The sequence below is a fragment of the Clarias gariepinus genome, chromosome 19, assembly GCF_024256425.1.
Source record: "Clarias gariepinus isolate MV-2021 ecotype Netherlands chromosome 19, CGAR_prim_01v2, whole genome shotgun sequence".
Lineage (NCBI taxonomy): Eukaryota > Metazoa > Chordata > Actinopteri > Siluriformes > Clariidae > Clarias > Clarias gariepinus.
Genome location: NC_071118.1, coordinates 18,943,391 through 19,219,636, shown reverse-complemented (window position 1 = coordinate 19,219,636; position 276,246 = coordinate 18,943,391). Strand labels below are relative to the sequence as shown.

The window sequence follows — 276,246 nt, the reverse complement described above, 5'->3', positions numbered from 1 at the left end:
TTTCATTATGAATTTAAACGACAGATGAACTAAAAGCAGTTTTTGGATTTGTAGAAGAACATTACAGTGAAATATGAACCTACAAGATGGCTATTATGTACAGTAGCATACTTGCCACTCTTGCTTTTTTGTGTAATGCAACAATAAACTAACTTCCTGCTTTCCTTCCTGAACACTGGACTGCTCATGGGTTTTATCTTTCAATCTATGTAATACAAGTTTCAGTTCCACAAGATGGCCTCAGAGACATGACTTTAGTGTATTCTTCAAATTTTTTTAATGTTTTCTTTACTAGCATCCATCTTACTAGCATACAACGCATTTGTAATATTTTATCAACTTAAAAACAACCGAAGAAAAATATTTTATGGCATGAATACTTCACGATTTCATAACTTCAATTTAGTATCTTCTGGCTTTATGTTGTGTCTGTCAGTATGTAAACTTCCAGAAAACCGTGAAGGTTATGTCCACCTCTTTATGTCCACTAAAGTCATAATCTGTGATATAAGGTCTGACATGTATAATAGGATCTGCCTATGAATTTGACATGGTTAAATTTTATGGTGACTAGATTGCTAGAAGGTGACAAGATGTGATAACATTTTTAAACTTTTTATATGTTTTTTATTTTAATTGCTATGTAATCCCAGTTCCCCGGAGTGGCATTTGTTATGCAAACCTGCCACGAGACCAGTGAAACCAGCAGCTTCCCAAGTCAGAGAGATACAGTCTTTTTTTTTCCAAATCCCAGACCTTTCCCTAAAATACATTAAACAAATTTACCTTGGACATTCAGCGTGTTTTAAAGTGAAAAGATTAGCCAAAACCAGCTTTATTAAATTTTTTGTTCATTAACAAAACATCAGTGGTAAAATTCCTTTTTTTATAGAAGCACAACAATACTTAATAATGGGCAGGGGGTAACATAACATAAAACCTTCTTACACCTTTTTTTTTTTTTATAATTCAAAAACTGAAGAAAAAAAAAAACTAACTCCTGTAACATGGTGTAGTAGTACATTGCACATTTATTTTTTAAATCAAATCTGCAACTTGTTCATCACTACACTGCTGAACACAAACTGTAGCTTTCTCTTTTCACATTTCAGCACTCTGTGTCTCTGTAACATACAAACACATACACACTTATTATATTGTATAATAAGGGGACATATTCAATATCAAAAGGGTGAACATTAGCTGATAAGAGTATATATATTATTAAGAAATATTATTTAAGTCCTGAGTTACTAATAAGGAAGTCATACAGTACATTTATTACAATGCTGCATCAATTAGGCACCTGAGCCCTTCGCACTTAACTACTCCAGGAGTGCTATATCATGGCTGAACCTGTGCTCTGGCCTTTAGCACAGCTTATCAACCAGCATTTCTTCCCCCAAAGCTCATGCACAAAATGTAAAGTCCAGCCTTTCTGCTCCTTGAGAACATACACACCACAGTTATCTCTAGTTGTATTACTGTTTGGCTTATAGCACCTGTACACCTGTTTATTTATGCAGCTATTTAATGAGCCAATCATGTGCCAGCAGTTAAAATGCATATAATCATGCAAAATACAGATGTGCAAAAAATCATGCAAATACTTCAGTTATAGGTTACATCATACATCAGAGCAGAGAAAAATGCATCCTCTCTGAATTTAACCATGAAATGGTTGTTGGGGTTAGACATACTGATAATCACCGCTCTTGTACATCATGTGGATGATCGGATGTGTGTGCAGCACTTCTCTGCAGTTGGCAGTAGGTTGGCAAGTTAGGACAGTATGAAAATTGGAAATAAAAACAAAAAGAAGCCATTTGTAAAGTCTCTACACCATAAACTATATTGAAAACTCCAAAACAACACATAATTTGCTGATTTACCATCATAATGTAATTCCTTATTGAAAATATGCACTCATTTCCAATCTGGTGGCTGCGACAAATTCCAAGTTGTAAATTGAAATTACAAGATGTTTAGAAACAAGTATTGTTAAACATGTGAAACAATTATGTTATCGTATACAAGGAGCAACGATGGGACGAGGCTCACAGATTTGCCAACAGATGCACCAGCAAATCTACAGTACCTTAATAAAAGAAAGTTCCTGTCTGTACATTGAACAGAACTCTTTCAATAATATCTTGACATTTCATACATTGGAGGACCAGAAACCAGTCTCTGAAAATGTTTTGTCTGTTTAATTAATATTATGAATCTGATTTCATTAATTTTTTGGAATTACTTAGACATCTGCCTGAAGTTTAACCTGCACCATTAGTGTGTTGGGTGTAACGCATTACAAAGTAACATTAGAGTTTTGTTGATGTAACGAGTGATTTAACGCGTTAGGGCCACCATTTAAGTACTTAGTTATTTAGTTATATTTTCAAAAATGTAATCCGTGAGCCAGACAACAGTGATTCTGTTAGTGTGTGTGTGTATGTGTGTGTGTGAGAAAGTCGTCCTTCAAGCCCCACCCTGATAGCCCACCTGCTTGTTATTCCTGCTGTTAGTAGTTAACAGATTATGGGCCAAACTTCGCTGAGTGATGGTGGTGAAATAATTCTAAAGGTCTTGACTAAAACAACATGCATGAGGAATTACAAAGGTGTTTTTATTTTCTGCAATGGAAAAGTACTCTAACTAGTTACTTTTCTCAGAAGGTAACGTTGTAATGTAACCAATTACTTTTTAAAGACAGTAAGTTGTAATGTAATCAGTTATTTTAAAAAGTAACGTCCCCCAACACTGATTAGTGTGTTGGGGATGAAATTAAATTGTTTACAATAAACTATTAATAAGCTACTTACTCAATGTAAACAAACACCCGCACCAACAGATATTAGTTAGACAATCTAAATTTAATATTTTTACTGGAATTACTTAATATTTTCACCTCTAAAAATACAGCACTGAAGTGGTATTAGTGATTTTCAACATAGAATAGTTTTAAATATAAAATATTAAATATAAAAATCTTTATCCAAAATACTTTTTTAATTATTTTTCGATCCTTATCTGTGATTCACTCCAATTACAGAACAGTGTTGGCTGATGATGAAAGAAATACACCTTAACGCAAACAATGCCAATCATGGTATAGGGGTTGCATATCTTTATCATAGAGGGATAAAAAATATGTTTTTTAGAGCAAAATATGCTGCCATCCAAACACTATCTTTTTCAAAGACCTATATTATTCACCAAACCGCATTCCTCTCAAATTACACATGCATGGCTGCTTAACACATTGCCTGCTCCAGGTGAGAATGTGGTGCACTATAAAGTCTTAAATATGGTAACAAAGGCCCCATAAAAACAGATTAACAGAAATGGTGATGTTACACATTGGTAATTTTTACATTTGAAATAAGTGCATATTTTCAATAAACAATTAGAGTTACATGGTAAATCATTAAATAATGCGTTGTTGTAGAGTTTTCAATACAGTCCAGGCAGAAGAGTCATTTGTTAAATTTAATTTTTGTTTTTCATTTTTCCAATTTCCATACGCTTCCAAATTTTTTGGAAATGGAATTTTACTATGATAACATGCTGTTGTCAACTACTGACGTGTAACTGACATTGGTACAGGGGCAGGCTGTAAATTTACCTTTTTGTATTATTTTTCATGTTTCTGATGAAATTCAACAATATAAAACAAGTTTGTGAAAAGGTTTTGTGTGCATATGTTCCAATATGATACTTTTTTATTAAAACACAACCAACATATCATTGATACTAAATATTAAATATATTGTTTTAAAAAACTTATCTGAGTTAGTGTGTTTTTTGTATAAACTCTATACATGAACTTGTTTATATTGCATGTATATTCTTGTCTCAAAAGGGATCTTAGCCTCATTTACTCTCAAGACAGACTATAAGCATTTGTACCTGCTTAATGTGTCTAAATTTCTTGCTCCTTTCCTCTGTATTTAGGGCAATGTAGGGACTGAGATGCACACCTGGATCAATACAGGTGGACAGAGATCTAGTGGAGCAACACACATACAAATACATACACACCATCAGCATAAGTGCACAACAAAACAAATTAAAGGAATACTCTAAACACAAATAAATGTTTAAAACATGACTATATAATGCAAACTTAAATGAAGCAAGATCCTACACTCTGTAAATCATGGATTAAGGAATAGACATATGTGAAAGTTTAGATGACAAACCAGTTCCTATGACATGTTAACATTTTTATTAGCAAGTTGTAATAAACACAATAAAAACCCAAATAAAATAGTTATTTGCAGTTTACAGAATGTTGTAGTCATGCACCAACAGATGTATACTGTGCTGGTAACACATTTAAACTGAAAAAATTATGAAGGCAGGTATACAGTTACAAATGTGTTTTATAGTTTGCATAAGACAGAGCTCGATGACTGGTTTTAGAATTTCTTTATAAATCATGAGGTCACTGTTCACTTTTTATTTTAATTTGCAAAAAGCACATCAAGAAATTTGTTAATTGAAATTCTATCCAAAAGATAATACAAATTTTATGTCCAAGTAAAGCAACAAAAAAGTCATGGGAATAATTCTGCAGACCAATCATATGTTCCTACAATGCTCATGATAAAGCTTAAGAAAGTTATAAAAAGATTGGTAAAGCTTCCTAGGAGCACAGTGAAATCATTATAACAGAATGGGGAGACGATGACTGCATTTTCTAATTTAGCGACAAGAACACTGTGGCAGCTGTTACACATGTTTAAATAGCTTCCTGCTTTGAGGCTGTTTGGCTGCCAGTGTAACTGGTGCATTGCACAAAATGTAAGAAGGAAGACTATGTCTGAATCAGTTTAAATCATAAGCTAAAGGGTTAAAACATGAACATAATTAAGCACTGTTCTAACAGTAAGAGGGCGGAAAGCTAACCATTTGAACCATGGCCCACTCTCACATGAGGATGGCTTAACTAAAAAAAAGAAAAAAAGCATCTACCAAGAACAGTGGTCAAATATCCAACCAGTGTTTTCATAAAGGTCTGTGCCATTTGTATAGCTCTTTAAACAATAGAAATTGTCAAAGCAACTTGATAGAAATCGGGATGTAGAGCAAGACATTAGGGCTCTAAAATGACAAGAATAAACCCTTAGAGAAAGAAGACTTAAAAGGGAACCTATTGCATGTGGGACAATATAGTATAAATGCATATATAATGCATATATATTACGCACTGCCTGGCCAAAAAAAATCTTACATTCTAATATTTTGTTGGATTGCTTTTAGCTTTGATTACAGTGTGCATTCACCCTGGCTCTGTTTCAACAGCCATATGCAAAATTGTAAAACTTTGTTCCATTAGTGCCAGTTGTATTCAATTTTGGCAGATATCTTTTTTTAATGACAGAAGAGTCAAACCACTTCAAGTCTTCTTCTTCAGCAAATCCTGAAGACTTTTACTGGTGGGTAAATCATGTGTGAAAATAATTTCTTCTGCTCCCAGTACCACTCCTTTAAAATTTTATCTCAATTAATCGTGGTATTGTCATCCTGGAACAACAAAGAATCAAAGAGTTACCAACTTGTTTTGCTGTGGGTAAGAGGTGTCATTCTTTGTATCCCTTCCTCCTTTTTTTCCAAATACGACCGTGGCCAAAAAGTAAAATTCATATCTTATCTAAGCACAACAAACAGTTCCAGTTGTAACTCCAATGTTGCTTGGCAAAGTTCATACGATGGCACTTGTGTCTTGGTCAAAAAGGGATCTTTTATGGAACTCATGCAAAATGCTTCTGTTCATTAAATTGACATGTCCTTTTGATTTTAAAATAGTGAAACCCCAATATTCTTTGCTGTTCTGAAACTATGATCTTAGGGCTCAATAGGAGGATGCCTTCCCTCCCTGGTCCAACCTTTGTAATCCTTTTTACACTGTTGCTCTGATGGTGCTTACCCTTAATTTCAAATCCTTTGGTTTCATTAACGGTATATTTCAAGAGGGTAATAATTTTGACAAAAAACTTGAAAGAATTAACTATTTCAAAGAGAAAAAACAACAGCAATGTTTCCAAACTTTTGAGGAAAATGAGAATAACTACTTGTATTGTCTATGTAATATAAATACTCAACACTCTCAAATAATACTTAACAACTCGTTATTGGTCCCCTAGTACCACAAACAATAGATTTGAAATAGAACAATAATAAAAAAAAAAAGTTTAAACATTTCCTTCAGTTTTAGGTGTTTAACAATAATCTGTTGTTTGATGGGCAGTTTTGGTTTTAGGTTTTCATTATTTCATGAGAAATTAAGGAGATAAAAAATGTCGGACAAGTGTTGAATTAGCATTTGGTACTTGTTAAAGGGAACTCTCAATATGTGAGGTACTGGTGGAAGTCAAGAAGACCTTTATTAATACGTAAATAATCCGATTTTACCTCAAGATGCAAACCACTGAAACGCTCAATAACAGAAAGGCCAGATTACATTTTAAAAAAGCCAATTCCAGTTGAAGTCAAACTTAAAAAATACAAAAATTGTGTTTTTGTCCAAATATGTATGAAGCTGACCGTGTGCTTGTAAAGTACACTGCCTGCCAGTGCTAGCTGTGACAATTCTGTTAATGAAGCAGTGAGTGGCTTCCCATTTCCTAAACGAACATGTAAGAAGACATGTCCCATGATCATGGAAAAGCTGTTACTGTGCTTCAGCAGGGTCAAAAAATCTGGTCAATATCAAGCAAAATAAATAAAAAACAACTAACAAGACTGCTGAAATGATTGAAATCGACAGTAAAATATAGGGAAAAAAAGTATAAATTATTTCTCCTCTTGATTTTTTTTAATGCTTCACCAGGTATTAAAGCAGTGGTGGATAATGTACACAGATTGAAATTAGAATTACCCTAGGTAAAATAAATTCTTTTTTAAAGTGTGTGTTTTTCACTCACACATCTTTTGCCGTGTTATTCTGTATACAGGGTCACAAGCGGCCTGGAGCCTTTCCTAGAAGACTTATGGTACAAGGCGGGGTACACCCTGGATGGGGTGCCAATCCGTCACAAGGCACACATACACACACACTCATTCACAGAATATGGAAAATTTGTGAATGCCAATAAGCCTAAACTGCATGATTTTGGCCTGTGTGGAAAAAAAAGGAGTAGACGGGGAAAACCTACCAAGCATGGGAAGAACATGCAAACTTCACACACACACAGACCATAAGCAGAAACCAAACCCTCAACCCTGGAGGTGCAAGGCAACAGTGATAACCACTAACCCACCATGCCACCTATTTAAGCTTCCACTTCCACTCTAATGTTATATTATTATTTTTGTAATCAGATGCATTATGTTTAATCTCATTTTGGATGAGATATCTTAAATATCATTCTATACCCACAGATATATTAATATAAATTAAATGAGTGTGACACTCATGAGCAGTCAACCTGCAGCAGAATCATTTCCACTATCACAAAAATGGGCTTACCACTACATGTTTGCTCAGTTTTGATGTAGAATTATTTAAATAGAAAATTATATGGGAATGAGGCAGGCATAAAAATGCATTTAAAAAAAATAAACGACTCATTTAGATAAGGTGATGGGTGAAGTGGTGAGTTAGAGCCAGGTGTTTCCTTGGTCATTTTCCAGATGCTTATATTGTAGGTTGTTGACCTGATCTTGAAATTCATGATTTTTATAATGCTTTGGATGGTTAATTCCAGTCATTTTATTTGATTGATGCATGACAATAATATGAAATACGATAGTTTAAGAAATTAGAATCAACCAATTGCAAATGAAAGCCCCCAGTAATAGTATATGACTGAGTTATAAACTGGATCATTCCAGGAATCAACTAATGCCCCCTCCAACCCCCCAGAAATGTAGTGGAAAGATAGTCATGCTTAACTTGAAAAACAAAACACTATTGTGTTGTTCATCATCTGGTGAACAACCACCTATAGTTTCAGTAGCACCTTGCCTACACAGCTAACAAGGGAAGTCTTGGCCAAATTTTGAATGCACCACCTAAGTTCATGATGTCAGTAAGTTTGAGAAAGCCAAAACTCATTTTTATTAACTTAAACACCTTGGCCATTATATCAAACTTTCAGATATACAGTACCTGGAACTGCTTTATGGTCATACTATCTGCTATTACCCAAATGAGGATAGGTTCCCTGTTGAGTCTGGTTTTTCTCAAGGCTTCTTCCTATTGTCATCTCAGAGAGTATTACCTTGCCACCATGAAGAGCAAACAAATAATTTTAATTTAGACACATTGCCATAGATTGTTCTAATTTATTATCTCATAATATAAATAATAAAAAGAATGATTACTATTAAAAAGCACTATACAAATAAAATTTATGTGAACTCATCTTCCATATCTTGTATTCAGGGTCGCAGGGACTTGGAGCCTATCCCAAGGGGCTTAGGGCACGAGGCAGGATACACCCTAGACAGGGTGCCAATCCATCGCAGGGCACATACACATACTCACACACTATGGGCAATTTGGGAATGCCAATCAACCTAGCATACATGGCTTTGGACTGTGGGAGTAAACCGGAGTACCCGGAGAAAACCATTTATTTGAACTGTGCCTAAAATACTAGTAATGCAGCTCTACAAATAGATCTACAGGCAGATGTTTGCGCATCACTTTTTATTATGTTTTTAGGACACTTTGTGTATCTGGCCTTTAAAGAATCTGGACAAAAAAAAGCTCATTTTATGCAAAAATAGTGAAAGATGGCACAGCCCAGCACAGTCTCCTTCACATCTACAAAACTCAAATAAATAACATTTTTCTTACATTGCAAAATGCACACACAAAATCAGATGACACAAAAAAGTAACGACTTCCCATGTTACACCTTGCATTAACATATTATCCATGTCTCTATATTCATGTAAAGGCAACAGATGCTCTGATAACAGCTTTGCGTTCACAACTCGTGTTTATGTGAAATCTTGTGACTCATTCTGTACACACTGTGATGATATTTCTTCCACATATTAGGCCAAGAGGCTGGGACATACAGTCAAAGAAGGCAGGAATCTGATTCCCGGGGACAATTTTAAAGAATAGCCTGTTCTAACTTTACCTTAACTGAGGATAACGTCATCATTAGCAATGGCTGTTAAGAGATAAGCCATGATTGCAGAAATTGAGATATTAACTGTGCCTTTCTCTCTGATAGTGTTGCTATATTTAAAACATATTCATGATGTGTCCTGTTAGTACATATTTAAACTTAAGATTGTTCTTTTCTTATAGGCTCACACTATACAGACTGTATTTATACCTACCTGAAATGTGATCAGTGTGTGACTGTTGGCTGATCACATCCCAATTCCTGTGCTTGCGTTGTGTATTTTACATCTTTTGTGTTATAGTGTCTAATGGTAGCTAAATTATGATCCCAGAAAATGTGCATTTATGCAATGTACATGTGATTAAATAATTAAAAAAGCACACAAACAAGTAACAGTATACAAGGGCAAACATGGGTGAATCTGAAGAAGCATGTAAGCTTAAAAAAGTCCCTCTAGGGATTTTTGCATGCCAGTAAACATGTTCATGACTTCCACCATGTTAGCATAAATATATACAATGTAAAGTACAAGAACACCTAAAAAAAAAAAAAAAAAAAAAACTATAAGAGAAAAAAGACTAAACATCACGCACGTTCATTTCTCTTCAGTAAGGTCTTTTGACTTCATTGATAAAATGTGACAAAATATCATTGATGTTATGAAAATAGTTCTACATACGTAAAAGTGTGAAAGGAACACTCATTCATTAGACCTTTCAGTCATGTTTTGTCAGGAACATGCTAGATTAAGAATATAATTTCACACATTGATGCACACCTAGTGGCAATTTATTAAAGCCAATTCTTCTTCTTTTTTAGTTTTGAGTGAACGTAACAATCTGGACAAAGCCTACAAGAACATAGGGAGATCAGATATTCAACTGAGCTAAGGATTTAACTGGGGACCCTTGAGCCGTACGGCAGCATAATGTCTATGAAGTTTTAAATCATTTATGTGTTGGATAACATCACTACTACTACTTTATCTGCTGAACCTATACAAAAACAGTTCCCACCTGTGTATAAATTTTGCTTACAAATGTTTTTTTTTATGTTTTCTCTGCAAAGGAGACCAAGCAAATATTGTATAAAGGGTATTAGTGTACATACAGCTGTGGTTCAATGCATCTGAGCTAAATTTATATCCTTTAAGTCACTGAAATGTTTATACTTTTTAAAAATCAGACTATTAATACCCTGCGCAGTATTATAAATAACTAAGCACTTCTCCATGTGCATGATGTCATGTAGTCATATGTGGTAAAGTATCCTTTTTTTAATCAAGATGACTAGCAATATGAAACAATACGCTAGGTTATAATTGGTTCTGCATGATCTATAGCCTATAAATGTTTTTTAAGAGATAATGTTAATGATAAAACGTTGGCACAGATTGTACACGGACGCTTCAGTGTAATTTTGTTTTCTTCAGTTGTGTAACATGACATCTAACAGCTTAGGGTACTTCACTGTCTCACTGTTATAGTATCCTAGTTTCAATTAGTGCTGAACTTGTGGTATCCTCATGTGGTATAGACATAGTGTCTGATTTAAAATTATATTGAAAGAAGGGAATAAAACAAGTGAACCTTAAATAAGTACTTTAAGTACTTTAAATGGATGGTATATTAATATAAACATGACCCAAGTCAAATCATTTGCTTGAGAATTTGCTCTGGAGGATGACGAGCAAATATTCAACTACATTTGTTGCATTTTAAAAGAAGGAATAAAGTCAGGTAGCTGTTTCAGTAGCTATTGCTAACCCTGATATGAAATCTCAACACTGTCACTGCCGCGTCAGCAAATATTTTACATATGTGGAGAGGCTAAGAGTCAGAAAAATTCCAGTCTGCTCACTTTCATTCAAGTCACATGACCAATTAACCAATTAATTATTATCTGATCTAGGACCACATACGAATCCCATCAGATCCAATCATGTGTGTTCAGATAGCCCTAAAAAAATTTGATCTCTGTCACATTAGGGTAAATAAATCAGAATTGAGGCACTTGGTGCTGAGTAATGTGAGATGGTAATGTGAACGTAGTTGAACAGGTCATCCTTGCTTGTACTGAACCAGGTGCATGTCTGACCCAGTGTCTTTAGGGTTTTTTTGGTGAAACCAGAGAAAGTAAATGTACAGGGATTGAGAAGGTGAAAAATAATGTATCTAAATGGGAAACCTGCACACACATTCTTACCAAAACTAATTGACTTTCAGTTCTTTATAAAACAGAACAAGCATAACAGAAAACACATTGACATTTTTTTTCTTTTTTTTGCCACTGTAACCATTCTTTAAGAAGGACTGCTCTTTATTCTGTGATTAAAAAATCATTTTATGGTAAGACAGACAAACAAACAAAAGATCACTTCTGGTTGTGATATTTCATGAAATGACAGTTTGATGTAATTCTGACCATTGTTTTGTTTACAACACAATATCTGAAATAACATGGATATAAAAATTGAAATAAAGCGCACAAAATATTTTCTCGATTAATTTTGAATGATGGCTGAGCAAATGGAATTTCAAGGGTACGAGTGCGAGAACAATTGAGAGTGCATCCCAACTGCATTGTCAGCTTATAATTTGACTCACCCTAATGCACACTACAGAGAGAGAGAGAGAGAGAGAGAGAGAGAGAGAGAGAGAGAGAGAGAGAGAGAGTGAGAGTGCAACTTTGGAGTGCTGATAAAAATTATCCCCTGAACAGAGCCAACATGGACCCAAAGCTTTTACTGCAATTTCAAAATCCTCAATCAACAGAGGTGAACAGACCTGGGTGAAAACTTTTTTTTCCTTTAACCAAAAATCAATATTTATTTCAAAGACTTATCGTTTATATTTTGCTCTCAACATGCTGACAGTATAGCCTTATAGGAACTACATCCTTTAAAAGCCTCTCTCTCATTATGGGAAAAAAATAAAAAATAAAAATAAATTGTAGAAGGCATCATGCTCAGGTCACCTATTAAAGTCATCACTCAATCACTCACCACATGTTTGGCACTCTGGTCAGGTGATATTTGTTTGTGAGCTTTTTTTATCTGGTTGCCTGAGGGTGGATCCCCAATTACGTTCTGCTGTCTTTCTGCTTCTAAGCACAACTAGATTACTGTCTGTTAATGATATAGCTAGCCAAATTAGCTTATTTATACAACTTCCAGCAATCTATGAAGAAACATTTTAGCTACATTACAAGATTTACTTACAACTGTAAACATTTCCTCAGGCAGAGTTTAATCTACCTTGATCGCTTAAAAATTCATTTAACTCTGGTCCAGTGAACAAAACAAATGGATTACATACAACATGAATGCACATGATGCTCTTGAATTGTGCCACAATAAATGAGCTCAGAGGGCAACTTTTATCTGAAAAGCACGCAATGTAAACAAATGAATCCTATTCATCAGAAAATCACTGTAAGCGTGCTAAAACACAACAATGATTTTTTACATATCCAAACTCTATGGCATATTAGAGGCCATAAGGAATACTGCAGGTCGAAAGACATGCATAGGGTCTATGCTGGCTCTTTGCAGGTTCTGTCAGACAGAGATTAAAGAAGGAGATAAATAGAGCCTGTACTCACTGGCTGCAATGCTGCTGTCTCTTATCTGTCCTCTCTTCACCTGATTCTACATCTGTCTCATCTATGCATCTCTGCTCCTCCTCCTCCTCCCTCCCTTCACTCATTTTTCTGGCATCTATCTGTGCATTTCTAAGCTGCAGGTGATTGGACTTGTGAGCCGACAGAGCTACAACTGAGGCCTGATCTCTGCGCAGGGGCACCAAGCTAGCACCAGCACGTGGCTGGGACAAGGCGAGGGGCAAGGGGACACATGAAAGATGAGAGGGGTAAGGAGGGAGGTGGCGGGATAGGTGTGCAGGGTTTGAGGGTGTGTGTCTGATGATAGAGGTTAGATTAGGCGGTTGGTCCCGTTGTCCTTTCTTTTCCCAACTGCACAGGTCGAATGAATCTGACCTGCTCTCAGCAGGGCTTTCCTGACTGTCTTCCCTGGCAACCATGAGAGTCTCTGAAGTGGAGCTAAAGAAGTGTTTCTCTGTTTGGGGTGGAGAGGGACACACAGTGCTGATAACCTCTATAAGAGGAATTTTACTTTTGTTCTGCAATTTGTTCAACAGGTCCACTGAAGATTTGTCCCGAGCTGTATTTATGCTGCAGTTATCATGCTTCATCAGAAACAGGTTCTGATGCTGCACTGCACTCCTGGGCTCCTGTGGGCCAACTGGTTCTGAATCTGTTCTGTCTGTGCATTTTCCTGTTACCGTTTGAGGCCAATCCTTCCCGGCATCTAAACTTATTTTCTTGCACTCATGTAAAGTCCTCTCACCTGTCTTGTCCTCCTCTACACTGCAATAGCTGACAAATGAAGAAGCTGGTCCATTAACGTTCATTGCAGTGTCCCATGTTTGGTCTTCCTGATTTGGGACAATGCTCAGTGAAGCCCTTTTAAGATCAGACGTATTTAACTGAAGCTCCTCTGTTTTAACATTGTTCTCTCCAAATGTACTGAATGCAACTTCTGCACCTCCAGCGTTATCCTGCTTTACTGTGCTCATTGGTGCAGATGACCCTTTTGCTTTCTCAGCCAAGAACCGACGGATCTCTTGCTCAATGCTGTCATCGCTGTCGACGGAGCTACTGTCCTCATCAACATGTGTAGTCTGGGTGCTGTAGACTGCTATCTTGTATCCAGAGCCCTGGTCTTCCTTTGTAGACAATTTAGGTTTCTTGCTGTTCTTTTGAGTCTTTGAACCTTTAGGTTTTGCACCTTTGTCTTGTCCAGGTATGCTCATGAGCCCTTGGTTGCTTTTTATAGCATTGGGTTTTATGGGTTTAGCTGCAAGAACCAATTTTTGATCCTTGACAGATTTTTTTTTTTTTAAGATGTCAGTACCTGGCTGTCGCATAGGTTTAAGACTCTTTCGTGCTTTGAGTTTCATGTCCCTGACTTTCTTTTTCACTTTTTTCTTTGTCTTTAGCAAATCTTTTATTGCAGCATCAAGATCCTCATCACTGTCCAATGAGCTACTCTTATCACTCTTGTAATACCTCTCAGGGCCTATAAAAGACTCTTTGGGGCTGTTTCCACAGGTGGAAGCCTTGATCATGGATGTGGATCCATCTATAATGCTATAGTGGGGACAGTTCTGTGAAGGGATGCTGTTCTTTACCGGATCTGGGCTACAGGTGTGCCATATAACAGGAGATAAGTCAGTCGGGGTTAAGGGCTTGGGGTAAGGCTCCTCTTTCAAAGTATTAGCAGCGATTCCTTGTTTACTCTTGCTGTCTTCTTTCCGTTTTCTTTTTCGTGAGAAGGACAGTCTCAGTGGTTTGTTCTGATCCTCCTCAACTTTAATGTGCTGAGGAACTTTAGTTCCTGTTGGTACTCCAGGGTAGTCAATTGTTGTTGCCTGTTCATGCAGCTTTGCTTTCAGCTCCAGAAACTTACGAATCTCTTGCTCAATTCCATCCTCACTGTCCACAGAGCTCTCATCACTCTTTTTATACTGCTGCAATGAAACGGCAGTTGAAAGGAAAGATGGAGTCTCTGTTGTAGGTGCACTGGTCACATCCAAGGTGGGCTCAAATGCTGCAGGCATGACAGTCTTAGAGATGTCCAAGATGGCCTCGGCACACATCAGCTCAGCAGTGGTGTTGACGGTGAGTGTGGAGTGAATCTGCCGTGAATCCTGTTGATCATTAGCTGTTGTGGAGCACAATGAATCTCCACTGGCTCTCAAGCAACATGTAGGCAACATGCTCAGAGAAAGGCCTACAGGTTTAGGAGAATCACACTTCATCTCTATAGGCTGCACTGCATTTTTCTTTTTGTTCTTTTTCTTCGCTAATTTTTTAAGAGGCTTGCCAACAACTTGATCAGCCACCAAAAAACTCTGCTTTAGGGGAAGTTTGTGATCATTTTCCTTTTGCCTTTCCTGTTGATAGTTTCGGATTGCCTCCTCAATTCCATCATCACTACTAGAGTCCAGCTCCTCCTTCAGCTGAAAGTACTTCAAGCCCTCGTGACGTTCTTTTTCTTCTTGCTGAAACTTTTGTATGGCTTCCTCAATACCATCATCACTGCTTGAATCCATTAAATCATCCTCATCCACTTTTATTCTGAGTAAAGGTGGTTTACAATCCATTTGTGGCAAACAGGAAGGTGTTCCAGAGGAAGGTGGAGCTTTTACAGACAGGCCTCTGGCAGCACCTGATTTACCAAGTGGGTTCTCCTTGACCGTTTTTTTCTTTTTCTTCAAGGCTACCAATGGTTGGATTCCTTTTGAACCTTTCAAGGTATGGTTGCTAGCGGTTAGCACCTTGGGGGAATGCATGATCTGTTTAGATGTGTCTAACATACAATTGCCTCCATGCTGAATTTTAGGTGTCTGTAATGGGCTCTCTATTTGCTCCATTTTAGGCTTGTGGTCCACTTTCTCCTTCAGATACTCCTGAATGGCCTCCTCAATCCCTCGATCTACTGAATCATCACTGTCTGACCCTTCAGTGGCATCAGAGCCAGATGCATGAAGCTTGCTGCTTTCTGTTGCTACTCGTCGAGACCTTACTTGTGTGTCCATGTGACAAGATTTTTGTCCACCACATGATGGTTTTGGCAGGTTGAGGCCAGATTGGGCACTAGCGTTGACCTCATTGCTCATATCTGAGGACTGTGTGCTGCAGAGGCTGTCAATGATCATCTGGACTTTGTGTGGGATTGGGGTTCCACTTGAAGATACAAAGTCACTGTCTGAAGCACTATCATTGAAGCACAGTGGCAGGCTCAAACTCTTACCGGACCTCCATTCTGAGTGAACTGCCACCACAGGAGGAACTGTTTTTAGAAACATTATAGAATGACAGGTTAGGGGAAAGGTGGGTCTTGAGACCTCTACCTGTGACGTTGTAACATTCTGAAAGAAGTGAGAGAAAAAAAAAGTCATATTAGACACACATTCATTTTCATGTATTATAGCATTCAAATTATAGTACACATATTTACATTGTAAAACATTACTTATTGAACAATGGCTGATGAGAGCATATTTACACCACACACCATTCGATTATTTAGTCACTGACAAAATGCCAAGTCATACAATATGTAACATCAAGAGCTACAACATTCATAATTGTTACTTTAGCTGAATAGCACTCTGTTTTTAAGTGGTAATCGATTACAATAAATGGATAATGTATAAACTAATATCAATCAAATTCCTAAATGAAATTCTTGACAGATTCTTCCATAAAAAATTACTAAGCAGCATCATGCTGTGGCTACTAAGATTTCATTGCAACCCGTGACATGCATTCGTTCAGTCCTTCATTCATTCTACACTAGTTATCCTGATATAGGGACAGAGGAGACCTTGAGCCTGGAATTTTGGACTAAGGCAGGGTACACCCTGGTGAAAGTGGCAATCCATCACGGGGACAACCTAACCTGAATGTCTTTGGACTGTGGGAGGAAACCGGTGTACCAGAAGGAAACCCTGCTAGCATTGGGACAACATGCAAACTCCATGCAAACAGACCCAAGGTGGGAATTGAACCATCAACCATGGAGGTGCGAGGCCACAGTGCTAATCACTAAGCCACTTCCACCTTTAAGCAGTGTAGCCTATAGTAAATGGGTAATAAGAACTGGGTTTTAAAAGTGATAAGAGTTGTCCACGATATTTGAGCTACATGCTAACGCTTTGTTTATGTTTTAGATAAATAGATATTTACATGATAGTTTTTTTTTTCTAAACTATTCCTTCATTTTAACATTTTCACATAAAATACACGTAAAAGTGTTAATGTGCTGGAAAAAAAACCCACCATGTTGTTGATGTTCATGCCAAGAGCTGCGGCACAAATACGCTACCGGTGCTACGTTACACTAACGCCGTCGCGTCTTTTTCCGCTGCAAATGTTTACGTTCTGCGCGCGGCAAGGCGAGCAGGTGAATCATGCACGTGCAGCGCTTTGATCAAATTATAGAAACGGTTTTAAAATCCAGCAAGAGTTACTATGTTAAATGTTTGTTATTAAATCACACGTTACTGCATACTTCAGCGACGGCGATTTGCGAGGCAAAGCACTATAAGCATTAAATCACATCTCTCATTACTTCACAGATGCCACGAGTGAAAGTTGTTTCATCTAAACGGTGAATAACTTATTTCATAAAAGAGTTCCAGGGTTGCCGTCATAGCGGCTACAACAGTGTCCGTGTTCACCTCCAGCAGCCTTTAGCATGCGCGGCTTCAGTTTCAAGCGCCCGGGGGGAAAAAGCATGAAATATGCTTATTTGTGTAAATGAACTACTTTCATATCTCCAGACTGCTTTTAAGAACGTCTACTATTTCGTATAAGTGTTTATCAAACCAGTTATTCTATAACTACTCAGCTTTCTTTGTTTAATTTCCCTAGTTCGGTAGCCTCTAGAGCCCGAAGCTCGCACCGCGCTGTCGCCGTATCGCTAGCGGCTCAGGCTGCACCGCTCGCCGCTCAGCACAGCTAAGAGACACCGCAGAGGAACCGGCTTCCGCTCCGCTGCCAATTCGTGCACCGAAAACTTCGCGTTTATTCTCGACTCACCTTCCTTTCGTTAAATAAGAGCTTAAACATAAACTAGAAAATGTGCTATATGAGTAATACACGATTAAAATCGAAACGAAGACCCCAACTTGTTTAGGTCGTGGCGAGGGGCGGAAGACTCAAGCACGGAAGGCTCAGCGCGGCCTCTCCGCCCGCGAGCCGGCTCGTTTTCTGGACCCTCTTTGTATCGTAAACATAATCAAACTGAAACCGGATGCACACAAAATACAGAACAAATTCGACGTGCTTACCCGAAGCCTGACTGAACCCTCATGTGTTCATGTGCTGGTATTGTTGTTTCAAAGAGACTTAAATTATTATATTAATTATTATTTTTCTGTCTCCACACGGTGCTGGTGTGCGCAGAAAATGCACGCTCTCGAGCTGCCGCGCTTCCTACTTACCATGGAGAGCTCTCTTAAAGCGACAGTACACCTTAAATGCGGCCATTCAAACATTATATCCGAAAAGCAATTTGAAATATAATTGTACTTAAATATAAGAAATATTTAATTTCAAATTATTTTAATATTGAGGAAGTTTGGAATTCGTGGGTTTGGGGCAACATTGTACCGCAGTGAGATGTATTGAAATGATGAATATTTATAAAGCCAAAAAACAACAACAACTACAACAACAGTTACTAAACAGTTTCTCTCACTCCATCATTGTCTATACCAATTTATTCTGTATACAGAGTCGTAGGGGGTGTGGAGCATATGCCAGGGAGCTCCAATCCAGTGCACACAAGCACACACTTACTCACACTATGGGCAATTTTGGAAATGCCAATTAGCCTAATCTGCATGTCTTTGGACTCTGGGAGGAAACCGGAGTACCCGGATGAAACCCAACAAGCACAGTTCAATGCAAACTCCATGCACACAGAGCTGAGGCGTGAATCACGCCCAGACCCTGGAGGTTCAAGGCAACAGTGCTAAGCACTACGCCACCTTGTCATCTGTTACTAAACACTGCACACAAAAATTGGTTACTAAAAAAAATTGGTAGCAACTTGAACAAGCATGTGGAACATAACGTCATATTACAAGTGCATTTTTTAAAATAATCCTGTTCTCATTATGAAGTCATTGTGAGGGTACAATTGTGTATAACTACTATAACATAATCAATTTGCCTTGTGGTATGGCGTAGTTAGCACTGTGGCCTCTCACCACCAGGGTGGAGGGTTCGAGTCCTGCATTGAGTTGATCTGTGTGCATGGAGTTTGCGTGTTCTCCCCATGCTTGGTGGGTTTCCTTAAGATACTCAGATTTCCTCCTACAGTCCAAAAACATGCAGAGTAGGCTAACTGGCATTTCCAAAATTTCCCTTTGTGTTTGAGTGAGTGTATGTTTGTGTGCAATGGATTGGAATTCCTTGGGATAGATTCCAGGCCTCTCACAACCCTGTAGAGTTTTAGCGGTATAGAAAACAAGTGAATAAATGAGTATGTCATTGTGCATATTATCACAAAAAATATTTACTGACATTTGCATGTTGCCTTACAATGCATCTGTCTCTGAATCTGACCATTTTGATTTATACTTATTTTAATTCATGAATTCTTTTGATTCCGTAAAGCTGCTTTGTGACAATGACCCTTGTTAAAAGTGATATACAAATAAAATAAAATGGAATTGAATACATTATATGCTTCTTACAATGTCAGGTTACCCATTGCAAAACGCCTTATAGCATTCCTGCTTTATAAAGTCCTAATTAATAACTCTAAAACTCAAATTTTCTATTTATTTGCTTATATTAATGTTTTGGCCTTATGTGCAATCGATCCATGAAATGGAAAAATATAGATGCCTCTGTGTTTGTGCTTTGTTTACAAAAAGCTTACCAACCTTACTGTCTGATTTTACTGTCCGTATTGTAATTTCGCACGCCCTACCTGTGTCCTGGTGGGTTTCCTCCTGGTTCCCCAGTGTCGTCCGACTGTCTTAAACACAGTTTTAGTAGAAGGATTTGATATGCTAAATTGCCCCCAATCAAATTTGTGTGTGTGTGTGTGTGTGTGTGTGTGTAATTGTGTGTGTCAATACAGCCCTAGAATAGCCTTACTTAATTACTAAATTCATTATCATGCAATTGTACATTAAATTGATTACATTTATTATGTCTTTTTAGTTTCATTATTTTTTGCTGGCTATGGTAGCCGAGCGAGTAAAAATCACAATCTATATTTCTAGCATGTGGCAGATGCCGTTATCCACAGCAACTTAAAGAAGTGTTTTAAAGTCCCTATCGATAACTACAACCTCGTAAGTGTTCACTAGGAGACACTAAAGACTAAGAGTAATATCAGTCTAAAAACCCTGTTGGGATTTAAAAATTACAAATTGCTAACTTAAGCATATGGTGAAGAGATAGGACTTCAGTCATTTTTAGATAACCAGTGTTTTAAATCTGATGCAGGTACAGTAGATACAGGAGGCTCTGGGAGAAGCATGGAAATGGTAGCATGGAAGAGCTTTGGAAGGTTGGTAAATGCTGCTACATTCTGCATTAGTTGAAGAGCATTAGCTAAGATGGCTAAGATGGCTGTAAATCAGTGTCTAAATTTAATCCTAGACTATACATTGGACATAGGAATAAAAAAAAAAATTAACACAATGTAAAATTTACAGACCTTTAATGTACTTTGTAATTAGTAATATGTAAAGCAATTATAGGTCAAAATGTTGTCACATAGATATTTCATCATTACAATCAGAAACATGATGTGACACAGACAAGAAATAGTATATCCATTACATGTGTGTGTCAGCTAAAAGTGTTGCAAAGTAATAAGAAATCAAGTACTGTACCACTCACTCAGTCACTCATCTTCTATACCACTTTATCTTGTATTCAGGATCTCTGGGGTTCTGGAGTCTTTCCCAGGAGACTTGGGGCATGAGACGGGGTACACCCTGGACAGGGTGCCAATCCATCACAGGGCACACACACATACACACACACACTACAGGCAATTTAGGAACGCTAATTAGCCTAATCTGCAGGTCTTTGGACTGTGAGAGGAACTGGAGTACCCGGAGGAAATCCACCAAGCACAAGGATAACATGCAAACTCCATGCACTCAGAGACAAGGTGCAAAATGACACTGTTAACCACTAAGTACTGTACAATTTAAAGTAAGTTTAACTCCTATATTAAAGTTACAACAACATAATAGTTTGCTGAAAAAATATACATTTGCTTGCATTCAACACAATGTAAAATGTGTTTTAAAACCATTTGACGCAACACATTTCCTCACAGATTTCGAGTGAACTGAACTTATCCAGGTTTCCAATGACTTCCCCAGCTCAGAGAAGTCCTTTTCCGCCTCACACCAGAACAGTATCAGCATGTTTCGTTTCAGCCCACAATCAAAGGTCACATCCATCAGATGTTTCTGACAGTCACAGGACGACTTGTGTTGGGCTCTGTTTTACTGAAACCCACCTATTTTAGCAGACTTGATTAAAAAGTTTCAAGGACTGTGGCCAGCTAACTGTTGGAAATGTACATCCATCCATACAATGTACAATCATCTTCAAAATAAGATATGTGTATTAATGGGGATAAGATGTGAATTCGAGCTGTGAGAAACAGAATCATGTCTTCAACCTCATAGTCACTTTCCAATAGTATGACCTTTTTTATTATCCCTCAGGTGCAACGTGTTGGCTTTGATTATCTTGACATATGTCAGACTTGACTTGAGTCCACCTGAGTCCATTCAGTGGTTCAGAAAGGCACACAACTTTATTGTACAAATTTATAGGTTGTGTCAGGTGTCCTTATCCATAGCAGTTTATAGAATGTTTTGACGTCGCTATCAATAACTACAACTTCCAAGGTGTTTACTAGGAGACACTAAACATTAAGCGCAATATCAGTCTAAAAACTTGGTTGGGATTTAAAACATCTAACTAACTTTGATCTCTGCACATGGTGAAGAGATAGAAATTCAGTCATTTTTTAGAAAACCAGGGATTTAGCAATTTTTATAGCTAGAGGAAGTTTATGTAACCACCTATGTGCCAGGAGTGAGAAGAGCCTTAATGCAATTATTCGTTGCACCCTAAGAGATGGTGGGGCCAATCGAGCAGTGCCAGGGGATTGAAAGGAGTGTGCCACAGAGTTGTGTGTGATAAGTGATGTACTGTAAGTTGGGTTCATTTTTGGCTTTATAACCAAGAATCATTGTTTGGAATCTGATGCAATTGGATACAGGAAGCAATGGGAGAAGCGTAACAAAATGGTATAGCTAAAATGGGAGATCTTGGGAAGGTCGATAAATGCAGCTATTTACACAACTGTATTATACAAATTTACAGTATGTGTCAGTTGACAATCGAAGCCATGAAGTCCAAGACATGAACTCTCCTTAACCTCTAGAATCAAACTATATGTCTGGCCTAACTCAGTAAACAGTCTATGGCCTTGGCCTGGGGAAGTGACTAAGAACCCAATGAACACCCAACAGATCATTGGAAGTTCACACCAGAAATAACAAAATGTTTTCTGGTTAGAATTTCTTCAAAAGAAATTAAACATTTTGGGCTAAAACTTTTCTTCAGTAAGCATTACCATCCCTATGGTGAAATATGGGTGTGTCTTCATGCTATGGGATGCTTCTTCATGGCAGGAACCGGGAGACTGGTCACAATTTAGAAAAAGAATTAATAAAGAGTGTATGTTTTTTTTTTAACTAAGTGATTTAATTTTATATAAGATCTATACCACAAACGGTATAAACCCAGAACCCACTATACTTCAGGCCAAGTTTACGTAAATGAGGGTTGCCATCAAACATTAGTGAGAAAAATGGGTTGCATATACTCAATTCCATTTCCCTGATAAAAACTATGAATTGTTCTGTGATTTAAGGTCCAAAACAGAATGCATTTTACAGTGTAAACAGTGTCTGTTTGCATCCTGGTGAGAATAGCCACACAGCAGCCATCTGCTTTTTACACCAGCCCCAGCTCTCTTAAAAAAAAAACAAAAAAAGGTTACACTAGTTTCTGGGTGTTTTAGGGACATGCATATGCAAAAGCTGAAGTAATAAATCATAAATCAAAACATATAGATGAATTCAGTCTTTTCCTCACCAAATCGAAACATGTTTACTATGTAACAGTCAAAGTAAATGCAAATGGATGCAAATAGCATTTGGGGTCTGATTATACAACACCTGGGTGTAATGGTATGTATGGTTGGCTATAAACACATGGGTACAAATAACAACATTGGCTATTCCAGCACAATGCAACTACTGCAGCAATTAGCGTTGCCGTCTATAGACACCTGGGTGTAAATAGCATGTCATTTTATAATGCTATCTGCATCATGTCAGGATTATCACTAATTTAGCACTGACACTGACATAAAAATAGATAAGATTGAAAGAAAAATTTAAGCTGGAAATTTGCAAACTTGGGGCTCAAATCAACCATTTAAATGCTAATTAATAATACACAGTATGGAACTGCAGATTTTATTAATAAACAGAACATTATAACCTCAAAACAGAAAAAGGTGGGACCATAAGTAAAAATCTAAATTAAAATTGATGTATAGTAATTTGAACTTGTTTCGTTTTGTCTTGTCAACATAAATAATTTATAAATATACATCCATTTATGACATTCAGTCCTGCAATATGTTCTGAAAAAAGTTGGGACAGTTGCATTTTAGGGCTAGTAATGAGGAAAACCATTAAGTAATGGACTTATTCGGAATAAGTGATGTCAACAGGTGATTGCAATCATAGTTTGGAACAATGGCAGAAATGATATCCAGGAAAGCCTCTTTAAGAAAAAGGACTGCTAGTGCAGTGCAAGTTTAAAAACAACATCGGGCGAAGAAGAATAAAGGTAGCAGGTATACAGGGCAAAACTAAATTAAGAGATTAAAGGAATCTGTACTTTAGTAAGGTCAGGATGGATTTCAGTGCTCTGGGCTCAGAGACAGTTGGGATGGACCATCACACAGTGAAAACATGTATTGTGGGTAGAGAAATCAGTATTTCAGTTATTTTTGGAAAGAATGCATAGAACCAAAAATGAAAAAGGCCATCCAGCCTGTTACCAGAAACAATTCAAATAGCCAGTATCAATAATGTTAATGTGTGCAGTATGATGTTGTGTCAGTGCCCTTGGCAAAGGTAACTTTGGAGCAACATATGCTGCTGAAAAATAACATCTTTCCAGGAATGCCCATACATATTTTAACAAATACTGCATATAATTTATAGGGACGGCTGGGAAGGCAAAGGGTGCGAGTACTGGACTGGCTTGTCTGCAGTCGCAATGGTAGTCTCAAAAAGAGATTACATACAGTAAGACATCTTGAAATGCAAGACCCAGGCCTTTTGCACATCTTTAGACTTTGCTGCAGGAAGAAAGGGGCAAAATTACACCTGGAACACTCAGTCCCTAAAGACTTTTAAATGTTGCCAAAAGAAATGGAAAATGCTTTACCATCCTTACGTCCTAATGTGTTGTAGGTATAATAAATAAAAAGTTGCTATTTTGTTGGGATGAAAATTTGGGATGGTAAATCAGATTTCATTTTTATTTTATGCACCATCCCAACCTTTTCTGATTTTGGCTTAAATTTAAATAGTATTTAATTCAATTCAATTCAATTTTATTTATATAGCGCTTCCTAAAAAAGAAAAAGAAAAGAAAAAAAAAAGAAAATATTTGGAAGTGTGTACTGTATGTGTGAGAAAAATGTGTCTAGATAATAATGAGATGAATGAATGATGAATGAATTGTCTCTGATGAGCAAGCCAAGGGTGACAGCGACAGTGGCAAGGAAAAACTCCCTGAGATGGCAATAGGAAGAAACCTTGAGAGGAACCAGACTCAACAGGGAACCCATCCTCATTTGGGTGATAACAGATAGAAATGATATAACATCATGTGTGTTATGCAGGTGAAAGTTCAATATAACAGAAGTTGTGTAAATTAACATGAAGTCGAGTTCAGCACAGGGAGTCAGTAGGTGCAGAGGACAGATGGGGTCTGGATCACTGGAAGCACAGGAGCAGGATGTGTAGCTCCAGCTATCATAAAGCAGAATCCAGCTGGAGCTGGTCCTTCTCTGAAACCTTGCAGGGTTGGCCTTTGTCTACTACAGCTGGCACAATCTCCAGATGCCTCGGGATAGGAAAAATACAGAAAAGAAGGAGGGAATTAGCGTAGTTGCTATTCAGGATAGGTGTACTGGAGTAAGAAGTTATGGGATGAGTTACGTGTATGCCAGATTAAAGAGATGTGTCTTGCGTCTACTTTTAAACTGGGAAACTGTGTCTAAGCCCCAAACACTGTCTGAAAGGCTATTCCAAAGCTTTGCCGCTAAATATGAAAATGCCCTACCCCCTTTTGTAGATTTTGAAAATCTGGCAATTACCAGAAGTCTGGAGTTTTGTGATCTTAAGGAACGTGGTGGATTGTCGCATATCAGAAGACTGGGTATGTGGGAGCTAAACCATTTATAGACTTGTATGTAAGTAGTACTATTTTGTAATTGGAAAGGTTGGGATGGTGTGTTATTAAACATTACAAGAATGCCAAAAAATAGTGCAGATAGATAGATAGATAGATAGATAGATAGATAGATAGATAGATAGAATATTTATCTATATAAGTGACATACATGAAATGCATGCTAATATGATCACTTCAGTCTCCCTTACATATTAAAGAAGCAATCATTTGCAAACTGTAAAATGCTGTCTATTTGCAGCATACTGTTTAATATATGAAAACCATAAATGCAGGGTTCCGACAGTGTACCACGCCTACTCCATTAACAGGAAGTTCCCCAAACTTGGCAGAACAACCAAAGCCCGAGGCTCAGCAGCAGCATTAAAGCTTCATTAATAATATGAGTAACTCCTGAATTGTTTGTATTTATGTTTGCACAAAGTCTGTTATAATAGAAGTGATTTCATTTTATCCAGTTAAGTAGCAGTCTCAACAGAGAACATTAGCTAGGTGATAAGGCTAAACTCATTGTCTTACTGTATTTAGATTTCTTTTCACTACAAATGAGGATCCCTGTTGTGCTTTACCTGAGCCCTGTACTGTTCTGTCTGAATCATACAACTCACTATCTGAATTATGCCCTCCTCGAACCAGCACTGCACCAGCTTTGACTCGCTCAGTAGCATGCACTTGTGCTGAGGATGTTCTGATGGCTATACCAGCTGGTTTTAATTATAGTGTGCCTCTTCGCTTCGCCCCAAACCAAGTTTTGAGACATTATGCCTGCAATACACCCAAACTATGCTGACATCATGTTTGCTCGGCACCCTAGCTTTGCTGAATGCATGCATACCCTAGCTTCAAGAGCATCATTCAGTCTGTCTCCTGAACACCAGCCCAGACCCTAGTTCTGGTCCAGGTGGGTCTGATTCCACCTGATATTCACAAAGGCAGGCTCCATGTGTGCCATGTTCTGGCTCAATGTCCATGCCCAGTCCCAATACCATGATAATGGCTAGTTCTGTCACATCACAACCTTTATGCTATTCCCAAACATTCCTTATGCCCCATATCTCAGCCTCAGCTTTAGAAGACCAGCTCAGACCACCTCAGAGCTCCACTTCCAAGAAATGGTGGGGAGGAAGACCTGCTCGGTTTGGTGGTCCATGGGGGAGCAGCTTAGATGGGATGTTCTGTCAGGTATATCCCATAAAAGAGGTTTTGTGCCTAGTAGGCTGTTGATGTTTATTTTTTCTTTTGGATTTTTTTTCCTGACTTTCTCTCTAACTCTCTCATTCTATTAGGGTACTCTAGGTTGGTTGCAAATTTGCTGCAATGGCGTGACTAAGCGCTATCTGCCTCTTTACTTGAATGAGGTCGTAAACACCCATGATACCCATGTTACTACAATTGATGTGAAAGTGCATGTGTACTCCTGGCTGTGGATGGTCCGAAATTAAACTTGTGATCTCAAACTGAGTGTTTTGGTTCTTAGTTCTTGTTTTGTGTTCTGTTCACTCGGCCCAGGTGTGTTGTGTTTATATTAGAGTAGTTCCTTGCTGTTTGACCCATTTTTTTGTTTTCTCTGTTGGATTTGTGGTAGCTACTACAGGACACGTGGTCCACATTTAGTTTTTCTTAGTTGGGCTTAATGATAGCACTTCATTCCTAACTACATTTATTGTTTTTCATTACAAGTTTCAATAAAACTGGTATTTTTTCCCCTACCTAAACCTTACTGAAAGCTATTACTGTAAGTGCAGGTACAACATTGTTTCCCTGCTGCTGTTTGTTTCTCCGTGTTAGTGGCATTTCCACTTTTAATTGTATGGCTGTAAAATACTAAGTCTTCTGTGAAAATCCCACAACAAAATCAGCTCATTATCCTTGTATCATTATTATGATGCTTGGATCGTATTCTAACTTACAGGCTTTCTGATTAAGAACCTTTGCCAAAATAAGACATGTACAGTAAATGTAAGGATAGTTTACTCAATAAACACAGTGTGGAAATCATTTTATATACTTTCTACATTTTAATGACATAGACCATTATGCAAAATCTGGTGATGTGGCATAGTGGTATAGTGGGTAGCACTGGGGTACCACAAACTGGTCCCCAGTTTAATCCAGAGCTCCATTTACTCCCTGTGGGAAGTTTTGCATGTCCATGTGGGCATCCTGTAGTTTCTTCCCACTGCAAAGACATGTGGGTGGGTTAATGACTTTTAGTTATTAAATGTGTTAATTACAAATGTGTGCTGTGTGTGTTTGTTGCCCTCTGAGGGACATCCAGGGTGTAACTGTTCCTTGCACTTGGTCTGGTGGATAGACTTCCACACACAAGCAAAGATAAAAGGACAAAGATGTTGTTAACAAACAAAAGACAGAACATCTTATTACTGTTTTAAAATAAATAATTTTTACTTTTTGGGGCTATTTATACACGTTAAGTTAAATAATACAAAATGATATAATTTTGTTAATGTAACTTAAGTAGGCAATAATCACACAAGAATGTACCTCTGTGTATTTGACTTGAAGTGCAGAATATCACTACTACTAAATTTCATAAATACTTGAAAATACCTTTTTTTAACCACTTTTTTTTTTTTTTTTTTTACAATAATTGTTTACTGTATCTGTTTACTCTAAAAAAAAACAACCCAGAACTGTCTGAAAGGCTATTCCAAAGCTTTGCCGCTAAATATGAAAATGCCCTACCCCCTTTTGTAGATTTTGAAAATCTGGCAATTACCAGAAGTCTGGAGTTTTGTGATCTTAAGGAACGTGGTGGATTCCCAGCGGCTGGTTTGGGTTAAATCACAAGATGGTGCTGTTTACTAGCATTACAATGAATGCTGGCGTTATACTGAGTGTGAGGAGAGGGTTGCAAATCCAAGTCTGTTTTTGTATTGGACAGTTGAATTACTACTGTATCTGCTGAATGAGTGAGTGAGGGTGCACATTTCACATGTTGTTAGATAACATGTTGTTGGTGATAACAAAGCTGGAAGTTCTATTACATGTAAAACTACTGTATTTCAATAAAGAATATTTGCATTTACTACTTACTTCAGATTTTATTAGCTTGTGTGAACTGTATATTATTATCAGAAATACACACCATAAAAGACTGGGCAAAAAAGTCCCACTATGATCGTTTAATATTTTGTTGGACCATTCAGGACCATTTCATTTATATACATCAGAACTCATAATGGAAGAAATGGCTGACAAGCAGTTGCATGGCCAGGTATGAAGTGTTCTCTCATTACTGCATTGTAAATCAACCAGATAAGGTCTGGTTGTGGTTGTGTGTGTTACATTTACATTTGGAAGCTGTTGACTATAACTCCAACATGTGATCAAAAGAGGTGCAAAATGCAAAAGGCCCTTATAAGGCTGGAAAAAAACACAAGAAAGATAGCAAATACATTGAGAGTGGATTAACTGGCAAGCTCAAGACAGAAAAGCTCATGAAGGCATACAGTAGGCAGACATGGTGGAGGAGGGTTATGTACAGTAGGGCTTCCATTGTGTTACATCCTGTAAGTGAAAACCAGGAACCAAGTGAATGGTGTTGCTCTCGGTATACTCTCGGCTCGGTTTCAGCAGAATGCTGCAAAACTTATAGGCTGCTGCTTCACTTTGCAGATGGATAATGGTCCAAAACATACAGCAAAGCTACCTGAGAGTTTCTCAAAGCAATGAAATGTGATATACTTTACTGGTCAAGTCAGACCCCTGATCTTAAACCAAGAGAGCACCTTTTCACTTACTGATTATTGACTGCAAAGGATTTTCATCCAAATATTAAAGGCAATTTTGATAAGACAAGATAGGATAAGATGAGATTCCCCTTGACTTCATTAAACCCAAGGGGAATTGCAGTTCTACAGCAGCATAGAATATATAGAAGTATCTCTATATGTGTGTGTGTGTGTGTATGGTATGTATACATGTACAATAAAGAAAGTAACAGGTATACAGTGTGCATAATTGTATAAAAAGATAGTATGTCGTCAGAAGACATTTTGTGCAAATATTGTGCATACTGTGTGTAGGATGGTTCAGCAACCGGCAGAACAAACATATATACAGTAGTAGTTCATTGCACATCAGCAACAAGAAGGTCAATATTACCCCATCACTGCAGGGACTCATTAAAGAGCCTAATGGCTTCAGGTATAAGTGCCCTCCCATAACGCCCCTTAGAGCATCAAACCTGTCCCAGTCTATTACTGCATGTGCTCTTATCTTCTGTTAAGAAAACAAAGAGCAGACGAGAGTCATTGTCCAGCATGGTCTATATTTTTTAAGTGTCCTTTGTTTGACTACATTCTCTATTGAGTGCAGTCTGATTCTCACAACCGCGCCTGCATTCTTGAGTAGCTTATCTCCCACATTCACTCCACTGCCCCAGTCTACCACGACATAAAAAACTGGTAGAACACATTCAGAAGTTACTAACTGTTTGTTTACTCACGCACCCATCATCAATACCATTTTATCCTGTATACAGCGTTGCAGAAGGCCTGGAGCCTATCACAGGGGACTTAGGGCACGAGGTAGGGTGCAAATCCATCGCAGGGAACACACATATACACACACTATGGGCAATTTGGGAACAATAATTAGCCTCATCTGCAGGTCTTGAACTAGAAACTGGAGCACCTGAAAGAACCCAACAAGCACAGAGAGAACATAATGTAGACCTCTAGGTGAGAATCAAACCCAGACCCTGGAGGCACAAAGCCACAGTGTTAACCACTAAACCACCATCATGCCCAAATTTGTTTATTGTTTGTTATTTATGAACAGCAAAAATGTGTGTGTGTGTGTGTGTGTGTGTGTGTGTGTGTGTGTGTTCCAATATTTACAAACCTGACTGTAGCTACAGTACCAGTCAAAAGTTTGGACACACCTTCTAATTCAATGATCTTTATATTCAAATCAGGGTCTGATTTTACTTCTTTCTACATAGTAAAGAAATGCATCATTTTGCTTTATGGGTTTTCCAAATGTACTTAACAATACTGCTTTTGCAAGAACTATTCCTGAACAGCTGACGTTCGGGTCTTAAAATAACAACCTACTGTTGTTGTTTTTGTTACTTAAATTACCTAAAGCATCTATTACTGTATTTCATTGTTTTGAACATTTCATTAATGTACTAGAATGTAGAAAATAAATCATTAACACTGGAACTGTATATAATTCAATTCAACTTTATTTGTATAGAGCTTTCAACAAAGGTCATTGTCGCAAAGCAGCTTTACATAATAAAAAGAAAATGTGTATGAAATGTGAGAGAATGTATATGAATCAAAATTATGAGATAGTCCCTGATGAGCAAGCCGAGTCTGATGGCAAGAAAAAAAAACTCCCTGAGATGGTAATAGGAAGAAACTTTGAGAGGAACCAGACTCAACAGGGAACCCATCCTCATGAGGGTGCATTATTACCCCTCATGGGTGATAATGTATAGCAAGAATTGTTGTGCAGTCATACTGTGTAGCATGTGTACTGTAGCTCAACAGAGATGTTGGGTATGGTCACAGTCACATAATGTATAAAGTGAATGTATATTTAATGCATAGTGCAAGCAGGGACTCCAGCAGGACTAACCATAACAGCATAACTAAAAGGGAGGGCCAAAAGGAAATACAGATATGAGGGCTTTCTGAGAAGTAAACCAACCCGTCACTCCATCTTAAACAAATCTGAGTGATCAATGAGGGTGGAAAAGATAGCATCTAAACATACTAGTTCACAACAATACTCCACATCCATGAGTCCCCAGATCTGCTCCTTTACCTAAGGCAAATCAGTCACTCATTCATCGTCTACTACACCACATTATCCTGTATACAGGGTCGCGGGGGCCTGGAGTTTATCCAAGGAGACTTAGGAAACCCAGAGGAAACCCACCAATGCAGCAGAATAGCAAACTCCATATACACCGAGACGGGAATCAAACTGGGCCAGGAATCGAACCTGGACCCTGAAGGAGCAAGGTGACAGCGCTAACCACTAAGCCACCATGCCACCCCTAAGGCAAAGCTATGCACAAAAATGCTTGGCTAAATAAAGTTTTTAGCCTTAAAATTCCCATTAATTTGAAGGCTAGTTCATAATTTTGGGGCTTTGCAAGGAAATGCTCTGCCCCCAGCTATAGTTTTAATAATCCTTTACATCCCTGCATCCTTTAGTCAAAGTAGGCGTGGCGGATCGTAATAACACAATCAATAGTCCAGCCTAAAGGTGATAATAGCATGAACTAATTTTTCTCCATCATTTAGTGACAATATATTCCTTACCTTTTCAATATTTCTGAGAATATTTTTTTCTTATTTCTAAAAAGACCATGGTGTGATTATAGATTCCAATCTTTTATTTGAATCTCATGTGGATAATGTCCTGGTAATATTATCTACATGAGGTCCAAATGAAAGATTGAAATCTATAATAACACCAGGGTCTTTTACTGTTGTACATGATGAAAGAGAAAGGCCATCCAGAGTTACTGTGTGATTAAAAAACTTCATGCTAGCTGCATGTGGTCCTAGTATCAGAACTAATTAGGATTAAGCAAAAGGAAGTGAATTAACATCCAGTCTCTTATGTCCATCACGCATTGCTCTTTTTGCACTTTTTTTTACACATTACTTTATTAAGCTGGGTTTCTCATCTGGCTTTCCTGAGACATTTTACTGTGTGTCATCAGCATAAGAATATAAGCACATAAATATACAGCATCCATAAAGCATGGTATCTACAATACTCAGGTACCCAATACTAATGTTTCATGGGAACCCTGCTATGAAGACTAATTGTAAATGTCACACTTCAGTACACAATTGTCTTACATTCAATGGGATTAGCAACAGGTTATCGTTACACAGCAAAGTTACACTTGCACCTGCATGAATAAAGCTTTTAATCTCTTAGTGACATACCGTACTATTGGAAAAGGGGATTTTCAGATTTATTATTTCATAACTGTTGCAAGCATAGATCATGACATGGCTCAAAAGCTATTATGGGTAACACTGTAATGCAAATGAAATATTGATGTTTCGTTTTATGGTGGCATCTGCAGTATGGGGTCATGAAATATTAAGATGTGGCAGGAGGAGGCACAGTCTATATTTCAGACGTGTGTGTGTGTGTTTGAGAGAAATGAAATAAAGCACAGCGATGTAGGGAGACGGAATATCCGAAATCTTTCTATAAAACCTGTTTAATAGAATAAAAAATAGAAAAGATACAATCCTCTAATGGTAGTTGAAGACATTTTATCCTTTTGGAATTTTTTTATGCTTTATGGTAATGCTAGCTGTTTGATTCAAGCTGTGTGTGATTCAGTGTTTTTAAATATTTGGAACAAGCATAATGAGAAATCAGTTAAAGTAAAAAGTACAGACCCACCATTATTATTCCCCTGTATTTTGTATTTGATGAAATTAGTAGGTTTTGAATATCCTGATTACATTAAGAATGTTATTAACCTTTGGATCACCCTTATCAGGTCATAAAACCATTGTGATTGTCCAGTGTATGTTCCTGTTATACTACAAAAGAGATACAGTATAGCTGTTTTTTTTTCTTTCATAGCTAAATATGTCAAGGGAGAGCTAGACATCCCCCCTTTCTTTAAAGCTGAAATCTAGTCTTGCTTTTGTAGAACCGCTATCCCTACAGTATGGGCTATACCTCTCGGAGATGAATTCTCTCTAGGTTGAAATTTCGATTCCTGTTAACACCCTTACAGGAACATCAGCACTGCAATGTGTTGTAAAGATCTTATCAACCATGACCTCACACATACTCACTATCTGAACTTGAACCTCTTACCTACCTCACATAATTTACTGTTTGTGCATATAGTGTATAGATGGTGGCCAAAAGTCTGGATCCATAGGCAAACTTTTGTTGAAATATATTGATGGACTTTGACTTTGCAGCACTTGTGTATACTCTGAATAATAGAATGTTAAATTGATGTTGTTCTGTGCAGAGGTGATTTCCTCTTACAGTGCAAAGATTGTTGTGGGTCGATTCTGAAGAACTACAGATTTCAGTCCGTAAAGAAAAAGTCTAAATGGTGTTGGATCTATTTCTATTTAAACTTCGAAGCCATATTGGGTCTGGAAAAAAAATCATACAGTATATCACATGAGATAAGAAAAAATATGCCTAATGTGAAGCACTTTTTAATTAAAAACATTTATTATTATTTGCATATTATATGCTTGCAATAACTGCATCAAGATGGTGATCCACTGCCGTCACCAACTGTTGCATTGCTCTGTGGTTATGTATTAACTTATGTAGTTGTTTTGTTCCATTTAGTCTGCTTTTGGATGTGAAATGCACAATTGAATTAAGGTTTGCTTATACACTTAACCTTTTTTTTGTTTAGGTGGTGTGTTTTGAGTCATTATCTAGCTGCATGATGAAGTTTCTTGAAATTGTTTATTCAGTAGATACATTTCTCTCTATATGGTGTAGTGGTTTACATTGTCGCCTTGCACCTCCATGGTCTGGGTTTAATTCTAGGCCAGGCTTGATTCTCGCCTCTCTGTGCAAGTTCTCTCTGTGCTTGTCCAAAGAAGTTCTCCCTGTGCTTGTCCAAAGACATGCATATGAGGTTAGTTGGCGTTCCCAATTTGCCTGTAGTATGTGTGAGGATAAAGCAATATAGTATGAGTGATGTGAAGTTTTGACTATTACTGGTGTTTTGTGGTTTCCCTGATTACAGTTTTTTTACAATCGCTATGACAGTTTTTTCAAAACATTTAACAAGTTTCTTAAACTCTTAACACGGTTAGCACAACATCCGTCTTTATAGGCTATACAATTAACACATTTCTTGTTGCTTTGATACAAAATGCATACAGTTAACACCAATTTTAAATGCTTGAACTTCTTTTACATGCAAGCTCAACCGAGACCAAAACAATGTAATTTTACAGTCAAATGTACAAATGCTTCCACACTGTATGTCAGAACAGATAACATTATGTTCTAAACATAACTTATATAAGCTAAAGTCAAAGTTAACATCTGTATTTTATTCCATTGCCAATGAGAAACAGCTTATTGCAGTTATGCAAATATATAAATCACAGCTCCCATCTACAGTAGGAACCACACTCAGGTGTTGAGGTTTTTTCAATCACATGATCATATGTTCTAAAAGAGGACTCTTTGGGCTGATCTTGTGTGAAAAAGGAACAATATAGAGCAACACAAAGAAAGAAAGAATGCCTGCACGAGGGAGAGGAGTGGGGCAAGGTAGAGGGAGAGGAGTTAGAATGCGTGATGGCGCTCAAAGAAGGACCAGAGCTTGGGTAACTGATCAAATAAGAGCTACTATCATTGATCATGTCATAAACCACGGGCTATCATACAGAGAGGCTGGTGAACGAGTACAGCCAAATCTCAGCCGGGACACAGTGGCATCCATTGTCCATATTTTCAGAGAAACCAACAGGTAGGGTGTAAATAATTTTACCATTTACTTTATTAGAGGGACTGTATTGCTGACAATGAAATAAAACTGAAGGACATTCACTCCAGAGTTGTAGAGCACAACCTTGTCTTCGGGGAGGTCGCAGCAATCAGCATAACATCCAATTCTCGGACTCTAGCTAAACACAGAGTCTGAATGAAAAAAACTATACAAAGTTTCTTTTGAAAGGAACAGTGAGCGCATCAAAGAACTCCGTCACCAATACGTCCAGGTAAGGTTATGCAATACAGTCATTACTGTACTATACACAGTGTGTTTTGCATTAAACTACTCTATAAACCTGGAGTGCATTAGTACATACAGTAGATATACAGTACAGCACAGCATTTACATACACTGTGTGTAATTACTTTCAGAGAGTCATGGAGTTGGAGGGTAATCAAGTCCCACATGAAATCATTTATGTTGACGAGGCTGGCGAAAAGGCGTCGCTGTGGGAGAAACATAATAGGCCAAAGGGCCAGAGTTACCGTACTGAGCCAGAGAGGAGCCAACATCACCATGTGCGCCACAATCTCCAACAACAGTGCACTCCTGCATGAATGTCAGGTTGGCCCCTACAACACCGACCGCCTTCTCCTGTTTTTAGAAGACCTGCATGAAAGACACCAGAGGTAGAAAGGGCACAGGTGGGAAACCACTTGCCAATATATGTTATCACATGGGACAATGTGGCATTCCACCATTCCCCTGCAGTCACAGCCTGGTTTGACGCCAAGGATGATGTCCCATTTCCTGTCCCCTTACCCCCCTTTCCTCAACCCCATTGAGGAGTTTTTCTCAGCCTGGAGATGGAAGGTTTTTGACCATCGTCCACATGACCAAATGTCCCTCCTGGATAAAATGGACGCTGCATGCCAAGACATCACAGCTGCCAATCTTTTGGCATGCCTTATCCACCCCCGGCAGTGTTGCCAGGGGTGGATAAGGCATGCCAAAAGATTCTTCCCATGATGTCTTGCCAGAGAAGATATCAGGTGTGATGTGGATGAGAACATGTGGCCAAATCCTTTTTTTATTATTATTATTATTATTATTATTATTATTATTATTATAATTCTGGTGCTTTTTCTGTTTATATATCTTGCAGTAATGTCGTTTTGCAAATTTCAGTTCTGTGTCTGTGTTATTTTTTTACATAGACTGTACATTTTATAAAGCTACTCTACGATGGTCATTCACTTTTTTGTATTGAATTTCTACAGCAAAAGAAACACAATGCATGCATTTATTAACCTAACGAAACAAAAATGTAGGAAGGCTTCAAATATGAGGGCAGACCTGACACATAAAATAATGCAGTTTCTGTAATTTCAGCTGATGATATGATGTTTTTTGTCAATGTGTTATGTTTGACTAAATGTTCCTGTTGGAAGAGAACATGTGTTACTGTTTTAAATAAATATTGAATTTTACAACATGTTTGCAGTGTTTTGCTAGACATAGTGTACTGTGGTAGTTTATTATTGTATTTTTAAAATTAATTTTGGAGTTTAGTTTACAATGTGTGATTTTGAGCATGTAATTAACCGTTTTGACAATTGTGTGTTTTAGGTGTGATGGTGCGTTAAGAGTTTGAGAAACTTGTTAAATGTTTTGAAAAACCTGTCATAGCGATGGTAAAAAAAAAAACTGTAATCACAGTATATAATTTAAGCTCTAGGGTTTCAGTCTCTTCATCTTGTGTCTGTTTGTCACAATTTTTGTCATATTCCTGTTTTTATTTTGTATATGTAAATATATAGTTTATATGTTCTGTTGACATTTCTGTCTTGTTTCTGGCTTTGTTTTTTTGCAAAATCTTTATTAAATCTTTATCATTTGCATTTATCCTGTCTATGCCTGCAATCTCAATCCATTACAGAGACAAGTTGTTTAATACATCTAAATGTACAGATTTGTGTAAAAGTCTAGAGCCCCTCTTTATTTCTTTAAAATAAATGAAATGATGTAAATTAAATTAAAGAAATATTTTACTGTGACAGGCTGTAAAGTGCCCAAAAACTTGCCAAAATTAAGACCCCCCAAAAAAGTCCTTAAGGAAGTCTGGAGAATTATTTCTAAGTACTACTACAGAAAAAGTATAAGACAGCCTGGCCCTTTAAAAACAAATTATGAAGAGATGAGAGGAGGCTCAGGACTTTTGCACAGTACTGTCTCAAATTCCGCTTTTTATTCAAATGAAAATGTCTCGAGAAATCAAAGAAAATGTCCTTGCCATCCCATTTATTTCAGATGAGACTGTACATTGCATAAAGCAAAAAAATACAGTTCCTTCTGAATGCAGGTAAAAAAAAATGCATTGTATTGTATAACATTATCATCAAGAGTCAGCACTTTTCCCTGCCTTGTAATGTACATTGGCATCTCCCAATGGTGTATGTGAAAAAATTATGACCTCTTCAACTAGGTGTGTCCCACTGGTCATATAACCACCTGACAGTCATAATCTACAGTATGTAGATGTAAATATCAGGAACAAAACCAATTGAACTGACACATACCTGTATGTGGTTGTGTGGTTGTGCTAGCAGTGGATGACTGCATTACCTCCCCTGCCTACGGTTTTCAACTAGCAACAGTGTGTGGATGAAGAGTACTGCAATGTTAACTGCCTGCTGATAGCTTTATCTAAGCATGAAAATTGGTGGCATAGGCATACAATTGAGTGTCCATTATAACATCAGAGATGAATAATGATAAGAAAAAAGTACCTGAAGCAACTTTGATGCATTGCTATGCACATAAATTAAATTTGCTCCTCGTGCAATCAGTAAAATCCTTTCCTGAGGGCAAAACATATATTTTTTTTAAGCTGAGGGACCAAATGTACACGTCTCCGGGAAAAGACTTGCATTCCCAATGAAGCGTTTACCATATAAAGTTCCAACTCAAGACTGGTGCATACAGTATCTTTTCGTTTCACCATACTTTTCCCCTACAACGCTGAGTCACTATCTGTAACTGTTGGGGTTGCTTAGGGATGTCTGCTTGTTTTTTCTCCATTGCTTTTTGTTGAGATTTTTAATGGCTGTTTTAGTTTTCTGTGTTTTTTTGCTGTCATCATATCACTGAAACAATGAAAGTTTTGGATAACAAGTGACAAACAGCTTTTATATTTGCTGGAGAATTGTTTTTTAAACCGAACTTTATGGGAGTGAGACTCAGAATGAATTTCATTTTTATCTGCAAGTAGGTCTACAAATTGATAAGTCAGAGTACACTTTATAGAACAAAATATGCACATAATCTAATTTGTGTTTGATTTGCTACAGCCAGTGTGAGTGTGAGTGTGTGTGTGTGTGTGCAAGCAGGTGTGTAAATCTGCATTCACCAGGCCTATACCTGTAGCTAATAAAGACCCTGCCATCAAACTTGAGTTTCTCACTTGATCCTTCATCATAAAGACCTTTTACAGTATGTCCAGAAAAGCAAAAAGAGTAGACTCTGCAAGAGTTTTCCCCTGGGGTCAGTACTAGAACTGTAATCAGGCTTTAAAAGTTAGGCCCGACAGGGCCCGAGCCCAACAGATTTCGGTCCGAGTCCGACAAGTACATTTTGATTGACAGTCTTTTAAAAGCCCGAACCCGTTTACAGCCCGACATTATTTAATACCTGTTTTGTCATACTTTAACAGAATGTCGCACTTTTTGCATTTCACATAACCCACTGGCGCACATTATGTACATGGTCAAAACTTTTCCACACCGCATACTTTGCTTTACTTGCTGGTGCAACCAAAACATAATTGCCAGTGGCAAGCCTCTGTTTAACCTCCTCAACATCCAGCTAATCAAAACGCATCACATAACCGCTCATTTACCGCGCAAGCCCGAGTCTGGCCCGAGCCCGTGTAAAATTATATGAATTAAGCCCGAACCCGACCGAACCTGTCGGGTCCCATCGGGTTCGGGCAAAGATTTTCAGCTCTAGTCAGTACTGGTTTCTGTTTCTTTTCTTTTTTTTCTTTTTTTAACATTCAAACATCTCATATGCTTTTTGTAAATGCTCCCAGTACACCTACACACATTCTTGGGTCTGCAAACAAGTCATGCAAGTCTATAGGATGAGATATAATAAGATAAATCTTTATTTATCCCAAAGGAAATTCCACCGGTGACACCTAAAGCTAAGTTTACCCAGGACAAATTGCTTAGTGTTCCACATGTCGAATAGAAGTTTTACTTTCTTCAATCATTTAGATGATCATCTGTTGACAAAGACAGAAGTCCACACATACTGTACATTCTGAAGAGGTTAGCAGGCACAGGATGGGATGCCTCCTTCACCACCAGTAGCAGTTCCATCATTGCTCTGGCATACTCTACTGCAGATTATGCTGCATCTGCTCTGAGTTACAGTACACTACCCACATTACCTATACAAGTTTACTCAACATGTCAAGTCATCCTACCAAGCTTTGCTGCAGCCTACATCATATGACTGCAGCAGCTATATCATATGACGGCTGCTGCCACATCTGACATCTGTGACTGTGGACCCCCAAACATAACCCATGTCAATCATAACAGCATTATGTACAAACTCCCAAATACTGTTGCCAGACTGACAATACTGGACAACGACACAATTGACTGGCTATTATCAGACCTGCCAGTATAATGGTGACCATACACCACTCAGCCACATCACTAAAATTACCACGTGAATTGGATAACATTGATTATCAATTATATACTCATAAACTCAACCCCCCCTTGATGGGAGCAGCTAAAAAAAAGTTAAACTGGTGACAGGATCATGGACACCCAAGGACTATCAATGCCTGTGGGAACAAATGCCACAAAGTCTGATTCCACAGAAAAGTCAGTGTAGCAAAAACTGCTGAAAAAGTCCTACCCAAACTTGAAAGGTAGTATTAGGAAAGTACTTCAAATAGGGCTGATGGAATTTAGAAGTGTTTTCTGATTATACAGCAGCTCTAGTATTGCCTTAACATTATGTGCAGCTGTGGATAACAAAGGCAGTCAGTGACTCCAGTCTTATGGGAAGCTCAAATTGATGATATTACTGAGATGTATTTTTATATTTATTTATCCAAAAATACTGCTAAGATATAAAGCAGTACATTGTAGTTATCTTTGTGGGTGAAATTTGTGGGTACTTCATACTTTTGTTCCAGTAGGTTCAAGGACCTTTAGGTGATCCATCCAATCCAGGTTTTGTTGACTGTAACTTCAACATAATAATAATTGTGGCAATAATAATAATAATAATAATAATAATAATAATAATAATAAAGCATTTGAATTATATTGGAACCATTCTGGCCACCCAAGGTCACATTCCAGATCAAAAAATAAATAAATTAAACAATAAAACAAGATTTATAACAAAGAAAACGTTGAGTAGTAAGAGACGATTAAAACAAATTTAAATAAAAAGAGTGTCATAATTTAAAACATTTAAAAACAAATGATGATTCAGAATGCGGTTTAAACGGAGATTTAAATGGAGATTTGAGTGCAGCCTCACATCATGTAGAATAAGTGTTTCTGAATAAATATGTCTTAAGTTGAGTTATGATTTTGGTTGGAGAATTTATGTTAAGGATGTTTTGGGGGAGAATTTCAGAGGTAAGGAGCAGTCAGGTGGGCAGGGGGTATAAGAAGGAGCCATAATGAAAAAGAGTGAAGAGTGCGAGGGTGGGTGTAGAACTGAATCTCTTAATGTGCTTAAATGACAGGAGGAGAATTTTAAACTCTATACGGTATTTGATGGGAAGCCAGTGGAGTTGTTGAAGGGTGGGGGTAATGTGGTTAAATTAAAGGTGATTGGGTTATGATATGGGCAGGAGAGTTCTGGAATATAATCTTAAAGCAAATATGTGATGGAAGTGTTCATCAACTCAAATATAATTGCTGGATAATGTTGGATATCTTTTGTCAGATGCCGATCTGATAATGGAGCTTCCCTGATTTCGCTCATTGTGGGAGCTAGGCCTGTGGCACAGGGACTGTGGCCTTACCTAAGTCCAACTGGAAATTGGACAAGCAGGCTGGCGTCTGTGCTAGGCTAAAGGTAGATCCAGTCAGACTGCACGTACCATCTATTCTTTTGTTAAATGTTTCGCGCTCAGGCTCTCTAGATCACGGAATGCAGTGCATTTCTCTACAGCAGACAACACAGCAAGAGAAAAGGGACTGCTTTATTCTGAAACGTGGCTCAATAGAAGCAGCTTAATGGGCTAACCACATTCTGAGTGGAAATAAACAATCATTGGCTTGCTAACTTTCAAACTCTCCCCACGAAAGCAGGAGAGTGAACACACTGAATATAAGCTTCAAAAAAAGGGCTCCTACAAAGAGATACCCTGCTCCCACCTTGGTCTGTCAGACCATGTTGCAACACCAACATGCTCTATGTGAGCTAAATTGGACACTAAATAAAACAGAGTGACTGGAGAATGTTCAAATAAGTAGCTAGTAAAGGCAATCTTACCAATGTAAATAAATTTGCAGTGACAGTTACTATCTATATTAATCATTTAGAGCAGGAGATGATGCAACACTAAGGAGGGGAGGAATGCACATGTCCTGTGGCATTAGGCTAGTCATGTGCAATCATGCAAAGAAACTCTCCAGTAATTTTAACAACACTAAAGTTGGATTCCATGTATCCAGACTATTAGTGGCTCAAAGAAGCCACCATGTGTTGCTGCCACTGACATTTATTACTATAGACAGATGTACTAAACTCCATCTATGCAGATTTTGAACAGCAAAACCTTGTGCTGAGAAGATCCACTCTTCAATGTCAGTCCTTGCTGGACAATAACGTACCTGGACAAGGTTTATAACAGATCAGCAGGGCAAGCAGTCAAATTCTATTTTTTATGGTTAATACCCCATATTAGAGCCAAAGAAGCCAAGAGTGGCAATCCATAATGACCATCACCCCATAGCATGCACACCAATTATCATGAAGTGATAAACACAGACTCTCTAGCACACTGGACCTTCTTCAGTTTGCATACAGCCCCAAATACTTTACAGACAATGTAATCTCTCATACTCTTTATCTGGCATTAACCCACCTCCACAAAAAGAACATGCCAGAATGCAGTTCACAGGCTTCAGTTCAGCGTTCAATCAATACCAATCTCCAGCAGCTGATTGATAAACTGGACATGCTTGGTTTCATCATCTGGTTTTGAGCCTGGATCATTTCTTTACCTGGAGAGCTTAGTTAGTTTGCATCAGCAACAGGACCACCAACAAACATTAACCTAAGCACTGCATTCGCAACCTACTGTTGGCCATGCTGCTAGACACATTGATGATCACAGTCTTGCACCTACCCCTGGCCATTCATAAACATCTCTACAGTGAAGAAAGTCATGAGAACCAATTTCCTTGGTGTTCACATCATGGAAGGCTTCATCTGGACAACCAACTCCAAATACCTGGGTAAGACTGGGTAAAAGGCAAACGTTTACCTAGTTATTCTTACCACATTCTACAAGGGAAACTTAGCAAGTGTCCTAACCAGCTGCATCATTGGAGTTTGGGAATTAATACATCTCCAAATATAAGACCCTACTGAAGATATCAAGGGGCTGAATGAACCATCAGCATGCCTCTACCCCTGTTTAGATATTCTATTACTCTACTACCAACTTTAAAGTTTATTTAAATTTTTTTTTTATACAAGTTTATTTGCATTATAATAGTGTGTGTAAGGATGGAAGGCAGTTGCAGTTATGATTGTCTTTAACTTACGTGTTAAGTAACAATGTCCATGATTGTTTTATGTGCATAAAACATATGTGCAACAGGATAAGAGCAGTGCAAAAGAAGTGCAAGGCAGTGCAAGGCGAGCAGTAACAAGCTGATATAGTTGTGTTGAAATAACAGCATGGGAGGTGAAACAATAAATGAATAAATAAATGAATTAATCAATTAATTAATATGAGAGGGGTTAATGTGAAAAAATAGGAGGTTAGTCCAAGGTGTTGTCTGTGTCTGAATGTCCCGTGGGAGGAAGCTCCTCTCTGTGTCGCCAGTCAAACATTGGGGAGGCTAAGGTCCTTCACTATATTCCTGGCCTTGGTCCAACAAACTTTGCTGTAGAAAGAGTGCAGGTCAGGGAGCCCAATGCAGATGATTCAGTCAACTTATCTCACAACCCTCTGTAGAGTTTGTCAGTCCTGCATGATGCTGCTCCCTGTCTGGTGTTTTGTTTTAAACCATCCCATTGTTGCCCTGGCTTTATGTTTAGGGTCGTTGTCCTGCTGGAAGGTGAACCTCCAACATTAACCTAAGCACTGCATTCTTTTGCAGGCTCCAAGAGGTTTTCTTCCAAGATTGCCTTGTATTTGGCTCCATCCATCTTCCTATCAACTCTGACCAGCTTCCCTGTTTCTGCTAAAGAGAAGCACCCCCAGGGCATGATGCTGCCACCACCATATTTGACAGTGGGGATGGTGTGTTCAGAGTGATGTGCTGTTAGTTTTCCGCCACACATAGCGTTTTGCATTTTGGCCAAAAAGTTCTATTTTGGTCTTATTTGACCAGAGCACCTTCTTCCACATGTTTGCTGTGTCCCCCACATGGCTTGTGGCAAACTGCAAACGGGACTTCTTATGTTTTTTTGTTAACAATGGCTTTCTTCTTGCCACTCTTCCATAAAGGCCAACTTTGTGCAGTGCACGACTAATAGTTTTCATTTGGACAGATTCCCCCACCTGAGCTGTAGATCTTTGCAACTCGTCCAGAATCACCATGGGCCTCTTGGCTGCATTTCTGATCAGCGCTCCCCTGGTTCGGCCTGTGTGTTTAGGTGGATGGCCTTGTCTTGGTAGGTTTACAGTTGTGCCATACTCCTTCCATTTCTAAATGATCGCTTGAACAGTGCTCCGTGGGATGTTCAAGGCTTTGGAAATCTTTTTGTAACCTAAGCCACCTTTAAATTTCTCAATAACCTTATCCCTGACCTGTATGGTGTGTTCTTTGGACTTCATGGTGTTGTTGCTCCCAATATTTTCTTAGACAACCTCTGAGGCCGTCACAGAGCAGCTGTATTTGTACTGACATTAGATTACACACAGGTGCACTCTATTTAGTCATTAGCACTCATCAGGCAATGTCCATGGGCAACTGACTGCACTCAGACCAAAGGGGGCTGAATAATTATGCACACCCCACTTTGCAGTTATTTATTTGTAAAAAATGTTTGGAATCATGTATGATTTTCATTTCACTTCTCAAGCGTACACCACTTTATATTGGTCTTTCACGTGGAATTCCAATGAAATTGGAATTCATGTTTATGGCAGTAATGTGACAAAATGTGGAAAAGTTCAAGGGGGCCGAATACTTTTGCAAGCCACTGTAGATGTGGTCTGGCCTGCCACAGACAGGATATTACTTTCCCCACATGCTACCACATGGATATTTTAAAGATTTGTGTGGATGGGTTCACTTGGGTAGTTAGAGATTCAGGGGTGGGTAGTAACAGGTTACATTTACTCTGTTACATTTACTTAAATGAGTTTTTGAAAAACAAAAATGTACTTCTATGAGTAGTTTTACAGCACCATATTTTTACCTTTACTTGTGTAGCTTTGTAAAGAAGAAACATTACTCTTACTCCGCTACATTCGGCTACACTCGACTCGTTACTTTTCTAACCATTTATTCAACGATTATTATAAGATATTCTTTGTTTTTTGCCAAAGAAATGCAGCCGGTGGATCTACCATGTTACTGTTTCACCAATCAAATGTACTGTACAGTAGCAGCAATAATCACATGACCAATCAGCCGCAAAACCAATAACCGCACGGAATAAAAAGGGGGAGGGGGGGGGGTGTCTTCAGCAGTGGTAGACAGTGAAGCAAACATGTTGCGGTTAGTTTAGCTGTTTTATTTAATGTTGCAATCTTAACATATATAACATTTGTTCTACAGTTTATGGTAAAGTGAGACCTCTTGTACTGTATACAGTGTATGTTCTAATGTTATTTTCTGCTGAGCTATTTGCAGGGCAACTTCATATACTGTATATCTTACACTGGAAATAGTTTACACTGTTCAAACATACATATGTTACCTACAGTAGGCATTTGTTTCAAAAGCACTATATTGTGAAAAAAGGGAGATTAGGAAATTTGTGTTTCTTATTCCTTAATTTGCTATTTTGTAAAAATATTTAGTTTTATTCATTTATTTTATTACATTTATTTCATTTATTTTATTATTTGGAAATATCACAATTTGTATATTATTTTATCATTTTGTCTGACTGCTTACATAATTAAAAAAAAAAAAATCTTTTGTAAATGTTTGGAGTAATATTTTGTATAACTACTTTTTACTTCTACTTGAGTAATATTATTTTGAAGTACAGCTACTCTAGTCAAATTGTTTTGGCTACTCTACCCACCTCTGTAGAGATTAAATTTCTTCAGTGCTCAATTCATTCTTTGTCACTGAACACTAGGAAGAACTGTACATATACTTATTTATGCAATTATCTAATCAGCCAAAAGTGTGTTTAGAATGATGCAAATACAGGTCTACAGCTTTGGGTAAGTAATGTTCACCTTAACAATCAGAATGTGATTTTGATTAATATATCTATAACTGCTGGTCCCTTGAGATTTTAACGAACGACAATAGGATTTACTCAGAATTGTGAAATAAAGAAAATATATTAATTGACCAGCACAGAAAGAAACATGGTTGCAAATGATGATTAGCAAAAAGTGAGAATGGAAAGATTAGTTCAAGCTGACAGAAGGGCTACAGTAAATTAAATAACCATTCCGTACAATTGTGTTAAGCAGAAAAGCATATCAGAAGCACAACATGTCAAACACTGAGGCAAAAGAGCTACAACATAGATAACATCAGGTTCCACCTCTGTAGATCAAGATCAGAAAACTGAAGCGCACCAAAACAGTTGGAGCCAATTTGAAAAATTGGCTTCCTGTTTTGAGAGCAAAGGCAAACCATTTACAGTAAATTTATAAGTTTTTTTTTAAACAAAAAAAGTGTTAATGTCTTTTCTTGTTTCAACCTTTCATAACAACAAAATTTAAATTCCAAATAATATTTTACAATGCTCTCTCAGTATGATTTAAAGGTTCCATATTACGGGATTTTTATACTGTATATCTGTATATCCACCATTCGGAATCTGGGTGCTGTTGTACATAAAAAGTACATATGCCATACAGCACTGTGCAGAAGTCTTGAACCACCCCTTACTCCTTCATATTTTGCCTCTAAAAGTACCAGACCTTTTTGTATTTATTGATGCAGTCTCAAAAACTATTTCTCCAGGCTTCCTTAAGGACTTTTTTGGCTCTCAGAGGAATGTTTTTTCGTACATTTTGTTTGCCACACAATGACCTATGAATCATTTAAGCATGAAAACTCTCTAACTTAAGGCATGAACCAGTGAAAAATAAGTGTGGATGATGGCAGATACTGAATGCTGAGTGGTTGGAACTGACAAGAGGGGAAATGAGGTTGATGCTGAAGTTTTTACATAAACAATCAATTTTTTAATTGTTTCTTTAGCCTGCTTGAGTAAAATAAAAAAGTTTGTTTCCATTTTTTTTAAAATTTAATTTAATATAAAATAAACAGGGAAATGTTTTTGCACTACTACTTCCTCCTCTTCTTTGTCTTTCGGCTGTTCCCTTTCCGGGGTCGCCACAGCGAATCATCTGCCTCCATCCAACCCTATCCTCTGCATCCTATTCTCCTACACCAACTAACTTCATGTCCTCTCTCACTGCATCCATAAATCTCCTCTTTGGTCTTCCTCTAGACCTCCTGCCTGGCAGTTCCAACCTTAGCAGCCTTCTACCGATATATTCACCATCTCTTCTCTGAACATGTCCAAACCACCTCAATCTGGCCTCTCTGACTTTATCTCCAAAACATCTAACATGGGTTGTCCCTCTGATGAACTCATTCTTGATCCTATCCATCCTTGTCACTCCCAAAGAGAACCTCAACATCTTCAGCTCTGCTACCTCCAACTCTGCCTCCTGTCTTTTCTTCAGTGCCACTGTCTCTAAGTCGTAAAGCATTGCTGGTCTCACCACTGTCCTGTACACCTTTCCTTTCATTCTTGCTGATACTCTTTTATCCCACAACACACCTGACACTTTTCTCCACCCAATCCAACCTGCCTGTACCCGCCTCTTCACCTGCTTTCCACACTCTTGCTCTGGACCGTTGACCATAAGTACTTAAAGTCCTGCACCTTCTTTACCTCTGCTCCCTGTATCCTCACCATTCCTCTTGGGTTCCTCTCATTCACACACGTATTCCGTCTTACTGCGGCTAACCTTCATTCCTCTGCTTTCCAGAGCATACCTCCACCTCTCCAAATTTTCTTCCACCTGTTCCCTGCTCTCGCTACAAAGCACAATGTCATCTGCAAACATCATAGTCCATGGAGACTCCTGTCTAACCTCATCTGTCATCCTGTTCATCACCAGAGCAAACAAAAAGGGGCTTAGAGCCGATCCTTGATGCAGACCCACCTACACTTTGAACTCTTCTGTCACACCTACAGCACATCTCACCACTGTCTTACAGCTCTCAGACGTCCTCATACAACACCACAGCTCCTCTCCCGGCACCCTGTCGTACGCCTTCTCTAAATCTACAAAGACACAATGCAACTCTTTATTACCTTCTCTGTACTTCTCAACCAGCATCCTCAAAGCAAATACTGCATCTGATGAACTCTTTCTAGGCATGAAACCATATTGCTGCTCACAAATGCTCACCCCTGCCCTTAACCTAGCTTCCACTACTCTTTCCCACAGCTTCATTGTATGGCTCATTAGCTTTATGCCTCTGTAATTGCAACAGCTCTGCACATCCCCCTTGTTCTTAAAAATCGGCACCAATACACTTCTCCTCCATTCTTCTGGAATCCTCTCACTCTCCAAGATCTTGTTTAACAAACTAGTTAGAAACTCTACTGCCACCTCTCCTAAGCACTTCCATACCTCCACAGGTATGTCATCATCAGGACCAACAGCCTTTTCACTCTTCATCCTCTTCAACGACCTTCTCACCTCACTTTTACTAATATTTGCTACTTCCTGCTCCACAACCGGTCACCTCTTTTACTCTTTGTTCTCTTTCATTTTCCTCATTCATTAACTCTTTAAAGTACTTCTTCTATCTTCCCATTACCCTCCTGGCAGCTGTCATACATTTCCATCTCTATCTTTAATCACTCTAAGCTGCTGCACATCCTTCCCATCTCTATCTTTCTGCCTTGCCAACCTGTACAGATCCACCTCTTTCTTCCTTACTGTCTAGCCTAGCATACAAGTCCTCATATGCTCTTTGTTTGGCCTTTGCCACCTCTACATTCACCTTTCTCTGCTTCTCCTTGTGCTCCTGTCTACTCTCTTCAGTCCTCTCAGTGTCCCACTTCTTCTTAGCTAGCCTCTTTCCCTGGACTTCCTCATTCCACCACCAGGTCTCCTTGTCCACTTTCTCCTTACCTGATGATACACCAAGTACCCTCCTGCCTGTCTCCCTGATCACATCGCCTGCCTCAACTCCTCCCTAAAGACTACACAACATTCTTCCTTTCTCAGCTTCCACCACTTTGTCCTCTGCTCTGCCTTTGTCCTCTTCACCCTCCTAACCACCAGACCTAACCTAACCATCACATTTTCATCACCTCTGTTCCCTTCCCCAACATGTCTATTGAAGTCTGCACCAATCACCACTCTCTCACCTCTGGGGATGCTCTGCATTACTTCATCTAACTCACTCCAGAATTTCTCCTTCTCTTTTAACTCACATCCTACCTGCGGGGCATAACCACTAACAACATTTAACATCACCCCTTCAATATTCAGCTTCAGACTCATCACCCTATCTGATACTCTTTTCACCTCTAGAACATTCCTAACAAACTCTTCTTTCAGGATAACTCCTACTCCCTTTTTTTTCCTATCCAGAACATGGTAAAACAATTTGAACCTAAGCTTCTAGCCTTGCTACCTTTCCACCTGGTCTCCTGGACGCACAATATATCCACCTTCCTTCTCTGCATCATATCAACTAACTCTCTTGCCTTCCCTGTCATAGTCCCACCATTCAAAGTCCCTACTGTCACTCCTAAACTCTTGCCTTTCCTTTCTTATTTCTGCTTTCGAACACGCCTTCCTCCTCTCCTTTTTCGACCAACAGTAGCCCCATTTCCACCGGCATCCTGTAGGTCAACATCACCGGTGGCAGTCGTTGTTAACCCGGGCCACGACCGATCCGGTATGGGAATTATATTCGTGATTCGCATCATTGATTTGGCAAATGTTTTTTACGTCGGATGCCCTTCCTGACGCAACCCTCTGCATTTATCCAGACTTGGGACTCAATGCACCACCACCCCCTCACCCCCCCACCCCCGTGATTGAATTGATTTTGCACTACTACTGTATATGTATAAAATAAATGATATGATTAGTTTTTCTTTAATAACATAGTCTAATTATCTACTAAGTAGGTATTGCACTTATTCCCTTCCGACAGCTTTGTTATTTATTTATTTACTGGGTACATATATACAAATTTAACCTGCACTTACAATTCATACTTGTTTAAGTGCAGGTCATTGCTGAGTACTGTGCAGTAACAATAGAGTAGTACAGTACCTACAGTATAAACACTACCTGGTCAAAAAAGTCACCACCTGAAATTAACTAAGCAAATATGTAAAAGCCTTAGATAGGATAATAACTGCAGTAATTAATATGGTTCAGCTAGCAAGAAGTTCTTTAACCATTGTTTAAAACAACCATGTCAATATATATATTTTGTAGTCATGGAACATGATTTTACTTTGTTCCAGAAGGTTTAAAATGAGCTGAAACTGCTAAAACTAAGCTGAATCTGCTAAAATTGGGTTACTAACTGTCCAACACATTAACAAAACCTGAAAGAATAGCAGTGAACCATCATCTTCGAGTGTAAATGTTTGATGAAATCAAATTGTAAAAACAGCAGCAGTAGAACTCATGACTATGTTTAATAAATTCAAATTCAAATTCAAATTTTATATAAAAGAAATACGTTAAGAACAAAATTAACTAGTAAAATATGCTGTACAAAAGATATACTATAATAAAAGAAATATGTCAGAAAATAAGATTAACTCGTGAAATGAGAACAAAATATCAATATAACAGATATAGAAATATAGAAATAGAAATTTGTCAAACAGAAATTTAGAAGTATAGAAGTTTGAAATGGCTCTGGTGTGCAAATATGCATAAAAAGTGACTTCATAAGTGTCTTATTTAAAGTGATTTGTGCAGTGGTCCATAGATGAAAATATAAATATGATAAATATGATAAATTTGTGCAGTGGTCCATAGATGAAAATTTGAAAATATAAAAATATAAATATGAAAATATGAATGAAAATATAAATGAGAATATAAATATGTAGTGCAAAGTGTGCATGAATGTGTTTAGAGTGGCCATGGATGCCCAGTCAGTGTTGGATGTTGCAAAAGGATGTTATTAGTTCTGTGTTGTGTTGTGGTTGAGAGACCTTATCGCCTGCGGGAAGAAGCTCCTCCTCAGTCTCTCTGTGTTGGCCTTCAGGGAGCGGAAGCGCTTTCCAGACCACAACAGAGAGAACAGTCCATTGTTGTAATAGTGAAATTAAAAGCATTTCTACATAGTACAATGTGAAGAGACCTCAAGGCATTGGGACTAATCAATCAAAACAAACTAAGAAAACCACTTATCAGTGAGGCAAATAAAAAAAAGGCTTGATAAGGTTACATAGGTAACATAAAAAATGGCCTGTGGAGCATTGGGTCATGTGGTCTAATGACTACCTGGATGTACAAAATCACCAGGTTTTTCCATTGATCATTTTTTTTCTTCCCTGAGGGCACAAGCATATTCCAAGATGATGATGCCAGGAATTCCTTGGGCTCAAACCGTGGAAGGGAGCAAGTCACATCAATTTTACACGTGGATTGGCCACTACGTGGAGAGTCCAGACATTAACCCTATTAAGAATATTTGGGATGTGCTGGAGAAGACTTTATACAGTGGTCCAATTCTCCCATCAGCAATACAAGATATTAAACAGAATTTTATGCAATTTTGGATGGAAATAAACGTTGTGATATTGCATAAGGTTATTGTAATAATGCCACGGTAACTGCATGCTGTAATCAAATGTAAAAGGCAGTGAAATGAACAATTAGAATATGTGACTTTTAGCTGGGCAAAGCATTTTCAAAGCAGTAAAAAGAAGCATTTCATGAATATTTTAGACCTCCAAGTTCAATTGATTAAAACATTAAATATTAAATAATAATAAAAGCCTGCTATAAGTGTTGAAACTTAAGAACAGTTTTTGCTCAATCTATTCAGACCTTCAGCTTTTTCATTCTCTCTAGTCACTAACTACAGTAGAAGTGTTTTTGAGTCACCATTCTCTAACAATTATGAACCTTCAAGCTATAGTGATGTCTTAGATTAGAATAAACAAGTAATGATAGCCTGCCTGAATGCAGCAGAGATTTTTTCATTGTGTGTGTTTGTGCATTGTATAATACAATAGTATGTTAATATTGGCTCATAAAAAAATGTTAGAAGAATCACATGTTTTTTGTGGGGTTTTTTTTTATACCAAAGATAAATATATAATAACTTTTTCAGAAGTGTTAGTGTAGACTTGATTAAGTTTTAATGTTTATTATACCTCATGTAATATACTGTAGACACTATGTAATGATGAATATGTTACTTCTAAATGCATTCCATTAGATGTGTTGTCACAGGCATATCCAGTAAAAACCAAACAACAAAATACACATCATCATTATGATCCTATCGTTATCACTTTTAGGCATTTTGCACAACATTCATTTGTAATCTGTTAATAGATTACAAAAGTAAATTTTACGTTTTTTACAATTCCTCGAAATAATAGCCAATCACATTACAAACTAGATATAAAACTTCACACTGGGTTATGGACCTGGTAAGAGATTCCATTTATTCTGACAGTTTTGTTTAACAGGCAAATACAGACAGTCTCCACCTCACATGGTAACACAAGCAGTTATATCATATTGACCATCATTATTGGTATAAATTATAGCTAAAATAGCAGCATCCAGCCAATCAAAAGGAAGGAATTAAAGCAGACAAATACATCATTCCACAAGAGTCAAACAAATTACATTTTGAATAACAACAACAATGTAATTAAAAGAAAACTATGTTTTATAATATTGAACATTAAATAAATCAAATGATGGTTATGTACTTATTTTTAAGCAGTGTTTTTTTTTTTTTTGCTTTAAGTAATGTATCTTTGTATATAAAAGTACAGAAATCTATACACATAATAAAAGTGTAAAGTGGATGTGCCTGTACATTGAAGATATTTGCAAAAAAATAATTTGGGACATGTAAGATGAGTAATAAAACACATCACTGTGAATTTTTGTCTGTCTGTCTGTCTGTTTGTGCAAGCATTACGTAAAAACTACTAAACTAATTTTAATGGGGGTTTTAAATGTGTATTTGGCCAAGCCTGAGGTAACATACGGTACTGTATAAGCTTTGTTTCATTGCGATCGGGCCACAGGAGGAAAAGATATGCTAATTTGACATTTAAATGGAAATCACTTTTATATAATAAAATAATTGACCTTGAAAAAATCACTAATTCATCTCAAAATTCAACAGATGGAGCTGATGTATGTTTTAATACATACTTATGAATCTGCAATTGAAGTCTACTTAACGTGGTGAAGTGCACCTTCACTCTACGCACTTCACGGTAACATAAAAATTTTAGTTAATTCCAAAATTCAACAGATGGCGTTGTACATTTTTAAAATGCGCCTTAGAGTGTGCAATTAAATTCCACCCGGAGTCGTGGGCGCACCTAGTGTCAAAATAAGACAGCTCTCTGATGTGATTTGGTTGTTTGGTCTCATTTACCACTTCATAATAACAATAATATTAAGAAGAAGAACTTGACAATTTATATTATTTGTCACTTCTACCTGTATTATAACTGTATCATTTCCCATGCAAGCAGTTTTAAAGTTGCTGACATTACCTAACGCAAAATCATAGTGCTGTACCAGTAGTTAAGCAAAGTGGGTATAACTATTTTAATAACTGACACAGATGGTCACATGTTGATAGAGTAACTCTTCCTCTATACAAAAGTGCTACTCAACATAGTCTCCATTACACGCCATGCATTTGCACCATCATTGAGCCCAACTCTTGAATCTTCTTTGAAAATCTTCGTTGAAAATCTTTTTTGTCACAGTTTATGGTCTTCCACTGCGTTGATGTCTTCAGTCCTGGTTTCTTAAACATCTTTATCCATTGGTGCACATTACTCTCTTCAATGGTGCCACCCCATAAACAGTTTGTAGAACAGTGGAAAACCATCACAGGAGATTTTCAAAGAGGATTCTGTGGTGGCATCATTTGTAATAGAGAATATGCTGAGTATTACCTTTGTGTAGAGGAAGAGGTACTTTACCAAGAAATACAATTTGAACCATCTGTGTTAGTTAAAAAAAAAGTTATGCCCACTTTTGCTTTTTACATTCACTACAGCCCTCATATATGATGTTCTTTGAACACTGAGAACTTTAAATTCTGCCAGTTACCAGATAACCAGAAACTTAAATAAAAAAGTTTATTTTCTAGAACTACACTGCATTTTGTTTAAAGAAATATATATTTTTTTAATACCGCCTACCTTATACAAAAACTTTAGGTTTCTCATTTGGAGTGATTTTTGTCAGCCTTATTATTTTACATAATTGACATGGACTGTTATATAATCATCAAAGTTGTACAGAAACCAAAATGGTGCATAAATTACACTGAATAAAGATATGTTAGCAGTTTGTGTTCCATGGATGACAGCTCCTGCCCACTGCTCCCTTATTTACGAATGCATATGGTGGACCCAAATTTGCCCTTGTATAACACTAACTCATCAACAATTCATCTAATATGGACATAAAATGTAAGCATTTACTGGGCTACTAAGATCAGAGGAATAAAAAAGCTATCTTAAACGGGGAGGTACAATGAATAAATAAATAAAAATAATAAATAAATAAATAAATAAATAAATACATAAAATTAGTTTAAGTAAATCTGTGAAAGAAATGTTTGTGAAATTGGTGGATGCTATAAAAAATATACAGCAGTTATGTACAACACAATCAGAAATCAAAATCAAAATCTTCTGACCTATAGTTAAGTCAACCTTAAGGAAACATTAAACACTAACCAACCAAAAAATAAAATGATTTGTGTTGTAATGTTGATCTAAAATTATATAACATTACAAACACATTAGCGCTATTCCACTTAGCATTATTGAGTAGACTGTCACTCAATAACAGCTTGAGCTAATAAACACCCACTTCAGCATATTATAATTCACATTGAAAAAATGACAAGTGGACACTAATCCCCATTATCTGTATTTCAGTTCGAGGGTTTAGTGTAGAGCTGTGATTAACATATCTATCTTTCTTCAATTTGCTTTTATTACACTATTTTTTTTATATTTGTTAGAATTATTAAATACACTCGTTTTAGCTATTTAACTGCAAATCAAGCATTTTTAACAAGTTGTTAAAACAGCATTCCTAAAATTATACACACTGGGCTCAATTTATAAAGATAAATTAACTAATAAAATGTCCATAGTAGCTTTACACAAGAAATCTGATATTCATGGAAATTCTGCAAATTCTGAAAAAATAATAAGAATTACATGAGACTGAGTGTAAAGTTGTGCATAATACTGTAACCACCTCATGTAAACCTCAACTTGATCAACTTCCAGAGGAATTCCACAAATGCATTTAATTTGCATGCATTATTGCCCTTTTACCTTAATTATATTGTCATATACAGTATAAATGTCATTATTTAAAAGGTTTATTTTTATATTTTTTTTAAGTTGATAGTATTTACAGTAGTAAACACCCTTATCAAGAGTGACTTATAGAAGTGCTTTAGAGCTATTATCAAAAACAAATCTATATGCTATACCTTACCATAAAGAAAAAAAACAATTGTGTTCCTTAAATTATTAGCATTAATTAAAACATAAAAATAAAAATTGTCAGCCAATACAAACCCATAAATAAAGCAAAATAAAACTAAATAAATAATCATTAAAATGACAAAATGCCAACATGTGAAACCAGAATTTGTAAAACTTGGTAAAACCAAAAAGATTGGATTTATAGTTTAAGTTTGTATGAACTTATCATAAATAAACGGTTGTGTTAGTGCCAATCATATGGCAACATTTCCTTCTTTGTTATTATATGTTAGAATTCCCCTATTTTAAACACATTTAAGAAAAACCTTTTATGTTTTCTTCTCTGCATATACTGTAGAATTGCTGCTAAATAACACCACTTTGCGCTATATATAGCTAGTAGATTATGCAACTGACTTGCTAGCCTTTAGCTGATAGAAATTATTAGCAATGCTCCAGTTATTTTTGTTAACTAGCTGTTTAGGTATAGTATATTATTTAGCAAAAATGTAGTGTAGTTAAAAAAACCCCAGAAAAAACAGCTGCTACGTTTTTGGAACACATCCTTAGTTAAGCCAAAAAAGTAGTAAGAATATTAATAAAACTAATTTCACATATACAGCATGCTAAAAGTTAGGAATAACTAAATAAAAGGCAAAAATTAATCAACTATAACAATAATAACACAGAAATAAAGAAAGGTATCTCATCAAGGTTGTATTCCCAGGACAGACTCGACATCCAGAGCAACCCTAACCAGGACGAAGAGATTACTGCAGGTGACTGAATTAATAATAAATAAGCCTACAGGCATTAGTACAAGACACAGAGTACATATGAACTGCAGCTGAACTGGAGTTTTCAAAAAGAGCTTGATGATCACAAAAAGTGACACAAAAACGATTTGTTTCTAAAAAGTCCCCTCCCCCATCAACACATACAGTACATAAAGATCATAAAGTTATTAACATTTTACCATAATGCTTATTTTGCTAAAAACTGTTCATGCATACAAATCACTTCTAGTCACCAATATATTAGGTATCAGTTACATTGCATGTAAAAACATTAATGCTGAGTGGACGTCAGCTTTGATATGTTAGTCAGCATGTTAGCATATATTTAAATGGTTCTATCATTTAATGCCTTACAACAGTCTTTGGTCCAAAAGGCTTCATTGCTTTACATACACTGATGGGGCATCAGAAATGGCAGGTTCAAGTAAAATCTCAACAGATATTGACAGCAGAACTTCACCAACAGTCAATGCCCGTATTAACTAATGCCTCTAACTAATTAGCTTATTTTTGTTGATTACTTTATTAGCCTTCAGCAGACTTTATTTTTTTTGCTGTTGCACAGATGATGGTAAGCTATTAGCAATCACATATAACTAACTACATAAGATTATATTGATAAATATATTGATAGAGATAAGGGGGCATGGTGGTAAAGCAGATGGCACCTCAAATGTCCATCAATTTCTGAGAGTTATTTTCTGTATGAGGTTTTTCAGGTTTGCTTTAGTCCACTCTGAGTTCTTCTCCCAAATCCAAAAAACATGCTGGGTGAGGGGTTGGCTGTGTTAAATTGCCCATTGTTGTGAATGTGTGTGTGTGTGTGTGTGCGAACGTGAATGCATGATGCCCTATCCAGGAACCCATCTAGTGTCTATTTGTAGTTTGGGACTGATCAGGACAAAATGCTTACTGACTGCTTAAAATGTGTACTAATGAATGAGGTGGAAGAGGGTAACATTATAGAGGCACTGGTGCCCATTGTTCCATGCGTAGAGAGCACGATCCCGTGGGTTGTAATCCAACATAGAGATGTGAGAGTATTTATTCTGCAATGGCACATCAATGTACTCGTAGGTGGAGGAGTTGGTGTGGTACGCATAGTAAATTTTTGTCGGTCCGGAGTACCCGTTGGTTACGTAGAGTGTGCCACAAATCATAAAGGATTCACCGGCGCTGCGCTTGGGATGATTGGTTGTCCATGACTTGATGATCTGTAGCGTGATTGGGTTGAGTTTGCTAATGACAATGTTGCCTGCATTTTGATTTGTGGCATAGACTGCCCAAAGCCCACGTTCATCCACCATAAGGTCAATGTCAGAGTGGCCACCCCATGCGTAGTGGTATGCATTGTTAAACCCAGCGCTGTCTAGCCTTTGGGTCTTGCTGATGGTGGACGTCTTCAAGTCAAACTTGATGATAACGTTGCTCTGGAACTTGCTGAAATAAACGGAGCCATTGTAAACAACTTGTCCTGTTCCAGACCACGGGTGTGGAAGGCGGTAGTAAGTGAAGTTGTCTGATATCATGAAGTCTGACATGGAACGGTACTCTCGCACAAAGCGGTTGTTGTGGTAACCATCCATATACCACACCTGCAGATAAAAACATAAAACATGGCACAAAAAACATGACATACAGTATAATTCTCAAACAACATAAAAAATGGTAAAACAAGTCACAAATAGTGACTTTATGTTTAAATTATGCTTTGTGCCATTAAAACCTAGCACTGCTCAAAACCCTGGATCTCAGAGAAGGCAAGGATAGCAAGTGCAAGAGAGAAAATTCAGAAACAAAGGCATGGAAAAAATTGAGAAATAAGAGATCTAATTTTGTGCAATTGATAATATATTGCACACAGTAGAGGGTGAGAGAAGGACAGAGAATAGGAATAAACCGACTGGAATACTATTTTAATTATAAAATATGCTGCTTGAGTGAAAGTTCTTACTATATATTTGTCTATCCACTTGTATAATAATTTGCCGAAGTTAATTAGCAAATATGCTTTATGCTTGTTTCCGTTTTATGAAACGCCAACACAGCATTTTTCTTTTTTTTTTTTTTACAAGTTGACTGTTTCTCTCTGTTTAAGAACTGGGATTTATGTTTTGTCAAGTAACAAACTTCTCTTATACAGTACTTACATGTACATGTATGCAATACACAATAAGGAATCAATACACATCATTTCAAAGAATACATTAAAAAACCCAAATAAACAGAGTAAATAATCTAAAAATAGTAACTTGGTCAGGGTGTAAAGTTTTCTTTAAGACATAAACTGACTTGACCACGATCAATTTCAGAATTACTGAAATGCTTTCTCAAAAAAACAAAAACAAAATGTAAATCAGTAAAAATTATTTAAAATCAATGTCATCAGTACATTATGACAAGCATCAGTACATCGGTACATTGGGTTTTAACAGACAGCTTCACACGTAACTTATTCAACACTACTGTACATACAGGACGTGTTGAGTGACTGTAACACTGCTGTGGCTGTATAGTTTTAACAAAATATTGTATGCAAATCAACACTTACATGATCATTAGGTGCATTTACAAGGGCCTTAATATTCCACTAACTTTGTTGTTGGTCTTTCAGCTTCTCCTATCAAAGTCTCCAATCAAAGGGTCCCATTTTATCTGGGCTTGAGAGCCTGCATCCCATGGCTGGGAAACAAACTTAAAGCTTATAAACTGCAGGTAAGCAAGATCACTTCAGAATCAGATACATATCCACCTCCCTCTACTTTTTTTCCAAGCTACAGTAGCATACGAATCCTCATTTGCTCTGTGTTTGGCTTTTGCCACCCCTACCTTTACCTTACGCTGCATCTCCCTGTACTCCTGTCCACTCTCTTCAGTCCTCTCAGTGTCCCACTTCTTCTTAGCTAACCTCTTTCTCTGTATACACTCCTGGACTTCCTCGTTTCACTACAAAATCTCCTTGCCCACTTTTCCCTTTCCTGATAAAACACCAAGTACCCTCCTACCTGTCTCCCTGATCACCTCAGCTGTAGTTGTCCAATCAACTGGAAGCACTTCCTGACCACTGAGAGCCTGTCCACCCTCCACCCTGAAAACTACACAACATTCTCCCTTTTTCAACCTTCACCACTTTGTCTTCTGCTCTGCCTTTGTCCTCTTCACCTTCCTCACCATCAGGGTTATTTTACACACCACCATCCTGTGTTGTTTGGCTACAGTTTCCCCTACCAACACTTTGCAGTCACTGATCTCTTTCCAATTACAACGTCACCAGAAGATGTAGTCTACCTGAGTGCTTCTGCCTCCACTCTTATATGTCACCCTATGTTTCTGCCTCTTTTGAAATAAAGTATTCACTACTGCTATTTCCATCCTCTTTGCAAAGTCCACCACCATCTGTCCTTCTGCATTCCTGTCCTGAAAACCAATTCGCCCATCATATTCTCATCACCTATGTTCCCTTTCTCAAGATATCCATTGAAATCTGCACTAATTACCACTCTCTCACCTCTGGGGATGCTCTGTATCTCTTCATCTAACTCACTCCATTGTACATCACCCCTTCAACTTCAGACTCATCAACCTATCTGACACTCTTTTTTACCTCCAGAACATTCCTTACAAACTCCAAAAAACATTTAACTCTGCTCTACAATGTCGTTGTAAGATTAGATTGTCCTCATCACAGTTCAAAGACTACAGAAAGGAATTTACATATGTGAGAAATAGTACGGGAAAGTGCAACTTAATGTGAGAGCAGTACATCTGAAATTAGTGTGCATTGTAACTCATCTCACAAACTGTGCCTGGTTCACCTATCACAGTCCTTGAACTGTGTTCAACTCTGTAGTTTTTTTTTGTTCGTTTTTTATTTAACGTTTTTTTTTTTTTATGTTTTTAGAATTTGTATTTTTTTTTTTTTGGTAAAATCCACAATAAAGCAGTCACAAAACAAAATGCATGTTCAGTAAAAAGAGGCACATTTTTGTGCATGCTGTTCAAATGCTATTCAAATCCAAATAATTTTACCTAATTTAAAAAAATGTTCTAGGGATTTTATTTTGTGCTAGAGCAAGCATAATTGGCTGGATAATGCCAGCGTTTGCTTATTCCATTTGTGTTGTGCTCTACATCACGAAACTAGACTTTAGGATGTTTAAGAGAGAATAAAGAGACTAGCTTCTTGGTTCAACATGGAGTGAAAAAGGTTTGTTTGAATGTGGCTTCTGATTTTCACAAGTCTACCTATTTATCTTTGCGTATGCTCAAGTTAAATCATTATATACTGTAACATTAAGTACGACTTAAACATTGCTGGACACAAAAATGGCAAATACATTTTTAGAAGCTGGGGTTAGAGCACTTGGTGGTCCTGGGTATTCAGAACCTGCCAACCTTCTGACTCATTTCCTTGAGCCTTAACTTGCTAAGCTACCACTACCCCAAACAAGCTTAAACATTATGATTTTGAGAGGCTTTATTTAATACTCCTGGACAAATTATGCAAGCAATGCATTATTGCCCTAATGAGGACCACACTGCAGCAAGTTAAATGAATGAATTACAGTGACATAATGAACAAGCATGTTTGAAAGGGAAGTTACATGACCTTGAGAGTTACTCGCCTAAAATTTGAAAAAAATCAGACCTGTCATATTAATGACCAAGTTTTGTTAAGAGGTGTTACAGTAGGGAGACAGCCTTTTCCCCCAGGACCTCTTCTGCTTTCACATTCCCACAGAGTTGAATATAAACCATCTAACCTTTAGGAAACCAACCAAATAAGGCCAAGTGTGTTCATGTTCCAGCGACACGGTGGTGCAGTGGTTAGCACTGTCGTCTTGGTCTGGGTTCGATTCCTGTCTCTGTGTGCATGGAGTTTGCATGTTCTCCCTGTGCTTCCTCCCACAATCCAAAGATATGCAGGTTAGGCTAATTGGCGTTCGCAAATTGCCTGTAGTGTGTATGTACCCTGTCCAGGGTGTATCCTGCCTCAGGCCCTAAGCCTCCTGGGATAGGCTCCAGGTCCCCGCAACCCTTAATACAGGATAAAGCGGTATAGAAGATGAGTGAGTAAGCTCGTGTTCCTCTGATTTCACTATATTTCATGCCATACGTCTGCAAGTATCAAGTGTTTTTCCTTGAGGGTTTATTGCCGAGCTGAGGAGAAGCGAGCAGTGTTTAGGGAGGTAAAATCCCTGCCCTCGGAGAAAGGGGTCAGATTCTGGCTTTTGTATCCTGCCTGACCCAAGATTACCCACAAAGGCAAAAAAGCAGTATTTCAATACACAAGAGGCAGCCAAGAGTTTTATCACTCATGCTACAGAGAAGAAGTTCAAGAAGAGTAATAATTTTTTAGGTTTATAGGGTATTCATGCAGCATTGAGGCAGCCTCCTGTGGATGTAAACTGCTACCTTTCATAACCCACATCTTTGTGCATTTTCCAATCTAATTTGTAGAACTCGAGCAAATTGAACTGTCATGTTGCTGAATCTGATTAACAACTACCTCCAGCTAGCAAAATGTAAATGACTAGAATCTGCATCCCAGAGGAAGATATTTCTTCTGTTGCTTTATGTGAGTTATCTTTAGCTTATATCCCTAGTGCTTTTCGAACTCCGAAGGAGTTCTTTGATTGTGCAGAATGCATTTCATTAAGTGGAATGGGTATACTCATTCAGTGCTGTGCAGAGATTTTGATTAGGAAGAACATCATTACAATCATTACTTTAAGTACCTATGGATCCACGATTTGGCCAAGGAAATCTCCCCTACCTACCATAATGTCGGAAAACTCACTCTTAATTTAGAATAAAAAGGCTGAACTTTGTATTATATTGTCAGATGATAACATCATAATCTGTATAAAAATTAACTGGTCAAACCCTTCATGATGTCACTCACGTCTTTTATAAAGAGCGGTTTTGAAGCTTTGTGGGAGCTCTGGTTGTCACATGGTGGCAACTGACTCCCTGATTTATCCATAAATGCGCAAATAAGTGGAACAAACTGTTGGTTGAAACACATTATCTTCCTTAGTTACCACAAGCTACCTAACGGAGCTTTGGCTTAAAAATTTAACTAATGCATTTGATTGAACACCGTCATCCAAACCCTACACACAGTTGTTTAAATAAAAAAACATGGAGCGTTCAGAGGAAAATCTGAACAATTAGAAACAGTTACTAAGGAGTGTTGTTTGATATCACATAACATTATCAGATCCGTTTTTTTTCCTAAATTGCTTCTGTGACTGGGTTTGAATGTGGGTTTTGGCTGGCAGCTACTCTCTCCTCTGTCCAGTACTGTGGATTGTACAAACCTACTTTCATCCAACCGACAATAAGTGTCATAAACAACTGTTATGACACCTGAGACACATATAGTAATGCATATACAGTGGTGTGAAAAACTATTTGCCCCCTTCCTGATTTCTTATTCTTTTGCATGTTTGTCACACTTAAATGTTTCTGCTCATCAAAAACCGTTAACTATTAGTCAAAGATAACATAATTGAACACAAAATGCAGTTTTTAAATGAAGATTATGTTATTAAGGGAGAAAAAAAACTCCAAATCTACATGGCCCTGTGTGAAAAAGTAATTGCCCCCCTTGTTAAAAAATAACTTAACTGTGGTTTATCACAGTTAAAAGTTCAATTTCTGTAGTCACCCCCAGGCCTGATTACTGCCACACCTGTTTCAATCAAAAAATCACTTAAATAGGAGCTACCTGACACAGAGAAGTAGACCAAAAGCACCTCAAAAGCTAGACATTATGCCAAGATCCAAAAAAATTCAGAAAAAAATGAGAACAAAAGTAATTGAGATCTATCAGGCTGGTAAAGGTTATAAAGCCATTTCCAAAGCCTTGGGACTCCAGCGAACCACAGTGAGAGCCATCATCCACAAATGGCAAAAACATGGAACAGTGGTGAACCTTCCCAGGAATGGCCAGCCGACCAAAATTACCCAAGAGCGCAGAGACAACTCATCCGAGAGGCCACAAAAGACCCCAGGACAACAACTAAAGAACTGCAGGCCTCACTTGCCTCAATTAAGGTCAGTGTTCACGACTCCACCAAAAGAAAGAGACTGGGCAAAAACGGCCTGCATGGCAGATTTCCAAGGCGCAAACCACTTAAGCAAAAAGAACATCAAGGCTCGTCTCAATTTTGCTAAAAAACATCTCAATGATTGCCAAGAATTTTGGGAAAATACCTTGTGGACCGACGAGACAAAAGTTTAACTTTTTGGAAGGTGCGTGTCCCGTTACATCTGGCGTAAAAGTAACACAGCATTTCAGAAAAAGAACACCATACCAACAGTAAAATATGGGGGTGGTAGTGTGATGGTATGGGGTTGTTTTGCTGCTTCAGGACCTGGATGGCTTGCTGTGATAGATGGAACCATGAATTCTACTGTCTACCAAAAAATCCTGAAGGAGAATGTCCGGCCATCTGTTCGTCAACTCAAGCTGAAGCGATCTTGGGTGCTGCAGCAGGACAATGACCCAAAACACACCAGCAAATCCACCTCTGAATGGCTGAAGAAAAACAAAATGAAGACTTTGGAGTGGCCCAGTCAAAGTCCTGACCTGAATCCTATTGAGATGTTGTGGCATGACCTTAAAAAGGCGGTTCATGCTAGAAAACTCTCAAATAAAGCTGAATTACAACAATTCTGCAAAGATGAGTGGGCCAAAATTCCTCCAGAGCGCTGTAAAAGACTCGTTGCAAGTTATCGCAAACACTTGATTGCAGTTATTGCTGCTAAGGGTGGCCCAACCAGTTATTAGGTTCAGGGGGCAATTACTTTTTCACACAGGGCCATGTAAGTTTGGATTTTTTTTCTCCCTAAATAATAAAAACCATCATTTAAAAACTGCATTTTGTGTTTACTTGTGTTATCTGTGACTAATAGTTAAATGTGTTTGATGATCAGAAACATTTAAGTGTGACAAACATGCAAAAGAATAAGAAATCAGGAAGGGGGCAAATAGTTTTTCACACCACTGTACAGTGAAACCTTAAATTGAGAGTAACGCGGTTTGCAAGCATTCCGCAAGATGAGCGAAGATTTTTAATAAATTTTAACTTGGAAAACGAACAAGTCTTGGTTTACAAGTACCGAGTATCATTTATCACACACGCGCTTCTTGTTTTGATGCCGAGTGTCACGTGATCACAACTGAGCCAACGGTTTTTCTCTCTTTTGCGCTGCGGAATTGTGGGTAATCGTCTCCCCTGCTGTGTCTTAGTGCATGTTTCTTACTGGTATAATCAACATCTGCGCGCATGTGAAGCAAAAGCAAGTCTCATTAGAGAGGTTAAAGAGCCATTTTCTCTCTCTGTATCAGCCTGCTCTTTGTGTCTTTGTGCGCACGCGTCATTGGACACCGTGCCACACACACACTCACACACACACACAGACCCCTCCTACTTTCGCCTTTACAGACATACACAGACACACACACATCCTTTCTCTCTGCTCTACACAGAAACACTGGTCTGTAGGTTAATTTGTTTTATTTAGTGATTCCGTTAGTGTGTTGTTGCATGTTCTCCATGTGCATAATGTGTTTCCTCCAGTGCTCCGGTTTCCTCCCACAGTCCAAAGACATGAATAGGATGTTTTGCAAAGACATGCATTTTAAAAAATTGCCCAGTGTGTCAGTGTATATGTGCTTGTGCCCTGTGATGGCACCCATTTACAGGATAACTGGTATAGAGAATGAGTGGGAGTGAGTGAGATGCATCTTAAACAGATCATGGGCAAGACTAAACGGAGCCCCCAGGCACAAAGCAAAAAGACTAAAATACCTAATTCTAGTTTTTCTGTCAATTAAGCTGTATTGTTAAATTAAGCTGCTTTAAAATGACCTCTCATAATATTTCAGAAATTACAATGTTTTGTCTTTATATCATATTTTGCAATTAGAATCTATCAATGACCAATGCATTTGCAGTGATAAATCAGTAACTAATTTGTTGACCATATTTAAAAAGATTAACAATATAATCTTATTAAAAAAAATATGTTACACATTTACAACATAAACTGTGACCAACATGTCTAACAGCTGTGAGCAGCACTTTGTCAAAGGGAAAAGTGAAGCTATAATTGGAGAGAAACTTTAAGCTACATTTTAATGAAGGGCATTATAAGTCTTGGCCAAAAAGTGTGTTAGACTTTGCTAATTATAGCATGAAGCATTAAAAAGTAAAGAGGAAACAGGAAACAAAACATTCAGAGTTAGCTGACAAACAGCTAACAAACAGACCCACAGATTTACATTTTAAACAAAAGCAGCATTAAAACAGATATCTAACAGCTGTCGGGAATAAAACCAACATAGGTGGAAGAATAGGTGGAATATTATACTAATTATTAAAAGTTTGTCTTTAATAAAAATGACTTTCACCCACATCATCATACAGCACTTTATAGCTTTGTACAGTTCCGTAAATGTGCTTGTAATCCAATGCATTCATATATCAAAGTTCCCCATAAGAAATACCGGAAACTCAGATGATTTATTTCACAACCCAAAAATATAAAAATGATAAATACAAAATATAAAGTAAAAATATAACAAATTAACCTGCACTTTTCCTTTGAAAAGGATCACAGCTGGTGTAAGTGAGACGAGAGAGGAGAGGAGGAGGATGGGGAGCGGGAGGTTATTGTGTAGGATGGCTTTTACACAACACACAGATGCACACACACTCTAACAGACAGTCTCTGTCAGCTTACTGGAATATTGCTCTTTTTGTGTGATTTTAATAAGGAACCTCTCAAATGACAATTGCTTTTGCCTCCTTTTGAGGATTGCGCATCAATATGACATCACGTTGTCATTAAACAGAATCATCTCCCGCACTGCTACAGCCCTTATAACTTTTTTCTTTACACAGGCCGCTGTTACAGTGTTAGAGAACAGTCACTACACTTGGAAAGAAAATTTAAAAAAAATGCTTTATGTGCACGCAAACATGTGGTCACAATGCATTAGTAAACAGTATAAGCGGAAGGATGTTGACTATTGACGCACTTAGACTGAGCATGGGAGACAATTACCCACAATCCTGCAGCGCAAGAGAGAAAAGAACCATTGAACCAAAACCTTGCTCGTTTATCAAGTTAAAATTGATTTTTGCTCGCTATTACTGTACTTGATTCAGCAATTGGTTTGCACAGTGAACTTACAGTAAAAGAACAAAAACTTAAAATAGTTACAGCTTATATACAGTACAGTAGTTCATTATTCAATCCACAAACTATTCATAATTTGTAAATATGACCAAGAATTTGGTAAGGCCGATGTGCTTTTACACTCACTCTATTATCTCCCTCTGGAGCCAGTGGGTCGGTCATCCAGGATCCAAAGCGAGATCCAGATGTTTTAATGGTTACAGGATCACTAATGGCCGTCAGCTTTCCACATGCTGCAAAAAAAAAAACACACTCACAGAATAACAAATGCATATGACAAATTCTTATACTATGTGAGTATATACTGTATAGTCATGTGTAAAAGTAAGTACACCTCTTTTAATTCTATGTGTTTTTGTGTAAAAACATTAAAAAAATCACCTGATTATCGTAGTAGATCTTGGTATTGGGCAAATACAACCTCAGACGAACAACATATAACTTTTTTCCACTGTGCCATTGTTTATTTAACAAAAATGAAACAGAAAAAAAGATAAATAAAAAAAAAACATGTTGCCAATACTAAGTATCACATGATTCAATAGCTTGTAGGACCAACTTTAGCAGCAATGACTTGAAATAATTGTTTCCTGTGTTACTTTAATTCAATTGAATTCAATAAAATTTTATTTGTACAGCGCTTTTGACAACTGACATTGTCGCAAAGCAGCTTAACACAATCAAAAAAAATTATTATGTTTGTATAAAATGTGAATGTGTATAAATCAAACTGATAAGACTGTCCCTGATGAGCAAGCCGAGGACAATGGCGACAGTGGCAAGGAAAAACTCCCTGAGATGGCAGAAGAAAGAAACCTTAAGAGGAACCAGACTCAACAGGGAACCCATTCTCATTTGGGTGATAACAGATAGCAGGGATTGATCTGCATCATACTGTGCGAGACTGAAAGTTTACCAGTATAACAGTAGATGTGTTTAAGTTAATATGGATTCCAGTTCGTTATTGAAGGCTCAGACTTTATCAGTCTGTCATATCACTGTGGAGGAATTTGGGCCCATTTGTCTTGATAATATTGCTTCAATTCATTGAATTCAGATATGCACAACTCTCCTAAGGTTCTGCCACAGGATTTCAGTTGGGTTGAGGTCTGAGCTTCGACTAGTCTGTTTCAAAACCTTGATTCTTTTATTTTTCAGCCATTCTGATCTATATTTACGAGGGTACTTTAGATAATTATTCTATAGCATGACCTAATGTAATTGGACAGCCTAGAATACTCTAGTATACAAAAGAGTTTATGGGCAATTTATTAACTAGAGGTTGCCCAGGTCCTGTGGCTACAAAACAAGCCCAATTCATCACCCCTCCAAAGCAGTGCTTTACAGTTGGTACAAGGTGTTTCTGCTGAAATGCTGTTTGGTTTTACCAAACATGGCGCTGGGCATTAAGGCCAAACAATATCACTTTGGTCTTATCTATTCATAGGACATTTTTAAATGTTTAAATGCAGTTTTGTGAACCTCAATCCTGCTTCCATGTTCGTTTTAGAAGTGGCTTTCTCTAAACAATCCTTCCAAACAATATTTATTCAGTCTTCTTTTAATTGTGCTTTAGTATTTACATAAGACTGGTGAGTCTTGCATTTTTTTTTGTATTTCTCTGAACATTGCATGGTCTGATCTTGATGGCTTTGCAACCCTTTCAGGCTGATAGATGTCAATTACTTGGTTTCTCATCTGCTCTTGAATTTCTTTAGATGATGATGATCTTTAAGCATACGTAACTTTGTCAGACAGGTTCTATTTAGGTGAGAAACCAAGTAATTGACATCTATCAGCCTGAAAGGGTTGCAAAGCCATTTCTAAGGCTTAGGGACTCCAGCAAAAACCGGGGAGACCCATTATCTACAAGTGGAAAAACCTTGGAACAGTGGTGAAACTTGCCAGGAGTGGCCAGCCTACCAAAATTACTCTAAGGGCACAATGACGATTCATCCAGGAACTCATAAAAGAACCCAGAACAACATCTAAAGGACTGCAGTCCTTGCTTGCCTCAGCTTGCCAACAAGAAAGAGATTGGCCAAAATGGCACCCATGGGACAGTTTCAAGATGAAAGCCACGGCTGACTAAAAAGAAAGTTTATTTTCCAAAAACAATTTGATCATAACCAAGAAAAATCTAACATGGTGGTGTTGTGATGGATTGCGATATCTGAGGCTGCTTTGCTTTAAAAAAACCTCTCATTTTGTGCTCTACCAGAAAACTCTAAATGTCTGGTTATCAGTTTGTGACCAGCAGGACAATTTGAATGGCTCAAAAAAAAAAAGTTTTTTGGAGTGACCTAGTCAACTTCATCAGACTTAAATCCGATTGGGTTTGGGGTCAATTTGTTTTTCACACAGGGCCAGGCAGGGCCAGGCAGGTTTAGACAGCTTTATTCCCATAATAAATGAAATCATTTAAAAATTACATTTTGCTCGAGTTATATTTGTTTTTCAGTCTGGCCCTTCTCTGACCTCTGGCATTAACAAGGCATTTGTGCCAAGAGAACTGCGGCCCACTGGATTTTCTGTTTTTCAGACTCTCAGTAAACCCTAGAAATGGGTACCAACCATGCTACATTTAAAGTTACCTAAATCCCCTTTCTTTCCCATTCTGATGCTCAGGTTATAACTCAGCAGATGGGCTTTGACCATGTCTATAGGCCTAAATAAATTGAATAGCACAGCAGGTGAACAGGTGTACCTAATGAAGTGGCAGGTTTATACATGTATAGTATATTTTGTATAATACACCATTTAATAATTGTAACAGGTTATAACCTCATTATTTAAGTTCTATTCAAGTGCCTTCAAACTTAAATTTTTACATTCCTTCTTGTAGACCACAGAAGAAAAAACCCTGACATGTTTTTGCTTACAAAATAAAAAATAAAATAAAAATAAACACAAGAAACAACTGTAATTTGTCCATGTCAGAATGTGTGTTTATACATACCAAGTTTCTGCATACAGGCATGTAGTCTTTCCTCCAAACTGGTGACATGCGAGTGCAATTCGTCATAGTCATAAGCTCCCATCTCCTGCTGAAGCAGTGCCAGACTGGCAGTTACGTTTTGCACTTCCTGCTTGAACTGCAGAACAAGCTGTGCATCTGCCTTGTATTCTTCCAAAACAGGAATCAGTGGTCTCAGTTCTGCCATTTTCTCCTTCATGGCCTAAAAAAATCCCACAAATTGTTCTCAGACCTGCTACACGGATTCTTATGTATAGTCCTGTTTTCCCAAAGGCTTATTTAAAGTACTTACTTAGACCTCCTACACACCATTTCACTACATTGTTAGCTCAGAATAATGTATGTGCTACTGTAGTATATAAGTATGTTTGCAAGAATAAGTTAGTAAAGTAGTAAAGTCAGTAGATGTCTTATGTCCGTCTGTAAACTAACAAAACTAACAGGTTAAAAGTAATTTGTTAGTAATATTTAAAAAGAATACTAATTTTCTGAACAATGTCTGAAAGCAAAGCTAGGAGCAAACTGAATACTCTGAAAAAAATACTACAGACACAATGCATGGTAAATAAACTTTCAGCGATGCTTCTTTTTAGGCATCTCTTTGAATAAAAGACAGGGCTAGATACTATAGACAATAAGTCATAAATGATGAGCTCTTGCAGTTTAAAGAAGGTACTGTATTTTATTTTAATTGCTGTCTGCTGTCAATTCTATAACACTAACCTGGTGACAGGGACATGGGCACCCAAGAAACGTTCATGCCTGAGGGGACCAGAGGCTAGCCTGTCTGATCCGATCTCGCAGAAAAGCCCACGTAGCAGAAATTACTAGAAAAAGTTAATGATGGCCACGAAAGAAAGGTATCAGAACACCCAGTGCATCACGACCTGCCACATATGGGGCTTAGTAGGCAAAGAGTTCAAGGTTGTTGATTAGGCCTCCAAATTTCCCAGATCGCACTCTGATCAAGCACACATGCAGTACTTCCCACTCATTAAGTATATACATTGACTGCTGTCAAAGTATACTTGCTGACCCTTTTTAAAAATCTGTCCATCTGCCATCCGCAGCTGATTAACTAGTAGTTAGGAGCTAGGACAGTTCTTTGTCATGCTAGCAGAATAAACAGGTACAGGAGCTGTAGCACAAGCGCAGTGTACTGAGAGGCAGTAAATGCAGCAAATACCAGCTGTAAAAGGTATAAGAATGCCGTACTAAGGGGCAAGCGTGCTCTGCAAAGCATCAAAAACAGGAGGATCCATATATATTGAAGGCCTGTCTGTGTGTTAATGGGGAGGATTCAGATAGCACACAGTGTATTTGAGTTTTATAAAATGTAGTAGAACCAAAGTTATCATTACTGTTAAAACATGTTAACTGTTTTGCTACCGGGATATGAGAATGATGTCACAAAAATGCAATAGTAAAATGTGCGTATTGTTATTATTATTATTATTATTTGTATTTGTATAGGTTGTATTTGCCTAATACTAAGACCTACTATGATAATCAGATGACCGTAAAAACACAATCTTATAAATCTGCCATTTATTAGCCTATGCAACCCATTTTTAAACAAAGTCATGTTTGTCATGTTTTTAATGTTGTAATTAAAATCTAGTTCAACATATTGGCTAGGTGGTGCTAAAAAAAAGGAAAGTTACTCTGTACTGCACAATCCTCAGCCAAATATATAATGTAATGTTACAGTATATTACTGTTTATAAATATTGCAAATAATATATACTCTATATATAATGCCAGCCCTATATCTACTCTATATATAATGGACACAAGCTTGAGTGATTGAGGCCCCAACCTACAACCCATTGAATCCAAAAGATCCACCACTAATGTCCTGGTGCCATTACCACAGCACCCAGAGGTCTTGTGGAGTCATGTCCAGAGTGGCCGAAGCTGATTTGGTGGCACAAGGGGACACTACACAATACTTGGCATTACATTTTAAGATTTAAATTGGCTGATTGGTGTAAATTCATGTAAGACACCACTATAAAACAAATCATAACCTCTTTTATTCATAACCATAAATTGTAAAGAACCTAAATGTTGCCACCATTCAATCACATTAGCTATTTAGATATTATCTGAACCTTATTTTATATTATATAGCCTAAATATAATATTTTTGGATACATCTGTTAAAGACCTTTGCTGTCATAATGACCTTACTTTTTTAATTATTCAATGAATTTATGGAAAATTATTAAGAGTTTGTGCTGGTCTTCTGCTCAGACTTTGCTGTTAAACAGAAGTGAGGTGGAGTCTGAGGTAGTCTTCCTTCCAAAACTACATTTTTATATAACCCTATTTTGTGAACAAATGAACCAAAATGTCAAATTAACGTGGTTTGAAGAATGATTATGAAATTTAAAAATGTGAATGTAGTAGATTGGAAAATCTTCACCTTCATGAAAGTCCTAGTTGGATGCATGAGGGGATCCTTGAAAGGTTTATAATGAAATGAATGCTGGCTAGACTTGTAAAAATAAAGGGTAAAAAAAATCTTTGCAAAATGTGAGAAAGGTGGGCATAGTTGTGTGTCTGCTCTGAAAAGATTTGAATAGGATGTGATGTGTGATGTGCGTGACTAGAAGAAACTCCAGCCAGGCTCATGGACTTTAGATGTGTTAAGACAGTTGGATTTAAAGTGAAAGAAGCACTAAGAATAACCAGGGTTCAGCATAGGAGGCCCATTCTCGTCTAGTTGAAACATTACAATGACTAGGGATCCTGTTTGTTCCCTTCACACATACACTGTCCTTCTGATTCCAATTCAGTGCTGTTCGTATTTGTCATTTTATTGTGTGTATTTTTTACATTCTATTTAATAGGTTTTTAATTATAGTTATTGTACAGTAGGTGGTCCAGTGTTAGTGGTAGAATTAGTTAGCCAGTAATTATAATTAATAGTTTGACTTAATAACATGGACTGCATGACAACTGTTGTCTTCTGATGTCATATGGGCAGGCTCAGCTTAGACTGGTATAATAGGCATTACGCTTGGCTGTTGCAATGAGCATAAAATCTTTTCTAAAAACCACTCATTAAAACTTGTGCCCAAAATTGTTATACCATGCAAATACTTTGCTAGAAAGTTAGCAAGCTGAAGTTATGTGAAGAGAAGCAGACATTATTAAATCATTAAAGATCTGGCAAATGCAGGTTTAAACAGTACTGGAATCTCTACACAGGGTGGGGTTAAATGAACACGCAACAAAAATGCACTTAACAGCTTCATGCTTCATCCAAGAAATAAATAAATACATAAATAAATAAGATAAAGAACACTATCTAAACTTAACTCCCTTCTGTGTGTAGGTTTCAAGCATCTATGGTGTGAGCCTTGGTGTGAAGAGAATGTGTAAATACATATTTGTGTATGCAATGTAGAAGAGCAGTTATGAGGCCAGAAAGCATATTACTATAAAATCTGAGCAAAAATCAAGTGCTCAAAACACAGTGAACAATTTTGGAAAGCACTTTATTGATTTTTCATGTATTCCAACAGCAAAAAACTAGACATGCTCAATTTGACATGTTATACAGAACACTGATTGCAGCCATCTTCTATTACCTCTAAATAGTATTGCAACAAACATATATTGCATAAAAGCAAATAGAAAATAATGTGAGCAACTATGATTGTAATTATAACCATATATAGCAATTTCACTTCAAATAAACAAGAATATCAATTAGGATTTACGCTAATAACACAAATGAAATATAATAAAGGATTTAGAGGTGCATGCAAAGAGGAATCTGATTAGTTGTTTGGTAATGATAGGGAAGGGCTTATCCTAAACTTATTAGTATGTAATGGAATACAAGAACTGTGACAAACGGTGTGATTCGTGCCCAATCGTGGGTGTGACCTGCCTCTTCTGGCCTCAGGCTCTCCTATAATGTCTTTATAGTTAGCCCTGCAAGCAAGAAACAACAAACTGATCATAGGACACTAACTCTCTAACCTAGCTAATACACATTCTCATGCACACAAAACTTATGCGCATGTTCACTTGTGCATGCAACACATGCATATCAAATTTTTTAGTATGCATGCAGTGCTCTGTAAGTTTTTATATTTTTGCATATTGATGTTGAGTGATGCGAGTTTAAACTGTGTACAAACATCTGACTCTCACAGAACAAAAGTAAATGAAATTCAATGCTGTAATGTTAACTATCTTTGAATGTGTCCAAGTATACAAGTGTTACTTTTAAGCTTGTATTGGGTAGTATGAATTGTTTGCTAAAATCAACTAATATAAAAGTAAACAACATAATCATAAACATTCATTTACTATTTTGACATTATAACTTGACAATTTTCTAACTTTGTTTCCCTCCAGTGGTTTCTTACACAGTTATATAGCTTATTGAAAATAATCGCCTGCTTTTTTGGTTCATTTAATAGAGTAACCTCTCAAAACCAATTCATACTTATTTCTAAAGTTTTGTTTTAAACTAATATAATATAAGCTACCATTTAACAAGTGTTTTAATCTATATCCCTTCTGTTAGTGCTTTATTTTAAACTAAACAAACTGTGTATTGAAATATTACTCATGCATGATGAGAAAAATAAACTGCATGCTGTTTTGTGCTCTGTCCCACTGTCTCACAATACTTTTTATTGTTCCCAAATTCTGCTGCGCTGTTAGACATGTTTCAATGTTATGATCATACATTTGTGCATGTATTACATTATTTTTAAATTAAATTGCACTGTAGGAATTGTGCCAAATATGAAAGGTGTAAATTTAATGAATGGTCACTACACACCACTCCTCCACGCCAACATGCTACAGCAAATAGTGTGAATTCAGTATCAGTTCCTCTAAAATATATTGTGCTTCTTTTGCAAAAATTTATAATATTCTACTGAATTAGAGACATGTGTTTCTTTTAATGTATATATGTATGTATGTGTGTTTTGTGACATACCTTGTAATGCTTGGCGAGGTTTTGTTTGTGAGTTTCCTCCACTTGTCGGAATTTTGTTTCCAAGCCTCTGAGCTGGTCCTCCATTCTGACCACGTACTGTAAATCCTTCTGTGTCCGCTGGTCCAGCATGTGAATTGATTGAGTCATGTTCTGCACCTACACACACACAAACACACACAGAAAGAGAGCGATAAAGGGAGTGAAAACTGTCAGAGGATAATATATTTTCTGTTATATAACAGTTCCGACTGAGTAATCTGATTGGACGAGAGCCATTCCACAAACGGTTATAATATACCACAGGAGCACTGGGATGTTTAACTTTATCTATCACTCTTCATCACTGGTATTCTAAGAATCACAAATTGTGTGAAAGTAGGTCAGTACGGTCTGCAGTACTGGAAAGTGGGAACACTGTCTGCCAAAACCCACATTTAAAACCATGGAAGAACGTTCAGCAATAAAATACATCTGTCTCAACAACACTTCGTCTCTTGTCACTTTAATAACTGCTCCGAAGTCATCCCAAATCTCCTCTGACCTGTCTGTGTTGTTCTGTTCACGGCTACTCTCTGTGTTATATACATTATACATTACAGTGGGTATAGAAAATAATCCCCCCTTTAAAATGATCACAGTTTGTTGCTTTGCAGCCTGAAATGAAGACAGACACAGTTTTTGTTCTATTTAACTGTATTTACACAATGCAATTTTTCATATTCAAGTGAAAGATATAACACCAACATGTCCGAAAAAATAAACAGAATCACTGATTTGGAGAAGGATCGCCCCTCCTAAAAATTACTTGCAAATTCAATCAGTGAAGCTAAGCATCTTCTCAATGGCAAACCAAGCTTTGCACATCTTGACTTTGCAATATTTGCATACTCTTCTGCGATTAGTTAAATTTGATGGTGACTGTTTGTGGACTGCAGTCTTCAAGTCCTTCCACAGATTTTCAGTCTGGGCTCTAAATAGGCCTTTTTCTCCTTCGACCACTGTGTGGTCAGCTTTGCTGTGTGCTTTAGGTCATTGTTATGTTGAAAGGTAAACCTTCTTCCCATTGACAACTTTCTGGCAGAGGACAGTAGATTTTTTTTTTAAGAATTTGAGGTATTTTGCACCATCCATTTTCCTTATAGCCTGACTCTCCCATAACAGCATATTACCACCTACATATATAGGAATGGCATTATTTCTTGATTGTGTAAACAGCGCTGCGACATTGACAATTGTTAAAAGAACTATACAAAAAAAAATAATAATAATAACTGAATTTCTATAATGAGCTGTCTTTAGAGAACTTTATCGAATTTCCACCAGACATATCAATTGGAGTTGTTGCCAAATAATTCAATTTAAGTTCAACTGACCACCTGACTACTCTCTGTCAAAAACTCCTGCAACTGCTTCAGAGTTGCTGTAGGCCTCTTCGTAGCCTCTCTGACCGGTTTCCTCCTGACTCTTTCATCCAGTTTGAGGCAACATATAGATCCAGGGAGGGTCTGTGTTGTACTAAATACCTTCTACTACCTAATAGAAGACTTTACTGAGTTTCTAGGCAGTGGTAAAGCATTTTAAATATTTTTGTATTTATCTCCTGACTTGTGTATGTCTACAACTTTATCCTAAAGATCTTCTGACAGTGATTTCCATCCATAGTTAATTGTTTGCTTCAGTTGCACTACCAAGGACTGAAATGCTCCAGCTTTTTATCATCATGAGCTAATCAAATCAATTATTTAGTTTTTTTCCTGTTTTTTTGGTTGTTGTTGTTGTTGTTGTTGGACATTTTGTGTTATATCTTATACTTCGATGTTAAACATTGGACTGAATAAATACAGCTGGATAAAACTAAAACTTCATTTGTCTTCATTACAATCTGAAAAAGCAACAAAATATGATTATTTTAAAAGGGGCTGATTTTTTTCTATTCCTACGGCACCAAACTATTTATTAAACTAATTAATATAATCCAACCTTACCATATTGCATATGTTTGGCTTTACTGGGCTTTCCCTCTCTCTCTCTATCTGTGGTTGCAATAGATCTTGTTTTCATGAGTGAAGGATGATGCAATTATAAGGAAACTCATTAAGTCATGAATCTGTCTATGTGTGTGTGTGTGTGTGAGAGAGAGAGAGGGTTTGTGTGTATGTGTGCATGTTGTTGTACATTAGTGTTATGATCTCACACACCACTGGGTGTCCTAAAAGTGTCTTGTTTCTCCCAAGGCCATAGTTATCTACTAAAGGTTTCCAGCATGCTAATTGTGCCTGTAACATGGCTACCATGGGACAAGGCTATTGGATAAGAGAGTTACTGCAGAGCAGGTAAAGATGCGACGGTTACCTTTTCCAGGAGCTGTCGGAGTTGCTTGGCACGAGCATCTCTGGAGCACATGGTATGCTGGGGAGCAACAATGGTACACACGCATCTTCCCTCAGTGTCCTGAGCTGAGCTATACACCTGCCATGTTTCATCCAGATTAGAAGGTAAAACCTGAAAGAGGCGAGAGAGAGAGGAGGGGGGGTGTCAGAAATAGTTTAAAAAACAGTGTTTCTGAAATGACTAACAAGCATGGACATACGAGTAGATAGATAGATAGATAGATAGATAGATAGATAGATAGATAGATAGATAGATAGATAGATTGCCACCACTGTGTGTGTTTGTGTGTGTGGGCATATTTGGATGTACAGTACTCTGGCAAAGAATTTTTCTCAGAGACACAAGGTTGTCTATAACAGTTTTTTTTTTTTTTGTTGAGGGAGGAGGAGGCTTTGAAGTGTCACTGTTTTTTCTGCATTGGGAGCTATGAGGCATTTCATGGGAATATTTTGGAAATGATTAAAATTTTAAAAAAGAGATACCACTACAACATGGTCACATTTTGTACAACAGACAAGAACACAACATTGTGTAGAATGCTTTTGTGTTTATGTCAGGTTATGGCCCATGCTCCAGTTAGGATTTCTTAACTCTGTTATACCTTATGGAGCCATGGACATATATGGGACTGGACGATCTCTTAGCTCAAAGGGCATCATGTACCGATGTACAGGTAACACTAAATCTGGTAAAGGTGGAGGCTGACCATGCTGTAAAGGAACTTTTTGTATTTATTTTTTAGTTTTCAAGGGCGAGGGTTTGAATCCTGCCTTGGGGTCTGTGCGGTTTCCTCTGGGTAGGCCAGTTTCCTCTCACAGCCCAAAGACATGTAGAGTCGGCTAATTGGTGTTTCTAAATTCCCTGTAGTGTGTGAGTGCGTGTGCTTGTATTCCCTGTGATGGATTGGTACCCCATCCACAGTGTACCCAGTCTCATCCCCCGAGTCCAGTGGGATCGGCTCTAGGCCTCCCGTGACCTTATTCAGGATATGTGAACAATACTGTGAACAATACTGTATCTTCACAATTAAAAAACTTTGTGAGCCCCAAACCTTAACACTTTTTTTCTATGTTCCAATTTGCTACAAAACTGTAAAAAACATAATTAAAGCATGAGTTCTAAATATTGTTGTCTTTTTTTAAACGTAAACAACATATTATTGATACTAAATTGCATATATACATTGCAATAAACACAGCTGCAAGCTAATTTATCAACTGTGACAAAACTGAGGCAGTAGAAAAATAACACTGATATGACAAACTATTTTAAAATCATATTTTGGCATTTGTGCCACAAAATATTCAATATCAGTTTGTTATACTTCTTGCTTCATTTAAAAAAACATTTTTTTTCTCAAAACTGGCAAAATTGATTTACTTCACTAGCTTTGCTGTGAAATAGTTCATATGTTGTCAATGAAACAAATAGATCCAGACCTTGAAGTATTGAGCAGTGCAAACTAAATAAATCCTACCACCATGTTGATTGGATTGACAGAAAATACTATTGCCATTTCCAATAAAATAAAATTTAATAAAACACCGTTTTATGTCCAAAACCCACTTCAGATACACACACACACACACACACACACACACACACACACACACACACACACAAACAGGCAGACACACACAAACAGAAGCTTACGCAAAGTCCCATCTGCTCACACTACCTCGAACCACATTTCCCTGCCATCCACCATCAAATTCACCACACCAGGCCTACACAATTATTCAGGGAAATGGTTATAACAGGCCAAATGTTCCTCATATCGAAACAGTGCAACAGAGCAAATACATTTTCATAAACTCTTGATGCATGTAATAACTTTACGTAATATCTAGTCTTCAGTACTTTACATACAAGAAATCAGAATATGGTGTAGAAGATACATATAGTGTATGTACTTTTTCTTTTTTTGGTTTTCAGCAATAAAAATCATAAAGGTTCATAAATCACCTGAAGACCATTAAACTACCGGTACCCACTGCTGTGTTTAATGCACACAACCAAACCAATGATCTATTATGTGATATTCACCACATTATTTACGTAACTAATATGTTCCCAACATCACCCACATAAAGCTTTGTAGCCAAACTGTTAATGTTGTGTTACTAACGCCTATCTTTTATAATTAAATAATTCACATTAACAAGCTGGGTGAAAAAAAAGGTTTCTTGTTGCACATTAACTATAAAATAAAACAAGCTCTCCTTTTGCTTTAGCCGTCTTAAACTTTATTTGGGTATTTTTAGTAGATCTAACTGTTTCAGCATTATTAAAAGCATCATTTCAAAATTTGTTTTTAATGGACATGTTTCAATCAAGATAGGATATTTTTGAGTGGGAAAAATGATCAGGTAATATATGCAGGCTTGCACTAGGAACAAAAAGGACACCAGGGACCCACATTAAAATATTTTTTTATATACACTCACCAGCTATTTCATAAGGCACACCTATTTGACTGCTCCTTAATGCAAATATCTAATAAACCAATCACATGGCAACTACTCAATCCATTTAGGTATGCAGACAATGTCAAAAAGATCTACTGAAGTTCAAATCAAGTATCAGAATGAGGAAGAAATGACATGGTAGTTGGTACCAGACGGGTTAGTCTAAATATTTCTGAAACTGATGAGCTACTGGGATTTTCACACAAAACCATCTCTAGGGTTTACAGGGAACAGTCTGAGAAAGCAAAAATATCCACTGAGCACAAGTTCTCTGGCTGAAAATGCCTTGTTGATGCCAGATGTCAGAGGAGAAGGCCAGACAGGTTTCAGTTGATAGAAAGGCAGCAGTAACAGTATTAGCATTATGTTACAACTATTAAACCTTGAAACTGCACATTAAACATTGAAGCAGACTGGCAATAACAACAGAAGACCACACTGGGTGCCACTAAGCTAAGAACGGGAAATTAAGACTACAATTCACATGGGTACACAAAAAAAAAAAAATTAACAATAGAAGACTGTAAAGGTCAAAATGAGAAATAAACAATATAAAAGCATGGATTAGTCCTGCCTTGTATCTGCGGTTCTGGCTGGTGGTGGTGGTGGTGGTGGTCTTATAGTGTGGGGAATATTTTCTTGGCACACTTTGGACCACATAGGGCTAATTGAGCATTGTTTAAATGCCACAGCTTACCTGTGGATTGTTGCTGTCTATATCCATCCCTTAATGACCACAGGATAAAATGCCATGTCATAAAGCTAAAATCATCCCAAATTGGTTTCTCGAACATGACAATGAGTTCACCAGATCTCAATCCAATGGAGCACCTTTGGGATGTGTTGCAGGTTGGATGTGCAGCTGACAAATCTCCAGCAACTGCATAATGGAAGCATGTCAATATAGATGAAAGTCTCTAATGATTGTCTCCAGCACTTTTTTTAAATGATGCCATAAAGAATTAAGAATTAAGGGAGTTCTGATAGCAAAACGGGATCCAACCATGTGCTAGTAAGATGTAACTAATGCCTATAGTGGCTGGTGAGTTTGTATACAGTACAGTGTATATGTGTGTGTGTGTGTGTGTGTGTGTGTATGTATGTGTGTGTGTGCGTATATATATATATATATATATATATATATATATATATATATATATATATATATATTACTCTAAAGTAAATATGTGCAAAAGTGGTGAAATTAGGGCTCAAATCAAACTCAACACCATTTCTAATACATGTGGATATTGTATAAAAGTGTTACCACAATTTTGTGTGTATTACGCCCACTTAAACCTTGAAAGAAAACAACATCTGAAGTTCCATCTGAAATGTTCTATCTGGATGCTTTCACAGAAAGCAGCTAAATACCAGCATGACATTGCCAGATGGCTCACATTAACAGACACTGTGATTTAATTTATTGCCAAAAATGTTTTTGCTTAATTGTTAAGCTTATATTATAAGCATAATAAGAAAGAACATAGAATTTAATTCTTAATCATAATGTTTTATCCTATAACGATCAAATGCTGCTTACAGTGGCATATCAATTAGCACAAATGATAACAGGAAATTTCTTGGAATACTTGATTGACAGATGTGTCCTTTTTCTTCAACAAAATGGGATCGCCACACACACACTTACCCAGTGTACTTTTTCTTAAGCATTGAACAAATTCTTCTGTAATACAACATTACACTTTTCTGTCACCTTCTGGTCCAGAGCTCACCAGTGCATTCTTTCTTTAAGAACACACCGAAAAAGTGATTTAATATCAAATAATGTTTTTTTTTTTTTCAATTTTAACTCCAATACCAAATATCTGAGCATGACTGTTCAATTTATTTAAGGAACTAGAATCAATGGTGCAATTAAAAGTTAACTGAATGTTGTTAACTCACAATGACAAATTTTGTTTAATTGATCAACTTAGAAACATACACATAAATAGTATAATTACCTATACTTTTGCATTGTGAAATAAACGTCTGTAGATATAGTAAATCTACAGATTTACAGATATAGTAAATATACAGCGAAACCAATAAACAGGCTTTCATCCATTATACCCAGGTCTCACGTAAGGCAGATGTAGCAAGTGTAAAGATTACATACATTAGTGCAGTAACCTTTTTATGCAAAGTAGCACCATCAATAGAAACTGCATATCTTTACCACCAAAATCCAACAGTCCAGCAGTGTGAAAAGTAACATCAAATAATGTACCTTTACATGATGTCAAATAACATGCTTAACTGGACACAGATGTGTGTGACACTGTGCTTATGCAGTTTTATACTTTACATGTTCATTGTCAGTAAAGTCAAACTCTGCTCTTTCATTTCCTAGCTAGAGAAGCCTTGGAGAGGTCTCCAGCCTTGCAAACGCTCAGATTAATAAATGAACCGCAGTGGACATCCAGAGACCAGCCTCTGCTAAGAAGTTCCAGGGACAGATGGGTACTTTAAAAGCAATAAGAAAAAGAAGGCGAAAGAAATCAAAGAAAAAATGCCCATGGACACAAAAGGCAGCCACCCCTCAGACGCACGGTTATGATAGATTGATAGACAGACAGATAGACATATAAACAGCCTTTTTTCCTTAGAAAGGGGATAAGTTCGCGCACTTACTCTCAGGCTTCGGTCCGGGTAAGCGCTCCGCGCCGCGCTCAGCGCCGTGCCGTTAAGGCCCACGAGTGATGGGAGCGTCTGCGACATCCAGTTGGTGATCATGGCCATCGTGCTGAGCACTACACCGATCTTCAGCAGTGGCACCGACATCTTTGCGCCCCGGAGCTCTCATTCATTCATGCCACCACGCGCGCGCTACCGGAGAACCGCCAGAACGCCTGGAAAAGCCTCGCGCTTTGGGGTCGATGTCTTCTGCTCATGTGTGTCCAAACCGGACGGTGGCATGGTGAGATTTTTCTTTTACGTCGCGGGAGATGAAAACAGTACATGAGAAGTGACCGGGCTTCACCTTTCTTAGCCACGTCCCATCACGTAAATCCCTCAGTTTTCTAATGATGAACCTTTATTGCGCGAGACCGAGGTCCTTCCCGCTGTTACTGACGAGAGAAATGCGCCGGCGCGCGCCTTTTTATTAATAACTGATGTGCAATGACGTCAGGGCCACTACGGCACCACGCCCTCGACATCCGCGCGAGACCTCGTACGCTAGCGCGTGCTCTGCCAAGGTCAACTTTAATTTACTTCAGATCTAACAGGTTGATTTACTGAATTCAGCAGAAGAGGCGATTAGAGGAAATTCTGTTTTAGATTATAGAACGCAAAAATGTGGGCGTGCCAATGCACTAATGATAATTGAGAATGAAGGTGCAGAATTATTTTATTACAGTTCAGTGCTTTACTAAAAAAAAAAAACAAGCCTCAGTATAGACGTGGTAATGATCACACCACACAGATGGTGATACTTGTAACGGAAAACCTGACGTAATTAACAACAGATAAAGTTTAAAAACATTCATGTAATTTGCTTACTGCGTGAGGACAAAGAAACAGTTGCGTTGGAGTGCAAATGTATTAAAATGACTCGAGCGCCCTCTGGTAGCCGTTAACAGCACTGCGCGGTTCTGAACCATACTGATTCAGTATCATGCTGCAGGGAAATATATATATATATATATATATATATATATATATATATATATATAAAATATAAGTAATTACGTGCTTTGAAATTAACTAGTATTAAATCAATGATTATGTATATAAGTGCAGTATCCTCTTTATGCAAATTATCATGAGCAAAAGAAACTGCATATCACAAAACCATGTGCCAAGGTACAGTACAGCAGAAAGTCAAGTGCTGCCTGAAACCACCAACTAGCATCAATTAGTTGTTATAGTATACAGTCATTCCCAGAATTACTGCCATCATAAGTAGAGATGGAATTTTAAAAAATATATATAGGAAAACAAAGTCTTTATAATTAATTAAGCTCTAATGTATTTTATAAAAATAAAACATCATGTTCAAGAATAATTGTAACAATAAATTTCGACTTATTTTCACTTTTTCTCTACCTTGTGCAATCTGCCTTTGCCAACATGGCAGCACTGACTCCTCTCCTGTAGCATAATGCCTGCTGTGAATACAGAGAAAAGATTCTGAGTCTGCAACTCTAAACAAAATCTCTTGTGGTCTCTCTCTCCTCAGTTCATCCCACAGGTTTTCAGTAAGTTTTATGTTAGGGTGGCTGTGTGAAGAAATTGATTCTGTTGCCCTTGGACCATTTTTGTGTAAAATTATGGTTTGAACCGTATTGTACTGCCGAAAGACATCAGTAACACATCTTGCAGCCAAATTTTCATTTAAATCTACTAGGAATTCTTAGAGCCCATGATGCCATGTGCCCTAACATGGTTGAGCCTTCGGCAGAAAAAAGACAACCTCACATCATCATAGACTTGGACATTTCTTTTCTACATTCTTTTTTTTTACCACCAAACACAGCATGCTACTAAAAACCTCAATTTTCTCATATCTGATCTGTTCTATTTAAAAAAACAAAATTGCAAAGTCCAGGTGCTTCCTAAAGTCAAGCCCCAAACCCCAGAACAACATGACTTACCAAATTACTTGTGGGCTTTAAAAACTGAAATATGTAAAGAAGAAATACACCAGATGTAATAATTTTGCCAGAGAAGTGACTGAAATCAATAGCTACCATATAAAGCAAAATAGAGGAAGAAAGAGTTTTAAAAAATTTGTGATTGGAGAGGCTTCAAGTGCACGGTAACATAAGAACGGCAGGATATAATGAGCCATAATTTTAAGCGAGAACTGGTGAAAACTGGTTTGTCACCATTCCCTAGTGACAAAGGTGAATTTTAAATTGGCTCTTCAAAAGGTTGTTTTTGGCCATATAATAAGACACCAGCCATATTTTTATGATAAACTTATCTTTTGCAAATTCATTAACATTGTTCTTAATTATACTGTAAAGAAACACTCACAGCGAGGCACTGATGCCTATGATGTCTTTCTTAAATCGGCCCATCCATTTTCTAGTTTTTCCCTTAAAAATTAGCTGCAGACTGTCTTATTTTTTTATTGCTGCTTCCATGAATTAGCAAGTTTACTGTCAGCTAGCCAGGCGGTATTTATGTGATCACATGGACAGCTGGTGAGGGGTCTTTCGTTTTTGGGCAGTTAAGACCACCTGTTGATGACACCAGCCACTGGGCAGTTTTTGAACAAGTGCCTGGTCTTTGTTTTTTTACTAAGAACCATGACTTTATGGAAAATAAGATAATCAGAAAACAAGTCACAGCAAATGTGGATGAGGCGGAGACTCACTCTTTCTTCTTCTTCTTTTCCTTCTTATTCCTTTTTTTGGTTCTCAAATTTAAGGTTAATGTTAACATAGCCTATAACTTTCGACCTCAAAGCATAATTTCTCACTTTAAACACAATATTCCATGGTCCTAAATATTTCTTTATTTAGATAAAATGTTTTTATTCGCTCTTTACAGTAATCATTTACGCTCATTAAGATTGTTCTGAGTATAAATAACTGAAGCAGAAAATAAAACATTATTTACCATATCATAACTGCCACACCAATATTGTAAAGTTATGGTTTCCTTTCTCTCTATATTATATTATATCGGACTTATTTAAATTAAATTAAATAATAAATTAATAAATAAAATAATGTTTTACGTTGAAAGTATTGACATTTAAGTTTACCAATTTACATTTAAGTGTTACCGAATATTCAGTTTGCAGTCAATGACTGATTACAGTCTGGAACCCACAGACATCACCAGACTCTGTTTTTTTTCCCTGGTGAGACTCTGCCAGAACTTTACTGCAGTTTTCTTCAATTTGTGCTTGTCCCTGAAGAGTTGTACTTTCAGTTTTGCTTTCGATAAGTGAAATGCACGCTTAATTGGGTTCAGGTCAGGTGGCTGACTTGACCATTCCAGAAAATTCCATTTCTATCCTTAGAAGTCATAGGTTGCGTGGTATGCTTGGAGTCCATCTGAACTATGAGGCACTATATCCAACATGTTTTCAAGAACAAGGCACAATCTAAACAGATAATATAGCACTATACACTGAACAGCCATAACATTACAACACAAAACATTATGTCCAGCATTGGGTAGGTTCCGCTGTGGTGGCTCTGGTGTGGGGTGGGGTGTCCACCCATAATGTTGGCAGCAGAACCTGTAATGGTGGGTTGCGGGGTGAGGCCTCCATGAGTTGGACTTATTTATCTGGTGCATCCCATGGCTGCTTAATTCAACTGGGATCGGGGAGTTTGGAAGAAAGTTCAGCAGCCTAGTTTTTTTTTCTCCTGCTGGGCCCCTTGCATAGTGGCACCAGTGCATAGTGTACTGGTGCCAGTCTATCATGACCAGCATTGACTTTTGGCGATTTGTGCTGCATTCGTGTTTCTGTAGAATTGGGATGGACGGGCTGGCTTTTGGGTCCCCATGACCTTTTCACAACTTTATTGGTATAAAATTGATAATCAATGTTAATTTGTTAATATTATGGATGATCGGTGTACACTACACACATCAATAAATACAAGAGAACCAATTCAACTTTCATACTGTACATGCCCACACCATATAAAATAAGGTGTTAGTATTTTGATCATGAGCACTTCGATTTTTTTCTATATACACTTCTGTTTTTATTCTGGCATCAGTTGATCTTTTTGTCAAATTTAAAATCCGAGTTCCATATTTTATACCAGTGGTTTTTAACATAAAACCCTGATAAACCCTCTGTGTTTACTCTGACTATTGATTGCTGACTTACACAGATACACCTACCTCCTGGATGTTGCTCTCGATTTTACCAAATGTTATAGATAAAAGGTATTTTTCATAACCAGGGCAATAATTCTTCTATCATCCACCATAGTTTTTTTTATCACTTTTTGGTGCTTTTGGTGTTTCTGAGCTCATCAGTGCAATCTTTCCTTTAGGAATCTATCAAGTAGCTGATTTGTCCACACACTTAAGAGTACTTGCCATATCTGCTGGGTAGGTTCTGTTTTTTCAGCCTGATGATGGCTTGCTTCACTGGCAGCAAAAGCTCTCTGAACCTCATATTGAGAGTTAACAACAACAGATTCCAAATGCCAATACCATACCGGAAATAGTCTTTAGACCTTTTATCTGCTTACTTGGAAGCAACAGTAAGCAGATGAGCAGCCAACTGTGCAATTGTAGAAGGGGACTAAATACAAAAAGTGCTACAAGTCCTACACCATTTACTCAGTTTGGATATACATATACTATATGTACTGCATTATGCAGCTGAAATAATGTAAATGTTTATATATCTATGAAGCTAAATTTGTGTGTTCGTGTTCGCTGGCTGTGTGTGTGTGTGTGTGTGTGTGTGTGTAATGTTGCCTCCATCCTCTATTTTCATCCCCTAAAGCAAAAGCTGTGTCAATATATTTTTTAAAAGAAAGTCCACACTGTGATAGCAGTATAAATATTTATCACTCATTCATCATCATTAAGAGCTTTTATAGGTTATCACCAAGGCATCATCTTGTCAAAAGCTGTCATAAGGCTTTTTTCTTCTATAAAAACTGAAATGGAAGCCCTTTAAATTGTCTCATCCTTTAATTTAAATCAAAGGATAGTCTTTATTTATTCATGTGGAATCTGCAAAAGTGGTTAGTGGAGTGCTGTGATAGAAAAAAAAAAAAGAAACTACTGCTGCAGGCTTATAAATTAATTTGGCCATTTTTATAGAATTTAATTATTCATGTAATGGCTCCGTTCTCTTTGCAGGCTCGTAATTATGTCAGGACACAGCTTTTATGATAGCAAGGAGGAAAAATGTATTTTTATGTTCAGATTAGGCTGGAATGGTATAGAAAATTGTGGTATAATAACTATAAAATTCAATAGTTCCTGGTCTGTCAGAACTGCATCCAGTAATTCGAGCAGTCCATCTACCCATCTATCTATTCAGTTATTCAGCCATATCTACATATATACTGAATATACAGTATATGCAGCCTACTCAGTTGTCATCCAAATGGAGTAAATCAGATAACTGATTTCTCTCACATGCTGTGTTTGAAATGGTCCCATGATCCCATGATGCTGAAAAATCATGAAACAGAATTAGTGAGTAAATAAACAATTTCATGGATGACTGTACACTGGTTTGCTCATCATTGTGTAATATTAGTCATGTTCCTTTGCCAATGCCAAAGCCCTAACCCATCCTCCAGCAGACTTTGCTGTAACTTAAAAATTAAATGGATTCTAAAAAAAACACTGAAAAGAATGGCACATTAGCAAGTAAAAATATATTAAATCTATAATATAAATGTAACCTGTTTCTATTATTTTAAGCATTTGTAACCTGCCTTCATCACAGCCTTCCTTTATCTGTACAGTGTAGCGGAGCTCCTGGAGCATACCTCAGACTGGGCACGAGGCAGAGTCCAATCCTTTGCAGGGCGCGCACACACAAACACACACACAATACGATTGCAATGCAATTTGGGAATGCCAATTAGCATAATCTGCATGTCTTTGGACTCTGGGAGGAAACAAGAGTTTTAGAAGGTAACCCACCAAGCATAGGGAAAACCTGGAAACTTCACGCACACAGACCTGAGGTAGGAATCCAATCCTCTTCCGGGAAGTGCAAGGACACTGTGCTAACTACTATGCCACTTTGTCACTCACTCATCATCTATACTGCTTCATGTATGTATTCAGGGTCACGGGGCCACTGTGTCACCTTCATTTTTAAACATCAATATTAGATCAATCCAATCCTGAAATTGAATTGTGTAAGCATGAGATGGTAACATAGATAACTTTATTACTTACATATAGTGGTCCAGTTATGTAGGGTGACTGATCTAATCTGTCTAAAAGATGTCCAAAACCTCTAAAGACTGGAGCCCCATGACCAGCCAAATGAGCTTCAATTGGAAGTGTTAGATCGGCAGGCATATATAGAAAGATGTCTTTTCTATGACCAGCCAAAGATGTACTGATTATATTAACAAAAAGTTTTTAAAAACATTTATTTGTAGATTATTACTTGACATTTAGTTTAGGGTCTTTGTCCTTTGTCTCTGTCCTGTATAATTTGGTAGTTTTAAAAATATAAACGCAAAAGGTTGTTAGAAATGTACCAAATTTTTAAATTGATATTAAAATATTACCAAAGTTTATTTAAAATAATGCCAAATACATTTATTTTAAGCATTGCTGTTCAAGTTCAAGGTAAATTTCAAACAAAGCAGCAAATTATTACTGCTTTTCTGAGAGAGTAATGATATGCATACATTTAAATTTATTGAGAAAATCATCTAAACAACAACAACTAATGTTAATCTTAGTTTAAATTTTTAATAGAATTGGATTGATTTGCATCTCATGGAGACAGACAAACTCTAATGCAAAGAAACAGAGCTTTTTCTAGGAAAACTAAGTGAGAAATTGTCATCCTCTCTTTTTAAAATGTTATGCTGCCTTAGTTTTTTTCTTTTCTCTTGTGCACAAACCAAAGGTAAAGCAGAGTTTACAGAGGATTGTCATTTAATTGCTTATTTAAACAAACAAACAAACAAATTATTAAATAAAATATGCATTTGTGATGACACTTTAATGTAAAAATAACGTTATTGAATTATTTCAAGGAACATTACATCTAGAAACAACCATCATTTTGAACTAATTCTGGATGTCTTTGGGAGGTTTGAACATGTTCATGGGAAAATACCTCTTTCTATGAACCTCTTTCCAATCTAACACATCATACCTCATCCAGTCAGCCATAAGACACCTAGTGTTGATATAAAACGTATAGTGGTACTTACCTCCTTACCTAAATTGATATGAATGAAGGGATCTCATTTTATCCGGTCAATCGAAAGCCCGGCTCAATCTGTTCTTGATTCAGTTGTTCTGCCAGCATTTAGTGTTTACTGGGTAAAGTGGAAAATTGCTTTTTACCTCAGTAAGATGCTAAACAAAGCAGTGGGGGAAGACTGGAATTCGAAACTATTGATCTTTTGCATTCACTACAGACTACAACACACCTCCATCACAGATCTCTCACATTCACCTGACTACTGATTGTGCACTCCTGACCTCAATTACAGCCACCCTCACTCCCAGTATAAAAGGACGTTCACTCCACACATTAAGAAGAATCCACTCTGTGTATTTTATACTAGTTGTTACCAAGTCTGGGAACTCAACTCATGGAAAACCTTGGGGCAGGAATTATCACCCAGCATACAGAGGTGAACAGATAGTGGCCCGCTCACTGAACTCCCTACAAAATAGAAGCACCAGATATGGTCCTTAAAAGCACAATGCATGACAATGTGCCTTTATTCAGTGGAAAGATGCCTGCAAGATGAGTTGTCCCAGGGTACTGGTGGTGCAGTTTGCCCAGGGCTATACATCCGTCACAAACTACAGGTGCAACAGAGTACCGTACCGTAGCTATAGGCTATACATCTATCACAAACTACAGGTGCAAAAGAGTAGCTATAGCACTATCATGTAACAGTGCCTGACCATCAAGTGTGCGGTCCTAACCTTTTGATACCATCTGTTGGATCCTGTCTTCTTTCTGTGTTCACACTATTCCAAGCTCCACTGGCTCTACCACATGAAAGACACCTGTGCACAGATAACTTGCTGGTACCTGGCACTTCAGTCATGTCTAAAGTGGTAATTAATCCGAAGGCACAGATGGCTATATGGAGTTTCTCCCTTGCCAAAGGAGGGAGTCAGTAGCAGGCGAGACAATTCCCTCATCTGCATCAGATGGTGAGGTTGTGTGATAAAGAAGATGTAGAAATTAGTGACTTAGAGAAGAAATTATTTTAGTGAGCATACACATGTCTCTGATTAACGATGGTCTTTTTATACTGTGTCTTTTGCAGTAGAAAGTGTATGCTTTTATGTGAAAGTGGTGGTTTTATTTATTTATTTTTTAATTTTTGAAAAGTTTTATTTCCTTTCAAATATTCAGATTCATGCACACTCTTTCATATCTCCTTCCCATGTTCTTATTTTCCCCAGGACAGCCAAGTAGTAACACTGACAATTTCCCCCTGCAAATGTAAGGGGAATGTAACTTGGGCCATTTATGCATTGATGTTGAATCAATAGCTCATTCATTTGATGGGTCCTGTTCTCTTGGCTAAATGTCCTATTTTGTTAAGTCGTACAATTATTTTAAAACCTAAAACAGCATAATGGCATTTCTAGTAGATAAGTGCTTTTCTTAGTTTTTTTTTAAATATGATGATGCAGGAGCATCACAACCAATTTGACTTTAGGAACATTAGGACTGATTCACTATGTCCCATAGCTATCAAACAACTAGAGAACATTTTTACATTTACTGCTTGAGAAAAGCACTCAGGATTAACAATAACACATTTCCATGTAATTTTGGCCAAATAAACTAATGTTTAAGAGGTAAAGTTTAAGAGGCAGATTTGGTTTATCTTCCAGAATTCAACTCCGAGACAACCATAAAGATTTCCCAAGCTGCTACTAGAGCTATAAATCATAGGTATATACATTTCATAGTCATTTTCATATTTTTTATTCTGTATAGCTGCTTTGTAACAATGAACATTGTTAAAGGCGTTATACAGATAAGACTGAATTGAATTAAGTATTTCACCAACCGCTCATGAACCCAACAAAAGGAAAAATGATGCCCTTGCAGAATAGAATATTGAAGCAGTTTGCATTTTCTGCAGACTGGTATATTTTTAAGAAATTCATCCATTTTAGAGAATTAAACATTTTAAAATGTACCTTAAATATTTCAAAAGTATTAATTGATTCTGAAGCAAAAACGGACCTATCAGATCAATTAATTGAATCAAAAATAAAAATTACCTTGCTTAACAGATTAAATAGCGCAGCTCCAGCTGCTATACACATACTTTATAACTTAGTCAAATAGTAACCAGTACACTGATAAAAAGGGAACCTTAATATCTAAGAGCTCATGCCATTTTTTACATAAAATTTTGGTATGAGATGGCCATCCTGTTTAAAGTTCCGATATGAATGTGTTTCTGATTTTGAAATGTGTCACTTTCTCACAGTCCTCTGTTTTTCTAGTACTTGACCTTTAACTTAACTTTCATGCCTTACCCCTATATTCTCTAAAAGCATTTCCTTTGAAAGCAATTCTGGATCCCATCCTCATCAGAGCATTTCACATCAACCATCTCAACCGCTCAAAGGCGAAGGGGTTCCAAATGAAATATAGTGGCAAGAAAAAGTATGTGAACCCCTTGGAATTAATTGGTTTTCTGCATTCATTTGCCATAACATGTCATCTGATCTTCATCTAAGTCACAACAATAGACATACACAATGTGCTTAATCTGATAACACATACTGTAAACAATTGTAATTTACATATGTCTTTATTAAACATATGTTAAACATTCACAGTGCTGAAGCAAAAAAAAAAAACCCTTGGAGTTAATAGCTGGTTAAACGTATTTCGGCGGCAAAGACTTCAAGCATGCGCTTTCGGTAGCTCTAGATCAGACCTGCACAACATTTAGGAGGATTATTTGACCATTCCTCTTTACAGAACTGCTTCAGCTCAGCCACATTTGTAGGATGTCTGGTGTAAATGAGGTCATTCCACAGCATCTCTATGGGGTTAAAGTCTGGGCTCTTACTGGGCCGCTCCAAAAAGCTAATTTTCCTCTTTTTCTGAACACAAAGCTTTTTCTGAAGCCATTTTGTGGTAGATTTACTTCAGTGCTTTGGGTCATTGAACTGATGCATCGCCCAACTTCCACTCAGCTTTAGCTGAGGGACAGCCACCCTGAGGGACAGCCACCCTGATATTATCTTGTAGGATATTTTGGTAAACTTGGGAATTCATTTTCCCTCGATGATGGCTAGTGGTCCAGAGCCTGAGGCACTGAAGCAAGCCCAAGTCATAATGTTCCCTTCACCATACTTCACCATTGGGATGATGATTTTATGTTGTTAGGCTTTTTGCACCATACAGTGTTGATTACTCTTCCTGAACAATTTAACTTTTGTTTCATCTGTCCACAAAACATTTTTCCAATTACATTGCAGATTGCCAAGGTTCTGCTTGGCAAACTTCAAGACGATTCTGCGTTGTGCCTTTGGAGTCATCTTGGCTGGGCACCCATTTCTAGAAAAAGTAGTCACAATACTAAACTGTCTCTATTTTTAGACAATTAGACGAACTGTCGACTGCTGGATGCATAAACACTTTTAATATTACTTTGTATTCCTTTCCAGCCTTATGTAGATCAACTGCTTTTGATCAAATGTCTTCAGAGACCTCCTTTTTCATGATTCAAAGAACCTTTTTTTTTTACACAGATGCTATTTATGAACAGCAAGTTTAAAATGTTTGAGTTTCTTTCATCAATCAATGTAGCTCTAAACCACACCTCCAAACTCATTTCATTAATTGGACTGCAAACTACTGACTCCAACCAGCTTTCAATTAAGTAATTAATCTATGGGTCTCCTATTTTTCCTCCAGTACTGTGAATGTTTAATTGGTGTCCTCAAAAAAGACAAGAAATAATAATTGTGTTATCAACTTAAGCACATTGTGTTTAGTTATTGTTGTGAAGATCATATCACATGTTGGCTCACATACTTTTTCATGGCACTGTAAGGAAAATAATTCACAGTAGCATAATGCAGCCAGATATATAAAGTATATATAGACACTCAGTGGTCACTTTATTAGAAACAAAATGTAGTGCGTTATATCATGCAGTTACAAATTAAGAGATCTGGTTGATATTTTGAACCAACATCAGACTGGGTAAAACATTAAGTGTTATTATTATGATTATACATAATGCTAATCTCCTGTGGTTAAAGTAGGAACAGCTCACTAAAAACCAGAGAAAGTCACTCCTACTGTATCCTAAACCTTCCTGTCAGCTCAAACCAGTCTGTCTATTCTCCTCTGACCTCTCTCATCAACAGGTTATTTTTATCCCAGAAGTGCAAGTGTTTTTCTTTGTCACACCATTCTGTGGAAAATCATCACAATCCCCTGAATATCACTATTTTCTTCTTCTTCTTTTTTTAAGAAACGAAAAAAAATTTAACCATATTGTTAACCATATTGTATGCGGTCCAGTTGCATGCCAGACAAAGTATATTTCGAGTACTGTATAAATTCCAGAAATGTAGTACTGGAATTTTGTTACATCATTAACAATACCTTTGAAATGAACATTATGTTTTACATTTTATTGCATTAACAATAGTTCATTTACTTTTTATGTGAGACATACTTTGACAATGTTTCATAACACGCATGTTCCACAAAACATTACAGACAAATCAGTTTGTGGTAAGTCCATTGTAATTTAGTAATTTTGTTAAAATTGTTACTTACTCTAATTATTGCTGACTTTAACTATACTGCTAGCCAAAAAAAAATTAATTGTACCATATTGAATTGCATAATATTGTAATAAAAAATTATAATATGTTATTGATTTCTGTCTTTCTGTATATTCTGTACCATGCTATTGTGATTGATATCATTTCGACCCATGCTTTTAAAAGTTTTTTTTCCCTATTTTTCCTATAGCTATTGATTTTCTGTTTTATTTGGTTTTTTAATCTGTTGTATGGCAAGAGTTAAACCAGCACCACTGGTACCAACAGCCAGATTATGAAATCACCTCATGTTTAATGTGAACTTGCACTGAAAGTATTCACATGTCCATACTTATTGATATTTTGATGTTATTCTGCATACTGATGTGACATGAATAAAGTAGCCAGTGAGTGTGTGTGGAATTGTATTTATTGTAAATAAACTGTTATTGTACTTGACCTACTTTTTAAAATGCAAAGTTAATTCAGCTATACTAAAGTATAATAGTGATGTGAGAAATAAGTCGAAACAGAAAAGGCGTCTTTAATGATGCATCAGGTCTCGTTTTTTTGAACTTTTTGAAGATGCTCTGATGAGGTCAGTTTAAGGTCACGAGTTCGTTTTGGTTTTACAAAGAGACATGATCATTAGTTTTGTTTGCGGAGCTCTCGCGCACTGTGAAACGTGCGTTTGCGGCAGATTCCACAGGCTATGTGCGACTTTAACGCTGTTGTCGGTAAACCGCTTAAATCGCGTGCTTCCCCGACCCCTTCCCGCCGCGGCGATAACGCGTGATGTTGGAGCGCGTGTTTGTGATGTGCTCGAGGGGTGTGCGGGCGGGGTGGGCGTACTTGCGTGAGCTTCGTGCCCGACAGCATGAGCACGATGATGCTCAGGAGCTTACTCGATAGACGCATCTCAGTTTGGAGCCGCTTCTTCTCTCCTCTCACGCCTCTGTCTCTCTCTCTCTCTCTCCTCCTTCTCCCCTGGTGTTCTGGTCCTTCTTCAGCGGCGGAATGATGTAGGAGCTGGATTCTGCCTTCCCTGGTCGTCACTGGGCATTCTGCTTCTCTCCGTCTGTGCTGGTTCTTCCCGTGGCCGCTGGTAGACAGTTCGCTCGGGTCGTTGTCCTGCTGGTGAGGGGAAACACAGACCTGCGGTCTACTGGAGCCTCCGAAGTTTTCGGTTTTCACTGGGAGAGAGAGAGAGAGAGAGAGAGGAATAGAGCGCGCGCGCGCGTCCAAACTCCCTTACAGAGACCGGATGTGACATTCACTGGCGTGGGACAAATCAGCAGAGAGATGGAGAAATATCTCAGACTAAATGAATAATAATCATAGCATAACGTGATTTGGGGAATTCAGAGATCATATGTTTTCAAATTTCTGATAACTGAAAGTCAAAACTGTATGTTACAAAGAAATAAGGTAATGTGAAAAAATATAAGTTAGTGTGAGCAGAAAATAACCCCAAAACATGTGTTTCATGATTTTCATGACCTGTCCCTGAACTGTGGACAAAGCACAGGGTCAGTCATGATACAGCACAGAGCAGAGGAGTCATACAGAGCAGAGGGGTAAGGGCCGTGCTCAAGGGCCCAGCAATGGCAATCGGTGGAGCTGGGGTTAGAAACCACCGACCTTCCGATCAGTAACACAGTGTCTTAGCCCTCTAGGCTGCCACTGCCACCCACAAGATGTAACTGGTAACAATTCCTTTAAACCTAATCGAGTAAGGAGCTTTTAATTTTAATTTAACTTCGATGACTCCAGTTTCCTCCCACAGTCCAAAGACATGCAGATTAGGCTGATTGGCGTCTCCTAATTGCTTATAGTGTGTGAATAAGCATGTGAGTGTGTGTTTGTGCGTGCCCTGCAATGGTTTGGCACCTTGTATATGCTGTACTTTGCCTCATGCCCTAAGTCCCCTGGGATAGGCTCCAGGCCCCCCACGACCCTGTATACAGGATTAAGCAGTAAAGACGATAAGTAAGTAAGAATAGTAATGAACTGTCAACTTCACAGAATAATTTTCCTGGACTCACTACAAAAGAGTAGTTCTAGAAGCTTAAAGAATAATTTTTAAACATGAATTTGTACCACATAGTCCTGAACCCTAATAAAGTTTTTGTGATGGTAGAAAAGACTTTAGACTCTCGTCATCAATACAAGCCACAAAAATTAATGCAACTCTGGACAGAAATAAATGTTTTGATGTCTCATAGAATTGTCAAAACTTTGTCCAGTGCGTGCTGTAGTCAAAGCTAAAGGCAATAAAATATTAAAGTGTGAGACTTCTTTTGGCCAAGCAGTGTAAGATAGTAAGGTGTACTGCTGTAAAAATAGTATGTTTAAAAGAATTAAGTTATTTTGACATCACATATATATATATATATATATATATATATATATATATATATATATATATATATACACACACACACTGTATAAGCTGTGTGTGCGTATGTGTGAGAGAAAGAGAAAGAAATGTATTTTTAGGTATATAAAAAACGGTTGGATTTCATACAGTTATGTAAGATACATTATTTGAACTGAACCCACTAAGCCCATAAAATAAGCAAATATAAGAATAATTTTGGGGATTCACATTCAAATAAAGAGTTAAATGTAAACCAAAACATTGGTAATGCTTAATATATTTGACAGCAAAAAATAGCAGATTAAAAAGCCATTAAAATAGCCCACATAACAAAGAATTTCATGACATCAACTAGGTCATGAGGCTTCATTATTTTTTATTGTCAGTCCAAAAACTTGCCAACAGTACATGCTGAATCAATGCTATTTTAACCCCCAAAGTGGGTTACTTTTGACTTGTTTGGTAACTATGTTTAAAATTCAATAAAATGCCCCTATTTAAAAATCTGTGTGGTTGTAGAACAATTTTCCAGCACAGATAGGAAAAATCTATAAAACTTCTAAATTAGAAATTATGCTATTTATAAAATTACATGTGTCTTGAAAGTAAAGAGGGTAACATAATAATTCTTGTTTATAACTCAGAATATATTTGGATTTGCAATTGTCTCTTTTTGTCGCCTGTAGTGTGTGAATGTGCATGTGAATGTTGACCCGAGATGGGAATAAATCCAATGATCAGAGCTGGCCTCCACAGCTACAGTGGTTCCTAAATAGATGGATAGATGGAAGCCATATTGTAAAGTCTAACCAAATTTAAGTTATTAATGTGATATCAATTCATCCTTAAAGTAACTGTACAGGCCAATGGTGACCATTTATTTATTCCCATTTTTACAACCATAGTGAGACCTACAGTCAACATTCACACACTATGAGATGAAATAAACAGCAAATTAGACTAATCTGTATGACTTTGGACTGTGGGAGATAACCGGAGTACCTGGAGGAAACCCACCAAGCACGGGGGAGAAGCAAACTCTATGCACACTCCAAGCCGACCCCTGGTGGATATCAAACTTGGACCCCGGAGGTGAAACCGCCATTGTGCCACCATTAATGTGATATAATTATTCAAATATCATATTAGTAAATTAGAAAAATATTTTTAAATATATTGGATGTTTATTTAAATGCTTATCATCTTTTTTGTACAATTACTTTTAGGCATTTGGCAGACACTCTTACCAGGGTGAGTCACAAAAAGTGCTTTGAAATTTTAGTCATTAAATAGATACTTACACAAAACTGTATATGTATATTATCATGTTATGATATATCAGGCTTTTATGGTATAGTAAACATCTTAGTAAACAAATATAGTAAACATCTTTGTTTATCAAACAAAGATGTTTACTATATAAGCACATTACATAGTACATATATTAGATTAATAATCTGAATGATCTGATTGAACAGAAAAAATAACGTGGTTGTCTTATATGTGTTGATGGCTTTTTGGTGGTGTACTGTGAGTTTTATAGTGTTTAAATGTCTGAATAAAAAAAATGTGTCTTGGGCTGATGAGGAAGATGCTGTTATTAGAAATGACCTACTTATTCCATAACTAGAGTTAGTGAGTATCACCTAAAAGCTACTCCCAAAATACAAGTTGAAATAAAGGGAAAGTTAGTAAGAGAGCAGGCCAAAAAAACAAGGCTGAGAATCAATAGAAAAAAGAGGAATGTGTAAAAGAGATTTAAAATTTATGGGAGAGCATCATTGTGTGAGGCTGTGTTCAAATGTGTGGGAGTTTAAATGTGTCTATATTTGGAGATAAATTTGTGAGAGATTTACTGTAGATGGTTTTGTAAGGGCAAGTTTTCATGTCAGAGGTATAGGTGTGACTGTGTGAAACAGATGGGTGTGTCTTACATGGGAAACTGGAATAGACATGCATATCGTTGAGTGTGACAGATGGATGTATCTTTAAATGGGACAGATTAGTATATCAGAGTGTGACAGATAAGTGTCTCTTTGCCTTTGACTGGGACAGATGGGTCTGTCTTTAAGTGAAATAGAATGCTATGTCTTTCAGTGTGACTAATATAGGTGTTTTTTGACTGGGACAAATGGGTGTGTCTTTGAGTGCAATAGACATAAGGGGCTTTGAATTGTGTTATTTCTGGGATGGACCACTGTTTTTGTCACACTCAAAGACAGTGGTGTCTTCGAGTGTGACAAATGGATGTGTCTTTGTGTGGGACACATGGGTGTATTTTTGAATAGGACAGATAGGTGTATCTTTCAGTTAGATGGAAAGGGGTGTCCTTGAGTGGGACACACAGGAGTGTCTATAAGTGAGACAGATAGATGACAGATCTAGTGTATCTTTAAGTGGGACATATAGGTGTGTCTTTGACTGGAACCGATGTGTGTCTAAGTGGAGTTGCTGGGTGTGTCTGACTGGGACAGATGTGTTTGCCTTTAGCTGGGGCAAATAGGTGTGTTTTTGAATGACATTGACGTTTGTGTATGTTTGAGCTGGACAGATGGGTTTGTATTTGAGTGGGATATATTTATATCTCCAGAAATGTATTGATTTTATTTGGGATAAAATTATTACAAAGTAAGAAAATTTATGTAACCATTATGATGATAAACCACAAAATAAACACCTTGTACAAACACATTTTTTTCTCAGCAAGGTGGATGAAAATAAATGCATAAAAAAAACAAAGTACCCATTGCCTTAGACTGTTTTTTGTATCAGGTGGCTCTGAATCTCCCTCATCATCATTCACCTCGGTACGTTTACCATCAGCTTGGTCACTGTAGCTTAGCTCTTCTTTATCCTCATCTTCATCATCAACATTACAGAATCATTAATTTGAGCAGTGTACATTAAAATGTACTTTAAAATATGTTCTTCAAAATATTTCTTTCCAACCAGCAAAATGATGAGAAAAACAAAAGAATTTTTTTTTACATTTAGCTTAACTCAGTTCAACAACAGTTCCAGTTTTAAAAGCACACACATTTTTCTCCAGATGAAACAAATAAACAGTAAATAACCTAGCAAAATTGTCAAATTCTATCTTTTACATGCCAACTACCTTAGTACATATATTCAACAACCACATAAACATAAAAATGCTGTTCCATAAAGCAAAACATTATGTACTGTATATTAACCCTTTAACATTTCTGGTGCTTACTATGGCAACAGTCCCTACGGGTCTAACCTCACTATGGCTCTACATGCTACTGTATTCACTGGCAACAGGTTGATTAGCCTAGCATAATAGTGCATAGCTAAACAACTTTCTCACCACATTACAGCAAAACTTCTAACTGTGTTTTTCATGTTACCACCACAGATTCTCAAGACTCATATCTTACTCAAACGTATTTACATCTCATCTGAAGGAATAATAACCCACCTGTAGTTAGGAGCAAAAAGGCACAAAACTTTAGCTGGTCTTTAGCTTGGCTGATGTAATCAGCAGCACCTGGCCTAAGTGGGGCTTTAGTTTCCTAACAGCGATAAGTGCCATCTAGTGACCTGTTTGACAGGGTTCACAGTTGAGCACAAAGTACAATGAATTTAACATTTATCGTTTTAGAAAATAAAATAAAAAATAGGTGTGTTAGCCAGGGTACTCTGAGTTGAAGATATAGTCCTTTCAATGTTATTTATTTACTAGATTGGTAACCGATCTTTATATGAGCTCGATAGATATCGTTATATAATTCCTGTTATCCGTTATCACCAAAATGAGGATGGGTTTCCTGTTGAGTCAGGTTCCTCTCAAGGTATCTTCCTATTGCCATCTGAGAGAGTTTTTCCTTGCCAGTATCGCCCTAGGCTTGCTCATCAGGGACAATCTCACGATCTCATTATTATCTAAACACATTTTTTCTCACTCATACACAATTCCATAAATGTTCTTTTTATATTGTGAAGCTGCTTTGGGACAACGACCATTGTTAAAAGCGCTATGGAAATAAAGATTTAATGGAATTGAAGTGATGTGATGTGATGTGATGTGATGTGATGGCATCATTGAGATGCACAAAGCTAAAGCAATATAATTTATTTTTTTCATTTTCAACCTTGTATTATCTACTGAACCAATGTTGGGCCAACCTATCTTTGGCTCCACTAATAGGCCAACAGTGGGCCTAAGGACAAAATAACGTTGGGCGAACCATTGGGCCCAACATATGCACTGCCGATTGTCCAGCTTTGGCCCAACATCGGAGCACTGACAAAAGGTTATCATAATTTTGCTGATGTTGGGCCAACAAAGCAGTGCTATGACAAGATGGATGGATCTGTTGGTAGTATGTCTTAGCCAGTTGGCACTTAGCTAGCATTAGGAATGAATAAAATAAATTTTTATGAATCTGACTTCCCAGAATCACTTTAGAAATCGGGTCTTGTAAGCTAGCTGGCTAAGAAAATCTGTGAAAATCCATCTTCAAATGTAAACGCCGGTGGCCATCTTCCTACACAAGAACCTATTTAGTTGCAATGTGTGCATGATTCAATGTGTGTAGGATGAATCCATCTGACTCTGCTTATTTAGCTGAAAAGAAACAAAGAGGAAATTGAGAGGATGCAGAAGTCCTGTTTATTCTCTTTGTTGCAGTAGTGTGTTCTGAGAGTATCATTAGAACTATGGTGTGTGGGTTTGTGTCAATCCAAATCCCTGTATGCTGAAAGAGATTGATTCTCTCTTGTTAAATAAGCTAATGATCTATAGTGGCTCCTCTATTGTGCAGGGAGGACAGTCCTTGGGACTTTCAAGAGGACAGACTGTTTTTCATTTCCTGGATATATTCCTTTGTCCCACTGCAGTGAAACAGCTTTGCATTTATGATGTGACTACAAATCAGTAGCATAATCAACATACTAATGTTTACAAATAAATTTCTAGTTTATCATATCTATTATATCTAACGCTTAGGGTAGATTTTCAATGAAGATACAAATTACATCAGTTAACAGACTGTACTAACTGCAGATATTTAATAACATTTGAATTAGTGCATCTGTTTTTAGAATTTGATACAAAAAAACTAAAGACAGGATTAAAAAACTCAGGGAGAGAAAAGGAAGGACTGGTGTGCATGTGTACTAACCTTAATAGCACGTTTCCTTTCCTGTTGCCATGGTAACCTCTTGCCCTAGTTGGGAACTGTCGAAAATAAAAATTCGTTTTTTTTTTATTGGCCAACATATGTGCAATCAACATGCACACATGCGCACACACGCACACACTTACAAAACCTAAGTGAAATCACATACCAAGTTATGTGACCTTGTTAGCATGTCCATCACACACTAATTTAATTCTCAAAGCATAATCCAGGCATTACTTAAATGTTAATTAATAATTCATGATGTACTCCACATAGCTAAATGTATGTGGACAGCTGACTGTTACAAATCCAAGTGCTTGGTGAACAACCCATTACAAAACCAGTGACTAATAATATGGGTTAGAAAAGTCTTTATACATTAGAAGAGTAATTTGCAGCAAAGTCATTTTAAAAAGAAATCCAGGTATTATCCAATTTCTGATGGGTTTTTTGATCACTTAGCAGACTTTTTGTTGTCATATATTATGATTTAATATAATTATGAATTAATTAGCTAATACAGTACATAAGCCAAATATGACAGAGCTACAACTTAGCAAATCTATTGTATATACTTATCATGTGTTTTGAAGAATGGGACCTCATTTCACCCAAGACCCTATTCTTCATCCCAGTTAAACCTATGTGCATTCAAAAAAATATTCTTATCTCATGTACCTTTTACATATTGATATTATATATATTGTATTATTTCTCATTGTCATTTAGGAACTTTTTTTCAACATACTGTACATAATTTACTGCCCTCAATTTACATTTGTTGTTACGTAAATCATGAACCATACATTAATCATGCATTAATTATTTTTTTTCATTATTAAAGAAATCTTGTCGATTTGTGAAAGACAAACATTATTTTTATCGGCAGGAACAATGATTAAAACCAAATCAAATCAATACAGAAAAGTAAAGGCTCAAAACTGGATTCTCAGGATCTTCAGCCCTACTTTGTCCCTGTTCTGCCCAGGAACAACATTTATAAAACATCTTATAAAGTACATATATATTAATGAATCTTCGCTAAACTTCTGCTCTTGTGTCCAAAAGCATGTAAGTAGGTGCAACATTTACAAAAAGGTAAGTCTCCAGTTATCATTTAAAGACAGCCAATGATTTAATTGGATATCTATGGGAAGATATTCCACCACCTAGATTCCAGAATAGAAAGCAAAACGCTGTCTGGATCACACACCTGTGGTGTCTTAATACTGACATGATGCCATGCTTCAGCGATGTAGACTGACATAAAACCACTGGGATGAGCATATCAGGGTGCCACACAAATGATGTTGCTGACCTTCTACTCTGTTCAGAGGTGGTTATGGTCTAGTTTTCCTAAGATGGAGTCTTTCCAACAATATGTTTATTATCTCCCTCAGAGGAGTGTCTCATATCTAGGTTGAAGATAGAACGCTACGTCCTGACCCGAGCAGTGCTTTGATAGCTAATGTTTGCATTATCTAACTTCGCAAAAGAGTCTGAGCTTTTGGTTGTCCATTTAGTGAGCTTGCATTCCAAGTCCTCTTTTGAGAACATTACCCTGCTTTTGTGTTCACTGTGTACAGCTAACTATGGGATGACAGACATCTAAAGTCTAAAGTTTGACGCTACCTCGCTAAAACTAGGTACATAATTAGAGTAGATTGAAATAATGTCACAAGCTAATGAGGAGAGACACTCAGAGTTTAAGCCAGTTTTAACCAGTTTAATTCATGCTAAACGCTAAATCAGAAATTATAAAAGACTAAATACAAATGTTGGCTACACCAACCCTATTTTTATTTTGATTAAATTGATCAATTTCTGGTAAGAATTTAACTGATTAACGTTAGTGTTGGTGGTTAAATGTTTGTTTAGCATAATAAATGTAGCTTATATATGTATTACCTTGTACACATGAGGGCTTACTTACAGTACAGGAGCTGATTATTAAATAATAATAATAATAATAATAATAATAATAATAATAATAATGTGCCCCACATAATGGCTAAGAGGTTAGCACTGTAGCCTCGCACTTCCAGGTTGTGGGTTTGAGTTTGCATGTTGTCCAAATGCTTGGTGGGTTTCCCCCCGAGGATTCGGTTTCCTCCCACAGTCCAAAGACATGCAGAATAGGCTAATTGTCGTTCCCAAATTGTCCTTATAATTATTGTGACTGAGCATGTGAGTGTGTGTATGTGTGTATGTGTGTGTGCCCTGTGATGGATTGTTCCGCCTGGTGTTTTAAGTCTCCTGGGATAGGCTTCAGGCCCTCGTGACCCTGTATACAGGTTAAAGATGATAAGTGACTGGTAATGTGCCCCAATGCAATTTTTTAAAGTTTTACACTGTGTGTGTGTTAAAGAACAGAAAAAAAGAACAGCCTATGTGTTGCCAAGTTTGTACGCTTTTTCTTTTATGTGACTTTCCAAAATAATATTCCAATTCCCAATCATATTTTTTAAGTTTATACAGAAACACTGTTTTGCCAATTCCTATAGTTCAGAAAGTCTGCTTTTCCTCAGGACGAAGCCTTTTGAATCTTGGAAAATATTTGTCCATGATCATCTGAATTATGGGAGCAAAACTGAAGAATCAACATTAACCATTTGCTCAAGCGGTCGGGATTGACAAGCCAGTGTTTACAGGGTGCTAACATCCACAGCCCAGCTGCATGCTACTGTCCTTACTAGCCATGCTTGCTAATAACTTATTTGAAAGGTAAGTTCGATCTGGGGATTCAGCCTGCCTACAATCGACATTTCTTTCCACTATCTTCATTTTCATAGGGCGAAAAATGTAAGAAATGTGCAACCCTAAGACTGCACTGTATATCCCATCTAACTATTCTGTTAGCTGAGAATTTTAAACAGCATGTTCACATGGAAAAAGTTTAATTAGTCTAATAAAACCTTAGTAGTATGTTTTATTAACGACCCAAGAGATGGAGTGACATAATATGAAATAACCCAGCAAAATGACCCAACCTGCTGAAACCAGTAACTGGATTATGTAAATAACCCAGCATTCTTAAAGTGTAAGAACAACAGAGAGTTGTCTATGACTCAGTGTGTGTCTGGGTGGGAACAAAAATAAAACTGTCAGCAGTGTCTCCTCCCTTGAGCCTTCTCTCCCACTCCTACCACAAGAAACCCAGAGAGAGGGAGAGAGAGAGGGAGAGAGAGAGAGAGAGAGAGAGAACAAGTGAACGAGAGACTTCAAAAACATGATTTTTTTTCATGAGCTTTGCAGCATTGCCCAGGTGAAGCTCAGCTCTGACCATGATATGATAAGCAAATTGCCCAAGAGATAATCTGATTATTAGATATAAAAATAAATTATAATAAATATCACAATTGGATTGCCATCCATGAACACATTCACTAAGAATAATAGATCAGATAGATGATAGACTGACTCACAAGAGACAGAGATGAGAAAGGGGAATGTGAATGAGGGAAGACAGTAGGACATCCTAGAGACTCAGTGACTACAGAGTATAGAGAGGAAGGTTGTTATTTGCTGGGGAGCATTCATAATAAATAAAACAATTAAAATCATTAAATTGAGTTCCATAAACAAGAATTATAAAAAGAAAAAAAAAAGAGATGGATGACAGAGAAAAGAAAAGATGTGTAGGATTGTGCCCTCTCTGTGGGAGGACATGTGCTTGTTAGTGTGTGTGTGTGTGTGTGTGTGTGTGTGTGTGTGTGTGTGTGTGTGTGATAAGTGTGTTATTTTATTACCTTGGCCTTGAAAAAATAAAGACTGACAGACTGTGCTGGGATAAAGAACAGGGAAAGAGGGTTCTAATGATTCCAGAAAAAGAAGCACGGGGAAACTGTCAATCAAACTGAGGGAAGAGTAAAAATAACCGAGGGACAGATATTCATGTGCATGGATGGGAGTTTGGAGGGGAACTGTATATTGTATGCAGGAGATATAGTATAGCGAGGTTCACCATAAACAGTGCATGTTAAGAATCTCGTTGGTTTCATTTTAAGTAGGTACAGGTACACAGACGCACACACACACACATTCTGGTGTCCCACTTTTGGTTGGAGTTCTCATCACATGGAGACTACTCGCTGCGGCTGCTGATGGCTGCATATGGTCTGCTTAAAGATTCATGTGATAGCTGAGGAGAGTTTCACTTAATATTGGCTTGGATTGCATTGATACAAGCCGTTTCACGACTGCAATTGCTGGAATAGTTTGTTGACTAAAATTGGCACAAACAGTTTCATACCCAAGTCTTCATCTCTGAACAGATGGTAACCTCAACAAAGTGGCTTTTATAACAACTAAAACACATTTCCTGTTATACAACTGTACTCTCAACTTCCGAGCACATAGTTATAGAAGGGATTTATTTATGGGCGATCTGATATCGCACAAATGAGGATGGGTTCCATTTTCAGTCTGGTTCCTCTCAAGGTTTCTTCCCCAGGTTCATCTCACGGAGTTTTTCCTTGCTACTGATTACCCTGAATTGCTCATTGGGGATAAACATTTTTAATTTATGCCAAGCTGCTTAGTGACAATGTCAGGTGCTATACACATTTAAAATTAAGTGCATTGAATTGAATTGAATTGAATTGAATTGAATTGAATTAAGACAATATCACACTGATATTCTACACATTTTTACTCTTATGTTTATTATTTAAATTTATTTATCTCTTATATATGTTTGTGGTTTAAAAACACATTTTTAAAGCAGTAAAGTTTTCATTGGAAATGTTTCATTTGGAAATGAGTAACACAGTCACAACACCGGCGCCATCTTGTGTTTAAAACCAATGCATCTTTTAACTAGAGGATGTTTCAGCTTTTTTGTATCTATTATAATGTAATAAAGGTGTAAAGTTGGTGTGTCTGTACATTGAAGATATTTGCGAAAATTCTTTTGAACGGCACATAAGATGAGTAATAGAACACATTAAGATCTTTTTGTCTGTCTCTTTGTGCATGCATCACGTAAAAACTACTGACCGAATTTCAAAGATGTATTAGTCTGAGCTTGAGATAACATATATGCTTTGTCAAGAAAAGACATGCTTCTTTAAAATTTAAAAGGAAAACGTTCTCATATAATTAACAATCAACCTTAAAATCGATGAAAATCATTAGATAAATTCAAAATTTAAGAGATTTTGCTGTAGGTCTGCAGGTCATGTACAAAGAACCAACCAATCAGCTTCACTCTTTCTGTCAGCCACTGAAATTCTCAGTGTTTTCTTCGCACTTGAAGAATGTGGAGCACCCAAGCACATCGTTTTTCATCCTCTTGTCCACGAATACATTTAGAAGGACAGTTATTGCAATTGATTAGTTATTGCAATGGACGGTTTGCCTGCAACAATTTGCAGGCAAATAGTGCCATTACTTTTGCACTAACTTTGAACGTATTTTAAATCTTTCTGACACTTAAATGTAAGTTGCTTTAGAGTTGTTGTGTTTTTTTTGTTTAAGAACTTTATATAAGAACTCTCTCTCTATAAAACTAACCCTACAAACTCTATTACTTAATATTACCATTAAATAACCAAAGTTAATTAACAATAATTGTGTTTATAAGTACTAATCCATGTATGTATATGCATATTGTCAACAACTTAATTAAATCCTACAGGTTAAGGAATAAATTGTGATTCAACAATTATATTATATTATATTATATTATATTATATTATATTATATTATATTATATTATTTAAAGATCAGTCTTCTTAAAAATCAATAATAAGTAAAGTAATATACTTTAATGCACTCTGACAAAATGAATCCTTGATTTTAACTATAAATCGGTTCAATTATTATATGACAATATGATCTCTGAATCATAAATGTATAATAATAAAATGAATGAATAAATTAATAATTTACAGTTGAGACATGACAGCGTGATAGGAAAATATTAATAAAATGCATCTTGGAGAAAAAAAAATTAAAAACTTATTCTAATGAAAAATTAAGTCATCAGCACTAGTGGTCAATATTCTGGTTAGAAAATGAGGAACATACTTTTGAAAAAGAAAAAAGAAAAAGAAGAACGCCCAATAAAACCAACCCATATACAGTATAAATAAACAAGAAAGAAAAATGAGATAAGAAGGAGAAATGTATCGAGTTAGGAGTTACCCCACCACTAGGCCAAACCAATTAACATATATCTATTGAATATCTATTAAGGAGGAGCAACGAGGTACTTGTTAACTATATCAATCATGTGAGATAAGGGAAGAGAGAATCTTCGAGGACTTTGTGGTTAGAACTTTGTGGGTTTCTGTCTTTCTGACTGGTGCAAAGCTGTCTACATTTGTCTTCTGCATTTTCTCTGATTGTTTGGTTTTAGTTTAAAATTTGGTGAAATTTAAAAATTTTCCACGACAAAGTGTAAGTCATGTTCAATTATACCAGAGTGGACTGAGAGATGAATATTTTATTTACTGAAAAGTGGTAATTGCAGAAATGAACATGGATAGACCCACACTGTCAATGTTAAAAATTTGCGATGTCTGTCAATAGCCTACTTCAGAATACAGTCTGAAACATACAGGTCAGCTGGCCTGTAAAATGAGTATAAAAAAGAGAAAGGTTTCATGAGCAGAACCTGAGGTATATCCGCAAACCTAAGTTCAAGATCAAAATAAAACCATTTTACATTTTCCCCAAACATTTACACACATTTCCAGAAAATATGTATCGTTCTCTAAACACAAAATAACGAGGTAACTACAGTACTTTGTCAAAAATAAACAAATCTCTTCCAAATTAAAACCATGTTTTCTCTTCTCATAATCAATTTCTGCCTCCACAACAATACACACAGCAATCATACACTTATCTCTTACAGAGCATCAAATAAACACTGATGTGATCAGTTAAAACTTCATGTGGTCGCAAAGTCAAATGCATACAAGTGTGTGGGAATAAAGTTCCTGTTTCTTGTTTTGGTGAAGTGTAGGGTTTTTCATATCCCAGAATAACATTTACCTTACTACATGATTAATACAACACAAATGTTACCTATATAATGCAGTATGTAGCAAAACCTAGAGTAGAATGAGAACACTACAAAGGAGGTCAGTGGACAGATACAAAACAGTAACAAAATAAATATTTATTCATTACTGCAATTCAAAGTGTTTACAAAAGAACAGATCACTCTGCATCCCATCTCTAATCCTGGTCAGGCCAGAAGATCTCATCCATACAGCAGCGATATTCTCTTTGTTCAAACAGTAGAGGGAGTAATGATATGATAGCAGATCCAACCCTGTCATTCATCTGCATGGATGGCATCACATTCATTCTCATGCATTGCCATGAGTAGTGCAATGCACATGGGCTCTGTAATCATACACGTTCCACTGCCATGTTGCAAAGAATTCCTTTACTAAAAATGGGGGATATGGTGTAAGGTACAGCACTAAAAAAAACTTGTTGTTGTTGGAGAACCAGCTGTAAACCAGAGCTAAATGAATAAAGTAAGTGGGCTCCTCGTGTTTTTTGTTAGTTTATCAAGGAATGTTAGCAAACTTGGAGTGTTATTGAGACCAAGATTTGCATTATGATGTATGACCCCCACACTGAGCAATAGCAGCACACATGAGGACATTTCCGCCATGATGCCCAGGGACATTGACACCAAAACGATTGCAAATGATCTTCCTACCACACCACCTGGTCTTCTGCAGGTTGAACTCTGCCTGATTAGTGAAGATATCTTTACATGTAGCCGCACTGACATTAAGATCAAACACTCTCTAAAAAAGGAGGAATGACAATATCAGATTTGCCTGAACACAGGACACTGCGGCATGTCTACTGTATATAGAGTATGGAGCGGATGCTGTACACACTTGGCTCCTTCACTTGGTCAGAGTTGTTTAAATGGGACATAATTTACCTATTTTATTCTCATTCAGTGTTGATTCAAGACATGGTTGGTTATGGACAGGCTGACCTGGTCAATGTTTGCGAAATGGTCATTGTCTTCCAGGACTTTGTCTCCAATTTTCTTCAGGGTTATATGAAGAAAAAATGTGAATGATGGACTCTTGCTTGTCTCCTTTGCCACCTTCTGCTGGCTATCATTCTGGATAACTTAAAGAGCTTGCTGGTCAATATTCTTGCTTAACATCTGTATAAGTCACTTCAGGTCTTTTTTCTACTTTGACACATGATTCACTCTTTTATTCATTCATCTTCTATAGTGCTTTATCCTAGACAAGGTTGCGTGGGGCCTCGAGCCAGTCCCAGGAAACCTCTGGCACAAGGTGGGTACACCCTGGACACAATGCCCATCTGTATGCTTATTTACAAGCAGGGGGCAAACACCAATAGCCTAATCTTGGATTGTGGGAGGAAATTGGATTACTCAGAGTAAACCCACAAATCACGAGGAGAACATGCAGGCACATGGTATGTATGCATGGACTTTGCATGTCCTCGCTGTGACTGCTGGGTTTCTCTGGGTAATTTAGGTACCTCAGGCCTGAGATGGGAATCAAACCCTCGGCTCTAAAGGTTTGAGGCCATAGTCCTAACCACTAAGACATCGTGCTGCCTGACACATTCATTCTTCAAATTCTTTACATTTTGCAATACGAGTGAGACTAATAATCAGGATGTTGCATTTTGAAGACCAGTGTTTCTAGATGAACACAGTGTTCAAGATGATGCAATTTGTTGGGAGATTTGCAGAACGGTGATTTAGAATTATACCAGTTTTAGTACTCGTCGCTGACGGGAAAAGAGTTTGTGGAAATAGCTTAAAGGTTAAAGCTAAAAATAAGCTAAACAGCTTTAATGTACGTAGTGATATTATTTCAGGTTAAAGCCCACGTACATGTCTGCCTGGCTTTGTGTACGGCAGAACTCTCTCTCCCTAACTTATTAATACAAATATATATATATATATATATTTGCCTTATTTAACTAAGTTGAACTTTATCGGTTTCGGTAAACATTGAGTGAATTACAAGTAAGAAATGTAGATCGGATAAAGATTTCGATTTGTCCGAAAACAACCTTAGTGTGTTAAAATGTACTTATCACTTCTGCGCTGGACAGACAGACAGACAGAAGATTTTCTGAGACATGTTTTAGATCCTTTCATGTATAAAACGTGAAAAATAGCATTAATAGAACTAGCCCTGACCTATGTAGACACAAAACCTTTCTTTTATTTATATCAATTTGAGTTGGAATTTTGCTTATGGTTTAGCAGTTTGGATTTATGTTGTTAATACATCAGCTCCATGTTTTGTGTATAAAATGGGTGAAAATTGTAATTGCACTCTGTTTTAAATGAAGAAGGATTTTGTCCTTCAGTAGTGTGATGTTTAACTCCACTGATGGGGGCGCTAACACTACAAAGCGCCTTAATTCCATCGTCGACGAAGACGTAGAAAAAGCATACAGTTGACGTTTGATTTTTTTTTCCACCACAGAAGAAGAACAACAATGCAGCGCGACAAGACGGGAAGCTCGGCGGTGGCCGGCGATAAGTAGGAATAAATTAATTATCTCATTGTTATTTAAGCGTCTTTTAGTCTTAAAGTCTTGGTCATAAGTGTGATTAATCAGCTATGTTTTAATGAAATCGATTTAGGTAAGTAATAACTCCATATGACCCTTGTTTGTTGTCTGTGATGTTCCAGACCGGACCGTGAGACCGCCATTATGTCCAAATATTACGATGGCGTCGAGTTTCCTTTCTGCGACGAGTTTTCTAAATACGAGAAGCTCGCCAAGATCGGTCAAGGCACCTTCGGGTAACAGAATTGTCTTTTTAAAAATGTGCTTTCTTTTGATGTGATTTAAAATCATAGTAAACAGAACTGTACTTGGTTTGGTGAAGTGCTGTGACTGTAGAAGCTAACTCGCTAGCACAGTGGGCTACACGCTACTGCAGGGACATTTAGACGTTTGTTCTTCAGTCATAGCGGTTTTTATTTGTACTAAATTTTGATATTTATTGTTGATTTATCTGCGTATGTGGTTCAATGTGACGTTTATAGTGAGATAACTGTGACGTAATGTGTTTCCAGAGCTGATACATGTTTGGTGTTGTGGTGTTATTTTAGTAAAAGATTAGCAGTTGTGTGGCATGCTAATGTTAGCACAGATAAAACGGCTTTTAGTAGAAGAAAATATTGAAGGAAAGCACTCGGGCTTTGTTGTTAGCCCTCCAAAAACAGACATTTTTATGACATAGATGAGAAATCTTAAGTAGAGTAAAAACAAACAGGAAATGTGCAATACAAAGTATCATTATCGTTTTTTAAATGTAATATCACAGAGGCCTGGGTTATTGTCTATGAATGTGAACCACCCTGTAAAGTCTGATTTATATTCATTGAGGCAGGTCATATATATATGACCAGCATAATATACACTGCCTGGCCAAGGAAAGGCACACTTTGTCTGGGATTTTATTCAATCACCTTTGTGACTCCCTGTAATTGCTTCATATCATTGCTTTTCATGCGATTTGTGCACGTTTCTTTTTTCCTTGATGTCCCCATGGCTTTGGAATAGGTTCAGTCTGGACTCTTCAGAGCAAATAACCTTTTCCATTGAGCCAAAGTCTAATCTTTATAATGCCCAGCAAATTCAAGCCTTTTTGTCTGACTAGTCTCACTAACAATTGGTTTTCTTATAGATACAGCTGTTTAGTTCCAATCCATTTTTTTTTCTTTTGGCCATGTTTCTTCTACAAAGTTGCAAATTCCAGCAAATTCAAGCCTTTTTGTCTGACTAGTCTCACTAACAATTGGTTTTCTTATAGATACAGCTGTTTAGTTCCAATCCATTTTTTTTTCTTTTGGCCATGTTTCTTCTACAAAGTTGACAGTTTCAGAACTATTCCTGTTTAACCCAGTTCCAGTAATTTTAAATCTTCTTTAAGGTATAAACAGGCCAAGTATTATATCGTGGGAATTCTGATGATTTTTTTTTATTAGGCTTAACCTAACATCCTACCTCACAGTAAACTAAGCTGGAAATCCCAGAATTTTATATTTTATTAATATTATGGAAATCTTTGCTTTAAATGTTTTTCTTTACACTTGCATTAATTTGTTCATCTCTTTTCTATAGGGAGGTGTTCAAGGCCAAACATAGACAGACTGAAAAGAAAGTCGCACTGAAGAAGGTGCTTATGGAAAATGAGAAAGAAGGGGTAAGTCTTAGACTTTGGCTGCGTCCTGAGTGATTTAGTGACTCTAACACTTTGTCCCTGCTCTCCTCTGCGGTCTGTAGCACAGGCTTGTTTGTCTGCATGCAGCTGCATCAGACAAACAATGTCTGCAATGTCTTTAGAGTTCTGCTCATTGTTATGGTGCAGTGCAATTGCTATCCAACAATCAGTATTTAGTATGAAGTCTTCATTCTTCAAAACTTGCTGGTTTCATCTAGGCATAAAATGAAAGACATCTGCAGTACCCCATTGTTGCTTGCTTGATTGCTTTCTTAAGCAATGTAAAAAAGATGGATTGTTGACTGCTATTGCCTTTATCAACCCAGTGCAACAATTTTCTTCTGGGTTTAGGTCTGGAGATGACCCAGGCCATGGCAGTAGAAGCTGAATACCATTGTAGCATAGCCACTAGTGTTTCAGTTAATTAGCACAACTTCTAGATAGGCTAGAACTGATTAATGACATCACCTGTGCAGTTTAGTGTTTGCCAGATACTTTTTAGTCATAGTCCAAAGCAGTGTTCTTTCCCGTTGACCTTTATCAAATGTTAAATTATAAAATTTACTCTTCTGTATCTGGTTTAAACACAACTCTGTAGTAAATTTAAATAAGTGGTGCTCTAAAAATGTTTTCTAAATTAGTTTTTTTCTTACTTGGAAAAGCCAGTGGAATCCAGGTTAAATGCATGCATGCGGATGGACCGATTATAATTTTCTCTTGTACTGGAACCAGTCCCCTGCGGATGTCCCTTGTATTAAGTGGTTTAATATTTGCATAGATCAAATGTCCGTCTTACTGTGTGTTTTTAAATCTTCTTATGTCTAATACAATGAAACACTACATAAAAATCAGTTATACTGTATTTTAGTGAAATAATGACAAGAAAAAAGTCTCTTAATATAGTAACACAGTGTGGAGGAAGACTTAACAGATCCATCCTGGATCGGAACTGTTGCTTCAAGTACACGCTCCACAGCCTGTGTGTCTTGCAAGCTCAGCCAAGCTGTCTCTTTTTCTCTTTTTCACCTGTTGTGGGAAAAAAAAATAATAATTACACTTGCTGTAATAATCCACAGGTTAAAAATCAAGTGTTACTTGCCAGTTTAATCCGCCTCTTCACTTCTGCAACATGCCAGTGTTTCAAATGCTTTACAATTTAATTAAAAAAAAAAAATTATTCTCTTAGCCTTTAGGGATTACTTTAACCACTTATTTGATTTTTAGGAGCCATAGGATACACACAACACAAGTAGCAAACAAACCAAAGGTGATGTAAACAATGCTCAGTGAGTGCTGGAGAGACACTGAGGATATGTGAACTGGTGGGAGCATACAGCAATATTACAAATATTTTCATTGTGTGAATATGGAGAGGTGAATGTTTACCCGGCATGCTTCCCAACCTTGTAGTCAAAAACTGATGTTCAGAAAAGTCCCTGGTGCTAAGTCTTGGTCCAGTATGAGGAAGTGGTTCTGTCTTAATAACAAACTCTTTATAATTGCTGCTGCTTGTGAAATCTCATTTTGGGACCCCCACCCCCTACCTGCATTTATTGTGCATAATGTTGTTTAAAAAGATGACGGTAGCAGTGGCAGTTCATGATGCAGATGGAAAATTTTGTTTTACTCGATCATAAGTTTTGATACGTTTCTTTTTAGTTTCCTATCACTGCACTGAGAGAAATCAAGATCCTGCAGCTGTTGAAACATGAGAACGTCGTAAACCTGATTGAGATCTGTCGAACAAAAGGCAAGGCTCTTCATCATGCTTCTTTAATACAGTACATTAAGTTTGTAAATGCAGGAAAGATTACATCAAAAATATAGAATTTTACAGCGCTCGGACTCTCACATCCGTTTTTAATGAATTGATAGTTTCAGGCCGTGTAAAAAAATGTTTATGGATCAAAAGTGGTGCAAAAGAACATTTAATGATTATAAATGACATTTTAAATGTGGATTCTGAATTTTGGCTAGAGCAACTCCTGACATATTTTTCTTAAAAAAATAATAATAATTCTATGTCTTTTGCAGCTACCCAGTTTAATCGGTACAAGGGCAGCATATATCTGGTGTTTGATTTCTGCGAGCACGATCTGGCTGGACTGCTAAGCAATGCCAACGTTAAGTTCACGCTGTCAGAGATTAAGAAGGTCATGCAAATGCTGCTGAACGGACTCTACTACATTCACAGAAACAAGGTTGGTATTTCCCATCATTCAACTCTAACTAAAAACTTTTATGCTCTTGTAAGAGAACCTTCGCAGTGGTCTGAAATATACTTGTGGTGATGTTCTCAGAATGGGCCGGCATTTTATGGTTTATTGCTTTATAGCATTAACGTTTTTATATGTTATATATTAGATCAAGATTGTGCAGTACAGAGTGACATCCTCACAACCTCAGCAATAAAATAAACTATTTTATTTTAACCTAGTTGAATTTAAACTATACAAGCATAATTTAAGGGTTTTTTAGATTAATAAGATCACATGTTTTTATGGTTTTGTTTTGTTTCTGTGACATAATAATAATATGCAAATTTATAGTTGGACATTTTAGGCTACTTTAATACCTTTTTTTTAAAAAATACACTGTGTAATGTCTGAAGCCTTCCCGTTAACACACGGTCTTTGGTTCTCAGTAAGATGGTTCTGGGGAATCTTTCTCAACATGCATTCTAGCTGTTCTGGTGACCTGTTGTAGTTGTTCACCCATATTTAGGCCTCCCCCACTTGTTTTTTTTTAGATCCTGCACAGAGACATGAAGGCAGCAAATGTGCTGATCACAAGGGATGGTGTGCTGAAACTCGCTGATTTCGGCCTGGCAAGAGCCTTTAGCCTGGCGAAGAACAGCCAGGGCAATCGCTACACCAACCGCGTAGTGACGCTGTGGTACCGACCTCCAGAGCTCCTCCTTGGTGAGACTCAGAACAGCAAGTTAGACTAGAGTGAAGATTGTGCATCTAACATCTATTAGTAAAATGTGAAATTAGCTATTTAAATATATTCAATTGTTATTATCATGTGCGGTTTGAACCATGATGTCAAGACGTTACATCCATTAGAGAAGTCCAATTTGAAAGGGTTGGCCAGTTGTGTGGATATTTTTAGATAGTGCTGTTCTAGTTTAATGCAGATTAATTAAAAGAAAATGCAAATTATACATTATTATAATGTACCTAGCATCTAAAGGGTCATGGGAGAAGAAAGGAGGAAAAATAGACAAATGATAATATAGTCATAAAAAATAGGGAAACCTATGGCAATAAAAAAAAATACAACCTGTAAAATGCCTCCTAAAAATTGATTGGTTGACGGCAACTATGTTTTTCAACCCATCACACTTGCAGCCTAACTGGTTGCATCTGGGCACTTCTGTGTGTTTGCTCATGACTTTCCGCTTGTGTCTGTGTGTAGGAGAGCGTGACTACGGGCCACCCATCGATCTTTGGGGTGCAGGGTGTATCATGGCTGAAATGTGGACCAGAAGCCCCATCATGCAGGGAAACACAGAACAGCACCAACTCACTTTGATCAGCCAGCTGTGTGGATCCATTACTGCTGAAGTAATGAAGCTGTGCATATTTTACAGTTTATTTATTTTTATCTTAAGTTGCACTCAAGCAGTCACCCAGAAAATGCATAGTTTACAACATATGCATTTTAAACACCCTGTGTTAGTTTAAAAAAAAGAAAGAAAAAAGTTATGCCCATTTTTGCATTACTTTTGGTACAGCCCTCGGATACAACAGTTATTAAAAGTGCAATTTGTCAACAATATACAGGAAAGGATAGATACAGATTTATTATTGTATTATGTCTTTATAAGCCAAAAACCTTTTCCCAGAATATATTTGGACATCCTTCTTCCTCTTTCTCAGGTGTGGCCTGGTGTGGATAAAAAATACGAGTTGTACCAGAAGATGGAGTTACCCAAAGGACAGAAGCGGAAAGTAAAGGAGCGCCTGAAGGCGTATGTTAAAGACCCGTATGCTCTGGATCTGATCGATAAGTTGCTGGTGCTTGACCCTGCGCAGCGTGTTGACAGTGATGATGCTCTTAACCATGACTTCTTCTGGTCTGACCCCATGCCCTCTGACCTCAAACATATGCTCTCCACACACAACACGTCCATGTTCGAATACCTTGCCCCCCCTCGACGACGCGGTCATATGCCTCAACAGCCAGCCAATCAAAACCGCAACCCAGCTACAACCAGCCAGTCTGAATTCGACCGTGTTTTCTGATTCCTCTGATGTTAATCACACTATTTCTCACTCGTGATATAGAAAAGGGAACATGTTTTTGAGATTAAACTAAGAAGAGCGAAGTGAGTTTGACTATCGGATGTTAAATGAGTCAAAAAACAAAGACCAATGGCATCTGTTTCACTTTTAATCTACTCTCAGTTTGTCTCTAGACGTAACACTTTGTTACAACTATGTTCATACAGATGCAGCCATGGGGCCGGAAATAATCTGGTAGATCTCGGGCCACCCCATGTTTAACCAAATGTTAATTTTGGACTATGCTGGATTCAAACACAGCTCAGAGGTCAGGTTTGCTGTAACTGTATGTTAGCTGAAGTGGGACCAGCATTTTATTGGGAGTGAGTTGCATGTTAAGTAAGGAAAGATGAAAATGAGTCGTTAAATTTTTTAATTCTTAAATTTCAGTTACAGTTTTCCTGTTTTCTAAATAGTGAAATTTGCCTTGTATTATTTTAGTTTAACAGTGTTTTGAATTCATTTAGCTAATTTTAATGTAGTTTGCACCATCTGATATGTTAATGTTTAAACTTTATTGTTTATTTAAAAAAATATTTTTGTGTGTGATTTGAGGTAATTGACCTGAAAGACCAATAAACCTCTGAGCTTTTTACTGCAGATCTTGTGATGTGATGTTCACTTCCAGCCACTAAGTGGTGCAGCAGCACATTTTTTTTTATCCTGAAAGGAAACCATATTTACTGCATTTCAATTTTCTTACCACTGGGATAAATAGAAAACTAATACCTTATTTTTGTATGTTAACAAAATGGTTATTAGAGACTAAAAAAATATATATTACCAAACGGTTTAAATTTAACTGGTACATGTACAGTTGTGATCAGCACTCCAGAGTAGGAATTATTGTGCACATATACAGTATAAAGCATGTTCACATCAAACTACATTAAAACATTTTCCCAGTGTTTCACTAGTGCTTGGATAGTATACTGCAGCCATAATCTACTTAAAAACTGAAACACTGGCCTCCCAGGAACTTCTTTAATGACCACATGTGGAAATGGCTTGGATTGTGGTCAGGACCGTAGGGTGGATGTGGCAATGACTCCCAGCTGGGTTCCTGCAAAGTGTTCATAAGTGATTGTGTGTCTCCCACCGACGGATGCGACTCTTCGTCAAGTTGGTACCAAGTTGTCTATTGATTTCCAAGGATCAGGCATTCCACTTACTAAACGAACATTCATGGGCTCATCATTCATGGATGTATGGCCTTCTTTAAAATGTTTGCACAATTATTATTATTGCAGCTAAGAGTTTCATCACCATACTGTGATGTATATACACACCAGTGATCCGTGCAGCTGTCACCTTCAAATCGGGCTTGTGTCCTTCTATTTCAACATTTATTGCATAGTCTGCATGCCCTGTAGACTGTAGGTTTTTTTTTTTGCACATTTTCTCTTAAACTGTTAAGTCAACATGTTCCCTGAACTCAGATTATATAATCCCACTATTAAAATTTACAGCTCTTTAATGAAGTGTGGCTATTTGTTTGGGGCTCTATAGCTTTTTCCTCTTCCTGAACTTTACACTGACTGAACACATTTAAAGGCTGATTAAAGTTTGGATTAAACCCATTTAATGTGACTGACTAGTTGCATAGTCTATCAATTAAATTATAATTCTGTCTATAATCGACTTCAGTGATGGGTGATGAGTTAACATCACAAGTGGCTCTTGGGTGTATTTATTCTGTTGAATATCTTTTGGTAAATTTGAAATAATAAAGGCTACAAGACATTTGAAAGAAGTTTTAAATATTTATATGTATAAAATAGAAATTCTGTTTAACCTGACGCCTGTTTGTGGCCGGTTGTGTGTCATAGCTATTCCTCTAGCCACACGATATGGGCGAAATTTCCTCCCCTTCTATAATAATTAAATTCAAATTTATTTGTATAGCGCTTTTAACAATTGACATTGGCGCTAAGCAGCTTCACACAATCAAAAGAATTATTTAAGTTTGTATGAGATGTGTATGAATCAAAATGATAAGACTGTCCCTGATGAGCAAGTTTAGGACTACGGCGACAGTAGCAAATGAAAAAGTCCCTAAGTTTCTAATAACCTTCCCTTTTCTGGGAGTGATTATCTCTAGACTTTGGAAAATGGCTGTAGGGATTTTTGCTCATTGAGGCACAGGAGCCTTAGTAAGATCAGACAGTGAGGAGGTCTGGGGTGCAGTCTGGGTTGCAGTACATCCCAAATATGTTCAGTGTGCCGGACACTTGAGCTCTTCCTCTTTAACCTTAGCAAGCCATGACTGAAATTGTAATGCTGTGTGCTTGCACAATTGTGTGCTTGCACATTTATGGAAAAGGTTTGGAGGAAGGCATGGGTGTGACAATATGGTGTCTATTGCACATACTTTATGTATCAAGTCAGCAAAAAGTGTGTGCTGAGATATTGGCAGGTAAATACGCCATTAACGCCTGGTACAAATGTAGATTATTTGTTGCATGAATGGCTATACATGTAAACTTTAGGAACGTGCTTAGATTCATCTTAGATAAGAGATTTTTCAGGGAAAAATAAAAGCAAGTTAAACAAGAGGCCACTTCGCACATTATGATGTCAGAGTGCTTGGGCCCTAATGAAAGCAAATCTCTGCTCCATTCTGTACTGTGGCCTACATAGTGCACGGTCATCCTCTATTAAGCAGTGCACATATATAGAGAGCGAGGGGCCATGAGGGATTCAGCCCTGTGTCTCAGTCCTTTCTGAGGGAGGAAGATGAAGTTAGTGCTTTTACACACACACACACGCGCGCGCGCGCGCGGAGAGCAGAAGAGAGCGAGAGGCGGGGGAGGGGCGCTAAAAGCATGAGAGAGCGAGTGTGTGTGTGAGTGAGATAGAGAGAGTGTGTGAGTTTGTGAGAGAGAGAGAGAGAGAGAGACAGAGAGTACCCACCCACACAGCAGCGCGCGCGCTCTAGAACGCATACAGAACCCGTTTCCTCGCTCGCGTGCTCCAGAAGCTGAAAGCGCTCGGTGTCAGAACCACGGATTACTGAAACCATGAGCTGGGGCACTGAATTATGGGTAAGTCGGCTTGTTGATTTAAAACATCGCACAGTGACTGAAAGATAGCGGTAGCAGTTTGACGAGCATCGTTGCTCGCTCGCGCTGTAGCGGTGCTGCGGATCGGAAGGATCTACGACACACACGCGCGATTCTCGGCTCGTTCGTGCTGTTCCGGAGGGCCGAGCTGCTGCCGTGTGTTTTAGAAAGCGATCGGCTTCGGGCAAGGCCTGATTTGGGATCTCGCTTGCGCGTGATCTGGTACCGAGTGCAGCTCTGCCGGAATTGTCAGATGATGAGGATGATGATGATGATGACGAGGGTGACTTTCCTTCGCTGGGGTGCTGCAGTATCCCGCGAGTGTACACGATTAAAGTGATGATGTTGTTTGTGAGCGGTTATTGCATCATTAACAGAGGAGCTGTAACACAGTAATAAAATGTGTTCTGGGAAGCGAGCTGAGCGCAGCGCAGTGCACATGCGTGTTACCATCCTCATCATCCAGACTCAGCAGAAGTCAGCTCGCGCAGGGTTAGTTCTTTCCTCAGCTAACGGCTGATAGCACGCAGCATGACAGAATGCTGTTGTAGATGAACAGATAGTGGGTAGAGTAGAGTGGGTAGTGGAGCTCTACGCGTTTGAAATGATGAGCTGCAAAATTGTGCTCTGTTCAATTTCATTGAGTCGACTGTCCTTGTGTGAACACCTTTTCTCCCAACCACAATGTGTTTATCCTTGTAACAGCCTCATATTGGGACTGTTCTACAGTTATTACTCTTTTGCTTAACCTCTTCCTGTTTCAAGATAATGATCAAGTTTAATAGTTAGCAAGTGCTAATAGACAGAAATTGTGAAAGTGTATCACAAGGCACGGCATTAGAGTTGTGATATGAGGAGGTTAAACTTGTGAAAAGGAATATTTCTGTTCATAGCTGCCAAGTATAAATTTAACCAATGAATGTTACATCACTTTTTTGGCATGAGTACACCCTGCCTCTACACTCTGATATAAAATCTGTACATAGTACACTGTACTACGATACTTGCACTGGCCTATTTGTTGACTGCATATGAAAAACGAATAAATGCAAACCCCCTGAAACAGGTTTATACACTACAATCTTTAACCATATCCTATTGGATAACTGCTTCATCTTTAACATGGGCAAAAGCACATAGAAGTGATAAATGCAATCAGCTCATATTTATTCTACGAAAATATGAAAAACTGCTGCATCTTTGCACCACAGCCTGTGACGGGCTGTTAAAGGTGCACTTAAAGAAATAAAATGCAGAAGTTAAAGACATCCAAAGTCTAGTTCCCTTAAAATATCAGATCACTTATGCCAGTTTAAGGTTGTCAAGACAGACGTGTTCCCAGGATATAAACTTTATAGTGCACCATTCATTTTCCACACTTAGTAGCATTATTAGTAGAGTATATTTTTTAATCTATAGAAAATGTCACAGGTATGTGCATTTTTAAAATTATGAAACATAGAGCATATTACATCTTACGATTAAATAATCTTGTGCTCTTGGAAGCAAGTATAATTGCGGCAAGTGTTCTGCGTGTCCTTGTGCATGAGTGTTAACCACAAGCATGCTAAATTCATTGACATGCTTGTCAACCCGCTCATCAGTTGAGACGCTTTATAGAAACCGCTGCATATTTATTTCTTGCTTTTCCAATTTCTTTCTTTACCTTCTTCGAAGAAAGTTCTGCATGCTGTTCTGTTCTGTCCTCTCTGTTCGACCGGGTTTTATGCACAACACATTTGACTGATGGAACACATCTAGAAGAAGACCGCCTAAGTAGGCACCATTAATGGATTTAAGTAGGCGCATTTAAGGAGCAAAACAGTTTGTATGTTATTCACGGTGTTTTATTCGTAAAACGAACGTCGCATGTTTCTTGTGTCTTTGCAAAGATCATTGTCTTCACCAGACAACATTTTAAAAGATGGTAAGCTCAAAGGTTACCCTAAAACTGAGAAATTGGTTTAATAACACTTCTTTCATGTACGTAATATGTCTGTAATTGTTAAACTTACAATCATATTGGAGTCTGTAACACTGTTTTAAGTTAGCAAAGTCAGACGACTGTATAGTTGATCTGACCCTGGTCAAGATAAAACGCTTATATGAGGATGAATAAATGATTGGTTATTAGCTCGACAAACACCATTAATTATCAACAGATTATGATTTGTTTGTTTATTTAACCCTTGGGTTCTACATTGAGTCCCTGACATGCCAGAGCCCTAAAAACATAATGAACATTGTTCTATTAGCTAGATAGTTTTAAATTCTTACTGGTACTATGTAGCCAAACGGTTATGAATAAATGATGGAGGTGGCAGGCAGTCCAGAGAAACTTACTAGATTAATTTTATATTTTCACTTATTCTTCTTTAGAATATTATCTCTGTTAACTTTCAGGTTTCACGATTAAATCCCATAAGCTGTTAATTCTGAATGACTTAGGAGCATTTAATAAGGGTTGTTTAAGATGACAACGTTATCAGATGTGCTTTTTGCTGAGAGTGTTCCATGACTGGTTTTAAATGTGCCTTTTAGCAGGGAGCTGCTTTCCCCTTTTTTCAGTATTGCTGACCGTACTGACCTACTTTCACCCATGCTGGTGACCGACAGTCATTAACCATTGTTAGAACATCCGTGGTACACTTAGTTAAACGTCCCAGTGATTCATGCTCTATATCGTCACTTGTGAAATGGCCCCCATCCAATCAGAATTCTTGGTCGCAACTTACTGTTGTATAATTTAATTAATCAGGATAACTATTGTGTGTCAGGATCCCACCCGGCTATTACATCCAGGCCTGTTATCGACTGCCAGTACTCCATTGTGCACTGATCGATGTATACTCTGAGACTCTTCAGCATGTCTATAGAGACTGTACAGATGACATATGATCTAATCAGAGACAGATACTGAAGCACTGGAGCCTCTTATTGTAAGCCAGACCTGACGCACTGTCTGATTTAATCACATTTAACCGCTAGGCACTAGCTAGAGTAGGTGCAATGCTAGCAGGGTATAAAGAGCAATACTATATACAATGCATGGTATGAACACAGCATTACAAGTTCACCCCCTTGCCAAAGAAACCAACTTCTCACCCAATTCCTCTGATAAGTACTGTAGGATCAAACTCTTTAATAAACACGTGATACAGTGTGAATCGATTCCTGGTAATTATTTTGGAGTATGATATGACTCACTTCTGCCATGTTTCCTAAAGTTTCACAGATCTAGTAAACACAATTATGGGATTGTCTTCATAAGAACAACACTTGCAATGCTTCTTTTGAGTTTGGCTAAAATAAGAAACATTAGGAAACAGCTGTCTTTACGCTAGGAGTACAAACACAGCTTTGGGAGTCTCCACCCGAAAAAAAAAGACGGCGTGTCTTAATGGTCTTAAATATTGCAGTATGTTATGTAACCTTATTATTGAGGTATGCCTCGCATTTTTGTGAGAACTGTACAGTACGATAGGATTATTTTTAGCTTCATTTTCTTTGTTAGTATTTATTAGTCTGATTGGTTTGAAGTGTTATTAGAGCCATTTGTCCTTGAACTTATAACCACATGTAAGACATTCTTTGGCTCTGCTAAATGAGCTCTGAATACACACACACACACACACATTCAGAGAAAGCCATGGTCATGCGTCATGCACATAAGCTGCAGGCTGCCAAGTTGTGCATGTCCACTGGCACGCACCCAACATGCACTCCCACACACATACACACGCACACACACTTTACTGTTTGCACTGGTATTAAATCTAATTTAAATATCTTAACTCTAGATCTAACCTAAATCCAAGTCTGTGTCTAACCCTGGTCTCTAGTTAACTCCCCTGTCTCAAGTTTACTGTTGGTTGCAGTGCTTTCCCTCGTGCCTAAACAGTACAATGACCATCTTTATACGCAAGATCTTTTTTCTGTGGGGATGTTTTTGTGGTACATCCATTTATCAGCACCCGTTTTACTTTCTGTTCAGTCCAACAAACAAATATTTGCCCAAAGAGTAAAATTCTGTTATCGGAAGGATAACTGGTTTGGCAATGTTCACAGTTAAATTTTATACTCCATCACAGAGTACCACTGCATCCGTTTTAATTCTCACAGCGTCACATATGCACAAATGCAAACAAAGGTGGACAATCAAGTTTTCGAAATCCCTTTACAGGCATTGGCTATTGCTTTGGCTATTGGCTATTGCTTTGTGTCTTCTTTGCTTAAAGTTAAACTTTCCTCAATTTCCCCAGGTTGCCCAGCCAACTCGCAGCAGCAGCGGCCGTGAATCACACTCACACATAAAACCTACCACTTCCTGCTGCGCTGCTGTATTGCGTTTTTGCGTTGTCAATTAAGACCCAGAGCCCAAACAGTTAAATGACACGCACCATCACACCCTGACTCACAGTGACATTTGACTTCCTGTTGAATCATTTGAAAAATCAGTTGCCTGCTGGTTTCTGGTTTATTAGCTACAGTCCACTGCCTGTTTGAATTGATTACCTGACTCGAATTTCCTGATTTTAATTTGAATCAGATTCAAAACAACTTTGCTACACTCTGAACCAGCTGCGGGAATCGACTCACTGAAATTCGCAATCCAGGCAGTAGCTTGGCGTCACCTGAGTCACTCAATTATAAGGTTTATTAAACATGAATGTTTTAGACAGAGCAAATAATTGTAATTGTATATGTTGTAGGATTGAATCGTTTGTCTTTTGGAGCAACATCATCTACAGCTCATAGTAAGGTTACCTGGTCAGTCATCAACGAGAGATGTTCAAGTCAAACCGGGAAATGTTTTGCGAATAAAGTTGTGAAACCGATTGCCTTATATAGAGGATTTCAAGCGAGGTACAGTGATGAGACTCTTAGGCTCAGTAAAACCTTTGAATGTTGAAAACGGTTTACAGCAGGCCTTACATCTGTGAATGACGATCCTGGCTGAGGTGGCTTGGAGCCCACTGCAGTTGTTCCTGTAACCATTTAGCAAATGGAATGCCTGATTATTTGAAATTTATAGATAACTTGGATAAGAGACCCATCTAGTACACGCAATCATTTATGAGCACCACTTGCACATTACAGGAACTTAGCTAGGAGTTATTGCACCATCCCCGGTACAATCCTGACCTTGCGTTATTTCCACATGTTTGAGCTTTTGAGTTCCTGGAAGTCCATTGTTTCATACATAAAGCAGGCTGTTTAATCATGGCTCCGGCATACTGAGAAAAACTTTTTATGTTGATGGTGTCTGAGAACTGAGGCTACTTTCTGGCATGTAGTTTAGGGGTTATCTGATAGTGAGTGCTCTTTGACGGACCAGCATCTCATCCAGGGGTGTGTTTCTGCCTCACATCAAGTGTTCCCATCATTGGCTCCAGATCCACCATGGTTGTGACCGGGTACTAAAAATTAATTTGTAAATTCAATTCAATTCAATTCAATCTTATTTGTATGGTGCTTTTATCAATTGTAAACATTAGCCAATTGTCATTTTTAACTACAGGCCCAAGAGCCATTTTGAGTTCTTATTATATGGTGTCAGGAGATCATTAAATTTACATGATATTTACATGATATTTTTCCAGCTCTGCCAACACTCTGTCAGTGCCATCTGTTACCATACAAACATGCCTGCTATTCATCAAAGGAAGCAATTTGTCCTAAAGAGAATGGGAGGATATGGAGATGGGCCAGGCTTGACACACAGCATGAATTTAAAGTAAACATGTGAAAGTAGCCAATATTAAATATTTATATTGCTTTGAATGTTACATTAATTGCCCTACCCTTTTCTCATGGTTGAGAAAACATTCAAATAAAACATAAAAAAAACCACACATTTAGGAAATATGAAATAATCTGGTGGTAAATAGAGGTTGAACATTGATAGAAACTGTTAACTTAAAACAGATACTCAAATTTGTGAAAGTATCACATCTTCTTTCGAGGTTGGGTGTTTGGTGCAATACCATCCCCTAATGGACTGGAGCAGAAGACTGGCAGGGGAAAAAAAGATTATCACTTCGGATGAGACATGGCATTTTAAATATAAAAAACAAAACAAAGTCTTTTTAAATATATTATTCGTTTTTAATATTATAAAAGCTGTAAGATCTATAACTGGTTGAGACAAACCAGGCTAATCAGCAGTCTACCCCTGACTCAGCTCTGGTGGTCAGTGGCCTGTCTTATTGTAGTCCGTGATACGCTGATGCTTCTTGTCTCACAAGTCAGCTGTTTTATATGGCTGCATCTGGACAGCTATGAAGTTACCAAGCTAACCTTTCAGTCTGGCGGAGAAAATTGAGCAAATATTCTTTGACTCCACTAACTATTTCTTTGCTAAAAAATAAATCGTATGTTAAAGATACTTAATCCTCTCTCTCTAGAGTTTTCTGTGCCGTGACACACAGGATTATTGGATATGTAGGACAGTGAAGGATACACGTATGTCCCCCTTAATAATTGGGTAAATGCAGGCATCTCAGTTGGCATCGTTTTTCTGCACATGTGACTCAGACTCAGACTCTTTTGACACAAATATTGCAAATGAAACCATTCAGGTTACGGTGTAGGAAAGTTATAATTTTTTTTAACCAAACTATGAGGTTTATGAATGTGAGATCAGCTTGGAAGGTGAACTCTGGGCCCCCCCTCATGATTCAGTGCTTATGTCATTTTTCTGCTTTGGAAGGCACCAGAGGAAAGTTTGGCCTTTGTTAAGGGAGATTACCGTTGAGCCTTCATGTGTATTTTAAAATTAATCTTGTGAGTCTTATTTGAGGAGTTTACACAAAATTCTCCCCTTTGCTCTCTCTCTCTCTCTCTCTCTCTCTCTCTCTCTCTCTCTCTCTCTCTCTCTCCCTCTGAGTAATGCTGAGTTACAGGAAGGAAGTGCTGTGACAGGATATGTCATCATATCCGGGTCGAACCACCTTTGGTGCTTCTGTGTCACCCTGAAAATTGTTTCTCCTTCATTTAAAGAACTCTGAATAAACCTGAATGTTTTTTTGGTTGTATATTCGTTTACTTTATCTCCTTTGCATGAGAAAGGCACTATTGGTGCCTAATTGCTTCATTTCAATAAATCTTTCCATACATTACAAATTTTTATTTAAGACTTTAATAGAATTAAAGCAAATCCCAAAAGGTTTGCCTCTGCACAATGCAATCTTTATCCACTTTATTAGGAACACTTGTACACCTGCTGCTAAAGAGCTTCAGTTAATGTTTAGATCAAACATCAGAATGGGCAACATTGTGATTTTAGCAACTTTGACTGTGGCGTGGTTGTTGGTGTCAGATGGGCTGGTTTGAGTATCTCAGAAACTGCTGAGATTTTTATGCAGAATAGTGCAAAAAAAAATCAGATGCATCCAGTGAGTAGCAGCTTTTGTTAATGAGAGAGGTCAGAGTTAAATGGCCAGATGCTATGATGTCTATGATAAGTACTCTTTATAATCAAGATAAGCAGAAAAGATTTTAAGGAAGCACAACATGCTTAACCTTAAAGCAGGTGGTCTAGGAAAGCGGAAGACCACTTATCAGTTTCCGCTACTAACACACACCGAAGGCTACAGTGGAAACTGTTGAAGATTAGAAAAACATTGCCGGTGTATAGCGTTACGGCTTGATAATTGCTACTTTTAGCTTTGTACTGGTGCGGTTTGATTATAATATATAGTACTGTGCATATACAGTCTTCAGCCGCCCAATATTTCTTCATATTTTGCTTCCGAAGAACCAGATTTTCTTTTTGAATGTTGTTTTGAGGAATCATTTTCAAAGCTTCCTAAATGCCTTTTTTGGCTTTCATTTTTGGCATGTTTTGGCTCTCATTTTCTGTCCAGTCCCTGTACCTGATCAGTTTCAGAAGAATGTTTTTGTTTGTTGAGCCACAAAGTGACCTATGAATCATTTAAGCGTAAAAAACATCTAACTTGTGCAGATGATGACAGATGATCAGGCTGGAAATTAGTCTACTGGTGATACTAAATTATACAAACAAGCGATTGTATTTTTAAGCCTGTCACCATTTGTTCCCATTTCATTAATTTATTCTTTATCATTTGGAGAACATTACCTGGAAAAATAAAAGGTGGCTGAAGACTTTTGCACAGTACTGTATGAGAGTGTTTGTTTGTTTTGAGGCACAAAATAATAGGTTTGTCTGATTTTACCAGTATCACTCATGAATGCAGTAATAGTACTAACCTACTATGGTGCTCCTCTTGTTCAGTCAAAACAACTGTCAAAACTAATTACATGCTGTCTAAAAGATACTTCCTAATGACACCATCCACCAGTCCTGCGTTAACCTCTTGTGACCAAATGTCATCATGTGCATACATGACATTTTTTCCCATCTGCATTGTCCATGTATCATTGTATGATCCTTCTATGAGGTATAATTATTTTGACGATCTTTTTTATGCTTGAGGCAAATAATTACGTTCATATTGAGATGCTAATAAAGTGAAAAATGTATACATAACCATTGTGACCTGGTGACAGGGCCATGAGTGTCAAAGGCTCAGTGATGCATGTGGGGAATGAAGGCTACATGTCTGTTCCAATTCCACAGAAGGAGATAAACAATATTTCATAAGTCATTTCATAGCTGATTGTTACAATATTTTTATTTCTGTTGTTTAGAAGAAATTTGTATGTAAATTTTGGCATTTGTTATACACAAACCGACCCCAACTGGACAGGTTATTTTGTACTGACATTAGATTGCTGTAGTAGCCACATTTGCACGTCACTGAATGCTACCTTCACATGGATGATGTGGAATATTAGGCTCCATGTAAATGCAGCTAGTGAGATTAGACAGAAAACATGGCCTTGAAAGTAGCAACATTCATTTTATCAGGTCAGATTATGTAAATCTAAACGGGATCATTTACAGGGTCAAGTTCAGTCTGCTCAATCAAGCCAATTGTTAGTGATGTTGTTTTTTGTTTCCCTGCTGACTTGCAAAGCCTGATGGGAGAAAACCTACTGCCCTTCCACCTACTGTCAAACTCTGTATGAATGCATGGCGACAGCTAAAATAAAGACCGGGATTGTTCAGTCCAGTGTTGTAGCCAATGTAGAACAAACATAGTTTTATTACACTTCATTATTTTTTTCATTCCAAATCATGCCGTGTTTCAATGCAGAGGAAGTTGCCTACATGTGCAACAGTTGCATGCAATCACAATTACAGTTGCGTAAAAGCTTCCATTCAGATGGCATCATAAAACAACAAATATCTTCTAAAAGTGGAATTTAACGAATAAATAATTTTTTCTATAGTAGCTGCATCCACTAGATAACATGCAGCCAAATCAAGACGGTGGTTTAACCACAGGAAAATGTCAGAGGTTTGTGGAAACAGTAAGGTTCAGTGTAGTCTATGCAAATACGATTAGCCTAGCACAACACCAGTTGCCTGATCAGACAGCTGAAGAGGAAACATCCTGGTGCGAGTATATGTGAAAAATCCCAGAGGCGAGTTTTTTTGGTATAAATGATAAATGATGGATGACAACATAGGGATAAATGGTAAACAAAGCACATCTTTAAAACAAACTCTGTAAACAGGATCCAGTTTCCTATTGCAATATATTGCTAGCTAGCGTGTGCTCATTTCCTTGCTTTTAAATTGAACCTCTCAACAAATCTAGTGTATTGTAACAGTATAGAAAACCTATTCAGGCTGCATTTGGTGTTATTGTTACCTTATATCAGCATTGTTTAACTTAACTTAATTCAAGGGTAAAGGCAGTATTCAGATTAGCAGTTTTGTATCTTACAGTATGTTATAATACAATAAGTTTCCCTCTCTTAGCAGACAGAAGTGACACCCAGTGTAGTCTTCTGCACCTGTAGCCAATCTGTGTCAAGGTTTGATGCTCTTTGGCATACCTTGGTTGTAACAAGATGTTTTTTCAGTAACTGTTGCCTTTCCAGCCTGGACATTCTCCTTTGACCTCAGGCATCAACAAGGCTTTTTGTCTGATGCACAGTTTGACTTGAGGAGATCATCTTGGCCTAAATGCAATGAGTTGCTATTATGTAATTGGCTGATTAGGTATTTGCGTTAATGAGCAATTGAACAGGTTTACCCAATGCCGTATGTGAGCACTTGGACCATGGCCCCCATATGTGTGCTTTCCCCAAACTTTTTCTTTTACAAAATGTGATTGTCTGCAATGTCATTCTATGCTGTAGCAATACAATTCTCTCATAGTGGAACTACATGAAGACATGGACTGTTAAAATTAAAGTAGAAGGAATCCAGTGTCTTGTACAGAGCCTTAATCTTAATCCAACATCACTGAGCATCTTTGGGATGAACTGGAATGCTGGTGAATACGAAGCCTCCCCAGCTAACACCAATGCTGACTACACTAATGCACTTAATGCAGCAAAAATCCCCTCAGCTGGGTAACAACATCTTTTCTCAAGATCTGAGGTAATATTATCACAGGAAACGAGGACTATTTCTATATTAAAGGGGTTGTTCTGGAATAGAACATTCAGCAAGCACATGTAGGTGTCATGGTCAGGTGATTAAATACTTTTAGTTACACTGTGCAAAAGTAGTTTTGTTTTATTCCAACCTCAATGGGCATACTTTTATACTTTCATCTGGGAATACTTGTGGACAGCTTCATTTACATACAGCCACATAAACATACAGTGGAACCTTAGATTACAAGCATAATTTGTTCAGGAAGCGGGCTCGTATTTCAAAACGCTTGTAAACCAAATCACATTTTCCCATAAGCAATTGAAACTCAAATTATTCGTTCCACAGCCCCAAAAAAAAAATAACAAACACAAAATATAAAGTTAAAATAAAACCAATTAACCTGCACTTTACCTTTTTTTAAAAAAAAGGAAAAATAAATCTCGACAGATAAGTAATTTCATTTGCACGTGCAGGCGCTCTGTATGTGAAGCTAAAGTAAGGAGCCCCTTTCTCTCTCCTGCTTTTCGTCTTACACAGTTACCCTTCCACCACTCTTTACACACATGGGCACACAACGGAAACACTGTTTTATCGAAAAAATAAACAAGAAATCTGTCTAATGACACTCTAATGAGTGACACTAACAGAATCACTGCTGTAAAGTAAAAATAAAACAAATTAACCTGCACTTTACCTTTGAAAAAAATCGTGACAGAGCAGTGTTTCTGTGTAGAGCAGAGAGAAAGAGTGTGTGTGTGTCTGTTAAAGCGAATGTAGGAGGGATCTGTGTGTGTGTGTGTGTGTGTGTGTGGCACAGTGACCAATAATGCGCATGCACACAGACACAAAGAGCAGGCTGATACAGAGAGTGAAAAAAATGGATTTTTAACCTCTCTAATGAGACTTGCTTTTGCTTTACACGCACACGCATACAGACACAAAATAAAATATATTTTATGTGCACACACGTGGTCACAGTGTTATAGTAAACAGTACCTCATGCACGGATGTTGATTATACCAGTAAGAGACACGCACTAAGACCCAGCCGGGGGAGACAATTACCCACAATTCCGCAGCGCAAGAGAGAGAAAAAACGTTGGCTCAGTTGTGATCACGTGACCCTTCGCGTCAAAACAAGAAGCACATGAGTGATACATTATACTTGGTACTCGTAAACCAAGACTTGTTCGTTTTCCAAGTCCAAGTCCCAATTTATTAAAAATCTTTGCTCGCCTCTTTTTGACATCTCGCCAGCTTTTTGACATTTAGCATTTAGGCATGCTTTAACCGTTGTTTTAGTTTGACGTGTGTGGTAGTCTCAGTAAATTGGAAATGCAGCAAATTCATGCAGAGGATGGTAAAGTTCTCTTTTTTAGTAGGTATGTGACTGTGTTGAATGTTGAGCCATGAAACTGCATTGTTTTGTGGTGTTCAAAATCAGGAAATGGGACAATAAAACAGGACTTTATGAAACTGAAGATAACCTTTCATAAGGTGTATATGTATGTGTGTATGTGTGCGTCTGCGTGTGTGTGTGGGTGCGAGTGTGGGTGTGGATGCGTGGAAGAGAACCTTAAGTGAGAATTAGATCTGAAAATGGGAATGGGAAAAGCTTGCTCTCACACACACACCCATACCCATACACACACAGACTGCCAAGTGAGTGGAGAGTTTCACCAAGAGGGACAGATCTCAGCTGTCGGTGTGTGTCTTGTGTAACCATATCTACAACTGTACAATCTGTACACTGTAAAAACCAAACAACAACAAAAGCAAAATATAGAGAGTCTATAAGGGTTTAATGTTCACCAGGCATGGATTATGGAAAAGCAGAAACGCTTTTTAAAGAACAGCAGCTGAAGGTAAGTGTGATCATAGAAAGCAGATTATAACACAACAGTAAATGACAATTGGTGACTTGTGTAGAGTTAGAGTTCTAAAGATGTAAAAACATTCATCATTCAACAAAATTAACATTGAACTTGTTTGCATTAACTTTATTTTTAACAAAGTAATTCATGAAACAATCAATCAAGTAATCATTTAATTGATTTCTTAAGTAATTAACAATCTACGTTTGCTTGTATTGGATATTTAAAACATGTACATACGTACTGTGACTTTTTCAGAGATTAATACCTTACAGTGTAAAAGAAGACATTTGTTCATCTAAATAAATAATTTAAAGCACCAATTTTTTTTTCAAAAAAGTCTGTTTCATTTTTATTGATTTATGTTCGGCTGGAATTGTTTTGCATGAAATGAAAATTAAATCACATTCCCTAGCCCTAATCCACCCTAACCCTCTTTCCTGCATCATCACAACAGTTTCCTACAATTCTGCCTTGTAAATGTAACCATTAATTCACCTTGGGTGATTTGAGTTATGCATATTTTCAGATTAGTACAAATTTTATGCTTTTATCTCCCCGGAAATAGCCATATGGTTAGTTCCAGTTTGATACACATTAAAATACATTTACGTACAGAACTGAGGAATGTGGAATTTGTCTGTTGTGCTTGTGTTACGGGTGACAAACTTTATGGTAGTTGTGCAGAGCAGGAAAATTTATAATGACCAAGACCTATTGTAATGTCTTCATGCTGTACGTACCTCCGTTGTGATTTAAGACAGGCATAAAAATATCTGGCCTCTTCTTTTAATACCTGACTTTATATGATGCATCACATTTACATCAGTGTAAATGTGCAAAAGTGCAAACATTAGGTCATTATGTAATAAATGCAAACATTAGTTTGGTTCAAATTTAGGGATTTTATGGGTAAATTTTTTTTTGAATTATGCTATCTATGTTATTGCCAATTTAATCATTTGTAATACAGAACTAGCACTACACTGATATGGTCTTATCCAGAATTCACACAAGCTGGTAGTTTGATTCTTGTAAGCATGTAGTGACCAATTAAAGAAATTAAACATAATAAATGTAAACACTTATTTAATTAAAAATAACAAGCAAAATAAATGATCCTTTATTAATTGCCGACATGTACGCTAAATGCTAGGCTTCGTGCTAGCTTCATTGCTAAAGCAAGCCATCTCTATTAACAGGTAATTTTTCTGTAGTAATTATTAAATTTTCTTTATAATGTCCCGATACACATTTAACAGATTGCAGGGGACAGTGTAAGATTAAACCATGGTGATAAGTTGTTCTTTTTTCTTTAACGTTGTAATGTGAGTCACACAGTAAATGGGAACTAATTGATGAACTAAAGCTGTGAGTAAGGAACTGAAAAAAAGTTGAAACACATGTGCCATAGGTGTGGTTAGATAAAGATCATACAGGCCAGTTGCTTAAATTGATCAGATTTCTGCATTGTGTCTCATTTGCATTGAATTAGGTACATCTCAGTTAAAATGTCGCATGATAAGCATTGCTTGGTAGGGTTAGCTCCTCCTAACAGGTGTTGGGCTGAATGAACACACCATCCTCTACAGTTTTTCTAATAAGCATATCATAAATATGAGCACACGTCCAGTATGATCTGAGATCAGTTAAAGTGTTGGTCCTGAGCAGTTAGTGTGTAAAAAGAGTTCTGTTATGCATCTAAACTTGGCCTAGCCGTTTCAATTGCTTACACACCAGCATTCACAAATCACGTGACAGCATTCACAAGCCGTTCACAGAAATAGATGCATTAGTAACTAGGCCATGCTAGATATGTAAATAGTTTACATTATTTAAATATAAGTTCAATTAAGTTAAAATAAGTTGTATCTATTTAATGTGATGTGATTTATATTGATAGGGTAACTGTTTAGTTACAGCCATGAAGAAGTAAAACATTAGTGTTAGACTACTGAAACTTTTGCCTGCCACATACAGAGCCTGCACCGAGGGTCTAACACACACACACACACACACACACACACACCAACTGAGGGTTGTAACTAGAGCTTGTGTATGTGTGTGTGAATGTGTGTGTGTGTGTGTGTGTGTGTGTGTGTATTGGTGGGGGAATCCTAGGATGAATGGACGAAAGGTTACATTGCATATGGACAATCAAAAAACACCCAGAATATACCCACATATGAGGAGACTTTTAAACAGAATAAATGTGTTTAATAATAATAATAATAATAATAATAATCGTAAGTAGAAGAAAATCTGAAAACAAAATAACAAAAACGGAAAAAAAATAACAAATTCAAAATCCAATTAATAAAATGAAAAACAAAATAACTAATTCAAAAACAAAATATCAAAACCCAAAACAAAATAACAAAACCCAAAACTAATTTGTTATTTTGTTTTGGGTTTTGTTGTTTTGTTTTTGTTTTTGTTATTTTGTTTTCAGTTTTGTTAATTTGTACATATACAGGAAGTACTGTTGTAGCGGGGGATTCGTGTGTGTATAAATGTGCAAACATGTACATACTGTCCTTAGTGTAGTTTCAAATATGGCGTTTTTACGGTGGCCCTGAAGTCATTTTTTTTTTTTTTTTTTTTTTTTGCACTTCATGGCCACCGTATTTTAAAGTGAAATAGAACACACAAGAAACAAAGATAGAGTAACAAGTTCCTACTTCCTGTATATCTTGAGTGACAGATGTCTCGTCCAATCAGCGGTAAGAATTCGCAAACTATACCTACCTTTTCCGGTTTGTATCGAGAAGTGCAATACAAATTAACAAAACGGAAAACAAAATAAGAAAATCAAAACCAAATTAATAAATCCGAAAACAAAATAACAAAACCCAAAACAAAATTACAAATTAGTTTTGGGTTTTGTTATTTTATTTTAGGTTTTGATATTTTGTTTTTGAATTAGTTATTTTGTTCTCCATTTTGTTAATTTGGTTTTAATTTGTTATTTTGTTTTAGGTTTTGTTGTTTTGTTTTTGTTATTTTGTTTTTTTATTTATTTTGTTTTCAGTTTTGTTAATTTGTTTTGCACTTCACGGCCACCATAGAAAAGAGATTGTCTGCTGGTTTCTGAATCAAAACGGCACCTGCATCATTTCATGTAAATAATTTCCCTACTTATTTCCATCATAGTGTGCAGTTTGGGACACAGCCACATAACTATAACCATGGCTTGCTAGAATTATTCACACAGGCTTTTAAATTTGCAAGTAACTTGCAAGTTTTTTGTAATATTCATGTGAAATGCAGTTGATGTTTATGTGCGTGTTAATGGCATTCTGCGTGCTCTGTAATTTGTCTGTGTCTGTATGTGCTTCTATGTGAGTTTCAGGTTTTACATCGCAGGTTAGTCGAACAACTGTAATTTTTGCCTGAGCACAAAGTACACCTCGGAAAGCTTAAAAATCACAAAAATATACTTTATCCACGCAAACAGATTCACACATACTCCTACATACCCTGCTTGGGGGGACATTAGGCAGGTCCCCATGAGTAAAGCTTTTAGGAATGTTAGCACGTCTCAGGAAAGCGTTAATGTAAAATACTCAAGATCGGTCTTAAGACCACTTTTTGAAGGTCTTGGTCTTGTCCACATTTTTACTCTGTCTTGTGTCGCTCTCAGACAGAGAACTCTGTGTTTGATTTTATTTCAAGCTGTCATGATATTACTGAGTCACCTGTGTATTGTCTGATTTATTTATTTATTGATATTGTTACTGCGATTAGCTGTATAACTTCCTGCCTCAAATGCAACCAATAATTTGATAAATTTCTAATTTCCAAGATTTTGTAGAAGACGCTGACTGTAAGCTTAATCTTCTGTAATCAAATTTGGCAACCTAAACCACAAAGAGTTCATTTAAAAAAAAAAAATTGTGTGAAAGAAAACACACAGCAGTGTCTACATTCTGCCATGCATTGCTTACTGAGCCAGCTGGGGCTACATCAACTTTTATTATCACTTACAAAGGAAGTCTAAACAAGGTGTTATGTTCTAGCAAAGAACATGATCAAGCTGCCTCTGTAGTAAAACGTTTAAAAAATCTCTTTAGCCCTCACTCAAAAAGATTTGGCCAGTATTAACTATATGTTAGGTACTTACATATGTACTATATGTAACACAGTGCTTGTTTCAGTTATTTACCATGATGCTAGATGTGGAAGCCGCTTATTTTAACTAACACAGATTGAGTGACATAGCTAGCTGGTGTTAACTTGTAAGAGAGAGATTAAAGGATAACAAATTGGACAAATTCCTAAGTTACATTTTTGCTTGTGGGGATCAATGACGAGACAGGTGACACAAAGCTATGTAGCTAATGTGTATAAAGCTACATTACGTCAGCATTAGAGAACATCAGCTTCGACCTATGAACGGTACACTCACGTGAGAGAGCTAGAAGTGTAACAGCAGATAAAGTAATTCACCTCCAGTCCAGATTTAGTTATTGAATGGGCTGTGGTGTCTGGTGGTACGCACTTTTTATTTTGTGTCATGATTATGCTTCTTTGAAATTATAAATCTTTATTTCTCACACTGGGGGTTAGAAAAAAAGGGAAATAAACATCTAAATCATTCTATAATTTGGGTTACATTACATGTTCGTTTATGATAAGTATATTTATATTAAGATATTGTCTTTAAAAAAAACCACATTTTACCTATTAAGGAAAAACATGTTATGATATCACTCAAACATTGAGTGTTTCTGTGTTTCACTTAGTTTCATAATGCTGCCAAATTGACAATTTTTGCAATTAGAGGAATTTACTAACTTAAATAGCTATTTGTATTTTTTTTTTTTTTTTTTTGTAAACTCCTGTGTGATAGTATGACCTGGTTTGGCCATATCATACCATGCAAATCTAATCCTTGTGTAACCATTATTGTTTAAATCGTTCTCATAATGCCTGTGCTGTGTATGTGTTATATAGATCTGAAAATTTCTGTTTTAATCCTGTACAAATATTTTACCTAAATGTATAAAGATAACTTTGCTTTCTGTGATTCATTTAATTGTGTATGGAAAGTGGATGTTTCAGATCACTTTAATTACCGCCTATGGTTTGCTTGTTCCACATTTGATCATAAACGCATTGTGTCGTGCGAGACTTCCACTGGTCTAGTCTTTTATCTCAACCTGGTCTTGCCCTACTTTGGTTTACATCTCAGGTTTAGTTAGTCTTAACTACAATGCTACTTTTCACGAATTCACACTAAGAGAGAGATTTTTTTCCCTTATTTTGGCTACCAATCAAATCAATATAACTCTCAATTCTGTGCATTTAATCTTGATTTGTGAACTTTATATAAAACATTCACTCTGATCCAAACTCTCGGTTTCCCTACTGCTAAATGTCATAAGAAAGCAGCACAAAATTTTAAATCTAAATCATGGTATTACAGGGGATGAAACCCCAACCTACAACTCTATTATAAGCATGTTGATATTTGTTCTGCAATAGGGTTCTGTCAATAATTCTTACTTTCTTTTTTTGTGCTTTTTTTTTAAGTATCTAAGCTTGCTGTTAATTGTGTAACACTTAACAGAAAAAAAGGATTAAACATTTACATTTAGTAACTCGATTAGTAATTTCAGGTGTGGTTTTCTAGCACATTTATGGTGAGTGCATCCATATGATTAAAAACTACACCTCTGTTGTGTGTGTGTCAGCTATATTTATACATAAGTACACAAAAATGTAAAGACATGACATTACATGGTGGGTCGAAAGCATGAAAGCAAAGATGCTTGTCTCACATTGCTTAATTCCACATTTCTCACTTGTGACTTCCTTATTTCAGAGTTTTGCTTTGACCTGACCCGAGAGAGAAAAAAGTCACCAGGTTGCTGTGGAAACCACAGTGCGAATTTACAAACTGGCATAAACACTCACATACGCATACACGTGGCCATGCCATGGTTATGTAGCCATGGGAACCCGACCACAGTGTTTGGTCTAGCTAATCGTAGATACGCTAATGCAAACCGAGCACTTCGGGAGCACGGGTTTAGCCTCATGCTAGTAACAAATTGCAGGCAATTTGTAGCGAAGCTTGGCAGAGCGGATTTAAACGATGAATCAATAGTGTGAGTCCATTTCCTCTAATGGATCCACAGTTCCTGTAATGTCCTAGTACAGAAATTGCAAAGCTTTCAAACTGTTGTTTTCAGAGAATCATCAAATTCATCTACTTTCTCTTAGTACATATTAAAATTAATTGAAAAAATAGTTTCATATTGTTAGATGTAATAAATAATGTAGACTCTTTACTGTCTAACTCTGTGCTTAGCTACAGTATATCTTGTATTTAGTTTGTTTTGTGATAGATACCTTTTAGCTTGTAGCCTAGCTTGGTTTGACATTGTGTTTCTTGTTAGGTAGGAGTTGAAAGATTTAGCATGTAGCTGCTGCGAGTTTAGCTTTAGCTGCTGTGTGCTTGTTTTTTCTGCACATTTCCACGTATCGTCAGCCCCCAGAATAAATGTGACTTTTCTGTTTTAATCATTTAATTCTTGATTTATTAATCAGTTATTCATTCTCTCCAACATATCCAGTAACTGCTATGAATATGTACATCATCTGCAGTGAAAGGCACCCAAGCAAGACTAAGCAAGGCAGCGAGAAAATTTTGTGTCTATATACATAAAACAGAAATTTGGTTACTGAAACTCTCGGATCAGACTGCAGAGCGTCTGCAGCAAGTTGTGATTATTAGTTTTGATGTAATATGTTACTTGACGTTTGTAACACTAGGCTGGGTTGTCCACAGTGAAAACGGGAAGGTCAGGCCGAGCTCATAGCTATTAAAACCCCGGATCAGTCTATAGTGACAGTGCATACAACAGGCACATAATTATAAATTATAATACACATACAGTTATAATACATTGTATTCATTATAAATACCTAGTTTGATATTAATTAAAAAAGTAACAGTTTTAAAACTTAAACCTATATGCTTTATTTAAACAAACACAAGAATATACCTTTTAACTTCAATTTAAATTAAAAAAGGAAAACTATTTTTTTATGGAGCAGCACATATCTCTGCTGTATCATTTAACATAATTGTTATTTCTGAACAAACTTCACTCTTACGTATGCTCTGTTGCCTGCCAATTTGTTAATAGTTTAGAACATGATTTAGAAGGAATGGGAAACCTCTGTAAAATTTTTAATTATCTTTAGAAAAATTAGAGTTTGGAGTCATTGTGGTGATACATATAAATTGTGGAATTGTAAAACTGTGGAATTGTAGAACTGTTTAAATAAAACAGGTAAAGTGAGGCACCTTGACTTTATTCCTTCGTCTGAACCCCAACAAATACAACCGACTGACGGCTTGCCATCCTGCAGAGTAAATCCCAAGGCTATTTTTGCTAAAATCCCATACATTTTTTTAAATGAATGAGCGGTCAACTATTTTTTTAACCTGGTTGGGCATTGATGTTGGGATTGATGTACCTATCTGTGCCATTTTAGATGACAGATGCATTCACATGAGAATTAGATAAAAGTCACGTCTACAGTATTTATACTGAACAAATATATAAACGCAACACTTTTGTTTTTGCTCCCATTTTTTATGAGATGAACTCAAAGATCTGAAACATTTTCTACATACACAAAATAACCATATCTTTCAAATATTGTTCACAAATCTGTCAAAATCTGTGATAGTGAGCACTTCTCCTTTGCCGAGATAATCCATCCAACCTCACAGGTGTGCCATATCAAGATGCTGATTAGACAGCATGATTATTGCACAGGTGTTCCTTAGACTGGCCACCTGTAAAAGGCCACTTTGAAAGGTTCAGTTGAATCACACAGCACAATGCCACAGATGTCGCAAGTTTTGAGGGAGTGTGCAATTGGCATGCTGACAGCAGGAATGTCCACCAGAGCTGTTGCTCGTGAATTGAATGTTCATTTCTCTACCATAGACCGTCTCCAAAGGTGTTTCAGAGAATTTGGCGGTACATCCAACCAGCCTCACAACCGCAGACGACGTGTAACCACACCAGCCCAGGACCTCCACATCCAGCATGTTCACCTCCATGATCGTCTGAGACCAGCCACTCAGACAGCTGCTGAAACAAACGGAGTGCATAAGCAAAGGATTTCTACACAAACTGTCAAAACAGTCTAAGGGAAGCTTATCTGCATGCTCGTCATCCTCATTAGGGTCTCGACTTGACTCCAGTTCTTCATCGTAACGGATTTTGACAGATTTGTGAACAATATTTGAGAGATATGGTTATTTTGTTTATGTAGAAAACGTTTCAGATCTTTGAGCTCATCTCATTAGAAATGGGAGCAAAAACAAAAGTGTTGCGTTTATATTTTTGTTCAGTATATAAATGCAAACCATCATAACCAGCTAAATCAGTTCTGCCCAAAAAAATCCGAATTGAACTATGTGGCTTGGAATGGGCACATAGCCTATTGACCTGCACCTAACAGATTAACTATTTTCGACATGAAGAGGTTTTCTTAAGATCCTTAAGATCCTTCTTTACGTAGGATTTAAGTAAATAATTTTAAATTCTTACAACATTTATTCATAACAACAGTGTATTAGTCTGACAATCTGAGTTGTGAATTCCATATAAATCCCAGACCACCACTAGCATTGTTACTGTTTAGGCATGCTGTGTAGTGAATATCTATTTGCTTGGAACTCTGGAACTGAATTCTCATTGAATGTTTGTTGACTTGGCTTGTGCATATGTGAGATTAATGCAGCACAACCCACATTAGAAACAATATTCTTCCACATGTAGCTAGCAATACCAATTTTCTCTGAGAGAGATGTACATGCACCAGCTTTATCTTGTTACGAGTGTGTATTTATGTGTCAATATCTTCGTAATAACTTAACATATTTATGAGGTTGAACACCTTCCTATTGTGTGTGTTGTGTTACTTTAAGACCGAAATACAGAAAAAAAAGGACATATTGTGCACTTGTGTGTGTGTGTGTGTGTGTGTGTGTGTGGTTGATACCAGTGTTAAACTCAGATAATTAATTCATGAATAATACAAATATGAGTGCTGATAGTCATCTTTAGAACAAAGCCCAACATTATATGTCCAAAAAATTATACAATCATACTTCAAATAAAATATACTATATGAAAATGATGCATGTTTGCTTACTCACACAGGAGGAAGTGAGAGACAGAAACAGGAAGAAGTTTTGATCGCAGAACCCTGGGCCTATTTGAATATCTCTCACATGCAGAGAGTGTTCTGGAAAACCAAGATATTCAGATTTGCAGCTTGTTTGGTGTGTTTGTGTGTCAGGAGCAGGGGAAGGTAGAGTAGTTGAGGGGAATTTAAGGGAGTGGTGGAGCGTCTTGTACCTCATAGCATCACACTCTCAGGACTGCTCATGATTTACCAGAAGGTTGCCAGATATGTGCATGTGTTTTGTATTAGCCAGATGTATTTTGGTTTTGGCCAGATGTTGTTAAAAATCACTAGATTTACAGACTGGTGATAAGATTTTCACTTTTCACACATGGATTGTTACTATATTTTAAGATTTTAATAAGGATAAGTGACTTATTCTAATGATTTGAGTCTGATTTAATATGGACATTGTACAGTATATAAAAACTGTACACGTTCCTGTTAAAATTGTAGAGTTTTATAATGCAAAAAATGAAATCTAGATAAATTATGGCAAATATAAATCTATATTTAAGATGATATAATGACCAACAATTTTCAGGTGAAATACAAATAGAAATGTTTTAGAGGAAAAAGAAAAAACTTTCTTCCAAAAGGGTTGACACCCTTTAACTAAATCTTTGTTGATTTACTTTGTAGCTTTCAGTAATATGTGTTAAGAAATAGCTTGATTTTAAATCCTTTTTTGATAGAATGGTCTATGGCGGGATGTTCTGTATACAGCCTTATGCCTCTTACCGTTTAGTCATAAGATGGTTGCGGTTAACCAGAAGGTTAATTCTGACTAGCCAATCAGCTAGTTCTGGGGAAGGAATAGAGTTAAATTAGTACTAAGTATACAGTACAATTCCTTTGAAAGATACCTGCTCGATTGAGCTCAGTGGGACTGCTGAAACTTCATGTGAGTCTCAGCTTAACTTTGGACAGCATTTTTGCATGCACAAGGGTTGCAAATTTAATAACCACCAAGACTTATAGTAATGTCCTTACATGCAACTCTATTTTGATAGAAGACAGAATTGAAAAAACCTGAAGTACCTCTTTAAAGATTTTCCACAGGCTCTTCACCAGGATTTAGAGCTGAGTTTTGACTGGGCTATTTTAAAAAGTATTTTTAAACTATTGCTTTGCTGACTTAAATTTGGACTGTGGGTCATTATCATGCTATTAAAAATTTGATTCATTTATCTTCAGCTGTAAAATTGGCCTCTGCAGGTTTTGCACTATCCATAGCTAAAGTGAAGCATTTCTACAACATAACGTTGTGACCACCATGCTTTACCATAGGTATGGTGTTTCTTATGTGCCAACACATGTTTTAGAATTATGCTCAAAAGCCATTCTTTCATAAGCACCCCTTATCGCATACATGAAGAGATTATTGTACATACTGTTGCCAGATATTCTTTCAGCTCCTTTAATGTTGCTTTAAGGTTTCTTGGTAGTCTTTGTGAAAGGTGTTCATCTTATCCTTTAATCAACTTTGGAGGAGTTGTGTGTACCCTGGCTTTGAAAGTCAGATGAAACATCTGACCAGATGAAACTGTCAGATGAAACATCTGTAGAAAAAGTTTATCCTTATTTGTATAAGATTTGAATCACGTCATTAATGGCAGGTGTATGATAATTACATTTCAGCTTGATTTTGATTATTCAGAGCACAGCCATATGGCTTATTATAAAGGTGTCTGCACCAGGGACATATTTTGAGGGGTGTGTAGAGTTTTTTCTTTTAATAAGAAGAACTGATTTACCTTGTTTTTTCATTTGGTTGAAGTAGCCTTATTAAAAAAGAAAGAGATTTCTTTGAAATAATGATAAAAAGCTGCATACATCACAACACTATATCCGGTTTTTGCCTTGTCTGCCAATCCTTGTCACTCAGTCCAGTATTTCCTTAATCCTACACAGTCCATTATACTGATAATTGGACCTGGTTCATTTTTTAACATTAACATTCTGCTGCAGCAGAGTACAGAAAGCCTTGCCAATAGCAGCTGGCGTTTACACCCTATCCTCCACAGTCGAAGCACTTTATCCACTACCAAAGCACTTTATGTTCATTACCTGAGTTTTTATGTTGTTTAATGGCTTTTGCCTTTAAAGCAGTTTTTTTTTTTTTTTTGTAATTCTGAATCCACCCATAGTAAAGACAGTATGTAGTTACATTCGCTATTAACCTGGTCGAGTGAAAGCCTAATTGACCTCTTACCCTCTCTATTGTGATAATACCCCATTGTGATTGACTCCCAATGATTTGCTGGTAAGGCAATCTAAACCACATTCACACAAAGTTGGTAATGTGATTGGCTAGACGTTTGATCTGTCAATCAATGGCTAAGATGTTTTATCTGACAAACCGTATTTAATGCTTATCAAAGAATCAACCATAGTGTATGTTACATGGGGACTATTTAAACCCAAAATCCAACATGTGGTTATGGGGTTACTTATGCAAACAGGCTATTGTAAATTTTATTAATCTTTTTTAGATGATTATTTCAGTTGAATGTTAACCATTTAACATTCCCCTCTACCACTGGTAGAGTACATTTTGAGTCGCTTTATCTTATTTAAAGAATATCACAGGAGAGGGAGTGCTGTTGTACTGAACTTAAGTGCAGCAGTGGTGCAGTCATAGGCACGAGGCCACAGGTTGAGGGCTGAAGGCATCACAGCTATGTTGATATTCAGTACAACAGCGTGACCTCATAAAGTCTGATAAATACTAGATAAATAGTAGATGAATACTGCCTTTGTACAATATTAACTGCTGTATAATAAAAAATATGCTAATTGAGTCGTCTTTACTATGAGGTATGCGATGCTAAAATATCCATTATAAATAGTAAATAGTATGCATTTTATTTGTCTGTAGCATACCATGATATATAAAGTGTATCTACTTCTTAAAAACATTTGTAGTGTTGTACTATTACACAACAATCTAGCATTTTATCTGACCCTTAGTAGTCGTAAATGTTTTGATAAATTTACCATGAAGCGACATCTCAACCATTTGGAAGAGGCATATATTGGGGTCTGTGAAAAGAAAAAAAATTGGTTGTTGCTAATATCCTAAGCAAATAAAGAAAACATTAAAGGGGTAACAGTAATTAATATTTTTTTATTGTAGTAAAGTGAGTGAATTAGATAAGTAAGGGAATAAGATCACACTCCAGCACACTGTATTAATGTGGACTTCTAAATATGGACATTTACTCTGCGAGTGTGTGGCCTACAAGAAGTGTATGTGTTTGTAGGCAGGGTAATACAGGAGAGGAAGGTTTTATAAGGATGAGTTCAATTAAAATGAAAATTGTGTACTGTCTAAAATCCTTATCATAAAATCCTACACTCCCCCTCAGTCTTCCCTCAGTCCTCACCTCATTCTATCTCACTCTCTCTCTCACAGAGTGAGTCTGAGGCGGAGATTAGAGGTCAGTCTTTATTTAGCGTCTCACTCTCACTCTAGGCTTTGTGTAGCCTTTGACCTCATTACATTTCTCTACTGGCCCTGAAAAGTTTCCATAAGTTTGTGTGTGTGTGTGTGTGTGTGTATGAGTGTGTGTGTGTGTGTGTGATTTAAGAGCTATCTTATCTGAGAATTCATCTTAATCCCTATTAATCTTAGAACTATTTATAGACAAGAGCAAAAGGCAAAGATACAAAACAGACTTTTGTTTAAACTCAGCATCTACTGTAAGAAATGGCTTAAACGAGTGCATAAAATGTTTTGCCACCAGGGACCCCTTACTGTGTAGCAGAATTTGCAACATACACAGGAAAAGGCCATTAAGGTCATAATTGTCATAAATGATTTAAATATTTTGGACTGCGATTCAGAAGATCCCAGGTTCAAACCCCATGACCAACAAGATGCCACTGTTGGGCCCTTGAGCAAGGCCCTTAACCCTCAACTGCTCAGATATATAATAAGAGCGTCTGCTAAATGCCTAAGCCGATACACTACCGTTCAAATTTTTGGGATCCCTTTTTAACTCCATGATTTCTACATCTTTGATTTTTATTTCTCTCGCCGGTTTGATCCTCACTATGGGCCAAATCCAAGGTTTGAAAAAACAAGTCCCAGCACCGCTAAACTGCCACTATTGAGCCATTAAGCAAGGCACTAACCCACTTTGCTTTAGGGGCGCTGTATGACCCAGTGCTCTGACCCTAGCTTCCTATCTGGGATATGCAATACAGTATATGTCCTGTATGGGATATAGGACATATAAGATATACGCTTTGTGGAAGTATGTGTGTGTGTGTGTGCATGTGTGTGTGTGTGTGTTTGTGTAAGCGTGATTATGTTTCAAGGTTGCATTGAGGGATGGCACTTTAAATTTTGTTGTACTTGTTGCAATGACAATAAAGACTATTCTATTCTATTCTATTTTATTCTAAATACCAACCAATAACCTAACTACTAGTTGACTGTGATATTACAAGTAATACTATTAGCAGTGTTGGGGATGATTCGCTGTGGCGACCCCTGAAAGGGAACAGCCGAAAGACAAAGAAGAAGAAGACTATTAGCAGTGTTGGGGGTTGTTACTTTTTAAAATAACTAATTACATTACAAAATTGCTGTCTTCAAAAAATATTCAGTTACATTACAGCGTTACTTTTTGATAAAAGTACTTTTTCACTGCAGAAAACTTCTTTGTGATTCATCATGCATGTTGTTTTAGTCAAGACCTTTATAATTATTCTACCATCATCACTCAGCGAAGTTTGGCCCATAACCCATTAACTACGAATACCCCTATCTCACCTACACGGTGTTTTGGCACAGTGATTAGGTTCTCATCTTTCCGCGCGCTCCCGTCCTTGCATAGTCAAACCGGTGAGATAGGGGTGTAACAGCAGGAATGACAGAGGGGGGTCTGGCTCACGGATTACATAAATTGTCTGAATAACAAATTACATTTTTGAAAATATAACTAAATAATGAGTACTTAAATGGCGGACCTAACACGTTAGATTACTCGTTACATCAAAAAAGTAATCCAAGTACTCTACTCTACTCTACACACAACACTGACTATAAGTGATATAAATCGTGGCCCCCAGAATTAGGACGTAGATAAATAAGATTGTCTTGGACAAAACAAAATGAAACAGTTCATATCTTTGTGTTATAATAACAAACAGGAAGAGGCCAGTGCGTAGATGAGTGGTCTACACAAAAATAGAGCTAATTCAGTCTGTATGTTGCATGTGGGTATGTGGGTTTGACCCAGTTTGTATTACCAATCGCGCACAAGGTTTCTCCAGTAAATGATACCATTATGCCATATAACAATCTATAACTGTTATAGATTCATCAGTAAACTATTTATATGGCCACGTTATAAAGAATGTCGGCATGTTGTATACAGCAATGAAATGATTACAGTGTAGAAAAACTATATTCTTCTCCTTAGTTAGCTGAGTAGGTGTGCTAAATAGTCATCAGAATTATTATTTAAATAATTACATTTGTTAAAAAAGAAAGTAAGAATAGTAAGAAATAATTATTAGATATCTTTACTTCTGGTTATTATAAATATAAATAACTAGTGTTTGGACATTTTATGGAAAGTAAACATAGATAAGATCTGTGTGTGTGTATGTGTGTGTGCATGTGTGTGTACACTAACAGCTGAAAATGTATTTTACACAAGACTTTTATACAGTTGTTATTGTTAAAGCTGCACTGCCTGATTAATGTCGTTTCACTTTAGTCTTTCAGTAATTAATTTAAAATATTAAATGTAATTATTATGGCAAACAGGGAGCAGTCTGGGCGAAGGCATGGAGGTTTTTTCTTCCTTTTGTAATTTCAATACGCACACAAACAAATCTTCACCGAATGTAGTTTGGGTGTTTAAGTAGCAAAATAATGTGTATAATGTTTTCTATAATAGCCTAACTCTAGAAGCAGTTGTGTCTCTAACGGAAATAATAGGTTTGTACTGTACTGTCATCTCCCTCTTTACCCGAGGACATACAAAGGAATTTCCATCTGTTTCAGAGCTGCATGGCTTCAGCATGATGGCACATATGAAAGAAGACACTCTTTTTCATGCATTTTTTTTTTTTTTTTTTTTTTTTACTTAACCTGCTCGGTTTTAATTATTATACTTTTAGTCACGCTTGTCTGTATCTGGTGGTTTCTTATGGAAAAAGCTTTCCGTGCTGTCCGTCTCATCTCTGTACCAATTGCAAAGAGCTGTAAACTCCCCCACTTTCTCTTCACTGTAATCACCAGCAGAGTCACGATACTCTACCCACTGAAACCCAGCCGAGTCCTGACTAACTTTCTAACAGTTTTACCATAATAAAATTACATAACTGTTTATACTAATCAAAAGAGTCCATGGTGGTTTAGTGGTTAGTCGAGTCTTGCGCCTGGTGTGCCTTCTGCATATTCTCTCTTGGTGAGTTTCCTCCGGGTACTCCGACTTCCTCCTACAGTTCAGAGACTTGCTTGGCACCCTGTCCTCAGTGTCCCCTGCCTTGTTTCCTGGGTAGACTCCAGAGTCCTCCTGGAACCCTTAACACTATAAGCGATATACATAAAAGAGTTTTTCATGTTCTCTCGGGGTGCCTCTAATTCGACTTTAATTTGACACCAGGCTTAAGTAAGTGTGTTAATGTGCGTTGTGTGCCTGGACTGCTATGTTATTCCTGCCTTATGCCTTGTATTCCGGAGACATGCTCCTGATCCACCCTGACCCTGACCAGGATAATGCATCTACTGAATCTGCATACATGATTGAAATAATAATACAAATTTCAGCTGCATCCACTCTTTTAACATGTGAGCTATGTCTCTGGCACACTCAAGTACTCAAGTTCACACACTCACAGAGATAACACGCTTGCTAAACTGTCAGTCTTGCATTCCTGGACGCATGCAGTTCTATAAATACGTGTTTTGCCGGCCAACTGTGGTGTGTGTATGTGCATTCATGATCAGTGTGTGTGTGTGTGTGAATGCTAGTGAGTGGGTGGGTGGATGGTGTCTCCTTGGGGTGAATATAACTCAAAGGTGAACAGCTGCTCCCAGTGTGTGATGGCTGATGTTTGTAGGAAATGTCTTCATATTTATACTGAGTTTAAACTCTTCCGCCAAGCAGACGCAGTCAGAATTTGTGGCTTTTAAGTTCAAAGCGTTTTCAGACGCACAATGTGAAAACCAGTTAACCACTTTTTAAAAAAATAAATTCTGTGTTTAAGAAAGACTGATGCTTTGTAATGCATCCCATGATGCCGTGCAGTAAACAGTAACTGGTGCCTGATTATAATTCGTTTGTGCAACCAGGTTTCATTTGGAAAAGAAATCCTGACTGGATGATTCCACTGTGCATCCTTCATTACATCAGTGTTAAAGCAGACACAATTATGAAAGATAACAATTAAATTCAAGAGCTCTCCTTAACTTCATAAACATGATATAAAAGCCGTAAAGAGCTGCAAAAGCACATTATGATTGTGTATGTAAGTGTGTGTGTGTGTGTGTGTGTGTGTGTGTTTGTGTGTGTGTTTGTGTGTGTGTGTTGCACCCAAGGACTGAAAATGCCTTGTCTTGGGTTGGAGAGAAAATGAATGAAAGAGCTGTGTATATGTAAAGGTCTTGTTATGAGTGTGTGTGTGTGACTGTGTATGAGGGTGTGTGTTCTGCCTAAGAGGTTACAGTAGCATTGTTCTGGTGCATTCCATAATACAAAGAGGCTGTGTTGCTAATGCACATGCGCGCATACACAAACACACACACACACACACACACACACACACACATGATCATTTCACACTAACATCTGTCCCTGCATTTAAAAATAATTTGTGCTACACTTGAAAATTATAGCGCAGCACACACACACACAAACACACACATATACGATCAGTTTGACAAGCATTTAATATTAAAGTGAGAACAGAAAACCTCCTTCTGATGTTCTGTGGAAATCTTCTCATAATTTAGGTATAAGGAGGAACTGCATTACATTGTATTATTATAATCCCCATTAATGCTTTGTCAGTAATATATATATATATATATTTTTTTTTTTTTCCCTGGATACAACATATTGCCCATATGTAAACTAAACATGTTTATTAGTTTTAAAGAATATTAGACAGATATTCTAGACAGAATATTCATGGATCAAAGTGAAGGAACTGGAAAAAAAAGACTCAGTGCTGATTCTATTAGAACTCTCACTCACTCATTCAGGGTCGCAGGGGGCCTGGAGCCTATCCCAGGAGACTTAGGGCTCAAGGTGGGGTACATCCTGGACAGGGTGGCAATCCATCGCAGGGCACACACACACATACACACACTCATTCACACAGTATGGGCAATTTGGGAACGGCAATTAACCTAAGCTGCATGTCTTTGGACTGTGGGAGGAAACCAGAGTATCCGGAGGAAACCCACCAAACACGGGGAGAACATGCAAACTCCATGTACACAGAGACGGGAATCAAGACTGACTGGGAATCGAACCCGGACCCTGGAGGTGCAAGGCGACAATGCTTCTTCACCAGCATGCTGCCTCTCTATTTGCACTGTGATTTTTTTTTATATATATATATATATCATTTTTTAAAATGTAGTTAATTATAAACAAACTATTAATAATTTGCTCATATGACACAGGATGCAGTGCTGTCTGCCAATGTGTGATTAGTTCAAAATCCTCCACCTGCAGGATTACAAAGGAACAGCAACAGCATTATATATATATATATATATATATATATATATATATATATATATTATTAATTAATTACTATGGCACCAAAACCACATGAGCATAACAGCACATTAAAGCAAATTGCTACAGTAACTGATTTATCCTGGTCAGGGTTATGGTGCTCATCCCAGTTCGATACTGTGCTCCTACCACACAAGATGTGTGTGAATAGTTGTACCACCTGTAGGATCATAGAGATATAAGGCTCTTGTGTCTCTTTTTTGAACCATTATGGTTATGGGAAATGTTGCTGCTCTTACGTATATCCATGAAATGAGATTCCAATTATAATAACGGTAGTCAGAGTAAATCGACTACATGTTTCTGACTGCTAGTGTGGATAACGTATGTGCTGGCTTCAACAAAACTTATCACTCCATGTTGGATGCTATGTGTTATCACTGTTTCCACACCCTATAACCTGAGGTCAGGACCCAGACTGTGACCCTGGAGTTGTGATGTGGCAGCGCCAACCATCACACTAACTTTGCAACTGAATTATTTACCTGCATTACAAACTGAATGGACATGTCCACAGTGTTGCCAATGTATTTCACCCTTTAATGCACAGCGTAAAATGTGTGGGCCTGGTAATTTTTAATAAGTTAAGTGTTTTAAAAGAACTGTCCTTGAAACTGCAGTGTAACTGTATATTAAATACAGATTCCTTGTTTTTATAGTCTGAATATATAATGTTACCTGTATTCTGTTACAGCAGAACCCTGCCTAAGGACTGTGACCACACAGCTGTGAGATGTTGGTCATTTACTGCCTCCTCTGGCTTTGAGTGGAACTACACATGTGCGCATGTGTGTGCATGTATTTATATATATATATACAGCATAAATATATATATATATATATACTCAGCAAAAAAAGAAACGTCTACTGACTTTCAACTGTTTTTACTTTGATGATATTAAAAAAATTTTTTGTATGAACACTAAAAGAGTCAACACCATAAGACATAAAAATCTTTCACAATGTGTCCCTGAATGAAGGGAGGCTCAAAATCAAAAGTACAGTCAGTATCTGGTGTGGCCACCAGCTGCTTGAAGTACTGCAGTGCATCTCCTCCTCATGGACTGCCTATTGCGGACAGTCTGAGCACTGATGGAGGGATTGTGTGTTCCTGGTGTGACTCGGGCAGTCGTTGTGGCCATCCTGTACCTGTCACGCAGGTGTGATATCCGGATGTACCGATCCTGTGCAAGGTGTTGTTCCACGTGGTCTTCCACTGCGAGGATGATCAGCTGTCCTTCCTGTCTCCCTGTAGCGCTTTCTTAGGCGTCTCACAGTGCGGACATGGCAATTTATTGCCCTAGCCACATCAGCAGTCCTCATGCCTCCCTGCAGCATGCCTAATCCACGTCCACGCAGATGAGCAGGGACCCTGGGCATCTTTCTTTGGGTGTTTTTCACAGTCGGGAGAAAAGTCTCTTTAGTGTCCTGCGTTTTTAGAACTGCGACCTTAAATGCCTACTTTCTGTAAGCTGTTAAGGTCTTAACGACCATTCCACAGGTGCATGTTAATTAATTGATTATGGTTAATTACCCATGCATGAAAAACATTGTTTAAACCATTTACAATGAAGATCTGTAAAGTTCTTTGGATTTTTACAACATTATTGTTGAAATACACAGTCCTGAAAAAGGGACGTTTCTTTTTTTGCTGAGTATATATTCAGATAGACACGCATGTGCACACACAGGCACTTTTCTATGATTATTATATTATTACACAGTAAGGGTGATCCTCTCTTCGGATGCTGATATCACTGTTAATGACGTCATCATGGCTTATTCATAAGTCCCATTAATACTATTTCAATAATGCGACATTGAACTTCTTTTATCATTCATGTGATTGCCTAAAATTGTAGGTGGGAAGCAGGAACTGCACTTTTGAAACAAATTGTGAATCGTGAGAAAAGTCACAAAAACCCCCACACAAATGCAGAGATGTTCACAAATGGCATGCCATTTGTAAATGCAAAACCCATTAAGTAAAAGCAAAATACATTAGTTAATCGAGTTACATTTATTTTTTAATTATGACCCTGAACTAACTTCATATTTGTGCCACATCACTCGCTTCTTGTGAATGCACACACCATATCGGCCAATAAAATACACTGATCCAAAGGCATTTACAGATTGCAGACCTGCCCGTCTGGTGGGCCATGATAAAGACATGTCTTAGCAAGCCTCCACATTAACACCATCTTCATCCTGGGATGTGTATGTCATAGGCAGTTACTTTAACATTGCCTTTGTGGTGCTTTGTAAATGCTTCAGGATGTCCACTGTGTGAAGTGGCGGGAAAAAAATAGTCACTTCCACATATGTGTTTCTCGTGTTTGCTCTGTCAGAGCATGTAAAGCTCATAAAATACGCTACTTTAACTGCACATGTACTTTTGCATGTCTGTGCAGCTTCTAGTACTGTTTGTGAAATAGTGAACTTTAAAAATTCATACTGTAGCAAATAGCATTAACAAGTTAGCAAGTTAGGTTGACATCACTTTGAGAAGAGGGAAGGAACTGGTAGTTGAGAAAAACGGGGTGTTTTGGGTGTTCCTTTTATCAGTTGTAGAAAATTACAGGACGTTGCCACCCCACCTAGTGGCATAAGACCACATGAGATGCCTGGTCTCCATACAAATTTCATTGAAATGTGGCATAGAGCTAGCTAGTTAGCAGCCTAGCAGGTAGAAACTACTCATTGTGCCACAGGGCAGACCATCAGATAAACAGAACATACAAGATTACAAGTATTCCAAAAATAAACTTTTTTTCTGGATATCTATCCAACTGAATTATTAATAAAGCATTTTTAAATTATTTTAAACACAATTGAATTTGATGCTGTTAACAATAATTAAATAAATGGCAGGCAACAATGTTAACCTCTTTCATTACAGTGGTAGTTTAGAGGGTTAAGATTCTGGGTTACTGATCAGAATGTCTGATCAGAAGGTTACTAATTACTTTTGAGAAGGTTGGTGATTCAAGCCTCAGCTCCACCAGACTGCTACTGGTGGGCCCTTAAGCAAGGCCCTTCACACTGTATGCTTCATGGGAGACTAATCATGGCTAACCCTGTGCTCGACCCCAGTACCCAAGCTGGGATATGCAAAGAATAAAGAATTTGAACCAATGTCAAAACCCCAGCCACTGGAGGCAGTGCTAGACCCAAGCCTGGATGACTTACTCAGGTAGCTTAGCTACCTAGTTGTTACCATTTCTGCCTTGTATAATGCAAGTAGTCTATGTAATTAAACCTAGACATACTTCAAGCATATAGAGTATAATAAGGTTAACGCATGTGCCAAAACATTATAAACTTGTAATGAAAAACAAGCCAAATACACAACGTTCTTACTCTATATGCTATCTAGTTAGCTTGATTGCTTTAACAAGAAAGGCTTGAAAAAAGGAGCCAGAAGAATCCACAGCACAGAGCCAAAATGGGCAGAATTTGTTGCCTAGGTAACTCACACTTAGGTGTGCTGACATGCCAGTCATTTCTGTAAACTGTTTTGCTCTTGTCCTTCCCACATGGGTTGCAGCTGAGTTGTGATACGGTGTACTAAGATAAACACTTAGATCGAGATCAGAAAATCAGTGCACTTTTGTGTGATTGTCAGCTGAAAAGTGAAAAAATTAGTGGCAATTTAAAACGTGGGGAGTAAAAGTACAGGTTTTTAGTAGAAGTAAAAAGTATTATTAAAGTATCAAGTTAAAAAAAAAGTATCATGTAAAGTACAGATACATGAAAAAACCTTCAGTACTGTAATGGAGTAATTGTACTTTGTTACTTTCCACCTCTGTGTATGAAATCTATGTAGGTACAGATAGAGGTCTCCTTTCTCCTCTAATGTTACAGAAGTACAACATACTTATGCAACAGTGTACTTCAAACTACATGAAAGTACATCACAGCAGGCGTTGCTTTCAGGGTGACTGTATTCTCTGTTTATGTCAAAATACAGAGAAACACCCAAACATTTACTGTTAGTGGATAAACTTCACTATTGAGTAATAAGGCATATCATCTATTATTCAATAACTTTAAATATATATTAGAGAACAACGGAATGTCATAATTTGCAACAACACAAAGGCATTGTACTATACCAGCCACTTTCACTGACAGACTTCCATTTGTTAAATATACTCTCTCTTTTTTCCCCATCTTTACTCCCTCTCCCTTCCTCGTGACTGTCTGTCACTCCTGTTAGGTACTGTATAGTTAGCTATTCTCATGCTTAAAACTGAGAAATGATGAGCAAGTCTATGAATAAAGAGCGTTCAGCTGAGCACACAAAAACAGCACTGGTTGTGCACAAATACTCGCTGCAGATGTTGATGGTGAAGTGGATCTAACTATATACCTGAGGCATCAGAGACCACATCCTCTCCCAACAGAGATTGCCTTTTACCTGAAACTCTGAAACTTTGAGCTCCACTGCCTTTACTGTAGTTACCATTCTGTATTAATCATCATAACATTTTGTATGTTGCACATTATTATTATTATTATTATTATTATTATTATTGTCTTATTGCTTGAGGGTGAACTGGCTTACCTGAGATTGGATCTCAAACTAGCATCCCAAATTGCTGTTTGCCAATAACTAGCCGATTTACTAGAAAGTTAGCAGTGTAAGGTATCACCTAGTCTTAGCCGCAGAGAAAACCAGAGAACATGAAGTAAACAGACCTGAAGAGAACGGATTTAAAGCACTTGCTCCTCTTAAATCTGTCAAAACTATAAAAAGGACATCATTATATTGGGGGAAATTCCTTCTTACTGTGACAGCTGCTACCTTGGGTTTATACTCATTCTGCCCAAATATATGGCCTTCACAGGGAGCAGCGAGATTGTACACTATGTAATAGAGACAATGATTTTATAATTGCTGTGTGAGAGTAAAAACAGGTCAGTGAAAACTTGTGTGTGTGTGTGTGTGTGTGTGTGTGTGTGTGTGTGTGTGTGTGAGAGAGAGAGAGAGAGAGAGAGAGGAGACAAATTATGTGGCTCCAGATGTTTCCTGTATTCCCATTTTTATTTTACGTGGATTGTGTCAGATAGACTCGACTGATATACAGAAGTGTGTGTGTGTGTGTGTGTGTGTGTGGAGGAGGAAAAGACATTACCAAGGTATTGTTTCCTCACTGAGTCCCATCAATTGGTATAAATACTGCATTTTCCTTTTTAGTATAATATTAAGTCCTTCACTGTTGAAAATCTCAACCTTCAGTAGTAACTCTTGAGTGTTTGTAGTCACATGGACAGATTTTACCATTCTATAACACTTCAAAGGACAGTAGAAGTAAAATGATCGTTTTATTTCACAAACATCAAATTTGCATTTATTTACAATATATGGACAGATCCAACATTTTTTCACAACACTAAATTTTAAGAGGATTTAAAAATAAGAGAGTAACTCACAGCACGCAGTAAACAGAGCAATGTCAATCACAGTATCTCAGCATAGATATATTAAACCTGTCAGTATAATATTTTCCCCCTGGTTCTGTGGTCTGGGTCAGATTCAGCAGGGATTTAGAACAAATCTGTTTTTTTTTTGTTTTGTTTTTTTACTTTGTCCATCTGCTGGGAATATCAGTACATCCAGTGCTTCTCTGACATTTATTGTTTTATAGACACAAAACTAGAGCTCAGACTAAATTAATTAAATGTTGGTGGTCTAGAAAACAGCACCAGAACTGTTTAAAAAAAAATAATTCTTACTATTATTTAATATGTTTTATAATATTATAATTATATAAAATTTTAATTAACATTATATTATTATAATTATTGTTCAACAATAACAAATTTGTGCTTCCGTGCGTGTGTGTACTGTTGATTATAACATTATGACCATGTGTGCACGCATGTAAATCAAAAGCAAGTGTCATTAGAGAGGTTTTTTGTTAAAGATCCAGAGTCGCTCTCTCTGACAGCAAGCAGTGATTCCGTTAGTGTGTGTGTGTGTGTGTGTGTGTGTGCGCGCACGTGCGCACGCAAATGTCATTAGAGAGGTTCCTTGTTAAAGAAGTTTCTTGACAGAGCAGTGGTTTTGTTAGGGTGTGTGTATGTATATGTTTGTATGTTTCTGCACATTATTTGAGAGGAGGGAGGGGGCTACTGTTTAAGACAAGTAGCTTACTTCAGCTTCACACACAAACATTCACACACACACACACACACACACACACACACACACACACACACACACACACACACACACACACACATGCAGGCACAAACACACACATTAATGTGTTTCCGTTAATGGACACGTGTGTGTGTGTGTGTGTGTCAGGATTCTTTTTAAAGGTAAAATGTAGGGTAATTTTTTTTTTTTAACATTATATTTTGTATCCATTTTTATAAGAATACTTTGGGCTGTAGAATAAATTATCGGAGTTGCCATTATTTCTTATAGGGAAATCTATTTTGATATACGAGTGTTTCGATAGACAAGCACACTTCCGGAATGAATTATGCTCGCAATCCAAGGTTTAACTGTATATTGACCTATAGAAAGCAGTACAAGGAAATGTAGAGCACAAGAAACACATTTTTAGGTTACTCTGCCTACAAATATTAAGTCATATACATCCCTGTTTAAGTTAAAAATAAGAATGTGCTGTAGTATTTCCTCACGTTGTTAGTTTTGATTAGTTGTGACATTTTTCCCAGGTCAGTGTGCTTTATTCGTCAACCAGTACAGTATGCATGTGTGTATGTTGACAAAAGGTAATTACCTATTAATGACCAGATGTGTGTACAAGTTTTTGGAGGTGCCTATAAAACTCACTGAAAGGTCACAAAGTGCAAAATGGCTACTAAACAGCCAAAAAATACTTAAAGGAATATATGAGAATTAAAGAATACATTGAGAAGCGTATCTACTGTAGTCCCAGCTTCTGACAATACCCAAATCTGGGGAGACGTTATGGAGGTGTTTTTGTGTCATTCAGTGCAATACTGTATAAATACAATTAATAGAATAAATACAATGCTTTAAAAGACCGAAGTACAAACTGATTATTGCTAATCTTCTTAGAGAGGCTAAACCATAACAAAGCTTTATAAAACTCACCAGATGCTATGGCAGACAGACCGACATATAAGCCAGTGTTTAGCTTTTATAAAGATGATTCATTATTTGACGATATATTGTAAGGCTAACAATTTGTGGACACCTGACTATCACTCCTGTCCCTTACTATAACTAAACTTTTCTGTTAGAGTAACCTCCACCGTACTGAAAAGGCTTTGCACTTCATTGTGGCATGTGTCTTTTGTGTTCATTCAGCTTCAAGAGCATTAGGGAGATCAGGCACTAATGTTGGGACTAAAGACCTGGGCTGCAGTCGGGGGTTCCAGTTCATCCCAAAGTTGATCAGTGGGGTTAAGGTCAGGGCTCTGTACAGGACACTTAGGTGGATTCGTCAGGGGTTCACATACTGATGTCTACGCAATATGTAGTAACAATTGTGTAAGTCTGTATTGTGTAACAATCTTAAAAGCATAAAAAAATGAGATGAGAAGGTAAATAAGGTTGCTGCTGAGGTTGTTACAAAAACAAGCAAATTTTTTATTGTTTAACTTGCATTCTGCAGCCCGTCACAATAAAACATGTTGCAATAAAACATGTTCCCATTTGTTAAATATAATCTACATATTTTATTTAAATTTATTATAATGAAATGAGGCACATCAGGTGGTGTAGTGGTCAGCACTGTCTTCTTGCACCTCCAGGGTCCAGGGTTGATTCCCGGCCAGGTTCAATTCCCATTCATGTGCATGGAGTTTGCATTTTCTCCCCGTGCTTGTTGGGTTTCCTCCGGGTACCCTGGTCTCCTCCCACAGTCCAGAGACCTGCACATTATGCTAATTGGCATTCCCAAATTGCCCATAGTGTGTGAATAAGTGTGTGAGTGTGTGTCTGTGTATGCCCTGCGATGGATAGACACCCTGTCCGGGGTGTGCCTCGCCTTGTGCCCTAAGTCCCCTGGAATACAGGATAAAGCAGTATAGACAATGAGTAAGTACTGTAAGTAATGCCCCCCTTCAGTTTGCTGGCTATTGTGATTTTCAGTAGGATTTCACTACTATAGTGAAATCAGGCTAGAGGTTAAATGGCAAAAGTGGATCAATTGAATTGATTTTATTAGAGTCAAATACATTTAATTGTTGAAAATGTAATTAAAATATAACTTAAATAAACGTAATGTTACAAAACTACCCTAAAAGGTCTTGAAACCTTTTAATGCCACTTCTTATCATTACACTGACTCCACTTTTTTTTTGCATTTGAGTTTATATAGTTATGTATTAAAATTTTTTTAATGGTTCAAGGTTTAAAATTGTAACCAAAGCTGGAAAAAAAATACTAAATTGGGAAATTTATGCTACAGAATCATAGTATAAATCGAATCAGCACCTAGGTATGGTAATAATATCGCATTGAGTGGTCCCTAGTGATTCCCATTCCTAGTATCCACAGGACAATGTCCAGGGCACCTAGTTTTTTTATTCACAAGTCATACATCCCTATTTCATGCATACTGCTGCAGAATGTTTGTACCAACCTTCTCGCAGAGGTTCCCATAAACCTACATGACATTATACCTAATGATATAGCTAGGGTTAATGTAGTTATATTCAAGGCACGTTCTTTTTGTCTCGGTAATGGGGTAGCATGGTGGTGCAGTGGTTATGACTGTGGCCTTGCCATGCCAAACTTACGTGGTTGAGTGTTCTACTGGCCTGGGTCTGTGTGTGTGGAGTTTGCATCACTCAAAGCTAACTAGTGTTCACAAATTGCCCGTAGTATGTGAGTGAGTTTGTGTATTTGTGCCTAGTGATTGATTGCTTCCCCCAACCAGGGTGTACCCTAATGCCCCAACGCCCCTGGGATAGACTCCGGGATAAGTGGTATAGTAAGAGAATGAGAGTGAGAGTCTTGGTTGTGTTAACATTTACCATCGTTCATAGTATTATATATTAATAAATGTTTAAAAATGTATTGTACAATTCCTTTAAAAAGGCTTTTACCCAGTACTGTGTAAAACAACAGGAATAAGGAACAGGATACAGGTATTGTATTCCGCATAAGACAAGACCGGTATCACCGGCCTGCTACATGGTTGGGATAACCTATATGTCTCTAAATAAAATCCATAAGAGTGTGTGTTTACGTGTGTAAAGAGAGAGAAGAAAGAGATATTGACTATACATTACCTTTTTGTCTCAGGTTTGGACAGGAAGTATTTGGAGGGTCTGTACAAAACGACAGAGCAAAACCAATGCACAAGCAGACATTTAGAGCATTAGCCCACAAACACATCCTGTGTCTACGCATGGGTGTGCGCACACGCACACACACACACACACACATCCACAGACTTAGCTCTTTCCTTCCTGTCCTCTGCACTGTCAGAGAGAGAGTGAACAGTGCATCTATAGCAATTTCTCTACGCGCGTGCTGTTGGTTGTTTTACACGCGGAGCGACTGTGCGTGAGATGAGAATACGAACTTGTAAGAGAGGTAGTGTGAGTGTATGAGAGAGACGTGGGATTGAATTTAGACTTGGAGATGGTGGAGGAGAAGATGGGTGGATGCTGGAGCCAAACTAAGGTGAGCCCAACAATCCTGAACTATAATTAAAACTGCCGTCTGTCTGGAGGGACGGATTCAGCATGGGGAAGTCTCTGGCATGTCTCAGGATAGTGTTTGTCTAGTCTTGGTTAGACAAACAACACTACATAGATAACTGTAACACTGAAGAGTTAATTACGTTTTAGACGCAGTACAAGAGATTCTGGACTGCTTTGGGTGAAGTATCTGATGTCATTATTCAATGGAGGCGGAAAGGGGAAGTGCTCTTTATAAACAGCCTGATTGGGTGCTATTTTAAATAATAAAACTTTTTCATGACATTTGGGGATTTATTCAAGTGCTTTCCTGTCATAATTATTGTAATTGCGAATGAGAGCTTAGAGAAGTCATTTCTTGGAAAGAGCACTGTCAGTGTATATTAAGGTTAAGTATGAGGTGTGTTTAAGTCAAATCAGGACTTTTGATCGTGCAGAATAAGAAAATGCATGGTTACGAAAGTGAAAAAACCTACCTTCATTTCTACATTAGGGTAGAACGTTTTCTCAGTCCACCCGGTGCCATGATCATGATCTGCTTCATGCATCATACTGACGAGCTCCTGACATGTGCAAAGGGTGTTCAGACAGATGTGTCTCTTCCACAATTTATTCTTTGCTTTTTAAGGATTGAGCGTTCCTCTAGCTCAATGTTTACATGAGTTTACATTTGCCCCATTCAGATGTTTTACTGCAGAGCATCTTCTGCATAACCAAACTGTGCTCGAAGTCTTCTGTACATGTCGATCGGTTAATCACCTTCGTTCACATCACAAGTCCCAGTTTGATTTGAACGCTCCTTGTACACTGTAGTCAAAAAATAATTGGAGATATTTGACACATTTACCATCTGACGTGCTTGCGTTTTCAGATGTAATTCAGCTGCATTCTGTGCTGGAAAACTTGTGCATTATTTATGAATCTGGCATAAGAGCAATAAACAGTTTCAGCACCGTGTTTACAGTAAATGCATGTACAAAGTGTGCTGGTGGCACTTCTGCATATGCACTTGACAAAGGATGGTGCATGAAAGTGGAAGTGTAACTGAATATTTAATTTAAAGAACTAAATGTAGGTTAGTTATGCATGTGATTTTATGCAGGGACCTCTTGTATGTGATGTCACACCTGACACAGAAACCAACCTGCCATTTTGTCTTCAGTTCTGATGAAAACCTTTATCGATCGGTCGATCAACCAGTGACTGATGATCAGATGATCAGCCTCAGATATAGATAAACGATTATGTATCGAATGCAGAAGCTTCCTAGTGGCACAACAGAAACACATTTTAGGCTGTTACATTATCAAAAGTTGTGCACATTAAAAGTCCCAGATTTGCAGTTTTTCCAAACTCTGTGAGCAAATTCCTCATTACACAGTGCAAATTAGTTCAAATTCGCGTGCATTAGAAGCCGGATTTAAGACATTGGAGGTGTTTCAGGAGATAAAACGTCACTATTTCTTTCTAACCCTACAGGTGGTAAAATGTTATAAGGAATGGGCTACATTAAATTAATAATGAAACTTAAGGTTTTAAATTGCTACAAAATTGCAGACAAATGTAATATCGAATCGGGATATTTATAAAATCTTACTTATATGTAGAATCGCTATTTTAATCAAAATAAATTTCACACAAAAAGAAAAGCGATATCTGTCATCCAGCAGAGAAACGAGGCTAATCCTGGTAAAAGATGATTCTCTGATGGTCATCACTAGTGCTTGTGTGGTGTCCATTTGATCTCAGGTAACATCATCATGAAATAAATCCTAACAGTAACTATCCAATAGACATGATATACTTGGGTTAATGGACCAGGGCTGTCCAAACGGCTAATCACACCACTGTCAGTCCTCAGGATCAGAAACATTTACTAACAAATGCTTAGCACATGCTTAATAACACATTTAACAACAGAGGAGTGTAATGATAATAAAAGAATGTAAACTATGTTTATTATGATAGTTTAACGTTACATCATGTCTGGTGAGAAAGCTAAAACATCACTGTCAATCAGTTGTCAATCTGCCAACATACTTTCCTCAGAAGTGTTGTAAAGAACAGCGGGAGCTTGATAAAAATCAGTAATATCCAGTAATCGAAGTTTCTCAATGTACACATTATCCTGTTTCTCGTCACGTGATCAGTAAAATCCGTAGGAGGAAATTTAGGGAACAATTCATTATTTATTTTCCATGACAGTATTATCAGTATTATCTAAGAAAGACATGACTGACCGAGGAATTGTAGATGCTTGGATTCAGGATCATGTGACTGCAAGAGCTCTATAGTCAGTGTTTTATATAAATTATATAATCTTACTGGAAGCATCTAAATAAATGCAAATTTTTTTACATGGTGCAGCACTAAACGAAAAAAAAAAAAAAAAACTAGCACTATTATCAGGAGATTGTGAGTTCAAATCCCAGTGATGCTCCAGTCATTTATGTCTGGCTGGCTGGAATGGGATGTCCACTGTCAAAACTAGTTAATAACGTGGAGCTAATTATATTAAATAGGGCATAGAGGGCCTTCCTTTAGATGTTACACTGCCCTGTGACGCAGCACGAAAAGTTGCAGTTGGTCTTCATCCTCCCCGGCTGGTGGTTATAGTATAATAGCGGGAGAGCTCGCTGCAGCTTGGGAAATGGGATGGAAAAGAAAATTGGAAGAAAAACTAAACTTCCATAAAATAAAAGTATCCGTCTGATCTCTGTTGCTCAGCTGTCAGAGTGTTGGCAAACCTTTATTTCCTGTTGCATGTAACTGTAGAAATGTGTTCAAATATCAGGATAGGATATTAAGTTTAAAACTGTTTTTCTCTTACAAAATGTTACAATTCACATTGCACATGGTGTGGCTTCGTCTATATGCAGTTGTCCTTTACATTCGGATAAAATCAAGAATGAGAATTCAATGTCATTGTCAGATTTGTTAGAGTTAAAAATGAATAGAAACCCGTTGTAAAAAAAAAAAACTGTCAGGCTACAATAAACACTAAGTCGTAAGTTTGTGTTATATTCAGTTTAATGGTAGATGGCGAAGTCCTTTCACATACTGTTTATTACCGTGTCTCAGTTTTAGAATTAGCACAAAATAAATGACTTAAAAACTTGTTTGTATTGGTTTCCCCCTAACTGGGCGTGTAAGTTACTTTTCATTGGTTATGACTAAAACGAATCAACTTTTTCAGTTATTTAATGTGAGCAAAAATGAAAAGTCTTTTGTAGAAGTTATTATAAAAGTAACCCGTGTATAACATCCAGTGTATAGAACACACAGAATTTCTGCAGTGCTACAATCCTGTAGTTTGCACCTTGCAGGTCACTTCATCACAGTGTGTCTACTCTGCCTCAGATATTCCTGGACCGGTTGTTTCTTTTCCACTCCCAAGTCTCAGTGCTGTGTTCTGTCTTCTGAAATTAACCACGAGACAGATAAGACCCCAGGGTTAGGATTCAGGCTGACTAAACATTCCACACCAAAAGCTTTTATTTTGTTTGCTCAAAAGCAACGCACAAGTCCCAGTCCCACAGCTCGGACTATTGTGGCAAAGTTGAGTTTAGATCATGTTACCTGATATCATATTTGAAGGCAGCAGATAGAGTAGGTGTCAGTCTATAAATTATATTTAGAGTATCTGATTTGGCCCAAGACATTTTACTGACATTTTACATCAGTATTAGATACTTTACGCCTGTAACTACAGTAATGTGCTCTGTGGATGTGTGTGCTGCATCATGTGTTCAAGTCTCAGTGATGCCAAGAGAGTATGGCGTCTTTTATTCTTTCATTATTGCTTAGGCTTTTAAATATGACTCTTAGAAATGGTGCCATTTGTTTTTTTCACTTGTTAGCCCTCCTTGCTGTCAGTCCCGTTTATTTCACTTCGACTTCTTCTGCCCTGTTCTTTCAAAAGAATGTAAACTAAATTTGAATCGTAAGATGATCCTTACTGTAAGGCTATCCTTTTTTCCTTTCTTTCTCTCTCTCTCTCTCTCTCTCTCTCTCTCTCTCTCTCTCTCTCTCTCTCTCACACACACACACACACACACACACACACACACACACACACACACACACTCTCTATCTCTCTCTTACTTACTCTCTTTCAGTGTCATTTACACTTCTACTGCAAAACAGCTCTATGATTTTTATTTTTTATTTTTTTAACAAACTGACTCTTGAGAAGGGAATGTGTTTACGGGCTTTGAATGTTTAAAGACTGTTTTGTTATTTTAAAAAAATACAGTATGACTAATATCTGATTCATCTTTAAACCTTGAGACCTGGCATCATAAATATCACTGACATTTCAAACACACTGGTGAATAAACGGGGGTTTCCTGTAAACAACAGACACTCTAGCTGTGAATGCCAGACTTCTGTTGCTGGAGAGTTTGGTACTTTCAGTTACCTGTCAGGTTTGGGCTGATACATGTTATTTTTGGTTTTTGTTTCTGTTGCGTATTTTAAAATTTGCTTATGGGAGTAATCGTTTACATACATAAACATGTTCAGAAATGTTTTGAACGAAGAATTTTACTAAAAATGTTCAATTTTGATGTTACCATATATAGTACAGGACTTAATTTTTTTTTCATAAAATTGTATAGGATACTACTTATTAAAAATTTTTCTAAACCATATTGAGGATTTTGGAAAGTTACATTTGTATAAATGATGTTTGTGCACGCAGGAGAGAGCTGGCAGCAAAGGCTGGCCTTTATAGAGTAAAAACAGAACTTATAGGGAAAACAGCTAGAAATAAATTTTATAGAAGACTGACAGGTGTTACAATTTGATAAAACATAAGGAAGCGCATACCATAATAACCACGATCCCTTAAAAACCGTTAACATTAAAACTACCCAAGTTTTAGGTTCTATTTGTGCCCCAAGGGGCAGCTCTGGCTTTGCACGACGCCCAAGGGGGTGCTGTGATGTTTGGCACCAGGACGTTATCGCCGCATCCTTCGGGTGCTGTGGGTTAGAGTGAGGCCTCTGTGGATCGGAATTGTTCGTCTGGTGCATCTGATTGGCGCTCGGTCAGAATGAGATCTGGGGAATATGGAGGCCCGGTCAACAACCTTGTACTCTTTGCCTGCTATGGACCATACACAGGAGGCTGTGGTGCACTGTGTGCTCTGATACCCTTCTATCGTGGTCAGCATCGACCTTTTTTTGGGGGTTTATGTTGGCTTTCTTGTGGGATCATATTAACGTTATGTGGTGTAATTCTATGGCTGATGTGTGTATCATTATGGCTTACACTGCACTTGAATTTACCATTGTTTCGCTATCACTTGGGATTATTAAAAATAAGGTTAATTTTGGTGGAACTAAGGGCGTATATAATTGAGCTACACTATGAGATTTGGTACAGTTGTTATAATTTGGCCTGTTTTTTATCAGAATGGGCGGGTGTTAGAAATCCCTAGGTGGTATTGTTTTAGTGTGATCAAGAAACTTTGGCCATGTGGCACTTGTGCATGTGTAAAAAACAGTATACTGAGATAGTAAATCTGTATTTCACGCTACTTACTCTATAGAACAGTTTCTTTTTGGAGCACGGCCTAAAGCATATGATCGGAGCCCCATTGGGACAACTGGGATCGTGTTCATTTAAAAAATTACAGATTATTATAAAATTCTACTGCAAGCATTGATTTGTGGAAATCAGCAAAACTATCTGCTAATAGAGTTAGAGGGCAAAAAAAAAAATCTTTCATGTTTTTAATTCAATATTTTATAAAAAAAACAAAAAAACAATTAAAAGATGCTTTCAATTTTCTACTGTATGTGGCCGTGTGAAGGGCCAAGTTGTATTATTTTGCAACTCTAAAGATTCTGAAGCTCGTGGCCAGATAAATATGCAAGACCTGACAAACACTTTATAGTGTACTGTAGGTGAAGTATCTGTGGCTGAGACTGCAATGACACCTAGCTCATTATGAACTGGGGAAAGTTTCATTTGACCTTTATTACCCACTTAAATGGTTACTTATTTAAAGGCTGATTATTCATTTTTTAACCATTTTCTCTCTTTGTCTTTCCCTCTCTAGGATCAATTTGATAACTTGGAGAAGCACACTCAGTGGGGTATAGATTTTGTGGAGCGCTACACCAAATTTGTCAAAGAGCGATCGGAGATCGAGCTCAACTATGCAAAGCAGATCAGGTGAGTTCGGACCTTTTAGCAGTGTGTTTGTGATGAGAAGTTTGGATAATTTTAGTGACTCGGTTGTTTGAAATCTTGTTCATCAAAATGAGTTTTTTTAGTCATTTAGTTCATTTTGTTCTTATGATCAGAAATTAAATAAAATGTTACATTTTTAATAACCAGACTGCTAACACGTCTACATACACAACTCTTGGCTATAGTTTCAGTAATGAAAATATTACAATGCAGCTAAGGACATATTTTGATAAACAGAATAAGCAGCTCACCTCTCATATCTTCTGGTCCGAATCGTTCGTTCTTTTGTCACGTGACTCTCATAGACGCTATGCAGTGCATTACATGGGAAACAGAATTGAGTGGTTCTTCTCATGAGTCTTCTAGTCAGAGTCGTTCGTAATTACCTTCATTTAATTTTATTTTATTTTATTTTAATGTCTGTTGTTAGTCATATGACCTTTATATAAAGACAGGTTATCTCTTTCTATCTCTTTTAGAGCATTGTTAAGATAAATGTCAAAAAAACTAAGGATAATGTTAATGCGTTAATGCGCCAGTCTGGAGGATACAAGTGTTGCCATGGTGATAAGATTAGGACTGTCCATGAATGATCATTCACTTAGCTTCACACACACACACACACACACACACACACACACACACACACACACACACACACACACACACACATACACACTTGCTTTGAGTCCTCTTTAAAGCCAGCAAGAGCTGTCAGTTTGAAACTCCTTTAATCCCCTACAGACAGAGAGACATTTCATGGCTTAACTGTACATATGCACACACACACACACACACACACACACACACACACACACACACACACACACACACACACACACACACGCATACTAATCAGATCCAAATGTTGTTTTAATACAAATCTACACATCCATCCAAATGGAGTGTTTAACCCACATGAGGAGTGGCTTGTGGGATGATAGGATTATAGAAGTCTTATGTGTGTGTGTGTGTGTGTTTGTGTGTATCTGTTATTGTGTCTGAAAATGGACGTTTTCACATATTTTAGCACATTTCATATAAATTTGTTGCAGCCCTGACCAATTAAAAAAAAAATTTGGATTGACCATTCACACTGTAAACTATTATCTATTATTTATTAATTGATAAATTATTATGATTTTAATTCTTTGCTAATGAAGTATATGCATGTACCATCATGTCTCTTTAGAAATTTGTCTAAGAAGTATCAACCCAAGAAGAACTCCAGAGAAGAAGAAGAGGCCAAGTAAGTGCAACTAAACCCTAGAGCCCTAAATATTTTGGAAATAAACAGGAAATGAATAAATAATTGTGGTCAGTTTTGCAGTAACTGATAGAGGGTGGTATATCAAGATGGTGATAGCTGTAGTTTCAGTGTCACTGAGGCATATCGAGTGCATTTAATGTGTGTGTCAACTGGTGATGCCATTTCCTGTGTTAGATACACGTGGTGCCGTGCGTTCCTGGCATCTCTGAATGAGCTGAATGACTACGCCGGCCAGCACGAGCTCGTCGCCGAGAACATGACATCACAGATCATCACTGAGCTCACGCGATACACACAGGACCTCAAAGCAGAAAGAAAATCTGTAAGTAATGTCACACCAACACACACAAACCATCCAACCAACCCGCTTCAAATTGTTAACTTGTACCTTAGATTCATCCATTCATCTCTCCATGCATCCATCCATCCATCTATTGACCTCACTGATCTCCCCAATCAGTCACTTTATATTTATCCAGCTTTCCATCCATCCATCATTCAATCTATTCAACTGTATAACACACTTATAACGTCCATCCATCCATCATTCATCCTCACACACAAAGCATCTATTCATCATTTATTCTTTTACCAAACTCTCCCACCCGTCCATCTATCCACCCATTCATCTATCCATAACACACAAACCATCCATCCATTAAACACTTATCCCCTCTTATTGTGACCTTCCTTTGTGCTCTACAGGAGATTATTTAAATAATTGTTTGATCTTGTGATAAACAATTAGACTTCCAACTGCACATCCATCCATCAAGCTATCATTTATCAGTCTCACCCACCTACCTCTTCATTTATCCATCTACTAATTTACCAAGGTCACCCATCCATCCATCCACCCATTCATCCATCCATCCACCCATCCATCCATCCATCCATCCATCCATCCATCCATCGGTTTGTCTATCAATACATTAAACCCAGTTACCCGTCTATTATTCACATTAATTATTCATATCTCTTAAGTATTTTTTCGTCCATGTATGTATCTATATCCTTATTCATTCACCAAACCCATTTATCCATCCTCCACCCATCCAACCATCCATCTGTCCCATACAACTATTCCATCATCCACCTATTCATCCATCCTCCAAAATGTCCATTTATCAGTACAATGCCTCATTTATCTGGTTATCCACTGAACCCCTGACACATCTGTTTATTACCGTCATTCACTGGTGCATCCACTATTTATTGATCTATCTATTGCATTCAATCTATTTAAAATGGATCATTTTGATTATTTTTCCTCATCTATCTGTTAAATCTGTCTGGCTCTGTGCGTGTGTGTGTGTCTGTTTGTGTGTGTGTGTGTGTGTGTGTGTGTGTGTGTGTGTGTGTGTGTGTGTGTGTGCTGACTATGATTTTTAAAAGTGTGAAATACTGTATGTGTGTGAACAGGTGTGTGCATTTTTTTTCTCTCTCCCTGTTGCATACACACACACACACACACACACACTGTTATTGTATTAATCACACCTTTTCCAGACATGAGTTTCTAATGGCTGATCCAGGCATTATGGAAAGAAAAGTACACCCGCATTACATAAATGCTGCCAGATTAGGCCAGCACTGACAAACAACTATGCGTGTGTGTGTGTGTGTGTCTGTGTGTCTGTGTGTCTTCACAAGATTTTCCACATGCTCATCTGCGTGCCTTTTGTTCAGCTGGAGAGTTATGATATCCCTAAAGAGGCAGGAGAAAAGAAAGTACACCCTCTACCAGTTTTGTGATTAAATTAATTTGGAGCTAATTACCAGTTATGCAGTCGTTATGAACTTCTATAAATAAAAATATAAGCACGAAAGATTACAATATGCGGTAATATTTTGCCTACAGTTAACCAAAATTCATAAACCATCTGGGGAAAAAATATGAGACGTCCAAGTCAGACCAGGATGAGCCTCTTAGATGCAGTAAAACATCTGAATTTGAAACACTTGAAGCATTTTAACTAAGGCCATACAGTCATGAATGACCATCTTGGAGCCCAGTGCAGTCGTTTCTGTAACCGTTCAGCCAGTTAAACACCTGATCCTTGAGATTGATGGATAACTTGTCACCTACCTGCGGAAGCGATGTGGGAACCGCACGCACTTACACATTACAGGAACTCGGCTGGGAGTTATTTCCACATCCCCTGTACAATCTGAACAACCACAACAGTTCTGAAACAAAATTCTCACATTCTCTTGAATGATGAGACCAAAGTGACTTGTACACAGTAAAAACATCAAACATTTAGCACCTTGTTTAGTGATCACCACAAACATCTCTGTACCATCTGTTCAGCAGGGTATTGGAGAGGTGATGACTTGCCCTGGGGAAGTTACAGTCATTTACAGTAGCTGGCCACTTTATACCAGAATAGACTTGAAGCAAATGTGAGGCCATCTGTCCAGCAGGTTAAGCTGGCTCGAAATTGGGTCATGCAACAGGACAATAATCCGATGCTCACCAGGAACCTGACATCTGATTGAAAAAAAATGAAGGTGTTGGAATGACCAAGTCTCAGTCCAGACCACAACACCATCGTGATGCTGTGGTGGGAACTTCTGAGAGCTGTGCTTAAAGAAATGGCCTAGAATATCAATGAACTGAAGCCAAGTCGTATCTGGTATTAGTCTCTGATATAGTACTAATGCTTAAAATGTGTGTTTTTTGTGGGTTTCTTTTTTTCTGGTTCCTGGTTTCTCAGTCTTTGGGAGAAGCGAGAAACCTGGCGGTAGTGCAGGTTAACTTAGAAAGGAAGTTCTATCGTAATTAATTGAGAATTGTTTCTTTTGTGTGAGTGGTTTAGTTCTCTTTGGCCTTATGTTAAGCATGCTGTAACTAACATGAATGTGGATGTGCATACAGTACACACACACACACACACACACACACACACACACACACACACACACAGACTGCCTTAGGGGTCTAAGAGTCTAAAGACTTTTCAAAAGGTACATGTTTTCTCGCATTCAAATCAATTAAGTACAGTAGTTTCTCTGTGTGTATGTGTGTGTGTGTGAGAGAGAAGGACCATAGGAGTCCAAGGCAAATAAAAATTTCTTATACAAAAGGCTTACCCCTTGATAAATAACAGATTTTGGTGATTTTTTTAATTTAATTGTCTCTCTTGGAAATGGAAAAAATGCACAATATTTTTGGCAAACATTGATGCATAGTTACTTCTCATGCCATCAACTGAACATAAATAAAAACATTATTATGGCACTGTGCAAAAGTCAGCAGAAGAAAACCTTACCTGCATCCCCATCATAAAATCAGAAGTACTGTATGCAACAGAACATCTACAGAAGCCTGATGCGTTTTGTGGACTGATGAAGTTAAAATAGAACTCTTTGGCCACAATCAACAAGGGCATGTTTGGGGAAAGAAAGGAGCAGCATGGGGATGGATCATGCATTGGGGTTGTGTTGCAGCCAGTGGCACAGAAAACATTGCACAGGTGGAGGGAAGAATGGATTCCACTTAATACCAGCAAATTCTGGAAGCAAACATCACATCATCTGTAAAAAAGTTAAAGCTGAAAAAAAAGGACGGCTTCCACGACAGGACAATGATCCTAAACATATCTCGACATCCACTATGGAATACCTCTCGAGAAACGCAAGCTGAAGGTTTGGAATGGCCATCACAGTGCCCTGATTTAAACATCATTGAAAATTTGTGGGTAGATTTTAAAAGAGCTGTGCATGCAAGACGACCTAACAATATTACAGAACTAGAAGCCTTTTGCAAGGAGGAACGGGTAAAAATTCCAAGTACAAGAATTGAAACGTTTATCTGGCTATAAAAAGCGTTTGCAAGCTGTGATATCTGCCAGACGAGGTGTTACTAAGTACTGATTATGTAGGGTACCCAAACTTTTGCACAGTGCAACAATAATGTTGTTATTTTTTATCTTTGTTCAATTTATGACATAAAAAGTAACTATGCATCAATGTTTGCTGAAAATATTGTGCATTTTTTCCATTTTCAAGAGAGACTGTGTTACAATTCTTTTTAATTTACAAAAATCACCAAAATCTGTTATTTATCAAGGGGTGCCTAAACTTTTGCATTAAGACTGTATATAAATAAAAATAAATTAAATAAATTAAATTATAAATTAATAATTTCAGTAGTGCTTGGATACCATAAAGAGATCCGCTCATGGCTCCGCTATCCTGAGAAAGCTTTCTACCTTAATCATTTCCAAGCACTAGTGAAACACTGGGATAAGCACATAAGTGTAGTTTTCACTCACATAACTGTGTTATTCTGCACAATTAAAAAGTTTGACTTGATTATCCTCGTACATGGATATATTTATAAAATATAATATTTAGCTTGCACATGCCACATTTACTAGTGCAATTAATTTATTCTATACATTTAAAACAGTTCAAATAGCATAAAGCAAGAATGAAGAGAGTACACTGCGGGCACAAGACACAGTTTTGCTACTTGCCTACATGATTATTTCTAGTTCATCTGCCAAAAAAACAGCAGACAGAGATACAGACAGATAAATAAATTAATAGCATGAGCTGTATCAAGTGCTATTTGACAGGCAGTAAATATAGGTGATGCTTGAAACTTGTGAGTGTGTGGGTAAGAGAGAGAGAGAGAGAGAGAGAGCAGCAAGTGTTGAGTGTTGGCCAACTCGAAACTTTACATGGAGTTCTTAACCCAAGTGTCAGGCCTTTAGATAAACTCCAGAGTTTCGGCATAAATGGCAAACAACAGTGTGATGCTTGGTAACACAAAGTAAACTGAATGATGCACATGTGCACACACACACACACACACACACACACACACACACACACACACACACACACACACACACACACACACAGATGCACTAACTATCTCTCTCTCTCTCTCTCTCTCTCTCTCTCAGCATTTCCATGAGGGACGGAAAGCTCAACAGCACATTGAGAACAGCTGGAAACAACTGGAACAGGTGAATTTTTTATTCAAATCATAACTTTATCCACTGAACAAATGACATGTAAATTCCATTACAGAATATCTGAGCAGAATATTGGCACTGGATAAGGGTATCAATGACTAATGTGCATAATCAAGGTGATGTGGCACAAGGTGAAGTGTTCACGCAACGTACTGAATCATCATCATTCATAGTAGTTACTAAATCATATAAGATAAATTAGGTAATTAATAAGTTGGGAAATTGCTTTATACACAGAAATTGGTGTAAATTCTAATGTAGTTTGATTATATATAAAATTTGGTTTTGTAGCAGAGGGCCAGTCTTAGACTCATCTGGAACCTGTGTGTGTGTGTTTGGACAGCAAATAACAAATATGTGTTTATATCATTGTGTGTGCGCACATGCATTATGTGGGTGGAGGATGGAATGATTGTGGAATCTTGAAACAAACACTGATTGTCCCCCTTTGAATAAACAAGTAGAAGGAAAAAAAATAAGAAGAAGGGAGGAATAAAAAGAAAGAGTTGAAAAAATAGGCTATAAACACATAAGCAACTTTAAATTGACTTGATGTGTCTAGATAGGGTGTGTAAGTGTAAGTTGTTTAGGGTTTTATAGGTGAAATGTTCAGGAAGAGATAGCATTGATGATACTGATACGTTAATAAGATGAATATGCATCATGAGAATATACACAGATATTGTCTGTACATTGTTTGTATACCACTGATCCACTCTGGTACTCACATAAAGAGGTATTTGAGAAGGTGTTAATATCTATTTTTATTAGTAGGTATGTCTTGATACTGATATCAGCATTATGTCAGATACTACATTTAAATACTTGTACTGATACTACTGATATTGCATTGATACGACTTTACAGCAAGGTAGCAAGGTATCTTAATGGTCAGTGGAATGTTTCCAACTATTCCACTGAATTAATTTTATTTTATTACATAAAATTGTCAGTAGCGGCAGTAGAATCAGATACGCTTTTAGACCATAGGTTTTAGTGATGAAGGATTACTAGGCAACTAGTTGGATTAGCGGTTCTTTTGCATCTCCAAACTATTCATGTTCTCCCTGGGCTTGATGGATTCTCTCTGGGAACCGGGTTTCCGGGTTTCCTCCCACAGTCCAAGACGTGCAGTGTAGGCTGATTGGTATTTCCAAATTTTCCTTGATGTCTGATTGATTTGTACGAGTATGTGAGTGTGTGGGCTTCTGGCACCCCAATCAGCATGTACTCTGAGTGCCTTGGGATAGGCTCCAGGCCCCCACACAGCTTAGAGATGAGAATAAGGTTAATAGGGGCATTTTAAAATAAAATTATTAATAAGGTAGATTTGTGCCACAACTAAGGAGACAACAGAAGGTCAGGTCTTAAAGCCAACATTTAGTGCAAAAATGGGGCTGCTACAGTGGGCTAAATAGGGCTGTGTGCATGAAATATAACCAAATAGAGTTAGTCGCTCAAAATCGGATCATAATAATTAACACTAATTACATTCTATTGGCCAGAAAATTGCCTCCTCTCCATTCGTGGCCTCTTGTTGTTCTCCAGTACCATGACGACTGCTCATAGTCAACAACATGTTGCAACATTATTGCTAAAATCACATGAAGAAAATTAAAAATATATATATATTTAATGGAAGAAAACATGATATTTTAGGCCATGTCCACACGTAGCCCGGTCTTTAAAAAAATGATTTTTCTACTTCGTTTTAAACAAACATTTTTTTTTATATAATCCTGTGCACACAACCTATACGTTAAAAATATCTTTGACACATGAAATCATAAAATGCCCTCTTAAGTGCTGTCAGGAGCATCCCTAATCAACAGGGGGCCAATCAGAACCCCAGACAAAACATCACTACACGGGTCTCGCCCAAAACCACCGTCTCTGTCTGTGGGGTCTGTGTCTTCAGAGTTTTGTTTGTAGCAGCAGTGAGCTTCGTAGTACATTCAGGCACCTCTGTTCATTAATGTAATGTGTGAGTAACTGCGCGTGTATTTACACGCATGTAAAAGCAAGCATGTAAGCAATGTTAACACAGTTTACGTAAGTTCGCCATTGCCCAAAATATCCTCAAAACAAGGAGACTACAACACAGACAATGACATAGCACACAAGGTGACGTTACAAGCCAAAATCTCTGTTTCTCCAGTCCGCACAACACCACTGAAAACTGAGTTTTCCAAACGCTCAGTTTTCAATGACCAAAACTGTTTGCATGTGGATGAAAGGCCAAAACGCAGAGAAAAATCTCCATTATTAATACCCAGCTACGTGTGGACATGGCCTTAAACTAAATCTTCATGCATATGAATGCCATCCATTTGTCACCACTGTCAGTGTCTGAAAGCCAAAGACAAATATTTTAGAAAATAAAATATTATTTTAGTTCATTTCTGTGATTAGTGACGTCACACAAGCGTATGCACGTGCAAATAGGTGCATTTCAACTAGCGTTACAAGTAGCTCTTCCAAGCTATGACCTTGTTTTTGTTTTTTCAAATGAAATGAGTTATTATATTTCACTCTCACTTTTATTATAGCTGTCAAAAATACAGCTTTGAAAATGGCTGGGGAGCAAGCGAGACACTGAAAGACCAAGAGATGCACTACTAAGATGGCACTCAAAACTTAACCTTACTTTTTCTTGCTGCCATTAAACTTAGAAAGGAGAAAACACAAGCTGAGTTGTTATGAATTGCCTGTTTTTTTTGCTCAAAACCAGAAAGATGGTTCAGTCCCTCATCAACAATGTCAATCTTGACCTGTCTTTGACATGAGGGGGAGTGGGGAAGGGCTCTGGGCAGGGAGCGTCCAGCTCTGCCATAAAGCCGTCCTTGTCTATCCCGCTTATTTCTGTATACCGGGTTGCGGGGGGTCTGGAGCCTATCCCAGGAAACTGGGCTAAGCAGGGGTACACTCTGGACAGGGTGCCAGTCTATCGCAGGGCACACACTCATTCACACATTGCTCATTGAGCAATTTGGGAACGGCAGTTAGCCTAATCTGCATGTCTTTGGACTGTGAGAAAAAAACTGAGTCCCCAGAGGAAACCAACCAAGCACGGGGAGAACATACAAACTCCATGCACACAGAGGCGGGAATCAAACCTGGCCAGGAATCGAACCTGGACCCTGGAGGTGCAAGGTGACAGTACTAACCATTAAGGTACCTTGCTACCTTGCTGTAAAGTCGTATCAATGCAATATCAGTAGTATCAGTACAAGTATTTAAATGAAGTATCTGACCAATACATGATGCTGATATCAGTATCAAGACATACCTACTGCAAACTCATGTATACACACAGAAGTTACCTAAGCTTAATGACCCCAGAGCTGTGAAGAGGCAAAATTACCTGATTTATAATCATCCAATAGTTTGTTTAAGTCACACATTGTGTGTTATGAGAGACACTGAGATTCAGCGTATAGAGTTGCAGTATAATAGCTGCAGTGTCTTTTTAGATGCAAAAATGTATGTTGGTGGAGTAAAGTGAATTTCTGCCTTGTTTCCAGATTCCCATTATTCCTGTTACTGAATATTGTGTTGAATATAGTTTTTGATTTAGCAATACTTTGTGGAAATATATATGATATTGTGTGTGTGTATGTGTGTGCGTGTTGCAGTGTAAGCGGAATTTTGAGCGAGCTTGTAAAGAGGCAGATCGAGCACAGCAATATTTTGAGAAAATGGATGCTGACATCAACGTGACAAAAGCAGATGTTGAGAAGGTAGGAGTGTCCTTTTGTCTTCCTTTTTTTGTTTTCTAAGCTGTTTTTCAATACCTGGATCTGATTAACATAATAAGATCTAGGCAGGATTTGTATGCACACACACATACACACCAACGGAAACACTACTTAGTCGGGAAATTTCTTTATCACGTGACAAAGCGCATGCGGACTACGCGTATGCCAGGACCTTGCTCGTTAATCAAATTACAATTTATTTTACAATTTTGCAAAACGCTCACAGGCCAAGGAACTCGCAATCCAAGCTCCCACTGTACTTAAAACTACTAATTGTATGTACATATATTTGTTTGTTTGTGTGATATTAGACAGTTAACAGTTCTTAGGGTGTTCAGTCTTAGGGATAAGTGATAAAATTGTGTGAGAAGTAGCCAGACATTCGAATAAACCTGAAAAGGGTACAGAAAGAATCTTAATTGTGATCATGCTAATCATGCAACCACTAATAATTTAACAACATGCTGTAATTTAACACATACTGTACTTTGGTAGCTAGTGTATAAAAGTAGACTCATATTTATCACCAAAATCAGTAGAAACCATGATGCTGAGGCCGAACTAAAGCTGAGTCCTGTACAAACACCGTGCACTTTGATTTAAATTTTGTGCTTGGTGTTAGCACAGTTTAATATACCAGTGACACTGTAATTAGTGTTTTGGCTATCCTTTTAACCAGGGGTATTAAACAAACAAACAAAAAATCCTATGCTGCTCACACCATCATCACCCATCCTACACATCTGGGCTTTGTAGCCATGGCAGTTAACAGTTAGTAAGGCCGTAGGTGGCAGTGCTGGAACATTGAGACAGAGTTTGACTATGTGTCCTGAGTGTGCCCGTGTGTCTCTTGGATGTGTGAAGACTGAGCAAGCTACCTACTTTTATCTCATTAAGTTTTTTAATAAGCCTTTTTAAATCAGGCATTGTTCTTTTCCTCCCTTTCCCTTTGTCTTTGTCTCCATGTGTGTTTGAAACAGATGTGAGTGTGTAGGCTCAGTATCATTTCCAGATGTGACCATATTGTTGTGATCCACTTGAAGAGAGAGAAAATTCCTGGAGTTTTAGAGCAGAATCCTGATCGCACACTCTTTCAGTGAGAATGTTCATGCAAAGTGTAGAGAGTCTTGTGGTTCCTCTGCTAAACTTATTGATTAGCTGGAATGGCTGTAAGTGTTGGAGAAGCTACTTTGCAATTGTACTTTGTCAAGCTACAGCTACCCTTTTAATAAAATAGCTAGGTAAGCCACAAAAGTAGACAATACCATTAAGTCCTTTGTCCTCCTGTTACTGAAAAAAGTTATTTAAAAAAAAAAACCCTAGCTAGCTAATGAATGTTACCAAACATACTGAAATCTGTACATCATTGATATTATTAGATCATTGCCTATATACAGTGCATCTTAAAATATATTTTTTTTGTTACTGAATTTAAAAAGTGAAACTCATATTCAAGATTCATTACAAATAAATTTAAATATTTTAAGCCTTTTTTGTTTTAATTTTGATAAAAGACTGCTGACTTATCGCATGTTCTTGGACAGTTGACTGGAAGGGAATTGTGGTTGGAAAAGGTATACAAGCAACAGGTATGACTGATGATTTTCCCACACCACCCCACTACTCTACCCCTTCCACCGGCTTCCTGTAGCTTCCTGCATTAAATTCAAAACACTGATGCTTGCCTACAAAGATAAAAACGGCCCAGCAGCCAGTTACCTCAAAGCCCCCATCATACCCCGCACTGTGCCACCCTCCCTTCTATCCTCCAACACAGATGGACAGGTTGCACCATCCTTTAGTGGTGGATTGAACTTCCCCTAGATATCCGTATACCAAAGTCACTGGCATTCTTTAAGCGACAACCAAAGACCTATCTGTTTCTTAGATATTTGGTTAAATTTCTCATCTCAAAAAAAAAAAAAAAATCCCAACAGTGTTTGACTTAGGGTCCTTATAGTTAGTAACCTAGTAACCAGTGTAATCACCTCGATATTGCTTTAAAGTCGTTCTGGATTAGAGCGTCTGCCAAATGCCTAAATTTGAAATGTATGACTGCAGCCTTAAGAAGATTGTCAAGCAAAGCCGATTCAGAGTATTTGGAGAGCATCACGAGGCTGGAATGAGGCTGAAGTCAGTGCATCAAGAGCCAACATGTACAGATGTTTTCAGGAAATGGGCTACATTTGTTGCATCCCTAGGATCAAACCACTCCTGAACTCCATTTTATACTACATTTACATTTACATTTGGGCATTTGGCAGACGCTCTTATCCAGAGCGACTTACATTTTTATCTTATTACACATCTGAGCAGTTGAGGGTTAAGGGCCTTGCTCAAGGGCCCAACAGTGGCAACTTGGTGGTTGTGGGGGATCTTCCGAACCGTAGTCCAATGCCTTAACCACTGAGCTACCCCTGGCCCCTATATAGCTATATAGCTAAGGGAAAAAAAACATTCTCCCACATGAACTAGACCGTTGATCAGCAGGCCAAAGTCCTCTTTTCAGATGAGAGTTAATTTTGTATTTCATTTAAAAATCAAGGTCCCAGAGTCTGGAGGAGGAACGGAGAGGCACAGAATCTGCTTGAAGTTCAGTGTGAAGTTTCCACAGTTGGTGATGTTTTTTTCAGAACTAGAACATTTCTGTATTGTAAATCCTTTCCTGGATTTTTGGTGTAAGCTATTATTATCGACATTAAAACCAAAAAGCCTTGAAATATTTCATTTTGCATGAAATGAATCTAGAATATATAAGAGTTTCACTTCTTTAAATAAATTACATACAAAACCCTTTCCTATAATATTTAAATTTATCGAGATGCACTGTAATAAACCTGCTAGCTTAATGCTATGACTTGGATAGGGTCCTCCAGACATCCTTGTACGGATGATGTTAGCATGACGTCAGGAGTAATGTTTGTCTTTATGTGCATTAAAATGTTTGTGGGTATACAGTTCCTGGTTTCTGTAGGTATACAGGTAGTGGCTTATTTAAATTTTTAGTTTTCAAGGATACAACAACTTTTAATCCTTCTAAGCTAATCCTATGTGTTGTTGTTGTTGTTGTTTGTTTGTTTTAATCATGCCTTGAAGCGATGTTACCTTAAGGTAGGTGCACAGGTGCAGGTGTATATCTGTCTGTATGTTGCTATCAGGGCACCCATACATGCTCATATGCCACACCCTCTGTGAGGTCTGATTCAGTCATAGCCTTGATAATGTCTGTCTGCCCTGCTGCCCCACCAGTCACATGCAAATATAAATATGAGTACAATAGATGTAAACCAAAAATGATATCTCTTTGTTTTAAGGCTGAACATAGATACACAATCTTTATTGCAGCGTCACTAAACGACCACTACCAAAAAACCAACCAACCAACCAAAAAAAAAAGGATTTTTTTCTTAGAAACATATAATTCTGCTCATTATCATTGCATTCTTTATCTATTGTCATATTACACTGTTTGTTCGTTTGTTTGTTTGTTTATCATAGTCTAATATATTATTTCATAGCCGTAAGAAGAAACATTTTTATTGCGGCCTGCGTTAAATCTAGTTCAGTAAAGAGCACAGAACTTTAAGGCTTCCAAGAAGTCACTCAGGATGTGGTTATAGTCTCAGTCTTTTGTTTCCTGCGTAAACCTTTGCATAAAAGTTGCAGAAAGCAGGATTGCCTCTCTTATATATTGCTGAATATTTCATGTGTCATTAAACCAAGACACGGGCCAGTTGCCTTGACGTGGATCCCTGGAGCTTAAATTTAAACAATTGCACCAATTTCAATTTATTTTAAGTCTTCACATGAAGATCGCTCACTAAGAACAAGCTCAACAAGTCCAGTGTCCCTCTAGATCACTTTATCCATTTATAGAATGTGATTTTTTTCCCCCTATTATCTCTTTGGTCATGCTGTTATGCTTGCCATTAGTGTAGCTTTCTGCAGTATATAAGATAAAAAAAATGTTTTTGTGTGTCTGCTGCTAGAAAAGTTATTATACTATTCATGAGAAGCTAGCTATGGACTTGGCATGAGTACATAGTGCACGTATGCAGGGTGCATCTAGTATCTTAGCAGCTATTAATATTACATTTTAATACATGGGCACACATGCAGTTCCGTCGCAGTTAAGACCTGTTCATCTCAGTTACAGTTCTATCATTTTCCGCCGTGTGCTTGGTTAGTTGTAGAACTGGATTTCATTCTCAAGTCTGGATCTGTCTTTTCTAAATGTTGAATCTTAATGTAGACTTAGAAATGCCTGTTGTCCTGACTTATGTGTATGTGTGTTAGGAGAAGAATGACATAAAAAGATTAGACATGCATATTCTGACCATGTTTCACCATAATAAATTAATAATAATAAATAAATGCTCTATATCATCACAATATGTTGATTATTTTTTGGAAAAGCTTATGATGATCAGTCAGTCTTTAGGAGTTTATTCAACTGGATTTCCTGTTATATGTATTAATTAATTAATTAAATTTTAAATTTAAATATTTATTTGCTTATTGTTTACTAGGATACCCATCTTAAATTATTTTCAGTATATGTGATATGTGATATACAGTGGGTATAGAAAAGAATCTCAACCTCTTTAAAATAATTATATTTTGTTCCTTTACAGTCTAAAAGGAAGACAGGCACCCTTTTAGTTTTATCCAGCTGTATTTACATCCAAGTAAAAAATATAACACCAACATGTCAGGAAAAAATAGAAAACAGTAACAAAACAGAAATCAGTCATTTGGAAAAGGATCACTCCTCTCTCCTAAAAATGACTTTAGCTAATCACTTTCTCAACGGCACACAAGCTTTTCATATCTGGACAATATCAACTCTGCTAAAGTTGAGTTAAATTTGATGTTGACTGTTTGGGTGATTCTTTTATTTACACCCCATGTAATAACCATTTTAGATTACAATATTATGGTATTTAAAAATGTTTGTAATTAGAAGGTGACCATTATTCTATAGAGAATTGTTTTAATTATTATTGCTATTAAAACACACAGACAGTATTACTGTAGATGGACATGACCAGTTTTTGGCACAGAATCTCATATGAACGCTTGGGTCATCCTGGGTAACAACATGAAAAGATAAAAATAATATATAAATATTCTTTTCTCTTTGTTTCTCTCTCTCTCTCTCTCTCTCTTTCTCCCTCTAGGCCAGACAACAGGCTCAGTTTCGACACCAGTTGGCAACCGACAGTAAGAATGAATATTCCAACTACCTGCAGAAATTTAACCAGGAACAAACTGAACATTACCACACACTCATCCCTAATATCTTTCAGGTATACACACATCTACACACTGCTTAGCAAACATTTGGAAACACATGTATATACACACATACATAAACGTATATTCATGTGTAAAACTTAGTGCTTTTTATGTGAAAACGAAATAAAACACCATCTGATTGTAGTGGGTATCAGTGTTAGGCAAATACAATCTCAGACAAACAACATATACCTTTTTTTCACCGTGGCATTATTTATTTAACAAAAATTAAGCCAAAAAGGAAAAACACATGTGGGCAATACTACGTAAGTAGCACCGCTTCCCACAGGATTTAAGAGGGTAAGTTGAAGCCAGGTGCTGCGAATCATCACCCCTTGATTCGTTGATCATCAGCAGGTGTGCAGACTTTTATAAAAGCAGAAGTTTTGGCAGATTGCTGGTTTGGAGCATTCACATGTGTGTTAGCACAGCTTCAAGAGGGAAATAAATAAACAATGGTCTTGCTTATAATTGTTAGAACACCTTTTCCAAACAATTTGCAGTTCAACGTTCGACACTGAAAAAGATTATTTGCAAGTGAAAAGCATTCAAGACATTTGCCAATCTTCCCAGAAGTACCAAGAGCTGCACCGTAGACCCTTCATTAAGCATGTTAAAAGTTAAAGTCCATTACAGCACAATTAGAAGAATACTGAAGAAGTACAATGTGTTTGGAAGTGTTGCCAAACACATTGTACTTTTTCTAAAAAAAAAATATATTTTTTAGAGACCATCTGTCCGACAGCTAGAATTTGGTTGAAAAAGGGTCATGCAGCAGGACAATAATCTAATGTACATCAGTAAATCTACATCAGAATGGCTAAAAAAATAGACCTTAACCTAGGTGAAATGCTGTAGCAGGATCATAAGATCATCATAAGCTGTAGCAGTGTTGTAAAAAAAGGAAAAAAAAATACTTCGACCTATTACTGCTAAAGGTGGATGTACAAGGAATTGACTTTTTGTTTAATAACTCTAAGAAACTTAACTAACTCATCAAGAAGGCTAGCTCAATACTGGGCACTTCCCTGGAATGGTTGGAGCTTGTAGTAGTTTGGAGAAAAAGAATAAACTGTCCATGGAGAACACCTCACATCACCTTCACAACATACTGGCTAAACAGCGGAGCACTTTTAGTAGGAGAATGTACATGTACATAGAAGCTTTTTTTTTTAGATTCACATTTTTTTTTTTATCTCAATAATGCACCTTACATTGTTAACAGTGTTCATTAATGCACATTAACTAATGCCCTTCCCTTTCACTCAGTGCAATTCTTGTACTATGCGGCTAACTTGTATATTATGTGAACTGGCTGCTGTAACGATACAATTTCCCTTTGGGATTGATTGATTAATTCATTAATTAATTATTCAATTAATCAATGAATTAATCAATCAATTCATCCATTTTCCTAATTTTTTTATGTGGTGCTTATAGATCTTCCCGACAGTTGTCTCTTTTTGCCAGTCATGGACATTGATACAGTACTTGGTTTCTAATTCCATAATAGGACTTGCCTGATTGTGGGTCTGACCACATGGTTATTTCATTATTGTTTTGGTCATTACCCTTACTATTTGTGTTTTTGTGTTTGAACAGAGAATCCAGGAAATGGAGGAGAGAAGGATCGACAGGGTGGGTGAGTCCATGAAGACCTTTGCAGAGCTGGACAGACAGATTCTGCCCATTGTAGGGAAATGCCTTGATGGTATAACCAAATCAGCCGAGAGCATCGAGGCCAAGACTGTGAGTCATCAGCATGCACACAAATAAAAGCATTTAAACAGAAACCTCCATCTAATTATCTCTCCATCTCCTGTTCAATAGTTTCTCACAACAGTCGTGTTAGCGCTGTTAGAGTTTCTGAACTCAACTAATTCACTTACACTCCAATATGTTTTCACACTTACTGATCTGGAGTCTTTGCACCTTTGTTTATATAATGGAACCTGCACATTCAAAATTATAAGAAGACAATAACTTAAACATAATAATGACAGTATTTGTGTATTAAAATGAAACATAATTGCACAAGGCTGTCAAATTAAACATTGAACATTGTTCAAGAAAGCTAATATGTACTGCATAACTTTTGTTTAGTGTGAAGATAAAACCATTAAAATCCAAGAACACTGTCTTCTTTCATATTTAGAAACATACAGACAAGCATTTACACACCATGAATCTGCTTATATTATACTGAACTTCCAGTCTCACACAGTATGATGCAGATCAATTCCTGCTATCTGTTTTCACCCAAATCCCTGTTGAGTCTGGTTTCTCTTAAGGTTTTTTCCTATTACCATCTCCGGGAGTTTTTCCTTGCCACTGTCGCCGTCTGCCTCGCTAGCTCATCAAGGACAGTCCTATCATTTTGATTCATACACATTCACATTTCATACAAACTTAAATAATTATTTTGATTGTGTAAAACTGCTTTGCGACAATGTCAACCCATAGCAAGATTTTGTTGCTCAGAATGAGCTTTTTCTTGTTTCATGAGACTGAATTGAGCTGTCTCATTACAAGCACGACTTTGTCTTTCCTATTTCTCCTAAACCCCACTTAGGTAAAACAAAGAGACATAACTGAGACACAAAGTGAGACATACGTTTGAGAAACATTTGAGAAATCTGAGATGTACATGAGAAACAGATTGCATTTGAAGGAGAATTAAATCAGCCATATATAAGATCATAATGAGAATAAAATCAGATATAAATGAGATGCATGAACAAATTAGAAATATTATAGTTTTATTGAACATAACAAAATTCCCCAGTTGGCAGCATACAGTGAAATAAATTTACAATTCACACAATATAACAGACACCAACAAAATCTGGCAAATCAAGACACTAAATAATGCAAATGTCATAAAAATCTGACAAAGATATTAAGAGTCACACAGCTCAACTCATAGTATAATTTATACAGGAGTTACACAAAGGCCACAGCATTGTGAGAATATTCCAGTGAAAAGAATCTTTTAAAAACTGAACAGGCAGTAACATTAACTTACTGTTAAAAAAAATGTTGGAGTTTTAATATGTGAGTCGCACACAAGACAAATATAAACTATCTCTGAGATTTAGAGGTAATGAGCCATATTTTAGACACATTTGAGAAGATTGCGAAAACTGCTAAAATCTAATTCAAGTCTCAAAGACGCCTCATTTCTGTCTAGGAGACAAAGAAGAGATTAAGTTTTCTTTGCTATGGGAATTGTTAAAAGCGCTATACAAATTGAATTGAATTGTATTGTTCAGCACATAAAGGCTCACATCCATGAATGATGATTTTATGCAATGGTAGTTAACTAGCTAATCATTGTGGAATGTTGGTGATCTACGGAGTGAATGCAGTCGTTATATTTCCACTATAAATAAATCAGTTTTTTTATACAGGAGAAGTCTTCTTATTGACAAATGTTAATACCTTTTAGATAGCTTATATTGCAAGCTATCCTTCTCATCATTTCTAGCTGCTAGTGTTTATTGATTGATTTCCAGACAAACCGAAGTGGACAGACCCTTTGTGACCTCACCCACAGGTTTTCTGATGAGCAGGTTTTAAAGGCCAACTGTCAGAGCTCTGGTCATTGACATTTCTTGTGGTCAATTAAACTACACAAATTCAGCCAGTGGTCACTTGAATCCTATAATCCCAAATTAAGCATTATTTTATGGCTTCATGTAGTTTAAACTAATGAGTTACAAAAAAAGTTCAACCCCCCGTAGAGTTTGTATCAGGCTGCACACACAAATTTCTGTTGTAAAGTTGGACATTGTAACATAGGGATTAACTCATTTTTTGGTGCTGCTTTTGGTGTTTATTTTGGCACATCTGCATTGGACTCATTTTTCAGGACCTGAGGTTGATAAGTGATATGTCTGTGTTTGTTTACAGGACTCAGCCCAGGTGGTGGAGTCGTACAAATCAGGGTTTGAGCCACCAGGTGATGTGGAGTTTGAAGACTATGGACAGGCAATGAAGAGGACCGTATCAGAGACCAGCCTGACCATCTCACGCCCCGATGTTAAGACAGAAAAACCAGGCAAAAGCAAGAGCAAACTCTGGCCCTTCAAGAAGAACAAGGTATCGCACGTACACAAACATACATACATTCCAATTTACATGTACTTCCATGATTCCATTAGTTAGGTCAGCTGATCAAAGCTCTGACTTTACTGGAAGTCAGAATAAAATATTTCTTTCTTTCTTGGAATTAAGTTTTATTTTTTTTGATGGTTTTTCATTTTAATTGCAAATCAATTATTTATTAAACACAAACACACACACACACCATATACTGTATATGAATGCCTCTGGAATGCTATATATCGGCTCCTATGGAAACTGAGCCAGGCATGCATTTTGCATAGTTGGACTTCTATAATACTTGTGTAATTTTCTTTGCTCATTATATTTTATATCCATGTTTTTTTCTATTTTTTTTCTCAGTTAGATTATATGTGTAGCATTTCATTAAGACATTTTTAGATGTTATTTATTATTTGCTGCGGTATTCCTCTTGTGTTCCTCACACACCCACACCTGTGTGACTGAACGGTTGACGAGCTAACGCACTAATGCATTGCCACTGAGCCCTAACCTTCAAACTCAAACGTGTCACGAGTTCTGTAACCCCTATATACCTGTACCTCCACAACACCAAACATCCCTCTAACCCTCATCCCTGCTGTTTTTACGGTACCACCACTCTTCCTCTTGCTCTGACTCTTATCTACATCATCCACTGTTTCTGTGGCTGTGAATGACTGTGCACTGTTGCCCTTTCCGAGCTGGGCTGAGTCACATGTCACTGAGTGTGCTCCATTCTGAACCTCAACCATTCTTATAGAGGACCAGTGCTTAAACGGATAACTGTACCTCTATCTCTCTCTATGTGTATGTGTGTGTATATGTGTGTGTGTGTGTGTGTGTGTGTGTGGTATATGCAAATGTTGCAGATGGATCTAGATTTGAGCAGATCTCCTCCCAAAGCACGACTTCATTAGAAACTCATTAGTGCTATGGGTCATATGATAATAGCACGAGGGAGGAGAGAGAGAGAGAGAGTCCTAGAAACATTTTGCTCTTCTTTCTTCTGCCAAATAATTATATATTGGTGATTATAAAATCTAAAGTATTAATAACAAATTCTCTACTGTTGATCATTAAAACTGAAAGGATAAAAGCTCTGGAACAAGAAGTGTTTTTACTCAAATAAATATGGTAAAGATGTCTTATATGTTCATGTATGACTTTGAGGTCAGGTATGTTTGTTACCATAGTTTCAATAGCACGTGTACCTTGTTGTGTGCACCAAGGAATCCATTGTTGTGGAATGAAAATTTCTTTCTTTTAGATGTTCGTAGAAACAGTTGCCAACCAATTCCCAGAGTCAGGTAAAAAATTGCTGGACATTTGCCCATCACACTATGTTGTGATGCTCAACATCTGCTGTTATAATAAACTCTGCTCTTCTGGGGAAACTTTCCACTAGATTGTGGCACATGTCTGTTAGAACTTGTGATCATTTCGCTACAAGATCATTAGTGAGATCAGGCACTGAGGTTGGGAGCTCTGGGGTGCGATCTTTATTTCAGTTCAGTCCAAACATGTTAGTTGTGGGTGAGGTCGGTCAGAGCTCTGTGCAAGACGCTCGAGCTCTTCCTGTTCACCCTCAGCAACCACATCTTCATTGAACTTGCTTTGTGCACAGTAGTCTTGCTGGAACATGTTTTTGCCTCTTAGCTCCAAGAAAAGGGAAGCTGTAACACTATAGCAATCAAAGACAGTCTGTACAAATGTGTGCAATAGTTCGAGGAAGCACCACACATGCGTATGATCATCAGGTGTCCACATATTTTTGGTCATAGTTTATTCTGTTCTAGCATTCTGTTTCCAGCCCCAGATTTAAAGATGAAGTGTGGTTTTCAGAACAGAAAAAGATCACAGTCCTACCTCCTCCTCTAGGCCACGCTAGTGAGAAAGCTATGGCGCTGTTCCCGCACAACAACGAAACTGAAATACAATGAAGCAGAGTGACCTGCATTCATTTGTTTATGAAGTTGGCATTTAATTCTTACTAAAGGAATGTGCTACTGAATCTTTGTGGCTAAAGTTACATACGAGCACTGCAGCGAAGGTTTTGCTTGTGAGCGCTTCACCTGGTCCTTACGTCAACATGCTGATACGGATACCGTATTTTACATTTCACTGTTACTTTTTTGGTCTGGCACAGATGTGTGTGTGTGTGTGTGTGTGTAAACGTGTGTGTGAGCGTGCGAGTATGTGTATGAGTGTGTATACTGGCTGTTTATGCATGTTCTGTAGAAGTAGATTGTTCTCTCTAACACACTAACTGTCCTATACACATCCTTGGTTCGCTTTATCTTTGCTTTCTATTTTTGTTTTGGAGTTTTGTTAATTGTCTGATTAGTGGATTCGTTTACTTGTAAGTCTTTAACTTTTTTGGAGCCTTATTTCTCTCGTTTTGTGTTCCCCCTTCCTTTTTTACCTTCTACTGGATTGGATTTTGTTTCCTCTCTCCATCAACACACACTCTGTCTGTCTCTTACTCACCCACATTATCTATCTATCTATCTATCTATCTATCTATCTATCTATCTATCTATCTATCTATCTATCTATCTATCTTTTATGTCTTGCTTCCTTCCTTATATATCTTGCTCCTCTCTCTTTTTTACTGTCTCTTTTTCTTTCTCTTTTCACCTCTTCTCTCTCTCTCTCGCTCCCTCTCTTGCTCTGCCGCTGCTTGGTGGCGTGTGTCTTGCTTATGTAGCTTATGTCCCTATTAACATCCCCTGACTCACGCCACCCCCCTCCAGAACCCCCCTCACCTTCTACTGTGACCCTTGACCCCTGCCCCACCCCTCAGAGCCCCAAACCACCCAAGGAGGCCCTCTCGCATCGCTTCAATGACATCATCACCTCCAAGCCCAAAATTCACTGCCTTCGGAGTCTGCGTCGTGGGGTAAGTATGTGTGTGTGTTTGCACGGATGTACGTGTTGATATGTGTGTTTGCATGCCTGTGTGTGTGCGTGCTGCCATTCTTTGCCTGCCTTATCATGTGTGTGTGTGCGTGAGAAGGATGGGTTTGAAGAGACTAAAATTTAGTGACTACTTTTCACTTAAAAAGAATCGTTTAAATTTTAAACGCAAAATCATTTTATTTCCCCCTGAAAGTGCAAATGGGGATCTCTGCAGACCACAGACAAGAGCGTCTATTGTAGAGTGGGGTTGAGAGACATGGACCCTTACACCTGTATAAAAACTAGACTAAGGCTTAGAATCGTTCCTGAGTAGCATTCAGCCTTCTAACATTTCTACCCGAAGGGGTTTTCTTAGCTGTTGTCTATCTTTTGTGATTTTGTTAGTGGGTAGCTCCTAAAATGTATTTTCCAGTGACATTCAGTGTTTTCTTAATGACAAATCTAACACATAAGTAGAGGAGACAGCAAACTTTGGACTCAGCGTCCAAAGAAACCTGATTCACTGGTTAGTGTTCTGTGAGACTGCGGTATGGGCTTGGAAGTGAAAGAGGAGGTGAAAGAGCTGGACACAGTAAAGGTTTAAGGAGCTGTTGCCTTAATCTAATTAGGTGGAGATGAAATGGCGCCAGTGGGGGCGTGATGGTTAGCACTGTGGCCTTGGACCTCCAAGGTCAAGGGATTGGTTCCTGCCTCAGATCATGTGCGCATGGAATTTGTTCGCATGGATTGAAACAACATGATTGATGAAGACATGAGAAACAGCTCACTGCTTCAGTTAGGGTTAAAGTAACTGTTGCAGCCGAAGCCTAAGGATTATTACAATAATTACCTAATAAAAGGCTCCAAAGTATTCGCTTATTTAAGTCCGAATTGGCTTATTTAAATCCAACTTTTTAGCCAGGCAGTGTATCAATGGCAGTTACTTCTACTTACTCACATATATGCACTCAAAGCTGCTTTCCTGTCTAGAAGCATTTAAGATCAGATAAATCTTTATTCATTCTATTGAAGTCATTCTAATGGCAATAGAAAAGGAATGGCTCACATTTCAGTATATAAACTCAGTGACACCTTCTCTGGTTTGTGATCTGCAGAACTCTTTGGGTGAAAAAAAACCTTGCGGGCCAAATGACCTCCCCTTCCTTCTCTCCTTTGTCAGCTCCATTTAGCATGCATCCCCTGTCTCTATGTCTGCAACTCACTGTCTTTCTCTCTCCCACTTTCTTTCTCTATTTCCCCCTGTGTTGTTTCATCTTCTTTGGTTAAGAAAGTTTCATGCTAGGTTAAAAATATTGTACTGCTTTATCTTACTCAGTTACAGTTATCACACACACACACACACACACACACACACACACACACACACACACACACACAGACAGAGCAGCCACATGTAGCACATTCTCATCTGAAATCATTACATGTTATTTTTTTTAAGCGAAATACCTGTATAGTTTGGAGGCTCCGATTGACCATATTGGACCATTTTAGACATATAGGTCACATTGGAGCCACTGGTGACATCATTCTGTTTTCAGTTCCTTTCAAGTGTAATAAGGATTGAAAAGCACAGAAAAACAGATTACTGTATGACTTAATTTTTGGATTTATGTTTGTTTTCTACAAGTTTAAATGCATCAGGTGCTTTTGTATATCAGCATCCACTCATGAATTTTTGGGGCATATTTAGATAAAAAAGCACTAAATACAAATAGCCTACATTGGCTGTGGACTAAATAGTGGACATGACTGACTGGTAAGCCTTTTTAAATCAGTAATACACAGGAATATGAAAGCATTTATGAAACCTAGCAAAAAGAAACATACTGATGAAGGATGTAAATGATCATATAGTGTATGTGAAGCGTCATATTAAGTCAGGTATAAAGTCAGGTATAAAGTCAGGTCTTTAACTGGCTAATATGACTCATAGAGTGTAGGAGGTGAAATTGATCTCATTTTCATTTTCTGCAAACAATTGGTTGATAGCTACCTTATGTTTCTGATTCTTCTACAGAATTTAGAAAGTGTTAATCCTAAACTTTGTTTTAAGTACTTTAATGAAAACTATCCAAACTAGATACTGCAGTTGTCAAAGAAAATGTACGTTTTTTTATTTTAATTCCGCACTACTGTTGAAATTATTTTTGGGCTCCCTTAAAATTAGGCTCCTTTGTTTTTACATCATGGAAAACTCTTTTAAATATTTTAACAATACGATTTCAACTGAAACTCACACTGGCCATAATGTATGTCAGGAACCAGACATAATACAGTAACTGGTAATTTGGTATTTAAATGGAGCGTACTGGACCATCTGAAAATATGCAAACTTCAAATCACCCAAAAGACGACTTACCTGATTTACCTTAACACCTGATTTGATGTGATGGGTCACGTATAACAACGGCCCCCACAAACACCATATTACAGTAGAGTCACTTTTTGTTTTCCGAAAAATAATTATAACATCGGTAACATTACACCACTAAGAGATCCATGACATGAGATATCGATGCTGTGTGTGTGGGAAGCTGTTGTGTCCGTCTCAATCTTTGATCAGAATTCTAAACCCTGTTAGAAAGGTGGGTTTATGGATTTGGATAAACATTATGCGAATCAATCTTAATCAGAATAAATGCTGCAAATAAATGTTAAATTGTCATTGTTTTGTGGTTGTTATGAAGCCAGACAGATTTGACTAATATACTGTACATGCTATGTGAGGAGAAAATGTTAGCGTCAACGTTAAGTTGTTGGCCAGCAGCATGCTATCATTTTACAAAATGCACAAACATTGGTGTGCTGCATTAAAACCTGATTAAAATGTAGGTATCCAGGCAACCAAAACAGGTTACACATTCTTAACAAATTTCCACACTTATAGTTAAAAATCGTTCAAAATAAAATACTCAATTAATTATTAATGGTAACAAAGCACTTTTTTATAGCTGCACAATTCCAACAAATTAGTTATGTAAGCTAAATAAATAAATCTAAACATAATAATATATAATATAGTAATAATAATAATAATAAGGTTGATAATAATAATAACCCATAATGACCAGTATTTTAAGGGACTATAACTGATCTATGATCCGTACATGCGTGTAAACCCTGTGGATAAATTGTAAAATTGAACCATCCTAGTGCAAAATACAGTTTTACTGCCCCTTTGTGGTGTTCTTTATTTGGACTGTTACTCTTGAGGGAAAACTCTATTTATTTATTATCACAAAGCAGATTTTAGCTCCCAGAAACACTTGCTCTCTTGCTCTGTGCTCGAGGGTTGCTAAATCACAGTGTTGAAAATTGCCTAAAAATATCAGTACATGAACTTACAGTGTAGCTAAACTATTTACTACACAGCTTCTTTCACTAAAAATAGCCTACTATTTATTACTAGCCGAAGACATATTTTTCCAGCTAAATATGATAAAAAGTTACCGGAAATGACCCCAATCTGGCAGCACTGCTCACTCAGGGCCTGATAAGATAAATTCTGATTGGCGGCTTCATTTCCCGAACGTCAATACTGTCTTCCTTTCAAACCTGAAACTGCAACTGTACATTATTGTGGTGTATTAATTAATAGATATGTGAGCGACAGAGCATTATTACACAAAACAAGCATTATCAGTTAAATCAATTTCAATGCCAATTAATCGATTCATAAGTAATTATTACATAATGATTTATCTTTACAATCCTAGTTTGTATCAGTGAAAAACCTCTATTACACATGAACATAAGCTAATGTTTGTTGGCATGCATTATTCACTGTTAATTAGGTAAGTTTGTATCACTAGCTACATTAGTTTATTTATTTAACGTTGTTCAGTAAAACATGTTAACTCTGTGCGAGGTATTGTCAGAAACTGGCGGGTTTACTAGCACTGTGCGCCTGTCTAGGACTCTTCTGATTTCAAAAAGGGGTATTTAATAAGAGAGGTCATAAATAAACCATTAAATGTCAGTGAGAGAGTATATAAGGGTTATTGTGTAACATTTAGCTAAATAGTGCATCTTGGAGTTTAGCTAGCTAATTAGCTAATAGTAACGTGCTAGATCATTATTAGTGATTAATGTGAAATAAAACACACTAAAGCATGTATGAGATGAAAAAAAATATTATACTAGCAAATAGCCAGGAGTTTTATCACAAACATTGCAAAAGTTTAAAAGTTCCATGAATTAAAATTTTTTGACAAAAATTTATCGTAACACAAAAGTGGGGTATATTGCATTAATAGTACAAACAGTCTATTTCTTAAAATTGATGTTTTTTATATAAAGAAAACTCACTAGATATTAATTTGAACAAATAGACAGACTATAGGAACCATAGAGTGGAAGAAGAAAACAGCATGCTTTCGCAAGAACCCAATATAGTGAAACAGGAAAGTCAGATAATGTTGTTTGTCACTTTTCGAACAGGAAGTAGATATTTCAGAAAAAGGAAGTGTGCTGGTTTGCAGTACCGCTTCATCGTGTTGGCTGTCCTATGACCAAAATTTCCTGAAGTATTGCTTCCCTCTTTTTATGTGCGGATGCACACACACTCGTGCACTCACACACACACACACACACACACACACACACACACACATACACACACAAAAATGAACACACAGAAATCAGGGTCAAACTAATGAGCAGGTTCTTCTACAAACTGATGTTGCAGAACTGGTCAAAAAACGTTCTTGAGGAAGAACAGTATAATAATGATTGCGACAGAGAATGAGTTTTGAGAATGAGTTAAAAACCCATGGAATGATAGGAAAAACAAAATCATCCTACATGCTAAGTTGCTCCTTCATCCACCCATCAGAGCTTCGAGCTTTCAGCTTTTATTATTGTTATCTATAGCAGGGGTTTTCAATCTGTGGGCCAGGCCCCCCATGGAGAGCAATGCATCTCTTTGGCTCAAGCCTGTATTTTAAAAAATGATATAATCTACAGTGCACGGCTGGAAATTTTTTGCAATTTATTATTTGTCCACTGGTGGGTGATCTCAATAGTGCAGCGATCTCAATAGTTCAATCATTTAAACAATCATCACGACTCATGGTTGGCTGCAATGACCTATGACTTTACACTGACGGTTTTGCTGTAACGGATGGTTATGTTGCTGAGAGCCCAACTGCAACCCGCATTCACACACACTCTTATCCCTAATCATACGCTATGGAGAATTTGAGAACACCAATCAGCATGCAACTCATGTCTTTGGAGTGTTGGAGGAAACCGGAGTACCAGGAGGAAATCCATCAAGAATGGGAAGGAAATGTAAACTCCGTGCAGACCAGAGGCGAGACTTGCACCCCAACGTTGGAGATGAAACGCAACAGTGTTGATCACTAAGCCACTGTGCCACTGTGTCATTTTGCCATAGCATCTTTTTCTGAAGATTATGGTTGAAGTAATATTGATGATCTTTAAGAGGAACATCACATTTTGTTCCTCTGAGACATGCATCGCCAGCAATGCTTTTTTAATAAACAAGGAAAGCAGTACAATCACAGGAGGTTACTCTCTTCCACATACATGAGCTCCAAAGCAGCCACTGTTACTTACTGCAGCTTTAAGTGAATCAGAAGCTAGGGGGTGCAAACAGGTTGAAAACCCTTGATCTATAGTGTAAAAGGTTAGTGTTTATTTGTTTGTGATTTGTTGTCAAAAAGAGCGTATAGAATTTACAGAATTTACGTGTACACATAACCGCTTGAGTATTTGTAAGTGTGTGTGCATAAGTGTGTCTGTATACTGTATGTACATTGGATGTAAGGCAATTAGAATATAGTTTGGAAGCTGATGAACGTTGTCATGTATTTCCACAAGAAATTGTTTGTAAAATAAAGCAAGTGTCCATCCAGGCTTTGGTGTCTCTGGGTGTTTGTCTGTGTGTGTGTGTATGCGTGTGTGTGTGTGTGTGTGTGGTGTATGGGTGCCAGATTTCAGTGTGCCATAACATCGATTCTGCATCTTTGGAACTGTACTATAGAGACGAGCACCATTGTTTTAAAAGATATTTCCTCTCTTGGTGTGTGGATGACGTTGGTGTGTGGTCTAACAGTATATAGACGATTATGCAGAACAATCCCATATTTTACTACTTCCTTACCAAAGTTATTACAGGTCTCAGAGCTCCCCTAAAGTTTGTGTGTTAGTGCTACCACTAAATACACCTTACCTCAAACTGCCTCTGATTCACTCCTCTCCCGAACATGCTCCACCCCACCATAGAACATCCAAGCTGAGTATCAAGCCTCAGGTCCAATTTAATATCAATTAGAAGTGAGTCTTTACTCTAAGGGTACAGGAGAGCCCAAAATATCCCAGGAAAATTCTCTCAGAGCAGAACTAAGCCCCTGTTTTGTTTTGTTTTTCTTTAATGTAACACTTGTTTTTATCTTGAGGAAATATCTTTTGGAATATTGGTGACCTACAGTAGCCCTTCGGTGTGGTTCCACAGATAGAATTCAACTGATTCATATATAGTAGTTACTTTATTAAACAAACCATGAAGTTGGATTTATTTAAGTAGCCTAATTGATGCTTGGCAGCTCCACGGTCCTTATTAACGAAGCCCGATGGAACCTTGAAAAATATAATTTTATGATGGATTTAATAATATTGAGAATTGATTAAATTAACTCCTGTTGTATCAGGGTGTTCAAGTTAAACCAGGACTTGTGATGAAATTTCTAGAGAATTAAGGCGTAAAAATATGTTACATTTACAGAAGACTACAAGCACAGTGCGGTAATGAGACTCTTAGCTGAAGATTTAAGATTTTATAGAAGGCTGCATGTCTGTGAATCAGAGCCCACTCCAGTCATTTCAGTCAACATTCAGCGAGTGAAACGCCTGATCCTTTAAAATCGATAACTTGTCTCCAAGTTGCATAAGTGATGCATGTCTGTGGGAACTGTACACAAAATCATTCGCCAACACCATATGCACATTACAGGAACTCTGCTGGGAGTTATTACCACATCCTCCATACAGTCCTGACCTCGCTTTAGGCCATTTTCACATCCATTAAAGGAGTTCCTGGGAGGCCAGGGTTTCAGACATGAAGTAGGCAGTCCTTTTATGGCTCTGCTATACTGAGAAAACTTTTTACCTTGATGACATCCACCCTCTAGTCAAACAACTGGATACGTGCTTTAGTGTAGCAGGGGATATGATGCAGAGAAATAGAGAGAATAGAATATTTTTTAACTGTCATAACTGTGTCCTGTTATTCTGTACAATCCTGGTTTGACTTGAACAGCTCTTTTATATTCATAAATTAAACTATGATACATACGCCACTGTGTGTTTGTGTGTATGCGCGAGCGTGTGTGTGTGTACGTGCACACATATATCGGCTTGATGAGAATATCTTCCTTACTGCAGTCTCCACAGTCCCTTCACTATGATAAAGAGCTGATGAAGAGGACTCTTGGCCGGCCTACTTATGCTTTTGAGGCCAGGCAATATGTCGTAAGTGTGTGTGCGTGTGGGTGTGTGTAGGTCTGTTTGAACATGTGAGTGTGTTTCTGTTATTCAGCCAAGGCTAACTCGTCTTGGTAAAATTTTATAACAGAATGAGTAAAAGGGTGTGTGTGTGTGTGTGTGTGTGTGTGTGTGTGTGTGTGTGTGTGTGTGTGTGTGTGTGTGTGTGAAAGAGAGAGAGAGAGTGCATGCTGGAATGATTCTATGGTTGTAAAGTCATACGTACAGACATAACCTCATTTAGTGTTATAATGTATTTTGTTTGAAACAAACACAATGGTAAATAAGAAGGTGATGAGCAAACTATTTCATAAATGAGGTTATGGTCTGTCTTTAACAAATAGAATTCCAATCATTAAATATTTTAATCTGGCAATATTATCATGTCTGCTTCTGGTCCCGCCCCCGTCTCTTTCACTGAAGCCCTCCACTCAGTGCTTTCTAGCTGTCAATCAGCTTGCTTGGAGGGGTTAATTCACAAAGTGTCACAAGTGCAATTCCTGTAATGAACTGATAGATCCAAAGGCAAGCACTTTGTGAACTTTGACCTTTCTTATACATTTCCGTGAGTGGATATGTCTTAGAATTTACCCCTGTTCCTTCTTGATGTCATACAAATTGTAGCTGTTTGTTTTGAAATCCATCCTGTAGTATCGACACATGCCCATTTCTATATCTGTACTTACTGTATACAAAAATATATGTAATGTCACACATTATGTTAGTCTGTGTACACTTTTCATCAAAATGTGTCCGAAATCAATCAATCAAAGTGTTGTGGCATTAGGGTCATCATTTCACAGGTGTGTTAGCTCTGCAGAACAATAAGGGCTTCCCCCTAGTGGGAGAACATTATATATGCATTGAAGTGCATCTTTGTTGCAAAATATGTTTCCAGGCAATTGTTCAACACATTTTTAACAAAGCTCCAAAACAGTTTGGAAAAATCTGCCTTTTTGTTTTTCTTACAGATTTTATGTTGAATAGTTGAACAGAACCTCTTTATCTTTACTAATTTTAGCCATTTAATATGGAAACATACATGGCATATCAACACTGCTCCAAAATACAAAAGTAAAAGTCCAAAATAAAAGTCACTACATATGACAGGATTTTTAATATTTATTGATAAATTTAAATTTAATAAAATAACATAAAATAATTAATTTTTGGCCTTGTATTTCAAACAAAGTCTTACATTATAATAGTTTGTTAATGATCAATGACCACTTTTGTCTTAATTAAAAAAAAAGCTTTCTTGTGTTATTATACCACTGTGTATAAAGATCATAAATGTATATGATACGAAAAGGAGTGTTGGTCTCATTACCAGGCCGTCATCACCGTGTGTATTTCATCATGATTTGCCCTGCTAGTGTTCTCTTTCTTCTGTCCTCCTTCAGCACTTTTCTGTCTTTATGTACTTTCTCTCTTTTTCCAGTTATGCTTCTTTTCTCAGCCATTGTCTGGCTACTGCTTTAGACCCCCACCTCTTTGTAATCGCTCAACATCAAAAATATATATTTTTCCTTTAAAACCTGATGAAGGTCACTACAGTTCAGACACTGAAAATGGCTTGTCTGTTTTTGTTGTTGTTGTTGTTGTTTGTTTTCAGGCTTCTCGAATGCTCATTAACATGTCAAAATTTTTGGGTTCACAATTTATTGTTACAATGAGGCACATTAATATCAGGCAGTCAGAATAAATCGTCTTCTTTAAAAAGTGTTACATTTCAAATCACCAACAATAAAACATAACATTGGGTAAATTAATATCTTTTTTTTAATACATTAAAAAGTGACAGTTTTCACCTTATGTGTTTTTAAGTTCTTACTTAGATTGGTCCACTAGTTTGGTTAGGCAGCATTCTTAAGAATGTCTATATAATATCTGTACCTTCACTGGGTCACTTTACCCTGTGTGTCAGTTTACTCAGCTTTGTTGAACATGTCGAATTTCACTTTCTAGTTGAAATCGTTTTTTTATAGAAGAGTTACTGTAGCGACATCACCTGACAGCTGACTTGGTGAACAGCATTTTTCTGGAAAACAGCAGGTTGTAATACACTAGGTTTTCTGGGGCCTTTCTATCATGGCCAACTTTGTCTTTTTTATCAATTTGTACTACAATGGCTTTTCGGTGGGATTGGACCAGACAGCTGGCCTTTGCTCCCACAGGCATAGATGAACCTGTCACCAATTTACTGGTATATACGTAACTGATAATGTTAATGTGCTTATGTTATGTGGTGTTCATGTTATGGCTGAATGTACTTTCTTTAGGATTTTTTTCCACTAGCAAAAGTAAACAGATTTGGCCATATTGTGTCCGAAATGTCACTCTCTATTAATTTCAGATTTAAGAATAATAATTTAAGAATATATATATTATTATTTTCTTTAAAATAATTATATATATATATATATATATATATATATATATATATATATACTGTATATATATATAAAGAGTATTGCTGGCTGCAAAGCAAACCACCCATCATGCATAGTGGCCACTGTACAAGCCTGTGGATGCAGAGTTATGTTCTGTTGAATGTACTGAATCAGTTTATTGCATGGATTGAGTTTTTCTTCCTCGATGTTACAGGCATATTCCAGACTCGAATAATGAAAGATTGTTTCTAGAAACATGAGGAATAATTTTCAAACATGAACTAGACCCGAAAATCTAACTTACAGTTGGTCAAAGTATGTATTAGAGTGTTTTATTAGAGTATTTTTTGTATTAATACACACATTATGATTCATAATCGTTTTTATTAGAGGGAAATGTATAGCAATCACTACACATACAGTAAATAGATTTAAACTTGAATGCATTTCAATATAAAATTATACATAACTTATATGGGGATGTTTTTTTGTTGTTTAGCATTTATTTTGCATTTGAAGTCTTTTCATGCACTTGTGGAAAGACTTGTGGACGACAACCTGGCAGTTTTTTAGTGAGGTGACAAGTTGTGAGTTTGTTTGGGTTTTTTGGCTTATTAACCTAAAGAGTGAAAAAGGGAGGTTGTACTTTAAAAAATATAAAATGTAATTGATGAGTGTTGTGGTCTGAGAGGAATACAATATTTCGGCATGGAATGTTTTTGCAAAATTGATTAGCGTTGTTATAGTAGTGTATCCCACAACCCACAGTGTGTAATGTTTGGAATGTCGTTGAGCATTTCAGAAGCCTGGAATATAAACATGCGAATAAGCTAAACTGAGTAGCTGCTCCTGAGTAGCATTTAAACATTCTGCTTCGATGTTCATGCGTAAATAAAATTCTCCAAGTAATTATGATTTGGAAAATAAAAATCAATATATATAAAGAGTTCTCTGACAAACAATCCGGAAAGAAATTAATTTTGTAGAGACCAGTATTGGCTCTCCAGTTATCCGAGGAAATGAACATATGCAGCCATGGTGCTTTTTAAACATCTTTTGAGTAGTGACCTTCACCAGTGACATCATGACCCAACTTAGCATTACTGTGTGTGGATGCGTACTTGTGTAAGTGTGAACGGTGATGCGATGTGGCTCCTCTGATGATGTTTTTTCTCTCTCTGCTCCTTTCTTGATTATTCCCTCTCTTCTCTCGGAGAAGCTCTCTCTCAAGCTGGTAAGCATGTTGACGATCGCATGGTTTTATTGGCATGACCGTAGCATGTGTCATCATAACCCGCGAAACTTTTTCACTAATGACACCCTGTGTTGTTTTTGATTTTATATGCTTTATTGTCCATTTGCGGTGTATTTTAATCCGTTCATATAATTTACCTTTTTTATTTTAATAACTACACAAATGTGGTGTTGTCTTATGTTTGTTTGCTTTTGTTTTTGTTTTTTTGTGTGTCATGTCTGTGGTGGCCATCCCTTTGTTTAGATCTCACTCAATGCCCACGTGCGGAACCTTATGGAGGTGATCCGAAACCCAACACTGCTCCTCTTGTCTACTTGCTTGTCTGTTGAACTGTTTAGTTAAATACCAATGACTTCTTGTGACTTTCTTTCATCTAATGGTTAAATAACCCTTGAGTAGTTGCCTGTTTTCTGATTCCTACCGAGAGCTTTAGTCTAGAGGTGTGTGCAGGACTGCCTTTTTTCTTCTCTTTTTAACCTTGCCCAATCCCTGAATTATTATTTTGCATGTAAATGACTGCAATGTTTTCAAAAGACCACCTATTTGACTATACTTCTACGCAAGTTAGTCATTTAAAGCATAGTAACCCTGACCAGGGTGATGCATTTACTAAAAAGAAATATATGAACAAGCGAATGTATGAGTGAATGAAAGAATTAGCGAAGCAGTACATGCATCACTCAGCACTCTATTCTTGCCACGTCCAGTAAGCATTCATGTAAATTAGGGTGGACATTTGTTTACATCTGAACCACATGCTCCCGGGACTATTTTGGGGGGGGGTATCCTGCTAAATCTCAGGTCCTAAACACACCTCTAATTTAGTCCTCACTAATGCTTTCTGTTCACATTAGATTGCAGTTTAGCTGGTATGGTGTTACAGTGATTAATTTTGATATAATATACAATATATTTTATTAAATTTGTAAACCTAACCATGTAGTTTAAAAGGCCAAATCTCTTTTAAAAAAAAATCCTTATTCATTTATTAAAGAAACTTAAAATGTCTCAGAAATTAAAACTTACCCACCTGTATCAACGAATAGAGATGCATGCTTTACATTATCATTTGCATGATTTCTTTGGGGGGGGGATAGTGAAATTTATTTGTTATTTCTTTTACTAGTATTGCATGTTCACAGATTTTTATTGTTGTTTTTCTGACATTTTGCATGCTAAAGGGAAAGGGGATGGGTTTAAACTTTCATGAACAATCTACATGTAGTGGACACGGTACAGTGCACTGACATTTTCTAAACTGAATGTGAATTTACATTATAGCAGTAATACAAATTCAGGAATGTTCATTAAAATGAATTAAGGCAGGTAGAAACACTTTTCCTAATTCTGAATGATTGTCTTCTTTTGCACAGTGTACTTACACTACACAGCAAAATAAAAAACACCAAGGTCAGTTGGACTGTAGATATTAGACAGCAAACAGGCTATAGATACATATACAACATATACAAAAGAGGCAATATGAAAATATACAGAAATTTACCCGTATGCATATCTGTGAAAGGAAATTGTGCATATTGTGCATACTGTACTATGTATAAATGAACATCAAAAGCTACAATCTGTCGTGTTTAAATCTTTTTAATTACAGTGTATATACTGTATAAAATATGTAAGGCATGCTGCTAAAACAAAAATATGCTGCCAGTCTGCTTAACAGGCGCAGACACAGATATTTATTCCGACTTGATTAAACATCAAGCTAAAAATGTTGAAAGTGCAAAGTTGATTACATGACTGGAGTATGCAGAAATAATATACTCTTGATCTTTTCAACGTTGCATTAGAGTTTAGTTAGTGCAACTACGGCAAAATATCCTCAGAGATGAAGGTGTCTCCCCACCTGATATCGAAGCTAACCTAACAACTCTATACCCAGGTGAGATTAAGCTAATTGTACCTTGGCTAAATGAGTCTTGGAGACACGTGTTTTTTAACCACACTGCATCACCCAGAGAGCATCCAATACAATGATTTTATTCTTATACAGTCTGATGGCAAACGGTAGGGGCTTAAGCCCCTTATTGGGGTTCATCTTTGCACCGGCATCCTGTAAATGACCAGTTGAGAAAATTACAAGACCATTACTATATATGCGTAGGTCAGATATTAGGTTGACTCAACAGCCCTCGAGATCAATAAAATATATTCGTGCAGGAAGCATGAATTTAGCCACTCATAAAAATTAACGTAATCTGGCTAAAATTCTGATGATTTATCTAGCCTAAATATAATAACCTCAGATAAGTCTATAAAAAAAAGAATCCCAAAATGTGATTATCTGTTACTTTTTTTTTAATTTTCTTTTTTTTATTTTTTATGCTCACTTATCATAGGTAAGTATGGAGCCTTCATTAAGATTAGCTAAAATATTGACGCTCCTCTTCTCCTCTTTCTTCCTTTCAGGGTGCAAATCCAGAGGACTTCAGTCATTTGCCCCCAGAACAGAGGAGGAAGAAACTACAAGCAAAGATTGACGACATTAATAAAGACATACAGAAAGAGTTGGACCAGAAGTACAGACACGCAGACATTCACTTACATATGAAACATACAGGCTTGTTTTCTGATCCTACAACTCAATCTAAACTTTTCAATCTAGCAATCTTTTTCAATTCATTTTTAATCTTTTTCAATCATTTTTTAATCAAGGTTCTCACTCTAATGTTGATACCATTTAATCTGATGTGGGTGCGAGTCAAACAAAAAAATAAAATGGCCAAAATATACAGTACTGAAATGAAAAGACTAACAATACAGTATAACCTTCTTGTCATCTGTGAGTTTATTTCAGTTGAACACTTCCTTCTTTAACATTCCCCACAATTAGGCATCAGGTGGTATAAGATCGGGGGACGGGATGGGGACGGGAAGGAATTGTTCTACTACCTTTATTAAACTCAGTCCCCGTTCATAACTGCTTCTATATGAGCGAAATAACTATTAGTACTTTTTTTCCGCCATCAAGAGAAAGACTTCCTACAACAAATGCACAACACAACATCCTTTTCACTACTGGGACCATGTGACCATTGCCCCTTCGTCCGAGATGTGCAAGTTTTAGTACTGTATATTTCGGCACATACTGTATGATTAAAAATGCATTTTAATTTAATTCATATTTTAGTATATAAATATTTAGTACGTTAATGCACAGACTGGTTTCGTCCTGTTTCATTTTCACCCATTAATGCAAATGAATGCATACAGAAGTCTTTATTATGTGCGGTTATAACCATGATGGTCATGATGGTAGCATGCAAAAAATTCTAGAACCACCAGTCAGATAAGCGCTAATGAACAGAACTAGTTTAGTATAATATGTCCTAATACTAGAACTGCTCTCAGAAGTTTTTTCCTTGTCTGACTTCCTGTTTTTAAAAATTCTCCAATCAGATGCACCCTGCTTCACTGAGAAATTTAAGTTTATTCATGTTCAATTTAAACATGATGAGCAATGTTTAACTAACTGCAACACATTAACCCTGACAGCCCTAGTCAAAAATATATTGCGTAATAAACTCAATAAACTCATTCTGTATATAGTATCATATATACAATCCCTGGCCAAAAAAAGTTGCAGATTCTAATTTTTCTTTGAATACAGTGCACACGGTATGGTGGCAAATTCATGTGTGAAAATGATTCCTCGAACTTTCAGAACCACTCTTTTGCAGTTTAATTGATCTCCATTCAGGATTTTTTTTAAAACACATTTCTTCCATGAAGTCGAGGGTTTAGCACAGTTCTTATAGGATTTAATAAAGTGTTGGACAGATTTTAATCCAATTCCAAATCTCCTTAATTTGTAATTTTATATCTCCTTTACTGTTTGTGAAATAGTGACTTTTTTGGCCAGGCAGTGTACTGTACATACAGTAGTGATGAGTTTGACATACAGTACACTCATGTGCATAAATCTTATTTGAGAGTCTTGAGTCTTTTTTCTGGGGCTGAATTATTGTACAACATACTAAACATCTTAAAACGTTGGAATTTGGAGCACAAGGTTTGATTTATTTTGTTTTCTGAAATCAGCACAAATGTATATATACAGTGTCAAACACATATCTACACCCATGTATTCAGTTTAATTAATTGTGTTTAAAAGTTCTGAAAAGTATGTTGTACAATCATTTTGCCGGCTGACTGTGAATATTGTTTATGATGTGTGTTTATAATCTTCTGTTCACAAGGGTACATACTGTAGCAGTATTGAGCAGTTGTATCTATTTCATGTATTATATGTGTAAATATAGGTACTGTACTGTATTTATTCCCAACTATTTATTTTTGATTAATTCATTTTTGTTGCCCAGATATAAACATTTTACCTTAAATACATTTTTGTGGGGATTTTCCCACCTATTTTTTTATCCCCACTTTGGTCACCAATCCTCACCCAACACTGCTCTCTTCTGCATAAATGAGCTCAGAGACCCAAGATTGGCCCCTGGTCACAGATATGAATAATACACATTTTTATATATAAGTATCAACTGCTTAGATACAGCAACAAATAGAACTACAGACAACATTATAAATCTATGTGCACACTCAATATGATGTGTGTGTGTGTGTGTGTGCGCGTTCATTCCATTCAGAGATGCATTGACTAAAATGAAGGATGTGTATGTGAAGAACCCCCAGATGGGGGACCCGAGCAGCGTGGATCCACGACTCGCAGAGATCGGCCATCACGTGGATAAACTACAGGCCGAGCTTCAGAAGTTTGAGGTATGTATTGCATATATACAGTATTCTCATGTTTAGAGTGCTACAAAACTACATATGTGCTCTGTGTGTGTGTATGTGTGTGTAGGGCTGGCTAGCTGAAGTGGAGGGCAGGATGCCTGTAAGAAGTGAATCGACTCAGAGACAAAGTGTTGTGTATGAAACTCAAAACAGTACAACAACGGCCAACAACAACTGTGCTCAGGACCGTGAAAGGTATACACACATACAGTCATGTGAAAAAATTAGGACACCCTTTGAAAGCATGTGGTTTTTTGTAACATTTTTAATAAATGGTTATTTCATCTCCGTTTCAACAATACAGAGAGATTAAAGTAATCCAACTAAACAAAGAAAACTGAAGAAAAGTCTTTTCAAGATCTTCTGTAAATGTCATTCAACAAAAATGCCTATTCTAACTGAGGAAAAAGATAGGACACCCTCACATGTATTCCCTCTTAAATTGGCTCAGATCTCACACAGGTATATCACACCAGGTGCACATAATTAGTAGATCGTTACTCTGCATGTTGAATGAGGCTTGCCCTATTTAAACCTCAGACATTTAGTTTGGTGTGCTCCTGACTGTTGAAGTGAGAGTGAGCACCATGGTGAGAACAAAAGAGCTGTCAGAGGACTTCAGAAAAAAGTTTGTAGCAGCCTATGAGTCTGGGAAGGGATTTAAAAAGATCTCAAAAGATTTTGAAATCAGCCATTCCACTGTCCGGAAGATAGTCTACAAGTGGAGGGCTTTCAAAACAACTGCCAACATGCCCAGGACTGGTCGCCCCAGCAAGTTCACCCCAAGAGCAGACCGCAAGATGCTAAAAGAGGTCTCCAAAAACCCTAAAGTGGCATCTCGAGAACTACAGCAGGCTCTGACTACTGTTGATGTAGAAGTACATGCCTCTACAATCAGAAAGAGACTGTACAAGTTTAACTTGCATGGGAGGTGTGCAAGGAGGAAACCTTTGCTTTCCAAGAGAAACATCGAGGCCAGACTGACATTTGCCAGAGATAAAGTTGACAAAGACCAGGACTTCTGGAATAATGTTCTTTGGACAGATGAGTCCAAAATTGAATTATTTGGACACAACAGCAGAGGACATATTTGGCGTAAACCAAACACAGCATTCCAAGAAAAGAACCTCATACCAACTGTGAAGCATGGAGGTGGAAGTGTCATGGTTTGGGGCTGCTTTGCTGCAGCAGGACCTGGTCAGCTCACCATCATAGAATCCATGATGAATTCTACTGTGTATCAGAAGGTGCTTGAAGAACATGTGAGACCATCAGTTAGAAAATTAAAGCTGAAGCGGAACTGGACCATGCAACATGACAATGACCCAAAACATACTAGTAAATCAACCAAAGATTGGCTGAAAAAGAAGAAATGGAGAGTCCTGGAATGGCCAAGTCAAAGTCCAGATTTGAATCCCATTGAGATGCTGTGGGGTGACTTGAAAAGGGCTGTACGCGCAAGAAACCCCTCAAACATCTCACAGCTGAAAAAGTTCTGCATTGAGGAGTGGGGTAAAATTTCCTCAGACCGATGTCGAAGACTGGTAGATGGCTACAAGAACCGTCTCACTGCAGTTATTTCAGCCAAAGGAGGTAACACTCGCTATTAGGGGCAAGGGTGTCCTATCTTTTTCCTCAGTTAGAATAGGCATTTTTGTAGAATGACATTTACAGAAGATCTTGAAAAGACTTTTCTTCAGTTTTCTTTGTTTAGTTGGATTACTTTAATCTATCTGTATTGTTGAAACGGAGATGAAATAACCATTTATTAAAAATGTTACAAAAAACCACATGCTTTCAAAGGGTGTCCTAATTTTTTCACATGACTGTACATACGCACACATATCCTATACCAACCACAACACAGTTACATGCAAAGTGAATTTTCTGTCTCGTGCATTTTGACTGTAGGTTGAAGTTTGACGTTCAATATTAAATCAGTTGCATTTTAGTCTCTGCAGCTCTGACGTTATCTTCATAATTTAACTGCAAAGGTGGGTAGAGTAGCCAAACATTCTACTCAAGTAAGAGTAGCTGTACTTCAAAATAATATGATTCAAGAAGAAGTAAAAAGTAATCATCCAAAATATTACTCAAGTAAGAGTAAAAAAGTATTCAGTAAAAAGATACTTAAGTACTGAGTAATTGTTTCAATCATAATGTCAGGTTTCTTTTATTATAATAATTATATGTTAGTGTGTGTGTATACTGTATATGTATATATACATGGAGAAGTGTGTGTCTGTTTCGGCAGATAGAGAAGACACCGCAGTATAAAGCTGTTCTTTTGCAAGCGAAACATGCTTTGTATATTATGCCAGGGATGCAACATATTTTTTGGGATACAAAAAAATTTTTATTCTATATTCACGCAAGATTGTATCAGACTAATTCAAGATCCCACTAGTAGCAGCATGGATTTATGGGCAAGATGCGGAAACTAGCAAATGTGGGACGGATTCACAGTTAGTGAATAAATTTATAGAACACTGGTTGAAGACCTGATTTATCAAACGGAGTCATGTGATCTTTGTTGCTGCGTCTGATTGGTTAAACATGATTGGTCATGTGGTAGATCTACAGACTGCATGTGAGGAATAAAAGTAATGAGTCGAGTGTAACTGAGTAAGAGTAGCGTTTCTTCTTCACAAAGTAAAAGTAAAAAGTATGGTGCAGTAAAACTACTCATAGAAGTACATTCTTTTCAAAAAGTTCCTCAAGTAAATGTAACTCGTTACTACCCACCTCTGCTTAAATGTAAAATGTTTAAAGTGACAGACAGAGTATACAGTACTTTTATGTTTTCAGGACTGCACATAACCAATTCCATTACATTACTGACTTTACTGCTTGTTAGTATTTAAGCTTTAGCTTTACTATTATTTAGCTTTCAGTTAGATTTCAGTGCTAACGATGTGCTCAGTGACCAGCAAATAAATGAGTAAGTAGTGCTGCCGCTATAGTTACTCTTCGTGTGTCTGTGTGTGTCTGTGTCTGTGTCTGTGTGTGTGTGTGTATGTGATGGAGCAGCCCAGATGGTAGCTACACTGAGGAACAGAGCTCTGAGGTCCCGACAAAGGCTCAGACTGATCCCGAGTTTGACGAGTTTGATGATGCTGAGGAAGAAATTCTACCCACCATCGGAACCTGCAAAGCACTCTACCCGTTTGAAGGTAGCTAAAATGCACAAACACACACACACACACAATAGAACACTTTTATTATCTGATATCTTGTCATAGTTAAGTCCTTCGGATCATTTCCATTTGTTTTGTGTCATTTCAAAAAAGATTTGTATTTGAATGCTAATGCCTGTGGCTTGTGAATTGTGGCTGTTTTAAGCTTTAACAACAAAATCTCTCAGCTAAACTAAACACTATTAAAACACACACATTGGAAATACTCATTTTGTGTCGTTCTTGTCTCTTTACTTTTTTCTGTCCGACTTTCCCACTCACTGTCTTTCACACTCTCTTCTTTCCATACCTCCATCCTTGCCTGTCTCTGTCTCCATCCTTGTCTCATTTTCTCTTTTCTTTTTATCTCTGTATTCCTCTTTCTTCTCTCTTTAGGAAATAACGAGGGCACGCTGGCGTTAGCTGAAGGAGAGGTGCTCTTTGTGATCGAGGAGGATAAAGGTGACGGATGGACGCGTGTGCGGAGGAACGAGGAAGAAGAGGGTTACGTTCCGACATCCTACGTTGAGGTCTTCCTCGACTCTAATGCCAAAGGTACCCTCACCTGAGTAGTACTCTAGGTTCTCTAGCTATGAGGTCATACTGTCATTTGTTCAAAAGGCAGCTTTCATATGATCATTTACTGAAGAATAAACATACATCGCCTGTATTACCCATGTAAAACATAATTTCTCTGCTAAACCTTATAAAAGGTTGTGCGTTGTTTACAGTAAACATTACAGTTTAAACATGAATTGTGTGCCAATGTTCCTGCATTGGGGTTCAAGTCAGGACTTTGACTGGCCTTTCCGAAACCCTCATTTTGTTTCTTTTGAGCTATTCAGAATGGGACTTGCTTTTTTGTTTGTTTGCATGTTTCCAATTATTGTCTTGCTGCAAAATCCAACTGTGCTTTATCTTCCTTCTTGATCATTTGATGAAAGAACATTCTTTCAAGATTTTCTGCTGTTAATTTTGGCCATGTTGGTGTGATGTATTTTGTTAGCGTTAAGCCAGCTGGAACAGGAGAGAAAAACAAATATCATGAACAAATTAAACGTTTTCCAAAAAAATGCACTTTCCACTCATCAGTCTACAGAACATTTTCACCAAAAAATCATATTGGTGATTTTTTTTTTTTTTAGGTACAATGTGAGACAGGCCTCTTGGTTTGTTTTTCACTTTGCAGATCTCCCACTGACACCACTTTGTCTCTTTCTTATAGTAGAACCTTAAACAGAGTTTTCCTTATAATAGACAGGCATGGCAGGTCACCATGCCAACCAGCACCCCTTCCATGCCAGCATGACAGGCCATTTTTTAAATCCAATAATGTCCAGTGTACTCTCAGTGAAATAAGCAATTTGCGTTTGGGACCCTCTGTCTTTGTTTCTCCTCCCTGTTTTAATTTGAGTCACTTCTGACAGCTTGGGTAAGAAAAACAAACAAACCATTTTTTGGTGAACAGTGAACTGAATGGAACGATTTGCATCATTCTGCACATTGATAGTGGGATATTGTACAATATATGATTTGCTGGTGCAAATGCATCTTTAAGAATAAGCAAGAGAGAAAGGAAGAGAGAGCACACATATACTGATTATTATACTAAATACTAGTTCACAGCACCAAATATGGTTGGGTTGTATTGTCATCTGCTTGATTGGCTAGCTGGTTGCTTTGAGGGGAAAACACTGCTGAATAAATAGAAAAAAAATCTTTATATTTGATGGTCTGATTTGTTTTTGGCGTGGGATGGGGAAACATCTGCTGAGGGTCTACAGCTTGTCCACTGTGTTTCTTTACAGGCCTTTATGTATGGCATTAGGGGTTGTGACCAGGGCATACAACCCATTCCAGAGGGTGAGAATGTGTGTGTGTGTGTGTGGAGTGGAGTGGATTAGATTGAAGGTATTTTAATGCCGATGATATACTGGCAGTAATATAAGAAACATGAACAACATTCTGCTTTTTTATAGCGAAATATTTTCTCAGAATTAATCCCATATTTAGTTTTGCAGTATATGTATGTATACTCATAGGCCACTTTATTAGGGACACCTGTTTAAAGGCTTAAATCCGCAAATCGCATGGCAGCAACTCAGTGTATTTGGGCATGTATTTCTGTTCAAAAAGTTCAAACCAAGTGTAAGAATGGGGAAGAAAGGCTTTGGATGTAGCATGGTCGTTGGTACCAGGCAGGCTGGTCTGAATATTTCCTACTGGGATTTTTACACACAACCTGAATGGCCAGATTGGTTTGAGCTGATAGGAAGGCAACAGTAACTCAAATAACATCTCAGAAAGAGCAACAAGTTGGACCTTGAGGCAGATAGGCTACAGCAGCAGAAGCCACTTTTAGCACCAATTGAGCTTTAAATCAATTTTAAAAGCTTTTAAATGCCACAGCATACCTGGGTATTGTTGCTGACCATGTCAATCCCTTTATGACCACAAGATAACACCATCACAAAGAGAAAATCATCTCAAATTGGTCTCAATGAGTTCACTGTATTCAAATGGCCCCCGCAGTCACCAGATCTCAATCCAATAAAGCACCTTCGGCATGTGGTGGAGTGGAAGATTCGCATCATGGATGTGCAGCCGAGAAATCTGCAATATGTCAATATGGACCAAAATTTTAAAGGGATGTTTACAGCACCATTATAAATCTAATGCTGAAAATAATGCAGTCAGTTCTGCACCCAGTACTAGAAAGGTTTACCTAATTAAGTGGCCGGTGAGTGAAAATAATATCCCCTTTTAGTTTATAAATCAAAGATCCAATGCAATTCAATGCAGTTAAAAAAAACTTATGCAAGGCATGCAGAGTAGTTTAAAAAAGATCAACTTGCCATGTATCATAGGTATACATCAGTGCTGCATGGCATGGTAAATTGATTTTTTTTTTCTTTTTTTTTTTTTACTAACTATGGCTATCTACTGTAGATTGCTCAGTGATGATGTCGTAATTGTAAAAAAATTACAAAGCCACACAAGCCTTAAACACCACACACTTGCCACATAACTGCTTTTGAGCCTTAACTTACCAGACACAAGCCACATTTTTTCAGAACTAATATGCTAAAAAAAAAAGCACTTGAGATGGCCCTGCTTATCCTTAACTATCTTTGCCTGGTCCAAATGAAACATGCAACATTATTGATGGCTGAGGTGTGATTCTTATCTCTCTGTAATTAATTCTTTATTTAAAATCACTGCACATGAAGAATGGCAGAAACATATTGCATGCATGAGCAAAATAACTGAGAAATAATCCAAAATGCATACTGTTACAGTTTATACATTCTAGACTTATTATAGTCACTCATAAGCACTAGAGAACCTGACTAGTAGTATTGCTCTTTCATGATTCAGGCTTCTGTTTACATTTTTCCAGACTGAATGTCAGCTCGAGCCAGTACACAGCTGCTCAGCTCAACTACTTTCCCTTAAAAAGACAACTTGCAAGGCTGACATACTGTACTGCAGTTTGAGCATAGAGTGTGTGTCAGCAGGAAGGAATGGGATTTTTATTGTTTGCATGGAGATTTGAATATTCTTCCCATAATGGGTTTCCCATCCAGGGTGAATTTCTTCAACTTGCTCCCAAGGTTACTGGGACAGACTCAAAATCCACAATCATTCTGAATTAATTCTGAAGATTAATGAATGAAATAGAAAAATAATTAAGTATTTAAAAGACTACAGGACTAGTAACTAGAGGTGGTGTGAATTTCATTCTAATGGTTGTCTGTTTGTGTGTCTCTTCTTTCTAACAACCTCTTTGTTTATAACCGCAGATTCCTAACCGAGAGAAGAGGGCACGGGGCAAGTGACTGCATATACAGGATGCATAAACACCACTCTTTACCAAAATGGAAAGTGTGAATCAGTGATGATGATGACGACGACGATGATGATGACGACGACGACGATGATGATGATGGACAAATTAAGTTGGAAGAAAGAAATGCACAGGAGCCTTTACTGCAGACAGTAACCGAACCATGCCCATGCTACCAATCAGACATAAAAAAGTAATTTCACCGTTAATGAGGCTACATGTAAAAATATTGCTTTTTTGCTATGCAGCTTACTAGCAACTGCAGTTGTAATTCTGTTCATCACAACCTAGCATTTGTTTATGTCCATTAAGACAGAGATAGAAAGACAGAGATAGACAGCATATATTACACATGGGCACAGATAAAACATTAGCTTTGATAATAATAGTCTTGTATAGTTATTCTCATTTTTTCATGCCTTTCAATTTAGTTCTGTTCAACATTCAGCTTTTTTTTTTTTTTAAAGCACATTTCACACAGTTAACAAGAGGGTGTATGTCTGCAGGATTGGACAAATAGGCCTATTTTATATGCATTTTGAGTTTTTGTGTTTTTACAATCAGGCCCTCTAGGGAAAACTCATACTGGCTTATTTGCACCAATGTATTACACCAAGAGAATTATTTGGTTTGTCTTTTTTATAACAAGCACTGAATATTGTTGCTTCATTAGCCAGTATGAAGTTATTAGGGGTTGCATAGACTAGTCAAGTTATACATTCACAAGTCACAATAGTGGATGTTGACAAGACAGGGCAGTTATAATAAAGAAAGGGGAGTGTTAATAATAAGAAAGAAAGTGTTTTTTGTTATTCTGGAGAAAAAAAAGCCCATTCTACAGTTAAGTTGCCTGTTGTCTAAGACTGCTTTAGTGGAATATTATTGCTTTCGTATCGCTTCATGGGGAAAATTATAAAGATATTTAAATCACATGCACACAGGTATTTTTGTTGTCCTTTAAAGGTAAATAAAGATTAAATAAAATCCTCGCTCTTTACCATTGTGAATTCCATCATGTACAGGGCCATACAAGAGCGTAAAATCAGTGCCAATCTACAGAGACACATTTTTTTATATGCTATTGATGCCTTTGTTGAATATCACGGTCATTCCCAATCTTGAAAAACCTTTCTGATGCTACTGTATTGTAGATATAACATCCTCCATCTATGGAAGGCCGACTATTGAGCTAGAATGAGGGCTCTGTTAAATGACACAAGCTTCCTGTCAGTTCCAATAACAACAATTTACACGTGCACTGTAAGAAATTGCACATTCTTAAATAATATAATATGACAGTTATTTTTTGCACATTTATTGATGTATTTATTTTTGTCATTACGAGTGTATCCTAAAAAAAAGTAGTAGAAAAATTATTTGCAGCTTGTGTATGGCAGTTCAGTCAAGTGTGGATTTGGCACTCTGCTGTCATTTATCAGCATTTACCTGCACTAATAAACTAGCATAAAATAGTAATGTCTTGAAATACTGCTCAACTAGTGAAGATTTTTACCCTTGCAACCCCTAGTAGCTATAAGCGGACACTGTGAAGTTACATTTTGTTAACTGGTTATTTTGCAATATCATCCTGTGGAATTACTATACCTGTCTACAAAGGTCAGCCATTATATGTTATGTTGTTGCTTATGCGCTGTTGACTTACAAATGTTTTTTGTCCTTAGATCAGAATAAAAATCATTTTATGGGCAGGCAGCTAGCTGACCTCAGATCAGAGCTAGACTATGCTTTTCCACTGACACAGAGCAGTTACTAGAGCCAGTTCTGGTTTCGTTCACCTTTTTAAAAATTCACCAAGAACAAGTTTATTTTATTTTTTTTGTGAAATTAACGTTTAAATTAACATTGTACATTTGATGCATTATGTCCATTGTTTAATGAGCATGGTAGTCTATATTTGACAAGGTATTTAGCTTTCATTCACACATGTGGTTGTGAAATTGATAACACCCTATTTTTTAAAAAAGGAATAGTTCAAGTAAGATTTAAGTATATACTATGTCCCTCCTTTACCAAACACCAACCAGCCATCAGGAATGTTCCTGTCCTACTTTTCTTTTGCACTTGTGCTATAAGGCTACTTACTGTAGAAGAAATGCAACCTGTTTTCCTTCAGTTTAGCATCAAGAAAATGTCATGCTTAACTTATAACCTCGTCTCAATTTTTTTTTGTATGATTTTATATAATGCTTCATAAAATTATTCTGATTGTGAAATAGAAACGGACAGAAAGTCATAGCAGCCATCTTGGGGCTGAAGTCTAAACCTTATTGGCTAAATAAGCAATATGTCCAAATTAGTAGGGATGAAAGGATCAAATTTAACATCAAAATTAATTTAAGCTAAAGGTTAATAACAAGCTATGGTTATTGTCTATGTGGAGTTTCTGTGTATGGTCTTTCCTAACCAGGCATGTGCAGAATCCCCAAGTTTTAAAATCTGACCTGGGTTTTGTAGGGAAACTGATCATGAGGCAATCTTTAGCATAAACAGATGCAGGGTGTGGTTATTAATGAAACTCTTAAGATCATACAGTGAGCCTAATTGGAATGAGGCGGACAATGGCTAAATATGTCCTTCTTAAAGATTTGGTAGGTGCAGCTTCATGCAGTGGGTGTATTTTATTGGATCACAGGAGGCTTTTTTGCTGAAAGTGATGATTGGCTCCTCAATAGATTTTTTTATTTCCTATTTTTTTAAATTGATTTCTTAGTTTCATATCCAAAGAGCACATTTCAATTACGTCTGGCATTTCCCTACCATTTATGGCATGCTCACAATGCAGTATGTTACTGTACTAATCCAAGTGCTGGTGTTGTTCTCACCACTGCAGATTTTTTTAATGTAATTGCAGCAATAGATTATAAAAAAACTATTTTAAACAGAAGTATTTATTAAATATAATACTGGTGGTTTTTATATGTAAAATTAGATATTTTACTACTCATCCTAAATGAGATTTCAGAACCTGAATGATTTTAATTAAGTTAAAATTTATTTATGTAAAAATTGTGTTAGTGTGTCAATTCATGTCTTTTAAAGGGAGGCAAAGTCATTCAGTTTGTATGATGATAAACTGTAGCCTATACAGTTACTTTGTCATTACCTGTGTTAACATCGTAGCACCTCTGCATGTCATTTGGTGAAAGGAAACCATGTGAACTTGTGGCAAGCGACAGCAATGTGTCAGTTGAAAAGCAATTGTATGCACAGCTCCAGCAAGAAACACAGTTCTTCTGCAGGGATAAACAGACAGTTTAAACCATGTCAACTCTTCAGCAGAGACTGCTATGCCTGTATTATTATGGATAAAACACACCATGGCTTTATTCTGTGGTATATGTGATTGATCTGTCTGATATGTGGTTTGAAAGAGAAAAGGCATTTGTACTTAAAAAAAATATATATATATTAGTGCTGTCAATCGATTAAAAAAAATTTACTAATTAATCGCACAATTTTTTGCAATTAATCGCGATTAATCACAATTAAAAGACTGAAACTTTTTGGATATGTAAATGTAAATAATTAATGTAAACTCAAGACAATGAAACTATTTAAATTCAAATATGATTGTTTATTGGAATTTTTGTTTAACTTGTAACACAGATTTTCTCATGTAAACAACAAACCTGCAATAAACCATCAATATTCTCCAAATTAACTGTTGGCTTGAAAGCCATATTTATTACAGAAATAAAAACACAGGTATGTGCCATTTGTGTCATTTGAATTTCAAAACAATCAATGCAATTTACATTGGCGAGGCCCTGTAGAGATTGTTTCGGTGGGGTGTTTTGCTTTTAAGTGATATGTCAAAGACGAATTACTTCTGTGGTATTTAAATTCGGCTTTGCAAAATGTACAGATTACTTTTGTTTTATCCACAGAACCATCCGGCAGAGTTTTATACTGAAACTTTCCGTCTAAAAGTCCTTCCTTGGTCTTATCCATACTTCTTTGCACGTTGAACACACGTCGGCCACAACAGGAAATAAAAAAAACTGCAACCGCGTTAATTGCGTTAATTTTTTTTAATGCGTTAAATATTTCAAATTAATCGCATGCGTTAACGCACTAATTTTGACAGCACTAATATATATATTATATATATATATATATTTATATTATATATAAATATATATATATATTATTTTGGTTATATAGACGGCAAGATGAATTAATTTAATTAGTTTTCTTTCAGGAATTTCCTTTGACTACTCACGCTGGCACATAATTGATTTTTTTTTTTTTACTTTCTTACCTTTTTATAGAGAGATTTCTTCTTCTTTTTTTCCCTTCATATTATTATCATTATTATAGCTAATTTTGTTTTCTGCTCATTAAAGTTATTTGTAAATTATGTTTTTTTTATCCCTTTATAAAACAGAAACCAGATTCCTATTTTAAAAAAAGGTTCTTGCACCATTAAAGAGGTTTTTATTGTTTTGCATTGTCACCACAAAATAAATATCTCATCTCAACTGACCTACAATAATGATGAAACAAGCTGTAAATATGAAGCCAGAAACTGTTAATGCTGCCTGAAAACATCTCACTGTTCTGAAACATTCAGCTTCCCTGCAAACACACACACACATACACACACACACACACACACAAACCTGGCTGTGCTGTAAAGCGTGTCACTCTGGCTCAATGCCAAATCAATAAATATAAATATAAATCTATAAAAATGAATTATGGAAATAATAATAAGGAAAACAAATATATTTTTAAGCTTTGGACTAATAATAAAATGTTCCCGAATTGTACTTCCTCTGCTGAGCTAAGCAAGTGTTTTTTTTTCTCACCATGTCTCCAAATTGTGTTTTGTACTTTTTGTTGTGATTTGTGTTCTGTTTGTTAAGCTTGGATGTCAGAGAACTGAATACTTTATATTGTGTTAACTGTACCAATTAAAATACACCGGAAATACATGATTGTATGTTCTGGTGCTTTATAAACAAACAAGTAGAATGAGGTTTGCCTGTGATGGAAAAAAAAGCCGGTTAAAAAAACTATTAATCTATGCATTAAAGATTAAAACAAAAAGTAAACCAATGTAGTTAAATATAAAGAATAGAGTAGTATTATATACTTCCGCTACTCTAATGCGAAATAGAAAACAAAAACAAAATCTTTACAAAAAAACATAAAGTGCTGTGCATATACACTCACCTAAAAGATTATTAGGAACACCTGTTCAATTTCTCATTAATGCAATTATCTAATCGACCAGGGCACATGGCATGGCAGTTGCTTTAATGCATTTAGGGGTGTGGTCCTGGTCAAGACAATCTCCGGAACTCCAAACTGAATGTCAGAATGGGAAAGAAAGGTGATTTAAGCAATTTTGAGCGTGGCATGGTTGTTGGTGCCAGATGGGCCGGTCTGAGTATTTTACAATCTGCTCAGTTACTGGGATTTTCACGCACAAACATTTCTAGGGTTTACAAAGAATGGTGTGAAAAGGGAAAAACATCCAGTATGCGGCAGTCCTGTGGGCGAAAATGCCTTGTTGATGCTAGAGGCCAGAGGAGAATGGGCCGACTGATTTAAGCTGATAGAAGAGCAACTTTGACTGAAATAACCACTTGTTACAACCGAGGTATGCAGCAAAGCATTTGTGAAGCCACAACACGCACAACCTTGAGGCAGATGGGCTACAACAGCAGAAGACCCCACCGGGTACCACTCATCTTCACTAGAAATAGGAAAAAGAGGCTACAATTTGCACGAGCTCACCAAAATTGGACAGTTGAAGACTGGAAAAATGTTGCCTGGTCTGATGAGTCTCGATTTCTGTTGAGAAATTTAAATGGTAGTCAGAATTTGGCGTAAACAGAAGGGGGACATAGATCCATCATGCCTTGTTACCACTGTGCAGACTGCTGCTGGTGGTCTAATGGTGTGGGGGATGTTTTCTTGGCACACTAAGTGCCCCTTAGTGCCAATTGGGCGTCGTTTAAATGCCACAGGCTTTGCAACAAGCATTGTTTCTGACCATGTCCATCCCTTTATGACCACTATGTACCCATCCTCTGATGGCTACTTCCAGCAGAATAATGCACCATGTCACAAAGCTCGAATAATTTCAAATTGGTTTCTTGAACATGACAATGAGTTCACTTTACTGAAATGGCAAGCACAATCAATTCAATTCAATTCAATTCAATTTTATTTGTATAGCGCTTTTAGCAATTTTCATTGCCGCAAAGCAGCTTTACATAGTCAATCACACATACAATCACCAGATCTTAACCCAATAGAGCATCTTTGGGATGTGGTGGAATGGGAACTTCGTGCCCTGGATGTGCATCCCACAAATCTCCATCAACTGCAAGATGCTATCCTATCAATATGGGCATGCAACATTTCTAAAGAATGCTTTCAGCACCTTGTTGAATCAATGCCATGTAGAATTAAGGCAGTTCTGAAGGCGAAAGGGGGTCAAATACCATATTAGTATGGTGTATATTAAGCCATCCCTCATGTCTTCAACAAAATACTTTCTTGTCTTTTAATGTAGGAATAGTTCTCCAGGCTTTCTAAAGAACTTTTCTTACTCTCATTTTCAGTCCAGCCCTGTACCTGACCAGTCTCAGAGGAATGTTGAATCACTTACTATTTGGCTTTATCCCGTATACAGGGTTGCGGGGTGCCTGGAGCTTATCTCAGGAGACTTAGGGCATGTGCCCTGCCAATCCACCACAGGGCACACACATACTGTACACACACTCATTCCCTAACATACCCTAATTTGCATGTCTTTGGACTGTGGGAGGAAACTGGAGGAAACCCACCAAGCACTGGGAGAACATGCAAACTCCATGCCATGCACACAAAGGCAGGAATTGAACCTGGCAGGAAATCGGCAACAGCATTAACCATCAAGCCACCATGCCACCGTCTATGAATCATTCAAGCGTTAAAAACGTAACGCAGGTGCAGATAAAGAGACATGATCACGTCGGTGTAGTATACTTCTAATATTGAATGCTGTGTGGTTGGAACAGAAGAGACTGTTGCAATAAAATATTTATTCCAATTTCTTTTATTTAGTCTACAAATAAGACTTTATAAATTGAGGCAAAGAATGTGCTAACTGTTTTTTGAAGAAATACTTCTGTATCTGAGGCTAAACCCAGGGTTTCTGCTTTTTAGGTAAAAGTGACTTGCCTCCAGCCAGGGAATGTTTTTTTTCACCAACTTTGTGGTCTCAGCAATTAAATAAAAGATTCAAACTTTAAATAAAAGATTAAAAGTTAAGGTTCTCTCTAAAAAAAAAAGTCTACCACAACTAAGAAGGAATTCACAGTGTTTTTAGGTGATAATAATAGAAAAATTTAACAACCTTATTTTTTATGTTTTAGGCAGGCATGGATGTTTCTGTAAATATCCTTGTACCCCACCAAATTGCAACAACGTTTTTTTTTTTTCTTTCTGAATGGCAGGCACTTCTATCACAAACTAGCAGAATGCGATATGGAAAAGGACAAGGCAGGAGTAGGTAACAGGACCATGTAAGCAAATATTAGGTATAAATTAGTATATGCGGACGTTGTGCTTGTTTTTGCCACCTGCAAAAAAATTATTACTAAATGTATTACCCAATGTATTACTAAATGCAACCACGGGGGGGCGCAATCCAGTGTCTTCTTGTGCCAGTCCCAAGTCTGGATAAATGCAGAGGGTTGCCAAATCAATGATGCGATCACAAATATAATTTACATTCCAGATCGGTCGCGGCCCGGTTTAACAACGACCGCCACCGGTGCTGTTGACCTACAGGGTGCCGGTGGAAATTGGGCTACTGTTGGTCGAAAAAGGAGAGGAGGAAGGCATGTTTGAAAGCAGCCTTTGAGAGAGAGGAAAGGAAAGTCAGTTTTAGGAGTGATAGTAGGGACTTTAAATGTTGGGACTATGACAGGGAAGGCAAGAGAGTTGGTTGATATGATGCAGAGAAGGAAGGTGGATATACTGTATACAGGGAAAGAGGCTAGCTAAGAAGAAGTGCTCTCTGAGAGGACTGAAGAGAGTAGACAGGAGTACAGGGAAATGAAGCGTGAGGTGAAGGCAGAGGTGGCAAAAGCCAAACAAAGAGCATATAAGGACTTGTATGCTAGATTGGATAGTAAGGAGGGTGAGGTGGATCTGTACAGGTTGGCGAGGCAGAAAGATAGAGATGGGAAGGATGTGCAGCAGACTAGAGTGATTAAACATAGAGATGGAAATGTACTGACAGATGCCAGGAGGGTAATGGAAAGATGGAAGGAGTACTTTAAGGAGTTGATGAATGAGGAAAACGAAAGAGAACAAAGAGTAGAAGGGGTGACTGTTGTGGAACAGGAAGTAGCAAATATTAGTAGAAGTGAGGTGAGAAGGGCGTTGAAGAGGATGAAGGGTGGAAAGGCTGTTGGTCCTGATGGCATACCTGTGGAGGTTTGGAAGTACTTAGGAGAGGTGGCAGTAGAGTTTCTAACTAGTTTGTTTAACAAGATCTTGGAGAGTGAGAGGATTCCAGAGGAATGGAGGAGAAGTGTATTGGTGCCGATTTTTAAGAACAAGGGGGATGTGCAGAGCTGTGGCAATTATAGAGGTATAAAGCTAATGAGCCATACAATGAAGCTGTGGGAAAGAGTAGTGGAAGCTACAGTAGGTTAAGGGCAGAGGTGAGCATTTGTGAGCAGCAATATGGTTTCATGCCTAGAAAGAGTACATCAGATGCAGTATTTGCTTTGAGGATGCTGGTGGAGAAGTACAGAGAAAGTAATAAAGAGTTGCATTGTGTCTTTGTAGATTTAGAGAAGGCGTACGACAGGGTTCCAAAAGAGGAGCTGTGGTGTTGTACAGTATGAGGAAGTCTGAAGTGACAGAAAAGTATGTTAGAGTGGTGCAGGATATGTATGAGAGCTGTAAGACAGTGGTGAGATGTGCTGTAGATGTGACAGAAGACTTCAAGGTGGAGGTGGGTCTGCATCAAGGATCAGCTCTGAGCCCCTTTTTGTTTGCTCTGGTGATGGACAGGTTGACAGATGAGGTTAGACAGGAGTCTCCATGGACTATGATGCTTGCAGATGATATTGTGCTTTGTAGCGAGAGCAGGGAACAGGTAGAAGAAAATTTGGAGAGGTGGAGGTACGCTCTGGAAAGCAGAGGAATGAAGGTTAGCCGCAGTAAGACGGAATACATGTGTGAATGAGAGGAACCCAAGAGGAACTGTGAGGCTTCAGGGAGCAGAGGTAAAGAAGGTGCAGGACTTAGTACTACTAAGTACTTAGGGTCAACGGTCCAGAGCAACGGAGAGTGTTCAAAGGAGGTGAAGAGGCGGGTACAGGCAGGTTGGAATTGGTGGAGAAAAGTGTCAGGTGTGTTGTGGGATAAAAGAGTATCAGCGAGAATGAAAGGAAAGGTGTACAGGACAGTGGTGAGACTAGCGATGCTCTACGGCTTAGAGACAGTGGCACTGAAGAAAAGACAGGAGGCAGAGTTGGAGGTAGCAGAGCTGAAGATGTTGAGGTTCTCTTTGGGAGTGACAAGGATGGATAGGATCAAGAATGAGTTCATCAGAGGGACAACCCATGTTAGATGTTTTGGAGATAAAGTCAGAGAGGCCAGATTGAGGTGGTTTGGACGTGTTCAGAGGAGAGATGGTGAATATATCGGTAGAAGGATGCTGAGGTTGGAACTGCCAGGCAGGAGGTCTAGAGGAAGACCAAAGAGGACATTTATGGATGCAGTGAGAGAGGACATGAAGTTAGTTGGTGTGAGAGAAGAGGATGCAGGGGATAGGGTTAGATGGAGGCAGATGATTGGCTGTGGCGACCCCTGAAAGGGAACAGCCGTAAGACAAAGAAGAATAAAAAATTTATTACTAGCCTATATTATTAAAAAAAAAAAAAAAAAAAATATATATATACTTTTAAAAAATCGCTTTTTCCTTTTCCCAAACTTTGTTATATTTTTCCATACGCGAACATCTTTGTTGGCGGTATTCTTGAGTAATAATGAAGTAACCTAGCTTAACACAGTCAACGGCATGATTTTTCTTGTGGGGGCGGGGCTGCAGAACCATAACAACTCTGGAGGGCAGAATCTCTATGGTCTCTGTGCATGTCCACAAGGGGTGTGTGGGAGGGAATTGCGGTGCGGATTAATGCGAGGCTGTGTAGACAGCGTCAAAAATGTATTTGAGAAAAATGAGATGTACAAAAATGAAGTCGATTATCAGATTTTCCTGGTTATATTTTTAAGCGACTTCAAAGAAAAGGAAGACGCTTAAAAAATTATTCGGTATTATAAACGGAACTGGCAACCATGGAAGACGGACAGATTTACTTCCGGAATCATCCGGCAACGTCAGGTAGTTTCGTAATATGATTGGTTTGGACGCGTTTCTATGCAAATTAGTAATGCATTGCGGTGCAGGAATAGATCTTTTCTATAGAAAAAAAAAACTACGTTCTTGTTATATATGGCACATAATTCATTTATTAAAGAAGCTTTTATGTGTGCGCGTGTGTGTTTTCTATGGCTTGGTAGAAAAAAAACGCCTTCTGTTTTCTAGAATAACTTACCGTCAGTCAAACAGTCATTCTGATTACACCCGCTATATACTGAGGCACGAAACGTGAGGGGTGTGTTGTATGAAAGGAGAGAAGGTTAGCACTCCCCTTGACAAGGATGGAAGAGGTCCTAGTGGCCTGCAACACATATATGGTTAAGGCACTGCCACCTACTTCGTGGCATCTCTAACCAAGTTTTTTTTTTTCTTTCTGCGTGTTTTTTTGTGTTTGTTTTGACGTATTTCATTTATAAAGTTGGAAGTCAAAAACAGAGAATGTGCTGTCGCTGGGAATATTTCTACAACATACACAAATACACGACGCTTTTTGCCATTGCAATACCGAACATTACTCAATATAACAGCAAATGAATGAATAAAGTTGTAAAGGTGCATGTTGACTAATGTTTACCTGTTAACTCTTTTACACTTCCATAGTACCTCATTTGCTACTTATACTTCGGGCACTGCTTTAAATAAAACGCAGGATAATGTCAGCTATCAAGCAAGTGGCTTAGTTACAGCTGATTTATAACGCTTGATTTTGGACCGTGGTAAAAAATTTAAGTTAATTTAGCATTAACAAGTTAGTATTTAACATATTAATTAAAATAACACGGTAGTTGCCACTTTGAATTAGCTGATACACAATTTTATCTTACCTAGACATTATCTAAACTACTATCTGTGTGTAACATCTTACAGTAATGTCTGTGTGAACTTTCCAGTGACAAAGTTGGTTATTAATTAGCAAAAAGCTGAATATGGTATTTGCAATGTTATAATGCTGCTTGCTGCTTAACTGACCCTAGATGGCGGCAGAGCACCAAAAACATGAATTAATATCTTGCGGTTTCCTGGAGTAACCATGTTATGAGTCAATCCCCGCCCTCTCTCTCGCGCGCGCACGCACACACGCACACAAGTAAACCTATTAAAATTCATCATGCTTTAAGCATCCTCCATACATCACTGTACAGCAATAACATTCAACCCTCCTCGTTATTGAAGGGCTGCTTTTATGTTTGTCAGTTACCACAAACTAATACATTTTCCTCGAACGATACTTTTTATTACTAAATTATTACCACAAATCCAACTATTAACTGTTTGATTAAGCCTAGTATAGAATCCAACTCTAACTAACTCTGATTGCTCATTCCTTAAACAGTTCTGGTTGCTTGCCCAATTTTTTTTTAAAGCAATCACTCTTGTGTAAAATATTACAGAATGTTATTATAATTTTATTTTGCTTAAGATTGCAGTTGATCCTATCCTAGGGTCCTTCGCAGGGCACCCCGCACACTAACATTTATTCACACACATTTTAAAAAACTAACAGTAACTATGATAAAACAGTGGACCCTGGAGTTTCACAACTCCAGTAAAGCCATTCCAATAACCAGCAGCTGGGAATTGGAAGAGGAGGACAAAATGAGGGCTACAGACTTATTTTACAGACTTATTATAGCCACCTGAAAGTGCTCTTCTTTTGAATGAACTTCCCTGGCAGGGGAGGAAACGTCGATGCAGGTCTATCTGCAAAAATAGTTACCAAATCAGGGAGGGCAGTACTAGAATAGAAGGCATCTGGAAGACTTTTTAAAAGCAGGTACTGTACATAAAACATCATCAAAGACATCTTGAGAGAAAACAACATTATCTTTGCTGGTAGGATATCCCTGTTACATGAACTAGCAAACAAGGAGACAGGTTGGATAAAGCAATGAAGTAATAGTCCTTCTTCTTCTTCTTTGTCTTTCAGCTGTTCCCTCTTAGGGGTCGCCACAGCGAATCATCTGCCTCCATCTAATCCTATCCTCCTCTTCTCTCACCAACTAACTTCATGTCCTCTCTCACTGCATCCATAAATTGCCTCTTTGGTCTTCCTCTAGACCTCCTGCCTGGCAGTTCCAACCTCAGCATCCTTCTACCGATATATTCACCATCTCTTCTCTAAACACGTCCAAACCACCTCAATCTGGCCTCACTGACTTTATCTCCAAAACATCTAACATGGGTTGTCCCTCTGATGAACTCATTCTTGATCCTATCCATCCTTGTCACTCCCAAGGAGAACCTCAACATCTTCAGGTCTGCTACCTCCAACTCTGCCTCCTGTCTTTTCTTCAGTGCCACTGTCTCTAAGCCTTAGAGCATCGCTGGTCTCACCACTGTCCTGTACACCTTTCCTTTCATTCTCGCTGATACTCTTTTATCGCACAACACACCTGACACTTTTCTCCGCCCATTTCAACCTGCCTCTACCCGCCTCTTCACCTCCATTCCACACTCTCCATTGCTCTGGACCATTGACCCTAAGTACTTAAAGTCCTGCACATTCTTTACCTCTGCTCCCTGAAGCCTCACCGTTCCTCTTGGGTTCCTCTCATTCACACACATGTATTCTGTCTTGCTGCGGCTAACCTTCATTCCTCTGCTTTCCAGAGCGTACCTCCACCTCTCCAAATTTTCCTCGACCTGTTCCCTGCTTTCGCTACAAAGCACAATGTCATCTGCAAACATCATAGTCCATGGAGACTCCTGTGTAACCTCATCTGTCAACCTGTCCATCACTAAAGATCCTTGATGCAGACCCACCTCCACCTTGAACTCTTCTGTCACACCTACAGCACATCTCACCACTGTCTTACAGCTCTCATACATGTCCTGCACCACTCTAACATACTTCTCTGCCACTTCAGACTTCCTCATACAACACCACAATCCTCTCTCTACCCTGTCGTACGCTTTCTCTAAATCTACAAAGACACAATGCAACTCTTTATTACCTTCTCTGTACTTCTCCATTAGCATCCTCAAAGCAAATACTGCTTCTGATGTACTCTTTCTAAACCCCTTTGGATTTATTCATAATCGGAGAGCTTTAAATTAATATTAAGTGTTCAGTTAACACTGTGTTGACCGCCTTGTGCTCTGAGAGATGGATGCATGTCTGATGATATTTCTACCTCTGTAGATATTTCTCTTGATGCCAAAAACAATTAGCCTGAATAGACTAGCGGTACTTCTTTGTTGCTTTAAAAAAATTTGTATTAGGCAGAACATTCTTCAAACATTTATATGTGAGTAAAGTAAATTTAAACCTTAAAAATGCAACTTAAAATTGAATCAAATTAAGGTTTTCATTTGACTCGTCAGAGGCTACAAATGGCAGTATTTCTGATTTCGGAAAAAAAAAATTCTCTCACTCAACAAGGTCTACAAGAGTAAAGCAAAAATTATAAGCACTCCGGTTATATTAAAGGAAAAGGAGAGACAGAAATTCAATGGTTTATGCCTGTCTAGTGTTGGGAATCCAAGTCGGTGACATTTATTCATGCAGCTATTGTAGTTTCAGGAGCCAATTCTAAGTTCATACATAAAGATTAACTTGTAATGGAGTTTGACCCACTTTACCCCACAGTGATGGTCTGTGCACTGGATAGCCATATACTTCACTGTATATCTCATAAGACTAAACCCGTTTGTTGACCCTGATCTCAACCCTGTCCCATCCTGTTATAGAGATTTAAACCAGGTGTTCAGCAAGTCCAATGCAGCCACGCTTCCACCCCACAGACTGTATAACTGCGGAATAGCTTTCCTCCCAGAAACAACACCTCCTTGTGGGTGACTTTACCACTTTTTTGCACCAGAAAGAATTGGCATGAAGTAATACATTCTGAAGTCACTTGCTTCAGGTCAGATCCAATATTCTTCCTCCCCAGCAGGGGCAGGAGGACAAGTCTCTCTACCCATGTTTTGATTATTGGGATCTCTCCACCATTGCAGTTAGGAAACGCTACCCACTAATGTCGTCAGCAAGCTGCTCCAAGATGCCACCATCTTCCATAAGCTTGACTTATGCAAGACCTATCATCTAGTGCATATCTGGTGTAAGGTGGAAGACGGCCTTTAACGCACCAACTTGCCACTATAAATATACTACTTCTACTCGCCTACGACTAGAAGGAAACTGCCTGCTACATGCTGTTGCTACATGCAGGTGTGCTCCGCCGCCTCTGCCTGCCATGAGTTCCCTGTTGAGTCTGGTTCCTCTCAAGGTTTTTACCTATTACCATCTCTGGAAAAATCTTATCTTTTTGATTCATACACATTCACATTTCACACAAACTTAAATAATTCTTTTGATTGTGCAAAGCTACTTTTGCGACAATTTCAATTGTAGAAAGCGCTATACAAATGAAATTGAATTGAATAGACTGTCTGTGTTTGGTGGAATCTGGTTTTTCTTAACTTTTCGAACCCGTTACAGTATCTAGATGATGATCGTCTCTTGTACATTAGGCTGCATAAGTTCTGTCCTCCAATGTCTCCCTCAGGTCAGATCCATTAAACAGTTTTTTTCAGAACCATCTGTATGTAAAAGCTGAGAAGTTCCCTACTTCAACCACCTCATTCTTGGGGTTCACACTCTCAGCCAGTAGCATGCAGATGAACGCGAAACTTATAAAGGCTGTGAAGGAATGGCCCCAACCTCAGTCCTGTAACCAGCAGTTGTGGTGAAGATCGACACCTCAGACATTGGAGTGGGGGTAGGGGTAGGTTGAACTTAGCTGAGCGCAATTACATTGTAGTCGAGAGGGAACTTCAGGCAGGAAAGCTTGCTCTGGAGGAATAGTGTCACTGGCTCGAGGTTGAATTTTTTCAATTTATTTGTATAGCGCTTTTAGCAATTTTCAATGCCGCAAAGCAGCTTTACATAGTCAAAAGAATTATTTAAGTTTGTATGAAATGTGAATTTGTATGAATCAAAATGGTCAGTTTGTCCCTGGTGAGCAAGCCGAGGGCGACAGTGGCAAGGAAAAACTCCCTGAGATGGTAATAGGAAGAAACCTTGAGAGGAACCAGACTCAACAGGGAACCCATCCTCATTTGGGTGAAACAGAAAGCAGTAAATGATCTGCATTTATACAGTGTGTAGGGTGGGAGGCAGTTCAGCTATAATAGCTGATGTTAATTGATGTTAATATGGAGTCCACGTAGTTATTGAAGACCCAGGTAGACTTGTAAGAAGTTCCAGTCATGAACTATCGAACTGTCAAGTTCCCAGAGAAACAGTTGCCAACACCAGTCAAGGCCAGAACCATTTTCTAGGTAGAGAGAATCATTCCCAGACACCAGACGCATCCCAGAGAGACACACGGGGCATCCATGTGACGAGATCTTCAGCCAGAAGCGGGGCACCAGGATGGGTCAGACAGGTCCGGAGGGCAGAGGGAGTCTGGATCACTGGCAGCTCAGGAACGACATGTGTAGCTCGACAGAGAGAGAGAGAAAGAGTGAAAGGGGGGGACAGGAGGAGAGAGGAAAAAGAAAGAGGGGGGGAAAGAGAAGAAGAGGAGAGATGGCAGTTAGGTATGGTCACAGTCACACAATGTATAATGTGAATGTATATTAACTGTAGAGTGCAAGCAGAGACTCCGGCAGGACTAACTATGACAGCATAACTAAAAGGGAGAGCCAGAAGGAAACACAAACATGAGGGCTTCCTGACATGTAAAGCAAACAATCACCTCACCGTCAGCAAACCTGAGTGATCAATGAGAGTGAGGAAGACAGCATCCAAACATACCAGTTCACCATAATACTCTACGCCCATGAGTCCCCCAGATCTGCTCCTTTACCTATGGCAAATCTATTTATAAAAATGCTTGGCTAAATAAATAGGTTTTTAGCCTGGACTTAAACACTGAGACTGAGTCTGAGTCCCGAACACTATTTGGAAGACTATTCCATAACTTTGGGGCTTTGTAAGAAAAAGCTCTGCCCCCAGCTGTATTTTTCATAATAAGCGGTACTGACAAGCAGCCTGCATCCTTTGATCGAAGTAGGCGTGGCGGATCGTAAGACACTAGCAGTTCGCTCAGGTACTGCGGCGCGAGACCATTTAATGCTTTATATGTCAAGAGTAGTATTTTAAAATCAATGCGAAATTTCACAGGGAGCCAATGGAGTGAAGATAAGATAGGGGTGATGTGCTCATATCTTCTGGTTCTGGTGAGGACTCTCGCTGCTGCATTCTGGACAAGCTGAAGCTTATTTATGCATCTAGCTGAATTCTAGATGAGCTCGATGGACATTCTTTTTTGGGGTCTTGACTTTACTCTCTCCCATTTCCCAGGGTTTAAGAATAGGAAACCAGACACACTTTCCAGACAGTTCATTCCAGTGGAAAAGCGGGATCCAGTGGAGTGCCCTCCATCTAGATATATAGAAGTTTCTAAAGCCTGAAGGATCTCCCCATTTCACAGTAGCACACACCAAACTGTCTTCTTGTACCCAACCCTGTGCAATCTCATGTCCTTTTCTGGTGTCATAATTCTAAAGATTTATTCCAAGCTGGTACTGTACTTCACACACACTATCCGATGTCCGTCAATGATTCTGGGGGCTGACGCTCAAAAAGGATGCATGACATTATTTTGGCTTGTCCCACCTGCGCGCAAAACAAAGACCCTACATTGAGCCCTGAATTATTTCTCCTACCATAACCCATACCTTGATGACCCTGGTCCCACATATCCATGGACTTTGTTACTGGGCTACCTCCGTCTAAAGGTAACATTGTGGTCTTGAGCACAGTTGACAGATTCTCTAAATTGTTGCCCTTCGTTCCTCTCTCCAATGTACATTCGGCAAAGGAAACTTGTAGCCTAACACATTTTCCACCGGTCTCCCACATAACATTGGTTTCCGACCAAGGAACGTAATTCACCACTCTGTCCTGGAAGAACTTCTGTCGCCTCTTGGGGATTTCTATTTCTTCCACCAAGAAACCAGTAGTCAAATAGAGCAGATGAATCAGGAAATTAAAACTGGGCTTTGCATTCTCTTTTCTTCTGACCCATCATCCTGTTCAAAGAACCTGACATGGGTAGAATATGCCCACAATTTACTCTGAAACTCAGCTACAGGTCTTTTCCCCTTTTACGGCTATCAACTTCCTCTGTTTTCATCACAGGAACATGAGGCTTCTGTCCTATCTGCCATACTCCTTAACCGTTGTTATTGCCATCATACCTGGCCAGAACTACTCTCTTGAAACACTGAAAAAAATTATTTTAGATGGGCCAATCGCCAACTGCATCCTACACCACCATACCATGTTGGTCAAAAGGTCTGCCTATCTATATGCAATCTCCCTTTAAAATTCACCCACCGGAAATTTCGCCCCTCATTTTGTGAGAACATTTCCAGTCTCCAAGGTGCTCAAACCAATGGCAATCCGCCTGAAACTTCCCAAGGTCTTACAAATTCACCCTAGGCTCATACCAGTCAGGGCTTGTTTACTATTATTGAATCTGCTCTGACCCTGTTTGTCAGTGAAGTGAAGGCCTCATTGACTGTAGGTAAAGCAACAGGGTTTGCTAGCACTAGCTAGAATGAGGTCTAAGCAGATTCATTAATGGTGCTCAGTTTGTCGAATGGAGGTCTGGAACATTACTCATTCTTGTTCAAAGTCTCCAACCTCCCTGAGCTGGGATGCGTCAGGGGGCAATCCTGCTCTTCATCTCTCATCGAGACTCTAGGCCTTCTCCATAAGTTTGGTTTTTAAGCTAATGTTGTGTGTATAACGCCTTTATAACAGCTCTAATCCGAGGTGCTGTTAATTGGTGATTTTTGAAGCTGGTAACTCTAATGAATTCTCTTCGTTCTCTCTCTCTGCAGCAGAGGTAAATTTTGGTCTTGCCTTCCTGGGAATGTCTTTATGAGAGCCATGAGCTATTTGATGGGTTTTGCAATTGCACTTGACAATACTGTTCTTACAAGGGGCTGACCACTGTGTCTTAAAATTACACCTGATCGTTGTTGTTGTTGTTACATAATTACCTAATTCTATATGTATTTTATAGTTTTAAAATCCCCAGAATTTAGAAAATAAATCACTGAACAAAAACAAAGAAATTTGCAAGTGATCCCAAACTTTTGAGCAGTAGTGTACCTCTTCATCTTCAGTAAAGCTCTGTCTACTTTCCCACCAGACAGCTCATGTTCCTTGTTCCTATCACTAGTATTAATCTGCCCAGGACTCTGCCTTTGATTTATATTGAGCCAGAAACGTATTACACTTTCTGCAGGTACTCCTCCTAGTGGTGGGCCCACTGGAGGACAGACATACTGTATATAGCTCTTTCTGCTGAGCCAGAGCTCCTGGTTAAGATCCTGACCACCAAGCTTTTGCCAAATGTCAGTGTCTTGGTCCCCTAGACCTGGGTTCCCCTGGTTTCAGGTGATTCCTACTCTTTTATGAATTAATTTGCATTATTTTTGCATTTTGCATTCTTTTGAAATACTAATTGCATTTACAGTAGTCTGCCCCCTAACCTAGAACCAGTTTGCCTTGGAACCCCTACTAGGGCCTATTTGCCCCTACAGCATAACCTTTATTATCAATGGGGCACACAAACGCCTCTATTACAGTACAATAATGTAGTTAGTCATTGGAGGAAATATTTTTTACTAACAGGTTTTTCTGCCTCCTTTTTAAACAACCTCTAAAGCTTCACCTTTATTGCTACCAAAAAAGTCGCCATTGCAGAAAAGTCAAATTACTAGGCTGCATCAAGCAAAGAAAACAACTAAAGAGATTTAAAATGATTGGAACTGGGTTAAGAATTTAATACATTATTAAAACCTGGAAGGATAGTGATGCTAATTGCCAACTTCATGAATGGAGATTAATTAAACACATTTGGTGAAGTTACATGATAAAAAAATAATCTGCAAAATCCATAGCGATACGTTAAAGTAAGAGCATTTACGTACGCACACATTGTGATTAGAACTCACAGCTGTGTGACCATAAGAAAACCATTTGTTAGTGAGGAATAAAAAAAAAAAAAGCTTCAATTTGCTATGTAGCATAAAGGTTAGACTTTAGAGCAATTTAATTTAGTGCTATGTTAGAGAGATGTGCGTGTCAGGGTAAGAGGGGTAGTATATGAAGTAATGCATCCAGCATGCAAAGTGCCAACTGTACAAGCCTCAGAGGGCTAAATGTACTGAAAAATGAGGTTCTCTCATCTTTGAAATTTTTCTTCTCTAATGGCATAGTCACAGGCATATTCCAGGACTTTTTAAATTAACAAAGAATGCTTCTAGGAGCATGAGGAATAATTTTTAAACATGAATTGGCCACCACATTACATAAATTTAAATCTTAGAGTGTGCAACTTTTTTGGCCAGGCAGTGTTAGATATTGTATATCTAAACATGTCTTTAGTATCACAAAAGAGCTCTGCTATGGTACAGTATGGCACTGAGTATTTAGTTGCGGCTGTCAAAGCAGTGTAGTTCAGCTGGGTCATATACTTGATATTTATTTAAACTTAAATGTGTCCTAAATCATAGGGTTAAATTTAAAATTATGTATTGGTAAACATTCTTTTTAATAGTAAGATTGCTTAAAGAAAGGAAATATAAACACATGCATGGGTTTACTGGGTGAAGCTTACAGGCCTATGAAGATCAGAAACCAATCATAAGAAAAAAAAAACATTTGCTTGTACCTTTTGTAATTTGTGGAATGGATATTTATGTTTGTTGCTGTTTGATCCAATTTACAAGTGACCATGGACACCATGACACAATATATCAGAATGTAGAGGAATAGTTTTGGTATGTGATGTATTTAAATGTGAACCACAGGTTAAGCCTGTGGCTAGCTAGGTCAAAATGTCAGAGGAGTACTTGAGAGTGCTACTCATTAAAGAAAATTGTTACAAGATTGCAAAGATTACAAGGACAAGTCAAGCTTGTAACTGATCAGAGATGGAAATATATATAACGGTTTCAACTAGATGATATTGATATTCCTAAAACACAGACAGGAATATCATTACCTACGATGTGTGTTTGTATATATGTGTATGTACAGCGGGGGAAATAAGTAAGTTTGCCCACTTACAAAGAAATTAAGGGTCTCTAATTCATATCATAGGTTTATGGTAAAGGATTGAGACAGAATATCAACCAAAAATCCAGAAAAAGCACATGATACAAATGTTATTTAATTAAGTTGCATTTAAATATAAACATTATTATTCTTGGTTGGTAGGGGATCAAATACTTATTTAAATGAGGGAAATAAGTATTTGATCCCCTACCAACCAAGAATAATTCTGCCTCTCACAGACTAGTTATGTGCTTTTGTGGTACACATATTAATTTGAGAAGGTGCTCCTAACAACAATGTGGTATGTGTATAAAAGCCACCTGTCCACAAAATCTATATCTTCCATTCAAACCTCACTTCCATTGGCAAGACTAAAAAGCTGTCAAAGCAAGTCAGGAACAAGATTTTCGACCAAGGTTGGAATGGGCTACAAGACCATCACCTAAAAGCTTGGTGAAAAGGAGACCACTGCTGGAGCGATTATTTACAAATGGCAGAAATACAAAGTAACCATTAATGGCCCTATATGCAAGATTTCACCTCATGAAATAAGAATAATCATTAGAAAAATGAGGGACCAGCCCAGGACTACATGGGAGAAGCTTGTGAATGATCTCAAGGCAGTTGGGAGCACAGTCACCAAACAAACCATTGGTAACACAATACGCCTGCATGGATTGAAATCCTTCAGCGCAGTAAGGCTTCCTCTCCTCAAGAAGACACATGTACAGACCCGCCTGAGGTTTGCCAATGAACAGAGAAAGATTGGGTTAAACTGCTGGGGTCAGATGAGAGCAAAATTAAGCTCTTTGTCATCAACTTGACTTTCTGTTTTCGGAGGAAGAAAAATGCTAAGTATGACACTAAGAACACCACAGTCCCTACAGTCAAGCATGGAAGTGGAGACATTATGCTTTGGTGCTGTTTCTCTGCTAAAGGTACAGATTGACTTTGCTGCACTGAGGGGCCAATGGATGAGGCCATGTGTTGTAAAATTTTGGATGAGAACCTCCTGAAAATGGGTTGTCGATGGGTCTTACAGCATGAAAATGACCCCTAACATACTGCCAAGACAACTAAGGAGTGGCTAAAGAATAAGCACATCAAGGAGTTGTATGTTTTGTCATGATATGGGGATCAAATACTTATTTTCCTCATTAAAATGCAACTTAATGTATAACATTTTAATCATGTGCTTTTTCTGGCTTTGGTTCTTTGACTGCTCAAGAGAAGAGTCTTTAAGCGTGTGGGGTGTCAAGTTTCATACGTGCATTATTGTGATTTATTTTTGATTTTTTACCACAATATTTTCATTTCATTGTGTGGGACATTCCCTCATATAGGTTTCACGGGGTGCATGCAAAACTAATGGCAAATATGCGTACCCAATCGTGAATCAGAAAAATGTAAACTTTTTAGAATATTGATGGTCGTAAGTAATATTGAGCCATTCCTGGCAGAGAGGAGGGATCAGGGCAGATAAAACACATCTTGTTATACCAATAAATGTCTCACATAAGAAAAAAAAAATCTTTGAGTCAGCAATGTTTATGCTTAAGGCTTAAGTGGTCATCTGTTAATATAAATATTGTGTTTTTTGGCTCAGAGCGGGACAATGACCATTCTATTTCTTGAGAGACTTCTATTGCTAAGACACTTTACTCTGTAGACAACTGAAGCTATTGCAGATTTTTATTGAGAGACTCCATTTTGGGATAGGGGCTGACAAAACCTCTCAGCCCCAGGGGCGTAATGACAGGTTAAAGCAGGATTGGGGATCAAGGCACATTTAATGAACTAGCTTAGCAGATTAGGATATTTATAGATAAGTTCTTATGGAATTGCTTCACAATTTTCAGGATGTTTATCACAGCTTTTGCATGTGTCTGAATATTATATTTATTTTTATTTAGTCAGGAAGCAGGCTAACTGGTCAAGGAATTTAAATAAATAATTTTTTAAAGAACATTTGGGTGAAATACACAGAAATTAGAATATGCAATCTGGAGTTGCAGAGTTAAACATACCATTTAAGATTCCACATTAGTTTTAATGGAGACCTCACTGACTTAAATGTTGGACTGTAACAGCCAGCAAAATGATGGAAATGCCATGGAGATGAGAGTATGGTGATTCATAACTTTTGGGCATGTCTTAAATATGTAAAATCTAATATTTGACTGATATAGTGAAAATCTCATCTTGTATTCTGTAGTTGTCCTTTACTCATAAGTAATTCTCATTGTTTTTAATTCTATTTTATTGATTTTAAAAGTAAAATCAATAAAATATAAGTTGTAAACAGTAAATCATCTATTTAAGAAACCAATTTTTATCAATTTAAAATTAAGCCAGAAACACTGAAAAGTGTGTAAGAATGAGTTCTATCCAAAATGTTCCACATACTGAGCGGCTCCCAGATGAAAAACATATATTGTGAAACTAGATAGTAACATTACAGAAGGCCTTGTGAAGATCCGGCTCTTCTTTCTACTTTCTACTAAGACTTTCTACTTAAATGCCAAGACTGAAACCATTGCAATGGTTTCAGCCTTGGCACTTAAGTAAAGAAAATAAATCATTAATCACCAGGCAGAGGGCTGGACATGCTTAGCAATTTTCTTGAGAAATGGTTTCTTAAAAGACTGCATAGAATTGACACTGACCAATTACCTAGTCTTATTTACCAAACCCGTAGTAGTGATTAAGATAATGATGCACTTCTCAGATATTTGTACTGGGAGCAAGATAATTCCTCATCAGGAAGAGGCCATTTTAGAAGAGCAGTCAAGAGAAAAAATGGCACTAAATAGCAATAGCAATGTAGCATGAACAGTAAATAGCAATCTATGTAAATAATCTATGAAGTTAAATATTAAAACAAGTACCATAATCAAACATTTTATTAATTCAAGGATTTACATGATACATGTTTATTAACATTTATTAAAACCCTATTCTTTTATACCTTTCAACCCCTCTCCTTTCTCAACCAACTCTGGGCATAGGGTTAATTGCCTTGCCTGAAGCCCTAACAGTGGCAACCCAGCTGAGACAGGGTTTAAACCTCCAGCTCTCTGATCAGCAATCCAGAGCCTAAATGCCAAAGCCATCGCTGCCCTTTTACAAAGGAATGCTTCTTTTATTTAATCTTTTCCTCAGCTATGTCCAGGTCAGATGGTCTGGTTGTTAGTATGAAAAACTTAAGACTTAATTATGAGTCCATTTAAAATACTTTGAAATATCAATTCAGTTTGATTGTTTATTAATTGCTTTCCATAAAATTGCACCCACTTTTCATGTGCCAGTTCAAACTTTGTATTTAAAAAAAAAAAGACTTTCAGCATTTAGGCAGAAATTTCTATGCTTCTCTGAAGGAGTTATTCATGGTTTATACACTCTTTATTTCAGTGGACAGATCATGCTGGCAAAATGCTTTGTTTATGGCACAAAGTCAGATATGACATTGCGGTCATATAATATATGACACTGACTGGTGATCAAGGGTTTAAAGAATTACCATATACTGTATAGAGGTTATTTTACTACAGGCAACAAAGCTCAAGGACTGGGATGAGTAAGGTTGAAAGGAGTGTGCCTGGATCTCCGCTAATAATATCTTAAACCCACTTCAGATCACAGAGTTTCACTGTGAACACCTGCAATGCCTGCTCCCAGGCCAGTAGTTACAGTAGGCCTCATCAGAGCATTGATGTGACATTGAGAACCAACTATAATTTGAGAAGTTCTGTAAAACCAGCTCCAGACTTTACCTCTCAGGGATGTGATCTCTGGAATTTTAACACAATCACTGTCACCTAGATCCAGGGTATGTAGTCACATTTTCTTAGAAGTTGCAGTCAAGACCAAAACTATTAAGTCTTGCCATTCCTTGCTACTGTGTAAGCTCTGAGCATTCTTGCTGCATGTTTATCCTGTGTACGAACCTTGTTTAGTTTCATGGTTTATTCTTTGGATTATCCTTTGGCCTGTTTACACATGCTTTGACCATTGCCTGTTTATCCACACTGAGATACAATTTCATCTTGGTTTTGCTTGGATGTTGTAAATAAAACTTTTGTGCTTGGATCTTTACTCTTTCAATGATTCTGGTCTAGGTTGTTGTGAGTCAGTTCATCTTACTGTACTTTACTTACGCTCTATTCAGGATTCTAGAGTGGTGTAGCTTTAGGAACGAACTTTTATGTTGGTCAAGTCACGACTTTTATAAGAGCGTAGTTCCGTTATATGGAAGTAAAAAGTTAAATGTTAAAAGTATTAGTGTTAATTATTCATTTCATAGGCTTAATAAAGTTGGAGAATAATCATTCACTACCAGAAACTTCAGGAAATTGTACCCCACAAAGGAGTCAAATATATGTTTGAATGTAGTACCAAATAAATATGCATATTTAAAGTGCAAAATTAATTAATCACTTGGCATTAATATGAAAATGGGCCAGTATTTAAACGCATAATCATTCAAATACAACAAAACAAACACTGACCCAAATTAACTATACATTAAATAAAAAAACCTATAAATATTAAATGTTTAAGCATAACAATGTGAACAATTGCAGCTAACAATAGCAGAGCTAAAATAATAGCCTGTAAAAATGAACAGGACATCTTAAAATTCTTTATTATTCCCCGATGTAAAGAGTTGGTTTGTTCCATGTTTGAAATGCATTCTCTTAAAAAAGCATGTGTTTTTAAACTTTTTTATTATGTGCCAAGATAATTTTAATTGCTTTTAAAAAAATAAATACATAAATAAAAGTCAGCATGCTTGTCTTTATGGTGCCAAAAAACTAATTAATATTATTATTTTTAAAATGCCTTTTGAATCTGTAAATTTGAACAGATCCCCAACATCTATGATATCATAACCAGCAGTCTTCCTCTGATTTAAAGTACATCTCTGACGTCCAAGTGGATACAGAAAACTTTTAGGGTCTCTTTGAAAGAAATTTGTGTGATTGATAAAAAAAACTCAAAATAAAGTGCAACAATGATATATTGAAGCTTAAAATTTAACTTTTAAATAAAAACACAAATACAAGAGGTCTCTGGCTTCTTCTTTCCCTCCCTGTAATTTTAAACAAGTCCAGAACATTGGAGTGATGCAGTATTTCATGGCTTAGTTGCTTTTTGTTCAACTCAGCAGTTGGTTATCAAATTAATTGAGTTGCACTGGAAGAGGGAAAACCCTGGGGGTGTTGAGGGGCTCCAGGGTTTTAATACAATGTTCTAACAGCACAATCTGTTATCCATCTTCCTCACAAAACCAAAAACATGGGTCATACTCCATAAGGACAGCCAACAGGATTACATCACCTCCACATGTGTGTGAGTCATTTTAAAAACTATGTGCAGGGACTGCGTGTGTATGCTAGTGTATGCATATAAGTAAAGACAAAGATTTTTTAAATAAGAGAAAGAAATCTCAATTTAATGTTTTACATTTATTTTTTATGAGTGTTTATTTAAGTGTGAGTTGTGTAAGTATGTGCCCCTGAAGGATAAGGGCTTGATGTTCTCATAAACTATCAATTTTCATTTTAACCTTTACTCAAACACCTCCGCCTACCCTTTTCTCTCCACACTCCCTCATCAGCTACTGCTAATTAAAGAGAACAAGAAAGAGATTGGGAGGGTAGAGTGAAAGGGCAAAAGTGTTACTTTTGCTTGACGGTTGGAGTGGATCATACACATCAGTTTTGTGGACTTGAAGTTCAAGCGCATCATACTTTTTAAACATGCATTTTGTCAAATGTCTGGCTTTGCTCTTCATAACTAAAACACTGAATACTGAATGTTTATTAGACATTGTAAAAGTGGGTTCCACAGTTCCATCTCTGAGGCTAAATGAGACTGGAATTGACGTATTTAAGTAATATAAATTATATATAATTATATAATATATAATATAATCAATTGTTTGTCTCTTCAATAAAATTTTATTTAAATAGCGCTTTTAACAATAGTCATTGTCTCAAAGCAGCGTTACAAAATGAAAAGAAAATTTATGGAAGTGTGTGTGAGTGAGAAAAAAAGGGGTTCTGATAATAATGAGTTTTCGTTAATGAGAAATTGTCTCTGATGAGCAAGCCAAGGGTGTCGGCAACAGGGGCAAGGAAAATCTTCCTTAGATGGCAATAGGAAGAAACCTTGAAAGGAACCAGACTCAACAGAGAACTCATCCTCATTTGGGTGATAATGGATAACAGGAATTATATAACGACATCATGTGTGTTAGGCAGCTGAAAGTTCAGTATAACTGAAGTTGTCCAAGTTATCATGGAGTCCAGTTCAGCACAGGGATGAGTCAGCAAGTGCAGAGGACAGAGGGTCTGGAGGGTCTGGATCACTGGGAGCTCGGGAGCAGCATGTGTAGATCCAAATCATCATGAAGCAGAATCCAGCTGGAGCTAGTCCTTCTCTGGATGCCTTAAGATCCTCACAGGGTTGGCCTCTGCCTACTGAAGCTCAATCTTCAGATGCCTCGGGATGAGTAGAGAAAGAAAGAACAGGAGTGTGCATTTAGAAGTACTGGAGTACGATGTTATGGAATAAATTATGCGTATGCCAAATTAAAGAGATGTGTCTTGAGTCTACTTTTAAACTGGTAGACTATGTCTGAGCCCCAAACACTGTCTGGAAGACTATTCCGAGTGAAACACTCTACCCACTTTTGTAGATTTTGATATTCTGGAAACTAACAGGAGTCCGAAGTTTTGCGATCTTAAAAAACGTGGTGGATTGTAATGCGTAATGCTAGATACGTGGGAGCTAAACCATTTAGAGCCTTGTGTGTAAGTAATGCTAGTTTGTAGTTAATTTTTAACTGAACAGGTAGCCAGTGCAGGGATTATAGTATTGGGGTTACTGTATATGATCATATTTTCTTGATGTAGTGAGAACCCTTGCCTCTGCATTTTGGGCTAACTGTAGCTTGTTTATTGAGGATGCAGGACAACCACATAGTGTATTACAATAGTCCAGTCTGGAGGTCATGAATGCATAAACCAGCTTTTTTGCATCAGATATGGATAGAATGTTTCTAAGCCTGGCAATATTTCTAAGGTGGAAAAGGGCTGTTTTTGTAATATTAGAAATATGATTTTCAAAGGTTAAGTTACTGTCTAATATTACACCCAGGACTTTCACTGTCGAGCTGGTGGTAAAAGTACATCCTTTTAAACGCAAGCTGAATTGTGAGAGCTGTTGTGTACTGATTTTGGGGCCAATAGGTAATATCTCTGTCTTATCAAAATTTAGTAAAAGAAAAATCTTTTCTATCTTGGACACACTCAGTTAATCTAGACAACTTGGGTATTTCGTCTGGTTTTATTGAGATGTATAACTGGGTATCATCAGCATAACAATGGAAACTAATCCCATGTCTTCTAATGATGTTACCTAAGGGGAGCATGTACTGTATATAGAGAACAGCAGAGGTCCTAAAACTGACCTATGTGGAACCCCATATTTTATTGGCATTACACTGGACAGTTCTCCATTCAGATCTACAAAATGGTATCGATCAGACAGGTAGGATCTAAACCATTTTAATGCTTGTCTCTGGATATCGATGTGATTTTGTAAGCGATCTATGAGAATATTATGATCTATACTATCCAATGCAGCACTAAGATCAAGTATATCTAGTGTTGGGATGCAGGCTTGGTCCGAAGATAAAAACAAATAATTTTTTTTTTTTTTCTAATGCAGTTTTTGTACTATGATGGGGCTGAAACCTGACTGAAATGCTTAGAGGGTATTTTATTCGCATATTTGAGCTGAGACCACCTTTTTTTCTAAAAAATATTTTTAATATAAGGTTTGAAATCGGTCTGTAATTTGTTATTTCATTCGGGTCTAAATTAGAGTTTTATAAATGAGGCTTAATAACTGCCAATTTAAAAGATTTAGGGACATTATTTATTCCTAACTATATTAATATAGTGAGGTACGAATAATGTTTAGAAGCGGCTCTCAAGCTGTATGTATCACTCCTTTTTAGAAATCTAGTTGGGATTGAATCTAACAAGCACATTGTTGATTTAGCCATGGTGATAAGGTTGTACAGCTCTTCCTGTCCTATACCTGTAAAGCATTAAAAATCTAAATGTGGAGCTTTAGGCTGGTTGAACACGAGAGGTTGAACATCTATTATTTACTTCCTGATACTATACCTTTTTTCCTTAAAGAAATTGACAAAATCTTCACTACTAAACTGTGATGGCGATATCTTTTTGTTTTGTTAGTCCAAAACTAACAAACTACTGTAGCCACTGTACTAAATAAGAACCTGGTTTCTTGCTCTCAGTTGGCTCAGATGCTCAGCCATAGCAGCTTTTAGAGCCTATCTATAGCTGGACAAAAAATGTAAAATCTTGATGCATAAAAAGACAATAGAACACAACAAAATTTTTCAGATTTATACTATTAATTATTAGTCTCATGTCTGTGAAGGTCAATAGTCACCCCCAACACGTGAATCTCTCTGTGAATCTTAGTCTAAAGACCGCTTCCATATTAAATGTAAACTCACCATTGCATAGCGGTTTCACCCTTCAGTTAAATCTGAATTGAACTAATGACTTTGCTTACAAATGGTAACAAACCATACAGTGTATGGGTAAAAGTAGAGGGACTATGCAAGAAGAAATGAACAGTGCATTTTTCTGAGGTCATTATTATTACTTACCAAGCACTGCTCAGAAAGCAATTATTCGACTCATTCACTATCCAATAACAATAATTACTGACTGTTACAATGTTGTAATAACGTGGCGCACAGCTGTAAATACAAATACAACTTAGAAAATATTGGCAATGGGAATTAATAAATGTGGCATAGTCAGTAAACAGCATCCTCATCTGTACTATTAGAATTATGATTGTACAAACACTACATAGATCTAGATCTATCTAGACATTGTGACTATGTTGTTAAATCAATGTATAAACTCTCTGGAATTAAAGTTTATGGTTTATGGTATGCAACTTCAGTTAATTTAATTAAAATTGCATAGCTTTAACATATTGGTCTTGGAAATCATGTTTGTAGTGTACTTACTGTATTACTATTCAATTAGATTGATCTAATTATACTATTTATTACTATTATTATTATTATTATTATTTATTTTGTTCACCTTACATATTTTGCTTGAGTGAAAGTTCCGTACTTAATTTATATGTAATAACATTTTTTTTTTTTGTGCCATTTGTATTAGCTTAAAGAAAAACTTTTTTTATCACTTTAAATATTTTTTATGGGTGTTCTGGTTCCTTTCTGTCAGACCAGAATTTACTTTTTTTGTTTTGTTTATGGTGAGTTGGCTTATCCGTGGAATTGGATTGGATGGGCTACTCTTTGGGACACACAGGCAAAGGTGAGCCATGGGGGCCCCATGATCTTACCAGTTTCTTGGCATATAATTGCTAATCTTAATATGTTAATATTTTTTGGTGTTAATGTTATACAGTGGTGTGAAAAACTATTTGCCCCCTTCCTGATTTCTTATTCTTTTGCATGTTTGTCACACAAAATGTTTCTGATCATCAAACACATTTAACTATTAGTCAAAGATAACACAAGTAAACACAAAATGCAGTTTTTAAATGATGGTTTTTATTATTTAGGGAGAAAAAAAAATCCAAACCTACATGGCCCTGTGTGAAAAAGTAATTGCCCCCTGAACCTAATAACTGGTTGAGCCACCCTTAGCAGCAATAAATGCAATCAAGCGTTTGCGATAACTTGCAACGAGTCTTTTACAGCGCTCTGGAGGAATTTTGGCCCACTCATCTTTGCAGAATTGTTGTAATTCAGCTTTATTTGAGGGTTTTCTAGCATGAACCGCCTTTTTAAGGTCATGCCACAACATCTCAATAGGATTCAGGTCAGGACTTTGACTAGGCCACTCCAAAGTCTTCATTTTGTTTTTCTTCAGCCATTCAGAGGTGGATTTGCTGGTGTGTTATGGGTCATTGTCCTGCTGCAGCACCCAAGATCGCTTCAGCTTGAGTTGACGAACAGATGGCCGGACATTCTCCTTCAGGATTTTTGGTAGACAGTAGAATTCATGGTTCCATCTATCACAGCAAGCCTTCCAGGTCCTGAAGCAGCAAAACAACCCTAGACCATCACACTACCACCACCATATTTTACTGTTGGTATGATGTTCTTTTTCTGAAATGCTGTGTTACTTTTACGCCAGATGTAACGGGACACGCACCTTCCAAAAAGTTAAACTTTTGTCTCGTCGGTCCACAAGGTATTTTCACAAAAGTCTTGGCAATCATTGAGATGTTTTTTAGCAAAATTGAGACGAGCCTTAATGTTCTTTTTGCTTAAGTGGTTTGCGCCTTGGAAATCTGCCATGCAGGCCATTTTTGCCCAGTCTCTATCTTATGTTGGAGTCGTGAACACTGACCTTAATTGAGGCAAGTGAGGCCTGCAGTTCTTTAGATGTTGTCCTGGGGTCTTTTGTGGCCTCTCGGATGAGTTTTCTCTGTGCTCTTGGGGTGATTTTGGTCGGCCGGCCACTCCTGGGAAGGTTCACCACTGTTCCATGTTTTTGCCATTTGTGGATAATGGCTCTCACTGTGGTTCGCTGGAGTCCCAAAGCTTTAGAAATGGCTTTATAACCTTTACCAGACTGATAGATCTCAATTACTTTTGTTCTCATTTGTTCCTGAATTTCTTTGGATGTTGGCATGATGTCTAGCTTTTGAGGTGCTTTTGGTCTACTTCTCTGTGTCAGGTAGCTCCTATTTAAGTGATTTCTTGATTGAAACAGGTGTGGCAGTAATAATCAGGCCTAGGGGTGACTACAGAAATTGAACTCAGGTGTGATAAACCACAGTTAAGTTATTTTTTAACAAGGGGGGCAATCACTTTTTCACACAGGGCCATGTAGGTTTGGATTTTTTTTCTCCCCAAATAATAAAAACCATCATTTAAAAACTGCATTTTTTGTTCAATTATATTATCTTTGACTAATAGTTAACGGTTTTTGATGAGCAGAAACATTTAAGTGTGACAAACATGCAAAAGAATAAGAAATCAGGAAGGGGGCAAATAGTTTTTCACACCACTGTAGTTAACACTACAAAACATGTTATAGGTGTACATCTTAAACAGCAGTGGCTTGTAAGCCATAGATTTTGGTGAGGCACGATTCATAATAATAATATTAATAACATTAATTATGACATAACCTCAAACTAAATTAAGTCAAGATAATATCTGCCTTCTTCTTATAGGCTTTTGTTCATCTGCAAGAGACAGTTAGTAGTGTAGTAAATAGGCATAGTTTGTTGGAAACGTTAGGGTCAAATGGAGGGTCAGTAATGCCATGGAACCTCTAGAACAAAGGGGATTTATGCCACTGCAAGAGTAGAAGCTTAACAGTGTAAGGGAAAAGACTGGAAACTAGCTTCCCAAAAAAAAAAAAATTTTTTGCTTTTTCTTAGCCTTTCTGTGGGAAACAACATTAACTGTGGTGCAAGACTGTTTCTGAAACACAGAAATATTATCTACTTCATAATCCCCCTTTATATCATAAGCACATTAATTTACCTTGCTGTGTGTGTGTGTGGTGTGTGTTTTTGTTTTTTCTTTGCTTCTCTTTTTTTCTTTCTTTTTTTTTTTTTACATTGAATTCAGTCATAAAGTGTTCTATCAATTTCACCTTCACTGGTCGTAAGTCTTTAAAAGTGCTTGTTCCAAATGTCATATTTTTGATATAATAATTCTAAATTATAATTCTAAATCCCAAGCTAAATTGCAATAAAATGAGTGCAAAGTAGTAAGAGTGCTGCTCTATAATTATCTATCTAGAATATATCTAGAAATAGCTAGAAATTAATATGAAGAATCTATAATACTGTATATCTAAATATCTAGAATTGTAAATAAATTAAAGAATCATTTTGTTGTATCTGTCGAGAGGCAACATAAAAAATGTTATATTGTCCACAGATAAACTGTTGACAAATGTAGACAATGTATTTTTTTAGATTGATTATTTTATCCAAAGCAACTTACAATTCACACCAGGATACTGAACTAAACAGATAAGCGCTAAGGGTTTTCCTTGAGGACCCATTAGTGGAAGTTTGGCAGTGCTGAGATTAAAATGCATGACATTCTGTCTAGTTTTAAACATTGAGCTTTCACATTTCTAATTTAATACACTACTTCAGACCCCATTAAGTTCCAGTAAGTCTCTAAATGCAAAGTTTAGTGCAGTGCACATTAATCCAGTTACAAACTGATCATAGGACAGTCATAAACTTTTAAATTTTGCAAAAGATATTTGTTGGCTTATTTGATTTATCATAAGTAAACTCTGGAGCACAGGAGATCAGTAGTTAAATTTGCCCAGTACTAAGTACCAGTACCAGCACCAGTCACATGTTTGATGTGAAGATTAACAGAAGCTCTTGACCAGATTCTACATGATTGTATGTATGCATGTATGTATGTATGTATGTAATGATCTTTATGCTGGGATATATGAAGAGTAAATAATTCTATTCAAACATTCACCCGAGCTTCAAATGAAAATCTGGAATCTTGTCTTTTACTAGTGTTGTAGCTGGGGAGTCTCTGCATTGTGCTGGACTGAATGCTGACAACAATGCCTATTTATTTCATTTATTTTGACAACAACAAGTGACACAGAAATATCCCGATGTAAAATATCTGCCTACACCTGCAGAAACAAATATTCAGTTCAATAAGTTTGTTTTATTAATTATACAAGGTGCTAGCAAATAGCCTGTCCTTTTAGATCAAAGTAAGCAATGCAGATTATAAAATGCCAGCAGTTCACTTGAGTAATGTGGTGCTAGACTATTTAGGGCTTCATAGGTCAATGATATTTTAAAATACATGCAAAATTTCATTTTGCCAATGCAGTGTGGATAAGACAGGGTGTTACGCTCACATCTAGTTTTAGTAAGGAATTTGGCTGCTGCATTTTAAACTAACTGTGAGTTTGATTATAATCCACTAACTGGATTGTTTGATTATGCCCCTTGTAGAACATCCAGAGAATAAGGCATTATAGTTGTCCAACCTAGAGATAATAAAAGCTTTAATTGGCTTCCCTGCATTGTGTATTGACATGGCCAAAAAAAGTCACCACCTGGATTTAACTAAGCAAATAGGTGATTGATTTTATATATTATAAAAGTAACTAAGCAAATAGGTGATTGATTTTATATATTATAAAAGTAACTAAGCAAATAGGTGATTGATTTTATATATTATAAAAGTAAAAATGCCACAGAAAAACTGTCCAAAAAGGGAGGGTGTCATGAGCGGGGTGTTGTGGCAGGTGTTAAACGCCGTGGGCGGAAGGAGCAGGCATAGGGGCAGAGGGGTGGTGTAACCAAAAAAAAAAAAAAAAAAAAAAAAAAAAAAAAAAAAAGAGTCTTTTTAATAATGAGTAAACACAAAGTATAAATAAAGATACAAACAAACTCAAACCATACTTAACTTTGTGCCAACAGGGGCTCTCTGGCAAGACACAGGCAGGGGGACAAACACGAAACTGGACACTAGAGAAGAACGGGAGACACTAGAGAAGAACGGGAGACACTAGAGAAGAACGGGAGACACTAGAGAAGAACGGGAGACACTAGAGAAGAACGGGAGACACTAGAGAAGAACGGGAGACACTAGAGAAGAACGGGAGACACTAGAGAAGAACGGGAGACACTAGAGAAGAACGGGAGACACTAGAGAAGAACGGGAGACACTAGAGAAGAACGGGAGACACTAGAGAAGAACGGGAGACACTAGAGAAGAACGGGAGACACTAGAGAAGAACGGGAGACACTAGAGAAGAACGGGAGACACTAGAGAAGAACGGGAGACACTAGAGAAGAACGGGAGACACTAGAGAAGAACGGGAGACACTAGAGAAGAACGGGAGACACTAGAGAAGAACGGGAGACACGTAAAGACTAGAGACAAGAGAGGGACGGGACGAGGGCTAAAGACATGGCAATCAGCTAGGCATGGCTTTTAGCTAAACATGGCTAAGCAGTGCTTAACCATGGCAGTTAGCTACACATACACCTAGCTAAGCATGTCTTTAGCCCCAACATGCACTAAACTACACTTACCTAATAGCTTACCACACACTAGGGAATGGGTCACAGAAACACAGACAAGGGATACCCAGTGGCTAGGCGAGGCAGCCCTCCTAGACTAAGCGAGGCGGCACTCACAAGCTAGTCGTTACTCCCCAGCCAGGAGGGACAGCACTCTAAAACTAGGCGCACTGGGACAATAGGGGGAGAGGAAACACAGGACAAGGGATACCCAGTGGCTAGGCTAGGCGACACTCAAAGGCTAGGCTAGGCGACACTCAAAGGCTAGGCTAGGCGACACTCAAAGGCTAGGCTAGGCGACACTCAAAGGCTAGGCTAGGCGACACTCAAAGGCTAGGCTAGGCGACACTCAAAGGCTAGGCTAGGCGACACTCAAAGGCTAGGCTAGGCGACACTCAAAGGCTAGGCTAGGCGACACTCAAAGGCTAGGCTAGGCGACACTCAAAGGCTAGGCTAGGCGACACTCAAAGGCTAGGCTAGGCGACACTCAAAGGCTAGGCTCACTGGGCAACTAGGGAGGTAGGAAACACAGGACAGCTAGAGACACAGAGGGGCTATGGCTAGAAGCATGCTAGTACTGTAACTGTACTATAACTCAACATAGAATTTAGCTAATCATGCTCCTAGCCACACACACACCTAACTGCTTACCTGCTCTAGCTAACCACAAGAACACAGGAGGACAGGACTGAATCAGCTCCACAAACACAGACACACAAAACATACACAGAGACATTGCCAATAAGAGAGCCCAAGTCAACACAACTAAAATCAAAGTACAAATTAAACAGATAACAAAACAAACCAAAATGCCCACATAACTGACAGTGGTATTACCAAAAATGCTCGACCCAGTTTCCCAGTCTAAACAGCTATTTATAGATTGATTGATGGCTACCTCGGTTCAGGTGTGCACTGCATCACCTGACCGAGGTGCCTGCTGGGAAACTGAGTCGGCCAACAAAAACTACAAAATAAAAACAGTGACCTCTAGTGGAGGACCCTTACAGAGGGGTGAAGGAGGCACACAAGATTTATAAGTGGAACCGAAGAAGAACAAATGAACAAGGAGGGGTTTCTCCTTTATATTAATAATAACAAGGTACATTTGGAGGTCTGGACAGTTCAGGTATAAGAAATATAAAAAATTTTGCGTACGTATAACAAAAACAATTTTATATGACGTGGATGACAATGCAAATGATGGCCATCCACATATGCTATGTAGCCAGAAAGCTTGTTTCTAACTGCCTGTGGTTTAAAAGAAGTATCGCCTTGCTTCTAGCTGCCTGTGGTTTGGGTAGAAGTATTTCTGTCTTGTCAGAATTATGTAGGAGGAAGTTACTCAGCATCCACTGTCTAATGTCCTTTACACATTCTTCAACTTTATTAGGCTGGTGTCTCTCATCTGGCTTCGCTGAAATATACAGCTGTGTGTCATCACTGGAACCTAACACTTTAACCTTAACACTGGAAACTAATATCATGTTTATGAATAGTTGCATCCAGAGGTAGCATATAAAAAGGAATTTTATTAAGTGAAAGATCAAGTTGAAAAATAACATAATATACATTTGAAGCAGTCATAAAAAGAGCTTCAGTTGTGTAAAAGTGCTTATTAACTCCAGACAGAAGAACATTTATTGTACAAAATTATTCTGAGTCACAGCAAAGATATTAAGCAGCATATTGACAGAGCGAGTTAAAGAACTACATGTTCCTGAAAATATTGTCTCCCAGCTGTCATTAATAATCATACCGGTCCAATGGCCCTTAAGCAGACTGAACAGTCTTTATAAAGTTTCCCACCTTACCCAAGCCATTCACTCAAAGCTGAGTCCCAAAGCTGTAGACACTGTAAGTAAATTAAGGTGAGAAAAATAGGCACAAACTTCAGAAAGTAAAAAGTGTAAAAATAAATGCTTTGTTGCCCATGTCCATTATCGCTAGATTTGGTGACAAACCCCAACTCCAAATTTACATCTCAGCCTTTTGACTTTGCCTTATGTTTTGGATTTGTTTGCTTGCCTGCTAAAAATAAAATTTCTTATGTAACTACATTGACTTCTGTTGCCTGGCAGATATAATTTATGTCTGCTCAGCCCAGCCCTTCGACACACACACTTTATCAATCCCACCCATACCACAAAATTTTAAATAATCATATGATAGAGTGCCATGTTAGGAACTTATCACAGTACATGCTCATGTTAATCATTGTGTCCAGTTTAGTCAAATGTGGACAACGTTGAAAACTGACCTTAACCAGTCAACTGCTGACAGGACTTTGTAAATAAATTCATACAGACACAAAGCAAACATGCAAAACTCTTTATGCAGGTTTGAAGTTAGGAACTGTGAAGCTGTGAGACAGTGACCTTACCCGCTGTCAAATCATGCCATCCACAAGTACTTTCACTTTGTCATTTATCTCAGTCATTCTCTATACCTCTTATCCTGGTGTCTACAGTATCTCAGGGGACAGGATGGACAGGATCCCAGTCCATTCCAGGGCCCAAGCACACGCTCATGCACTCACTCAAACCGACAGGCACTTTATAAACACCTATTTGACTAAGCTTTGGACTGTAGAAGAAACGGAACACTACCCAATAATACTTTTTTGTAGCCCCTGCTATATGCTCTGAACTGTCTTTGGTATGAGTAGACAGGGTACTGTAATTTGTTTTACCAACTCATATAAAGCTCTGTAAAGAAAGAAAAATAAGTTGAAAATGAAAAATAAATGTAACCATGTCATATACTGTTGACAGGCCATTTTTCAAAAGTCCACATACAGACTGTGTTGTAAATTCATCTTTTGTTTCTTTATTACATATTAACTGTATAACAGTTAATGCCTGGGTATGTGGGTAGCCAAACTCCCATGTGCCTGGATACAACGGACCTTCTGTTTGCTGATTATATATGGTGCTCAGATGTTCATTAGATTTTTGGAACATAAGACTCATGAAGTGGGAGTGTTAAAGACTTTTTCAGAATTCTGGATTGTTGGACGATTGTAAGGCAAAGTTCCAATACTCATGCCCACTTTCCACGTTCTGCTATGACAGATTGATTTCAATTTCGTACTTTCATTGTAAAAACATAATGTTTGGATCTAGATCCAACAACAGTAGCAGTACCATCTCTTTACTCAGAGACAGAAAAACCACCTTTAACATACCAAACGGTCTAGACTAATGACAGCATTCTTCTGGTAAATGTTCCCTCTCCAAGGGATTCGGAAGGGGGGGAGGGGGGGTGTTGGGGCGAATGGTGAATGGAAAATGAGCATACTGAACACCCCACCTCCTTCTTTTTAAACATTTCTCTAAAGAAGTTAAATTTCCTCTCCCCAGACTCTTCCTTTATGTACACGTGGACCTGCTACCATTGGCTTATTTTGTGTCATTCCTTCACTATGGCTTTTAAAACTTTTACTCTTTCTCAGTCTCTAATTTGTTCATTATCTGCCACTACTTTGCTTTTGCCTTTAATTTTATAGTTTTTTTGTGTGTGATCTCTTAAAATAGCTGTATGTATGAATGGCAGTTGGTCCTGTTTAACACAAGCTGTAACTAATTATCTCTCGTTCACAGAACATTGCTCAAGGAAGCGATTCTGAGTGTGAATATATACTGTACTGTAAATGAAGCAATACACACTAAAACTACATCTCCCTTACATGGCTAATCAGGGCTGGGACAATAGTGCAAGTACTATCTGACAGTAGTAATATGTTTTGATTTAACCTTTGAACTAACAGTTGTTAACTAAATTAATGCCCTTTTGAATTACCAGGAACACAAGGAACATCCTCATTCAGAGGCTGGGTTGTTACTACATCTGTTGGCACATTCAAAACTAAGAAAGAGAAAATACATATTATAGAAATCACTTTTAAGCAAATTCATGATATCAGAATTTGACACCTGCTTAAGATTTGTTGTCTGTTGTCACATAAAAAATAATTAAATAAAAAAAACAGAAAAAAACTTGGATATGTTTGGCTTTTATTTCATTTGACAGGAATAACACAAACTGACAGACCGGGCATTTATACAAGAATAATGCACACCTTCTGACCAATCACGAAAATTTAACCATGCTGTACTTTATGTAATAAATAAAGTCTGTTATATACTCTATGCAAGCCAGCACCTGGGCCATTTCCAGCCTACATGCATAGAATTTGTGTGTCCAAAATTTGTAATCTGACATTTGTTTCACATGTTGCTGATAGAGGCACTATTCCAACATTACCACATAAAAATCAAAGAAGTATGCAGTTTCATAACTACAGTAGTAGTGATTTAAAATCTGTTCTGTTGCTAGATGTTTGTGCCATTTAAAATGTTTGCATACAAAAGGTTCATAACATCATTGGCGGATTTACATGTATGTGATCTGATTAAGAAATGACAGACTGTGCAGTTATAATGATATGGGATGACATGGAATAACTTAATAACGTAATAATATAATATATAATATAATATATTATAGAATATATAAAATAATATATAAAACTTAATATAACTTAATAATACATATTTTTTTTACAGATGTCAGGAAAAGAATCAGCCAAATTTAGCCAATGTATTGCGAGCTAGCTATTTTAGCTTACAAGCTTTAGAAATTTTTATTTTCTACATCAGATGAACACAATTTTGCTGACATATCTGAGTCCAAATATGGTAGCAATTGATTTGAACTGATAATGATATTATGTAACATATTCAGTAACTCAATATTAAACATTATGTTCAGCAGAAATTAGAATATGTATGTTTTTTATATTATTTTCTATGTTGTTTTATTGTTGTTACTGAACTTCCAGTCTCACACAGTATTATGCAGATAAATCCCTGCTATCTGTTTCACCCAAATGAGGATGGGTTCCCTGTTGAGTCTGGTTCCCCTTAAGGTTTCTTCCTATTACCATCTCAGGGAGCTTTTCCTTGCCGCTGACGCCGTCGTCCTCGGCTTTCTTATCAGGAACAGACTTATTATATTGATTCATGTTCGCATCTCATACAAACCAATGTCAATTGTTAAAAGTGCTATACAAATATAATTGAATTGAAATAAATTGAGTTTTACATATGCAGATAAAACAAGACACAAGGGCGGCTAACATTTTCTTCATCTTATGCACAGGAAGCCATCGCGGTTTACAATGATTGACCAGGGCTGCTATGATTCATGTGGGTGTGTGACCATGCCACCGCTCTCCCAGGGAAAGTATGGCCAATCTAATCTCTATAAAATCTTGACTATGGATAGCATCACTCAAGAATCAAATATGCATAATTTAATAACATTTCTAATATTAAGCATTCATTCTGTCAATGTGAGTTGTGGCTCATTGTAGCTGTCTCTTAATAATAACCTGGAGTGTCTTATAACCTGTGAACATCAGAACCTTATTTCATCTGAACAATAAAAACAACCATCATGTCTCCTGAATTAAAAGTGGTCAGCAAAGCCACAGCCTTAATGCCTCCTTATTTGTCTTTTTAAAATATCTCAAGATGTAAATAAAAATATTTACATGGCCACAAATGCAACTACTGGCCGCTGTATCTATTATAACAAGATCTACAAAGACAAGGAGTTTTTGCAAAATCACACACCATTCACACTGATACAACCAAAACAATTTTGATATAATATTTTAACATTTGTGCTTATCACCCTTGTAAATCAACAAACCAAAGAACAAAACCTTCTTTATTTGTTTTGAATGCTTACTGCTTTTTGTTTTTAGGTGCCAGAATTTAGACTTCATGTACTATATACTGTACTGTGTAAAAGTTACAAAGTTAAATATAAGTAACAGTTGTATTTTTAGGGAGTAAATTATAATGATAACAAAAAAATGCATATTAAATTTGTTGTGTATCTTGTGTCACTGACCATTATGTGATTTTTTTACAGATTGAAGAAGTGTGTACTTTTTTCCTCTGACCAAATAAAGTATGACAGCATATAAACTATGACATCTTTAGAATGTATGAAACAAAGAAACTGAGAATATGTTTTTAAACAGCATTTAACATGCATTTATGCTTTACTAATATTGGCTGGGGTCTAACTTAGTCCCAGTGTAGAAATATTTTCTACTTCCTTCTTTCAATGTTTTCCTTTCATCTGCCTCTTCTAAAAATACAATCTGACGTCTGTCTGAGAATTCGGCTGAACCAGCATGTTGGAAAACCTCAGAGGAGTCAACGAGTGCATAGTGGGAAAAGGTTTCAGTTCAAAAGACATTCTGACATTACCTTTTTAAATACTGTTTGTTTTAAACTTATTGGTAGAATATATTTGGCTCAGTGTTCGTGCTGGTGAAAACACAATTTGTTGGCTATAGTAGCATATTGCTATTGTGGTAAGATGTTTTTGTGGTCACTTCTTATTTTTATAGTCAGAAATTAACAGCCTGTTGTTTACTAAACCATAGATTTTGAACTTTTGTGCCAATAAAAAATGTAATCTCAGAAATCCCATCATGCATCATTTCCAAACTTATTCATGGCATTGTACCAATTTATCCTAGACAATGAAACAATGGGGGACAGCATGGACAACTAAAAAAATTCAGAGCCAAAGTCATCATTATTCATAAGCGCATTTAATGTACAACATTAAGAGGGAAATAAAACACACAATACATCATAAGAACACATATAGTGGAAGTAAAGAAAAAATATTAATAAGGCAAAAAACATTTTTAGTTCAAGCAAATTAAAGGCATCAATCTTAGCTCATCCCTAATGTGGAGGGTTAGAGAGTAGACTGTTCCACAGTTTTGGAGCTATTGCCACAATGGCACAATCTCCTTTTTAGTTGAGTCTAAATGGACCTAAATGTCATAGAGGGTGTGGAGATGTACTGTAAAAAAGCTCTGAAAAATAGAAAGGCACTGAACCATCAACGTTTATAAATAAAATAAATAAAAAAACTTAAATTAGATCCAGTAGCAAACCAAAAGCCAATAAATAGTCAGAGGTCTAGTAGCAGCAATTTAAACAATGTGCAGACCAGTGAGTAAAGAATGGTTGATTCTTGTGTCTAATACATCCCAGTAACCGATGAAATAAAGGTATTTTATTATGATGGCACTGCCCAGACTTGATTTTAAAGGGAATAAAAGGAGCTGATTTGAATGGATCATAGCTGTAGCAGTCTGTCTATTTTATGTGTACGTTATATCTCTACACCTCTTCCTATAAAAGAGGAAAAAAATAATTATACATGAAAACAAAGAAAACTATTATGAAAACAGACTATTGTCTACATGTGGCTATTTGAAATGTGATGAGTACCTCTGTAGCTCGGCTAGCCACTGCAAGGCAAAAGAGTGAAACAATTTGGTTTGAAACTCCACTGCCTCAGTCTAATCATGTGTCACTAATACTTTAAATTACAAAACTGTGAAACTTTGACAATCACACACCCATGCATGCTTACACTTCTGATATCTAAATCAATCTAAACCCAAGAAACAAACAATTTTTACAGAGCTAAAAAACAATCCCAAATAGTTTTCAGGCACTTGTGTTTGTATGTGCGGCTCTATAGCATAACCCTTTTTCTCCATGGTTTATTTGTTCCTCTATTGCATAGCAACAATCCAAACAACGTCCCTCCCTTTGAACCCCCAACCCATCTCAGCTTGCTGGCATAAATGTCGTCAGCAGCTGACCCATTTAAAACATACACACACACACACACACACACACATACAGACACACATCTGGACCAGAGGACCTGCAGGCCGTTGGGATATCCAGGTGCTGTTGGTAGTCCAGAGAGAGAGAGAGAAGCATGCATATGTTTGCCATTTTCAGTTTCAATCATTTTCAGTGAGTCAACAATTAGAGCTGACTTTGTGAAAGTATATGTTTTGTAATCTCTGTCTTGACTCCACCTTATTCACTCGAACTAAAAAGTTAAATAGTCCAGATCTTACACACACAGCGTGTAAAGAGTTTGATGCATGTTTCATAATCTCTCCTGACTCGGAGTAAAAGAACATCACCACCCCCTCGTTTTCATTGTCCAAGGCAAATCTTCCACTTTCTTCCTTTTACTGTCTAGTGCGTACCTTTCTTTCCTCTTTCTCTCATCCCCCACTTTTTTCTGTCTGCTTTCTGGATTCTGCGGAGGGTGGACATGGGGATGTGATGACATCACCACTCTGTTTCAGCTCACATCTGGAACTGTTCAAGACATGGTGTTGAGGGAATGCGAGGAAGAGAGAGAGATAGAGAGAGAGAGAGAGGGAGAGAGAGAGAGAGAGAGAGAGATGGAAAGGTTTGCTTAAGAGTAATATCCCAAATGCTTAATTCTAATTAACCCGTTTTATATATTCATTCTTCTAATTTGAAGAATAAATATATAGAAAATATTCCATAAAAAGTAGGAATTTCACAATGGAGTTGCTTTAATAAGTATATTATAATTAAACTGTTTAAATATAACTTTATTATACATTTATAAGAACCAAAACGTTTTTTTTTTTTTTAAAGAATGTGAGAAGGGGGAGGGGTGTCTCTTACATGTGCAAGACGAAAATCCTGTTCCAGTTGACGCATTTTCCATTCGACACACACACAGAGAGAGAGAGAAAGAGAGAGAGATCATTACACTGACCCAACATTCATTTACACCACAGACACAACTGTCTTTCCAGTACATGTGCATCCAGTTAACTAAAATAAGCTTTATTTTATATAGATTAGATTTTTATTATTTCTAAAAGATTTTTGTTTTTAGTTGTGACTATCTAGTATGTTTATGTTGTGTGTCTTTCTGAGTAATAGGGCTCGTATGGGGAGCAGGTGATGACTGCATTCACATTCCTCTACTCACCATAAGGGGGCAGAACACACTTTCTTTAATCATGTGACCAATCTTTTCTATAAAAATCTCTATCTAAAAGTATTTGTTCTATAATAAATACCTTGATTAAAATAGGTGATATGAAAATACATTGAAGCTTTGAGATTTAGATTCAGCAGTTGAAAGAGAAATAAAGTTAAAAGGAAAAACGACATGAGCACCATGATAGAAAACTGAGACTAAGCAACTTAGAGGAAGAACAAGACAGAACGAGTTAAATACATCTGGCATGCAGTCGCAGTCTGCACATATGGAATGATGGATGAAGGAAAGCGACAGCACCTTCTCTCCTTATTTCCCCCTCTTCATATCCTTTCTGCTCTACAAGCTCATTTTTGGGTCAGTTTGAATTTGTTTCCATAAACCTAACCCCTAAAGAATTGTTGATTTGCAGCTTCTTAAGTAAGCTGCTAAGTAAAGGACTGGAAGACATGAAGAAGTGCGATGTTTTAGAAAACAATAAAAAGTAAAAGATATGCATATGTTAGATGTCTTACAAAGGCACAACATGAACATTACAATAAATTCAGAGAGAGAGAGAGAGAGAGAGAGAGAGAGATGATTTCCTTTATATTTCTTGGCACCATTCATGTTTCCATGATTTTTCTTTTTGTGTGGTTTGCCACAAATGGCATATGCAGTCTCTATGTGTGTTGCAACCAGATGAACCATAGTTGGGGGTAATGTTAAAATTACATGTCCAGTTTTATTACAGTTTGGAAAATTATTGATATTGATCCAGTTGCAAATTAAGCAATATTACACAAGCGCAGCTGTATTTTTGGCTGTAGATAATTACAGATGTGATTAAAATCAGTATAACAGCACAGTAGTGAGTATAATATTGATCCTATACAGCACTACAATTATATGAAAAATAAATGAATACTTAGTGACATAAATATTAAACAAAATATGGCCAAATGTATTGTTTCCTATTTGTCCAATCAAAATGTGTGTCTATCAATGTTCCACCTCAGTTGTCCTACTGTAGGTCCTAGGCGTCACATTTTGTGCTACTACAGTATCACAAAAAATTCAGTTAGTTAGGAAACTTTGAATTGAAAGAAAACAAAAAAAGACAGATTGAGAAGGTGTGTGCCAATATTTTTTTTCTTAATCTTCTCTTGTCATGTTCCTTTTTTGTGATAAAAACCAAAGCAACAGCGCTAAGAGTTTTTTTATTTCTTCCACATTGTCATAATTGTTTGATCATGGTAAGGGTAGCGGTTTATTGTACTGCTGTTATCTTCACTTATTTAATCAATTTTCATTTTGTATTATAGTGTGAGGTAAGAGGCAGAGACTTTTGCAGGTGCAGGCATTTCTCAAACAATCCAAAACACAAAACACAAAAGTAATCAGCAAATTGGCAAAACTAATAAAGTAATCAAGATATCAACAACAGAAATCAACAACAGAACACATTCGAGAGCAAAACAATGGCATTGTAATGACACTAGTGAATGTTGAAATAAAAGTTCAGGTTACTAATAGTGGGAGAGTGATTGAAAGTAGGTGGGCGATTAGCCAGTACAGTAGTTGATAACCATGCTGTATGTGAAACTTATTGGCTTCTTTAGTTTCACCATACTATCCAAACATATAACACATGAACAGGGCTCCCTGTGGCCACTGAAATGGGCATTCTGAACTATGTTTCATACTCTGATACATTGCCTCTTTATTTTATTTTGAGAAAAGTTTCTCTGAAAATAATGGTAATATGATTAAATATGGTAAAAGGGTGATTGAAGAAGGGTGAATAAGTGGGTTTTTCTGTTGCAGCAGTGAAATTCAAGAAAGCAAGTCATTAAGTAACATGTAGTTACTGGTTGAGTTATCTATTTATCTATTTACAAATAAGTTCAGTGCAAAAAATAGTAACATTCTCGGAAATAAAGATACAGTTTGTATTAATGCAGGTACAAACCATTGTCGTACCAATTCTGTTTGTACCATCAAGGATATTATTTGTACCATGGGCAAGCAAAATGTACCTTTTGTTATATAAACTTGATGGTACATTTTTATACTGTAATCAAAGCTAAAAATCTTGTCCTTGAAGGTACCACCCCAGTGACAAGCCCTTTTGTACCTCAATGGTCTCTTGATTGTTTGGGAACTATATAAAAAAGTAATTTTTCTATTGAATAAGACATTCAATCAATTTATTATGAACATATATGAAATATGTTCAAACACTGCCTTAGATTACAGTAAAATATTCTGTAAAAATACAACTTTCAGATTTACAGTAAACAAATATTTAAACTAAATAAAACTCTTCTATTAGCTGAAAAACCTTTCACAAAATACAACCACACTACAATTGTACTGTTTCTGAAATGCAATTTTCCATCTACAATAAAACTTTTCACAAACTGTTCACAATACAACTTGAAATAAATTTTTACATACTTTTCACAAAATGCTATTGCATTTACCCAACATTCCTTCAAAGCAGAAATGAAATGATCTGTGATACAGATAATAAATTAATCACATCACATCAGAACCTAAAATACTTTACTCCCCTTTAAGCGAGAGAACTAATTTCACTCATCTCCTCTTCAAAATCGTCAACCTGTGAATTAGATCCTTTACCGACACATTTTCTCAAGCAGATAGTTCCAGCTATAACTGAAGCCCTGTTAAAAGTAATTAACTGTTCACTCAGCAGTGGGTATGTTCCTAAATCCCTTAAATTAGCAGTTATTAAACCACTAATCAAAAAACCTGACCTTGACCCCTGTCAGCTTTCCAATTACAGGCCGATATTAAACCTCCCCTTTATCTCTAAAATTCTGGAAAAGTAGTATCACAGCAGCTATGCTCATATCTACATAGGAATATCATACATGAACTGTATCAGTCAGGATTTAGGCCTCATCACAGCACAGAGACAACACTTGTTAAAGTAGTAAATGACCTCCTAGTGGCCTCTGATCAGGGTTGTGTCACTATACTTGTGTTACTCGACCTCAGTGCAGCTTTTGACACTATTGATCATAGTATTCTGCTTCACAGATTAGAAAATGTAGTAGAAATTAAGGGAACGGCCCTCTTATGGCTCAGATCCTATTTGACTGATCGTTATCAGTTTTTAGATTTAGAGGGTGACCATTCCTCATGTTCTCAAGTTGAGTTTGGTGTTCCACAGGGTTCTGTTTTAGGCCCACTGCTTTTTTCCCTTTACATGCTTCCTCTAGGCAACATAATTCGTAAACATGGTATTAGTTTTCATTGTTATGCTAATGACACACAAGTATACGTTTCAGCAAAACCAGATGAGAAAAACCAGCCTAATAAAGTTGAGCAATGTGTGCAGGACATAAGAGATTGGGTGTTAAATTCCTTCTGCTTAATCCTGATAAGACAGAAGTTCTAGTCATAGGACCACAAGCAGCTAGAAGTAAGCTTTCTGATCACACTGTGATGGCCTCTCTGTTCCATCAAGTGCAACAGTAAAAGACCTTGGTGTGATTATAAATTCAAGTCTTTCATTTAAAGCACATGTAGATAATATTACCAGGATAGCATTCTTTCACCTCAGAAATATTGCCAAGATAAGAAATATATTGTCACCAAATGATGCAGAAAAACTAGTTCATGCTTTTATCACGTCTAGGTTGGATTATTGTAACGCCTTACTGTCTGGTTGTTCAACAAGGTGCTTAAACAAGCTTCAATTAGTCCAGAATGCAGCAGCGAGAGTCCTCACTCGAACCAGAAGATATGAGCACATCACCCCTATCTTATCCACATTGCATTGGCTTACTGTGAAATTTCGCATCAATTTTAAAATCCTACTCTTGACATATAAAGCATTAAATGGTCTCGCGCCGCAGTATCTGAGTGAACTGCTAGTGTCTTACAATCCGCCACGCCTACTTCGATCAAAGGATGCAGGCTGCTTGTCAGTACCGCGAATTATTAAAACTACAGCAGGGGGCAGAGCTTTTTGTTACAAAGCCCCATTTTTATAAATAGATTTGCCTTAGGTAAAAGAGCAGATCTGGGGGACTCATGGACGTAGAGTATTAGGTGAACTGGTATGTTTAGATGCTGTCTTCCCCACTCTCATTGATCACTCAGGTTTGTTGACGGTGAGGTGATTGGTTGCTTTACATCTCTGGAAGCCCTTATGTCTGTGTTTCCTTCTGGCCCTCCCTTTTTAGTTATGCTGTCATAGTTAGTCCTGCCGGAGTCTCCGCTTGCACTCTGCACTAAATATACAGTACATTCACCTTATACATTGTTCGACTGTGACCATACCTAACTGTTATTTCTCCATCTCTTTTGCTCTCTCCTTTTCTGCTCTATCCTCTCTCTCTCTCCGTCTCTCCTTGTTCCTCCACCTATCTCTCTGTCCCTATGTCGCTCCTGAGCTGCCAGTGATCCAGACCCCCTCTGCCCGCTGGACCTCTCTAACTCATCCTGGAGTCCTGCTTCTGGTTGGAGATCTCATCACATGGATGCCCCATGTGGTCTGCCTAAAATGCGTGTGGTGACTGGGGATGGTTCCACTCTTCCATGAAGGTGGTCCTGTCCTTGACTGATGCAGACAGCTGTTCTCTGAGGACCTGTGACTTCAGTCGCTCAATAGTTCAGGACTGGAATTTCTCACAGTCCACCTGAGCCTCCAGGAAGAAACTGGACTTTAATCTTACACATCTCCTCTTATACTGAACTTCCAGTCTCACATATTATTATGCACATCAATCCCTGCTATCTGTTTTCACCCAAATGAGGATGGGTTTCCTGTTGAGTCTGGTTCCTCTCAAGGTTTCTTCCTATTACCATCTCAGGGAGTTTTTCCTTGCCACTGTCGCCGTCGTTCTAGGCTTGCTCATCAGGGACAATCATATAATTTTGATTCATACACATTCACATTTCATACAAACTTAATTTTTTTGATTGTGTAAAGCTGCTTTGTGATGATGTAAATCGTTAAAAGCGCTATACAAATAAAATTGAATTGAATTGAATTCAAATAAAAAGCATAAAAAACACAGTAACAAGATGTGCACTAACCCAGTGACTATACATACTGTATCTGAAAACCTCTTCTGCAACAACTTCGTAAATCACAGCTGTTGCTATCCCCAGCTAAAAGTTAACAATGTAAATTGTTAAAAGCGCTATACATTGCTTTAAATAAATTAAAATGTGTGCAAATGGCTTACATCATTGCATACAAAGCTAAATAATCTAATTTAATCAATCCCTTAAGGGTCTGCAAGTGTTTTGAGGCCCTGAAGAAATTCTGACATGTCCTTACATTTGTGTATTATTCAGTTACTTATAAACATATAAATGTCTAAAGTCTGATTACACTACAGTATGTATTATTTCTCATTTTTTGAGAAAATGACAGTTATCCGTGGTTATTGAAAATAACAAAAAATGAAGTCACTGAAATACAGCCACATACAACATTCATAACATTTGTGTACAAGACAATTTGGCCTCAAAATGATGTAACAATTATCCTGCTCACTCATCCACAGAAAACAATACATTCATTTACATTTTGTAAGATGAACTTCAATGAACTTATAATGTTCAAGGCACATTTATGGTATTTATATGGTCATCCAAAAACACACATTCAGGTTAAAAAAACTTCAAACAGGTACAGTCCACAATGAAAATAGGGTGATAAGTTGGTAAAAGCCCACTCTAACACCCTATACACAGTCATACATCTTTGTGCCACTCTTAAAAAGCAGTTCCTGTTCAACTGACGACATGAGTGAACATGGCATGCCTGGCATTTCCATGGTGTTGGACCCTGTGACCAGCAGTGGCAACATTTCTGTCACATAAAGTCAGTCCATGTGCTGGTTGTACGCAGTGTAGACAGATACTTAGTGTAGACAGATACTTATTGTGTGTCCATCCATTTTATAAATACAAACGATCCATCCCGAATCCAGACCGCGGTGGTGGTCTAGGTTCTCATGTGGGCAGGAATCGCAAGCATCATCAGTCTGTATTTTTCATGACAGTAATGGATGTCTGTATCTTGCCTGCTTGTTTGCATTTGCTTGCTATCAAACAGGTGGCTAATCATTTTCACTGTCACAACTGTTTAAAAAAAAGAAAAAACAACAACATGAGCAGGATAGCACAAAAAATGAATGTATACCATCATCATCATCATCATCATCAATCACTCATGACCATGCATAAAGACAACACAAGCCTTTATAATGTCATACAACAACTGATACTTTTTAATAATATAATATCTAAATATCACGAAAATCTGTAAATGACATAACCCAGTATTTTAGCCACCTGGAGCTAAAGTGTTTGTGCTAAATAACATTATAAATAGCAGTGTCATAAGGCAGTATGTTGGCATGATTAACTGTGTTATGTACATGCTACCATAAACTGTGCATTATATTGAAGGACAATGTTCCATATAAGCTGAGCAAAGCTAGCAAAAATGAGGAAAAATTAAATTTTATCAGTTTTATTGTATCAGAATAAGGATGATATGAGACTTAATAACTCACCCATGGTGACAGCTTGCTGGAGTCTCAGTGCTGTTCTGAGGAAAAGCTGTTTAGAACATTCTGTACACTTTATATTAGAACAATAATTGTATGTTACTTCAATTCAGGGGTATCTGGTATTAAAAAAAAAAATGTATCATCAGAGGTCTTTTCCAAACCATTAAAAACTAAACCAAATACCTACTGTAAGCTAAAGCTATCCAAAACTGAGTGAAATACATTAGAACATTTACACCACAGCTGATATTAATGAACATCTGCAATTTAAATAAAAAATTAGCTTAGCCACTAACATGTTTGTTGGGCCAGGGGTAGGTCAGTGGTTAAGGCATTGGACTACGGTTTGAAAGATCCCAGGTTCAAACCCCACAACCACCAAGTTGCCACTGTTGGGCCCTTGAGCAAGGCCCTTAACCCTCAACTGCTCAGATGTGTAATGAGATAAAAATGTAAGTCGCTCTGGATAAGAGCGTCTGCCAAATGCCTAAATGTTTGTGGTAAGCTACTGTACAGTACATGAGTCAGTATGTTAGCATGATAAGCAGTGTTATCTACATGCTACCCTACATTATGCAAGTGACATGTGAAAGACGATGTTTCATATAAGCTGGCCAAAGCTAGACAAAACAAAAATAAAAAATAAAAAATTAGTTTTATATTATCGGAATAAGGATTATATAAGACATAATAACTTACCGATGGTAACAGCTTGCTGTATTCTCCTACTCTGTTCTCTGTTGGATTTTCAGTGTTGTTCTGAGGTAAAACTAAACTCCTCTCACTGTCCAGAACAACAGAACAACATAATTAGGGCAAATATGTACCCTTAATTCAGTTGTACCTTACAAATTGTATCATCAAAAGTCTTTTCCGTACCAGTAGTGGTACATTTATTGAAAAGGTACAAAACTGTTCTTCAAGGAACATTATTTGTACCACTGTGTACCTTTTTTTTCGAGAGTGTATTATAATATAGTGTATTGTAATATGTAACTAAAGCTTTTTATGATAATTAATTAATACATACACTAATCCTTAGCATATCAGAAGTGCATACATTAACAGCTGCTGAGTCATACACGAATTAAGCAATATCACAAGAAAGGGATTGCTACTGTGCTGAATATCAGCAAAACCACGATGCAGTTATGGGTTGAAGGCATCATAGCCTGGGGATATTCACACTTTTTTTTTATTCAACCAGTTAAGGTAATTCAACTAGTTTGGTTTATTTCACTAACACATACTGTATGCTTCCATGACTGGTGGAAGTAACTGTGACCAACAGTTAGGAACCTACAGTTAGTGTAATTAATGAGGGTGAAAGTATATATATATTTTTTTACCAGTACTATATGGCCAAAAAGTGAGGAAAATAAACCAAAAAACTTACAGGATTAACTTTATATATTCACTTATTCTGCTTTAGAATATCAGCCAACTTCTAGGGTTCAGCGGTTAACTTCCAAGTAGCATTAAATAAAAAGTACGTGCTAGGGTGTACAGTACAATCCCATGTTCCGTACACCAAGAAGTGCCCTTGATCTAGAGTTAGAAAGAGATTTGTAGCTTGCGTTAGCCATGAACAGAATGACACAGATGGTTCAGAGGAAATTTGGAACAAGTTAGTAACAATTACTAAGGGGATAACGTGTTGTTTAAGTTAACATCAGAGGTGTTTGCTTGCTGCAAGTACTTCTGTATCTGTTAAGGTATCTTAAACAGGAACGTTTAAACATATGTATCAGTCTGTGTCTAAGAACACCTGTGACGCCGTCTGATACATATGTTTAAATATGTATGTCCCCATCTGTCCATTTCTGCTTTACCGCTAGTCCTTCAGCTTCTCTACGGTCGTTTCTGTTTCTGTCAGGATATCATTTTATTCGGAAGATTTACAGACTATCTGACTCATTCTGTCGTCCAAGGTTAGCATTGCTAATACACAGAGCTAGCATGTAGCATAGCATAACATAGGATATGACAGGCTAGTCAGGTTATACTGTCATCTCTCACACATCGGCTGTTTCTTTATTTTTCAATAAAAATTATACTCCTGAGGAATAAACAGCGTTAAAGGCACGTTTTGTATGTTGTAATCAGTACTTTAGACAGCTCTCGCTCACTACCTACTTCCTATCTTGCTAGTTAGCACCAAGCCTAACGGCTAAAATTAGGCTGCCTGCCTTTCCACAAAAATGTCACCATTGCGTGAATTCACAGATTCACACTAAAATGGTAAATCTCAAAAATGTAAATATACTATAACAACAAATTGAGCATGGTTTGAATATAATTTTTGACACATTTTTTGAAGGTTTTAAGAGTAGCATTTTCTGTCAGACTACTATCTCCATTGATTAATGCTTCAACCACATTATCAACAAAATTTTAAATAATTCTTTTGATTGTGTAAAGCTGCTTTGCGACAATGTCAATTGTTAAAAGCGTTATACAAACAAAATCGAATTGAATTGCAAAATTAAATATCCCAGTGCTGTTAAGCTCAATTACCACCACTCATGGAATGCTTCTCATTAGTTCCAGTCGGAACTAACTGACAACAGCCAATTAATAATAATACAAATAATAGTTAGGTATAAATATAACACAACAACTTATTGTGTTTTTTTAAACCATGACTAGATAAATATAAAGGGTTTTGATGCACAATACACATTATTATGAATATTTACATTAATGTTAGGCTATCTAACAAATTTGGAAAAATTAGCAATTTCAGTTAAATTATTAATTTATTGCCAATTTCTCTGAACAGAAAGCTCCAGTCTCTTACATAAAGACTAGGTATATAGATAGCGTGATTGATTCTTTTTCAATTGAAACCTTCCTCTTTAGGCTTGTTGTTGAGAACACTATTAAAAATATAATTGTATATACAATTGGATGCAAGAGAAGAAGGAAAGCTTTACAGTGGGAAATAGATTTAGATGTTAGGCCACTTTGCAACTTTTCAACTGCAATTTTGAGTTGCTGTTTTTTTATTAAAGCCGTTAGGAAAGATCACAATACTTTTTGGTCTTTTGACTCTTTCGCCGTCATTGTCTATGCATTTCTCTCACACATACAGTACATGCCTGTTCTTTTTAAACTTTTTAAGTGCATGAGTTACAATCTGAGGTGGAAAGAATGCTTAACAGATGGTCAACAGGAGAGTGTGTGTGTGAGAGAGAGAGAGAGAGAGAGAGAGAGATAGAAAGAAAGACAGAGAAAAAGAGAGAGAGAGATTTTGTCATATTGTTTTCTTTATAGCAGTTGATCCAATGTATTGTGATATAACTATCTGTGATTAAAGAAACGCTCTCGCTGACTGGTGTTCAGAGGTATTGTGCAATTATTGGTCATTGGTAAAAAGGAATCTGGATAGTTACTTGGGGATGCCACAGTAACTACATTAAAGACCTTCTGTAGTGGCATTTTTTAGGGATGACTATGAATCACATCATTGTAGGACATTATTTAAGGTGGTATCATCTCAGTAGGTGAACAGTACATAAGAGAGATGAATAACTGATCCAATAAAAAACAGCTGTCATGCAGGTAAAATAATTCCATACCAATCATACTCGACACAGTCACAATCATACTTTCTTAGAATAGTGTAAGGTCACTCTTGTGGTCAAAAAGATTTAGGATACAAGACCTAAGGCCAAAACCATGTCTTTGGGCATAATGCAATTCCAGAACCACCTGGTAACCTGTGCATTCAGGGTGAACTTATAAACAAATTATACAGGTCAGAGTTGATGATCAGTGATGTCTACAGAGATGCCCTCCTTACTGTGTCTATAGTTACATCTCAGACCAGCATCCTCTTTTGTGCCTGGATAGAGAGGTTTTGAGGGACTCAAGCCAAAGGGGAAATTCCATATCTGTCACTTGGAGAAGTTTAGCTCCTTTTAAAAATGCCTTTATGAGCTTATGAGCCCCCTACGTCAGCTGCTGTTGTGCTGTTGTGACCAGAAATGGCAATTCACTACTGCACTACATGCACTACTGGCATGGACACAGGCACTGGCTAGCACTTCAAGCACTTGGCAGTTCATTATGTTAAATAAACAGGGTTCTGGCATTCCTGATCATTCCTGGACAGCTATGGCTTAGTCACCAAACTGTCCATAGTACCAATAGGCCAAACTCACAGGCACTGATGTCATCACTTGGTTGCCATATTCCGTGTGCCTTTGGGGGATTCAAATGGCTTTCTAACCACTAGCAAGAGTAGCAGTAGGAATCAGGGTCTTGAACTTTTGGGGGCCTTGAATATAACCTTGTGGTTTGATTGATGAATTCTATGTAGCATGTGGAATGCTCTAAAATTGGGAACGACCACCACATATTGTACCAGAGTACTTTTTAACCCCACTAGAAGAAAACCAGACTTGAGGGTGAAGCAAATCAGTATAGAAAAATAGGTAATTTGCTGTGTCACTGTATGTTCCAGAGCCAGTACACTATCTCTGCATGACACTATCTCTCCTGGAGTTATATGCTGTTTTAACAGCACATCTTCTGCACTGTTGCAATGCAACAAAGCATTAAGTACAGGAGAGTTCTGCATTCACTTTGAGACTGAGAGCTGTAAGTTTAAATGAAGGGTGAATGTGTCAAACATGACCTGGTTTCTATTGGAGGAAGCCATTTTACATAGTACAGTGTCTGTATGTACCATATCATAAAATGTCACAAGTAGACATGCATTCAGTGCTAGGTATTTTGCATCTGAAATAGCATTACCATGCACTGTAATGGCATGTGACCTGTTTGCAATCCATCATTTTAATTAAAATATTTTGTGCAAAGTTTAGGTGTGGTGCAGTAGTTTAATAATCTCCTTAATGTGTGTGCATTGATAAAAACTACTGACAAATGACTACTGGGTGCTGCTAAAGCTGGAGTCTCAGCTAGGCAATGATTCAGCTACAGACATAAAGTTTGTAAGAATTATCCTGGGAAAAAAGCATTGTGCCACTTGGATGACATCAAAGGCCTACTAATGAACTATAGTAGTTAGTCACGACCTCTCAGTCTTTGGACAGTGGGGGATATGGAAAAAAGTAATAGATAGCTGAGAAAAGGATCTTTATATCAGTAGGAAAAAGTGATACACTCAAAAAAAAAGAAGCTTAGTCACAGACCCAGTCAGACGTATATGACTAAAAATATGAATTGGTACTTCTACATCTAGTGGAGCACATTTTTAGGCAAGTACTTGTACTTTTACTTGATGAATGAGTTTGTGTACTTTGTCTTAATCTGATTATAGAATAAAAGTGCACCCTTCTTCAACTGGTTGGGCCCACCTTTAATTGTCTATATTCATTCTGTGGCTCTCACCCACCTCAATGTATGTACAAGTATGGCTTTCATGGAAAAGTGACTAAGAAAAAGCATTTCACTAGAAATGGAATATGGCAGGAAGACTTAGGTTTACAAAAATGCATCTAAACAAACCTAACAAACCATACAAAAGACCTGAAACAAAATTCCTTGGACTAGTGATATCAAGGTGGAGATGTTTGGTCATCAGGCACAGCACCAGGTTTAGTGAAGTCTAAACCATAAACCACAAATACCTCATACCAGCTGTCAAGCTAGGTTGTGATGAAGTGATAATTTTGGCTGGGAAACCTTCCAAAATTATACCAGACTATTATTGAAATAATTTAAGGCCATCTGGCCTACAGCTTAGGCTAGGCTGAAATTAGGACAGGAAAAATTATTTCAAGCATACAAGCAAATGCATTTCTAAATGACTAAAGAATTAAAAATGAGTTGCAGGAATGGCGACAGCATGATGGCTTAGTGGTTAGCACTGTCTCCTTGTACTTCCAGGGTTGGGGTTTGATTCCCACCTTGAGTCTGTGTATGTTTTTCCCGTGCTTGATGGGTTTCCTCCGGGTGTGCTGGTCTCCTCTCAAAGTCCAAAGACATGCAGATTAGGCTAATCGACATTTCCAAATTGCCTGTAGGGTGTGAATGTGCATGTGTGTGTATGCGGGCCTTGTGATGTATTAGCACTGTGTCTTTTAAGTTTTCTAGGATAGGCTCCAGGCCTCCTGTGACGCATAGTCCAAAATGGCACCTCCTGGCTGGAAATGAGCTGGAGGACGGTCTTTAACAAATGACCACTCTTTTCTTCTGTCAACATTAAAAACTCTATTGAATCCAAGTTTAAAAATTTTAAGAAATTGGTGTGATGTGTTTTTGTCATTTTTTTGCATGTACACATATAATGTAGGCAGTGTGACTCTCCAAAATAATCTGAAAGTAGAGTTACATAATTGGGCGACAACTGTGCATAAATAAATATTAATGAACTGAAACAATGTTGTAGATTGGACCAAAATTTATCGAAGACTATGTTAACAACTGATAAGAGACAGACCGTTGCCACACTGAATAGTAAGGTTACCCATACTGGGTAGTATGTTACCCCACCTGGTTTCTGAATGTTGGTTTAATTTTTGGGGAAATAATTACTACATATATTGTTGTATTTTTTTTAACCAATAAGGCCATTTCTTGCTTATAGAGGTTGGGGATGATGACAACTAAAAGGACTTAATAAATGGATAAAACAAAATAGAATTAAAAAAGGGGGTACTTTCTTTTCTCATGACTATGGGTCACAAGTTTTTAAACACAATAGTAAGTACTACATCACTGTCATTTAATGACTTTGTAGGAGGTCTCAGCGTGGAGCATTGCACACTTGAGGATGTCCAGGTGTTAAAACACTGTCCCTGGAGTTCAGGACAGAGCTGCTTCCTGTAGATCATTTTATGATAAAACCATTTAGTAATAAACTTTTAGGCCTGGCTTTTCTTTTTCTTTGTATGAACTTGGGAAAGACCAGAACATGCTTTATCTTATAGTCTTACAAAATAAGAGTGCAAGAGATGACATGACATGAACAGAGGCTGAAGTGACATCCTGTTGTCAGAGTCAGACAGCCCACCCACATTGTGTGTTTGTAAATGTGTGTGTGTGTGTGTGTGTGTGTGTGTGTGTGTGTGTGAGAGAGAGAGAGAGAGATTGGGGGGGTTAGATCCAGAATCCAAAGACAAAAATCTAACTGCAAGGTCATACCTATTATTAAAATAATTGTATTCTTCTCATTAAAGATCTAATGCTAACTGCAAAATTTTTTATCTGTTTCAGAACAAAAACGTTTGCTTCAGCAGCATACATACAGCTATATCTATGTTGCTGTCAAGAACAAAATCAAGAGAGAGAGAGAGAGTTTCCACTTACTTACATGAGAGGGGGAAAAGTTACAGTATCCATGGAGATTAAAGTGTGTGTGTGTGTAAAAATGGGAGGTTGGGAGTCCCAGAATGAGCTTACTTAGTCTAGGATGAGTCAATAGGAAAACATCCCTCCATCTGTACAGCGATGTGAAGCCTTCTACTCCTCTATGAACTTACACATTGACACACACACCCGCACACCCGCACACACACACACACAGTACATACATTTTATTTGCATTCATAACACAATTTTCTGGGGGATTAAATTGGATGTGTATGTGTGACCTTTTGACCTTTGAAGAAAATAAATAGTTTTATTTACCAATGTTAAGGTTAGGCAGATCATAGCTATGTGCTATGTGAAGGCTATGTATGTATCTACATATGTATGTCTATGTATGTCTGTGTGTTTTTGTCGGTCAGTCTGTCTGCATGTTTCTGCATGGGGGTTTATAAGAGAGGGAGGGAGAGAGAGCAAAGAGCAGGGTGTTTGTATGTCTGTGTGTCTATGTGTGTTTGTGTTTATAGAAGAGGATGTCTGGAAGAGGCATTAGAGTCCCTCTAGTGTCATTCATCATAGTCTAAACTAAACACACTTTTCATTTAGTTGAATTGTCCTCCCTTATAGATTGTAACACCTGGAAGTCAGTGAACAAGTGAGGCAAACTAAAGAACTATGAGTCGGATGACATAAATTATGTTTATCATGTTAGTTATTATATTAGTATGGCAAAATTGGTAAAATTATTTTTAGACACGATTTATAGACTAACACCAGTAAAGATCATGGTACTAGAATTGTCACTGTGTGTTTTTTCTCCCTTATTTAACAGCAGAGATAATTATAATCACCTGGAGATCTTTGTGGATTCCAAAACCTCCCAAAGAGCTCATTTACAAAGAGCTAAAAAGAAAAGAAAAGATGACAATAGTATTCATTGAAAGAAGAGTTGCAATGAATACTATTGTCATCTTTTCTTTTCTTTTTAGCTCATGTATATGTTGGGCCTCACATGTTGGACACACATCACATATGTGTTTGTGTGACTGCTTATGACTATCTGAGCTTTTTCATAGTTCATTCAGCTTGAGTTGGATTCCCTCATTAGCCTGCTAGCTACACTAACCTCAGAGCTGTCTGTGATGCAAACATTTCTATCCCCTCATTCATTTCTATGTGTTTTTGTGTAAAAGAATAATAAACATAATCTGATCACAGCATCTCTTAGTATCAGGCAAATACAACCTCAAAGAAACAAACTAATATCTTTTTTCAATTTTTTATTATTTATTTATTTATTTATTTATTTATTTTCAATTAAGCCAAAAAGTAAAAAAAAAAAAATGTGTAAAATAAAAACAATATGGGCAATACTAAGTAGCCCAAAGATTCTAAAGATTAAGAATCACTATTAGCAGCACTAACTTGAAATAATAATTTTCTGTATGCCTTTATCAGTCTTTTAAATCATTGTGGAGGAATTTTTGTCCTTTATTCTTTACAACATTACATTAGTTCATTGAGGTTTTTGGGAATTTGCATATGTCCAGCTCTCCTAAAGCCCCACTACAGCATTTCAATTGGGTTGATGTCTGGATTTGGCAAAACCTTAATTCTTTTTTTTTTTTTTACCCATTCTGATGTTGGTATTTGGCAGATATTCTTATCCAGAATGACCTACAATTTATTTCACTATTCATCTAAGCAGTTAAGGGGTGAGGCTCTTCCTCAAGGGCCCAACAAGGATGGTCGGTAAGAGGTGTATTTGCTAAAATGCTGTTTGTTTTTCCCTTATTATGGCACTAGCCATTAGGGGCAAACTATTTTACTTTGGTCTCATCTGTAAATAGAACATTGTTCAAGAAATCAAGTGATTTTACAATTCTCAGTTGTACTTCCATGTTCTTCTTAGACAGAAGAAGCTTTCTTCTGGCAACTCTTTCAAAGAAACCATACATGTTCAGTCTTCTTCTAATTGTACTGTAATGGACTTTAACTTTTAACATACTCAGTAAGGGATGCAGGATCTGCGATGTAGCTCTTGTTTTTTTTCCCCCCTTTTTCTGTATTTCTCTTAGCATTGTCCTTTGGGTGAATGTGCTGGGATGTCCACTTCTGAGAAGATTGGCAACTGTCTTGAATGCTTCCCACTTTCGAATAATCTTTCACCATGTAGAATGTTGAACTCTTATTGTTTGGGAATGGTTTTTATAATCCTATCTTGATTAATGCGCAGCAACAATTGCTTCCCTAAGACCATTGCTTATGTCTTTCGTTGTTGGCATTGTGTTGACACAGATCTGAATGCTCCAGACCAGCCAACTGACAAAACATCTGCTTTTATAGAGGTCTGCACACCTGCTGATGATCAGTTAATCAAGGTCTGATGATTAGCACCACCTGGCTGCAACTTAACCTCTTAAATCCTGTGGACGGAGTGAACGGGTATATAGTATAGCTCCTTCTTTGGCTTAATTTTTGTTAAACAAATCATGGTACTGTTAAAAAGTTGTTGTTCGTATGAGATGAAATTGGCCTAATACTAAGACCTACCATGATCAGATGATTTTATTATTTTTACACAAAACACATAGAATAGAGGAGGGGAGGGGGGTAGTACTAACTTTTAAATATGACTGTAGCTTGAATACTCTCCTGTGCAATATTCTGTTTATTCTAAAGGCTATAACATAATAGCAAATGCTGCATAGCTGAGTCAGGTGCCCAGGGCCCCACCATCTTCTGCCTAGCAGGGCTATGACTAAGCACAGCTGATGCAATTTGCCATTTAGTATTGTTTTTCGTATGTTAGCTGTGAGTAGGTGAAGCAGTGAATTACTAAAGTATCACAAACCCCCGGAAACCTAAGATGAGCAAAATAGTAGACCAATAGACCGATTAGAACATGAAACATTTAAAGGTCCTTATTTTCAATTTAAAATACATTCAAATGTGGTCTCAGACTCCTGGGCTCCACTGCATGCTAATTACATATGGATTCTAGTGTTTTTGGTCATTCAAAATTCCAAGGAAATACGGCTGTGTGAAACATTTTATTGCAAATATTATATTACACACTACTTTTTTTATTCTGTCTCTTACTCTTTTGTCACTCTGTCTAACTCACTTTACTTGCTTATAATTCATAATAGTTGGTTCAAATCAGAGTCAGTGCATTTTAATAATGTTTTTTTTTTAACCATTTTGGTTTTTAAAACTGTTTTTTCAACCTACATTCAGTTATTTCATACATCATCTTTTTTTTTTTTTTAACACAAACTCAAGCAATTTAGCAATTCTTTTGTATTTATACATTTTCCAATGAACCCCCAGTCCTTTCCTTGCCACCACTAATGGATGTCTGGAAGGTTCTTCATGACTAATGGAAAAATGTCAGTGGAGGGTTTTTTCCAGCTTTTAAAACCTCTAGCTTCCCCCCCACTACCCCAAAGTACCCAGAGCACAGCAGTTTTTATGAGAAACACTCAGTGCTGACTCTACTGTACTACTCACAGTCAGAAAGAGGGAGAAAGAGGAAAAAAAAGATAAAGAATAGACATGGAAGGGGCCAAGGAACTGTAACACTGTCTGAATCCTTCTAACATTTTTGAGACGTTCTTTGTTCTTTCTTTCTTTCTTTCTTTCTTTCTTTCTTTCTTTCTTTTTTTTTCACTTAGCCTATAGTTTCAATAACCTCTTTTTATCTATTTTTCTGAACCAGAGGAGGTAAAAAAAATACTCACGGTTAACAAACTAGAGAATCATGAATCAAACATTCTAAACCAACTCTCTCTCTGTGTCTCTCTCCACAGTTGAACATCATGATTCTCTCAGTTCTGTTCTCAGACTTAAGGCCTTTATAGAGTTGGGAAGTAGCAGTGGCTCCAGTGTCATCATCAGATACTTTTGAGGGGAAGAGGAATAAAAATAGTTGTAAGAAAAGTAGTGAAAAGACAACTAGCCGAAAGTCTCAGTTAACATTCTTAGTATCCAATAAGCAGGCAGCAATGTGGTTTAATGGTTAGCACATTTGCTTCATAACTCGAGAGTTGGGGGTTTGAATCTTGCCTCCAGTCTGTGTACAGTAAATGTAGTGTGCAAGTTTTCTCTATGCTAAGTGGGTTTCCTCTGGGTGTTCTGGTTTTCTCCCACAATCTACAGACATGTGATGTAGACTAACGGGTGTATTCAAATTGTTTGCAAAAGCTTGTATAGAAATTGTATCATCATAAGTAAGGTTTAATATCCATTTCTAAAACATGAATATGTGTTTAAGCCCCTTATTAGATAGCAACAATTTTAAATGTAACATTCTGTGACTCAGGGCAACATATTATTAACATATTATTTATTATTAACCTAACCTATATAAAATGCATTCAGTAGTTTAAAGAAGATAACTGAAATGCTTAAATTTTTGTAATCAGACTAACATTTCAATGTTTTCACCTTGCGGTTTACTATGCTTGATTTTCCCTAGGTCCATTTTGTTGTCTTTGGCATTTTGTAATTGTTTACCCTGTTCCAGTGACTCTGATTTCTCTTTTTTTCCTTTTAAAGATGTTTTTTCAACTTTTACCCCTTTCCCATTTCTCTTTGTCTCTTGCTAAGGGATAAAGAGAAAAAAAAAACACCTGATGAGCAACACAGTTACTGTACCCAAAGCACCGCCCATGGTTTGTGATTTGTTGGCCTTCATTTCTTAGCCCATTCTCACTGGATTATTTAAATGTAGTGCTTCAGGTGAAATACTGTAGCAGTTTGGCACCTGAACAACTTCTTCCCTGAACTGGGAGAGGCAAAAACATAGAAAAGTCTGAGGATGAAGTGAGAAGCATAAAAAGCTGAACATATACATGTGCAGGAACATGGAGACTTGGAGGCCTGGACAAAAAGAAAGAGAAGATTTAAGTTATAGTCATTAGGAATTGAGAAGTTCATGCATAAAAGTTAATGAGATAAAACACAAGGAAAGCTTCATTTTAAACAAGAAACCCAAGTTGCTGGACAGAGGACAGCCAGTAGAGGTACAGAAGGGAAATAGAACGAGAAGAGGGGGAAGAGAAATGAGAGCAATCAGAACAAGTTCTTTGTGGAGTTTACCATGTGTCCCCCACCCTCCTGCTGGACCCTGCAGCTCAGAATTATGATGTCAAAGGGAGCAAGAGAGAGGGAGCACATATGTTTCTGCTATTACAGTAAGAGTATGGAGAGAAAGAAAAGGAGAGGAGATTGGAGGAGGAGAGAGTGAGAGTATTATCATGGAGGGGAAGGGATAAGAGCGAGTGGGTGAACATAAATAGCCTGTTCCACCGCCCCATGATTTGTTCCCACCCACTAGTTCAGTCTGCAAAGGCTAAAAAAATAAGCACAACCCAGTGTGCCTTTATAACCATGAATGTATATAGTACAGAATCACTAAACCCCAGAAATATGACTTGGATTAATTTTTTTAGTAGCAGTAGCAATAGTAGGAGGAAAAAGAGGAGTAGGAGTAGTAGTAGCATTAGAAGTCATAGCAAAATACATCCATAGCGATAACTATTGCAATAGCAATATGAAGAAATTGGTTAAAAAAAAGTGGTTGTTTTGTGAACCAGTCACTGGCAGTAAAATTAACAGTGAGCAAAGATGTCTGTTAAATTGTCTGAAAGGGAGTCATAGGTGTGTGTATGTGCATGTGTTTGTATGTGTGAAAGGAAGGGAGCAACAAAAGTTATTCTTTTTTACTTAAGCATTAGAAAATATTATTTACAATTTAAATAAAAATTCTTTATAGTTCTGGTGAGAGGGTCTATGATTTATGTGAAAAAGATGAAATTCTGCAATTTATTAGAATTCCTTTAAGAGCTTGGGTTTATAGATCACATTTACCCCAACTCTTAATGGGGGATGTCGTACAGATTGGTGTCATAGTGAAAAAATGTCAACAAAGCACAGAAATACAGAACAGTTTTAATTTGCATCCACAATTTATGTTTATGGTTTTTGTTCTCGCATCTTAGATTATTTCTTTTGCACTTGCTTTACTTTGGCATTCCATTAATGACAAAACAACTTGACTGACAAATGGAGGTACCAGACTTTTTTGAGATCCAGCAAGAGATCCTGGAGAAAAACTATCTTATATCTGTAAAAAAAAATTCGCCTCTTTCCTTCACTGATAACATTATTAATTCCAACTACTTTGCAGTGCAAATTCAGGTATCGTGAAAATAAATACTCCATCCAATTGCTTTGTGTTGAAATTTCATGTCCCTTCTGGCCATGCAAAGGATATCACTCTTGTGTTTAGATTCACATTAGACTTTTAAATTTTAAGTCATTATATTGATCATAGTGGAATTGTGTATTTGGTTAGAAGCTAAACAACTTTTTAAAGCATACACTCACACAGACGTACTTCACATCTCAACTAGCAAGATTGACATTTGTTGATTTTTTAAACAGTTTCAGTTAACTGTCACCAATCACCAAATGTCATTTCTCAATATCCCTTAAATTCCAAACTAAATCTGTCTCTCTAAGGCCTTTAAACATAAAAAAAATTTATAAGGCAGACAGAGAGGGAGAACAGTGCACGAGAGGGAAGAGACAGTATCTTGCACCCAATATTTGCCATCATGGAGTTGTGTAACAAAAAGTGTCCGCAATGAGTCCCCAGCTATTGTATGCTCCTTTATCTACAGAAAAGCTATTTACAAAAGGTTTGACTAAACAAATAAAATTTCAACCTAGATTTACAGTAAACACAGATACTGGGTCTTAGTCTCGAATACTAATTGGAAAGCTCATCATATCATAAAGCAGATCATAAAACACTAGCAGTTCACTCCATGGCTCATTACCATTTAGTGCTTTATATGTTAATAGCAAAAATTTAAAATCAAGGTGAAATTTCACTGGGAGCCAAAGCAGTATGGATAGGACTAACTCGAGAAAGCAGCATTCCTCACTAGAACTAGGAGATATAACATCATAAGGCACCCTGGACAGAGTGCCAATCCATTGCAGGGCACACACACACATACACTTACTCACACACTCATTCACACAGTACAAGAAATTTGGGAACGCCAATTAGTCCAATCTGCCTGGCTTCGGACTGTGGGAGGAAACCGGAGTACCTAGAGGAAACCCATCAAGCACGGGATGTTTGTTCACCTGGTAGAACATCTACTAAGTAAAGCAATTCATAATCGCATTAGTATCCAACCTATACTTATACTATACTTTTAGCCTATACTATCCTACTGTAGTAGCAGTATAGTTTCTTATCAGAATTAAGTAAAGAGAAGGTAATAAGCATCCAGTGTATAATGTCCTTTAACTATTCCTTGTGGAACACCAAACCTTTCTATAGTATTTGTAAAGAAATCACCATGTACATCTACCAATTGATAAAGATTAGCCAACTAGAACCTGAGGCAGGAGAGGGCATTTCCTTAACTCCTATTAATTAATACTATCTATTAAGGAGAATAGTATGATCACAAACACGATTTCACATGGTAGCATGGCAAGATGTATATTATTACCATGACATTTTAACTAAAATGACAGAGTGTTAGTATAAGATCAAGAGAGTGATCAGCTTTATGAGTGGATTTCCAGGAGGACTAGCTTAATTTAATGCTACATACTCATTTGGGCTATTCCACATTTCAGTTAAACACTGTACAGTATAATACACTTCAGATTAGTAAAAAAATATATATTAGTAGTATTAATAGTAATAATATTATATTTGCTTAAGATGATAAACACCTAATATTTAAAAGTATTTCAGATCAGATGTGCTGGTTGTGAAGACAGAAAGATTGAATTTTTTATATTTTAGTTTAGCTCAGTCTCAGTAAGTTGGAGTGTAAGTGATAATGCTGGTTGATTGATTCTGTTTTTCTGCTTTCTGGCCTGGATTCTGGATCATTACCAATTAACTAGGCCTGTTCTGGGACTATGAGCTATACAGCAAGAAATGAAAGCAGCACATTCCCAGGTGGCATGGATGTACTTTATCTATGATGCCTACCTTTTTTCAGGGAAGTACTTAGACATCCAGCAGTTCAGCGACTGTATAATGCTGTAAGCTACATCATTAAACCACACTGGGATGGTGCTACAGCATATTACATTTGGATAAGCTAGTGCTGCACTAAGCTGTTTGGACATGTTTTCAGATGTAGG

The 276,246-nt window shown here is 37.4% G+C and overlaps 4 protein-coding genes and 1 non-coding gene across 20 annotated transcripts; 3 read left to right on the top strand and 2 right to left on the bottom strand.

The window, feature by feature from the left end:
- Window positions 1-965: 965 nt before the first annotated feature.
- ppp1r26 (protein phosphatase 1, regulatory subunit 26) lies at window positions 966-18,101 on the bottom strand. The gene is made up of 4 exons (XM_053478482.1): window positions 17,972-18,101; window positions 12,696-16,045; window positions 3,910-4,006; window positions 966-1,124 (listed from the first exon to the last, which is right to left on the bottom strand). Exons 2-4 carry the CDS (start codon window positions 15,980-15,982, stop codon window positions 1,044-1,046), a joined length of 3,465 nt encoding a protein of 1,154 aa, XP_053334457.1. The 5' UTR covers window positions 15,983-16,045; window positions 17,972-18,101; the 3' UTR covers window positions 966-1,043.
- A 37,650-nt stretch (window positions 18,102-55,751) lies between these two features.
- Window positions 55,752-81,726, bottom strand: olfm1b (olfactomedin 1b). Its single transcript, XM_053478570.1, has 6 exons — window positions 81,301-81,726; window positions 76,157-76,306; window positions 73,805-73,960; window positions 68,815-69,034; window positions 65,982-66,088; window positions 55,752-57,235 (listed from the first exon to the last, which is right to left on the bottom strand). Exons 1-6 carry the CDS (start codon window positions 81,448-81,450, stop codon window positions 56,573-56,575), a joined length of 1,446 nt encoding a protein of 481 aa, XP_053334545.1. The 5' UTR covers window positions 81,451-81,726; the 3' UTR covers window positions 55,752-56,572.
- A 28,335-nt stretch (window positions 81,727-110,061) lies between these two features.
- On the top strand, window positions 110,062-116,721 carry cdk9 (cyclin-dependent kinase 9 (CDC2-related kinase)). The gene is made up of 8 exons (XM_053479309.1): window positions 110,062-110,138; window positions 110,292-110,405; window positions 111,733-111,814; window positions 113,492-113,582; window positions 113,867-114,033; window positions 114,582-114,753; window positions 115,253-115,401; window positions 115,717-116,721. Exons 1-8 carry the CDS (start codon window positions 110,095-110,097, stop codon window positions 116,080-116,082), a joined length of 1,185 nt encoding a protein of 394 aa, XP_053335284.1. The 5' UTR covers window positions 110,062-110,094; the 3' UTR covers window positions 116,083-116,721.
- Window positions 116,722-118,999: 2,278 nt separating this feature from the next.
- Window positions 119,000-211,678, top strand: LOC128508094 (formin-binding protein 1). Of its 16 annotated transcripts, XM_053479336.1 has the most exons (18): window positions 131,294-131,527; window positions 165,260-165,375; window positions 166,586-166,642; window positions 166,838-166,985; window positions 171,583-171,645; window positions 175,290-175,394; window positions 180,593-180,721; window positions 182,313-182,459; window positions 184,623-184,811; window positions 187,525-187,716; window positions 198,855-198,869; window positions 199,134-199,169; window positions 201,318-201,427; window positions 203,516-203,648; window positions 203,734-203,861; window positions 206,694-206,839; window positions 207,239-207,397; window positions 210,646-211,678. In XM_053479336.1, the coding sequence occupies exons 1-18, from the start codon at window positions 131,480-131,482 to the stop codon at window positions 210,651-210,653; spliced, it is 1,929 nt and encodes a 642-aa protein (XP_053335311.1). In that variant the 5' UTR covers window positions 131,294-131,479; the 3' UTR covers window positions 210,654-211,678. The 16 variants fall into 16 exon arrangements, with proteins under 16 accessions (XP_053335314.1, XP_053335308.1, XP_053335313.1 ...); XM_053479339.1 differs by lacking the exons at window positions 131,294-131,527; window positions 210,646-211,678 and adding an exon at window positions 119,000-119,165 and having other exon boundaries at window positions 207,239-207,411; XM_053479333.1 differs by lacking the exon at window positions 210,646-211,678 and having other exon boundaries at window positions 131,291-131,527; window positions 207,239-207,411.
- Window positions 211,679-221,349: 9,671 nt separating this feature from the next.
- Window positions 221,350-221,477, top strand: LOC128508122 (U6atac minor spliceosomal RNA). Its single transcript, XR_008355881.1, has one exon. It is a non-coding gene; the product is annotated as a U6atac minor spliceosomal RNA (small nuclear RNA).
- The last annotated feature ends 54,769 nt before the right edge of the window (window positions 221,478-276,246 follow it).

What these genes read in the sequence shown, in the direction of transcription:
- ppp1r26 (XM_053478482.1), bottom strand. Translation starts at nt 15,982, where the DNA reads ATGTTTCTAAAAACAGTTCCTCCTGTGGTGGCAGTTCACTCAGAATGG. An exon ending in AGACAGCAGCATTGCAGCCA is followed by an intron (nt 4,007 to 12,695) that starts GTGAGTACAGGC and finishes TTGCTCCACTAG; the next exon opens with ATCTCTGTCCACCTGTATTG. An exon ending in AATTTAGACACATTAAGCAG is followed by an intron (nt 1,125 to 3,909) that starts GTACAAATGCTT and finishes TGTATGTTACAG; the next exon opens with AGACACAGAGTGCTGAAATG.
- olfm1b (XM_053478570.1), bottom strand. Translation starts at nt 81,450, where the DNA reads ATGTCGGTGCCACTGCTGAAGATCGGTGTAGTGCTCAGCACGATGGCC. An exon ending in TGCCTGTATGCAGAAACTTG is followed by an intron (nt 66,089 to 68,814) that starts GTATGTATAAAC and finishes TTTTTTTTGCAG; the next exon opens with CATGTGGAAAGCTGACGGCC. An exon ending in CTCCAGAGGGAGATAATAGA is followed by an intron (nt 57,236 to 65,981) that starts GTGAGTGTAAAA and finishes TTTTATCTGCAG; the next exon opens with GTGTGGTATATGGATGGTTA.
- cdk9 (XM_053479309.1), top strand. Translation starts at nt 110,095, where the DNA reads ATGCAGCGCGACAAGACGGGAAGCTCGGCGGTGGCCGGCGATAA. An exon ending in ATCGGTCAAGGCACCTTCGG is followed by an intron (nt 110,406 to 111,732) that starts GTAACAGAATTG and finishes TCTTTTCTATAG; the next exon opens with GGAGGTGTTCAAGGCCAAAC. An exon ending in TGGAAAATGAGAAAGAAGGG is followed by an intron (nt 111,815 to 113,491) that starts GTAAGTCTTAGA and finishes GTTTCTTTTTAG; the next exon opens with TTTCCTATCACTGCACTGAG.
- LOC128508094 (XM_053479333.1), top strand. Translation starts at nt 131,480, where the DNA reads ATGGATTATGGAAAAGCAGAAACGCTTTTTAAAGAACAGCAGCTGAAG. An exon ending in TCAAAGCAGAAAGAAAATCT is followed by an intron (nt 166,986 to 171,582) that starts GTAAGTAATGTC and finishes TCTCTCTCTCAG; the next exon opens with CATTTCCATGAGGGACGGAA. An exon ending in CAAAAGCAGATGTTGAGAAG is followed by an intron (nt 175,395 to 180,592) that starts GTAGGAGTGTCC and finishes TTCTCCCTCTAG; the next exon opens with GCCAGACAACAGGCTCAGTT.